This window comes from Poeciliopsis prolifica, unplaced genomic scaffold (genome assembly GCF_027474105.1).
Source record: "Poeciliopsis prolifica strain line A6 unplaced genomic scaffold, Auburn_PproV2 SCAFFOLD051, whole genome shotgun sequence".
Taxonomy (NCBI): domain Eukaryota; kingdom Metazoa; phylum Chordata; class Actinopteri; order Cyprinodontiformes; family Poeciliidae; genus Poeciliopsis; species Poeciliopsis prolifica.
Genome location: NW_026562426.1, coordinates 2,159,745 through 2,433,165, shown reverse-complemented (window position 1 = coordinate 2,433,165; position 273,421 = coordinate 2,159,745). Strand labels below are relative to the sequence as shown.

The 273,421-nt window shown below is 40.4% G+C and overlaps 15 protein-coding genes across 26 annotated transcripts; 7 read left to right on the top strand and 8 right to left on the bottom strand.

The window, feature by feature from the left end:
* Positions 1 to 1,616: 1,616 nt before the first annotated feature.
* LOC129378254 (glycogen phosphorylase, muscle form-like) lies at positions 1,617 to 20,372 on the bottom strand. Its single transcript, XM_055058568.1, has 20 exons — positions 20,020 to 20,372; positions 16,881 to 16,982; positions 13,496 to 13,574; positions 13,325 to 13,428; positions 12,617 to 12,748; positions 10,539 to 10,650; positions 10,311 to 10,393; positions 9,711 to 9,854; positions 9,319 to 9,411; positions 8,728 to 8,874; positions 7,996 to 8,159; positions 7,131 to 7,245; positions 6,486 to 6,587; positions 6,254 to 6,401; positions 6,119 to 6,177; positions 3,775 to 3,916; positions 3,420 to 3,627; positions 3,163 to 3,297; positions 2,939 to 3,005; positions 1,617 to 2,708 (listed from the first exon to the last, which is right to left on the bottom strand). Exons 1-20 carry the CDS (start codon positions 20,260 to 20,262, stop codon positions 2,559 to 2,561), a joined length of 2,529 nt encoding a protein of 842 aa, XP_054914543.1. The 5' UTR covers positions 20,263 to 20,372; the 3' UTR covers positions 1,617 to 2,558.
* A 1,793-nt stretch (positions 20,373 to 22,165) lies between these two features.
* On the bottom strand, positions 22,166 to 35,056 carry sf1 (splicing factor 1). Its single transcript, XM_055058631.1, has 12 exons — positions 34,653 to 35,056; positions 33,518 to 33,646; positions 31,726 to 31,801; positions 27,205 to 27,357; positions 26,516 to 26,605; positions 26,202 to 26,385; positions 25,998 to 26,113; positions 25,812 to 25,919; positions 25,540 to 25,735; positions 25,250 to 25,469; positions 24,564 to 24,728; positions 22,166 to 23,262 (listed from the first exon to the last, which is right to left on the bottom strand). Exons 1-12 carry the CDS (start codon positions 34,912 to 34,914, stop codon positions 22,931 to 22,933), a joined length of 2,031 nt encoding a protein of 676 aa, XP_054914606.1. The 5' UTR covers positions 34,915 to 35,056; the 3' UTR covers positions 22,166 to 22,930.
* A 797-nt stretch (positions 35,057 to 35,853) lies between these two features.
* On the bottom strand, positions 35,854 to 41,915 carry taf6l (TAF6-like RNA polymerase II, p300/CBP-associated factor (PCAF)-associated factor). Its single transcript, XM_055058736.1, has 11 exons — positions 41,708 to 41,915; positions 41,490 to 41,576; positions 41,266 to 41,416; positions 41,101 to 41,151; positions 40,769 to 40,863; positions 40,445 to 40,519; positions 40,139 to 40,359; positions 39,455 to 39,587; positions 38,947 to 39,075; positions 36,999 to 37,495; positions 35,854 to 36,906 (listed from the first exon to the last, which is right to left on the bottom strand). The coding sequence occupies exons 1-11, from the start codon at positions 41,852 to 41,854 to the stop codon at positions 36,573 to 36,575; spliced, it is 1,920 nt and encodes a 639-aa protein (XP_054914711.1). The 5' UTR covers positions 41,855 to 41,915; the 3' UTR covers positions 35,854 to 36,572.
* A 2,126-nt stretch (positions 41,916 to 44,041) lies between these two features.
* Positions 44,042 to 45,975, bottom strand: cth1 (cysteine three histidine 1). The gene is made up of 2 exons (XM_055058691.1): positions 45,894 to 45,975; positions 44,042 to 45,208 (listed from the first exon to the last, which is right to left on the bottom strand). Exons 1-2 carry the CDS (start codon positions 45,900 to 45,902, stop codon positions 44,273 to 44,275), a joined length of 945 nt encoding a protein of 314 aa, XP_054914666.1. The 5' UTR covers positions 45,903 to 45,975; the 3' UTR covers positions 44,042 to 44,272.
* Positions 45,976 to 47,099: 1,124 nt separating this feature from the next.
* mta2 (metastasis associated 1 family, member 2) lies at positions 47,100 to 74,449 on the bottom strand. Its single transcript, XM_055058752.1, has 18 exons — positions 73,994 to 74,449; positions 67,377 to 67,444; positions 64,971 to 65,064; positions 55,679 to 55,796; positions 55,401 to 55,464; positions 55,162 to 55,279; positions 54,626 to 54,728; positions 54,110 to 54,209; positions 52,846 to 53,034; positions 52,690 to 52,764; positions 52,530 to 52,588; positions 52,347 to 52,447; positions 50,231 to 50,370; positions 49,925 to 50,153; positions 49,759 to 49,848; positions 49,309 to 49,427; positions 49,086 to 49,228; positions 47,100 to 48,479 (listed from the first exon to the last, which is right to left on the bottom strand). The coding sequence occupies exons 1-18, from the start codon at positions 74,019 to 74,021 to the stop codon at positions 48,326 to 48,328; spliced, it is 1,992 nt and encodes a 663-aa protein (XP_054914727.1). The 5' UTR covers positions 74,022 to 74,449; the 3' UTR covers positions 47,100 to 48,325.
* Positions 74,450 to 75,432: 983 nt separating this feature from the next.
* eml3 (EMAP like 3) lies at positions 75,433 to 118,335 on the bottom strand. Of its 2 annotated transcripts, XM_055058747.1 has the most exons (24): positions 118,142 to 118,335; positions 100,351 to 100,527; positions 100,118 to 100,238; positions 98,859 to 99,323; positions 95,500 to 95,610; positions 95,295 to 95,323; positions 90,823 to 90,858; positions 89,970 to 90,090; positions 89,278 to 89,427; positions 87,606 to 87,675; positions 87,063 to 87,179; positions 86,050 to 86,145; positions 83,212 to 83,346; positions 82,142 to 82,280; positions 81,733 to 81,884; positions 81,501 to 81,626; positions 81,202 to 81,333; positions 80,388 to 80,455; positions 79,495 to 79,583; positions 78,999 to 79,096; positions 77,254 to 77,341; positions 76,961 to 77,059; positions 76,740 to 76,870; positions 75,433 to 76,238 (listed from the first exon to the last, which is right to left on the bottom strand). In XM_055058747.1, exons 1-24 carry the CDS (start codon positions 118,164 to 118,166, stop codon positions 76,032 to 76,034), a joined length of 2,982 nt encoding a protein of 993 aa, XP_054914722.1. In that variant the 5' UTR covers positions 118,167 to 118,335; the 3' UTR covers positions 75,433 to 76,031. The 2 variants fall into 2 exon arrangements, with proteins under 2 accessions (XP_054914722.1, XP_054914723.1); XM_055058748.1 differs by lacking the exon at positions 98,859 to 99,323 and having other exon boundaries at positions 118,142 to 118,333.
* Positions 118,336 to 119,016: 681 nt separating this feature from the next.
* ecsit (ECSIT signaling integrator) lies at positions 119,017 to 122,786 on the top strand. Of its 3 annotated transcripts, none has more exons than XM_055058757.1 (8): positions 119,017 to 119,061; positions 119,312 to 119,466; positions 119,773 to 120,178; positions 120,291 to 120,514; positions 121,152 to 121,209; positions 121,430 to 121,578; positions 121,876 to 121,981; positions 122,059 to 122,786. In XM_055058757.1, exons 2-8 carry the CDS (start codon positions 119,344 to 119,346, stop codon positions 122,349 to 122,351), a joined length of 1,359 nt encoding a protein of 452 aa, XP_054914732.1. In that variant the 5' UTR covers positions 119,017 to 119,061; positions 119,312 to 119,343; the 3' UTR covers positions 122,352 to 122,786. The 3 variants fall into 3 exon arrangements, with proteins under 3 accessions (XP_054914732.1, XP_054914731.1, XP_054914730.1); XM_055058756.1 differs by having other exon boundaries at positions 119,281 to 119,466; XM_055058755.1 differs by having other exon boundaries at positions 119,253 to 119,466.
* A 1,237-nt stretch (positions 122,787 to 124,023) lies between these two features.
* si:dkey-28a3.2 (uncharacterized) lies at positions 124,024 to 135,033 on the bottom strand. 2 transcript variants are annotated; one of them, XM_055058742.1, is made up of 8 exons: positions 134,919 to 135,033; positions 134,702 to 134,832; positions 129,325 to 132,624; positions 127,820 to 128,494; positions 126,913 to 126,962; positions 126,778 to 126,839; positions 126,361 to 126,690; positions 124,024 to 124,963 (listed from the first exon to the last, which is right to left on the bottom strand). In XM_055058742.1, exons 3-8 carry the CDS (start codon positions 132,466 to 132,468, stop codon positions 124,947 to 124,949), a joined length of 4,278 nt encoding a protein of 1,425 aa, XP_054914717.1. In that variant the 5' UTR covers positions 132,469 to 132,624; positions 134,702 to 134,832; positions 134,919 to 135,033; the 3' UTR covers positions 124,024 to 124,946. The 2 variants fall into 2 exon arrangements, with proteins under 2 accessions (XP_054914717.1, XP_054914716.1); XM_055058741.1 differs by lacking the exon at positions 134,702 to 134,832.
* A 2,906-nt stretch (positions 135,034 to 137,939) lies between these two features.
* zfta (zinc finger translocation associated) lies at positions 137,940 to 148,666 on the top strand. Its single transcript, XM_055058753.1, has 5 exons — positions 137,940 to 138,392; positions 140,270 to 140,770; positions 141,950 to 142,306; positions 142,706 to 143,164; positions 144,387 to 148,666. The coding sequence occupies exons 1-5, from the start codon at positions 138,269 to 138,271 to the stop codon at positions 144,875 to 144,877; spliced, it is 1,932 nt and encodes a 643-aa protein (XP_054914728.1). The 5' UTR covers positions 137,940 to 138,268; the 3' UTR covers positions 144,878 to 148,666.
* A 1,227-nt stretch (positions 148,667 to 149,893) lies between these two features.
* rtn3 (reticulon 3) lies at positions 149,894 to 175,811 on the bottom strand. Of its 3 annotated transcripts, XM_055058743.1 has the most exons (9): positions 175,511 to 175,811; positions 168,883 to 168,930; positions 162,008 to 164,704; positions 157,092 to 157,299; positions 156,709 to 156,847; positions 154,685 to 154,754; positions 154,407 to 154,453; positions 153,242 to 153,300; positions 149,894 to 152,810 (listed from the first exon to the last, which is right to left on the bottom strand). In XM_055058743.1, exons 1-9 carry the CDS (start codon positions 175,593 to 175,595, stop codon positions 152,762 to 152,764), a joined length of 3,402 nt encoding a protein of 1,133 aa, XP_054914718.1. In that variant the 5' UTR covers positions 175,596 to 175,811; the 3' UTR covers positions 149,894 to 152,761. The 3 variants fall into 3 exon arrangements, with proteins under 3 accessions (XP_054914718.1, XP_054914719.1, XP_054914720.1); XM_055058744.1 differs by lacking the exon at positions 162,008 to 164,704 and having other exon boundaries at positions 175,511 to 175,807; XM_055058745.1 differs by lacking the exons at positions 162,008 to 164,704; positions 168,883 to 168,930 and having other exon boundaries at positions 175,511 to 175,805.
* A 774-nt stretch (positions 175,812 to 176,585) lies between these two features.
* men1 (multiple endocrine neoplasia I) lies at positions 176,586 to 188,625 on the top strand. The gene is made up of 10 exons (XM_055058754.1): positions 176,586 to 176,686; positions 179,750 to 180,282; positions 182,172 to 182,380; positions 182,469 to 182,597; positions 183,330 to 183,370; positions 184,613 to 184,700; positions 185,349 to 185,485; positions 186,809 to 186,950; positions 187,086 to 187,259; positions 187,451 to 188,625. The coding sequence occupies exons 2-10, from the start codon at positions 179,847 to 179,849 to the stop codon at positions 187,979 to 187,981; spliced, it is 1,887 nt and encodes a 628-aa protein (XP_054914729.1). The 5' UTR covers positions 176,586 to 176,686; positions 179,750 to 179,846; the 3' UTR covers positions 187,982 to 188,625.
* A 1,211-nt stretch (positions 188,626 to 189,836) lies between these two features.
* map4k2 (mitogen-activated protein kinase kinase kinase kinase 2) lies at positions 189,837 to 218,846 on the top strand. 3 transcript variants are annotated; one of them, XM_055058749.1, is made up of 32 exons: positions 189,837 to 190,117; positions 196,299 to 196,356; positions 197,517 to 197,607; positions 198,621 to 198,685; positions 198,984 to 199,039; positions 199,496 to 199,543; positions 199,642 to 199,684; positions 200,438 to 200,510; positions 202,254 to 202,385; positions 202,482 to 202,544; positions 203,263 to 203,344; positions 203,660 to 203,776; positions 204,479 to 204,557; positions 206,554 to 206,612; positions 206,703 to 206,749; positions 208,924 to 208,962; positions 209,725 to 209,758; positions 210,463 to 210,616; positions 211,306 to 211,472; positions 211,668 to 211,709; positions 212,427 to 212,511; positions 213,255 to 213,334; positions 213,493 to 213,553; positions 213,630 to 213,753; positions 213,881 to 213,939; positions 214,260 to 214,363; positions 215,055 to 215,232; positions 215,316 to 215,384; positions 215,469 to 215,555; positions 215,633 to 215,703; positions 215,792 to 215,847; positions 216,659 to 218,846. In XM_055058749.1, the coding sequence occupies exons 1-32, from the start codon at positions 190,025 to 190,027 to the stop codon at positions 216,744 to 216,746; spliced, it is 2,604 nt and encodes an 867-aa protein (XP_054914724.1). In that variant the 5' UTR covers positions 189,837 to 190,024; the 3' UTR covers positions 216,747 to 218,846. The 3 variants fall into 3 exon arrangements, with proteins under 3 accessions (XP_054914724.1, XP_054914725.1, XP_054914726.1); XM_055058750.1 differs by lacking the exon at positions 208,924 to 208,962; XM_055058751.1 differs by lacking the exon at positions 211,668 to 211,709.
* Positions 218,847 to 220,247: 1,401 nt separating this feature from the next.
* On the top strand, positions 220,248 to 224,546 carry LOC129378398 (RNA-binding protein 4.1-like). Its single transcript, XM_055058760.1, has 4 exons — positions 220,248 to 220,403; positions 222,614 to 223,042; positions 223,348 to 224,090; positions 224,244 to 224,546. Exons 2-3 carry the CDS (start codon positions 222,631 to 222,633, stop codon positions 224,073 to 224,075), a joined length of 1,140 nt encoding a protein of 379 aa, XP_054914735.1. The 5' UTR covers positions 220,248 to 220,403; positions 222,614 to 222,630; the 3' UTR covers positions 224,076 to 224,090; positions 224,244 to 224,546.
* Positions 224,547 to 225,946: 1,400 nt separating this feature from the next.
* On the top strand, positions 225,947 to 231,124 carry LOC129378397 (RNA-binding protein 4.1-like). Its single transcript, XM_055058758.1, has 3 exons — positions 225,947 to 226,028; positions 228,100 to 228,523; positions 228,993 to 231,124. Exons 2-3 carry the CDS (start codon positions 228,118 to 228,120, stop codon positions 229,844 to 229,846), a joined length of 1,260 nt encoding a protein of 419 aa, XP_054914733.1. The 5' UTR covers positions 225,947 to 226,028; positions 228,100 to 228,117; the 3' UTR covers positions 229,847 to 231,124.
* Positions 231,125 to 237,254: 6,130 nt separating this feature from the next.
* Positions 237,255 to 273,155, top strand: ehbp1l1a (EH domain binding protein 1-like 1a). Of its 4 annotated transcripts, XM_055058737.1 has the most exons (30): positions 237,256 to 237,506; positions 239,625 to 239,682; positions 240,979 to 241,074; positions 241,185 to 241,238; positions 242,678 to 242,856; positions 243,056 to 243,201; positions 243,756 to 243,818; positions 244,035 to 244,262; positions 247,276 to 247,425; positions 252,567 to 252,692; positions 252,784 to 252,921; positions 254,100 to 254,327; positions 254,486 to 254,633; positions 255,793 to 255,843; positions 258,122 to 261,984; positions 262,078 to 262,126; positions 262,306 to 262,512; positions 262,760 to 263,302; positions 263,657 to 265,522; positions 265,702 to 265,855; positions 266,988 to 267,154; positions 267,235 to 267,283; positions 267,387 to 267,908; positions 268,000 to 268,036; positions 268,127 to 268,170; positions 268,299 to 268,410; positions 271,253 to 271,352; positions 271,439 to 271,512; positions 271,640 to 271,754; positions 272,059 to 273,155. In XM_055058737.1, exons 1-30 carry the CDS (start codon positions 237,403 to 237,405, stop codon positions 272,150 to 272,152), a joined length of 9,765 nt encoding a protein of 3,254 aa, XP_054914712.1. In that variant the 5' UTR covers positions 237,256 to 237,402; the 3' UTR covers positions 272,153 to 273,155. The 4 variants fall into 4 exon arrangements, with proteins under 4 accessions (XP_054914715.1, XP_054914712.1, XP_054914713.1 ...); XM_055058738.1 differs by lacking the exons at positions 262,306 to 262,512; positions 262,760 to 263,302; XM_055058740.1 differs by lacking the exons at positions 255,793 to 255,843; positions 258,122 to 261,984; positions 262,078 to 262,126; ... (1 more) ...; positions 262,760 to 263,302; positions 263,657 to 265,522 and having other exon boundaries at positions 237,255 to 237,506.
* The last annotated feature ends 266 nt before the right edge of the window (positions 273,156 to 273,421 follow it).

Genomic DNA, 273,421 nt, shown 5'->3' with positions numbered 1-273,421 from the left:
AGCAAATTCTAATTTAACATGAGTTACGTTCATTTCTTGATTTTGTTAAATCAAGAAATGGGCTGAAAGCAGAGTGACGCATGAAGCTTCTAAAGAAATGATTTTTATTCTCAGTGTGTTGAACAGACACACGCCTGGTCAACACTGCAAAACACTGCTGATGTTTTGATATTCATTATCATTTAATATTTGCAGACGAACATTCTTGCAATGCACTACCAAGTCAAACTGGAAACAATAACTCGGAAACTTGAAGTTAAATCCTGTGTTTATGATCTATAAGCAGTCTGTTGCTCAACATTTCGTAGACTATGAATAATGTGAGATTTATCTTAAATGCATTATCCTCTAGAAATGAAATGAAAGAGATAAATCTTACCATACGGATGGCAGTCCATCATCAAAGATAAAGTGGAGGGAAGTCAAAGATCCTGCCGGGCAGCTGAGCTTTTACCTGAGTGCAGGATCTGAAGGGGGTTTCATGCAAAGCAAAGTGAAGATCCTGGAAATCAAGGAGGGAATATGCTGTGATGTCATGATCTCATTAAGACCTTTTTCCACAGAATGATGGGAAAATATGTTTAAAAATCATTAATAATCTCTATTTTAATGTCCACATTGTAAAGAGTTTTAGGGGTCATTTTTAAGTTATTTTTGATATAATTATTACTTAGGAGATACATATATTGTAGGAGTCAAATTTGTTTTTGACCTGCAAAGTGTCTCCTGGTGATTTTTGTGTTATTGTCTTTACCAGTGTGTGTGTTGGTTTAGGTTTGCGCTGTCAAGAAACTGAATTGAGAAAAATTCAATTTAAAAATCAACAGTTATTTTTGTTGATTGATTTTGTCATTTTACAAAAGTTAATATTCTGATCAGTGAAAAAAAATGCATCTTAGCTGTTTTAATTAGCCCAAAATGCTGTATAATATAAATAAAGCAATGCAAAAATAAATAAACAAATATGTATGAATATATGTGGCTGGTGACCTGTCCTGTTTTATTAAAGGGAGATTAGGGAGACATGGTAAAGGATCAACAGTGTTTGTTGGAAGAATTTTATAGTTTATTATCATTTATTTGTTTTATCTTTATCTTATGTTATCATCCATTTATTTATCTTTGTATTTACATTTTATTGGCGTGCTTAAGTGTTTGCAGAGAAAAAGAGAAAACTGTGAGAAATAGCCTGTGGAGTTTAAAGGAGGTTAACCATGAATGGGAAGTTCCTGCATTCATTATCCAGAGGAACTGAACACTGATATCCTTGTCCTATGAAATATACTTTTGAAGGTTGCATACCAATTTCTGTGCATTTGAGTGTGGAGGTGTGCTCTGCTCACCCTCCCTTTAGAGCTAGTGTCTTCTTTGTGTCTCTGTTGAGAAATACAGATCTGACAGTGTCTAATTATGTCCTTTTACAAACAAATTAATTCCTGCTTGATATAAAATTCTGCAGATTTTTTTCCAAACAGCAGAATCAGTAAGATCCCATAGTGGAATCAAATCTCCACGCTCTCTAGAAGTCTGATCAGCATGACTGAGATCCTGAAACGTTTGCTTGAAATCTTTCATGTTTCAATTTCAGGAGTTTCACAAAAATCTGTAGCCTGGTGTTGAAATGCGAGTCCAGGTTTCATCATTTATTAAACCAAATAAAACAAATTTCTGATTGTTTAGCCATTTTGCTGCAGACGGGCAAGTAGAAGGGGCACAGGTACAACAGAATGAAGTTACAGTACAGTACAGTACAGTACAGTGTTCTCTTTCACACACATATCAACAGTAGATAATAGACACATCTGCCAAAGGAAAACTGTTAAACAAGGCAGTTTTATTTTACCAGATCACTTTTAGGAGACAACATGAATCAGACACAAAAACATGCTGATGTGATCACAACTAAATACAGTAAACTCTATACTTATATATTCATATTACAGACAAATGGTTACATTCAGCTAACACCAGAAAACATTGATCAGTCATTACTTCTTTAGTTTGAAGTCCTTACATAAACATGGACGTGCTGCAAATATGGAAAAATGGCTTCCTTTAAAACCATCCCATCACTGTAATGACATGTGGCTGGGATGCCCTTTGACCTTTCCCTACCCTCTGACCTTTCCCTACCCTCATTGGCCTACAACAAGACATAACATGTTTGGAAGGTTAATCTGCTGGCTTTCAGTGGAGGAATGTGGGAATCCAGGTCAAAAGGTCCCTGTCTTTAACCAAAAACAGCGAAAAGGGAAGAAAGTCTTTACTGTTCCTATTGTAATAATAATAACAATAACAGAGGACGTTTTCAACAACTCAAGTTAGCAAAGTTTCTATCATCTTACTGAAATCACTTCAAAGTTAAAAACTAAGTCTCTCCCTGCCTAGTAAGATGTTCTTCCAGTGAAGAGAGAAAACAGGAACCATTCAGGCTGGACAGACTCATCCTGTCAGGAAGTAACGCCACAGTGCAAAGTGAGGAGGCTACATGGTGGGGGGCTGAGCAGGGGCTAAGCACATGGCGAGCTACAGTGGAGGATAGAAGCAGCTGTCGTGCTTTAGCGAGGGTCATCTGGGGCACCAATCTTCTCCAAACTGGGCTCCATTCCCCAGATCTCTCTTGCGTACTGGGAGATGGTGCGGTCACTGGAGAATTTTCCACAGCCGGCGATGTTATGGATCACCTTCTTGGTCCACTCTTTAGGGTTCTGGTAAACAGAGGGGAGGGAGACATTGAAAACAACACTTATTCTGTGTGTGTTATCCTGGCACATTAGACAGAATATCTACAAATATCATTTTTTAAGTCCACAGATTCCCAATTGAATTTGGATCTAGACTTTGACTGGGCCATTTTAACGCAAGACTCTACTTTGATCTACAATTGTGGTCGGTGCAGCTCTAGTGAAGACATTTTTTGAAGTCTTGACCCACTGACCTTGTAGAGCGCGCTGACCTTCTCCTGACACTTGATGTAGTCTTCATAATCTGCAAACACTTTGAACCTGCAGCACAAGCAACCATGGACAGTCATGAAGTGGGCCAAATTATTCAAATCTTCATTGTGGTTTTAGATTATCATTTCAGGCAATTTCACATTGCTGATAACTGTCAACAAAGGAAGCTGTGTGACCAATAACTTCCACAGCTTTTCCACATTACCTGTCATGGTGCATCAGCATGTTGACCAGGTCTTTGAAAAGCTCAGGCTCTCCAGGGCTGAAGAAGCCTGCAGAAATCTGGTCCATGGCCTGCTTCAGCTCCGGGATACGGTTATAGTAACTGATGGCATCATAACTGAGGACAAGACATAGACAAAGCAAACCAAAAGGTTATTATTGTATTTCCAAAGACAGGGGAATAAAACTCCAAGTATAAATAAAAATGTAATCAGTGTAATGGACCCTGCTGAAACTCACCCCTTCTTGTCCATCGCCTCCACATCTTCCACCCTCATGCCAAAGATGAAGAGATTCTCCTCTCCAGCTTCCTCTGCCATTTCCACGTTGGCTCCATCCATGGTGCCGATGGTGAGAGCGCCGTTCAGCATAAACTTCATGTTCCCAGTTCCAGAGGCCTCAGTGCCGGCTGTGGAGATCTGCTCTGATAGGTCCGCAGCAGGAATGACTGAAATAGATCAAACACACTGTAGTTAACTCTGGCTTCCTTCCACAGGAGCCAGACAACACAGACAGGACCAGTCTGTGTACTGCAGCTGCCAACTAAATAGCAGATATGGATTTCTATATTTTTAAAGCACCGCTCATTAATTACCCTTTTCAGCCAGAGTGACTCTGTAGTTCTCCAGGAAGATGACCTTAAGGCGGTCGCCCACCACAGGGTCATTGTTGACGACGTCCCCGATGGCTGTGATCAGCCTGATGATCATTTTTGCAGTGTGGTAACCTGGAGCTGCCTGGAAACATACAGTTAGGGCCAGAAATATTTGGATAGTGACACAGGTTTTGTTATTTTAGCTGTTGACAAAAATATGTTCAGAAATACAATTTATATATAATATGGGCTGAAAGTGCACACTCCCAGCTGCAATATGAGAGTTTCCACATCCAAATCGGAGAAAGGGTTTAGGAATCATAGCTCTGTAATGCAGAGCCTCCTCTTTTTCAAGGGACCAAAAGTAATTGGACAATGGACTCCAAAGGCTGCAAGTAACTCAAAAGGCCTTTCCCTCGTTAACCTGTAATCAAGTAAGTAGTTAAAAGGTCTGGGGTTGTTTCCAGGTGTGTGGTTTTGCATTTGGAAGCTGTTGCTGTGACCAGACAACATGCGGTCAAAGGAGCTCTCAATTGAGGTGAAGCAGAACATCCTGAGGCTTAAAAAAAGGAAAAAATCCATCAGAGAGATAGCAGACATGCTTGGAGTAGCAAAATCAACAGTCTGGTACATTCTGAGGAAAAAGGAATTGACTGGTGAGCTTGGGAACTCAAAAAGGCCTGGGCGTCCACGGAAGACAACAGTGGTGGATGATCGCCGCATACTTCCTTTGGTGAAGAAGGACCCGTTCACAACATCAACTGAGGTCCAGAACACTCTCAGGGAAGTAGGTGTATCTGTCTCTAAGTCAACAGTAAAGAGAAGACTCCATGAAAGCAAATACAAAGGGTTCACATGTAGATGCAAACCATTCATCAATTCCAAAAATAGACAGGCCAGAGTTAAATTTGCCCAAAAACACCTCAAGAAGCCAGCACAGTTCTGGAAAAGTATTTTATGGAGAGATGAGACAAAGATCAACCTGTACCAGAATGATGGGAAGAAAAAAGTTTGGAGAAGAAAGGGAACGGCACATGATCCAAGGCACACCACATCCTCTGTAAAACATGGTGGAGGCAACGTGATGGCATGGGCATGCATGGCTTTCAATGGCACTGGGTCACTTGTGTTTATTGATGACGTAACAGCAGACAAGAGTAGCCGGATGAATTCTGAAGTGTACGGGATATACTGTCAGCCCAGATTCAGCCAAATGCTGCAAAGTTGATCGGACGGCGCTTCACAGTACAGATGGATAATGACCCCAAGCATACAGCCAAAGCTACCCAGGAGTTCATGAGAGCAAAAAGGTGGAATATTCTGCAATGGCCAAGTCAATCACCAGATCTTAACCCAATTGAGCATGCATTTCACTTGCTCAAATCCAGACTTCAGACGGAAAGACCCACTAACAAGCAAGACCTGAAGGCTGCGGCTGTAAAGGCCTGGCAAAGCATTAAGAAGGAGGAAACCCAGCGGTTGGTGATGTCTATGGGTTCCAGACTTAAGGCAGTGATTGCCTCCAAAGGATTTGCAACAAAATATTGAGAAAACACTTTTTTGTTTGGGTTATGTTTATATGTCCAATTACTTTTGAGCTCCTAAAATGTGGAGTGTTTGTAAACAAATGTGTACAATTCCTACATTTTCTATCAGATATTTTTGTTCAACCCTTTAAATTAAACGTTACAATCTGCACTTGAATTCTGTTGTAGAGGTTTCATTTCAAATCCAATGCGGTGGCATGCAGAGCCCAACTCACAAATATTGTGTTACTGTCCAAATATTTCTGCCCCTAACTGTAGCAACCAAAAATAACAGAAAACAATAAACACAAAGCATCACAGCAGGTCAATCAGATAAAACTGATCAACTATCCTGTGCTCAACTGTACAGTAATATGTTCATCAAGCCAGTAATACTGGATAGTTAAAAATGATCTACAGAGACATTTAGCTTAGCTTGGTGTACAGATTCTCAGCCTACATATAGAAAATGATCACATATTAAATAAGTATAGTAGAACAGAAAGCAGGAAGTTACTAGTATTGACTAAAAGATACACAACCATTGTATTCTCAATGTCTGACATTAAATTGGAATAAACTTTCTTTAAAATGTCGTGTGTCTTTCCATACAGCATTTGGTTTTAACGAGGTCAATTAGGGAGGCACCATCTGCTCAGATATGCAACGGAAAAATGCAGCAAACCAGTTCAGACCAAGTCTGAACTGTACAAATCTTATTTGTCCATGAAATTATGTTTCCATGGTGATGAGAAACCTGAGACATGTCAAAATCTATCATATGTGTATGTTTCAGAGAAAAGAACAGAGCTGCTCACCTTTCCTCCAATCATGACAGTCCTAGGGGTCCATGACTTATTGGGCTCATTTTTAATGCCTGATTGAAGAAAAAAAAAACATAAACATTTTTTTCTCCTCAAATTTCAGCCTACATTTATTTCTGCACAGCTTACGGTTGTAGAACGTGATGATGTGCAGGCAGTTGAGCAGCTGCCTTTTGTACTCATGGATCCTCTTCACCTGCACATCAAACATGGAGTTGGGATTGATCTTCACCTTGTAGTGCTCCTCCAGGTGGACAGCAAACTTCAGCTTGTTCTCCTTAAGGTTCAAGCAGACACACACAATGTAAAAAACAAAACAGGGCAAATTTAATAAACCCTGATTTAATTATTCAGCAATTACTTGTTTGATTTTTGCAACGTCTCTAATGAAGGCATCATCATTTACGAAGTCCAAAAGCTTCTTGAGCTGGTCCAGGTCGCGGATGTAATCCTCACCGATCCTCTGGAAGGTCAACAGGTCAGAGAGTGAGTCAAAATAAAATTTAAATAACACAGAAACCTGATACAATCTTAATTGTAATGCACTTTACACGTAAATCTCAAAGTGCTACAGAACCACAATAAAAACCTAAACTAAAGTAAAACCAATAAAAACTCATTCAAAATATTAATCATAAAACCAATACAGAGATATATTTTCTGAATACAGAACTGAGAAAGGTTCACACTAAAAGAAAATGATTCAAACTCAAGAACTGATACAGATCGTCATCATCTCATTGGCCTACAAAGATGGAACATCTTCCCAAGATAAAGCAACAGTAAGGGGCGACTCACACACAGTCAGTTCAACCTTTAGAAACGTTATGCTGTCACTATGTCAACTACTCATTTTTATTCATATTTCAATGTAATTTTTGTGGAAAAATAACCAATTGTTAGCCAAAAGGCTATAATTTAGAATTTGATCTTTTTTTAGGTAATTTACTCAAATATAAAACTAAGCTGACTTTCCATGTGATCCCGAGAGATCACGTGCACACACCTCAGCAATGACCCCGGCCAGGCCCGGGTTGCACATGACCAGCCATCGCCTGGGTGTGATCCCATTGGTCTTGTTCTGGAATTTCTGAGGATCCAAGTCGTAGAAGTCCTTGAACCTGGAGGAGAGGTCCGACCACACTCAGATGTGTTTCTTTGTAAATATGGTCAAAACATCAAGAAAAGAAAAGAAAAAAAAAAACAGAGCCATGACCAAAAGTCCAGCATCATCAGGCCAAGCCTATTCAGTCTAATTAGATTGGTTGCTACAGAAGATGTGCTTGAAATGAGTTTTCTTGTGTTAGCCATAGTTCTCTCCAATAAGATCATGCAGTCATTGTCACTTTGCTTCAACACTGAAGAACGTCTGATCAGTTGACAGTGAAGAAAAGTTCACAAATTCTGTGTCATACCAACACCAATTCAGACTGAATAACAAAGAGTTGCTTCTTATCTGAGGGAGTCGCCTGATTCAGAACTCCAATAATGTGATCCTCCGAGAACATTGTCTACAGGAACAAGCTGATGACCTGCATTTTTTCCAACCTGCTCTTAACATCATCGACAATCAGTGGCCAGTTCTCTAAAAGTAGGTGGAAGCTGAAATAAACTCAAACTATGACAGGAACACCAGTGATATGAATGGCAGAATATGAAAAATTATCAATATAATCCTTCTCTTTTCATTCATTTGATGTGTTTACAAGTAAAAGCCTTTGAAAAATTATAAAAAAGTTGTATTTTGAATACAACATTTGAAAAACATTCAACAAGAACTGTTGTGTTGTCTAAATTTTGGTCATGACTGTTCATCAAATTCAAAGACTTGGTAACTGCAGAGGAAGATGGACTGAGGTTTTATTACTCACACAGTGTTTTTGATGATTTCTGAATGGATGCGGGCCACTCCGTTGACGGCGTGAGATCCCACGATGCACAGGTGAGCCATGTTGATTTTCTTCACATTTCCCTCCTCGATCAGGGACATTCTGCGCAGACGATCATGATCTCCAGGGTAGATGTTAGAGATGCGCTAGAGGGGAAGAAGAATAGAGATTTTATCTCTCTGCATTGACCTCTGCCAAAAGTGATATCCAGATCCATTTTGTAAGATCCGAGTTCAGTTTATTTGAGCAATAAACTGAACTTGACTGCATTATTTGATGACTAGGATCAATTGGCATGGATGTAACAAACTTTCAATCTGTATGTCTGGATTGAATTTAAATTTTTTATGAAGTGCCTTGAGATTATATTTATTATGAAAATGACCTGTATAACTAAAAGGAAAATACTTTTTATTCTGAAGGTAGCTTAGTCTGGCTTTTGCTGTGATTTGATTAGCCTCAAATCGCAGCTAAATAAACTCTGGGCATTTCTTTTAGTAAAAGACTGGGGTCACAATTTTTTTTTTGGGGGGGGTTTAGTGACCTTTCAGAAGGGGGAAGACATGCGGCGAAGGTCACCCAGCCGGGATTCGAACCTGCGACAGCTGCGTCGAGGACTAAGGCCTCCATATATGGGTTGTGCTTCACCCTTCCGCCACCACAGCACCTTGGGATCACTAATTTTAAAATTGATCTCGTTTGACTCCCCTGTACCTCTAGATGTCTCCTGTTGATCTCATAGATGATCTCCAAGTGTCGAGGTAGCAGGTTCTGGAACAAGTCGACAGGCCAGCGCTCCAGTGCTTCAGGCAGGACGGTGTGGTTGGTGTAGGCACAAGTGCGAGTCACAATGTCCCAAGCCTGCAAACCATGAGAGTGTGACAGAGCAGTCAGGAAGGCTGAAATTGTCCTTCCCTTTCTACGCCACTGTAAATGTTTGACACGGTTCAGACATCTCAACATCAGCTGCTCAGAAAGACTACAGCTTTTAGTGGAGACTGAAGAAAACTGTCAGGTGCCTAAATGTTTGACCCATAATACAATCAATCAATCAAATTTTATCTTTAATGTATTGTGGTGATAAACCGGTCAGTGAGTTGTAAAATAACAGTATTATAAAGTATATTCTTTGTGCTACAGGGAGCCAGTGGAGGGACTTTAAAACTGGTGTTATGTTCTCTATCTTCCTGGTTTTAGTGAGAACGCGAGCAGCAGCGTTCTGGATCAGCTGTAGATCCAGAGGCTCTAATCTGAACCTTTCCAGTTTGAAATTTAGTGTCGTAACATCCCCTTAATGTCGTCTACCTTCTCCCAGTCAAGTTTCTCAAGATCCACAAGGATCCTCATCAGCTCAGGAATAGCAAGAGCAGGGTGGGTGTCGTTCAGCTGGATGGCCACCTACACACACAAACACATAACCAAACCACAGGGGGACAAATAATTATGGGCCAATTCAAATGTGAATGTCACATCTGACAGCATGTGGAAGCTAAATATGCTGCAAGATCTTCTTATTCACATGTAACCGACTTTGTGATGGTCCCAAATGAAGCATAGGGAATGGTTGAGATTTATCCATGTAGTTCACAGAAAAAAAGAAGCATTAGGACCAAGTACATTATAGTTATTGTAAGAGCAATATCTCACAGGGTAAAGGATAAACAAGAATGGTTGTGAGAATGTGATGAAGACGTCACCTTGTCTGGCATCTTAGACAGGTCTAATCGCACAAACTCTGTGGAGCCAAACTTGGAGGCCTTGAATCGCCGGATGATGTCTTGAAGAGTCGCTGCTACAACAAAGTACTCCTGCTTCAGACGCAGCTCCTTCCCCTCAAAAAACTGAACAACCAACACAGAGCTGTTATGAGCTGCATATATAAATAAGCATCCACATACTAAGCTAACAAACCTGCTTTGGATTTACAGTTATTGATTCTTTCTGAATCAGAAAGAAATAATCAGTCAATGTGTTGGAAATATGACTCGAATATTTAATGACATTAGGCCACTGGGGGCAGCAATGAGCCACAATCATATCAAATAGTAACTTTCCATTACCATTAAGGTAAACCTAAGAAAATTTAAAGCTGTCATGAGGACCCATTGGATAATATGTAAGTATTTTTAGGTTGACAGTTCAGTTTTATTTATCGAACCAATACAATATGCTAAAAATGAGTCATATCGGCCAACACCCATGTTAATGCCGATATATTGTGCGTCCCTGGCAGCAATGTTATGTTTTTAACAAAATGGGTAATTGGGTGGTGTCCGCAAAACAACAAAATGTCTCACATTGTCGTTGGGGTACAGAACCCTGGAGATGTTCTCAGCCAGGTTTCTATCCAGGACGGCTTGGATGTAGCCACCAACATTGACTGTGGGACAGCAGCAGAGCAGGTCAGTGTTTTCCTCTCAGTACCAGCCACATATCCTCAGATGTTTCACTGAGCAGGCTTTCAGCATGTCAAGTCGTGGAACCTCGGGATTAGTGCAAGTAAGTTGTAAGTTGTTCATGCTTACAGTCTTTGAGGTTAAATTCACAGGGAGCCTTGGCGGACCAGAGTCTCATGGTGTTAACGATGTTGTTCCTGTAGCCAGGAACCGGGGTGTCATAAGGCAGAGCCAGAACCACCTGTGAGGAAACAACAAAAACAGAAACCATTAATCGGGCTCTTCTGTTGCTCTCTGCAGCAAGATGATCTTTGTCAGTCATCTGGGTTCACAGTGAGAAAAGACATGACCTTTCTACAGTTACAACTGAATTACTGCTGAATTTGTATTTATACACCAATTCTAGGTAAAGGGACAATCCTCCCAATAACCCATGTGTCACATCTCCAAGATTCAAACAGTTCAGCTGAACTGTTGTGATGGTGCTTGGAAATGCAATTTCATATAATAATAATAATTCCCAAATAAAAACAGTAATATCAATAATTCGGGTGTTATTATTAATCCCCAATGAAATTCTTTCCAAAATTAGTTGTTCATTCCCTCCTATGGAGACTGTTCTTTAAGTCAAACCCAGTCATAAGCAAGAAAACCTATAAACGTAAGTGGTTTGAAGGAGTAAGTTTTAAATTTTCAAATATTGAAACAACTTTGTCTTTGTCTTGTAATTTACACTAGATATCTCACTAAAATGTAAAGCCAGGCAGCTGAATCAGAAAAATGTTCTAATGTAGCATTAGAACATTGCAAAATGTCACCTGACAACGCAGCTTTGATAAAGCATACGGTTGTAAGGTTGGGTGAGTAGGCCGATAAGATATTCTATGTCAGGCCCATTGTTATCAGAATTGTAATGATTAACAATACAATTGAGCCATCAAGATGTATGGAGAGTAAACTCTGTTATTCTGTGGGATTTCACAACTATCAGAGCCAGGAGGTTCCAGTCTCACCCTCAGAAATTTTACACAATATTCTTAAAAAATCGGTCTGAATAATAACATGGTCTAGTTGATCTAATGATTTTATATCGCAGACTGAAGAAAAATCTGTTGAACTGCTGATGCCGTTGTTTATGCTTTACTGTGTGGGATAGTTGTATGCTTATTCATAGATAGAAATCATAACTATGATCTGATTAATGAGAGGATTGAAACTACTGCAGCATCAAGACACTAATCTGCAAATATGTCAGTTAGAAAACATAGCCACTGTTTCACTTCCAGAGCTACTTCCTGTCTGGAAGAGTTTAAAAATGTTTCATCATCAACAAAACCAAACATGGATCCAGAAGTAAAAGCCACAGATATGGAGTCATAAAATGAATCTATAAAACAGAGATGTGAAGCTTGGATTTGTTTCAAGTACATTGGAACATCTAGTGAGAACTAGCACTTTCCTGTGAATTGTTGCTCCCATTGCTGTCTGACCTTTAACACATTTTGTCTTTCGTCCAGGTGTCTCTGTCAGGCAGATGCAGTGACCTGCATGTCCAATCAGTTTGGTACAACTTTGGCGTTTGTCTTTTTACAGTCCAGAGGTTTTTGTGTATGTTAGAAACATTTGTCTATCACTGCATGAGGGTGAAGGTGAGCAAGTCCAACATCTTAGCTGAGCTATTCCATGTCCTTCTGGCAGGAAAGTTAAAAGTCTAGCATTTATAAATGTCTGGATATAAAAAGCATGTTTTATTGTAGAGAATATTTCTTTTCTCTTCTTTTCTTGCAACGCTACCAGAGCCAAAGGGCTCTTTCTGATGACGTTTCTTTTTTGTGTGAGATGATGATGCTCCAGAAATATCAGCATCACATGATATAAACAAAAATATACTGAAATTCTTTGTTTGTAGAAGCAGAATCAGTGTACCAGGACTTGGTCTGGATCCCAGCAGAACACTGTCTTGGCGTATTTCCAGTTATTTCTGTCAAACCTCCAAGTCAATTCAGATGTTAGAAACATGATGCCCAAAATAAACTATCTGGTAATGGATACTGACTACGTAGTCCAGTACATAATCCTAAATTAGAAAGAACAGAATCAATTTTTTCTCTTTTTGTGGAGACAAGTGACTTTTAGCAGAGTAAAAAAAACAAATGGAACAATTTTTATCCAGAACTTGCGTGACTTTTGTGTCTGCACCAACCAACCTGTGTATCGACCCATTTCACTCCTTCACTTGTGTGTTCCACCCTGCCGTAGAAGTGGACCGGACGCATGTACTCGGGGCGAGCCTTCTCCCAGGGATTTCCGTAGCGCAGCCAGTCGTCCGCTTCCTCTACCTGTGGACAGGAGGTCAGGAAACACCACGAGCTGTTACTGCTGCCTTTCACGAGCGTCGCTGGTCCAGTGGACAGCTACAAAGTTTGCATCAGTGAGTGGAATATCAAACCCAGTCTAATATCCTGGGTCCCTCAATTTTCCGGTAATGTCCGGTAAGATGATGTCCAAACAATCTGGACTAAAAACTTTTTCCTCACAAAGGTTGAAAACCTCTTACATTCAGTGTGTCTGTGGAATCAGGTGTGACTATTTTTCGCCTGTCACAGTGTGAAGAGTGAACAGATGTGTGTTACAGTGAAAGGAAAACTATTACTCCTGAGAAACAGAACTATTCCTATATGACGGGACAAGCAAGCTAAACTGAGTTGTAAGAAACAGAAATCAGCTGTCATTACAGGAAATAACATGCACTTCCAAAAATATAGGAATTATGGAAACAACTAAGACATACTTAGTTTTTTTGTGTGAAATTAGTTATGTTACAAAGCTTAATATGAATTCTGACAAGTTGAGTGTGAAGCTTCTGCATCTGGTCCAGAAGAATGAGAAAAAGAGTCATTCATCACATCATTCACCTGCCAGCCGTTGATGATTTTCTGATTGAAAATACCGAACTCGTAACGAATTCCATATCCATAAGCCGCAAGCCCCAGGGAGGCCATGGAGTCCAGGAAACAAGCTGTGGAGGACACAAGCAGGAGTCTGTGAGCTGGAAGACCTCCGTCAGGATTCAACCCGACACTCACCAGCAAGACGGCCCAGGCCTCCGTTTCCTAAGCCGGCGTCTTCCTCGATGTCCTGCAGTTCCTCCATGTCCAGACCCAGCTGAGGAACAACACATTGTTACAGCAGAACCAGACAGCGTGTTGCCTTGACACCATTACAGAGCTCTGAGCATTGTTGGAGTCTACATGGTACACAAGAAGATACTTCAGGATCAGGATCTATTCAGCTATAGTGTTGCAGAGAAACAGCAGAGAAACATGCACAAAGATTATCAGAGTTTTCTCAGAGCTCCTGGTTCAGCCCAGCAGTGAGTTCCACTCACTGAGCAAGGAGATGACAACTTCCTCTTAGTGATGATGTGTGGTTGACCTGTTGCTAAGGGATATGCTGTCTTCTAGGGATTGTAATTGGTTTATAAACAAATATAGAAAAAATATGCCCTCATTATCATCACTTGACAGAAATGAACCAATCATTTCAATGGTTGAGTTGAATCTAGAATCTAGATTGAATTAAAAGAAGTGAGTCATGATGATTAATGTATGCAGAATTTGATTACTTGACTCTTTGTATCCACACATTTGCATCATCATTGGTGATATATCACAGCTTCTCTCCATGCTGGTCATTTCATCTATCTGACTTTATTTGGAGGCTCAGCTGTCAGTAGTTCACTGTGATTGGCTGCTTCCATAAGCTTGTTTTGATCTGGCAAAATGAACAATAGAAAATAGAGAAGTGTGAGAAAACTAAACGGGACAGAGGAGCAGAGCCTGCTGATGGCACACCTCTATCCAATTTACAGCTCTTTCCTTCTGGCAGACCTTACACTAAACTTTCTGTTTTAGACTCTCTTCGACTCTAAATAACACGTATCTTACCAAGGGAAAATTCTAAGATCTTAAAATAATGTCCTATTTCTTTAAAGTTTAGTGGTTTCTGAAGGCAAAATGGGAAGCAGAGCGCCTCATTTGTAGAATAGAGTTCTGCAAAAGCACAGGTGTAATCTAACTTCCTTTTTGATAAAGCTTGTCTTTGCTCAAGGCTCACAGCCATGTTGTTGGCGATCCACTTCACCTCAACTGCTGCGCGTTCCCTCTGTTTATTTCTCCTCATCTCTTCACATATTTGCATGCTGCTATGCCTCTTATCACACTAAGTTTGCATTGCTCTTCCTGGTTCAGATACAGAATCTTACTACTGTAATAGAAAACATTACAATAAGGTTACATCTGCTAGTCATGCCATATGAAATGTTTGTGAACTCTTACCAAAAGAGATTGAGAGTAACTATTTGGGTTACATGTATGAGGTTGGAAGTTTGTTTCCCACAGCTGCATGAGAACCAGACCGTCTTGCCAGGTGTTTTTCATTCCTTATCATAGTATAAAACTTACATGTTGTCTCTGCCTGGCAGAGCTTTGCAACCAGACTGGCTTGATTATTGATTATCTTATGAGCTCTCTGAGTTCTGCATAATTCATGAATAAACCTGATTGAGTGATTTTACCTGAACAGTGTTTGGAAATACTTCTTTGTTCCACAACTCTACTAACCTTTAAAAGAAAAAACACAATAAAATGACTCTTGTTCAGGGTTTCTGATGGTATTTATCATTCCTTTTCTTCCCGTTATCTCAATCAAAAGTCAAAGCAGGTAGCGGATATTCCTGAATTTGACTTAAAAAATGTCTGCTTTATTCCGACAGTTAACAATAACCTAAAGAATGAAACCATTTCTGTTTAAAGTGACTGTTTCTTGTAAAACGGAAAATTAAGAAGCTACAATGGAACTAGTGAACCGATTTCCACATTTGTATGGCTTTTAACAAACTGTCCCATCTCCATAAATGTCAGGGTCCATGTTCTCAAACATTCTCAGAGTTTGCTCAGAGAGCTCCTAACTAAGCCTACAAGTTCCTGACAAGGCGTTCTAGCTTAAGAGCGTTTCAGTTAACTGTCAGAGCGACTGAGCGAGGAGACGACTGAACTTCCTGTGGTTGACCCTGTTGCACAGCAAATTACATTCAGTTTAGAACGTATTACATTGAAGACTAGTGAAATTAAATCATTAGTTTCAAGAACTGTGGCATGTCTATAAACAGTTTTTTAGTCATAAACATTGATGGGCTGTGACGTGTGAATGTGTGTATGCACAATGTTAGTTTGTTATTGCTGCAAGTATGATGAGAAGTGGAATGATCATTGGTTATGATCCTTTTCTACGCCACTGTAAATGTTTGGCACGGTTCAGACATCTCAACATCAGCTGCTCAGAAAGACTACAGCTTTTAGTGGAGACTGAAGAAAACTGTCAGGTGCTTAAATGTTTGACCCATAATACAATCAAATTTTATCTTTAATGTATTGTGGTGCTAAACCAGTCAGTGATTTGTAAACTAACAACAGTATTTTAAAGTCTGTTCTTTGAGCTACAGGGAGTCAGTGAAGGGACTTTAAAACTGATGTTATGTCTCTATCTTCCTGGTTTTAGTGAGAACGCGAGCAGCAGCTTCTGGATCAGCTGCAGCTGTTTGATTGATTTGTTGGACAGGCCTGTGAAGACGCTGTTGCAATAATCAATGTGACTACAGATATCGCATGGATGAGTTTCACTAGATCTGGCTGAGACATTAGTCCTCTAATCCTGGAAATGTTTTTCAGGTGTGTTAGGTAAATCCCATTTGTTCTATTTGTTCTGTTTCATCTTATCATTAAGAATGTTTCTGTATTGTTGAATTACTCTGATTCCGTTCTCAGAAGGCCTCACTGAAGTAAAGCAGTGACAACAGCTTTCTGCAGGGTTATCTCTCAGCGGGAAGTAAGGCCTCTTTGACCGGCCAGATTGCTATAAAACCATCACCGTGAAGATGTACTTGTTTCGTTTAACCCTGTGTCTGGAACGAGATTAGCTAGTGCAAGATACCTTGTGTTTTAGTTAGTGATTGTCATTGGCGCTCTGGCTATGTGATGAATTGTTTTCCCCTCCCTTTAGAGTTATACCGTCCTTTGTGATTCGGGATCCTAAAAGCAATAAAAAGAGAGGAGCAGGCAAATGTTGTTTCAGAAAGGTAGGAGATTAACTGTCCGTTCTCCTCATGCGTGACAAAGAATCTAATTCTCTTGTCTTTCCTGTGTTTGTTTAAGAAGTGTTAAATCTGACAAGGTGATAGAAGGCCGACTTTGTAACTGTCTTTATGTGGCTCTGAAGGTGCAGGTCAGAGTCCATCACTACTCCCAAGTTTTTCTCATCTTTCTCAGATGCTTCTCACAGATGATAGTTTTAGTCAAAGCTGAAGTTCAGTTTTCCATCCATTGTATTGTTAATCATCCATGTCTGCCTGCGTTTTGACAAGCATGTTCAAAACGCAGGCAGACATGGATGGAAATCAGTGCTTTTCTTTACCTGGTACGTGGCCTCATCACACGCGTTCTCCAGGCCCAAGTTCACCATGGTGTTCTGCAGAGTCCGACCCATATAGAACTCGAGAGACAGGTAGTAGACACGCTAAAGAAAACCAGAGGACAACCAGTAGCTTTATTCCAATCCCATCTGTTATAACTCTAGTTTATAGAACAGTTTACCTAATAACAAATATCTACACTTTCATCCAATTACTATTATCACTATCATTACACAGAGTAAAAACTGGTCAGTATTTAAGTTTACTTAGTACAGTATCAGTTGCATCAAAGGAACGTCCTTCCGTTTCCTCGGAAAATTTTTAATATTTTTGTACTGGTAGAAGCAGCTCAGTGTGTTATTGTCATTTTATGCAGCACATACATTAAAACAAGAGGTGAAGATGAAACAAGAAACAAAAGTTAAAGAATAGCCATTTGCTGTTGATCAAACAGCAAAATAAGTAGCATACCAGCATGTGCAACATTTTGTGAAACAAATGCCTGGCTCATACAATAGGTGACTTTCTCTGGTTCAGGAACAAGAGCCACTGATAAATGAGTAGCAGGGCTGTCGAGAAGTCAAGGTCAAAACGCTATCTTCAGACAATGTTTTAACATGTGGTAAGTCCTTTACAACAGAGCCCCCAAGGGCTTTTGCGTTCCCTCTGCAATACTGTACTGATCAGTTATGCGGCATAATTGAATACTCTCAGCCTTTGTTCTGGTGGCCGCCGTATTTTTTATACTTTTAATATCAGCGCATGTGAGGTTTTTCCATGAATGTTGATATCTCTTTGTGAAGTATCTGAAAGTTTATATCTTTTTCTTTATTATAGAAAGGCACCACAAACCTGTGATATAAACAGAAACGTTCCGCAAATAGTAAATAGAAATACATCCTAATTTGGATTATTTCTGAGTTATTATCGTGGAGTAAACAGTCATCTGACAGTTTTGATTGTGTCTCTGTTGTGCTGGTTGTCTGGATGGTTTAAAGGGGCGTTTTCATGTTCAGCTCCATCTCAACCTTAACAGACATAAACATGCAGTGAATAAATCGACTTTCAATCAGTTTTTTGTAATGTAAAGTGTAATGTGAGAGCAATCCAAATTTGCTCTCACACTGCTCATTCAAAGGTGTTTCCATGGTGATATGACAGTTACAGCACCTGGCTGAAACTTAATATATTTTTCTAACTGCACTCAAAATGCAGAATTTGGTTCATTTCTACTCATTATGCCACTTTTCTTGATTCTTATTACTCCACTAAACACATGAATGATGCAAACTTCCACACAAAAACATAAAAAACAACAAATGCAACAAAAAACACTGCAAACGAAAAATGTTGCGATGAGACAAAATGTTGCAAAAGGGAAATTGCTGTAAATTGGAAAACACCAAGTTTCAAACTTCATAAACAAGCCCCATAAACCGGAAGTGCTCTAGACCACTAGGGGGAGTCAACCACAAAAACATATGGGACCAGAAGCTCAGTAAAGACGGGACGTCATAATTTAACTGGATGTCCAGAAGAAAGTTGGAGGAAGAAAGTATGTGTTATATACTTTGCTTCAAACATTGAGTCTTTTACAATATGACAGTATTCACTTGGGTAATGTTTTATCAGACTCCCCTAGAGGTATGGAGGACTTCCATTTTGTGGAGCCAGTTTGCAGCGTTTTATACTTGCTGCTGTTTTTGCAATTTGTTTCCATTTCTTGTGGTTGCAGAATTTTTTTTTACATTTAATTTGTTGGTTTTAAGTTTTTTCTTCTATTTTCTATTATTGTTATGTTTTACTGATGCACTGGCTTTTTGTGCTTGTGTGTACTTCAGTCTTTTGAAGGTGGTTGGGGAACTGTAAAATGAGCCCAAAAAGTTTGAGAATCACAGTTTTAAGTTGGAGTTCATTTTTGAAGTCGAAAGAAAAACAAGAATCAAGGAATACGATGACTTCTTTTTCCTTTATGTCTTAAAAGTCTGTAGAATAAAAAACAGACCTGCCGATATCAGAATCAGTAGGTCAGACTTAGAAAACTGGGCTTGATCATGCATAAACTCCAGCAGAGTTTACAGCACATTATAAATAGTTCATGATATTTTACATTAGATGTAAGGTGAAACCTCCTCTCACCCTCAAAGGCTTTGTCCTCCTTTTAAAGGACCCCTCCCCCACACTAAAAGCTGGGTCACACAAGCTGGCTGGTGAAAGACTGTCCTTGAATGTCCTACAGAGTTAAGTTTGGAGAAACAGAGGTAAATCGTGCACCACAATCCAAACTAAACAAGTTGGATGAACAGGAATCAATGAACAATAATGTTGAAATCCCATTTATGTGCGATCAACAATTAAACTGTGCATTAAAAAATATTATTACAGCATATTTCTGCACACAAATGACAAAACACTAAGATTCTTCTCTGAGATCTAAGTCTTGCACAGTAAATTATGCTTCACACGTGAGTGAGTTATTCTCTTCAATCAAGAGGAAACCAGCTGGATTCAACTGTCACCAACTACAGGAGGCGGCGGAGCGGAGAGCTCTATTGATGACAGCAGCTATTAATAGAAAAATACATTTGATCTCAAACGGTCCTTCAAACAGCATTGTGCCGAGGCCATTTTGTGATGCGGTCTCTCATGGAGGGGATGGATGAATGCTGTTACGCAATCCCGGTCGCACAACCAGTTGCGGAACTCGCCGCGGGTTTCTACTTGTACGCTCCTCAGCAGCAGTGCATGTGTGCGCGCGTGCACGGTGGGGAAGACGGTCTTTTAAAGGTCAGACAGGCCGAAGGGGGGGTAGAGAGAGAAAGAGAGAGAGAGAGAGAGAGAGAGAGAGAGAAGGCGTCTGCATGTACCTGAGCTGATTACACACACACACACACACACACACACACACACACACACACACACACACACACACACACACACCATGCGTCAACGGCAAGAGGTCCGCGCGTGACTATAAATGGATGCAAGGAGCAGAGCAGACACGCGCACGTACTCGTAAACACATAAAACATCTCACGCGCACAAGCAGAAGCAGCAGCGCGCGGCCCCGCTGCCCCTCCCACCGCTCGGCTCATCAGCTGTGTGTACGTGCCGGAGCAGACTGCGGCATTAGCTGCTTACTTTTGGGTCCTTCTCATAGTAATGCTGCTGCGTTCGGATCCAGCGGCCCACCAAGTGGTCTCGGACCGTGTTGGCCAGGGCGAAGTAATAGTCCCGTTTGGTCGCAACATTTCGGTCCTTCACCAGGGTGAAGTGGAGGTGCCTATTGAAATTAGTTTTCAGGTCCGCTACATTTTCCACCCCGGCCAGTCCCCGGACTGAAATCTGCTTCCTCCTTTCTTGGTCTGTCAGCGGCTTGGCCATGGCTGGAGGCTCGCTCGGTGCTCACTGCTCGAGACTGAATGTGAAGCTAACTGCCCTGACCTCCCTCACTCACTTCTGACAGCAACCGGCCAGTGGAGTCTGCTTCTTCTTCTTCTTGTTGTTGAGTTTACTGGCGGTTGGTAACAAACCTTTAGTAGCATTACCGCCACTTACTGGTATGGAGTGTAGTTCGTGATGGTACATCTATTTATATATCTATTTTCGACAAAACAATTATATATATATATATATATATATATATATATATATATATATATATATATATATATATATATATATATATATATATATATATATATATATATATATATATATATATATATATATATATATTAAATAATTGGCACTCTTCTGTGAAATACAATTTCTGACAGACCATGAACAAAAAATAGTTAAATTTTTTTTACCTTGAAGGTTATTACTTATGTGTCAATCTCAATGCCCGAGGGCCAAATCTGACCCTCTTTTTCATGTGGCCATCTCTTGATATCGTAATTTGTAGTACTGAATATCATAGAAGAGCACAGACTAACATTGTTATGAAGTAGAAAGATGGTACAGGAAACATGCTTGTTAAATATTTTCATAAATAAAAATGCCCTTAATTTGATACCTCTAAATGAAACCAAATGCAATCATTGTTTTCAGAAGTTACCTAATTAGTAAATGCAGCCCTCCTGTGTGTGATTAGATTTCGGTCAGAATTATGCAATGAAGGTTTGTTATGAAACATTAATAAACAGATGGAAGATGGTTTATTTAGAACCGAGGAGTAGTTCCCTAAGTGGGAGCTGGGAACTGAGCTGTGAGGTGTGCAAAATATATTTTGGGAAACTAATCACCAGAAATCACATTACATTTGCAGGAGGATCTGAGGGAGACTGCTGCTGAAAATATTCTGAACAAAGCATGTCCACAGCACCTGAGACCGAGAGAAATGATTGCTTCATGTCAGCATTTCTTAGTTTTTCTTCACTGCTGTTTACTTTGCTTCATTGTCCACAGCTGCGACCCCGACTGCGGCTGTGCAGATGGTCAACAGAGCACCACACGAAGGCAGCTGTGCATCCACATTCCCCATCTGCTTTCAGTTCATGAGCTGATTTCTAGGGTATCAGTTTTGCACCCCAGAGCTGAAACCAAACTTTCTGCTCCTCTTCAGATGGGATGGAATCTGAGCCTCTTCTGCTGTTGTTTCTTATAGTTCCTTATCAGAAGAAACTAGGCATTTCACCTGATAATTTAACAGCTGCAGTTATGTTAATAAATCAGAATATTCACCCCAATGAGGTTTGTCAGATTAAAGTACCTTTTGAAAATACTCTAACTACTGCTACTTTTCATCAAGCCCTTATTTTCTTGAAAGTATTTTTATCAGTCTGAAGTAATATTCTAATTGTAAATGTCATATTTTCATTAACTTTTAACAGAATATCATCAACAGAAATGTTAACAGACTGTGTTCTACTTGCTTCACTTGATCAAGTTATTGAAACAAATTATCTATTCGAAATGCTCTAATTTATGTATTTGTATGACTAAATCAACTAAGCCTGAAAACATTGGAAATATATCCAAAAATAGTCAGAAGAATCAAAACTTGTATTTGAGGTGATTGCAGCTCATTCACATTGTCAAAAACAAATAGCGTCAGTAATCATCCTTTATGTAGTTAAGATTGAGATGGATTGATGAAGAGGCAAGTGCTTGAAAAGGAAAATCCAAGCGCGCCGTCAAAAAGCAGCAGGAAAAGAGAAAACTGTGTTACATAACATTTGGAAAGGCAGCCAAGAGTTCCTTAAGAGGAAGGGGGAAAAAAATCCTTGGAAAGCAAACAAAGCACCTTACAAGGATGAAAAGAGAAACCAGGGGCACAAAAAGGTTACTTCGATAAGTTTATTACTAAACCAAGCAGGGTTTCAACAGCTTTTCATTCAGAACACAGTTATGCCAAAAACAAAAAATAAATTTCTCCATCAACCTGAGGGACAAAAACATTCAGGTCTTTGCACAAGTGACAGAAAGACAGTGAACATCGTTGTCAGAGCAGAACTGTTGAACCGAGAACGTTCTCAGACAGCTGGACGTTAGCAGGACGCCACATCACGCCACTGTGGAACCAAACACCAAAACACCGGACTCCTTCCTGTTCAGAACCACTCAGAACTACAAACAGTCTACACAAGTAGCATACGCTTCACTTATTACAAAAATATTCATCTTATTCAACTCAAAGCCAGGACAGAAATATAGACTTGTCACTTCAGAGTGTGAGGTGTCTCAGGTGAACCATGCAAGTTGAAACCAGAGGAAGTTGACTGCAGAACCCGGTCTGATGGATTCAGCAGAGAAAGATGACAGCTAACAGCAGCAATGTTGACATGTCTGCTTGGTGGAACCTGTGCTCACATCCACACAAAAACCTGTGTTCCAATTTTTAAAAACAGAGAATAAACTAAACTCCACAACTTTACAATCTGTATGAACAGAACTTCGTTGCTTCAGCAACAAAACAGGACCAATAAAATTAGAGCACTGCTTGTACATTTTTCGTTTTGAGTACTTGGACGTTCAGGATGAAGCATCAGTCAGTTGATAGCTGGTGCGTAATGTTCTGCAGGGGTGTGAAAACTTTTCTGTGGCAGGATTAGTTCTGTGGAGGGGGTGGAGGGGGGGCTGGAGGCATGCCGAAGGGAGGCATGCCAGGTACCCCCATGCCCATCATGGTGACAAAGTTAGAAGGGTCCATGGGTGGTGGTGGTGGTGGGGGGGCATACATCATGCCGGTTGAGCCTGGAGGTGGAGGAGGTGGCGGTGGGGGGGCTCCAGGGGGCAGCGGGGGCTGCACTCCAGGGGGAGGTGGTACCATGGATTGGGTTCCCATGGGTAGCGGCGGCTGGGCTGCAGAGACCGCAGGCTGCTGGGGCTGTTGCCATGGCGGCAGGCTGCCGGTGCCAGGGCTGGAGGTGGTGGTGGTATCTGTAAAAACATCGGAGATGTGAGCTGCAGGTTGGGCCTGAACACAGATGTTGATGATGATTTTTTCTGGCAATGATGTCCTGATTACTAAGATGGCTCTAAAGATTTTATTTTTTGACATTTTTCAGTGCTAATGGCCTTCATCTGCCAGTAATCAGACAGGAAGAGGGAAGAAAGGCGACGACCGACCAGAGTCTACATCTGGATAATCTTAAAAGATTTTCTTGCGGTGTGTGGCGAGCTGAGTGTGATTTGGTCTGCTTGGCAGGATCTTAACCTGCAGATAATGAACATGTTGGATGTCTTGGCCTGATGTCTGTGTGGGAATCCAACAAACAGACTAAATGTTGGCGATGTCTTTGTATTGGTTTTTTTAATGTTATAATCCACAAACTATTACCATTGCTTCTTCCCAGTCGGCCATGTTTATTTACTCTGAACTCTCGTTGAGTCTCAAGAGGTTTTGCCAGATTTCCTGTGTGACATCTGTATGTTGGTAAGTAAATCCGGTTGTATGTTGCTCCTGCTGTGTGGCTGAACACCATATGCTTTTCAACCGAACCTGTTATAGCTACAATGTTTAATTGCCATGTATGGTCTCATGTTCTGAAGCTGCTGCCATGTGAACCAGGCGTTAGCTGGCCATGGCAGGCAGGTCAATGACCACAAGTGATCTGATATTTACCATATTTTCCGGACTATAAGTCGCACCAGAGTATAAGTTGCATTTTTGAGGGAAATTTATTTGGTAAAATCCAACACCAAGAACAGACATGTCATCTTGAAAGGCAATTTAAAATACAAATACAAACAATGACCTGCATGTGCCTGGTATGTTAGCATAACATATTAAGAGTTATTCAGATAACTATAGCATAAATGACATGCTAACAAGTTTACCAAACCATCCATGCTCTCCAAATCACTAAACCGAATTAAATCTTCATCCTCTGTGTCGCTTGTAAACAACTACGCTAACTCCGAAAGTAGAAGAACAGGCCTAGAGCGCCCTCTTGCGGTTTAGTGTGAAAATAACATGTGATATGATATGTGTGGAAATTAACACATCATTATAAGTCGCTCTGAAGTAAAAGTACCACCAAACTATGAAAAAAACTGTGACTTATAGTCTGGAAAATACGGTACTAGTTTATTTCACAGACCACTGAGCAGCTCTGATCAGACATGAATTTGACATTAAGAACATTTGCTCCTCTATTTCCTAATGAAGTCTCAGAGTAACAGCAGCAAACAATTCTATACTCTCAACCTGATTTATGTATAAAGGTGTGAAAACTTACTCTGTTGCCAAGGTAGAGGTGTACTTGTTGCCATGCTGCTAGTAGGAGGTGGGGGTGGAGCCTGCTGCTGCCATGGTGGCAGGGGAGCAGAAGGAGGAGGAGGGGGCTGGTTGCCAGGAGGGGGCGGTGGGGGTGGCATTATACCCATGGGAGGTGGCAGCAGACCTGAACAGAGGAGAAAAAGTTACAATTATGTTCCTGAAACACACCAGATAGTTTCAGCTCCACAGCCTCTGCTCTGTGGCTGACCTCTGACACGTCAACATAAAACTAACAGTAATGTACCTGAGAGGCCCGCAGCTGCTTTAGGTCTAACAATGTCACTGTGGGATTATGGTGACGGATAAAACATTCCTCATTATGTCATCTACATAAGGACCAAACTAAGGAATGTTTGCAGTACGTTCACACTGCAAGCTTTAATACTCCCCATCGATTTTTTGGGAAATCCAAATTTTATTGGACGGTTGTTCACATTTCTACTTCAGGCTGCATGCAGCATGAATCTTGCCTGATTTAGAAGCAAAAAATGGTTTGAATTGAAAATGTTGCTCATTTTGTTGGTAGAGTTTTATTATTTATAGACCCTGCTATTAACTTTTTTTTTATTTTACTGGAGTCAACTAGTTTCTAAATACAAAAGTAATCAAAATAGAAACTAATGTAGCAGAGCATGAGAGTCTCACCCATTGGGTGTCCGTGAGGAGCCGGTCCCTGGCCCATTGGAGGTGGAGGGGGCTGCATCCAGGGTGGAGGCATGCCATTCGGGTTGGGAGGCATAGGTGGTCCTCCCATGTTGGGCATAGGGGGAGGGAAGCTCTGAGGACCTCCAGGCCCTGTGGGCCCTCCCATCCCAGGATAGTTCCTGTTCTCAGTGGGACCAGAGCTCATCCAGGGTGGCCGGTTCTGTGGAACACGAGTCAATGAACACACTCCTCTGAGCCAATCAGAGTAAGGACCTGGGACTCACACTAACCGGAGGAGGCTGGTTGCTGTTGGGTCCAGAGGCTCGGGGGCCTCCCGCTGGACTGTTGGAGTGTCCTCCTCCTGAAGATGGCACCGGGGCCTCCCCCAGCTCCGCCATGAGGGACAGATACTCCTTGTCCATACGGGCTTTGTCCTGGGCCGACTGGGGTGGCTCTCCACCTGATGCTCTCTGGCCAGCAAAGGAGCTGCACAAGCAAACAGGAAACACTGCTGAACTCTGCAGATGGAAGCAGCAGAATGCACAGCCTTCCCCACCATTACCTGGTGTACTTGCAGTCAGAAGAAATGTGACCAGCTCCTCCACATTTGGTACAGAGGGTGGTGTTGGTGATGCTGCGGGGCTCAGAGTTCTGCCAGGGACGGAGGATCCTACAAAGAAGCAGCTTCTCTTCAGAGATGCCAACTCAGACTGAACCATGAGACGCTAGGAACCAAAACAGCACCGACCTGTTATCATCCTCCCTCAGGGTGCCGTTGAGCCTAGCCAGCTCCCTCAGCTGCATCTTTCTCAGGTCGTTCTGATCCTCGGGCGTCTCGATGCCCTGCTTCAGGATGTTACGAATCTGAACGCAGATTAGAATATTAGTTGATACAAAGATGTTCAACTAAATGCAGGCTGATCTGCTGGCAGTGTGCCCCTCTAGAGCCAACCTGTTCCACAGCTTTCTTGACGTTCTCCATGGTGTTAGCAGTGACCAGGGCGTGCAGCGGCTCGTCTTCACCAGGCAGCATCTGGCCATCTTTACGGCCGACTTTCCCTTCCTTCACAGAACCTTTTCCTCTGATCATGATCTTAGCACAGCATTCTTTCTCAATGTTCTTCAGAGTGTTGCCACTAAAAACAGAAAAACATTAGATTCTGGAAATGTATTTTAACATAAAATATCTAACATAAACCAAGAGGGAGCATAAACAATAACATAGTTAACATATATGAGTTAGCAACACCAGCAAATTGAGCTTACCGGGGCCCAATGAGCAAACCCACAAAGTTGATTTCAGGGTATTCATCTTGGGGGATCATAACTTTGTCGCTTACTCTGGTGGCTGGAGGCCTGAAGGGAAAACATGGAAAACATTTACAGAGAGAAAGCGAAAAAGTTTACAACAGAAGTTTTTTTTCTCCTATGCAAACATTGATCACTAGGAGCAGTTAACAGAAAAATTGGGTATTAATGAATTCTATTTGGAACATGTCACCATGCTCCCTCTAGAGCCAACCTGATCAGGATCAGATTTGCTGCAAGAAGCTGCAGCAAATCTTCTGCTGCATCTCTATAATGACTTCTATCCAAATATATACATCTCATGTTAGATATGATTCTAAGGCTGGTCCTGTAAGGATGTCTTCAATGATAATAGTTGTTGCTAGGAGCTCCATAACATCAGGGAGTTATTAATCTGGTTTCTAAAATGTTGATATTCAAAACCTAAACGTGCATTGATCAATTGGAATACTGATAAAACAGCTGCAATTTCCTTAATTCTGTGAACTTTGCTAAAAAAAAGAAAAGAAAAAGAAACCACTTAAACTGCACCTGGTGTACTACTAAAAAAAGACTTAATGAAAGGGATGCAGTTTAAATCTGCATGTTCCAAGACTCCCTGTTCTACACATTAAAATCCTTGGCGGAGAGTGAGGTGGAGGACATACTTGTAGTCAGCCGGAGGCTTGAAGTCGGGGTTGAGAGCAATCATTTCTGTGATGAGGGAGTGGCGCTCCTCCTCAATCTTCTTCCTAGTGCGATACTCGCGGGTGTTCAGCCTTTTGCCCTCACTGTTGTAGATGGGCTCTGGAGAAGGAGACCTACAAGGACACAAAATACAAAAAACACAACAATGACACCTTTCTACAAGCAGAAGCTCTTCCATCTACAACCAAATAGGGTCCCTAAAGCTGACTATGACTTCAGAATGTTGGGACAATTTGCATCTTAAAGAGATTTAGTTGGACTCATGGTCAGTGCAAAAGCAAAACTAAGCGAAAGGAAGTATGCACCGACATGTAAAAGGTTAAGAGTCCATTCTGTCATACCAGTCATTGTTAGGCGGCGGCAACCAAAACGGTTTAGAGGTAATTAACCCGATAAAATGGAGGGGCATCAACAGAAAAAACATACAATAGAGAAAAGGAAAAAAAAAGCCCAAGCCAGTCTCCAGTCTGGACACAACCACTCAATAAAAAGCACCTGGGTGGGTTTGTCCAAACTTTTGAGTGGCACTGCATCTAAAAAAATGTATAAATAAAGTCAGAACTACACCTGCACACAGGATTTTTGGCCCACAATAAAGCACAGGTGAAGGTAAAAACCAAAGCAAAATTTAGAATGCTAAGCAGGGTCGCTGGCTTTGACGAGTGCTTGGTGCTGACGTGGTGGTGGAGGGCCGTACCTCTCCGTGGAAGCTGAAAACCTGTGTTGACGTGTTAAGAAGGCCCTGCACTTGAAAAAGAGTTAGATTGACGTGGGGTAATTTGGGTTAGAGGAAAGGAATTAGGATTAGATATCCACATGTTCCTACGCTCTCTTAACAGAGAGCAGCTTTTGTGTCCATGTGAAGAGTTGGGGGGAGGGGGAAGTTTTCCTTTCAACGGTGGCAACCTGTAACATCTCCCGAGCCGTTTCTCTTACGTTGGACAAGGGGATGGTTCACAGGACTGCTGCGGTTCTTCTTATGTTTTGGATGCTGTGGAAATGTCTGAGAAACTAACACAGTGTGTAAGTTCAAGTGGCTTTATCTAGCAGAGGTCAAGTGGACACACTGAGGGCAAGTCACTTCCTGTAAAAACAGATACTTTATAACCCTACGTTACAGACTGCCCACTTCTAAAACAAGCACAGCTCTGCCCAGTTTCTTCCAGATCACAAGAGTCCAAAGGGAAAAGGGGAATGCAACCCCCTTCACTGGAGGGAATTGTTTAAAGGCGTATGTTAGGAAAAACTCAGATGACCAGCAACCAATCTTCCTCACTGTCCTGTTATATCCTTTGTACTTGCTAGGAACTCAAAACACTGGCAAAAACTTAAAATAATCACCACAAAAAAAAAAAAAAAAAAAAAGTCAAAAGGTTAATGTTCCCAAAAAAATCCAAATTATCTGAGCTAATTTACCCCAAAGTATGTTCAAGTCAATATGCTTTCTGCCAAAATCCTGCTTCAACAGAAACCATTTAACACATGTAGCATACTGTCATTAGTTTACATGGTGCTATAAAGCAGACAGCACAGGAAGTGGGTCATACTGTGAATGTGGCCAAATCTGAAGCATAAGATTCCACCATTAAGTAAAATGAATGAGGTGGAAATATACCAAAGTATTCTATTTGCTCTGGTACCGACCCAACTACATTGTTAACACTAATTTTATTTTTTTTTAAACCAAGAATCAAACAGTTCACATGTTTTCTTTTACATGTCTAGTTCTTCAACTGAACCTTACTGTATTTATTTTGAGAATTTCTTCCCATTTCATTCAAAAACATAAACAGGTACTCAAGAGCCATAATTCCTGCAACAAAGAAGAACCTTCCATTTTCAAAGACGACAATTCAAATTTTGGGTTAAAAAAAGTTGGATTGCTAGAATGGTTTCTAATTATGTTGAAGTTTAATAAATGACTCAAATTATTGTGACTCGGAGCTCATTTCAAGCCTCTATAAAGAATGACATCCTGAGAATTGACATCCTGAATGTCCTCGTCTCCTCTTCTTTAGCCTCATTGTATTCAAACCAACAAGCATTATTCTAAATTCCTATGTACACTTCCTCAGAGACCTTTAGTCTTTAAAGATTCTTTTCTTTGTTCCTTTGAATTGTTCCTCTTTTTGTTTTCCTGTGATAAAACGATTTGGATATTAGGCTCCGGGTGTTACTCTAGCACACCCAACTGAGTGCCAGAATGTAATCAAGGCAGCAAAAAGGCAAACTAACTCCTCACATCAGACATGTGGCACAGAATCCTTAACATTAAAGTGTGTTTAGTGTTTTCTTTCTGGAACATTAACGAGGTTATGAACGGTAATGTTTTACCAGTGGTCGATCACTCTGGCATCTTCCAGAAAACTGACCAATCGGAGCAGAGCCACCACAAGCATAGATTTCCATTTCTCAAAATTATTCTTATCTCAAAAGATATCAAAGCAACTCATGCAAACAGCTACAGAACCTTTGCATTTTCTCTAAATGGTTATTGATAAATAAATCTGTAGTCATTTACACTGAGGACCATGGTGGGTAGCAGCTGATAAGAAACTACCTTGGCTTGTAAACTATGAACTGAAATGTGAAAGCGTGGCCCTGGTGTTTGGCAAGTCGCTAACAAAAAAACTAAATATTTGCAAATTAAAGTATTCATTTAAACTTTTCTAACCATGGAAAAGTTAAAGCAAAAAATAAAAAATAAATCAATGACAAATGTTGACCTGCTATTTAAATTTAGTAAACAATGTTTGCATAAACTGCAATAATATCCTTGAATGACTTGAAAGTTATAATACAACTTTAATAAATGGCCTAGTTGTTGGCATCCCTCTGACCAGCCTGATCTCTTTATCTAAGCAAATGATTTTTTTTAAAAAAGGAGGTTACTATCTGATTAAAGGTGAGATGCTAAATTGCTATAAACTCTAAAGAACTATTCTGCGTGGAAAAATTGACTAAATTCTGAGAACTTTTTACACATTTTCAAATCTTCAATTTAAGACTGCATATGCTAACTAATAACTTGGTCTATTCCATACAGATGTGATTATCTGATGCTGTTTAAGGTTCATCTTTTAAATGTAAAACTCAACTCATATATATTAAGCTCTATATTTGGTTAGGTCATTGATATTTACTGGTCGCAGCTTATTTTTACCTTCCTACATGTATAAATGTAAGAAGTTTATTCTCCCTTTTACAGCTTACTCCTCTGGGGGTGGGTGGTATGTTAGTATTTGTTTATGTTTTGCTGTTTTTGACATCTACAAATACAATACTTAAAATATTTGAGCAAAAACGAATCATTCAGAAGGTTCAAAATATGCATTTATATCCTATGTGGAAAAGCTCAATAAGCTGAAGTAGAACACCTAATAACATTACCATAATCAACTTCATGTCAGATGGGTGTCCCAACTGACTATAATTTCCTTTTTGTAATTTATTTTTGCATAAGGCAATACGTTTAGCAACATAACTAACAGCTTTCCTGCTTGAAAGGGCCTATTGGTTTGGAATCTATTATTTTAAATTCCATTATTTTTAGCCTGGAATAAAAATTCCATACAAAACAAAGAACATCAGAATGTATAAATTAGATTTACATTCAGAGCAGGGCTGGGCAATTTATTAAATTTGTTGCTTATAAAAATTAACAATTTTGGTAAATTGATATTTTATTTACAAGTTTACTCATTGGGCTTCTGCAGGTCTAAGTGATATCAGCTGGATGTCTTTTGTTTGTGTTTATTTTCACTTTGAATTATGATCATTTCAACCACAAATGATAATTGAAATAAAAGCAAGTTTTAAAAAAATATATATTTTATCATTTATTAGTTCCTTTTAAAGGAGAGGGGGAAAAAATAATACATCTTGTTAAATTTTGAAGCTACATTACCCAGCCCTAACTCAGAGGATCCACTGCACAGATTATTAAATGACAACATGCCCTCTCTGTCTATATCATATTGTCTGCTTTGTTTAACATAAGATGGAATTTTGCCCAGATGCTACAGCATGTTGTATGCCCCCCACATAAATCTGGAGCTGTTGAGGCAACACAGCATTTATACCTAAAGTTTACATTTAGTCTTTAATAAATAGAAACATGTTTGGTTTAAACTCACTCAAAACATTTTCACATCATGAGTTTTACAAATGTAATTCAGTGGCAATATTGAATAGTCAAGCCATTGATGAAACTAACTTTTTTAAAAAGCTAATAATTTTGATTACAATTACCAATTATATTCTTTAATACACCTTTTTGGACCTGAGCTCACAAATAAATCAATACCTCAATTTTTCTAAACAGTCACTTAGTGAGGAGGTAGATAAATAAACATTAGACCCTTTTAGCTAACACTAATATAAAATAAAACATACATTTATAGTGAAAAATCAACATTAGTCTTCCAAATAGGCAAAAGGTAGAGAAAGTGTTACTGTTTGAGGGTTTAATCTTTTCCAACCTGTCCTCAGGGTTAACAGGGATTCCCAGGTCTCCTGTACGCAGTTTACGAGTCAGGTCTTCAATCTGCAGTTGGACTGGAAGAATTCAGGTTAGGAAAGAAAACAAGGATGGAGAGAAATGTGGTTACCACAGCAACATCAGAGAGAGAGTGCTCTGCACTTCAGAGAGCAAAGTCTCAATCACTACTGCAGTAAAGACAATTGGTGAGTCTGTTAAAAAGGGAGATCAAATCAACATGGTAAGACTACAGCAGAAAGCTGGAGTCCTTTCTGGTGCTACGCACACATTGTAATCACAATGGATATGCCTGTGAGGTCATTTCAATTAGGGTTACAGACAACCAACATTTGTTCCACAATGATTAAGCATGAGAACATGTCAAATGATAAACCATGGTTCCTAAAAATGCCTGCCACCTCATCAATACTTCAAACAAGGCTGGAGTTGACTTCCATGAGCACAGCTGCACTCGGTTTAAAGGCTTCGGCATTTTAAGAACGAACTTGGCCAATTTGTTTTGTTGTTTGTTTGTTTTTTTTGCTTTTTTGTTGCAAGTTTCAGTAACAGAACAGGTGATTACAGTCACATTTGGCACTCCACAGATCTAACACTGAGGGGCTGCTGTGACACAAAGACAAGTCTCAAATTCAGGAGGCAATGAAGAAAGGAATAGATCAGACATTTCATGCACATTATGAGAAACGGAAAGGAGTATCCCCTTGAACACAGATTCATTAATCCTTTAGGTGATTATTCTGAGTTAAAGAGGTGGATACGCATCCTGTAACTCGATGTTCACAACAATTTCATTCTGAAACTCTTGTTTTAGGGGATCTACTTCATGAGCAAACTAAGTGTGACAAGGAGGGTGGATACAGATGAATGTTTACATACCAATGAAGAACAACCATTACCAATGAGGGGACAAAGTCAATACTGGTGTTAGTTACAGACAAATGGACTCATCTAAATTAAAAATAGTTCAACACTGTTCCTGTGAGAAATGTTTCCTCCTGGGAACAGCTTACAATCAAACTGGCTAAATTGAACATTTAGTGCAAGCAGACTGAGAAGTCAAGCAATGCAATTCAGTTATTCTTTTTTTTCATGACATTTCTCCTACTACAATTGGGTACATACATCTAAAAAGTAAAATGATTTGAATTCACTATTTTAGTCCAAATGAATTAAGCTATGCCGCTTCCAGATGTTAAACCAAATATTAAAACATAAATCATTTATGCATCCAGTTGTTCCTTCGTGCAGTTTCTATAACTGGATCAACACTGATGTGCTTCAGTTCTCATCTGGTTGCAGTAGAGGGGGGGTTTGAAGGGGACTACTCTGATCAGATAGTTTTTATTTATCCTGCCATCACTAGCTCTTGTTAATGGTGTCCAATGGTATGCAAACCAAAAGGCTACAGAACATAGAAAAACCACTTGCAGAGAAATAACCATCATAAAATCTTACATTAACATTTACAATAATTATTGCTCATCAGGACTTTTTTTTTTTTTTGCTTTGTTTCAGCAGCTGGAGCAAAATTTTACATGCAACACTTAAAATATAGAAATTATATATTACTGTGAAAATAAATTTGATTCAAGATGTTAGCTATGTATATTTCAAAAGATACTTTTGCACCATTCCAGCTACTGGGAACTCAGCAAACAATAAAACACAGTAACACTGATGACATCAGAAAACAAGAACTTTAAATGCAAATAATGAAGCATATCACAAATACCATTTACAGCCATATTTGAAAAAAGATAATTAGCATTTACCTATATAAGCTCTTTCCTGGTCTCGGGTCAGTCCAGGGGGAATGACAGTGGGCATTCCTGGGATGACCGTCTTCTGATCAGGGGTCTCACTGCTCCATCGGCTCTTTTTCCTTTTCTTTTGGCCAAAATCTAACAAAATAAAATTCCAATATGTCAAACTTTTCAGAGAAATATTGCAGGATCAACATCAGCCATAGATACTTTTATCAAGACAACTCCAAATGAACACAAAGGCATTTATACCAAAAGCCCAAGGAAACTTAGAAAAAGTTTGTTAATGTGTGTTTGTTTATTTTGTAACTTAACAAAAGGAGAATGTCATACTTGGTTGTGGACAAAGTTTGATGTCCAAAACAATGAAGTTAGTTTTTACTCTTCATTTCAAAGGGGAACCATAATGCTTACTTTGAACAGGGAGCCTTTCTGTGTCTGCCCACTGTTGTTTTTACAGGTAATAATATTCTCACTAAACAGTTGCAGCTTTTCCAATGGTGAAGCTGTTTACATTTCTAGCCAGAGACATATCATCTTGGTACAAATGCAACATTAATGTCATTTTAAATCAATGCATTTATTAAAACCATTTTGAGAAGTTCACTAACTTACTAAACCTTTCAAAATCCTCACTTTCCTAAAGCAGCACAAATCAGTTTTGCCAAAAGTGCTCTCCTCTCAAAACATTACCACCATTATTTAAGGAAAACGACTAAACAATATAGTGCATCTTGTTGCAGCCCAAAACTTTACTTCAGAAAACAAAAGAACTAATGGACATGAACCACAGGTTGAAAGAAAACAGTTTAGAAAACCAAACAAAAGCGGTCCAGAATCCTTAAAAAATACGGAATAGCCCTTTACTAACGTGCCATATAGGATGCTAACTTCAGGGTCATACAGTAGATCTATGAATACAAGCTATATTACGCAGCTAGAATTTATTTCACTTTCAGAGAGTCAAAACGTTTCCTTGGTGGACCCAGTTCTTTCGAAGAAAAGGTTCACTCAGTAACAACACGGCTGCAAATGCTCTGAACTCATGAACGTTAGCAGTCGACGCGGCCTCCATTTTATGAAGGCCGGGGCTGTTGCGCGGCCTAAGCGACGACATGAGGCTAACAAGGTTTCACTAACTTACCCGTTTTAGCCATTCCAGATATCACTCCTTGTTGTGGCGGAGCCTGGGTCGAAAAACCTGTTCCAGGACTAAACTGGTGCGCTGGAGAGAAAGCAGTGCTCGGCATAGTACCCGGGTAACTCTGGAGAGAAGGGAACGATCCGGGGGGTGCCGGAGTTGGCATCAACCCGTTGCCAGCACCAGGCCCTGCGTCAAACCCGCGTTTAGCACCGATACTGGGGTGCAACTTCCCGAGGGGAGTTGCATTCGCTCCAGTGGCCATTTTCACTCAGCTGTCCTTTAAAATGTCTCTGAATCGATATACTACAAATTCAGGCAAGAATAGTTCAATTTAAACAACGCAGATTTCTGATAGCGTTATCCGTGGGACTTGCGCCTAACGCTTTAATCAAAATGGCGCCTGACGGAATTTTACAAAGCGATCCCGGATAGCGTGTCTCAATAAAACGTTTTGCTATTGGCGAGTCAGACTTTTGTACTCGACGAAGTCATTGGTCAACGTACCTGTTTTTTTTTTTTTGTTTTGTTTTTATCATGATTATTTCTATGCGATAAAGTACCATATAGAATAGAATATAAAACATATCCACTTCACCGCTCTGGCACGATGATCAAAACACATTTCATTTCAGCTCACCGGAACAAAAACACTCGCGCTTTCAGCAACTGTTTATATGGAAATTAATTTCAATTTTGCTTCAAACATCTAAAAGATATACAATAAAATAATGTAAAATATTATGCTGATTAATGTAAAATAATGCTAAAAAACAAAATCAAGGCGTTAAATTATTCATCTTTCTGATTTCATAGTACATTACAGATCTTGATTTTTTTTTATAATAAAATGATTTAAGTTTAAAGACTTAACAATTGCTAAGCATTTTTTTTTACCAGATGTGGCACTGGTTTCAAGCAATTTCTTGAGAGCTTTTCTATTCTCAGGCTAATTTCTCATCTAAATAGTCCTTTTTTTCTAGTAAGAAAAAAACATTCCTCCTTTAAATGCTATTATTTTACATGTAATGGGTAGGAAAACTCTTCTTTTAAGCCTGGCATGTCCAAAGTGAGGTCTGGAAGCTGTTTGCACAAATCAAGAATGGAGCAAATCTTCCCCATTTTTCTTTATGAACTATGTTTATGTTTTCATTTTAATTTTGCTGGAAATGCAACACAAAACAACCCCTCCACACCTCATTAATGTCCCTTTCTTTTTTCTAAGCAGCTACAATTTTATTGCCCAAAATTTCACACTATTCACAGAAAAAAAAGTGGAACTACAAAGCACCAACTCCTTTGGTGCTTTGCATCAGCAATAATTTAACATTTCCTTTTCTACAGCAAAATTGTAAGAATTTAACGGTATTAAAATCTTACAATCTATGTAGTTAATATTAGCTAAACTGTAATGCCAAAAAAAGTTTGGAAACCACCTTATGAACCTTTTTCACATTCTATCAAATTACAGTCAGAAACTTAAATGATTTCAATGGAATCTTATGCAAGTAAAAAAAATTAAAAAAAATCATTAAAAATATTTTAAAAAGACCATCCAATTGTATTAGGCGTACCTTCATCCAACTAACTTTTACTCCAGCCCCATCTCCATTATATCTCCATCAGTTTTCACATGTAGAGGGTAAAATTTGTTTCATTGTTGCGAAATAGTTAAACCTCAGTTTTTTTTATTAAAACGCCCAACCAAGACTTTCAACTGACTTTTTAATGCTGCTGGGTCCCCAGACTCACCACACAAAGCCAGAGTCAGACCTGCTGCTGAGCAAAATACTGAATTTACTTTTTCATAAGAAACAAAAATAATTCTAGAAAAATGAATACAGACACCTGATAGTTTATGAAGTACAACAATAACATCAGTAGCAGTCCAGACCAACTGCATCCTACTGCAGCAGTTCTTCTCTACAGAGGCAGGTAAAGCGAGTAATGTGAACTCGTCCAGCGACGCACCGGCTTCCCCACCCGGCCAATTACTGGAAGCTTATGGGCGTAGGCGCGAGGCGGGTTGGCAGGCAGAGAGGAGGATGAGGAAAACGTGGTCTGAAAGGGCCGGCGACCCTGGCACCGTCGACCCATTTGCCGGCCACCAATGACAAAGGAGAACGCTGGAGGTCCTGACTGTGGCGAGATGAAGCGAGCCTTGGGGAAAACATCCCGAGAAACACCGGCGGAGCGCTGGCCCGAACGAGATGAGGATGACCTGGAGCGTTGCACGGAGGAGGAGCGAGCCAGAGACCTGAGGAGGAAAACAGTGGAAAAGTGGGTCCGCTGCATTCAGAACTAAAACAAATAATGACAACTCAAGACTTGTTATTCTGCTAGCTTTACCTTCCTGCTCCTGTGGCTGCGAGGCTCGGAGGGGGAGGGTCGGTGCGAGGGCTTCCATCTTGTCGTGGACTGATGTTGAGGTTGGCAGTCAGCTGCGGCATTTTACGGGCGGTGTCGGTGTTTGTGGCTGGGCCCAGCGGCTCCTTCCGGGCTTCCCTGAAACAGGCTGAAGCGCAGGGGGGATAGCTCCCAAACCCTGGTCCTGTGCTAAACCTGACGGCCAGACTGTCCCCAAAGAAAGAGTAAAGTTCACTGTACATTGCCGGAAGAGGGACTGGGGACCACTCCTCCCAGGGGCAGCCCGCGCCGCCTGCTTGGAGGTGGCTGGCAATCCCCAGAACGGCTTCTGACAAAGGCTCTGATGGAGGACTGAGGCCTGGGGAGCCCACCCTGTACCCCGCAGACCTGGCTCCAGAACCCGGCTGGCAGCTGGATCCGCCCTCTGCTGTCTGGGACAGAGACACAGCCTTCATCTTCAGCAGACGCTCCACTGCCACCTGCAGGACATAGAACCAAACTGCAATCCTGCTTGTTCTGGTTGACATGACATAATGAGACAAGAGAGTCTGGACTGTCAGAATGAGCTCAAAACAGCATTTTGTTGAAACACAAATGCATTTCTATTTGTAAACAGAACAAGGAATTAAGAGAAAATTAAACTTTCCACAGAAAACCACAGGCTGTGTAAGGTAGTCTAACAGAGAGGTCAGGTGTTTCTTCTGCTTGGACATAGAGCACAGTAACCAGAGAGATCAAGGGATAATTATCTGGTTAGAAAAGCAACAAAAACAGAGGAGCAACCGAAGGCAGCAAAATGTCAATTTGGTGTGAAAAACATCCTGTTCTTCCTGAGTTACATCCAATCTCAAATAAGCAACAGAGAAGATTTTACAATCAGCCATTCTGCTGAAAAAAATGGTAAAAGAGAGGTAACAATGACTGGTATTCAAACAAATAATGTATTCAAGCCCAAACCATCAGCTCTACAACACCATGCTTCACAGCTGGAATCAGGTGTTTGTGCTGATACTAAAGCCCAAATTCTCTTTCTGCTTTAAGAATCTAATTTCCTAAACCAGGCTGTGCCATCAGATCCCTTGTTGAGACAAGAGGCTTTCTGCTGCTCTTATTGTCTTCAAGTTGTCTGAGAACACAAAGTTGAACATTTATCACGGCAAACCTAATCCTCTGGAGTCTGATAAGAAGCTCTAGGGTTGTTTGAAGTCTCTATGGACATTAGATTGATTGGCATGAGCCAGGTCCTGGTAGCTGCATTTCCACTTACCATATAATTGCAGAAAATACCAAAATAAATTTGCTAAACAGAAACACACCCATTTTGGGAAAAAAACCCTCACATTTTTCAAGAAGAGATATTGCTGTTATTGGAACAATAGACAAAACAGGAAGTGGTAGGAGGATGATGGTGCAGCATGTTTTTGTAGAATCATGGATTACTAACAGTTTGGGAAAAGCCTTCCCGGATCGATCAGCAGCAACAAGAACTTCTACAGAGTCATTTCTAATGTCTTTCTGCTTTAGCCTTGGGTTACCCACTTCTATAGCGTTGCAGGAAGCAGTAGGAGGGACTTCAGATTTTCAGACTGCTCCTGCATTTTGTAGGGATGCACCAATAAATCTGCCCGATTTCTTTAGCTTTGAGAAATCAGTCGATCTTCCATGTCAAACCGATTTCATCTATGTCCACAAAGGTGTAAAAATCAACCACTGTCACTTCTGCTCTGCTCAGATAATAATCTGTTTTTTGTTCTTTTTATTCTGCATAATAAGCCAAGACAGTCTTTTTACAGTGTTTGCTGTGAATATGGGTTATGAAGCCTGGAAATTGCTGTGAATTTTTTTCTCTTGTGTTTCCTGAGACAAATGGATGTCGACTGGACTTTTATCATGTTGAAGTTGTGCAACCCGAGATGCTAGCAGTACGTACCAGGATGGCTCCGTAGACCTTGTGTCCATCTGCTTTGACCTGTGCGTTGGACACCGAGTAGTCGTCCAGCACAGCCTGCAGGTTGGCCCAGTAAGCAGGCAGGTGTGGGAAAAGAACTCTTTCCACAGCCTGAAACACACACAGGTTAACAGAGAGATTAGGAGTCTCCTTCAGGACAATATGGAGGACTACAATAGAAAATCAAAACAATTCCTATCAGACTATAAATACATTGACAGACCATCTGGATTTGACTTGAAATGGTTTTTAGCTTCTAGCTCTAGGAGTCCTTTACTTTAAAAGCTACTGATGTTGGAAACAGAATCCTTCCGGCTCCCGGAGGACTGATGCGCATTAGAAGGAAGCTAGAACTTCTATGTGAGGACCAAGCAACTTGAACCAAAATAACGACTAAAAAAAGATGCTGATGTACAGATTTAGGCTTGCACCACTGATGCCAAACACTTCTACTCCAAAAGCAAAAGATTTGGCAGATTTCCAAACCTACCTTCCAACCCAGAGCGTGAAGGCCCACGACCGCTCCGTAATGGGAGCAGAGCGGCCTGACTGGGTCAGAGAGAACCTTCTGGAGAGAGAGCAGGATCTGGTGATAGAGACCACTCACTAGATCACCGTGAGTCCTGGAGAGAAAACTCAAAGTTAGGAGGTTGCATGCAAGATGAGACGTAGTTCATTATCTGCTTCTAGGTTTTATTTCCTGTTTCTCCTTCTAAATTTCTTCTCCATGTTAATGTCCATTCATCCAGTTGCAGTGTTCTGACTCATTACCAGTCTTTAAAATGCATGATCTGTCTATTCCCATTTTGGTCGATGTCAATCTATTTTGGCAAAATAGTCAAATGCAAGTAAAAATCTAAAAGTCTTAATTAAATCAAAGATTGGCTCTAATTAGTGGTGAACTGATTGCAGGTTTATAACTGAATCCAATTTTGACTGATACTATTTTATTTTGTCTGAAATTGCTAAATATAGCAATTTTGTTGCTAAGGTAACATCCATCCATCTCTCCAGTGTCCACCAATCCATCATTCATCCATTATTTAACCAACTGTTACCCATCCATTACCTAGTGTCTGTTCTTTCATCTCTTCATCCCAGAGGTTCTAAATCTAAAGATTGACAACTGGAGATTTACCTGCCCACCACTAATAGTAACATTTTGGAAAAATACCAGAAGATGTGGCTGAGTAGCAGGGCTGCGTAGTCCCGGAGGGTCCAGTGGTCATTGAGTGGGTTGATGGAGGCGGCGAGTGGCTCCAGGATGCAGTACATGACGCTGGAGACCAGGCTGCGGACGTATGAGCCCAGGTACAGGTACGGGTTCTGGACCAGGCTCTTCACCATGTGCAGGAGCCTGTTGAGCTGCTCCAGGTCGTGGCTTACTGATTTGACCTGGAACGACGCACAGATACAAGGATCAGCAAGTACAGCGGCACTCGGCTCTAATCAAAGCAATGAGGTGAGAACGGTCACCTACTCCACTGATGACATAGACAAAGTATGGCAGCAGGGCAGCAATTTTTGAGTTGGACTGAAGGTCCAGCAGAGCCATCTGAAACACAGAGAGAAGCAATAAAGAAGCAGCACATGCTGGCAGGCAGTGATGTCAGTAACACATTACTATGTAATAACTCTATGTACCATGTAACGCGTCACTGATGTTGAACCACTTTTGTCAGTAACGAGTAATCTATTTCAAATCCAGTAGTACCGTAATCAGTAATCTGATTAAAGTTACTTTTTCAAAGTAACTATGCCATCACTGTTGGCCGGTCAGAAGCTGTGCTGAGCAGCAACTCACCTTCATAAGGTGGGGGTCATCTCCCAGGATGGCTCTGGTGATCTGCTGGTAGTACTTGAGCAAGTCATCTGACAGAGTCTGCACAGCGGTGGGAACTATGGGACCACAACCAAACAGGACGAGTTTCAATCAGGGTCAGAACTTCATAATCTTGGGTGATCAGCAATCGGCTGATTCTTAAATCTGAAACCAAATCTGATCTTCGTGAGAAAAGCTCTGAAAATCAGCCACCGTCTTCTTCTGCTCTGCAATGAGGTCTGAGAAGGCTGAATTTGTTTGCAGCCTTAAAGGAGTATTAACTTGATTCCTAACTCTGAATGGTTGAGCCTTACCTGTCCCCTGAGGCTCCACGTTGCCCTTGCCATCCAGATATGCCACATTAACTGGAAGGATACATCAGACATCATCAGTACATAATTTCCTTCTGCAGATTAGGAAAAGTAAGTTTCAGCAGCACCAAGGATGCAGCCGCCGTCCTAACAAGTCTGACAGCATACCTCGCACCATGGTCTCAGCACAACCTTTGGGAATGTTGGTGGCCAGCGCCAGCTCTATCAGGTTAATTTCACGGTCCTCAACAAAGAACAGCTCTCCCTCTTTGACGGATCGGAAAGGCAGAGCATCCTGTGCCCCATAACCACAGACGGCCTGATAAGGAAGCAGATATCAGGCCACCGGAGGGAGCAGCAGCAGAGACATGCTGACAGGCATTAGGTCTCACCTCCACTCGGCTCCATCGCAGGGCTCTGTTCAAGTCCTCCACAGTCAGCTTCCTCCTCTTGGCATGTCTCATGAACTGGGAACTTGTCTGTTTGGGTCACAAACACATAACCAGAGGTGTCCAAGGAACAGCAAATTTATTCTTTTCTTTTCATTATGAATACATATTTATAATGTGATAATAATAATAAAAAAAAAAAACAGCCAGGAAGCTCTGACCTGCGCTGCCTCCCTGAGGCGGTAACACACATCTTCAGCAAGAAGAGCCGCTACATCATCAGCAAGATCCACGCCGGTGCTCTCTGCCATGAGCTTGACGGAGTCCCGGGAAACCTCAGCAAAGCGCCGCTCCTCGCGGTCTGCCATGGCAACCGGGCTACGCAGAAACTGTCGCAGGTAAGGTGTTAGGATATCCCAGCTCTCTTCCGTCTCTCTCCCTATAGATAACAGCAGCAACAGAAGGTTATGTAAAATGAAGAAAAAGAACAAATTAGAGACGCAAGCGGCGTTGGAGGCCCTCGCAGCGAAGAGCGCCGCCGGTGTTATGTGGAGAAATGCGTGAGCGCGCATTGCTCTAAACTACCTTCTTCAAATCAGACAAAATTGGTGTCAAACATTTGTGCGGCAAAATTTTTTAGTTGTGCTCCTATCATTTTAGAGATATAAAGAAATGTTTCCAGAGGTCATTGAAGGTCAACCAGCCCCCCACCTTCTTCTAATCACACACAATAGGTGTCAATCAACTCAGCTATGTTAGTACTGGCACAAACGGAAACATAGCACAAACGTTTGACACCAATTTTGTTTGATTTGAAGAAGGTGGGGGGGGCAACTCACTCAGGTTTGTATATTGATGAGAAAACGGACTGAAAACCGACCGAAGAGGAAACTTTTAAAGATATTTGTAACATTATCACATTTCTTAACCATGTAAAAAACATGATGGTCAGAACTGATGATGCTCTGCTTTCAGGTCAACAGCTATTGTTATTGCCATTTCATTTTGTAAATAACTCAAAATGCCCAAGGACACCTCTTCAGTGCTTTGTTGTGGCCAGTCACGTTTAAGATGAACAGAGAAAAACACATGAGTCAAGAGACTAATCTTTTCATTTCAGTTTGCGTCATATATTAAGATGTTATTACAGGCGCAATTTCAAATGCAGTGGTCTTTAACAGCTTGCTAAATGGGTTAACTGGTCCTCACCCTGAAAAAGTTTGAGAAACACTGAATTTGAGACGTATACAAACTACAAGGCAATTCAAACAGCTCCCGCCAACAGCCGGTGTCGTCACAATCATACAGCAACAGTCTTCAGTCAGAGGCTTCTTCAGATTTGTTGCAAGACGAACTGTTACAGGAGATCCTTCCTGCCCACAGCGTCATTATCCACAACAACTCTTTGAAGATAACATTTTATTGCAAATGACCAGATTTTAAATGCCTTTTATCCCCACAGGAGTGTTATCCCCGGTAGGATAGGATAACACTCCTCAGGAACCTGATCAACACATTTCTGGTTCTGAACAGACTGTAAAGGAGCACTTTACCGAACAGCAACAGCCTCCAAGTTCATGTTCTAAGCTGAATATGTCAGTCGTGTGAACAACGATGTGACTAACACACGAAATGAAGTAGACTGAAAGTGGGCAGCGCTGCAGTGACGCTGTGATGAACAGAGTTAACCTGCAAACAGAGGGAGGAAAAACCTCCAGCGGACTTCAGCTGAAGCTTCCCGCCGCTGTCTCAACAAACAGCTACAAACAGGAAATGAAATGGAGCCAACGAAAATTGATTCAGTTCAATTAAATTTACCTTAATTCGACTGAAAACGGAGAATATTTTTTTCCTCCTCCTCCTCCTTCTTCCTTTTCTTTTTCTTGGCGCATCGCAAACAACTCCATGGTCCACACCGCCACCTACTGCACGGGAGTGTAACAACATGGACCAGCATCCATTCAATTCTGTTTCTTAAGTTTGGTGTAATATTTCTTCGTCGTCTGGATTTCTCTTGAAGGTTGGGCAACTTTGAGGTGCACAACTGAAACTTGTTGGTAAGGAGTTTAGATCAAAATGAAACACTTAGGTAGCAATTAACTAAAGTTGATCTAAAGTAATGAAATGAGATTGCTCAAAACAGAAAAACATGATCTTGGAAAAGGTGCATGTTTTTTTTTTTTTTTGGACGTGTAATCATTTATTGGGAAGGAAAAAGAACTGAGTTAATTAAAGACTATGTTTCCTTTGTTTTGGTTATGAGTAGGCTGGTGGATTAAGTGCTTCATCTGTTGTTCCATTTCCTTGTTCTTGCAACCCTGACTTTCAAGTAGACCTCTTCAGCGTCATTTTATGAAAACAGGTCTGCCAAGAGAAGTCCAAAGGAGCTCTACTGCAGCACAGACAAGCTCCTGCTTTGTAGACTCAAGTAAAAGGTGCCAATTTTTCCCCACACAGACTGGACTTGCAAACCATTACACAGCACAAGCCACAAAGCGCTGAAGTGATTGTTAAAATTTGTTTTTATTTACAGCACTTCATTTATGCAGCTCATGGTTAGAGTACCACAGTTAAAAAGTTAAATTACTGTCAAAGCTGGAGGACTTCCTGTTCAGAGACGCTGAACAGTTCCAGCTCTTTGACCTGCTGGTCAACAAGTCAAACAACTTGTGTTTAAAACAAAAAAGTACATGTACAGACAGCCTCCTTTAAAAGGGAATTAAAAACTAAAAAAAAATAAAACTGTTCCAAGTGCTCATGCAAATTCTAATTTGGACCACAGGAACTCAGACTGCCCTGCTGTCCCAAACCTCCTGGCCCTTGGTGCTCTCTAGCTGCTGCAGATGGATAGCCAGGGGCAGCAGGAGGTCATTCAGGTGCTGGCTGGAGAAAGTGAAGGCATTGTGGACCATGACCTCTGGGGATGGGGCAGGAAGAGGGGAGGTTGATGTGGAGGAAGAGGTTGACCCATTGGATGAGATTGAAGGTAAACCTGCAGTGCCTGGGGTTGTCTGGGGAGACGGGCACTGTCCTTTGCTGAGGTCAGCAGTCTTGATTTTGTTGGGGAGTCCATGCTGAAAGCAGCAGCTTGTACCATAGAGGCAGAAACCAAAAGAGCTGAAGGTGTGGCAAAGCGCACCACGAGGCCTCCATGCCTTGTGCTGGGGTTGAATCTGGTCTGTAGGGGCAGGTGAGTTGGGGTCCAAAGCAGCAGCTGGAGACCCACCCTCCAACACCTCATCCTGAACATGCAGGAAGTTACAGCGCTTGCCAAAGGGACAAACCCCATTGGCGAGGAACTTGCGACAGGGAATGTTCCTACGGTGGCGTTGGACCTGCCTCATCTCTGTGGGGCTGTGGACAAACAGGCAGCGACCTCCATAGAAGCAGTAGCCTGTGGTGTGGTAGTTGCGACAAAGCTCAGTCTTGTACTTGGGGTGGCGGAAAGGCACGTGGAGCTCACAGAGGCCGTGAGCAAACTGGCAGCGTTCAGCGTATTTACAGAAACCACTGGCTGCATAGGTGGTGCACAGTGCCGTCTTATAGCGGGTGGAGCAGACAGAGGGGACAAGAGGAGAAGAGGGGGGCTCCACCAGGGGCAGCAGGGCTTTGGTCAGGGAGGAGCCAGCGTCACAAGCAACCTCCGAGTCATCACTGCACAGCAGGTTGTCTACCAGGTCTTTATCTTGAGAAGATGGCAGGAACGGGTCACAGCTGCTATTCTAGGATAGATGGGAAACAGTAAAGCATTACAACACCCATCCACACACTTTGGAAGGTCTTAGACTTGAAAATGTTGCATGTCTGCTTGACAAACGTATTCAATGCTACAGGCCAAGAATAACCAGTCAAAAAGTCAAAGTGCAGACTTCCCAGAGACAACAGTCCTCTGTTAAGTCCTTGGTGTCCAGATTAAACCAGAGTCCTACTGGTTTAATCAAGTCTCTGCTCAAACCCAGCTGATTCAAATGAACTTTGACACCTCAACAAATCAAAGTTCTGCATGAGCCTGCCAACAGGCCATGCAGGATACTAGCTCCTCAGAACTGACTAACCATGCAGCATCACCTTGGTCATCACTTCCTGACCTCATGAAACATTCATGCAAATGCTTGGAAACAACCGACACTTGATTTGTACGATCAGGGAATGGCAACACAATTCCAGCAAGCAACTGAAGGGTAGGAAGAAACCCTTCATGTGCACTAAAGAAGTCACCCAGACAGCAGTGAAGTGATGACTTGTGCAAACATCTGATGTTACAGAGTTTAGGAATTACTAATCTGATCCAGCAGTATAGGGGAAGTTGTGGAAAATTCTTCTGTGTTTCAAAAACATTATGAAGATCAAGACTAAAGCTAAATCTCTAGTTTCCAACACCATCAGCCAAGCAAGGCCCAGTCTTACCTCAAACATGACTGCAAATGTTACTTGTGATTGGTGGCAGTGGTGCAGAATAACATCTGGGGGGGAAGAAAACCTGGACGACTTCAACTCCCAGCCTGAGTTTGTCTTTTAAACAAGTGCTCACCTCCTGCCTTCATGCTTAATGAACATCAGGTGTGCAGAAGTCCAGCAGCCAATCACAGCCCAGCAGCGTTATCACTGCGATCAGACAACCTTTGCATCAAGAACCTTCTGTAGTGGTGTTTCATCATCATCATCATCACCACCACCATCATCAGTTTTATTAAAGACACAAAGATGTCCTCATGAAAATAAGTCTATATTCTTATTCAGTATTTCTATTTCAGTTTAAGGAGTTCATGAATGTGAACTTGAAGACAAAGCACTCCATTTGATTTCCCTTATTTTTCAGACATATATTATTTTTATATTTATGTAATTATAGGCACACTTGTGTTTTTGGTTGTGATCTTGACTGGGCAGTTCATGAGAGCTGGAGTAGGTGGAGACAAGTGTGGGAGGAGATTAATCAGGGAGGAGCAGCTGTTGATTATCTATGGGAATATCATAATCAGCATCCTCCTATGCGTACAGAAGAGTAGTTTCTCTGTCTAAAGAGAATCCTTCATCAGAACTGGAGATCAGAACATGGCCGACATTCTACCTAGTGAAGTTTTTAGAGGGACTACTGGACTGGCGCACAGATTTATGGATAAACTGAAAGCAAGTCTGTATTGGATCAATAAGATCCAATACGATACATTTCAGATTCCCCCTTGAAATGTTTTGTATTGAATCTCAAAAAACGTTTTATTTTGATTTGCACTCACATCATAATTTCTTTCACTTTGTTTAGGACAAAAAGCACATTGATTTGTTTTTCTATTGCGTCTGTCGTTAATTTGTAGACACTTTGTCCAAACTTTGCTTCAGGTATCAACAAAATGAAAGGAAAAAAAAAACACACCAACACCTCCTGAGGTGAGAAGTTTGATATATCAAACTTTTATAATAAATCGTATCTGTGATTTCTAGGTACTGGGTCAATAATATAACATGCAGCATCACAAACCTCTGCGGGGGAAGTTTTTCAACGCTGCAGTAAAAAATTACAAAGCAACAGTTCAGCTCGACACAGTGCTAAAAAGATACAGCTACAAGATGAAGAGAAAACCAGCTGTGATTAAAGCAGGTCTGAACACAAAGAAAAAGAAAATCTTTATTTTTCTTAACAAGATACATTTAAGGATACAGACGGAATAAAAATAAAAAATAAAAACAATTGAGAAAACCTTTTATTGTGGCATGTTAGTCTCTCTCCTTTTACAAAAATCAGCCCCTGTCCCTTCTGAAAGTCACCCCTCCCCAACCTGTTGACTGGACATGTTAGAGTAATCTCCACCATTAAGGAGAAGCAGTTCCTTTTCACTTATTTCTTTTAAAAAAAGGAGCCAATCTTTTTTTAATTTACATGGCTTTGTACAAGCTACACTCTAGACTTTTTTTAGTTTTTGAAAAAGTTAGTCCACAATGGGACCAATGTGTAAAACTGGTGTAATACCCAGAAACTGTGGATATTTCAATAATTTTCAAACAGCAAATGAACAACTTCCTTTCAGCGTTCGCCCTAATAAGACAAACTGGGGAGATAAAAACACCAAAACACCCGAATCCCAATCAGAAACTTGGCTTCTGTTCAGAAGAGAGTTATAGCCACATGAAGAACTTCCTGATCAACACTCTAAAAAAAAAAAAATTATTATTATTTTTTAAATTTATTGCTGCTTAATCTTTTTAGAAGATGACAGGTTGCATAAGAAAAATCATCATTATTCAATCTGATGTTATGTGAGGGGTTAACGGTGATGCTCTTTTTGGATCTCTTGTCCACCTGCAGTTGACAACCTAAAAGCTAAACTAACAATGCGGCAGGTGACACGGTTACCAACGAGCCCAGCTCACACCGTTCCTTTGATGGGAAGCCAAACGTCGGATCAAACTGAAACGATGACGGATCGCTTGGACTGAGCAGCTGACCGCTGCGCTCAGCAGCAGGCTGACATGGAGAGAAATCTATTTACAAAAACATACCAGATGCAGAAGAAAATCAAAATGTGCTTCATCACTTTTTTGAGGTGAGAAATATCAGAATTTAAATTATACATTTGGAAAACGTAATAAGACGGGCTGTTTAATAATCCAGGATTTATGAGAGCATGGAAATGTGAAGCTGCTTTTTATTTTAAATAAGAAAAAATATTCTGTCATCTGTGTGTGCTGAACAAGACATGTTTAGGGAGAAAAACAAGGAAACAAAAACTAAAAACAGGAAAGATCAGAGTACTTTATGGCAATGTGTGCTGCCTGGGAGTCAAACCCTCAGCGGTTCCCTCCCCAGCCCCATGTCCCATTAAAACACCCCCCACCAGGCTTCAGTCTTCCAGGACGATGGGCTCGCTGGTGCTGGAGGGGAGCAGCGGCATGGCCAGGGAGCGGGGCGGAGGCGGCAGCTTGATCCGGACCAGCAGGTGAGGTTTTCTTGCTGCCCGGCGCATCTCTGACTGGGTCAGGTGTTTCCTCAGAGCCCTGGTGGAACCAGAGCAGCAGCAGGTTACCAACAGGAGCCCGATCTCTCACCAGGGCCACATTCACACAAAAAGCATTTTTGGTGGCACACTGATGAAACCTTCATTACCTCTATAATTAAAAGCTACCATGGTGACCAGATTAAGTCCAAACCTCCAGAAATGAGCAGAGGGCTCACTCAATTTGTTCTGAGTTAGCAACTTCTACTTCCTGTTTTTTACAGCCATGCGTAGGGTCAACGTCTGACGAAAGTAAGCTTTGATTCGTTCCAAATTAGATGGAAACATGCCTGATCAGCATTTCAAAGGTTTGTTCAAATTTCGCATGACAGTTGGATGGAAACATGAATTTAGAGATTTTAGAAATTTAAGGAAACTACTGGCTGCTAAGCTTAGTAGCCAGTTACTTACTATACTTACTTACTATAACTATCAGTGTTAAAAAAATTATGAGACACTGGAATCAAACATCAAACAGTCTTTTTTTTAACATGAAATTTTCATCCAGTGAATAAATTAACTCAAGTTAAATATCCCACTTGTCTTTATCAGGCGGTCAGTAAAAGGCTGACCTGTGGTTCTGACGCCAATCAGCTGTGACGTTTACCTGGTGTCCTTGGTGGCCACAAACACCACAGGATTGGGAGCTTCTCCCTGGCTGACCTTCTGCCGCTTGATGACCGACTGCGACGTGGTTCTCATGCCTGATGTGTACGGCCTCCCATTGGCTGGGTAGGGCACCCCTGTCGCCTGTCACAAGAAGAACGAGTTAAGCAGAGTAACACCGAGCATGCATCCGTCATGCTAACAGCCCCGTGAGAAACACTGACAGAGTCAAAGCCTCTCTTTCCCAGCAGGCTTTGGGCCACTCGAGGCTGGCTGGCCTGGTTCCTGTTGATGGGTGTTGGAGGACCTCTAGAGGCCTTCAGCTTCAGAGGAGCTGAGATGGCTGCAGAGACAACAAGAACAAGATCAGCTGCACACATCCCAGGAACAGCAGGGGTCAACACAGGCCAATCACACACTTTCCTGCTAGACCACAGAGATGCCAGAAAAATATTTATTAGAAGACATCAAATTAATAGTCCGTAAATGTATATAATTCTGATTCTGAGAAAAAACAGTCAGAATTCTGAGATTAAAGTTTCATCAACATTTGTTTTCCCCAGTGGCCTTGATCCTCTCCCATACAGATTATAACGTTAACCACTGGAACGATCACTGTGTTTTTAGCGAACAGAAAGGTGATCTAAAAAAAAAAATCAAACTCCATGTCTCACCTAAATCCTTCACTATAGTGGCCAGAGACTGTCGAGGTATCACCTTGCTCTTTGACGGAGACTTAGTGGCTTTAGGCAGCCTGATCATACCTGAGGAAACAAACATTCAGACCGATGTCAGAAGCACATTTGTCAGTGTGAACCTTGCTGAGGTGTGTATTCATACACTCAGCCTTGACGGCGTTGGCGTTGATGGAGGCGTAGGGTCTGCGTGCGGCGCGGCGGGGCTGCAGGATGTCCTCACACACCCGCCGTGCGATGCGGGTCAGCTTGGTGGTCTGCAGGATGAAGGTCTGCCGGTTCTTGGCCAGCAGCTTGGCTCGGCCCTCGTTGCGAGTGAACGGTGACAGACCCTGGACCTCCTGGCGGGTCATGTGACTGCGAGAGCCCGACTCCTGCACACAAAGTGCAAAGAAGATGAAGATGCGAAACACTTGCTGACGAGGTTTAACAAGCAATGTGGTTCCCTTACAGAGCCGGCTCTAGCTGCTCCTTCCAGCTGAGTGGGGGTCTTCAAACCGCCATACTTCTTCCAGTAGATCCAACAAGAAGAACATAGTCTGCACTGCATGTTTGGGGGGCCCCATGCATACCACTGAGGAGACTGGGCCGCTGGTGAGACAGGAGCTCCAGGTTAGAGGGAAATACTTCAGCCAGAATTTGATTAGAAAGCAGTAAAGCAGAAACTCTGCAGCAGCGTTTGCATCACACTGCTTAGGAAAAAAAAACAGGGATGACCTGACCAACTTTTTTCACCATTGATACCAACATCTGAGATTTAGTGTCAGCCCATTCAGGAAAAACAGCTGAACTGGCTTAAAATGTTTTTAAAACCACTAAAATCCAAACAAAACTGGGAGAGGGGGCAAAAAGGTTCCCGTCGCCAATCAAAGTAATAACTAACCGCTAATAAATAGCATCGGCTAACATTGGGAGAGGAGGCGAGAAGCTAAAGTCACCAATTAAAGCGAAACTTCAAACGTAGAAAGGCTAACGCCGTTAGCTCAGCTCCAACATGTGTACAAACACAGTGGTTATGAGTTGGAGGAGGAGGCGCTGTCATCCCCAACAAACAGTACCTGGAACGCAGATCCGTCGCAGGAGGGCGACACACCGCTACTGCGGCCAACAGGCAGCAGGGCGTCCAACGACGGTGAAAATGGCCAGAAACCCAAAAGGCCGATGCCATTCAACGCGAATCGCAGAAGAAAAGAGCCTCCGCTGACGTTATGCTATTTAGCTTCTGATTGATCCTCCGATATGTCACAGGTGTAACTTTGATATTGTTGCTCGAACAGCGCATGCGCGAAGGGAACATTCAGTGCGTTCAGCACCGCCCTCTGGCGGTCAGTAGAACTTTCACACTGCGCCGAGTCAAACCAACCAAATCCTTTGGACAACCTGTTCCCCTCCTTACCTGTGGTGGTGCAACACCAACAATCACTACAGAAAGCAACATGAAAACCTCTGAAGAAGACACAGAGCGCAACTTCCTTCTCCACCAAATGGAAACAAAAATGCTGTGGAGTCAGACTTTAGAGGTTCAGGGGTCTCAGGGTCTCAAACTCCAGTCCTCCTTGTGTAGATCAGTTCTCCAGAGCCTTGCTAATGACCTAATTATTCTATTCAGATGTGGTGCAGCAGAGGCACATCTAAAAGTTGCAGGACTGCAGCCCTCGAGGACTGGAGTTTGAGACCCCTGTTAGAATTTCTATTGTGTCTTTGGTTACACACAAGTGTACACACTTGTGTGTAACCAAAGACACAAAGACACAATAAGTTTCATAAGCATAAGTTTCTATTGTTTCTATTTCTATTGTGTCTTTGGTTACACACAAGTGTACACACTTGTGTGTAACCAAAGACACAATAAGTTTCATAAGCATAAGTTTCTATTGTTTCTATTTCTATTGTGTCTTTGGTTACACACAAGTGTACACACTTGTGTGTAACCAAAGACACAATAGAAATTCTAACAGGACAGCTCTACCAAAAACACTTACACATTTGTTTTGGCTGTATTTACCTAGAATGCAATGATCAATCGTCAGCTTCCTGCATTTGGAGCAGTCTCTAGTCTACATTCGAACTGCCCCAGAGTGCATCTCATCTGAACCTAGACAGGTTTGTAAAGTTTGTTTTTCTTTGGTTTGCATCAGAGTTTGATTACGTATTCACACCTCTGAAAACAAAGCGGATTTCAAGGCAGATGGACTGGAGTACCTTTAAATCAGGACTGAAGACATTCTTGTTTACAACAGCTTTTGATCAAACAATCAGACTAATGAATGTTTGAAACAGACAGTTGCTTTGTTTTTGTGATACATCTATATTTTGCCATTTTCTTTGTGGGTTTCCTTTGATGTCCTGTAAAGCCTGTTAGGTGACCCCATCTATGAATGGTGGTGTGTAAATAAACGTCCATTCAGCTCCACTTCAGTAATTCACTACTTTGAGCTGCTCTGCTTCAGAAAATCCAATGCAGTTTGTGGTTGTAGCGTGACTAAATGTGTTAGAGCGTCTTGCAGGATCAGGGTGGGAGGTGTGTGTGTGTGTGTGTGTGTGTGTGTGTGTGTGTCCCCTCTTACTGTGGCAGCTCTCGCAGCTCAGTCCCTTCTGGAAGCCTGTGGCTCCGTTCAGGCCGGGCTTGCTGCCTGGCATCATGATCTGATTGGGGTTGGGTTTGGTACTGGAGCACACAGAACAGCAGGGAGTTTTTGTGAGAAGGTTGGAGCTGGAAGCAGATACTGTGTGTAGCAGCTGATACTCACTAAGTGGGGATGTAGACCTGTTTGAGCTTGCTGTCTGCCTCTGCTGCCTTTAGTCGTTTCTGAGGAAAACATTCATGGTTGGTAAACATCAGGATGACCACATGAGGGATGAACTTGTGTTTCAGGTGTCTTTCTGTTGTGTGACTAGCTGAAGACTGACCTGCTGGATGTAGCGGTCGGTGGTCTTCCACATGTAGTAAAACTGGACTACGCTGGCCAGAGACTTCCAGGGCAGCTGGTGATCAGGAAACAATAAATCTTTAGTTGCCTCAGTAGATTACTGCAAATCACACCGCAATCAGACAGGAGAGCTCACAAAGTCCTGACGGATGTCGTTGAAGTCTTTGCCGTATTTCTCCAGTGCCTCCTCAAACAGCATGGCCTCCGAGGCGCTCCACTCCTCCATCTCGTCCCGGCAGAGCACTGGACCCCCCTGAGGGACCAGCGTGGACATGGCCCTGGCCAGGTCGTAGTTGTTCTTCTGCAATGTGTCCATGGCATGGAACTAATGCAACAAAGAACATTAGTACGTCATTACTACAGCTTTCTGTTGCACTAAGCTGTACATGCAGACGCACACACAGAGACATGAGTGGATTTTGCCATGGAGAAGTCCTTCAAGATGTAGAGATTTTAGGATTTTTGATTTTTAAAAAGTGAATGAAAATCAAAGAACTCGCACATTAAAAAGTATTCACAACCTTGTCCATGAAGCTCCAAGCTGAACTCAGGTGCCTCCCATTTCCTCTGATCATCCTTTACACGTTTCTGCAGCTTAACTGGATTAACCTGTGCTAGACTCTGGCAGTTGGACAGGAAAGGTACGCAGCTGTCTATATTGAAGTTTCACAGCTGAGTATGTGTTGGAGCATAAATCAAGAAGGAAATCAAAGCAGCTGCCTGTAGACCACAGAGACAGGATGGATGCTTCCTGTCTCTGAAGCATGGATGGATGCAGGACAAGCAGGACACCAACTGCAGCTGAGCCAGAGCCAGATCTGAATCTGACTGAGTGTCTCTGGAAGTTTCTGAAGATGGCTGAGTACTGACATTCTCACCAGCCTGATGGAGCTGGACAGGTTCTGCTGAGAGGAATGGGCCGAACTTCCAACAGACACAGCTGCCACAGGAGAGGTTGGACATCCTTCTGTACATGGGATCTTTTAAGTTTTTATTTGTAATAATAACTTACTTTGAATAACTTTTCCCATTGGCATTAAGGAGTTTTGTGTGTAACACTGTCAGCTTCCTAAAATAATGGCCCAAGTAATTTTTTGCTAAAAGCAATTTTGTCCCCCCTAAAACATCTTTGAGAAGAAAAGAGGTAATGATTTATTTATTTTTTTCACTTTGGCCTTTATTTTATGAAGGTGACAATATGAAAAAAGTGAAGTAGGCTGGAAATAAACTTTCTTTTACATACATCTTAACATAAGACTTAGTTCCAGTAAACTCTGTTGAAACCACATGTTCCAGTGGGAAACAGTCTATGTGCAGGTTGGACTGCAGGTTTTGCAAAGTGTGTGTGCGTGTGTGTGTGTGTGCGTGGAGATGTGTGTGTGCGCAAGTTTGGCTCTAACCAGTGTGATGTCTCTGGAAGCTGCAGCTGCACTCATGTGGAGGCTGGGCTGACGGATGGAGCTGCTGCAGTCCAAGGCCCGGGCAAACGTCCCCACAGCTCTGAAATGCACACACACACCCATCAGACCCTGACATCCTGCTCTACTGCTTCTGGTGTTCCTCTGTGTACACTTCATCAAACAGCCACTAGAGGGAGCATCTGGCTGATGTACCATAACTATAAGAGATTCCCCAGAATCAAACAGTTTCTGTAGATGTAAACAAACAAATTAGATAAGCATAGAGATGATAATTCAAGCAGCAGTGCCCTGTTTGCCCAGTAGTTAAATACATATTCTGATATGACAGAAGGCATTCTCTCTCCATGTTCATTGAGACATAGCAGTCTGATCTTCACTGCTTTACCCTGATGGCTAATGCTTCCATCAATTGTACCCAATTGATGGAAGTTTGCTTGGAAATTGCCATGGCAACAGGTTCTAACTGCAGGGTAGCAGATGGTGGGGAAGTGTCACCTTGCAACAACAAGGAACTGGTCGATCTGGGCGTCCTTCAGCTGGTTGCTGGGGTCCCAAACTTTTGTTTCCATCTTCTCCTGGACCCGGGTGTCAACTTCATCTGAGAGACAAATGGACAAAAAGTTCAATGCTAACTATGACACCAAATCAGCTACAAGTGGCTTAAGGACAGGGAAGTCAATGTTTGAGTGTCCATCACAGGACATCTGTCCCAGAGAACCTGAGTAGATCTGAAAGGTGTGTGAGTGATGAGGCCTACCAACCTGACCCAGTTCTACCACTTCTGTTAAGGAGAATGGGCCAGAACTCCAGTTAGCTACTGAAAGAAGCTTGAGGAATGCTACCAACTGCTAAAAAATGGATGGAAACTTCTGAATTTAAACCAAAGTATAAACATTCTTTCCGATTATTCTGGCATTTTGAAAACAGAACAAATTTTAATAATCCTAACAGATTTAGAACAAGGAAAGCTTTAATCTGGTGTCACAGGAAAATAAAAACATCTGTCTTTCACAGTGTTAAAGGAAACAAACCTTCAGCGAGTTTGTCAGGAATCTCTGCCTGGTATTTAGAGCCCACCCGGATCTCCCCCTGATCAGCCAGCAGCGTCTTCTGGACAGGGTCAAACACCAGCGAGTAGAAGAAACAGTCCTGGACAGGAGATGTTGAAGGGTTGAAGCTGCGCACCATTTGACCTTAATCTTAATTTTTTTCTCAAAAAATGAGCAGCAGGAACAAGGTGCCCCTGAGAAATCGCCAAGCTCAGCCTTACTTCCTTCTCCAGGTAACCAGCCAGAACGTCCGTTTCATTGAGGAGGGTGACGTTGCATTTTCCCCTGGGGACAGAGAGGAGCAGCAGTAAAACATCCACCATGGAAGAAACAGATCATTTGTGTGCCTGAATAAAAAATGGCAACCTAGCAAACTTTAACATTTAAAAGTTAACAGAAACAACGGCCTGCAGTGAGGCGTTGTATTGGATGTGTGTGTTTCTGGTGAGAATGTGTTTCCCCTCAGTGTTAAGACTGCTGACTCCACATGAACACGTACCGTATATGAGTGGCAGGTAGAGACTCAAACTGTCGAGACAAGAAAAGCTCCCTGTGTTTCAGCTGGTGCTTCTGCTGCTCAGACAGCGCCGGCTGCTTGGACTCCTCCTCAAACTCTCCTGAAAACAGACACAACAGAATCAGAATCAGACGATGGAGCAAAACACAGAACTGAAATACCTGCTGTGTTAAATAAAAACACTCATCTGCAGATTATACTGTGGGACATTAACAAGAAGTTTAACTCAAAAACTAATGGGGTAAAGGTGAACTGTTAAATAGTTTTATCTGACACAAGCAGGCAGTTTTATCAAAGGGAATCAAATTTGTATAGAAAAGTCTTTCAACAGAGACTGAAATAATTTTACAAAAAAAATAATAAAATCATGACTTGGCATTTTGCCACTGCCACCTGAGAGCCTCTAGTCCCAGTTAAAGTTAGAATAAAAACTACAGGAACATTTCTATCTCCCTTTGATCTGAAATTACTTAAAAAGAAAAGCACCAGACAGACGTATCAGATACTTTACCCACTCTAAACACACACAGAGAGCGAGCCCTCTTTGAAAAGCCTCACCTGCTGATTCTGATATTTTTGTCTGAAAAGTTGTTACATATAGCGACAAAACCTAAAGAAATTATCCGCTTTATTTTTTCACTCTCACTATGTGAGGAATCTATGCGTGTGTCATTTAAGAAAATGAATGATGTTTTTATTGAATTACTAAATGAAATGAACTTTTCAATATTACAGCTGTTGAAAATAAAAACTAGCAGTTCCAACATCCAATGTTTCATCCCCTGCCACTTCATGTCTGCTGAACATGGTGGGTTATAAGTCATGTCTACCTTCGTTATATTAATCATCAGTAGAATGTTTTGTAAAAGTTTACAGATTCAAGTGAAGAGGTAAGAGAACCAGAAGTACTTCAGATACTTCCTGGTTTGTTCCGAGTCCTCCTAGAAAGTGAAACAGGCATTCATCATCTCATGCATGTTCACGACTGTTAAAACTCACTGCAAGTATTTCATAAGAACAAATGCACAACTTATGTTTTTGTCAATAAAAAAACTCAACTACAGGCAGCTGTTTGTATCTTTAGGTGAACTTGGCCACTAGACTGCGCATTTCTAATTTCAGCAGCAGGGTGAGTAATTTGTGGCAAACTGGAGGGGAGGGCTGATTTTGCTCAATCTCTGTGGACTCCGCCCCTGCACTCGGCCAAAGGAAACCCTGTCAGTGAGGGCATGGGGGGAGAAAGACACAGTAAGACACAGTGAGAAGGACAGTAACTCAGGCCACACCCCTTTTCCTCTTAACCTCTCAACCCCCGCCCCTCCTTCTCCGTCCGACTGGTCCCTGCCAGATAAAGTGGGAGACCCTGTGCAGCAAACCTGAGGCGCCCATCCCCCCAAAAAACATGCATCCTCTCCACACACACACACACTCACACACACACACACACACACACACACACACACACACGCACGCACACACACACACACACCGCCAGAACCGAAGACATTAAGCGACAGCCACCTTAATCGGATATAATCTCAAAACACACAGAACACACACCTTCCATAACGAGAAAAAAAAGAATAAGGAGGAATTAACTCTTTCTGTAGGCCTCAGTAAGCAATCAGCGGCCTTCTGTTTTGCACAAAGAACTCGTTTGTGTGTGTGTGTGTGTGTGTGTGTGTGTGTGTGTGTGTGTGTGTGTGTGTGTGTGTGTGTGTACTGAAGGAGGAAGAGGAGGGAAGATGCGGTGAAAACAGCAATAAGCTCAAGCAATTAAGACAAATGAACAGTAGTAGAGAGACTGAAGGGCTGGAACCATAGCAGCCCATAGCTGACCTGTTCACACTGGGAGAGGTTCAACGGTTTATACATGTAATAAAACGTCAGCAGGCTGACAGCTTACACTACATTTAATATTTAACACTGCTTCATGCAGACACGCAGTGCCTATAAAAAGTATTCAACCCCTCGGGATGTTTTACATTTGGCTTTTTTGACAAAAAAAAATTTTGACAAAGAGAAACAAAAATCTTTCATGTCAAAGTGAAAACTGATTCCTATGAAATAATGAACATTAGAGAAAAATGTGAAAAAAATACAAGCAAATCAAAATAATTGCATAAATATTCACCCCCTTCAAAGTAACTAAAGTCAGTTGATGCTGGTAGTTTCACAATCAGTGGAGTAGAGGTCACCTGAAAGCGGTGACTTTGTCTTCAGTGATGTTAGTATACTGGACTCAGCAAGGTCTAACAGTGGACTGGTGGTCACATGGTTGTGGGACATTCGGTGAAGCTCCTCTGAAGCTCCTCCCACTGCACCTGCAGGAGGCTCCATCGTCCAATAAGAACTTTTGTTGGTCTGATGATAAGACCAAAATAGAGCTTTTTGGTCATCAGAGGAGACACTAAGTCAAACGCCAAACACTTCACATCACCACAAACACACTACAAGACTGTGAAGCATGGTGGGGGCAGCATCATGCTGTGGGGATGCTTCTCAGCAGAAGGCAGTGATTTCCCAGAGGACAATTTGTTTTGATCTGTAGGAGAACTTTGGCTTCAGATGACATTTATTATCCAGCAAGACAACGAGCCGAAGTGTCTAGCTAAAGCTACACAGACATGGTGTGAGGACAAGAAAGTGACCCAGTCAAAGCCCATGGCTCAGTCTAAGTGAGTGGCTGAACTAAGAAAGAGCTGTTCATAGCTGATCTCCTGAAGAGTGTATCATGAAAAATGGAGGAAATGTCGAGGGGCCTCATGTGTAAAAGAGTCTGTAGTTTTCACACTAAAACTTGGCATATGGACAAATTTTAAAAAGTGCGGCACACAAAAAATGTGCATGTATAAAGTCATACATACGTACATATCCGCACACCTTTCCTTTATAAATTCCAATTTGAAATGGAGCACAGCTGCTGGTCCTTCATTTTGCCATACGTCAATTAGTATAAATACCCAGAAGTCTCCCACCACTGAGGCAATAACCATGGCAATTCATCCTTGATTGTAGCAGTATAGGTATTTATAACAATTATTATGTATTTTATCTAAAAGACGCGTTGAGATGTCACCTCACAAAAATTAAAATACATTTTAAAGGTGAAAAAAATCCAAATTAAAAAAAAAAAAATAAAGAGATGATGCCAATGCCTGTTTGAACAGCAGAGTGTTGAGCTGGGATTTAGACAAAGTGTGTCAGAGTCCTTTGAGTGGGAATGTGGATGTTTATTCTAAATAGGGAGATCATGCATAAGTTGAATATTTGCAGAATAGAGCTGCTTTCTGTCCATAAAGGCGCATTCACAAAGCGGGTATGGCTCGACTGAAGGATGCAAGCTGTTGCACCGGTACCGGTGCTGCTCGGCCCCTTGTTTAGGTTCTGCTCTGAGCTCCAGGATGATAAGTCTGGATTAATCTAAACAACAATAAACCATCATCAACATTTACCAGCAGATCAATATGATCTCTGAACAAACGGTCCCTCTGAATCCCTCCATTGGTGATGTCCTCCATCAGAGCCAAACGCTCCATAATTACGCGGCTCATCTTTGCGCAGATACTTATATACGTGTGATTGTATACACACCTTGATCACCATCAAGCCGAACCTGTTTGGAGTTAATCTGCTAATTAAATCTTGTTTTCTTTTTTAAGTGAGAATGAAATTACCCCATTGCTGCATTTCATGCGCTTTGGCGCACAGAACAGTTATGCACATCTTTATGAGACAAAAACTGAGGAAATGTACTATTTAAATTTGAGTGAGCCCTTCACATCCTTTTACTTTTATTTTCTTTATTTTGTGTGAGTGTCATGTTATTGCTTGAAGATAAATGCAGTTCACTTTCACCGTTTACGTTTAAACAATAAAATATTAAAATAATGAAAAAAACAGTTGAGTTTTTTGCTTCTTGGGCTAAATAACTGAATGCAGTCAGATTTCGGTGTGTTTAGGCGAGTTTTGATGCTTTGTAGTTTCATATTGTCCACAGAAAAGTGGCTGCAGCACATTTTCATTGCTGCTCAAAAGTTTGCATATATTTAAACAAACTTTCACGCCACATTCATTTTTATACATGCAGGCATGTGTGTAAAATATGGCGTGTGCACGCTTTATACATGAGGCCCCAGATGAGCATCCTGACTGAGAGCCACACTGATTGACTGCAGCCAGGGGAGAAGCTACTGAATTCTGACTGAAGGGGGCAGTATTTATCAAATCACTCATCTTATGACACATATTTTTGTCTTTATTTTGTAGAAATCAAGTTTTCAGTTTAACATTAAGAGTTTCTTTGGAATTCTCAACATAATTTGTTTTGTCAAATTATGTTGATCATATTTGAACATGTCTATACTGGCTACGTATCTATAAGCCATGATTTGCTTTTGTGAAAATATGAAAGAAACGGAAAATAAAAAGAAGCTTAAACTCAGGAAGGGTTTGAATATTATCACTAAACTGGAGAGCACCACAAACTGATCAGACATTGTTCACTTTGTGAAGGAAGATATAACTGTAATCAGTTTACACACATCTGGTTTATTATTGTTATTCTACCAGGTGAACGTCAGCTGTGATTTCCACTGTTCCTGTCACGATTGTTACTGAAAACAAAACAAAAAACACATCCCAGTTCCAAACCAGTAGGGTTTCACCTTGCTGAGTGGTTTGGGTTTGTAACATTGCATCTCAGAAACCTGAACAAAGACATCTCAGTCAAGAGCTGGAGGCTGACTTATAGAGAAGAAGAGTCAATAAAATCACAGGGGTGCCATGTCTAAAACACTTGAGTTCGATTCATTCATAGATCTAACATAAGATAAAAAAAAAACAGTAAAAACACTGAAAGTCTACTGGAGTTAATCTGCTGATTAGCACTGGAATCCCATGGTCTCACTGCCTATTACTGATATTACCCATAAGGCATTGCACCTAAGTCTATGTGCTGATCCAAAAAACCCTTAATAAATGAAGCTGGCATCTGTTTGGAGGATAGCTGTAATATAGTAATTTGTGTAGAGTACTTAAAATTTCTCCCTTCACTTCTCTACAAAACACTAAAATACAACAATTTTAAGACAGGACTGTTGGATCAAATGGGTGATGTCAAAGGGAGTTCACTGATTGGAGTTTTCTGGCCAATCATGATCTTTAAAAACTCTGACCTGCTGATTCCATTCTCGGCTGACACCAATTCCTTTAGTCTGAAAAGTAGCTAAATATAGCAACAAAGTCACTAAGTTGGCAACAGTGGGGGACTGTTTTAGAGTAGTTGCCTTTCCGATGCCAGAGTAAAATACAGGAGTTACAGGAACTGCATCTCACTAAACACCATGCATACTTCACAATAACAATGGAAAACTGCTCTGACTGTAGCATCTTTAATTACCTTATAAAGAGAGCTGAGTGAAGGAAATAGTGGCAACATCTTTTGTTTCAGCCAATAATCTCAGTAAGTAACAGACTGCTGCATCCTAAATGCACAGAGGAGTGTTATCACAGCTCCTTCCTCCCAGCTGCTGTTACACTCCAGAACCATCACAGATCCAAACAAACTCAGGAAGTGACACATTTTCTACACTTTTAAACTAACTTACAGTCCAAAGGAGTTTCACATTCCTTTGGACTGGAGTTTGCTAAAGAGTATTTATGTTGAAATGTTGCCCTTACTAAACAATATTTTGCTCATTATTCTGTTTAATGTATTGCGTTTTCCTATTTCTGTGAATCTATTTTCTTTGACTGCCTGACACTTGTGCTGCAGCTGCACAGAAATTTCTGTTTTATTCTGTTCACCTAGAAAAGTAAAGAAAACGTTTGTTGGTTATTATTCTCCTGAAGAAGGTTCTCAATGAGAGGAATCTAAATATGCAGAAATAAGAAGCTCCACAAAAATTAAAAATCAAAATGAGTCAAGAAAAGTGAAACGGTTGCGTCATCACAAAGCATGGCAGGAATCAGTGTGAGCTTTATGCTGGAGCGGCTGTATTAATACTGGGTTCCTGCGGATCTACAGGAGGACGGCAGCATCCTGCATCAGTCCAGTCAGTTGGAGGCTGGCATCAGCTATGTCTTCGTTCAGCTGCTCTACAAGAACATGTCAAAGCAGCCAGCAGGCACAAGGAAGACACACAAAGGAATTAAGAGCCACTCTAATCAGTCACATTTCAGGCAACACCACACACACACACACACACGCACACACACGACTGTAGTGTCTCACTGTGGTGGTATCCTAGAGAAGCATGCCAACATCACTGCATCCATTTTGAGATGTGTTGATCTGTGTTTTAATGTCTTTGTTAAGAGCACTGTAGACCAGGAGGAGGAGGGGAGGGAGAGAAAGGTGGGCTATCGGGAGGGGCGTGGGAGGGGTGTTTAATGAACGGGATCCATTTTTACCAGACTGCATGTCATTAGCACCACCCACTCCCCCCTGTCTACTCTCTGATCAAACAAGGAGGAGATTGGACTGGATCAGGGTGGGGCAAACCAAGGAAGGAGCCTCAGCTGAGACAACAACAGTGGTTGCTACAAATGTGATTATTGATTATTGGTGCATTTATTTGAACAGGATCCTTTCTTCTTGATGTCACCTGGTGAGCTCCTTAATGTGGTTGATATATTCTATTAACCTAGAAGTAAAAAATCAGAAGCATGAATCTTATGAACTCCATTGTTATATTACTAATCATTATTCTAATAATAATGCTCCCACAGGATAATCATGCACCATGATGATATTGAAAACAGGGCCTGGTGAACATATTTCATCCCACAATTTCAAGATAAAACTCATGAGAGTTTTATAAGAACATTCAACTAATCACTTCTTTGTCCATCAGACTACACTGATTTGGGGATTATTTTCAGAGATGTTTCTATCTCTGGTGGAAGGAGGAGTAGTGACTTTACTCATGTCTGTGAATAACTAACTGTTTTGGTTTCAAACAGCTCCCAGCCTGTCAGCCTCCATGTGACTGAAGATGACTTCCAATGGGAAGCTATTTTTTAGTTACTTAGTGAAATGCAGGGAGCAGCCATTTTCAACAGGAAGTCAGGAAGTAGCAGGGAGAATCGCAAATCACCTGATAATATATCCAACAGTTTAGTTCAGGACTTGGACTTGAACAGGTCAGGGATCAGGAAAAAGGCAGCTAACACCTCTGCAGACCCCACACATCCTGAACACAAACAGTTTAGACTTTTAGTTTCGCCCCCCAGGCTCATCTGATGAACACAATGAGCATCTTACAGTCTGAGTCTTAAGCTACACTGTTCTTAAGCAATATAAGTATATTTGTACAACTTGCATTTCTTTTCTTTATATGTTTAAAATCTGCACAAACTGTTTCTTTTATCTTTCCTTTAATATTTATAAATCTACACTGGCATCTGTAACCTGTCAAACCTTGAAATGAAAGTCAAAATCCTTGTTTTGTGCTCACAATTGCCATTGTTCTTGATGCCGGAATGAAAACAGACACCTTAAAATCTAAACTGCCTGAAGAGTATTAAGCGTTGCTTTCATTCCCATATTTACCTAATTTTTTCATATACCAGTCATCGCAGTTGACCAATTCCCTTTTAAAATAAGTAATTTTCTTTTCTGATAAGTTTCATTCCAAAATTAGAAATTGTCAAAAATCATGAACTCAGAACAAACTATGGAGTAGGGTTGAAGAATAAAACAATAGCAATATATACTGTGAAAGACACGCGATTAATATTTATTGATTATGCATTTGATAGAATATTCACGATATGAACTTTTCACTGAACTCTAATCTAGAACTGCACAGCATTCTGGGTGATGTAGGCAGAAGAAAGACTTCAATTGCTCAACCTCCCAGAGCTAGCTAAGCCATGAGGGTGGCATCAACTAACTGACTAACTCTAGCAACAACCTATTGAGTAACTTGCACAGTGCAGACTGAGCCACTGTGCCTCATAACTGTTTAAAAATAAAAACAATGACATAGAATGAAAACTGGGTAAAACATGTCTGGAAGTTTTTTCAGTTACATAAAACAAACAAACAAACAAAACAAAAAACAACTGCTGTATTTTCCGGACTATAAGTCGCTCTGGAGTACAAGTCGCACCAGCCATAAAATGCATAATAAAGAACGAAAAGACATATATAAGTCACATTTTTGAGGAAAATTTATTTGGTAAAATCCAACACCAAGAACAGACATGTCACCTTGAAAGGCAATTTAAAATAAAAATAGAATAGAGTCAACAACAGGCTGAATAGTTGTATGGTATGCTAACGTTGCATGACAAACAATGACCTGCACGTGCCTGGTATGTTAGCATAACATATTAAGAGTTATTCAGATAACTATAGCATAAATGACATGCTAACAAATTTACCAAACTATCCATGCTCTCCAAATCACTAAATCGAATAAAATCTTCATCCTCGATGTCGCTTGTAAACAACTCCGCTAACTCCGAAAGTAGAAGAACAGGCCTAGAGCGCCCTCTTGCGGTTTAGTGTGAAAATGACATGTGATATGATGTAATGATGTGTACATAAGTAGCTCTGGAGTATAAGTAGCACCCCCGGCCAAACTAAGAAGAAAACTGTGACTTATAATCCGGAAATAATTACTGATATCGACTTGTAGGAAATGTGTTTTTCAGCCATACTGTCCAAGCTCTAGTATCCAGTATATTCTCCCAACATTATCTACCCCAATGAAGGATCCCAGACTTCCTCTGACTCCCACCAATCACTGCTGGTGTATTCTGGTCAGCAGCACCTGCAGGCAGTTCATCTTCAGAGCAGAAGAAATGGAACGCCCTGTCTGTTTATAGAACACTCATTCCTTGAGAAACTATATATTCTTTCAAATATAAAAAACACTGTGTTTGTTACATAAAACAAGCCAGATGCACCATTCTGTCCCAATACAGTAAGTTCGTGTGACTGTCTGTATTTCCCCTCTTTATTAAATGATAAGCAGTTGACACATGAATCAGATGAATCCCACGGGCCAGGTGATGGATCCAATGCAAAGAAAGGCGGCCATGTTGCGAGTGGAGGAACATTAGCTTGAGAATGACTGGGCTCCAGCTCGAGTTCTTAATTTAGCCCTGGAGCAGGCCTTGTTACAATTCACAACAGAAAAGCTGAAGAGGCGCTTTGAGGCTTTTGTGTGAAACACAAAGAGGAAGAGGCTCATTAAAGGCAGCCAGCCATATCATGCATACACTCCTGCTGTAGTGGATGAGGCAAGAGCTTGCTACTCACTTGCGTTGCTGTCTGCCAGAGTGTTGAGGTTGCCTGAGATGTCTCTCCTCCTGAACAGACACACCACCTTCGCCTCCACATTCCCATTGGCTGTCTGCAAACACAGAGCGAGTTGTTCAGGTCAGAACTATCAGGAAGAAAAGGTGCGAGTCTCCAAGCTTCTGTTCCCATCTTCAATCATTTTTACAATCCCCGGTTTCCCACCCAGAGAGGGACGCCTGAAATGTTTCCCTCCTGATTTGTGTTTTCCTTATTTTATATGGCAAAATAAATGAATAAGGCTGCCATTAAATACAGCTGTTGTTCATTTTGACCCATGCAGTTTTGGTTCTTATTACTTCCACTTTCTACTTGTAAATCAACCACTTTGTGCTAAAACCACTGCTGTACTTTGCAATTAAGTATTTTGCTGAATAAAATGCTTAAGAATTTTAGTGATGCACAATATATCGGCACTAACAGCAACATTTAGGTATTGTTCTGACAAGTAAAACTGGGCCGTTATCAACAACCAATATTGATTTCCATCTTTTTGTTAATACTGGCCCAAAGTTTCGATTGGTGCATGTCTAAATAATTTAAAACAAATGTACCGATTGGATTCATTTTTGCCGTTCACACTGCCATGAAACAGTCAGCTATGGGTTGCATTTGGACAAAACAAACAACAACAAAAAATCTATTTGGGTTTCCTTTACCTGCTGTGTGAGTGAATGTAGTCAGAGTTGTTTTACAGACCAGCCAGATTACTCATCCTCTGTCCACAGCATTAACAATGAAAAAGGTTTTCTGTTAATTGTTCTTTCTTGAACTGCTCCTGGTTCACCAGCTCAGCTGCTCTGTTTGGTGCCTCGATGTCTGAGACCATCAGCTGCTCTCCAGCAGCCAACAGTCTCCTGAGTTTTCCTCCTCTGAACGATTATCAAGCTGTTTCCACTAACCAAACCAAGCTTCTGTTCAAGAGCATTTGGGCAAACAAGGCTTTTATGCAAAAGACTGACTGATTTGGATGTTTTTTCTAGAAATTAAGTATATAGTAATTTCCCATTCCAGATATTTTGTAAATGTCTGCATTTACAAAACAGTCCTACTTTCATTCACAAGAATGAATTCAAATACAGGTGAGTAAGGCCTGATCTGACAGACAACGGGTTAAAAAGATCCACCCAAATCAACCCTGACATGTTAGCTGGAGCAGGATGAACTATGAAAAGTTAAAATGACTATGAAAAGATATAATATTTCAACTCAGGCCTCAGGATTTACAGCCCAGCAGAACTTACATGTCAGATTACTGAAGACTTCTAATTATTTCTGGTGAATTAGGAAATCTTTTGAAAATAAATGACAATTAAAGTGATAGAGCTGTGTGTCTGTGTGCGTGTGTTTGTAGTAGTGTGTGCAACAGAGAATTCTGAACTCACCACAAATGAGTGAGAACAAAGTCACATCGCTGATGTATGGTAAACCTCAATGATGACAATTTGTTTCATAGTTGTAGTGCACTGCCTGCACATTTCCAACCGATCACCAATATTTAAAAAGCCTGACCTGTTGATTCCAATTATGGCCGATGGCATTTCTTTTTAATCAGAAAAGTTGCTAAATATAGCAACAAAGTCACTAAGTCGGCCATGGTTAACAGTGACCTGGAGGCCGGTCTGTCTATCAGTCTCACTCAAAGCAGAGAAATAGAGGACAGTGGCTGATGTTCAGACTTTTGTGGAGGAAAATAAAATCAGCTTCTCGTGTATCGGTCAATTGTCTGTCACCCTAAATTAAGGAAATGGGGGTTGAATTATTGTTGCACCTTTATTTAACAGAATTCAGAGTTTAACTGAGGAGTTTTTCTTTTACCATGAATAGTTTTTTTACTCTAATATAAAAAAATAAATCTTTTCGCTGACAAGTATTTCAATACAATGACTATGATACAATGTTTTCACGTCACATTACATTCCAATAAACAAAAAATCTTGTACAAAAATCTAAATAACTAATATTATGTTAGTAAAGGTTTGGTGAAAAATGTCTTCAAATGCAAACAGCGCTTTATACGCAACAGCAGAATTCAGGTACACTAGTACAATTCATTCTGAAAAACTGATCTACAGCCTTTAACCCAGATCTCTGAATTCAGTAGCTTTTAGCTCTCATGGTGAAATCCACAAGTGCTTTAGAGCAAGTGGCTTACATAAATGAGCTTAATCCTGTGACAGGGAATCTGCCCTGTGTCATATGCTGCTGTTGTTATGGCAGTAGGATCTGAAGCAGTGTCCTGTCATTGGAGCAGCCATAATTTACCACCGTTTGCAAGGTTTCAACGGGCCGCTGCACAGAACAGGTTCAGGTTTAGCTGCTGGTGAGAGTTGAACACGTTAAAAAGCACAAACATCAACTACCAACCTTGTTGAGCTCTTCTATTCTCCGGATCAGGTATGGGTTGCTGGAGGAGTTCTCAAAGTAAACGTAGTCTGAAACAACAGAAAGAAGAAAAAAATAAATAAAAAAAATTAGCGCATGACCCCGCCTCAAATTTTTTCAAACAACACAGTCACTGCATAACCCGAGATGCTCATATGCGCAGATGACCAGGGGGAATTTGATGTCCAACTCTTCGAGGAGGTGGTGGCCTCCCTTGACCCCAGCTCAATGAGAAAATAGTGAGGCTCTTTTTTACTGATGACACCAGCAGGCATCAGACTGAGGCTACTTTTTCTGTAAAACCATATTGTTCATCGATAAAAGTATTCTTTTTATTTTCCAGTGACTGGACAGATGATTCATTGTGTGCGGATTATGTTTGCTATGAACCCAAAGAACAACAGCAGGAGAAGGAGTGACTGAGAGACTCAAAGTGATCTGCTGGGTTTGTTTAAATACCTCTGAATAATTAATTGAGCTTACTGTACTGTTTGATGACGTGTAAAAGAATAATCTTTATTGGATGTCACTATGGCAGTTTTCTGGCTGATCATCGATCTTTAATGTCTGACCTGCTGATTTTGGCCCATATCAATGTTTTGCCTGAGAGTTGCTAAGTCGGTAGCAGTAGGTGACTGCTGTTGACCCTGCTGGTGCAGATGTGCATCACAAAGAGAAAGGGGTTCTGTTCTGTTAACTTGAACCGTTCCAGACTTTGAGCCATAGAGGTCTGCTGTCTAGGTCACATCTGTTTTTCCATGCATAAAGATGAAGACGAAAACAATTCAGGATGGATTGATCTCAAAACGTGATCTATGGTGAACGCATAGGCACATGCACCAGGAGACACGCTGCATCAAGTCAAAGTTTATTTGTGCAGTACATTTCAGCAACGAGGCAGTTCAAAGTGTTTTACACTGGAAAAACATGATTCAGTAAAATTGAAATAAGCAGCAGACATTACATTTTGTTCATATGTGGACTATGTACATCTAAAATACATGAATATTCTGACAGATGACCAGGATTCAATTGAATTTTGCTTCAGATTGTAACTGAATATGTGTTCTTTAGAGCATAAGGTCATAATCCTTATATGAGATCCGGTTCATCTCCACTCTCCCATGAAAACTGACATATTCATATATGCATTTGGAATGAACATGCTGTCAAAGACTCATCAGTTCAATCAGAGCTATTTTTACTATGGCATCTGTTAACTAGCAGAAATGTTCGTTAACAGATGAGCAGGCTGTGCCTGTTGTGCACTCTTCATTTACTTGTTTCTGCTGCAGGAGAAGCACACATAGCTAACCTCGGTTGCTCAGCCACACTGCAGTCTTCTGTGTTTGATTCCTGAGATTTAGGAATGAACAGTTCCTGAAAACAGTTCACATCACAGGAACAATGCAAAAAAGTGATGCAGGGTAACTAGCAGTAACGATGAAGTCCTGAGTTTAAACATTGGGTGTTTAAACTCTACATGTGCTTATCAGCTGTCTGACGATGCCAGAGAAATGTCTGCTGAGCTTGCAGTGACGAATTAAAACACGGATGTGTTTTAATTAACGCCATCAAACACATCAGCGTTACACACACACAGAAAAGCTACCTGATAAAGGATAATCCTCAGAGTTATTTGTGTTGACATTAAGCAGCTGCTTCTTGTGACTTTTCCTTTAGGTATGATCTTGACATGAAGCCTTCAACATCCTGATGAATGAATTTTTGTCTTTGTGTGAAGTTACATGCTTCAGTTCAACCTGAATTCTCCCCACTCTGGGACAATAAAGCATATTTATATTCTAATATTTAACATCCACATCACAAATCTCTCTCTTCCTAATATGGTGACGTGCCAGCAGCAGTGGTTTGTGTCTAAACCTAAAGCCCAGCGCAGCTTATTGCACTTTGGGGACAGACACAAAATGAAGAACAAAATGCTGCGTGCAGGTGCATAAGTTGACAAAACAAGTACTGTTCTTTAAGAAAAAAAAATGGCTTGGGGAATAAAATAAATGCAGACAGGCTGAGATATTAGAGGATGCTTAGAGCAGCCGGAGGACGCCTGCAGCTCGGTTCCATTTGGTGAGCTCACAAGTAGGCAGAGAGCCTCAAGAGGATATGGCTGCTTTCTGATGCATCACCACAAGCAGAGGTGGAAAAGGAAGAACTCTGAAAGAGAGAGGATTTCTTGCTCTATTTAACAGCAATGTAAAGACTGAATAGGGAAGCATCACATTGCTGTACACAGTGAAAGAACATGGCATCCTCCTGTTACGTAACAGTGGGTAAGAGTGAACAGGAGGACGTGCACTTTCATGTGCCTAACATGACTAATTGTAGCTGTTCAGACAGTGATGCTGGATGTTTCTCCATGGTTTGTTTCCTCTGACAGAAGAACTGCGATCCAGGGAAAAACCACAGGTCTCAGTTTTCTGGATAGTTCTGGTCTACATGTATGCACATCTGAGAATCAGGCATTATTATTATTATTATTGAACACATAAAATGAACACATAAAAAAGAGAGGATGCCACTGAGTACTTGTATTTTTCTCTCCTTCCACAAACGTCTGAACATCAGCCACTGCCCCCTTCTGGTCTGATGTGAGACAGGTTTGACTGACAGACCCTTCTGCCCCGGGAGGTCATGTGTGTGCTTAACAACAGTCACCTCACTGTTGCCAACTTAGCAACTTTGTTGCTATGTTTAGCAACTTTTCTGACAAAAATAAAATTGGAATCGACCAAAATTGGAACAAAGCAAATTTATAATGAACTCCCTTCAATCCTGTCCAATATAGCATTTTAACACAATAAATCTAAATTCTTACAACGATAGAAAGAATTTTATGAACAGAGTTCTACTGCAACTGTCATGACGACACCAGTATCTGATTTTCAGTGAAGGCCTCAGAAGTTTGTTGGCGAGCATTACTTATCACCCTGAATCCACCATCTCCACAGAGAAACATGGTGGTGGCAGAGTTATGCTGTGGGAATGCGTTCAATCAGCGGAACAGAGGAGGTGTTAAAGAGTCGATGGGAAGATAAATGGAGCTACAGAAAGGGCAACTCCCGAGGAGGAATTGTTAGGCCCCTTCCAGCAGCCGTCCCTGCAGCTTCAGGCAGGATGGGAGAGCATTCGTGTTTTAGAATGTGACCCCATTCTAAAACAGTGAAGCATACTAAATTGCAGCACAATTGGAAAAAAATGCTGGTAAATGTTGCCATGACTTGCGTCTGCTGCTTTGGTAATGAGATGATTGTGCTGCAGTTTCTTAATGGCCTTAAAAACGACTCCAACGTGCTCCGAAAATATTTTTTGCTGCACTGAACAAGCTACCCCAGCTTTCTAACAGACATAGTTGGCCTGAACATACGGTACTTCTGTAATTAGAAAATATTTATTACAATCCGGTCCGAGCAGGTCTTTGCAGTAGTGCTAATGTGCTAAGGACAAATTAGCAATGCAATGTGAATGCCTACATTAACCTGATTAAGAGACTGAAAAAGATTTTTTACTGTTTCTCTTCATCCAGTCTGCTGGAGTTTTAGCTGCTTCACAATAAGAAATCAACAGAAATTTTAGACATGGTGTTGGCAGTCTACAGTTTAGACTCTAGACTGTCTATGCAGAGTCTACAGCTGCAACAGTTACAGTTGTGGTAACTGCTGCTTTTCTACAAAGTAATGAATCGGAGGGTTGTATGCTAATTTATGTCACGCTTTTACTCAGATTTATGTTTTCTGCAATGCCAAAGAGAAGACAGTAAGCAGCTTACAGTCAGACTTGCTGTTTTATCCCTTTTTTTAAAGGAGTAAGAATTTTTAATCTTATGTGACATGTTAGTCGTAAATTTCTGATGATTATCAGGAATTTAAAAATGTTGATTTAAAGGAGGCAAAGACACTCCTAGAAACACAGTTTGCACCTAAAGACTCGTGGAAAGAAAGAATTGCCTTGTATTATATGCAACAGCTACAGGAAGAGCAAATTTCCAAACCGCAAACTCTAAAGGGCAAAGCTGCATGTCACTACCTGTCCTAGGAAAACTGCTCTGCTGATACCAGAACATCCGAAGTTCTGGTATCAGCAGAACTTTGGCAGTTCAAGTTGAATTCGGGTCACAATGCGATCTGTTGGTCATTGGAGGAGAGACTGGTGTTTCTTCAAGTAAACTGAAACAGATTTAAACCCTTTCATATGAATTTTTTTTAACCTAAATGAATGTTAAGATTCACATCTTGTCAATGCTCTGAATTTCTACTAATTAATACTGAACAAGTATTTATACAGTCTCTATTTGTTTGAGAGTTATCACCTCGTTGTCATTGCATTTAACTTTTCTGAACAGCAACAACACCAAACGAAACAGAACCTGGAAACAGAATCTATTTTGTACTGTGAACACGACCTTTAATTCTTCTATCAACCTGGGTTTTGTACAATCATATATATACATGTATATATAAGTAATGAACAATCGATTGGAACGATCCCCGTCTATGCACCATATTGTGCAGACCAGTGTTTAATCAGCATGACCTAAATACCCTGCAGACCCTTGTGAGTGCTCACACACAGCTAAGCCTGCCACACTATCCATAAAACATGTCTGTCTCTGCGACAACACTCTCTTTCAAACGTCGTAACAAGATATTGCGAGAAATAAGCGCCAGCGACAAAGCAACTGCATGAGCAATAAAAAGTATGCTTCTCCAAACAGTACTGTTAAAAGCTAGGCGGATAAAAAAGGATGCTAGCCAAATGACAGCTGTAAGTTTGTGTCCCTTCTCAGTGCTCATATTTACTCCCCAGTACTGACGAGGAAGCCTTCAGAAGTACCAAACATGACTTGGTATGTACAGCATTTCTGCTCACATACGCCTTTCATTCAGTGGGATTTTACACACGCCATTATTCTAATGAGAAAGTTTCCCAACACGGAAATTGGGCCATGTATTCGCGTATTTTGCAAGTATATAATGTACACAATATAACATAACTCCGATGATTCAACTGACCAAATTCTATTATTAAAGTTATCTGAGTTTTAAACTATTCTGCTTCAAGCCATTTTTAAAAATATCGTTCAGTCTGTACCATCAGGTGGCTTTAAGCTAACTAATTTTAGCATTCACGGTTAACTTTGCTAGCGTAACAAATGAAGCGGTATGGCGAAGCCAAGCTAGCTGCTACAGACCCCGCGAGGTTCTGGCTTTTTAGCGGCTAATGCTAATAGCATGGAATTTCCATTTTCACTCTCCGACATTAGCGCCAATTTAAAAATTATTCCGCGAATGTCCACCTACATGAGCAATAAGCTTCCCGAGGTGTCATATCTGAGTCCGTAATTAGTTTTTTCCCCCCAAACTCTTCAGAGAACAGTTCACGGAACCCGACAACAATCCGCGGTGGGATATTTGTTGAGACAACTATATAGCCGAGATCTCGCATTAATGTTTGTAAAAGTTGCACGTTTCATCTATGGTGTGACATTAAGCAACAGTATTAGATGTATTGATTAAAAAGGTTAATATATTTATTTGCAAAATCCCATTACAATCGTATGTTTCAAACCAAACTTGAAGCACGCACGAAGGCTAAGTGGCATTGAAGTTGGCATCTGATCCGAGTTTCAGACCCAGGGCTGTTGCGCGGATTTTAGGGATTCTGGAATATTTCTAATGACAAATAATCAATTTAAGAGCTGTGCTGGATTACTCTAGTCTGCCTGCACATTATTTTACACACAGTATTTGATTAGAAAAAATTCCCTTGTTATTGTTTAAGGTGGAAAATACCAATTTTATAGCTATTTTGGGATAAATTCATAGTTGCATCCTGTATGCAATCAGTTCATTTTTAGTCAAGTCAAATCTGTAGTAAATTATTCTACGCTGTTTACAGACACTTTCATACAGTTTCTAAGAACCTCGTTCTCTTGATGACAACATATATTCAATGTTTTATTTTGCATTGGAAATTACATTTAATATTAAACCCATCTGAAAACTCTTAATGTTTCAGACTGGACAGAATTAATCTACTCTTTATTCTTTAAAACGTTCAAAACACAAAGATTTTAGGATTTAAAGTTTAAAGTACCTGATCTATTGCCAAAATACAATCAACACCATTAAGTCAATGAGTCGAAATATCATGTTATTTATTAAAGCAATCCATTCGACCTGCCCAAGAACTGTACCTTTCAAACTCAATTATTTATTTTCATGTATGTTTACGAAAAAATGTCTTTAAAGAACCTTTAGACAGTGCCAAATAAGACAGTTTACGTTGGGCCTGTCGGATTTAGAATTAGACCTGATCTAATTTAGTCCTGTTCTCTAAAAGAGCATAACAGATTTTTACTCAAGCGTCCAATCGGTGTATACGAATCTGAAGCTAACTTCAGCATCATCCAAAGCTAGGCTACGGCTAGCTTGATTTAGCAGCTAACCGAATAGACAGCTAGCGGCTAGCCGCCTGGGTGTCGAAAACGAACAATCACATCGTGTGCGTGCGTGTATGTGTGTGTGAGTGTGTGTGTGTGAGGCGAGAGGGGGGTCTCAAATATATAAACCATTCCTTACCTCCCACTCGGTACATATTGGCCGCCATCCTCTTGCAACCTGTATTAAAATCAATTCCAGGGTATTCCCCGCTTTGGTAAAAAATATCGACGGCTTCTCTTTTATTCCTTCATTTATCTTAGACACCCCCGCCGCGAAACAAAGCCGGCTCCGGGCTCAAGCCGAGCTGTGGCGGGTAAAAAAAAAAAGTTAAAAGTTTTCTTTAGTAAAGCTCCGGAGATAGACCCCAAAAAACAGAAGTATCCTCTTGTCTTCGGCCCCTCAGACGACCTTCTCCTCTTCTTCCCTCACTCATTCACACGCAGCTAGCCTGTCTCTTACTCCACTCTTCCTCCCATCCTCCGCTCCAAGCTTCATCCTCCTCTTCTTCACCTCCGCTCAGTTCAGCACACACACACACACGCACACACACTCGCACACGGAACACTCACTCACAGGTCCCCCTCCGACAGTGCGCGAATCGTCATCTTCGGCTATTGTCGACAATCTCCGGCAGAACCCACAACTTTTTTTTCACTGGGTCCTGGTTAGTTAAGAACCTGACTTTTGGCAGGAATGAGTAAGAAGCAGGGCATTTCGTGCAAAAATATTTGAAAAATATAATGCTTATTAAGACTTGATGAATTATTTTTGTAATGAGCCTTCTAAAAAAGTATAAGAGAAGAGTGTAGATAACAAAACCCAGTTCATGTAACATAATTTGTTGGACTGCAATTTATTTCCCACAGTGAACCTAAAAGATTTGTGAGTTGCATTGCTTTATCTTTAAACACAGGTACACTAAAAACTTCTGATAAATTTAGTGTTGTATTGCAATACAAAGCTTTAAACAAACGTAAAAGATATAGCAAAACCTTAAGCTGTATGTGTTTTCATTCTACATCCTAAAATAAATATTTCTGAGTCTTTAGGAATAGATAGCACAAAAATTCCTTCAATCAAGATGAACTTTCTATTAGTTTTGTTTAGACATCAACTCGAAATCCGCCATATAACATTTTAGCCAGAGCTGATGTCACATTTTAACATCTTTTATAACTTATACTTTGTGTTTTCAAGAAAAACTGCTAGTTGTAACACACCACTTTCAGTACGTATAGATACTCTTACACATTTCAATCAGAGATGGTGATGAACCCTTTTAACAAATGAAACATCTGTTTTACATCTGTTTGGCTGTTACAAAAAAATCTGCATGTCTACAATTACAAGTCAAAAAATTTCAGCCACATCAGAAGTTCAATATTAAAAATCAAACCCTGGTAGTAAATGTATTGTTTGTATTTCCCACTATGTCCATACAGAATAATATTAATACAAAAATTTTCTCAACCAACTTTCAGTTTTCACTGAGATTCTCTACAAAGCTCAGTTTCGTTTTAAAGGTACATCCCACATTAAGAAGGTCAACACTGCCCCCTAATGACAACTAAATAACACAACTTTCAGTTTTTATTGTTTGTATTAATAATCAATACAAAAAAGAGAAACATTTACCACAAATAATAATTTTCAAGTAAACTGATCTAAGGTCACAGAAATGAATGAATTAGTAAGATAAGCAGGGTTCGCGTTGACAGGAGTTGTTCTCCATCTTGTTTCGTAAATGCACAGAAACAGCCAACACTGGTCACTTCTGTTTAAAGTACAAAAATATAGAAGAGCATTTCTATAGGCACTGTGGCATACTGCATGTTATAATGCAACACAAAACTCAACACGACTTAAACAGGCATGTTCACAGAAACTATAAGGTAATAACAGTCACATTATGCACCACTCAACACACATGCTAACTTTCCTCACCACTTACACATCAGAATGCAAAAGATTCTGTCACATGTATCAGTTTCAGATGGATTTACAAAGTTATGGTGGGGGGTTAAAATGGACATTGTCCCCTGAAGAGAATCCCTCTGTGCTCATGAGACTGACGGCAGTGGTGCAGCAGAGGCTAAATGAAACTGATCACTGATTAGCCTCAGTGGCTGTGAGCAGACAGCTTCCCTCCCTTCACTGGCAGCACCAGCAGCTCCGTCTAGCTGGCTGGAGGCTCCGGAGAGCTGGTGGAGGTGGAGGAGGCAGAGGCCAGTGTCTCCCTGCTTTCTCCCACCCCACCTCCAGTCATCTTCCACTGCAGGATGCAGGTATCCTTCCCGCCAATGGAGAGAAGGTGGGAGTCATTGTGGGTGAAGCAGACGTTGGTTACGTGACTCCCGTGGCCCTCGTACTTGTGACTTGGTGCCTGGGGAGGGGATAGGACATTGAAGAGAGGTTGCAAAGGAAGCCCTAATTAATCCCTCGTTTTCCTCAATGGAGGATGCACTTTTTGAAATCCTGTCATCGCATGGTGACAATGCCGAATAAGATTATACTCATGTACTACTGATTGTTTCTAGTTTCAAGTTTATTTTTTTATGTACATTTCAGAATTTCTGCCAGAAACAACTATTAGTTCTTGAGGCCTGTTCTAAAACCTGTGAAGACCACCAATGGATGGTGGCAAATATTTTCAGTTTGTGTTCTTTTGATTATGGGTTTTATTTCATTTCACACTATTATTGCCTTGTTTGTATTTAATTGTACATCTGTGGGTTTTTTTTATTTGTGAAAGGTGGAAAAAATTAAAGTTTTCTTACTTAAACAGAATTACTAAATGTGACTGACTGATTAGACCTGCAGTCAAACTGAAAAGTCTTTCGATGTAGAGTAACTGTGAAATGAAGGATGACTGTGCCAGCAGTACCTTAGGCTTAGGGCAGGGGTACTGGAAGAGGTGGACCTTGCAGAAGTCATCGGCCACGGCCACCACCCTCTCATTGTGGGAGCGACACAGGGCGTTGATGTCTGTTCCGTCTGAGCCCTCCAACCACACACCTGCAAACCACAGAAACACTGGCATCAGCCTGGCTCCTCATCCCAACGCCACAACGTTTACTTGCAGAGTGTGCGTTTGATGCGTCTCACCTATGACATGGAAACCCAGCACACAAGTGAAAGAGGCCCATTCTCTGTCTTTGCTCTCAAAGCGGTTCCTCAACAGCTTGCATCCTCCTGCAATGTCCCCTATGAAAACATATTGAGAGAAGTTAAATAGGGTCCATAGAAAAGATGCACTCCAAGTGGTTCAAGCCTTTCCACCTTCTGGTCTACAGTTACTTTAGCTGATCACTTTTACACACTTTTTCCGGGTGTAACAATGGAAACATTTTTTTCAGTTTATAACATCAGTAGCTGCACAATTCTGGATGTGTACTTACAGTAGAGTATCTCATAGTCGCCTGAATTTGACACAATGTAACAGCCGTCTTTGGACCAGTCAAGGTGAGTTATGAAGCTGGAGTGTCCCTAGTAAAAAGACAGTTATGATTAGCGATAATTTTTTTCTTCAGTTTACCTTTTTTTTTAAAATAAAAAATGTCATTATAAACATTAATATAGGACTGTGGTATGGATTTATCTCAGTATATCTGTTCTGACATTTTGACTTAGTCCCTCCAAACTTCTGGTCTGGTGAAAAGAGCTCAGAAAATTCTGCAATTTTACGTCTGATGAGAGGAGCAAACCTCCTCCTTCCCATCCTCATCCCTTCCTACAGAGGGACAGTAGAGAGCAAACTGACCAGCAGCATCCCAGTCTGGTTTGAGGCATGCAACACCTCTGACTGGCAACGTATATAGAGAGTGGCGAGAACAGGAGAGAGAATCATCAGGACTGAGCTTCCTTCCATCCTTGAGACTGCTTCCAGTGGCTGCCTGACCAGGGCTCGGCCAGTTTTCAAAGATCTCTCCCATCCTTACCATAGTCTGTTCTCCCTGCTGCCCTCTGATCTAAGGATGTTGGCTGTTCAGTGTGCCGCATATTAATGGAAAGTAAAGTATAAGGAAAAGTGTCTCAGAAAAAGGTGAATAAATGCTCACTTGAAAAGATTGTACAGTTAATTCTATTCAAATGTTTGTGTGAGATGCCCAAAGCGTGGAGCACAGCTGCAATAAGAGCTGCAAAGGCACAGGAATCCAGGACATGGGCAGCAGCTGTCACATTCATTACGGTAGCCACTCCTAAAGCATCTTATCTGGGCTCAGGATCACAAGAACTGGGATATTGCTCAGGTGTCTAAAGTCTTCTCAGATGAAATTGAAAATTGCATTTCATTTGGAAATGCCGGTGTCTGGGGGAAGACTGGATAGGAACAGAATCCATGTTGCTTGAAATCCAGTGTGAAGTTTCTACAGTCAGTGAAGGTTTGGAACTTTATGTCATCTGCTGCTTTTGGTATGTTGGGTTTTATCAAGTCAAGAGTAAGTGCAGCCTTCCACCAGCAATCTATGCCACCCTCTGCTGACAAGGTTCACAGAGAAGTTTGTATTTTCCGGTAGAATTTGGCAACAGCCCAACCCTGCTAAAAGTACCGCTTTAATCACCATGGTACCACCAGTAAACTGGCCTGATCTAATATAGAACCTATGGGTTGTTGTCAAGAAGAAATGAGACACCAGAACCGACAGCAGGAGCAGCAGATTGGTGAAGGCTGCTTCTGAGGTCATCTGAGCTTGTTGCACACGTCAACAGAACCACAGGCTGATTAATGCAGTAATTCACCCAAAACAACCCGATTCCTGATAACCCTAACTCTATAAAATACCCCTACCACTAATATGCTGTACAACAGTCCCACATGTTTTTCAGCAGTCCCACATTTCAGTATTCGAAAATATTATTTTCAATGGTCTTTGTAAATATTACAGAGCAAATGTTCAAATTCTATACCAAATAATCTTTGGTTTTATTAGCTATAAGCCACATTCATCAAAATTAACAAATGATTAAAATGTATCACTTTGTCAGTAAGGAATCAACGCTATACATGTGTTTCACATACTAATCAAATTTAAGAAAGAACTTAAATGAAAACAATAGGCCTCGCAGCGCTTTGCTGCTCGGGTCTAATAAAAGTCTGACTTCTTCCTGCTTATTATGATACATATGCATGAATGTAACTCACATTACACCTTCCGAAGCGATTGTAGCGGCGGCCACTTTCTGTCACGCTGTAGATGTAGATAAAGTTGTCGTGAGAGCCGACAGCTAAAAAGCGTCCGTCTGAAGACACAAGAAGCCATTACTTCAGTTAACTGTTTTTCATCTTATTCCTTCTTCAATCATGTACAGAGAAGAAAATGAAAAAACAAAAAAAAACCCACAAACTTCACTAAATGTGCTTATATTCTACACTTTTTCCTTCCCAAATGCGATTTTTTTTTTTGGTTTTCTATTTTTTAAAAATAAATTTTCCAAAATCATACAGAAAATCATATAAATGTAATTTTGTGTAGAATTTTGAGGAAAGAGATTAATTTGGTACAATTTTTAATAAGACTGTGGAAAAAATAAAGAGCTGTGAATATTTTCCAGATACACAGAAAGTTCTGAAACATTGTGATATGTGTTCCATTCTTTAAAAAACAAAGCAAAACGTGCAAATTCTGCACATGGCATACCTGGTGAATATCTCATGACTGACAGCTGTTCATTCCCATCTATGGATTCAGAAATCACCTCCTTGGTCACCAAGTCGAGGACCACCCACCTGTCGGAGTTACAGGGAGGAGCAGACGGTCAGGGAGCTGACAGGTCAAATATGCATATGCTTTATGCTTACTAATCCAAGGTGAAGCTCTTTTTGTTACATTGTACTGCAACACACACCACATTTCTTGACAGCTTGAGAAAGATGTGTATCATTGTGGCATAATTATGTACATGTATTTGTGCCTTTAAGTAAAACTAAATGAATGATAAATATAGTTTATAATTCGTACATTCCTCCTGTAGACAAGTGCCTGAGGCTGCAGTCCTGCAGGGTGTCACTCTTTTGTTAAATAAATTACACTGCCTGGCCAAAAGAAAGTTGGCAAATGGATTTAACTAAGCAAATAGGTACAAGTCTCCCATAGGATAATTGCTGCATGTTTCATCTGGCAGCAAGTTATTTAACCCCAACTGGTGCAATGAGTCGCTTCTCATTTTTGGTCGTGGAAAAGATGTCTGTCTGTTTGAAAAGGGTCAAATCATTGGCATGCATCAAGCAGAGAAAATATCTAAGGAATTTTCAGAAAATACTACAATCGGGTTGAGAACTGCCCAATGCATTATTAAAAACTGGACCCATAATATTTGAGGAAGAGGAAAAAAATCCTTAATGATTGTGATCGTTCCCTCCGGGTCGGGAATCAAACCGCAGACAGCTGAGCTTAGGACTAATAGCCTCTGTAGAGCGGCTGCTCTACTACTAACTCTGCACTCTTGAAGCTATTTTAGATCATTTTAATGTGAGCAGCAGAGCTTCATATCATTGTGGCATAATTATTGACATGTATTTGTGTTGCATTACCTTCCTGTGCTGAGGCCAACAGACACAACCGATCCACTGGGGCAGAAATCAGCACACAACCCATACTCCTGTCAGAGACAAACACATCCATTTAATCTTTGTTGGATAAATGCGGTTTGACTGCAAAAGCAAAATTGGGACATTTTTCAGACTTCAGTAAAACCTTCAGTCTGTATATCTGAGCCTTATTTACACAAAGCTATATTTGATTATATTTCTGTAAGGATCTCATCTCAGGACGCTTTATTAGCTTTAAAAGAATAACTCACTAAGAAGAGTCCAATTTTCAATGTGTTTTTGCTCTGGCACAAACTGATCAGCTAACTTCCTTCCAATAGAGTCCTAATCTATAATCAGTAGAGGTGACAGTGTTGAAGAGTCCAGCTGAAATCCCTTCATCAATCCAGTCAGCACTTTGTTTGCTATAAAACAAACATATATGCTTCTAAAACTGTTTGAGCAACTTCTGCAACAAAGATTGTAACCAAATCAGCTTTTGTAGTGCCTCACATAGACCCTAGCATTCTATTAATTAATTGAGCTACTGATTATTTGTCCATACGGGGGCGCTCACAGACTGTGCATAGAGAATTGAATTGTGAGAAAAAGTGAACAAATTTAGCATAAAGTAAATAGCTCCAAATGAACTAATTCAATCTAAACATGCAGACCAATTTCAATTCAATTACATGCATTCCAGTTTAACCGATATTCCAGAAAATCTGCAGATTAATAAAATGCTATTAAAAAAATCCTTTGTTTTGCATGAGTTTAAAAAACAGAGCTAAAGTCTAGAAGAAGAAGTGATTCTTACCTCGAGGGTGATACACCAGTCCAGGTTGTGTTCCTCTGTGTTCCACAAACACACCTGCCTGTCATGGCTACAGGTGAGGAAAATGTTCTGAGAGGGATGAGTAGCGAGACCCCACATCTCATCTAAATGACCCTGAGAGAGAGAGAGACAGAGAGAGAGAGAGAGAGAGAGAGAGAGAAGAAAGGCTGAAAATCAAAAAGTCTTCCCTCCTGCTGCAGTAACAGCTGATCTGAACTGCTTGGTCCATTTACCTCAAGTATGCAAACAGAGCAAAAGAAAAAGTCATATCATGAACATACCTGAACTATGGCAACAAACCCATCAGAGAAAGATCCTCTGAGGATTGCATTTCGGGTTGTACCAACCAAAAGTCCCTCATCATCCACAACTGCAACGGTGCGGACAGCCCCAAATTTTTCTGGAATCTGGACATAACCTCCCAGTTAGTTCCAATATTCCAGGCATTTCCCTCCCATGAGGAGGAAGCTTCACACTCCAGATGCAACACAGACACACGCAGCTGCAGATCACCTCACACTCTCTCTCTGGAGCCAGGTCGGCGCTCCAGCGGATGATCTTGCGGTCCTTTCCCCCTCCACTGAGCAGAGCTCCACACTTCAGGGTGCACAGGGTAAACACACTGCCTTCGTGTGCTTTGATTGGTCGCACAATCTGATAGGTTTCTGTTTGGAAAGCAAAGTGAGACAGGAAAAGGTCGGGTCAAAGTTATATGGATTATTTTATACAGTTAATATTGTGCTATAACTTTATATTACATAATACATATAAAGAATAAAATTTGTAACGTAATGTCACCGTGACTTTAGGATTCTGATATCAAACAAAATTTGCTAAGGTTCTCTTGTATTTTTTATTTTTCAAGATAAGCAGACAGGGTTTTATAGCCAGAACCTTCCTGTTACCATGTTAACACACTGACCTTTGGCCCCTTTACCAAGTGTTTTGGTATCTGCAGCAGACTTCGCCCATGGCAGGATGTTGCCTTCAGAGTCTCCGGTCAGAACATCTCCAGTTAGGCTGAACACAAAGCAGTGGATGAACTTGGGCTTCTTGTATTTCTGTAAATAAGAAAAAGAAAACTTTTAAAAGCAACAATTTGACTGAGAGTTGATTTTATTTTAAATTATTTTAATTTGCCAAAGACAATGATAATGAGAGATTTTTGTTTTATTTCTCCACTCAAAGTCAGAAGTTTCCTATGCCTCATCTTCAGAAAGCCCAAAAGATGATGTCATGACTTTGCAGGCTTCTGATAGGTTACTGCATAGCATTTCAGCTAAATAAAGCTACACCTGTGGCCAGAGTTCAAACTAACTGTCTACTTGTGTGGCATTGTGACAAAATGAAACCAAATGGGCCAGTACTGTGGTCTTCCATGAGTCTGCTTCTCCCAGATGTCTGCATACTTTCATCTCTTGGAGATATGTCCTGTGGTGTGATGACACCAAAGGTCACGACCATATAGGTCCATCATTACGCTTGGAGAAACAGCAGGAAGCTCAGTTGTAAAGTTCTGCTGAAGGAAGGACTGGTGCACTTCGTAAAACAGATGGCTTTATGTGTAAATAGTATTGCTGTCAATCGATTGGAAGTTTTTTTTTAATAATAATTGATCACACGCTAGCTCTGTGATTAATCTCAATATCTAGCTCAAAATCTCAATATCTAGCTTATTACGTGCTAGTAGCAGTAACATATGCTACACGTGTATCATAATTTTCTATACAGGCCTGAGGTTTTGTATTATTGTCCTTGTTGATGAAATGAATCTGTTCAAAATGGTCCTGATGTGTCATACATCCTCTTTTAGACATGAATAATGTTTGCCTTTAATTTTCAGTTCTCTTTACAGGGGCTTCCTGCTTCCCCATTCATGCTCAAACTGAGAAAGCTGCAAACAAGATGGAGGCTCTCGCTCATCACCAACCACTAACACAGAAAACCCGTCAGGCCCACGTGACCGGAGACAAGTGGAAATCTGAGCCTTACTCCGAAGATGCCTTGTTTCTTGGTGAACTGCCCTGCACTGAGTGTCCAGAAGTAGACGTGGGATTTCCCACAGGTGATGATGACGTTACTGTCACTGGGGTTGAAGTCCACAGCAAACACAGCCTCATTGGTCGTCTGCACACAGGAGCACAGGCAGGTTCAGCTCAACTACAGTGCAGGAACACTGAGGGTCAATGAAGTCTTCACAGAGTGAAATGCAGCAAAAACAAACATCAAGCATACAGGTTTGGTAATGGGATCTGTACTAATGTAAATGTGGAGTTTCCTAAACTTTGGTCAGATCAAAGTAAAACTCTGCCACTGCTGAATGAAAGCCAAGACCCCCCCACACCCAAAAAAGCCCCCAAACATGTTTAGAGTTCACCACTGGTGAAAAAGTGAAGTTGGAAAAGTCTAAAACAGGCAGAAAAATTGGCCGTAATGACCACTGACGTCAAACACAGAATTAGTGTAGAGGGGGTTCTTGTCAGACGAGGTCAAATCAGAACGTTTTGACCAGTGGGGAAACCCCTACGAGTGATGGAAATCCAGTACATCATGTTGATAAGACTAACCCACTATGAAACATGGTGGTGGCAGTTTTCTACTCCCTTTTAATTTCCTATAAAAGGGAGTAGAAAATTGATCAGGTTTGCTTGTAACACAGCAAGAAGTACAGCAATGCCTTGCAGTATAGTATATTAATGTGTCAGAATGGCCTATTCAAAGCTCAAACTTCTATAATATTGAGAATTTGTAGTAGGATGTTCTCTATCTAGCCTGATGAAATTATTTTGCAGAACAGTGGGCAGTCTGGAGATATGCACAGCTGCTAGAGTCGGAACAGACCTGCAGATGTAACTAATTATATGTGACAATGTGAGCGACTTCAAGGGTCTGATTAATTTTGAGAAGAACAGTTAAGGATGTAATTTCTCCACTCCGTTTATAAAGAACAGAACAGTAAAGATTGCAGTAAAGTGCCTCACAAAAAGCCTCCTTCATGAATGTGGTGAAGAAATGAGAGCGGGCGGTCGGACGTTTGCTGTTTCTCTGTGCTGCGACTCAAACGACGGGTCCAGTGTTGGACTACAGTCACAGGCAGGGAGATCATGTACATTTTTCAACACCAAACTATAAACACACACATATTCACACAAAGAATTTGCTAAATATTTATAGAGTTGCCATGACAGCAATGCAGAAAAATGACTCCCAAGAACGTTGAGTAGTTTGGGGCAAAAAGCCCATTTAAACAGAGCAGAGCCCCCCTCTCCATCAGCAGGCTGCACACATGCCATCACCCTCATCTCTCCGGAGACAGAGGTGATTTATAAAACACCAACACATTCCAATCACTTTATTTTACACGGCTCTAAACTTTGTGACTCTTTCAGATTCTGTCCGAAGATGGATGGATGTCAGAGTTTAACATCCTGAAGTGATTCAAACATTTCCTGGGATGGTCGTCAACATGGGTGTGAATTTTATGTCATTGAAACCCATTGGACACATTTCAACTGATAGAACACTTGACATGGTCTTTGTCCTTGTTTGTTCTGCGTAAAAAGATCTCAAATTCCTCCATGCCAAACTGGATGAATGCCAAGAAATCACTAGACAGGCTGCAGAGAAAGAGCCTGCAAAGACGAAGACGTCGCCTACCTGAGTCACACCTTGATAAAGAAAACCGTTATAGACACCAAGATAATAGAAAAGAAGAACTTGATTAAGAGGTGATGTAATTCCCAGGAAATGGCTTATCTCCTTTCTGCATTGTGAGGACAAATTGAACTTCACAAAGTGTGCTACGTTTTGCATTTCTGCAAGTGTCTCTTAAATGTTTGGCTTTACAAGTGTGAGATGAGATTCTGCAACCTGAGACGACATAAAAAAGGATTTGGAGAAAAAAAAAGGAATGACTGAGCTAAACAAATACTTTGCAAGGATTCAGTTTGATCAGGTTAATGTTGCTTACTAGCAATGGAGGTTCTAGACCATTTGTACTTAGGGACCAGTTTTATTTTAATGTGGGCACAGAACAAAAGAACAAAAACAAAAAAACAAACAAAAACAGAGCAATATTTCATTGTTTGATAAATGAAGCCAAAGAGCCACTTGCGGCTCCAGAGTTTCTGACTTCCTGATCTGGCAGATGAAAACTGCGATCTTATCTTGGTACGACTCAAGCTAAAACTACAACACCTTAATGTTTAATTCATTATTAATACACAAATTATTGTAAAATATAAAGGATAAATTAGTTATGATTTCTGTACCAGTGCATTTCATCATAAGGGATGTGTTTGGTGTCATCTCTTCAGTCAGGGTAGTTGGCCCATGCTTACCACAGTTATCTTTGAGGATGATTATTATGCTGGATGCTGTTTGTCATCATTTAATTGTTTTATCTTTAATCAGATGATTGTTCTCTCTTGTAATTGTGATTCCCAGGTAAAGTGGAGGTCACAGAGGTCAAGTTCAACTGCTATTTTATCTTCAGCAAGTAAAAAAAAATATGTAATTTAGCACCTGAAATACAACCAAGCTTGGTAAGTAACAAGAAAAAAAAATATTGTAAGAAAATGTGAAAACTTAGAATAAAAAGTAACAACTAGACAGTTTGTTTAGCGTGCTCTTTCCAAATTCTCTGAATTAGAGTGATATTCTCAGGGTTAGAGCGAGATCTAAAAGTGGTTATCCCATTTTTGGCAGATCATTCTCTAACTTACTTGCCCCTAAGAAAGAGTGGACATGTTTGGATGAGTTGCTGCAGTGAGATATCAAAGCCTGGACTGGTGGAAAATGAAGCTTAACTTCACCGTGTTCCTTGCTTACCTTAATCTCTGCGTGCTTGGTCCCCTTGGTGCAATCCCACACAGACAGTATATGTTCATTAGAGTCATCAATCACAGAAAGGAAGGTTCCAGAGTCCTAAATTGTTGATTCAAAACAAGACAACACATCATAAATATGCAATGGTTTCTGATTGATCCCTAATTTAATGGGTGTATATGAATCTCCTTCTTAAGTGTGTGTGTGTGTGTGTGTGTGTGTGTGTGTGTGTGTGTGTGTGTGTGTGTGTGTGTGTGTGTGTGTGTGTGTGTGTGTGTGTGTGTGTGTGTGTGTGTGTCTCCACCTGTCAGATGAGACACTGGGGTTCAATCCCATCCTTTTAAATATTGTATAAATTTGACTTTTTGCACGGGAGTTGCAATAGAAATTTTGTTGAATCCTGTTCAATGACAATAAATGCTATTCTATTCTATTCTATTTTTGGTTGATCAAAGATGTTCTTTTTGTATTTTGTGCTGTAGGTATCATGCACACATTGCTTTATAATTTACACTTTATAATGGAGCTTTTTAGACACAAGCCTTCCCACTGTTGGAGTGGAGATCATTGTGACCTAAGAATCTCTGTCTGAAAAGCATGGGCAGACCTGCTGTACAGATTAGGTTCTCTACAGTCACAGACTCAAGACTTAGTCTCTGCCACGCTAACTCAAACTATTTTGCAGCAGTAATAGTGTTGTCGTTTGTTTTTCTCTGCATTTTTTGTTAAGGATGTTTTGACATTCATCTTATGCCATAATTCAAATTTCTAAATCCATTGGCAAGAAGTGCAAACTTTCAGGCTTCCAATTTTCGTCCCATTGCCATGGTGAATCATGGATCAATGAGGACTTCTACACGCTTGCTCGTGTTGAACTCAGAACATTTCACCAGTTAGATGACATTTCTTTTACTCATCATGCAATCCTGATTGACATGACAACATCAAGACATTAGTCTGAGGAAATTCAAAGTAAAGAGCAGTTTACAGTTACAATGAAAACTAAAACTACTTACAGCAATGGAGAATGCCAGTGATCCCATTCCCACTCCCCTCTGGAAGGTTCCAAGCCCTATTTGCTGCAGGGTGACCAGGGTAGTAGAGTCCCAAATATGAACACATGCCTGCATTGGCTAAAATAAAACATAAAAACATATCATCTACAGAGCAGAACAGATCAGATCAAACTTTATTGTCCCCGAAGGAGCAATTTGCTTTGCAGACAGCAAGGACAATCACAGATAAATACATAAGGAAAAAAAGCCAGGACAGGTTTGCTGTTGATCAGTGATGACCTCGGCAGACGTACAAAAACCTCATTTGCTGCCTTCAACAACACCTGCAGAAAGTATCTGATGTCCACTCCTGTACCTACAGAAACTGAGCCTTACGATATATTTCTGTCAGTATGTAATTCCAGGTACATTTTTTGGCGTGATTCTAAAGTCTGCACCTGCTGGATTTCATGATTTCGAAATGTACCAGTTAATTAAATGTATTGTTTTTATTCATGTGTTGTTTTCAGCGTCATCCAATTTTACTGCTACAGCAGTGATTACCTTTCCATCTTTATCCACGCCGGCTGTCTGTCCAGATGCCACTCGAACATTGTCAGGATGAACAGCAAGACTGCAGAAAAGAAATATTTTAATTTATTTCAAAACTGTTCGAAAAGAATCCAGAAGAGAGAACAAAAATAAAAGCACATGTAGTGACTCGTGTCTGAACTTGCATTCATTTTCACCAGAATGAAAACATGCTTTCAGTCAGATAATTGTATAGTTTGTGTCACGTATTTGAGAGTGTTCCTCGTAGAGCGGATCTCACACACTGTTGATAAATGGTGGCTCTGCTCTACGCGGCTCTGGATGGGACAAAGTACCTGTCACCGTCCATACGAATGGATTGGAAACTGTAGCATCAAGAATGCCATCAGTGAAAGTAATAATAGGATGTTGTATGCCATGTTATTGCACAGAAACACTTGATTCTGATGAAGTATTGGGCAGTGGATATTCTTAAATTAATTGCACTGCGAACGTGATGAGGACAATCATCATGATGAGGACAATCATCAGTCAGAAGCTCTGATATCCAACCAGATCACTGATGCGGTTGCTAGTCATAATCCACGTCACTTTTTAATCTCAGAATGAATTCTCAAGCTGTTCAGGCTGCAGAAAGTTTATGCCCTGCAGAAAAACCCCTTAACATTCAACATGCTGCTCTCCGCAGCGCATGTTTGGTGAGCAAATTTTTATTGAAAGACAATAAGAGACGCATCATCCAAGAGCTATTTTACAGCTGAGAGCAAAACACTCTCATAGATGAATTATTACATCACACAACCATAACACGCCAAGCCCAAACAGGCTTACAGGAAACCTCATCTAAATAAAGAAAGAGAAACCAGTTCATAAGCTGAAGGTCATATGAGTCAACATTCATTCTGCTGTTAGATTCTTCAAAAATGAGTCAACTAAGATTTTAATCAGAATATTTTCTTTCATCTCTCCATCTGATGGTTCAGCCTTTGAACTGGACTTTGAACTCCTCTGTAGTCGAAAGTATTCTAGAGTGAAATGTGAGGCTATCTGAAGATCACGAAGCCAATGATCTCAAAAACTCAAAATAACGTTAGAGCCTGAGAAGATCAGATTATCTCTATCATTTCCTGACATATGAAAAACTAGAACTGAAAGAGGGCAAACTTCCCTTTCTCATGCTGGCAGGAATGCTTGTCTGCACAGCCACTTATTATCATTATTATAGGGAGGTGATCTTAGACAAGTGATTTAACAGCTTGTTTAGATTTTTCTTTTGCCCTCCAACTTCACTAAAGCCAAATAATAATCTGCTGCTTGTTTGCATACAAATGGATTACATCACAAATCTGCACAAATAGATTTACATCTGGAAGAAACATTTTTTGCAGCCTATTTTCATGTCAAGGTCATCCACTTCTCTGCCTTTCTGTGACTCTGCCAGTCTCTCTGCATCTCTGCTGAAACTGAAACTCGAAACTCGGCAATCTGAGAATGTTCACCTGTAAAGGTGGGAGTACAATTTAGGTTCATCCTAAAACTTCACCTAAATCAAGCCAAGCATCCTTTGCTTTTTGCGAGAAATACGTACCACCAACATGGGAAAAAAATAGAACATCACTTCATATAAATCAAAGAGAACAAAGTTTTCTTGATCCTACGCAGAGGATCGTTTAGTTTTACTGACCATCGGACAGAGTCGGTGTGCTTGCGGTAGTGGCGCTGCGTGCGGTTCTTGATGTGATAGAGCACAATGACACAAGCAATGAAGTAAACCGCTTCACCCGATGGAAGGAAGAATAAGTTAGCACGGCAGTCCCGTCCCCGGTAACCATAGCTACAGACAGGGTTAAGGTGGCAACACTCACATTTTGCAATGAACCATTCACAAATTTATTGTAATATTTAAATTAGAAGCTGTAATTTAGATGAATAAAAACTACTCTAAGTCAATTAATGACACAGACTCTTATGCTTAATAAGAATCTAGAGTTTTTACACATCAACTATGGGAAGGCTGGCGTACCTAAAGTACGAACGTCTGCAGCAAACACTGAGGTCTGCTGCATCCTTAATATTTTGCAATAAGAAGCAAAATATTAATCGCTTTGATTCCTGATTGATTTGCTAGGTTTCTGTCAGAACTATACAGGACATGCGTTACATTAAAGGTGGAAAATCGTATAAAATTACATGATTTTTTTTTACCTCAGAAGAACCTGTATTTGCACTGTAGACTTTTTTACATCCTCTTTATGAGAGCAGTTCTTTCTACAGCATCAAATCTTTCATCCATCAACAGAGTGAAAGAAACCAGGTGTGAATGTAACACAAGCCCAATAACATGAACACACAGCTGAGCACCGTGTTGAAGGATACACCCAGTCCAGCTCCAGGCTCTCTGAAGGCAGCTCCATCTTCAGGTTGTCATAGTTCTGGATGTTGGATGGGACGTACATGGTGATGGGTCGGCCACGGATGAACATTTTAATTGACTGTTCTGGAAAAGATAATAGAGAACTAAGATGAACTTTATTGTACCGATGGAAATTTGTCTTGTGTATCCATTCTGGATGCTGCATAATCCAAATCCATGACCATCGTTGTACAGCCACAAATAAAACCCACTTTCATAATGAATCTATTTTAAGAGAAATAACTACATAAAAGAAGAACGACTTGAGAACGCAAGAAAAAAAAACCAAATCTCACTATAAAACCTTTTGTGGCTTTGCTCTTAACTGGATACTATTGTCTAATGACATTAATCAAAGAAAAACATTAATAGACCCCCAAGTCTATTAATGTTTTCTAACATTAACAGAATTAGGTATTGAAACTGTTTCTCAAATATTTCAATCCCCATGAAAAAGGATTTACATAAATTCAGCAACGTTATCTTCACAATTCAGATTCATTTCTCCTTCCAGGAAGCTCTTCTGTTTAGTTCAAATATCTCAAGGAAACTACAGTTGCAGAAACTACAGTTTGCATCACTGTGACTGCTGGAGCACAGTATGTACAAAGATGTTCCAGCCTCATCTATTATTCTATTTTTTGGAAATAATTAAGCTTTTCTAGCCAATGAACAGATGTGGGGTGTAGTTTAAAAAAATAGAGGCTAAAAAAGGGATCTGAACTCAATTAGGGTACCATAAAGTGGTGAATATATTAAAAGGCTTTGTTTGCTTCCCTCAGTGCATTGGCCTGTATTATGTCATTTCTGGTGTACCTTGGCTGTACGTTCCTCTTCTTGAGCCGGGTGAACCTGTGTGCACAAGAATGCAAAAATTTAGTATCAAAGAAATTTAGCTTACATAAATAAGCTTTAAATATCAGTTGATTGTAAATCTTAACTAGCCTAATATGGAAACATCTGTAACACACTCTCATGCATTAGCAGTAATTTGAGTCCTTTTTATATGGAAGAGCTAACCATCCACTTTTTAAATACGCTGAGTTCTTTAAAGCAGTTCTTTACTTCCACATTAATTAATGATAGCTGATGTAAGACAGCCCACTAGCACATCTACACAAAAACATTGATGTGCAAACAGACTGAGTAGTAATTTACTTTTGTAAAACAGTTTCTTAGGAAACAGACCAATACAAAGCGGTGCATGATTATGAAGTGGATGGAAAATGTACATTTTCAAACATGAGTAGAAAAACCTTCCACTCCGATACAGCGCAACGCGCTCCCTCCTGTGAACATAAAGTATCAATTCAGCCGTTCTGTTTCTGTGAAGGCCACAGAAGTTTGACAGAAAACATTAGAATGGTGAAATGTGTTTCAGACACACGAATGATGCAAACGCGAAAGCACACAAGCACGAAAGAACAAATGCAACAGAAAACACTGCAAACACAAAATGCTGCAATCAGACAAAACCCAACAATCAAAGAAAAATGCTCCAACTGCTGACAAATTTCTGCAACCACAGGAAGCAAAGGGGAAAATGCCCCAAATAGCAAAGCCATAAACTCGCTCCACAACACAAAAATGCTCCAGACTCGACCACCAAGTCATAGGGGACCAGACCTTCAAAGACAAGATGTCCAGAAGAAAGAAGGAGGAATATGTAGGAAATGACAGCGACTCCAGACTCCTGGGAGTGATTTGGAAGACTTCATTTTTGTGGAGCCAGTTTTCTATCATTAATGAAGAAAAGACATCACTAAAGCCAAAGAACACAACAGTAAGATAAGACTGCAAATGTTACAAGAAATGATCATCGGAGAAGCAGCAAAGAGACTGATGGTAACTGTGGAGGAGTTGGTTTAGATCAAAGCATATTCATCTGTTGGAACGTTTCAGTGAAAGTCTGGAGCTAAATTTAGGAGGTGAGAGTTTGTGGGAATTGCAAGTATAAGGGGAAACTTTCTGGATAAAGGACATACATCCCAAAAATAACTGGTGCCTGTTACTCAGGGAGGACACAGCGTTAGAACAGCTTCCTTCAAAACATCTGTTACTTTGTTGGTTCACTATGAATTATCCTTAGAACACTGAGAGCCTTGTTCAGATGAAGAATGAGTTACATTCCAGACGGAAAGTCAGAGGTTCAGTTTGACCTCCAATTCACGAAACTGATGATCCGCCTCACAGTGAGTACCTGAAACCTTCATTTCCCACAATGCACCCACTTTCTCTGGAAGAATAATAGGCCCTGCCAATGTCAACAGAAGAGATCTTCCTAAAAGAAATACTTTCTTTGCTCTATTGTGATCAAAACCAAAACTTGCTTCTCATACCCATCTTTCAGCAAAAAGATGGGTATGAGAAGCTCAAGTCGAGGTCATGGTGAGAACATAAAAACGCATGTTGGCAGCCTACACTGCAGAGCTAACCATCCATCAACCTGCAGTGTGAGTCGGAGCAGCAGTGGCTCTCGGCTAACCACAGCGGATATGACTCCACTGCTGCACCCACAGCATGTCTCTATTCCCAGCAACTTGTAAGGAGAGGGGCAAGTTAGCAAGTTGGGGCGGGTGAAATTCTCAGTAAGTGACATAACTGAGACAATTCCCTGGATTTGCAACAGATTAGAACTCTTCACTCGGTTATTTTTGGGACAGATGCCAACTTACTGGCTGCTGAATTAAGAAGATTACTTCACTCTCAAACTGCAATCACATCGAAGCAACAAAAGAAATTTTATTAATATCTTAATCGACATTAGCAAGATCCTTGAATTAGAAAATCTTTAAAAATATATGTGTATATACTGCATCAGCCTGTGAAGACATTTCCTCAATTTTGCAAAAAAAAAAAAAAAAAAAAAAAAAAAAAAAAAAAAAAAAAAAAAAAGGTTTTCATACTGGCTTGAGGTGGTTTTTGGCATTTTCATAAGATGGCATGACATTTGTATTCAAACCCAGCTGGCAAAACTAGTAACACTGTACAAAATGATTTGTGTAAACTTTGTATAAGTTCAACACTCTCTTTGGTAGAGAAGTAGTTTGAATAAAATAGAGATTGTCCCAATGTGCATCTAGAAGCATTTGTTCCTAATCTTCATCAATTTTTCTCTAGAAGCTGTTTGTTCATGTCTTCCTACACAGACAGAAGAGACTTCTTTTTCACAACCAATGATGCACAACCTTCACTTACTGAGGCGCTTTGGTGATGTTAATAACATCTACTTAAGGAATTGTATTTATTTATGAGGGACTAAATTAAAAAGAATATACGTATAATCTTTCAAACAACTTGATGCTTTGTAGATCCCACATTTGTAATATGAGTATTTTAGGCTTTTATTGTTGTTTTGTTTCTTAAGAGTCTGAAAGACTTTAACCATAGTCACAGAAACTGTGTCAACCACAAGTATGTTTGGGAGGGAAACTCCTTTTTTTTTTTTCTTAAACAAATGACTGTGTGCTTAGTTGAGTGACAAGCTACCTGACTGCAAGTTCAGAAGTATAGTTCAACTCCAGGCTCACTAATAGAGTACAATAATGAATAGATATGGTTCTGATCCACGAGAGTTCCAGTTAATGAAACGCATCATCAAAAAGTTGAGGAAATGAAATTAGGCCCAGGTCAACATACTATCCACACCACTTCAGCATTTTTACATTGTAAGTCACTGGGAAATTAACTAGTAGAGTAACAAACAAACAAGGAATAATAATAATAAAAACATTAAATCCTCAAGAAAAAGAAAAGGAACTATTTTTTCTTTAAAAAAATAATAATATAACTCTTTTGTGTATTTTAATAAAATCCCAATGAGTTAAATCTTTGTAAAAACAACTTTCACTCCACATCAATTCATCCAATTCAAAAATACTTGACTAATTACAGATGGATATTAAATCCAATCATCCTCACGGCTTTGAGTCTTTTGTCTCTATTCATTTTGCCCTCAAATTTCTCCCTTGCAAAACAGGACAGACAGGATGAAGCTTCCCTGTTTTTGCTACACAAACGCATCAACACAGCATGATGCTGCCACTGTCATATTTAACTATGGGCCTGGTGTTTTCAGGGCAAATCTCTGTGTTACTTTCAAAGGAGTTTTTGCTGTAAGTCTGCTTGACAAAGGCAACAAATTCTCTTTGAGCCGTCACCCAGAGATGGCTGACAGACAGACATACGAGGTGCAGCTCTGAGCTGTGATGCTGGAGGCTGTTCAGAGGGAGAAACTGGCTGATGTGGATTTTCTCATGGTTCTTCTGAGAGACAGCAGGATCTGGACCGAACTGTGGTGAGTCGTGACAGGATATGGCGGGCAGCGAGGTGGGCCCACCAATCAGAATGAGAGATGAACAGCTATTTATTTTACCTAAGAATTTTTTATTTGTGTTTTGGACTGTTCAATATATTTTGGTTTGAATTCAAATGAGAGCTAAAAAAAAAAAAAAAAGAATAGAAAGTCTGTCTCTGGTGTCTAAATTTGTTCATCAGAAAATATTCTTATTTCTAACTTTCCAGTCAAATATATAATCTCTGGGGATTATTTAGTTTTATTTTTCGTCCTATGTACATCCCACGAAATTTATACGTGAGATTTGATTTTGAAGTTTGTTAAATAAATACCTTAACTACAAAGTCTCATTATTAGTGAATTACGTTGAGATATAATATATAGGTATGTAAATATGTGAATAGATCAATATACAATGTAAATAATCTACAACTTTGTACAACTAAGTAGTAGAAAAACAAAAAACAAAAATACATTATGAAGGAAAATATTTCAGAGCAAAAATATAGAGCAACCCTGTCTCTAGAGGTTGTTTTCCAATCATTCAACAATCTGAACGTGGCTTGAATTTACTAACATAATAAATGTTTATCATTTTGTCAGTAATATTTCTCATTGTGGAATGATGGACTTTAAATGAGTGGATAGGAACTTTATGACCAATCACGGATTAATATGTAACAAAAGCTGCTTGTCGAAGGTCATTGCTGATGTCTTCCCTACTTGGCATTGTGACAAGGTCACCTGTATGACCACAGCTGCCAACTGCCAACCCTCCTGCTTTACTGGAGATGGTCCCACCCGCTGACGATCAATTCATTCACTAGCAGCGCCAGGTGGCCACCGAAGCAGCAAGGATGAACTTTGCATTTTCTTTTTCACACGAGGTTAGATTAGATTTAGGACATAATCATGTTTATGTCTTGGCATCTATAAATCAATGAACAGAAACAGGAAAGATACATGCAACAAAAACGTTTCACAGGCTTACCTGCACTGGCTATCAGCTCCTTCGCCCGGCTGTGGAGAGAAAACACACACAGATGACACACATGAGACCACTTTATGAAAACATGACGTGGATCTGTCAGTATCCTCTTATGTTAAATTGAGACAGTCAGCATCCCAACAAACTGCCTTTTGCAGAGGACATGTGAGTGATGACGTGGTGGCAGCTGTAAGGAATGGCGGCGTACCTCTCCAGGCTGGGAGAGCGGGTCAGCAGGTTGGCAGAAGACGCTGCCTTCTTGTCCAGACGCTTCCTTTGCCTCTCTGGGTTCGGCAGCTTCTCGCTGTTTCTACGAACCCTACGGCGGCACAATGCAAACAATGAGCCTTCAAATCAAACCGCTTACACCGCAATTCCACTAACAGGGTTAGAATTTTCCCCAATGCAGCCATGCAAGGGTTTATAAGCATGCTAAGACAGAAACATGAACAGCTGTTGTAATTTGATGTAAATTAATCCGGTTTGATAAGAGCTTGTTACAAAACGTCAGAGAGAAGACGTGTTGATCAGAGCTGATCAGCATCAGATCAAGGCAAGTTTATTAAAGCAAAACGGAAAAGAATTTTGCAGCTTTTAGTTTGACAAAAGTTAGCAGAAACTCTCCCGCCTCAATAGTCCAGGTCGTGTCCTTCCTCACTGAGTGAACCATGTGCTCTTCATTTTCAGATTTCAGGTGAGAATGAGGAATGATTTGGCCCTGGCAGAGGCCCGTTTGGACCGCGCATTAGCTGGAAGGCAGATTACCTCTCGCACACGAGACTAGAATATTTTGCTCTGCAGAATCCACAGTAGAGACGGCATAAAATTCACGTCACAATGTCTTTGGTTTTGTCTTTCAATTTGGATGCAAATACAAAAAAAGGCTACGTTCTTTACGTCTTTCAAACTACTCCTACGTGTTCAGTCCATTTTAACTTTACCGTCATGCATTTTATTTCCCATGCTGACCCGGGTCTGAAGGGTTAAAGATTTTCTAGTTTCTCTCATTATTTTATGCTCCAGCTTTGAGGTGAATGTGCTGAAACGTCCATCAGAGAGCAGATGGACGTCCCACTGAGCAGACTGCCAACTTCTATAAATGCTTTCTTAAGTGATTTGTTATTTCTCTCCACTATCGCCAAGTCTTTGCTCAGGATTGAGCAGCTGATTAAAAGTAATCAGCTCATGCAGGGTTTTCAAAAATATATATTATTGGTATTGTATGATCTGTATTGTATAGTTTGGTGGAACTGGATTGTATTAAATCTGAACCTCTGTGTTTTAGATTCAATATATTTTTGAATAGGATTGTTTAAAATTACAAATGTTTTAACTAGATCTATCTGTTGTGCCCTGAACATGTTTGCTACTAAGAAGTGAGTGCTTGTTCCACTAAACAGTGAAGTTGTTAAACTGATCAGTTAAACCAAAAGAAATGAAAGAAAAACATAACTGATATTTGCAGCTGCATTCTGTTTATAGTGGAAGGATGGCCAGTTCCTCTGCTTCCCAACAATGTCTCCCAAAATATGAACTCAACTACAAAAACAAACTGAAATAACCAACCATTTGGTCTTTAAGTCCATCATACATCCTTTAATACCAATAGTCCATCAAATAATGGGGCTCCTAGTCTCCATAACAAACATACTCATGTGAAAAGAGCAAAATCTATATTTACCACAGTTCACTTCCTGATGATCAGCTGATGTACCAAAAAAAAAAAAAAAAACACCATAAAGACTCATTCACTGCTTCATGGTAGCCTAGATAAAGGAAGTGAAACTCTCTTGACAATAAACCTTCTTCCTAAATACTTAAGGAAACCTTTGATCATCTCACAATAAACCATATGTTTAAAAAAACCTAAAATAACTATACAGGATTGTGACTCGGTCTTAACCTTAACCCAAGTTAGTCAGGAATCATGTAAACCATTCTATGCAAAATATCAGACACACGACACAAAACCTCTGTGCAATAAGTTCTGGTTTCCAAGAGGCATCGACTTAAGGACAGGGAAGAACATATTTTCATTACATGTACAATCGCTTTTTATATCCATATTTTATGCAATGTCAAGATTTTCTATTGGAGTGCAGAGAAATCTCAGAGTAAATAGCATGAAGTGTATCTGGGATTTGGGGAAACTTGGAGGCTCTGCACAGGCAGGTTTGAGATTATTACTCATGTTTCTTTGTCTCCCTTCCTAATAGTTTTGTATTCATTTCTGGAATTGTATTGTTTTGAAGTTTATATACAGGTATATTGATTGATTAAATGTTCCTAATGCTACTATCTGTAATTAAGTTCTAACAAAGTTATACAAAGCGTTTTTTAAAAAAAAGCATCTTATTTGTTCTGATTACACTTTTCAAAAAATGTGATTTTGATTTCAGAGTCCTCCTGTCTCATGTTGAAGTGTCCCTGAGCAAGGCACTTGACCCCAGATGGTCTATGGGTCTGCCTACCGGAGTATGACTGCTTGAATGTGACTGCTTGGTTGGTCGATATGATGAGGAAAGTGTGATATAAATTCAGACCATTGACCATTAACTGAAAGATTGTGTGACATTAATTCAAAAAGATGAAGCTTGAACAGATCTAGCTCAGCGTAGTTTTGTTGTGTCAGTGAAACTGTTGCATTGCAAATGTACATGGTGAACTTATTTTAGTGGGAAGATGAAAAGGCTGAGTTTAAGTTGGAAACCGCTCGGCATTCAAGGCATTGATCAGAGTTAGATCAAGGGCCACAAGAAAAATCCTGAATGTATGAAACCCATTACATAGGAAACCCTCTTCCAAGCCGCAAAAAGCATTGGAGACAAAAAGGAAAGTCGTGCATGCACTAGAACTGGTCCCAGTAAACAAAAGCAGCTGTGCTTCACCACTATGTTGTTTACAGGCCATTGGAAAGGCAGTTGTTCAAAAAAGTCGGAAAAAAAGAACCCAAGTATTCATTCCAGAATTTGCGGACAATGGTGAGTGATTCAGTGATTAGATTACTTCTGCAAAACCCAGTTGAATAGCAGCTCCTTGTTAATGTCTTTACCTAATCCTTTATATGGAGGTTTTTTTCTTGAACAGTTCCTTTGGTGCTACCTGTCTGGACAGATGCTCTTTGAAAAGTTACAGCTATTAAGGTTTTCACACAGCCACACCTGTTCAGTCTAAGCATTGTTAGTCTCATGAAACCACTTTTCTGTGGTTTCATGCTGACCTGAACTCGCATCACATCTTCCACTTGCTGCAGTGTAGATGAACAAATTATGGACATGTCACGCCGCTGGATCAAATGCTCCACTCCAGCTCCATGTTTTCCCAACAACCTAATCAAATACATGGGAAAAATCCCATCGGGATTATTTTAGAAAACAGACCCTCACACCCCCCAACCCCCCAGTCCCTCTGTGTTTCTGATTCTGATGGCTAAAGGTTTGACCTGTGGCAGCACAACTGGGGTTTGCAGAATCCCACTCAGACAATATTGAAGTTGATTGAGTCGTAAAAAGCCATGCAAGATTAACTTGGTTATGCATAAAGCAGCGGTGAAGCTGGCTCACGCACAGCGTCCTTTCTGCTTCTTGGATGGGAGACAGGGGTCCAGATCGCAGGTTTTGGTCTGAGCCGAGGGAGGCCGGGGCAGAACCCGGATCGTCCGGAGAGCAGCTTCGATCCAGGCATTCTTCCCTCTGAAGGGATCTCACTGTTGTTGGTTGAATAGGCTCCTCCACTGACGAAGACCAACTCGTTTCTTTTTCTTGGTCCCCGCCGACTTCTTCATCCACCTGGTCCTCCTCTTCCTCGTCCTCCATGCCAGGGACCCGGTGGAGTTTGCCTCGTGTCCCGTCGAGCTCCCTTGGAGGAAGGCCGTCTTCAAGATGGAGGCTCTGGTCACGTCTCGATAGAGTGGACATGGTGGGCTCAGTCTGAGTTGCCTTGTCCAGTGATGGCAGTCTGCCTTGCTGCTCTGCAGATACTCTGCTTCCTATGTGGCCGTTAGCATTGCTCACAATGCTCTCTGACTGTTGGCTGGAGAAGGTACAGAGGTTGGGAACCACACAGGCCAGTCATACAGCAAGACAAACATATCAACACAACCATCGTTTGACAGACAAGCATCACTTAGAACAAGCCTGTAACATGTTAGGAACAATACAACAACATTCCTGTCATGACCATTCATGTTAATGCCTCATGAAATCCTATCAACCTGGACTTGTACGTCACTTTTCTGTTGCAAACGTTAAAAACTTGCAAATGATGCCTATTGTCTCTGTATTAAAGTACTTTTCAAAAGAAGTTTCAGAATTTCATCTGTTTTAGTAGGAGTCCTTCAGCATGCAGAATCTAGACATGGCAAGTCGAGATCTCTTGTTCACAGCCTGTTAAGTGACCCCAGACCTTCTGCTGCATTGTGTTCAGGAATGCTGACTCAGCTATTCTTAACGCTCCCACATACTCAGGCGTACTGTTCGAATTCTGTGATCCATGCAGACTCTGAGGTCGGTACAACCGAATATGTGGAGATCCATAGGAGTGTGTGTATGTGTGTGTGTGTGTGTTTGCTCTTTAATACAGAGGCAAACTGTCCAAGGCGTCCCTGCAAGAAAAAGCTCGTAATGACAAAGCAAACATCAGTAATCCAACAAAACTGATCGACCAAAGCTTTGATTGAAGCAGATAAATAACAGGGAGGTTTTCTGAAATGTTATAAAACACCTGACCCGTCACTTTTTACCAACATCTAAAATTGCAGTTGGCAGAAATGAGAGGCGATCAGCGGCGTGGCAGTGAGCCGCAGCCCGGCTCTGAGTGGGAATCACCTGGCGGCCGTGGCAGCGTGGTAAATTCCATCGTTGGCTGAACTTGATGAGAGTTTTCTGCCGCTGGTGAAACCGTCTGAGTGACACACATGGTTCAGTACCCGGGCAGCACTGGGGTTCACTGGGGGGAATCAGAAGGAATGGTCCATATTTGTGAGGACATTCACTCTTTCTGCATGCACAATTACCAGAACATGAACAGTATGTTTGATCTGACCTGACCAAACACTGACCTGCTATCAGCTGCTGCTTCAGCAATGGCAGCAGCTGATCATGCATCCGGATTCTCCGCAGAGCATCAGCCAGCGACGACTTCAGCAGCGTGATCTCATCCTCCTGCGCCTGCAGACGCACCTCCACGGAGGAACTGCGGTCGGGGAAATCAGTGCTGCCGTCTGCTGACACATCATCTGCAAGTAGGCCGCAAAAAATTCTTCGTGAAAAGTGATGCCTCAACTGAGAAGATATCTGTTTGAAGACGCTCATTGCGGAAATACGAGCCTCAACTATTGTTCTAATTCTTTTTCAAGATACATAAAATCCTCTGCCACTGATTGATGTGGATAATATTGCTTACACTGAATGAAAGCACCTTTGTACATTTTAAATCAGGAACCAAGACGAGGCGTCTTTCACTGCAGGATGAATCTGAAACAACAAACTAATAAATGCTCATTTTCTCTTCAAAGCTTTTGACCACCATGATAAGGAGCATTTCAAATGCACACACGTTAAACCAAGACAAGTGCCAGAAATTTTCTTTTTTTTTAAATAGAATTATTCCATTGCTAGCACATGGAATAAAAGAATAGTAGCGGTCCAGCGATTGCAGTTTTCTGATAACAGATCTTTTAAAAAGCCTGATCTGCTGATTCAGAGTTTGGCCGATACCATTTTTTTTGTGTGAAATATTGCTAAATATAGCAAGAAAGCCACCGAGTTGGCATTAGCAGGCATGATGGGCGGGTCTATCAGTCAAAAGGGCAGAAGGGAAAATGGCTGATTTTTCGACCTCATCTGAGATCAATAGGATTGGGGAAAAAGATCAGCTTTACATGTAAATATCAAAATGAAGGAAATAGGTACCAATACATCGGCTGGCCGATAAATCGTGCACCCCTGGTTCCTAGACATATAGTCAATTAGAGAGAAAGTTTCGATAGCTTTTGAGATGTGGGAAGACTTTATAGACTTCTTTAATATACCCTGTTGCAAAGAATATCTGTTCTTCCTCACAAAGCTTTCTGTGGCTCTAGTGACATCAAATCAACAACAGTTGGTTAAGAAAAAAAGGCAGATATGCAGCAAATGGTTTGAGTCTTAACAGATTTTTCTATTTATGTACATCCAATAACCTATTTCTTTGTTTGTTAAATGTGGACCTTATTTATCAGTTATTTATCAGATGTTGGTGTCACAGCTGTTTGAGTTACATATGTTCTTCACTCTGTACTTATCGCTACGTTGGCTTTTCTCAGCTAAGAGGAATTCAAAATAGACGCAGAAGCTATATTCTTTTCACTTCCAAGAAAGAAGAGGCGTTTTGTAAGAGCTCTGATGATGAAATCACCTCCAGTAATTCAGTTGAACAGAAAACGTCCTCCTCGGTGAATCAGTTACGACATGTCCACACTTGCATGAGGCTCACTGCTCTTTTATGCTCAGTTGACAACACAATATGTGATGACGCTGGCAAACAGCCAGCAGCTGTCAGCAACAAGAAAACTATTGGCAACTATCAACCTGAGAATCTAACATTCCAGCAGTCTGTTTGCTTTCATGGAGATGAACCACAATCAGCAAATTCTGCACATCTTTCAGAAATTAAATAAAGAATAAGAGTTAAAGATACCCAAAGGAAGCTATGATAAATCTCTCACTCTGAGCCTAACTCTGCTAGAGGTTTCTTCCAGTTGGAAGGTAGTGGTTCCTCTCCACTGTCACCATATGCTTGTTCAGGATGAGGGATTGTTGCAGAGTCAATGACTGGCTGGGTTTCTAGATAGATACATTCTGCTCAGCTCTGCTATGATTGTGATGCAGTGAAATAGTCATGAACCTTTGGCTTCCTCCTGTCACACGTTGATGTGCCCTCGGGCAAGGCACTCAACTGCAAGTTATGAATCGGTGTATGAAGGTGTGCATGTTTGTGAGTGTGACTGGGTGAATGTGGAATTAGTGTAATCAGCTCTGAGCTGACAGTATGAACAGAAAAGGATTTTATCATTTCAGTCCATTTACCAACTGGCATATATCATTAAGTTTCATAACATTATAATTTGGATGGCATTGGAACATATAATTCAATTTGATTCCTTCATTTCTTGTCATTTTGATGATTTTGTGGCTTATAAATAATCAAAACCCAAAGTTCAGTGTTTCTGAAATTTGAACATGGTGTCAATACAATCTACACATCAGCAGAACTACAGGCTGGTCTCCTCTGTGCCATGATGCACCAATGCAAAAGGAAACCCAACCAAGTATTGAGAGCATAGAAATAAACAGAAACCTGAAATTTCTGTCTTTTATTCTTCTTTTTGTTTTGTAAGATACTAATTTTCTGAGACAGCAAGTTCTAGCTTTTCCTCATCTGAACGCTGTAATTATCAAAATGAATTTTTTTTGGGACGTACCAGGACATAAACTAAAGCTGACCAAACGGTTGTCATGTGAAACCAAAATAGTTCAGTTTTGAAAAAATCTGAGTGCATATTTTTGCTCCAACCTGGTCAACAATGAACTTTACTAATTTCAATAAAATGACTAAGGTAAAATGTTTGTAGGACGATCTCACAGGCCCACCTGGTAAATTGGTTTCAATTTCCTTGGAATAGGAAAAGTTGAATCTATTCTCGGATACAAGAACAGGAAATGGGGAACTTTCTTCGGGAGCGTTTGCTATATTTAGCCAGGTTTAGTGAATGGGTGTGTCCACGTCTGCTTTGGAGGAAAAAAAAAAAGTTCTACAGTTTTGGTTCAACTTGTACAGAAATTAAGCTGAAAGTGAAACATATACAACAACGTTTTGTATTAACATTTTTCATTTCAAAACTTATTTTCCCTAAATATTGTTAAAGGCTTCACACGTGAAAAACACTCAATCTAAAAATGTTCATAAAAATGTTCACCAACCAATCAGCCAAAGTTGGACTATTTCTAAAAACCAAGCTTATGACCTATAACCAATAATCAAAGTCTAACTACTTGTAGCGACTTGTACAAGTAGTTACAACTATGAAGCATATTTTCAGCCAACACTACTAAACAGTAGAGCCCTTAAAAAGGAAAAGTTAGTTTTGCTCAGTTGCATACACACGTGTGTGTTGAAAACCAGTAGTTCCTCTGCGCAGTCACCTCATGCACAGAAGCTACTGGCTGAGTTCACACACCACACCCTCTCCGTTCTTCTATCCATGGCCTTTATACAGTGTAACCAAAAGCCACAGGCGCTTACAAAGCCATAAAACAAAGAAAATCCTCAGCGGTGTAGACTTTGAACCTTATCATTGTACTAAAAAGAGTTTGGTGTTAAAAGCCAAAACTTCCTTAGAACCTGTGATTGTGGAGCAAAGAGGTGCAGAGGTACTATGTGGAAAGAGAAACTGCTTTAGAGAACCTAAATCAATGCAGAAATGAACCTGCAGACTGGAGTCATTGGCACTGTATAATTCCTGGTTGTGGCTCATGATTGTTAGTTTTTGCTAAAGTTAGGTTTTGCAATTCTGAAGAAATTGTAGAGAAGAAGAGAGTGGCTCTAGGTTTGAAGATTCAACAGCAACAACACATTTTTAGTGAAAGAAAAACATTCTGCCTTCTTTCCTTTAGTTTCTTTCATTGAGTCTCAAATATCTTTGTTTAGTTTACAGAAGACAGTAGATATATATTATTTCTTCCTTTCTGTTTATGTGAATTGGATCTATTTTGCTCTGATAGTAATTTACATTACTGGCAATATTCATGACCGGTTTTCATCTAAATACATTCAGATTACCTCATTTAAATGTGGGCAATTTGTCAGAAGTGGAAAATACAAAAACATGACAAAGCAACCTGAGGTAAAAGTCTTTATGTTCCAGGGCCTTGTGAGTTAAACAGAAGTGCTAAATCTACAATGTTTATGAATGCAAGTTTATTAATAGATTTTCACCCCTATATGACCTAATTCAACAGAGGTCCAGTCACTTGGTGCAGGTGGATTCACCATAAGTGGAATGGAGATCACCTTAAGTGTTGGCAGAATAAAGACACCTGTATGGAAGGTGCATCCACTGGTTCATCGGTATTCCTGACTACCATCACATCATGAAGACAATAGAATACTTTGTAAATATTATGTTTTTGCAGTGTAAATCAGTGAAATGCTGTGAATTGCTATGAAAGTGTATTTATGCCTGTTTGATTACATGAAAACCAATAAAATCAAATACTTTGCAAAAGTTTGTGGAATGAAAAACAAAATTCCATCCAAATAAAAATATTTCCATCTGCATTTTAAAAATCCAGTCAGATCTGAAGCAGTGTGTCGTAGATTTGAGGTCCGCTTATCTTCGTGCAGGTTTGGGCATGAAGATAACCCAACCTGCACGAACACAGGTGTTGAAAAGTATAAGTCAGGGGATGGATACAAAAAAAAATCCTTAAAGCCCTGAAGTTTTCCTGGAGTTCAGTTAGATCTATCATCAATAAATGGGAATCATCTGGTCCATCTGTAAATCTGCCCAGATCAGGCTTTCTTCACAGACGAGTGAGACAACGCTGAACCAACTACAAGCTTCAGCATTTGAAATGGAGAGACTGCAGACAGCAACTGTTGCCCAGTTTTTAACCAGTCAAAGCTTTTTGGGACAGAAGCCACCAGGACTGGACTGAAGTCCAGTTAGAGACTGACTAGTCCAAAATGAAGCTTTTTGTCCTTCAGGCAAGACGCCAAGTGAAGTGGACACCAAACACACCATTCCAACTGAGAACAATGGCGGTGGCAGCATCATGCAGTGGGGATGATTCTGCAGCAGACTCTGGAAGCACAGCAACGTCCAAATGTCAGCCTGAGTCAGAGATCCACACTGACTCTGTTGCTGGGACGGCAGCCAAAGAAGCAGCTACTAAATACTGACATGAAATGGGTGAATATTTATGCAATTACTGTTTTATGTAAAAAAAATAATAATAATAATAATAAATATGTGTCTGTATTTTGCAGAAATCACCTTTCAAAGTCAAACGTTCTTGATTATCTGTCCAAGCAATAAATCGGAGAAAACACCAAAGGAAGTGAATCTGTTTTATAGGCGAAACAGAAAATGTATCAGAGCTTTATTGGTGAGGCTGAAGCCTCCTCACAAAACTGTCTGGATGATAAACAAAACATTCCAGTCTCACTTTATGAGGCAGATGATGAAATGTGGATGGAAAAGTTTGAGAAAAGCAAAACCACATGAGACTCTGTGCCCCACTGTTTTCAGGGAAAATAGAACAACACACACATGTCAATGTGCAGCATTAATGATCCACTGCCATTTACAAATAAACGCGACGTCCTGACAAAACCTCGTCTCTGCTTTGACACTCAGACAGCAACGGATCGACGCGAACAAAAAGAGTTCATATGAACTAATCATCTTCAGCTGGTTACGTCTCCTAATCCTGCAGGAGCGGAAACTTGGCCTGAGCAGAGTAAAGTCATGGAAGTGTGTATCAGTGTGTGTGTGTGCATGTAATGTGATGCTGCGGAGCATCTGTCCAAACTGGGACAGTTTTATGAACAAAGTGCAGGCGAAGAATCATTTCTGTAACAAAGACTGGGATCTATTTCACTTTACGTCTTGGCTGCAACCAGTTTAGACTTTTTCTACTTCTGATGACCAGCCAGGGCCCCTTCATGCACACTGCAAGCTAACTCCATGCTGCAAAAATGTTTCTACACAGAATCCTTTGATTTATTTATATTACAATGAAATCAAATATATTGATTTAATAAGAGATTAGCTCTGAGTTTCAAATTGTGGATGAATTTTTTTTTTTTTTTCTGGAAGTATTTTGTAAGAGACGTGTCCTCTACAGGTGGCTGTTTTCACTTCGTGTTAAGTGTCATCTTTGAGAAGAAAACTGAAAAATTGAACAGAACCCTAGAAAGCATACAACATGTTTACAGCTGATTGGACACGGGCATAAATCCAGCAAAATAGCAAATTAAAAACAGGAAGATCAATCTTAAATAATCAGCGGTCTAGTGAAGAGTTGCCCACAAGCCCTAACAGAGCCTGAACATTAACCTTAAACTCAAGCAGATGATTTTCTGTCGTTACGCAGCAGTAATTGGAGAAATCTGGACAAATCTGGACAAGGTAGAACAATGAGAACTGGGCAACTCTCACCAGGAAGGAATGCCAAACAGGAAGTTGGGCTTTTCCTCCAAGAGGTTATCTACGTTACAAACAACCCCAGTCCCATCTTTACTGATACAAATGTAACTGACAATACAATTAATAATTGGTTCAGGAATTTTTGTGGAATCCAAAACCTCCGAGCACTGAAGAGAAATGAACCCTCAGAGACACCAAGGATTAACTGAGAAAAGGTTTTAAAACCACTCAGACAGTTTCTCCTTCCATTTCCTTTTTACTCACTGAATTATTTCATGTGAGTGGAAGTTTGGAGGACCACACCCACTGCTGCTGCAAAGAAACACTAGGTCTGCTTTTGGCAGAGGAGTCCTTTACTTAGTGGCCTGGATTTAATGGGCAAAATGAATGGCCCAGTCTGTTTCACTGGCCATTAAACTGGCAATGATGAAGTTTCACAATCAAAATTTGAAGGATAAATACAGTAAATTCTCAAGGTGTCTCCTGACTCGCCATTCTCTTAACTTTTTTTATTTTTGTTTGTGCTTTTTCAAACAGCAAAGTCATAATTATTATTTTTGTTTGAAAAACACTGGAAGATCAGCACTAAAAGAAACTAGTATGGCAGCGTAACAGCAGTTTTTCCCAAATGCATTATAATAATTATAGTTGCTTTCATATCCAAGATGGTTCTTAGAACAGGTGCCAAAAGTTTTGCATTTGGACATTTGATGACTTTATTTTCTACCTGGGACATAAAGCATGCAATTCATGAGACATTTCATTCTCACTCTGCGAAGTGCAGGAGGCGTTACAGTTTTTGGAAACAATCGCAGGTTTCTCTAGCCTCACAAAGTTGGATGTTCCTCAATAATAAGAATGGATTAGTCACCAGAACCCTCTGCAGCTGCCTGGCCGCAGCTGCAGCTGTGGATCCAAGTTTTTGCTGCTAATGTAGCTCACCACAAATAGAGATTTGACATATTTTCAAGGCCCCCAAAATAGTTGAACTTCAAAGCGAATTACAAAACGGTGAAATTAAAGACAAGCTAGACCGATATTTTATGTCCTATACCTCAAATTTCAAAGTGTTGATACACTTTCAAAACGCTGTTCCCTTTGCGTTTGGATGTTGTTTACATATGAGTCTATGCTTATTTGCATGGTAACAGTTTACTTCCCAAGTGCAACGCTGACGGCTTTCTTGAACCTGTAGCCCGGCCAAACTACACTCTTCCCCTTCGCCTGCAGCGAAGGAACAATCACTGCGTTACTTTTAACGATCGCCATGTGGAGTTCTGCAATTAAAGTTGGTGTTACCACAATTTATTCAGTGGCTGCCGGAGGTTGCTTACACTGGGTCTTTAGAAACTGAAGGAATGAACAACTAAATGAGGAGGAATGTGCACAAGAAAAATGGCTAATTTCCTTTGCAATCGTTCCGATATTTTCAGTGTACAAGCTAAAACGTTTGCAAACAGACTCAGAATTTCAGGTGTGTCAGGTTAGCCACGTCCCTTACGGATCAGTGTTTTTCCTGTGGCAACTCAAGCTGAAAGTCCTAATAGTAACTTGGCTCTCATTTGTTTTCATGCGTAAAAATAAATCATTAAGATGTTAAGCTCTCTATGTTATGGAGTACAAACTATATCCAGAAAAGTCGTAAAGCCCTGACCACAAAGTATTTAGACATTTTATCAGTTGGATATTTATGCCAAAGCACAGCTAGGTTCTCTCTCTTTCTCTATATCACTCACACACACACACACACACACACCACACACACACACACACACACACACACACACACACACACACACACACACACACACACACACACACACACACACACACACACACACACACACACACCAATTCAGTCACTTTTCCACTCTATGCTGACAGTCTGGTTTTCTTGTTTTCAGTTTTTAATCTCTGAGCCAAGACCATGGATGACTCATCGAAGTGTGGCAACAGCTACAGAGAAGCAGGAATCTGCTCCACATTTCAAATTTACAGCAACTGCACCACTGTTCCAGCTGACATTAAGGCTCAATAACGGCGCAGCAGAATGTTTGGAACATTTGGAGACTGAGTCACTATCTGTTGCTTGTCATTGCTGTGGATTTTTTGCTACACACCACCAGTCAGCAGAGGAATGGCGTGCCCCGCGTTTGGAGGCCTCAGTCCTCGACGCGGACGTTGCGGGTTCGACTCCCGCTCCCGGCGACCTTTGCCGTATGACTTCCCCCCTCTCCTCGCCCTCTTTCCTGTCTGTCTACTGTAAAAATATGAGCCACGAGCAAGAACAAAAATTCTTCAGAGAGAAAAAAAAAAAAAGTTCACAACCAAAACATTGAGAGCTGGAAAGGCTGAGAACTTGTTCATCTTGTTTACAGTACAGCAGAAAAAAAAACATGTTTAATTTAAATGTAAAATTCAATTATCCAATCCAAGAGTTTGCTTCGCTTACTAAATGGGACACATATCTTTAGACATAATTTAAAAATCATTTCTAAAGATAATTTTAGATCATTTTTATGAATAAAACTGCTCTTCATCTCCCTGGTAGAGAACCTATCAGTGCTGCATTTTCACAGATGGAGAGAGAGCGTTTTAGATCTGAATTACAGCTGAAAATGTTATTTCAGAAAGACGGACTTGTTTTCTCTGCCGATGTTGGGAATGTGTCTCACACTTCACAGACACATCCGATCAAAATGAGAGTCGTTCCATCACCACTGCAGTGCCAACACATGAACACGTCACATTTAAGCAAATAAGCAAACAATTGCTGTGATATCAGAACTGAAAAAGAAAAGCACAAATTGATTTCTACTGAATCACATGAAGCTCAAAGCTTTTTTTTTTTTCAGAAATACTTTATTTTTAATTAGATTTTTATGCATGATGAAACACAACACCAACAAGAAAAAGGAGAGCAAATAATAATAATACATAAAAAATAAGGAAGAAAACGCAACGCAGACAGACACTCAGAACAGAGGTCACCAAGGGAGGGGGACAGCAACACATCGCAAAACAAAAAAAACAAAAAAACGAAACAGCTTTTTGGTGAACAGGTTACAGTGTATGAAAAGTTCAATGAAGAGTCAATGAAGGCTTAGTGGGAGCTTCTGTCTCCCACTAAGCCATTTTCTTGTTATTGATTTCTTTCCGGCTATCAGTAATATTTTCAGACGGTACTAATACAGAATATATGAGTGTCCACATATATTCTGGACAGCCTCTTCTTATAAGATTTACCTTCATAAGCATCACTAAAGAGGCCCTGGTCATTTTTTTCCCCTATATTTTAATATTCTTATTAAAGTAGTGCCTGAGCTGCAAGTATCTGAAAAAAACTCGTTTGTCAAGGTCAGATATTTCCTGCAGTTGTAGGAAACTTTACAGATCAGTTCCAGAAGAAGTCATGCAGTATGACGTTGGGCCTTTTCTGGTTAGTTGACTGAATTTTGAGGCAAGTTGTGCTGGTTCAAAATCCCTCTTGTGCTCAATCCATCTTAATAACCTAGTTTTCCTCTCTAAAAGTGGGTTTCAAAACTCTCTAAACCAGATGTTGAGAGGGACTTTTGTGGAAACACACAATTCATCTGCATTTATAGTCTTGAGGTGTTTATCACCCAGCAGAGCTTGCAGGGGGATGTCAATTTGACTTAATTCTAGTTCTTTCCATTTTGCCTCATGTCCCTCTTAACATCAGTAAACCGCAAATTGCAGTTGTGCTGCTCTGTAATAAATTTTCCAAACATGGGAGTGACATTCCTCCTTTATCTCTTGGTAATTGTAATGTTTTATAACGTACCTTTGGTTTCTTGTTCTGCCATATAAACCTGGAGATGATCCGGTTCCACTCGTTAAACTTTTGGTCAGAATTTCTATTGATAAAGATTGAAAAAGGAACAACTGAGGTAAGACGATCATTTTTTATTATTTCTATTTGGTTGTGCAAATCGAGCATCAGGGAGCCCATTTGTCCACGTTATTTTTAACTTTATTAGTCATAGTACCATAATATGCTTTGTATATTTTGTGAAAATTTTTAGTAATGTTAACAGCTAAATATTTTATGGTTCTGGTTTTCCAATTAAATTTGAACGGATCAAGCTCAAAGATTGTACATAATTTACTGACAGTTTTTGTAAACCTTACTTGGTTTAATCATAAGTTGAAGAGATTTAGACCAGCTTAGTCAAGACGTTCTTGTTCCTCCATCCACTGAACTCAGGTTTCAAATCACATCTGTGGTCACAAAAAATTCAGCACTAAGGCATGCAGACCAGCATCATGAGTCTCACATCACCAGATGCAACGCAGCGTGTCACATGCATGTGTGGAAATCACCACTCCTCCCCTAGATAACGGGGCGATAGCTCCACTAGAGTGGAGATATGTTCGCTGGAGTGGACAGTTGTGCCTCCCTGACTGTGTTGTAATTGTTGAGTTTGTTTCAATGTAGATTACGGGGTTATTAGTTTTTCAGGAGCTGTGCTTGACTCCTTCATTCCAGTAAAGTAAAGCCGTAAAGCTGCAACAGTCCAAGACGTTTTAAGGTTCTGACTGAGTGGAAAGAGTCTGCAGTTCCAACAGGGCTGCGGACTTGACACAAAGCTAGGTCCATAAGGACAGGAATGAGTGAGTAGTTTGTGGATGAACCCTGACTTCAACCCGGTCGAGTGTTTCCACAAATTTTGTTGAAATGGATTTTAGCTCATGTAGCCTCAGAACTGAACTCAGATCAGTATCCCAGTGGGCCTGGTCGGTGCATGTCAAACTGCTGTTGAAAAGAACCAACATCCACATTTATGTCATCAAGAAGGTCAAAAAGGATTTATTTCATAGAAATGTCATTATTAGAAAAGCTTACATTTCCAACTCAGGACACAGCATTTTCTCTGGAACCCATTAAAACTCCTTTCACTAATTTACATGTTGCAGCGTTGCCAGGATGTTGTTACTCAAAATGTACAAGTTCCCTACATGCTCATAAACCAGAAGAAATTATTTATAAAACGTTCTGTTGCAACATTTTGAGGAATCAGTGGAAATTCCTCGCAACAAGAAAAAGGAGAAGCTCAAACAGCATCAGAGTCAACATGTAGGCCTGCTGGAACGCCTTCATTCATAAAGATGTAACGCATTGATCGGTGCGCCAAAGCACATGAAATGCAGCAATGGGGTCATTTCATTCTCACTGAAAGAAGAAAACAAGATTTAATCAGCAGATTAACTCCAAACAGGTTCGGCTTGATGGTGATCAAGGTGTGTATACAATCACACGTATATAAGTAGCTGCGCAAAGATGAGCCGCGTAATTATGGAGCGTTTGGCTCTGATGGAGAACATCACCAATGGAGGGATTCAGAGGGACCGTTTGTTCAGAGATCATATTGATCTGCTGGTAAATGTTGATGATGGTTTATTGTTGTTTAGATTAATCCAGACTTATCATCCTGGAGCTCAGCAGAACCTAAACAGGGCCGAGCAGCACCGGTACCAGTGTGACAGCTTGCATCCTTCAGTCGAACCATACCCGCTTTGTGAATGCGCCTTTATGGACAGAAAGCAGCTCTATTCTGCAAATATTCAACTTATGCATGATCTCTCTATTTAGAATAAACATCCACATTCCCACTCAAAGGACTTTCTGACATGCTGAATGCGTTCAAACAGGCATTTGTAGGATGTCTTTATTTTTTTAATTTGGATTTTGTTTTTTTCTTTAAAATGTATTTTTATTTTTGTGAGATGACATTATGTGTCCTCAATGCACCTTTTGAATAAAATATATAATAATAGTTATAAATACCTATTCTGCTTCGAACCAGGACGTTGTCATGGTTATTGCTTCCCGTATTTATACTAATTTACACGTATTTATGGATGACGACAGGGCGGGCCAGCAGCTGTGCTCTATTTCTCGCAAATTAGGATTTATAAAGGAAAGGTATGCGGTCACGGCTTACGCATCCGAGTTTTTGGTGTGCCACACTTTTCTACATTTTTTGTGTGAAAACTGCGCACTCTTTTATGCATGAGGCCCCTGAACTTTGAGTCTTAAAACAAGAGATTGTGCATTAGTTTTGTTTTTCTGAAAGCCTGAGTGTTACTCCATGCCTTGTGGGAGGCTGGCGCTCAGACAGCTGCTGCATTGCAACACTCGGCTAAACTGTTCAAAGCAGACTCTCTATGCTACGTCTTTCTGGTCCAACTGGCTGGTGCACCAGTTTCAAGAAGCGCGCTTCTATCCAAACATTTCATTTCCAGCAGTAAAGCTGAATCAGAAGACCAAAACTACCAGGCATCCTTCTGGATTTCAGCCTCGTTCTGTCAACACCCCACAAACAGAAAGCTGCTTTCTGGACTGGCAAACTTCAAACTTCACATCTAAATTATACTTCAAGTTCTATCAAAGCAGTGTTCAATTTTGTTCTTCCAACTCGTGTTTTTGTTACCACCCATGGATGCGGAATAATGACCTCAACCACCTAAAACACTGAGGCACTTTGTACTCTACTTTTAGGTCTCTGGTTTTGCAACTGCTTCACATCCTGTACGCCCCTGCACATGAGTGTGAGGCCCATCTGAGAAAAGAAACAGAGAGCAGAGGCATCTGTGAGAAACTTTCTCTTCCTCCTTCCTACACATGACTGAGTGCAGTCAGACATACACACTATTTTCTGATCGAAATAGAAATGAATTCCCACATTTACATTGATGAAGGCCCAAATATTTGCAATGCAATACATGCTGTACAAGACAGTTGATTCGCTAACTCAGTAACCAGCCATCAGATTTAACTCTTTGATTGCAGGGCTGTTTGCTGCAGTTCTGCACTACCAGTCCAGCTGTGCTTGAATGCCGTAGTACATCATAGGAATCCTTTTTGGTATATGAAGAAGCATTTCCATGTTTGAAATAGTTCAACTAAAGATTGAGCAAATGCTGAGCCTATTTTTTGACCAGTTTCCTATTCTTCCTTTGGGTGGCTGGATCCAACAAATGTTCACACAGAAAAAGCTAGTTCATAAAACCATTTCTGCTAAACATAAACTGTGTGCCATCTTCACAACGAACTCACAAGCATCTTAGTATTAGCACCTTTGCATTAGAACCTCAGTATTTATGTGTTTCTATTACGCCTGTCAATCTGACGCACAAGCGACGTCCATAAACATAAACGTGCTGGACGGCCGAGCTGCTTCTCTTGGCTTATTTTTTGCTTCAGTTTAAGGTTTTAAAAACAATTACAATTTGTCCAATAGCCACATTTTACTGAAAATATTCCTCAATTTTTCTGAGATAAGTGCTCCATGCTACTTAGCAGCTTCTGCTCTTTGTGTACTGCAGCCATGCGTAAAGTCAACAGCTGGCAAAATGATGCTTTGAGTTGCCTGGTTGATTTGCTCCAAACCAGAAGATGAAAACATGACGAATTCATAATAATAATTTCTATTTTGGGGTTTTGTCTTGTGTTTTTGTGACATTTTAAAACTTTTCTCAAGTTGTGCATGGAAATATGACTTGTGACAACATACCATCTGCTTGTACATTTTACTTTTCTAACAACAGACAATTGTACATTGACAATAAAGAAAGCTGGGTTATGGCATAAGATTCTACTGCTGCAGGAAAGTGAAGAGAAACACATAATTTAAAATTCTTTGAGGAAAGAAATAAAAATCTCCATTCTTCATAGCCGCCACCTGTTGAGAAATCCAATTTTATTGAGGTGGTCACGTTTTTTTTTTTTTCAACTGGTCAATTGCACCTCCAAGAGTTAAGAGCTCCTAACCTCCAGAACAATACCACCCAAACACACACACACGCACACACACACGCACACACACACACACACACACACACACACACACACACACACACACACACACACACACACCACCCCCACAGCTATTATTCCAAACCAGAGTTTTCAAACTAAACAAGGAGTTTCTTGACAAGAGTCTTAGAAACTTTATTACTGTGGTTTGTTTGTTTTTTGTTTGTTTTTTTGTGTGTGTTCTAATATTGAAAACGTAGGCGAGAACGTCACGTGGAGAACGTTCTAAAGTCACGTTCTCCATGTGACTTTAGAATGTGCCACATCAGTGAGAATGAGAACATGTTAGCGGTCTGGTGACTGTGAGTGGGAGATTGTGGAGCCAGACTGAGGATCTCAGCGTCTCAGAGTGAAACAGCTTGCAGCGTCCACTCAGAGACGGCCTATGAAGAACCCATTCTGCAAGAAAATGGTTACCACTCAGAGACAGAGACGTGTAGAATCTGTCTGGTCTGCTTTCCTCATACGAGTCGTTTAGACAAGGAATAACTGAAAGAGCTGCAGAAGGAGACTGAACCTGGTCAACACGTTCAAGAACATATTTGAAGTCCAACAACCGAACGGCTGTTGAAGTGTCACAAGACACAATATGTAATCTCATCCCAGCAGCTTCTCAATGGGAGACAATGATTTTATTTTTTCAATTCTTGTTTGATTCCCCTCCAAATCTAAAGAGCAACCACAAAACCATCCATCCATCCATTATATGTTCAACCTTGTCCCTAATGGGGTCGGGAGGTGCCGGTGCCTCTCCAGCTGCCCTGGACAGGTCGCCAGTCTGTCGCAGGGCAACACAGAAAACAGGACAAACAACCATGAACACACACACTCACACCTAGGGAGAATTTGATTTGAAAAGACCAATTAACCTAACAGTCATGTTTTTGGACTGTGGGAGGAAGCCGGAGTACCAGGAGAGAACCCACACATGCACAAGGAGAACATGCAAACTTTGTGCAGAAAGACCCCGGGCTGGGAATCAAACCCAGGACCTTCTTGCTGCAAGGCGACAGTGCTTAACTAGAAATTAACTGTGAAATTTGAGCAAAGCATTTATTTTTTGAATTTTTTTCTGGCTCTTGTAGCTTTTATTTGACAGTGGTCAGACAGGAAAGTGGGTTGTGAGAGAGGAGGTAGACATGCAGGCTGGGATTCGAACCTGTAACAGCCACGTTGAGGACCAAAGGCCTCTGCATATGGCTGCGTGCTTTATCCCTGTGCCACCACTGTGTCCTTGAGGAATTCAATCTTGCATGTTTTTGAAACTGGAATGTTAAAAAAAATGCATAGATTCAGGAGACTAAATGAAAAATTATGTATCAAAAAGGTTTGCAAAACCCATATCAAGTGAAATTATACTAAATACAATTCCACCACCTGAGAATACTTTAGTTTCAGCCGAAAAAAAACTGAGGCGTCTGTTAAATCCAAAGCTTAGTTCTGTAAAGCTTTTCACTCCATGCAGACATGATGCAGCCAGAGCAACAAAATGTTTGGAAATGTAAAACTCGCAGAGACAGACAGAGACTCTGTCCCAGCAGACTCCTGGAAAGCTGCACGCCTGCTCCTCTGAAAGGGACCATTACAACATTCTGGAGGAAGAGCGAAGCCCTCAAATAGCTGCAATTGGCTGATGCAACTTCCTGCTGACGTCTGCACAAATCACTGGAGATGATTTCTCGCAAACAAAAACAACAAAGTCGGATTCCAGATTACTTTGGTCTAAGCATTTATATTAAAATGCCTTCATAAGGGACGGAGTTGAATTTGTATTTGTAAAGTAAAAGGACAATAATTCAGTATGATGCATTTATCTAGCAGACGGACTTTGACTGAGCCTATATATGTTTTAGTGGATGAGATGCCGACGCATGTGAGATGGAAGCAGTCATGGTGACGATGGTAAAGAAAGAGGAGAGGTGGTTATTTTCTAAACATTAGAGATGCACTGACATGAAACATTTGGACAGATATGGATATCTGATTCTAATACTGGTATCAATAAACATATGTTTACCACTATCATATTTCCCTGCGCTTTCGGCACTGTGTAAAAGTGACCACCAACAAGGCTTCTCTGCTTCAGTTGAACACCCTGCATCACTGTCACATGACCAAACAAACATGGCTCCTCACTTCCTGTATGCTGAAACACAAACCAACGTTAATGCCAATATGTTGTGCATTCCTACTAAATATAATGTGAAAAATTTGTGCATCAATTTGGATAGGTGTATGTGTGTGTGTGGAATCTGTCTCTACACGTCTAGGCCTATCGCGATAATCAATAAATCAATTAACTGCATGATAAATTAAAACAAGTTCAGTAATTTCCATTTGTATGATTTATTGTTTTTTTACTTTTCTCTCTCTCTACTGAAAATCTGGACAATACAGTTCTGCTGTGTCTCCACTCGCCCTTCCAGAAATCATTTTATGTGTATTTTCTGTTGTTTTCTTCATTTATTTTGGACGTTTAAAAATGTTTTCCAGTCCCAGTGTTTAATATTCACTAGAATTCAAAGTTTATTTGTCTTTGAGAAGGTGTTTTTGTATTTTTATGCCATTACCATTAAATTACTTGAACATGGTCTCAAAGCAACAATATCATCATTTACAGCAATTACGTCTGCGACAATGAAAATGTTATCATGTCAGGCCTACAACACATCTTCTTACTCGTGATAATAAGAATTGTCTGACAGCAGGATGTGGACCGGGCTCAACACATCAGTAGGCACCATGACCTCCACCACGAACAAGGTGCTCTGCTGAGACAAGCATCAGTCTCTCCAGGTTTCCTCCCGCGCAGGGAAACCACAGACACACACGGATGCTGCATGGAAAGTAATCCCTGCTGATATTTACAGCTCCTCTGTAGCTTTCCACTCCATCTGTTTACAAGGCAGGTAAACATCAACATCAGCACATAAACTGGGCGAGCAGCAGCTACAGATGTGCAACAACAGCAGCATTGTGTAACAGTTTCTGACAAACAGTTAGTGGGCGGTGCAACACACGCGCGCGCGCACACACACACACACACATAGTTGTTGCTCGCAGAATGCCACTGACTTGCAATGCAAAGTTGTAGGATATGTAATTCTAATAGAAATCAAACATTTTCCATCCGTTTCTAAAGATTTCCTTCCAGTCATTTCATGGTTCTTCAATGGAATCAGATGAGCGCTGAGCACAGCCACAACGCTGCAGATGCAGCCCGTTCTGCTTCCATTTTCACCTCGAGTGGGAGAGTTCTTCCAGCCCAGGAAAGTCCAACTGAGCAGCTGCAAGTTTCCAGGCAGCAGATCTGACCTCGGACCCGCGCGCACTGAACGACAGCCTGGCCGATTCTGGCGCGTGCAGGAGCGCTGACTCCAAATCTGCAGCTTCTCCACGCACACACACGCACACACACACCCACGCACGAGGGCTGCGGTCATGCTTAGGTTCTCACACATGTTGTAGATGCGATAAAAAAGAAGAAAAAGAAAAGAGAGAGAGATGGAAGTGGTGCTTCAGCTTCCTCTCTGTGTGCAGTGACTTTGAGTCAGTCCTCACTATAATCTCCCATCAAAACAAGGTGAAGAATGCGGCAGCTCTGCGCCCAACAGCTGCACCGGGACGACAGAGCTGACAGTCTGCTCGGTTTTCAGAAATGTTCCTGGCCGCGCTGAGCGAAAGCAGAGGCAACATTTCGGTTTTCACAGCGAGGCGAACTGCTTCGCTGCACCGGAGTGAAGTTTTCACCCAGCGATCCGCACAAGCACAACTGATCCCAGCTGAAAGCAAAGGGCGACTTTGACTCTTTTTCCTTACCCAGACTGTTGGTGGAGGAATCCATAGCCCGACGCGCAGCTTCCAGCGTTAAACGTGCAGTTTGTCTGGATGTGGAGTCAACGCCAGGCTACGGTGAGTTTTCCATGCTGAGAGAGGAGCGTGATGCGTCCGCGCGCACTGCGTGTCAATCTCGGAATCTGCGCGGATGGCGACGCCGGAAGCGCGATTTCTCCTCTAAATAAAACGCCGCCGAGCTGCTGAAACGAAACAGAACCGAGTTCACCGAGAACTCTACAGCAGCTGGTTCTGAAGATGAAGTCAAACAAAACAAACAAACAAAAAACAAAAAAAAAAAAAAAAAAAAAAAAAAATCACGCCGTTTATTCTAATGGCATTTTGAAAAATAATGTCCAGTGCAAATAAATACCGAAATAAATACATAAACATAGAAACTGGAGCAATTCTAACATCAAGAAACTTAACAACAGAAAGAATAAATAAAATGTAACATAATTATATAATTTGTCATAGTAACTGGAGAGACTTTCAAATTGATGTGACGTTGCTCTTGCTCTCTGGTCTTCTTCAGCATTCTTCCATCTAGGTTGCAAATATTAATATTAATATCGCAATATTAATCAAGTTATGAAAAACATGAAAGTCTGCGCTGGAACGGGAAAGATGTGGTTGGATTCTGCCACGGTTCTCCAGATGATAACATGCATTTTCTGTGACATTTTCATATTTACTTTGAAATTTGAATTCACATATGACACCGAGCTTATATATGTATTTAAGCATATATCGAAAAAAAGAATAAATAAAGCGCAACAAAAAAAGGGCTAAGATGCTTCGGAACTACTCCGGTGCGCCAATGTTTCTGTTGTTTGAGGGGGAATAATAACTGTGCAGAACCCGGATGTTCCGCCGGATTCCCAACATGGACGCGTCCACATGAAGTAAGTTTTGAAGGAGACTTTGCTAATAGCATGTTTGTTTGCTCCGCTGGTTTAAGAATACCTTTATGTGTTAATCTAATGTGTACGTGAGGAATATTCAACTAAACGTGTGAACATAAATTGTAGTTTTCTGACATTTTCCGCTTTAATGTGTTTGTTTTATTGGTTTGTGTAAAAATGGAACCGTCAAGCTGCGCTACCCTAGTCGTTTCATCACAGCTCTGTTCGTGACTGAGTTCCGTCCTGCCAGGAGGAAATGTGTCGGATGGTCCCGCTGACAGGATGAAGTGTTCCCGGTGCCTCCTGCGGCTGGTTCGGTCCGGCCGGACTGTTGCACAGCGCGGCCCCCCTCTCCTGTCCCCGTCCTCCGGTCAGCTTATTGTGCAACACAACCAACAGCAGCAGGTGAGCTCCAGTCTGTCTACTACCAGCCCATTCCCCAACTGAATGGGCTGGTATAAGGGCCAAATGTTTGATCCATTTTACTGGTTCACACACTATAAATCTTTAACATACATAGTCAAAAGACATGATACAATGTTTACATCCCTGGTCTGCATGTGGACTGATTTCCATGCGAATCAGATCATTCTTTCTTGACTCGTTGCATTATTATTTTAATCACACTGTTCATTTTTCCATTAATGAAGTAATGCACAATCTGGTTTATGCTTAATATGACCATTTCTTCCATATGTATAACATTTGTAGGTGCTGAGGCAGTTTCGTTGCAGCCCAGCATCGGCAAAGAATCAACCGAAACTTGTACGGTTTGTTAATGACGACGACACAAAGAAGACCAAGTCCTTGGTCACCCAGGGGGATTTGTTTGAGGAGGTGGCCAAAGAGACCAAAACCAAGGCCACATTTAACCAAGTGATTGATGTCTTCACTAAGAGGGACATAAGACGGCGTGGCCATGTGGAGTTCATCTACGCTGCTTTGAAGAAAATGCCAGAATTTGGAGTAGAGAGAGACCTAACCGTATACAACAAACTGCTGGATGTTTTTCCCAAGGAGGTTTTTGTGCCCAGAAACTTTATTCAACGAATGTTCAACCACTATCCCAGACAGCAGGAGTGTGGGGTTCAGGTTCTGGAGCAGATGGAGAACTACGGTAGGTGTCTTCTCCATTTCGTGTAGAGAGCAGCGTTCCAAGTTTAGCTGGAACACTGAGCAATGAACGAATTCCACAGGTTCCAGTTCAACTGTTGCTGTCTTTGCTTCAGGTATAATGCCCAACATTGAGACCAAGGTCCTACTGGTCCAGATCTTTGGGGAGAAGAGTCACCCTATAAGAAAGTACCAACGCATCATGTACTGGTTCCCCAAGTTCAAGCACATAAATCCCTTCCCTATTCCTCAGCCTCTGCCTGAAGACCCGGTGGATCTGGCTGTCTTGAGCCTGACTCGCATTGCCAACGACTTGGATGCTAAAACCACAGTTTATCAGGTACAGAAAATTCAACTAGAAAATGTTGAATTTTCTAGTTCAACATCAAGAAGAACTAGAACATTTCTAAAGAAACTTAACGGGGCCTAACTGTGTGCTTATCAGTCAGACCCATTCAGGGGTTTTGATGCGACCCTCAGGTTTAACATCAAAGCCTAAACAGTTTCAAACGACATATAGTTTGTATCCGTTTAGTTGCATTTTATGGAAATGTCCAGAAATAGTTAAAAAGTGAATGATAGCTAAATACTCTACTTACTCTATTTACTATGCAAACTTGGGTTGATGAGAGGTCACCAACACGGTGCCCTTTGACACCATGTGAGTAACCTGCGAGCAATTTTTTCATTTGTATCTAAAACCTGCAGAACAGTAGATGTTGAGGACCAGGGTTGAAGACCCCTGCATCAGAATGTGGGCTATCGATCACATTGATCATACATCTTATAGCACTATCATAATGTCTGTTTGAGGGGTTTTTTGTTTTTTGGGGTTGAGGGTCAGAGAAAAACAGACTATTCTGTTGTATATTTACTGAAAGACAACTAAAGATGTCACTCCCATGTTTCAAATGAATTCATATTCAGCATCATTTCAATTTTCTCAATTGCATGTTATTGATTGTTCTTCCCGACAGCTGCCCTTCACTGACATTACTGAAAGTGGGGAAGAAATCAGCTTTCCACATATTGTAGGTATGGAGTTTCATGTCATCTTCCAAAACAAAAATAAAAGTTGTGATGTTAGAAATCAAGTAAAATGCCGTGTTTTGTTAGAGCTGAATAAATATCAGATACTTAGCTTCTGACTTCCTACTCATGTAAATATCAAATCATAAAGATGAGCATTTAAATTTTATTCCATCAGTTTCATAATGTATGTTACTGCATGTTGCTCACTGTGTTCTGATGCCAGGCATTCAGAGCCCCAGCCAGATGGAGCTGCTGGCCAAGCATAACCCAAACAGGCCCGTGTTTGTGGAGGGGCCCTTCCCCCTGTGGCTGAAGAAGACTTGTGTCCACTACTACATCCTCAGAGCTGACCCCACGCCTCCTGAAGAAAAGGTTTCTAAATCCTCTGTAATGTATTTCATATCAACATTATTGATGCAGAATTGGCTGTTAAGTGCTACCATTTGAGAAGTGAACAAATACGCAACACAGTTTATGCTGCTTCTATCTGAGGAGCACCTGTTTCTGTTTCCGCTGATTTTCCTAACCTTCTTATGGTTGTATACAGAATAGAGTACACAGATTTTCTGAAGTTAGATTTGATTACGTTTAGGTATTGCCAAGTAAAAGTATAACCCATGCAGTGAGCATGTTTCCCAGTTGTAACCCTGTGGGCATTCTCCCCCACAGGAAGAGGAAGTCTACGATCCAGAGCGCTGCTTCTACTACCCTCTGCAGCTGGATCTGGATTTGGACCGTGACCTGGGGGACGAGGAGAACTTTGATGTGGACAACTGTAAGATGGCTGCAACCTTCTATCAGCCTGGTTTAACTGGTCTGACAGTGTGTAACACGTGTGTATTTACCTTTCAGTGGATGAAGGTCCAGTCTTCGCCATGTGCATGAGCGGCCGGGGAGACCAGGCCACTCTGAACCAGTGGATCTCCGGCCTCCAGCAGAACAACCCCATCCTAGGAAGAATTCCCACTCTGTTCCGCCTGGATGCTGGAACTCGGGAACTGGAAGGAGCGGCGGACATAGAGGCGGATCATAGTCATCGACCTCATCCACAGAGCCAAAGGGAAGACGGGCCGCCTGCTGAAGATCCTGAGGATGCAGTGGAGGAGGAGGAGAAGCCCAGGAGAAGCCAGTTGATGAAACAATGAACTCTTCATCACAGAACTGGAAAACTAACTGCATTTCTGCTGTGACGTATTTGTTTCCCCATGGTGGAGTTAGACTTGTGTAAAGCTATTTGATTTAATGTACAAACACAACAAAGTTTAGTATATTATCTAAAACATATTTCTGTGTTGCCTCTTCCATCCCTAGAAAACAAGCTGTAGTTAATTTTTTTTGGTGTAATCATGACATTTACTTCAAATGCTTCCATCACTTTACAGCTAACATAAAACATGACAGACATGAAACAAACGCGCAGCATTTCAACAGCAGACCATACCAGGTCTGGATTAATCTACAAGATTATCTGCAATGTAAAAACTGTCTAATAATTACAAGATCAAATGAAAAGTTATGAGAGAAACACGAAAGGTTTTTATTGCTCAGATCAGAAAATTAAACAGAAATTTCAAAACAAATGTTGATGAAGCTTCTATTTTTGCATGTCTGTTTGTGAAAGGGGAGTGAGCGCTTCTGTCGGTTCATAGCTGTGGATGTTTTTAATATGCTGCAATATGTTTGGCTTTGTCCTGAGATCTCAGGTTTTAGATTTCTTTGAGGATATTTTGACTGATGCTCAGTAACCTACTGGCAGCAGTCACCATTTTTCTTTTATTTATGCCACCAAAATTAGCACATAATTAATGAAGGACCCATAAATGGTGAAACCGACGTTATACACCAACCTCATTTACAGCAAAGCTCTGAAAATTAGCCTCTGTCCCCTTTAGCTCTGCCGTGAGAGAGGCCTGGCTGACGGACCCGCCCATCAGGTCATGTCTGTACTGGAGCGGTTAAAAAAAAAAGTCGACCTGCTGTTGCCAACTTTGCCTCCTTTCAGGCACAGTGATCAGTGAGAAAGCCACAATCGGTGCATCCCTTTAACAATCTCTTATTATAAATTCAAAATGTGTTGGATATAATTTCAGACTAGGTTTGCTTTATAGTAGAGACCATGTCCTGAGTATGATTATCTTTCAGAAACACTATTCACTGTCAACAATATAATCGGGATATTAAAGAGTAAAGTCTGCAGCTTCATTGTTCTTTCTAATCAGTTCAGGCATTGAACAATAGTTGTCTCAAAAATGGTTCTTTAAACAGTACAGCATATTCTCTATTTGTAGAGTTCAGTTGGAGCAGAAAATAAAGATAGAAGATTGATTGGAAAGGCAGGGATTCCCAAGTGCAGTAGAAAAGAGCTACATTTCTAAAGACACCTGAATCAAATGAATGGAATGTATTTATGTATCACAGTAGCTATCAAATGGTGGCTAATATGTAAACACCATGATGCTAATTAGTTCATAAAAATGTTCCTGATTTTGTTTCAACCTGTAGAATTTCTAACACATAGTGACATTGGTTACAGCTGTAGCGAAAACGCGACACCGTCCTCAACAAATTCAGAGATGAAACACTTTGTTCTACCATAAAATATAGTTTTTAAGCTCAGTTGTTAAAACCAGAAAATAAACTACTGTTAATAAAGTGAGCAGGAATCTTTAATATTTCTTTTCCATCTGATCTATTTTAGCCGTTTCTAGACTCTCAGACTTGGATTATTTCTGGATTTTTATGAAGACAGTATTAAAAGATTTTATATTGAAGTCTAATCAGAACAATTATGGAATAAGATGTGCATAAAAAAATGCATTGAATAACCAAAATGTAGAAATGATTTATTACTGAAAAAGGCATTTAAAGATTCTTCTCAAACAGGTAAACATGTCATCAAGTTACATTCAAATGTGAACAAACAAGGTAAAGTCCAGCTCCTCACTCTGTTACAGCTGTCCTTCAGTTTTCTCAATTTGTGCTTAAACAGAACGTTCATTCAGGGCGTTAAGCTTCATACCAAAGAGGAGATAAAACCAAAAATCAGGAATGTGTTCTGATATTTAGCTGCAACGCTTCATTTACTACTCATGCAGAAAAGTCTTTAGTCAATACTTACAAATGAGAAACTGTCCTACTCTAACATGGAACTGTGTGTATGAATAATGCATCTTCAGCTAACAATGATGCTTAAGAAAGATCAACAAATAATAAATAATGTTTGAAAATAATATTAACAATAAACAGCATTATAAAATTTGGCCTTTCACAGCTACCTTTGTATTTATTTACATACAAGAAAGAAAACAAACAAACCCTGAAGGTACTGCAGAAAGATTTCCACACAGGTGATGAAGTCAGAAGAAAAAGCTGCCTCGAATGATAAAACAGAAGAATATACAGTAAAGGGCTTGAAAGAGCAGCATGGTACGGACACTTTTAAAAAACAGTTGCGCAGCTTGAGACAGCCACGAACTGAACCTGGATCCAGAGGAAAAAAAAAAAAGACAAAACACAAAGACTGGAATGTGTCCAGAACTGAGCCTGACCCAGTTGAAATCCAAAAAAACCTCTTTACCACGTTTCCAAAATCCACAACCTAACCTCGCCTTTTCTTTTAAAATGACTTTGTGGAAACAAATAAAAAGAAATGGAAAACAGAATTGAGAGAAGAAATAGAAAGATGATGTTCTCTTTTGGACTTGGTTTCCAGTCAGATCTGCAGCAATCTCCTTGACACATCAGTTCCTGTAGGTTTCTGTAAAAACAAGTTAGAAGGCATAAAAACAGTCAAAATATCATCAATAAGACTGTGATTAAACTGAAAAACACAAAACAAAGAAAAGCATAGAAGTTGAGTTATTTATAGATGGAGTAACATGTCAGTGAGCGGAAGCAGAATTTGATCCCCCAGAACCCCTTTATCTCACAGATGAATCATGTGGCCATGTTGCATACAAAATCAATATACCAGAAAGGATCTCAGGAAGGTCACACATCTCCAGAATCCTTTCATTACAATTTTTTGAAAAGGTTATTTTTGTATGTTGTTCAAATATAAACTGAGGGCAAAAAGCTTCAATAATAAAAGATAAATTCACATGCATACAGATGAATCGATCGATGAATGTATTTGAGCACATTCACTTTCTGTGATACACACTTCTACGATTTCAGTGTTATACGCTTTGCCTGTCAGTGGTTATAATGTTATGCTCTGAAGCTGTCTGTCTGTGTTGGTGTGAATCTGACTGATGTTTTTAATATAAACAGCTCTGGAAAAACATTAAGAAATTACTTAAAATGGTCAGTTTTTCTGATTTTAATGTTTGAGTAGAATGAACATTATTCTTTTATTCTATAAACTACTGACAGAGTAGTCAGTAGTTCATAAAAATACTACATTTTTGCTGGAATTCCAAGCAGAAATTTTGTCTTCATTTGCAGAATATGAGTAAGAGTCAAAATAACAAAAAAGATGCAGAGCTTTCAGACATTAAATAATACAAAGAAAACAAGTTCATAATCATTTAGAAACCACAATGCTGATGTTTTAACTCAGGAAAAGTTCAGAAATCAGTATTTGGTGGAATAACAGTGAAGGTTTAAATGGTCTGTTCATTTTTGGTTGTATATATTCCAACAGCCGGACCCGAGTTGGCCACACGGTCCTGTTGCAAACCGTTGCCTTATCGCTGAGCTGAATTTGTCCTAGAAACAGCTGTGTCTGTTTCTAGCTGTTTGACATGCTCACTGTGGGAAAGGATGAAGGCATTCAGGTAAACTAAAATACTCTTTGTGACTAGCAAAGATTAAATTATGAGCATCTCCTTTGAAAATAACGTTTAACTATTATGCATGAATATACTCTGACCTGAACAGGCAACAAAACCTGTTACCGGCACCAACAGCTGTCTTATGTCCAATCACTGCTTCTGTCCTTTCAAGATGTTTTGGTTCACACCTTTTTCAAAAGTACACATTTAACAACACATAAATATAAATAGGAATTTTATGGGACTTATTGGATCATTGGGATTGTCGCATTGTGTTCATCTCTGGCACAGAAAGACTGAATTGCTGATATCCAAGATTTTATGAAGTGTATAGTGTTTGATATTAGCTAGGAAGGACATGTTAGCAGGCTCAGGGTACCTTCTGCAGCACCGCAGTGCTGCTGCAGCTGGCTGCTGAAGAAGCGCTCCCGCTGCGACACCTGCTCGTCCCAGGCCTCCAGGATCCTCTGTTTCTCCCTGGGTTCCAGCCTCAGGGTGAGGGGGTGTACCTCGTCGATGTGGGCTTGCACCCCCTCCAGGCTGTGGGAATACTGCAGCTCGCCACAGACCATGCACACCAGCAGCTGGTTGAGTGGATCGTAGTCCATGAGGTAGCGGTTTCTCCATACCGCCTCTGACATCGAATCCTCCTCCTCATCATTATCATCATGATCATCAGCATGATCAGCAAACAAAATATCTGCCTCACCTGAAAAAAAAAACAACAAACAGTTCAAGACTGTTTGTTTTGTTGCTGAACAGATTAGTGAGCAAAGAGTGACAGATGATCATTTACCTTCTACCTGAGCTGGGCAGTTGGTGTACATAAAGGGTGGTGGGTCGGGATCCACTGGGATGCTGACGAAACAAGATTATATTAGGTAGAGCTGATGGAGGCGATGCTAAAAACAGAAGCTACATAAATTCCTACCTCATTAGGTTTTCAGGTGCATCAGAGGAGTTTACCCACTGACTGGACTCCTGCAGGAAGTGCATGGAAAAACAAAACAGGAACACACCAGGGCATAAGTCCCAATCGCTAGTTTCTTCTCATTTCATCTCAAAATGCTTTGTGAGAGTAACAATGCTAATTATGATTAGTTGATTGGAATCATAATACTGTGATACTGCCAAAATGTAATATTTTTGCCTGTCATAATTTCATTTCAGCCCAGGTCTATGCCACATAAAAACTTTCTGATTTCTGTAGGTCAAAAAGTTGTCGTTTTGATTATAGACCTTGTTTATGGTTGCAGTGGAGTTTATTTAGGGCTAGATTTCTATTTGTTAGAAATTTTAAACAATCAACTTCTCTTTTCTAACTAATATTTTCTTTCCACACTACTATTGTGTTCTACTTTATGTTTATCTATTATGGCTCATCCTTTATAGTTAGTTGCATTCTCCTTTACAGGAGAAATCAAATATTATGCATTCTCCTGTGATCTTGTAATTTTTCACTGACTGGAGATAATATTAGTATTTTATTGACCCGGCCTGAATCAGAAACATAATCTGTGGAGAGAGCTAAAGATTAGGGTGATGGCTACAAAAATTAAACAGGAGAGGAAAATCAGCAGCAATTCATAAGATCCTTCACAAGAACATGATTTGTTTTCATGTTTCATTTTACATAAATCTGTAAAAGATTTGACTACGTTTTATAGTAAAATTTCAGAGTAAAATTCCAGACTGCCTCTGACATAGAATCCTCCTCATCATCATAATCATAAAAACTGATTAATTGAATCAATAGCTAAAATATTTGGAAATGTGATCAGATCAGAAAATATTGAAAGGATCCATATACTATTTACACCGTTTAGTTTTGGTCTTACCTCCATAGCTGTCGTCAGCATCTGTAGGTCCTGACCAGGCAGATCAGAGCTGCTGCTGGCGCTGGAGGCTCTGGTTGAGGTCCGCCCCTTGTACTGAAATGCCTTCTTTGCTCTTTGCTCCTTCTTTTTTAACCTCCAGTACTCTCGCTTTCTCCTCAGAAAGTCCTCCTCAGACTCCCCAGGGATGGGCTTTGGAGGCATCATGATGCATGTTGGTGCTGCCTGGGCAGAAGATTCCACCTTATTTAAGGGACTTTGAAGTTGAGCACAAGAGATTTTTATAGGAGTAAGGATGGGATTTTGATGTCCATCAGGAAGTTCAATGGGCTGCAGCTGGATGCTTGTCAGAGGGTTGTCTGGGGGCTTCAGAGTCGGGAGAGAAGAGGCTGTCTCAGTTTCTGTGGCTCTGGGTGTCCACTTTTGGCAGTGAGCTGAAGAAACTTCAAGAAAGTCCGTCAGATGTGACGAAGGTTCATCTTTCATGTTTCCCTCTCTGCTGATGATGGGGGGTTTAACACAGAGTGTGTCCGATGACTGTTCAATTTTACACGATGAGCCAACCAGGATGTCAGGGGAGCTGCTCATGGCAGGTAGTGATGTGACAGACGAACAGGACTGGAAGGATGGCTTTGATGGGTTTACACATTCACTAATATTAAGATCAAGTCCTGCATTCTGAAAGGTAGAACATAACAGAAACAGAAGGGTATTAAGCAAGACAAACTTACAGTGCAGATTCAGTTTTCAGAGAGGCCAAGTAATGATTCAGGTTTCAGTGGGAGTCGATGCTCCTGCCTACAAGGCTGGAACTGAGCCAACCTCAGAAATCTACTGTTTTCATGTTCACATCCTAAGATACTTCTAGCCAGCTCAAATGCAAATGGAAAGATGGAAATCAAAATGTTTGTTCTTGGTAAAATTCTTTTGCTCTTTACATTTGCTGGAGAACCAGAATTGAAACCCTGTCTTTGATATAAAACACACTTTTATCTCTGGTTTTTATCTCTGAAAACCAGAGATAAAAGAAATCTGACAACATTTAAAAGTTGAAATGCTGTTAAATGACAATATAGCACTGTGTCATTCAGAAACAGAACAGGGGATATTTAGGGGTTGCAACACCAGAAGAGCAAACATTAGTTCAGGAAGTAAATAATTACACCAGTTAATCACTCTAATAAGTACTTGATTGGTGTTCTTGGTGGGACAAACATTTCTTTTTACAATATTTAACAATATAATAATATATATATTTTACATATACCTTACTCTTCATATCTGCATCATCATTTTTCCATCTACTTTACAGTTGCATACTACATTGTGTTAACCTGCCACATAACAAGTCAACAAAAAACATTGAGGTTCTGTCAGTAAATTTTAATTTTTTAACGCCTGGTAGGTCAGCTTGGTTAGTGGAAGTACCAGCCACAATCTATCACAGAATATGTTGCATTGTCACACTGTAATCAACATTCAGGTCAAGAGGTTGACTGTTGGCTCACCTGGGTATTCTTTGAAAGAATCTCCCTCTGCCTGGCCTTTAACCTCGCCCTCTGCTGCCTTTTCATCAGCTTCCAGTATTCCCTCTTCTTCTGAATGGTGTTTGAGCTGCTCTTCCTTGTCATACTGCTGCAGAACCTTTCTGCAGGTGGCACACAGCGGTTGTGACTCTGCTGATCATGCTGATCAAGGTGATGCTGCTGTGGTGGATCCAGGGATGTAGTTGTGATGTGATGGAGCTTCGGTAGCTCTTCAGACCAGCAGCTTTGATGGGCCCAATTGCTGCTGTAAGATCTCTGACTTCCCTGTGATGAGGCTGTGGTGATGAAAGGTGTGGAAGGCGTCTGGGATGACTGAGCGCAGGCGGAGTGCGCCACCTCACCTGAGGCCGGAAGAGATGGAACTGCGTCACTGAGCTGGGGATTTGGTAAGTCTTTTCCCTCCAGCACAACACCATCCGACAGCAAGCTTTTAATTTGGGATGTCAAGCAAGCAGGTAATAAATCCTTGTCATTCTTTTCACAATGAAGCTGTAATAAAACAGGCTTGATGTCCTGCTCTGAAGCATCTTTGGTTGTTTCTATTGCCACGGCAGCGTGCTCAATTTGATTCTCTGAAACGGAGCTGAGGGATTCCTCCAGCAGTTTCTTCATGGAGGCTACAGCCAGCAGAGTGGTGGCTTGGCTGTCTGAACTGAGAGATGTCTCAGGCTCCGGCTCTGGAGGTGCAGGTGGGGAGGTAGCGGGTTTGTCTGGACAGATGGCTCGATCCTGTAGAGAATTTAGGTCAGCTGCTGGCACAGACTCAACCTCCTGTTTTATTTCATTAGCATGTGGTACAGCACTCACAAAGTTGTTTGGAAAATGTGCTTTTTCCGCACTGATAGTAAGATTGGTGCTCGGCTGCACAGTGTTCAATTCTAGTGTGTGCACCCTCCTTCTCAGTAACCCTGCACTGGTCCTTGCTTGGAAAATACTGTGTTTCAGTCGAGAAGCACGAGCTGCTCGCTGTTCACGTTTCTTTGTTCTCCAGTATTCCCTCTTCTTGGCCATCCTCTCCTCTTCTGACAGCTTCGGACCCACGGATAGCAGCGGAAGTGATGGCGTACGGCTTGAGATGCTCATTTTCATGACACAGCCACCAAACTTTGACCCTGCGGCTGCGGCTGCATTATGAGGGGACTGGAGATGAGTTAGTCTGAGCTGATGAACACTTTTGCTTGGCTGTGAACTGGAACTAGTCGTTATGTCAAAGTGAGACTGTGGTTTGACAGCAATTAATTTAGAAGATTTGTTGACTGTCTGCACCAAAGAAAAAGCAGTTTTACCCTGAGATGAGCGAGTTAGAGGCGAACGCCGATTTACCCTACATGGGGAAACACTTCTCCAGTTCATATCAGTTTGTGACGTTGGCTGCATCTTCTTAGAAATGTCATGGAGCTTTTCTTCACTTTTGTCTCCAACTACACTTTGATATTTTGCACTCTGAGGTACGTTTATTGTCAGAGTCCCATCCTCTTTGATGAATCCCCCAATGGCCTCTGATGCGAGTATAGGGGTCTTTTCAGTTGAATGCGCCAAGGCTCTTGCCTTTCTCATTTCTTCAAGGATTTGTTGGTAGCGCTTTACTCGCCGTGTAAAAGAGTCCTTCTCCTTTAGTCGAATCTTCTTCTCCAGTGACAGCTTAGCTCGCTGTTCACGCTTCTTATTCCGCCAGTACTCTCTCCTCTTGGCTAGTATTTGCTCTGGTGTGTCTTTAGTGTCCATTGTGGGGATAGCTCTGGTACGAAACCCTGCAGCTGTCAAGAAAGGTTTATTTCTTAGATTTCTCTGATTCAGGAAATTCTTCTGCGTTTCAACGGGCCTTTGTCGAAGTGTTTTACATGATGAAGTCTCTTGGGTAATGTTAGAATGATGCATACATGTTCGTTTTCTCTGTGATTCTGCTGGCTTCCTTGCTGCGGTTGTATTAAACGTTCCGACTGTCTGTTCCATCTTATGCCCATGTGGATTCTGTCCTTTTATCTGCTCTGTGTGCAGGTCAGGGACAGCTAACTCACTTTGCAGATCGTCAGTCTCCAATCTAACTGTTGGATATGGCACTTTAACCCGAACTGGATTCCGCTTCTGGCTTGTGCCTCTCAGAAACGTCTGAGAGGTCAGAGTTGAGTTGGCCACAAGTATTGTTTTCTGTGCCGGCAGCCCATCTCTGTTTTGTGGCCTCTCTCTGACTTTATTGGTCTTAGCTGCCAGCTTTGCTCTCTGCTCTCGTTTCTTGATTCTCCAGTGCTCTCTTCGCTTGGCTGCTCTCTGCTCCTCCGACTCCATGGGAGCTGGTGTAATGCCAAAACATGTAGCCCTTTTTACAGTGACCAAGGCACTCTTTAATCCATTTTGAGGTGTTGTGTGTGTTCTTTGGCCTTCTGTTTTATTAAAAACAGGGCCACATAAAGCTGCATGCATTGTATCTGTTGTTTCACAAGGCAACACCTGGAGTCCATTCAATGCCACTTGTGCCTCTGATGTGTTTGGGACTGATGAGTCCTGCATAGAGCCACATGGCTTGGGTTCTGTTTTTGTGGAGCTGCTGCTGGTTAAGGGGGTTACTCTCACTGGAGGCACTGATGAACTGATGTTCAGTTCGGTTCCGCTGCTTTTGGATGAGGTAACCAGATTCCTAAGACTTTTGGTTGTTGGACGTTTCACTGCGACCGAGCCACCCTCAGCTGCTGTAGCCAAAATGGAGCATGATGTTGGCTGCAAGTTACGTAGGACCTTGCTAACTGTCATTGCTTGATGCCGCTCCTGTTTTTTAGGGGCCTTTGTTGAACTGTGTTCAATTATCCTTTCACCCTTTGATAAAGAACTATATGAGACATCATTACTTAGCAAAGGCAAAGGAGAGGACAAGGCAGCCAAGGAGTCTGACAAATTGGTATTGACCCCTGCAGAGACATACATGTATGAGCGCTTTTCCTCACTGCTGTCTTGTGTCGATTTCTTTCTCTGTTCAGACAGTCGGGCCCTCTGCTCCCTTTTCTTGTTTCTCCAATATTCTCTCTTTTGGGCGAGTGCAGCATCATCATATTCGGAGGCTGGCCGGTAGCGATGGGATGCTGGACAACCTTTACCTTTCTGAGATGGCATGCTATCGTTAGCTTGGATAGCCCATTAGTTCTCATCTAACGGTAAGATTTATCTTTGTCACAGTAAATCAGTTGAGTTCCTCAGTAGAGATTCAGGGTAGTTAACTCCCAAGAGATGCTGCTGTGCAGATGGCATTGCACTGGCATGCAGCAGTACCTAGGGGAAACAACACAACCTTTAGATGCATTTTTGCATTAAGCCTCGCAAATATTTGACATTTATTGAGCACAAACATGTACATCCTGTTGAATTGTATTTTCCTGGATGAGGATGATAACTTTGTCTAAACAAAAAGTGTGTGACAAATGTTTTTGTAAAGATATTACATACAGAAAATATTAGACAAGTCTGTAAAACCCAAAACAAACCAGCATTAAAATGATTCTACTCATCAATATCAGTAAGATCCATCGTAAAGCCGTTGCTCAGATAATCTGGGCTGCAGAGGAATTAATACCAACAGTGTTTTTGCCACATTAAATTTACAAACGAAGACTGCAGCTTCTGATTTAAAAAGTAGTGATGAGAGTTAAAGTTTGAACCTTTCGCAACAAGTTGACATACCTGCTCATCCCTTAAAAATTCTTAATACTGATATAAAACTAGCTACACAGGACAGAACAACACAGCAAATGTGTATGCAGGAGCTACATAAAGATAACCATAAATAAAACAAAGCTTATTCAGCAGTTTGTGTTATTAATTGTGGGGATATTTTGCAGCAAGGAGTTTCTTATGTAGAGAATTGATTACCTGATGTTCAGCAAATGTGAGCATTGCAAAAAAGCAACAAGTCTGGATTTTTGGTTGTGTGGAGGTTTTGGAACAAATGTTATTTAAAATGCAATAATGTTGCAAAAACAGTAGTTCCTTTAGCTCACCAAGCCATGAGAGGTTGTAAAAACCTTTAAAAATAATTAAGGTCCATCGGTATAGAATAAGAAGGATTACGCAGCAGAGGAAAACATTTTACACTACATTAATGTATCTGCAAAAAAAACAAAAAACAAAAAGAAAACTTGTTCCAATTGGCTTGCGTGGTGTTGCACTTGTGTAGTCATGGACCACTAATTTGTTCCATGATTGCAAATAGAACAATAAATCTGTAGTTACAGATCCAAAAACCACACACTGCTGCATTGAAACAAGTCAAGATCAACTTTGTTTGATGAAATAAAATTACACACATTTGAACAGACTTCAACAATCTCAACTAATGCATTAAGGGAGAGCAAGCCAACATTTTAACCATCAGAGTGTCAGAGGCCATAAAGGTCAACTAAAGACAAATAACTACCACTGACACTGGCTTTGACAACAAGTGAAGCATGGGGTGGAGATAAATCTTAAAAACATCAAAACAGGATGACACATTTGGTTCTTACGGGTTTCTAGCAAAGGAACAATGTTTAATGTAAGAATATGTTTCTTACATTAAACAGAAACACTGGTGTTTTTTTAATGTCACACATTTTTTGCTTTCAATAAAAGCAAAAAGTGATTTCTATTTGGTCTTTGCTTTCAATGATCACTTTACTGCTTCCTACCTTATAGACAAAAGTCTATAAAATGTTTACATGCATTTTTCATATTCTTTCTCGAAAGAACTGGTCCCTGTTCTTGGTCTTATGCGTTTTAGATGTTTTTGCTGCCTCAACACACCTGAACTTAATGGCATGCTAAAGAAGTTACAATTGTTTGAGACTGGTGTGTTAGAGCAGGGACAGATCTCAAACCTACAGAACAGTGGCCCCTGAGGGTTATGGTCAGGGATTACAGCTGTAATCTGTTTGGAACAGTCCAACATAAATAACATTCTGAGTTCACACAGGCACATTTTTATGATTATTATTATTTTATTCCTATAATATTATTAATTTATTTCAACCACATAAGAACGCTTTGTCCGAATAACGAGACAATGGAGATGACTAAAATGAGCCGTCTGTTCCAGAATCATTTGTGGATAACATTTGTTTTATGAAGTAAACATGACTCATTTTGATACTGTCTAACAGGAGCGTCTCGACGTCCTCTTCCGTCTAATGCCAAGCATTCGAGTGTGTGAAACGTGTAACCAGGAAGGAAACAGTCTCTGTCTCTTTGAACATGTCCCTTTCCAATCAGAAATCAGTCCCGTCCTACACCGTCTTTATCCTTTTACTTGTGATTGTTTGGCTTGAGGCGCGGCCACGTTGCTGAACATAACCTCAGTCAACGACAATATACCAACCCTGAGTGACAATACGCGGCTACATTTTTACGTAAAGCATGCCCGGGTCCCTGTCTCCCTCAGCGGCACAATGGACAACATCTTCCGCCTGTTGTCCTAACGGAGGGGGCGCCAGTCTGTGTGCGCTGCGTCTAAACATGGAGGGGGAAAAAAGCAGGCTAACAAGAAAAGCAGCGAGACTACAACAGGGAGGGACTGAAACATGCGTGTCTGTTACCTTCCAGCGACGCCAAAACTTTCCGGGACACTTTCTACGACCGCTGTTTGGACAGAACAGGGCCAGGCCGCCGCAGCTACTGTCCGCCAGCCGAGCTCAGCCCGCAGCAGCCTTGACAACGCTCAAAGTACCAGGATGTGGGACCTGGACGCTCCAAGGCGTTCTGTGTGCGCGTGCGGAGAGGAACCGCGAAAATTACTGCGTTTTAAATCAGTTTTTGTTTGTTTGTTGTTGTTGTTTTTAAATTAAAATAACCATATGTGAACAAACGGTCATAAATAGTAGGTTTTATCCGACTACTAAATATTGATCTTTTTAACAGTAACTGTACAGTAATCTTCTGGGGCCATTAAAAACACATATTGCCAAAAATCGGCTTGTTCTTGTTGAAAGGGATGACAAAGCTTAGTTTAAGCTTTTAATATTTTTAGTCTTAACTGAATCTCAGAAACTTGAATCTGAGAAAGACATCAGACCCCAGAACACCAGGGGTCTTGTTTACGTAGTTTTGTAGTTGAGAGGGTTTCCTTATTGCCTGTACAAAATTAATCTATGGAGAATTACACAGGGGACAAAATTAAATAAATGAATATATCGTTAGATCACTAATTAAAAGGACCATGAAATAAATAAATGTTTAATTAAATACTGAAATAATTTAATGAGGGCTGAACAGTGGCGCAGTTGGTACCACTGTTGCAAGAAAGTCCAGTGCTCGATTCCCAGCCTGGGTGTCTTTCTGAGTTTGTATGTTCTCCCTGTGCATGCGTGGGTTCTCTCCGGGTACTCCGGCTTCCTCCCAAAAACAGGTAAATTGGTCTCTCTAAATTCTTCCTAGGTTTGTGTGTGTGTTGCAAGGGGTCTGTATGTCTCTCTGTGTTGCCCTGTGACACGCTGGTGACCTGTCCAGGGTGACCCCGCCTCTTGCCCGGAACATTCATTGGAGACAGACACCAGCACCCCTCCTGACCCCACTAGGGTCAAGGGTGTTAGAAAATGGATGTATAATTTAATTAATTTATTAAATGCCATTAAATTACTAAAATATAAACATATAACAGCCAAAGCAGTTATATGTAATGAATGTGTCTTTCATGGTTCCTGTTCATAAAATAATTGTATCTGGGCTATGGCCACTCAAAGTAGAGAGGCAACTGTTGAACTCCTCTTAGCTCCAGCTGAGCTTGGTTCTAGAAAATCAAGGCGAAGTTTCATGAATTGAAATTCTTTGACTTTTATCTGGTAAGTAGTTTGAATAACAATCTCCTGCTTCCATGTCTGCGGACTGTAAAATCTCTCCCACTGGCTCACACAAAAGCTAATGAGAATGAATCCTGCAATTATGTCTGCCAACACAATTTTCAAAAAATGAGGTTAAACTAGTGGAGTTCAACAAGTCAGTATTAGCACCACCCCTCGATTAATTAATTATTATATCTAGTGTATTTTCTATCAAATAAATTAACCATTTAATTGAATACTTATGTTCAATGAAATGGTTAATTGAACATGTGGGACATAAATGTCAAATTATTATATGGGTTATGGAATTTGAGTAAAGAGATTAATTTATTATAGTTTGGAATAAGACAAAAATGTGAAAGAAGTGACGCCCTGAGTACTTTCCAGATGCCCGGTATGTTATTTCTGTTCCTTTTTTTCCTGTTTATTTTTCTGTCTTTATGTAAATTGTGCTACAAAAATAAACCTGCCTTGACATTCATACAAAATCTTTTGTTTTCATCTATGAAATGAAAGTATTCAGTAATAAAAAGGTAACACGTAGGTACAAAATAAAAACTTGTCACCAATTGTCAAAATAAGTGACAACATAGGATAACGCTCATCGTCAGTTATAAGAAGTGTATGAAGAAGGGTGTACATAATTTTTTGATACGGCATCTTAAAGTAAAATATAAATATTAATATATGTATTGTGATGTTTTGGAAAATGTCTGCCTCATTTCTCTTCTGAGACAAACCTCTGGTTTAAGTGAAAATACATTTAGCAAACCTGCCAGAGGCAGGAATCATTGTGGTACTGAATATCTTTACGCGAAATGTTTTGTGACCACACTGAGACAAAAAGTTTGTCTTAATAATTTTTACCAAACCAGTGCTTTTAAAAAGCATATGTAGGTGAAATGTGGAGGATTTAGCTTTTTAAATCCATCATCTGGACCCCTTGTGACAAAGAATTGTGGGATTTTCCTACCCTGCTAAAAAACAACAACTAAACATTCAGTTGAGAAAATGGTGAAACAACCATTGCTGAACTGGATGCCTGAAATGACTCATAGACCAATTCTCCTTTGAGTCTGCTTCCTGTTCTCAGGCCCCGTCTGTTGTTCCTGTGAGTAGTTCTTTTCCACTTTTACCACATCCTTTCTCCATTAGGAGACTCCTGCAAACTATACCTATCAAATGCAATTATCTGTCCTCGGTTGCCATGTTCTTGCAAGGGAAGAGAAACAAAGTCATTGATCTGCATTCTATTGACTGGGCTTCCTTACCAAGATAACTTTTACCAATGAATTGTACTGTATTATATTTACAATATAACTGGACTGTGGTTGAATGCAAATACCTATATGAAATGTACTGGCATCAATTGGGATGATTTTATTATAAATTTCTATATAGCTGAAAATAAAATTGATATGTTTGCACTTTGTAAATTAACTGAATTAAATCGAACTGGACTAGGAAAATAAGGCTATATATCACTGTCAAATTGCACAAGTCCCCATTTAAAACACTTTGTGGTCTGGGGCCCAGGGGTCCAGGTGACATGGAACCGCCTTGTGTTTGAGCATGAGCTAAAGCGTCTCTGCCATCGCGTGTTTATGATAGAACAACAGCAGTTGTATTAGCAGCTTATCAGCATTAGCGTCTGCTGCTCGCTCCGCCCCCCCTCCGGGGTGGGTGTGCGTCGTCGACGCTGTTACTGTCTCTTTAAATTTACCCAGGAGCCCCTTAAGGAGCCCCAGGGGCCCCTAGTCCGGCTCCCCACCCAGAAGACAAGCAAGAACCTTAAAATACATTACTGGAGGCCTAAGCTGAGACGAGTCTCGCTTGAGCACCGCAAAGTGTTTTCGCCGGCGGATTGAGTGAATCCATGAAAAGTTAACTTGGCTCCCGTGCCGGGCGCGTGGGAGAAACCCTGGAGAACACGGGCTCCAGAGCGATGAGCGCCAGCCAGATGCGTGTCGAACGGTGCCGCGCGGCGGAACATGTTCCTGCCGTGACATGCTGTTCATGTGAGAGTGACATGTCCCGCTCCGCCGCTCCGACCCGCTGAGGAGGGAGATAGTACACGAGCTACAACTACACCAACAGCCAGGCCAGTGATGGAAGAGAAAGAGGCAGGGGAGAGCGAGCCAGTGGACCTCCGCTCTTCCGAACAGTCTGAGTTGCTCTCATTAATAATAAGCGGAGAGGAGGAAACGACGCAGGAGGAGAGCGACTTGGGAGGTAAACGGAAAAAAAAATATATGTGCTTTTCTTTTTTTTTTCTTTTAGGGCCACAGCTGAGTGGGTGTGCGTGGTTGTCAGTGACACAGCCATTGTCAGTCAGACAGTTAATCCGTGTCAGGGACAAAGCCGTGGAGCGGCATGGCCCCTCTGTCTCTGTGGCTCCTATAAACAAAGGCTCAACAGCATACAAGCTGGGGAGACTCACTGCTGCCATCTAGAGGAGAGCGACTGCAAGGCAAGACAAGTTTATTGGTATAGCACAGGGGTGCTCAAGTCCAGTCCTCGAGAGCTGCCATCCTGCATCTCTCAGATGCATCCCTGCTTCAACACAGATGAATCAGATGAATGGCTCGTTACCAGGAGTGTTCAGAGCTCCTGTTGGAGTGAGGATGCTTCTAAAAGTTGCAGGACGGTAGCTCTCCAGGACTGGACTTGAGCACCCCTGGTATAGCACATTTCAGCAAGGCGAGCCAAAGTGATTTACACCATGAAGACATAAAACGAGCAGCAAACATTTGCACAATAAAGAGAAGCTATGAAAAGGTAAAATGCAGAGTGAAATTGATGATGCTCCCGCCTAACCTTTTCCTTTGCTTTCTTTTTTTTCAGCACCTCTTCATTAAAATTAACAAACGCACATATACATGAACACTCACATACATAAATGGAACCCTCCATGAACAAAATGCAAACATACACACAGAGGGGAGGGGCAAAACAAAAAGCAGACCCACCAGCAGACCAATCACCTTGCCGCATGACCTCATGACCAGTCCTCTTCCCACTTCCAGTTGGATATCATTTTGGCCCAGCCACGTGTAAAAAGACAGCGCAGATCCCCAAAAATCAAAAGTTCTTTATTAGTAAAATAGCTGATCTTCTTGAGGGCAATGTAAAGAGTAATTTATTTAATCCAGTGTAAAATTCTACATGAAATTCTTCCATGAAAATGCAATAGCTTAGCTTCCAAAAAACAATCACTAAGTAGGGATCCAGAATTGTTTGAGATAACAAAGTCTTCAAGATAGACATTTAAGATGCACATTTTATGTTTAAAGGAAACTCCTTACCAATCATCACAGCCAACACAGCCTTCCAGAAAACTAATATGTGAGGACATGCCCACTCTGTATGTGGTCATGTCCTTTCTGGGAAGTACATTCAATGCAAATGTCAGGAATATTAGTGTTTAAGTGAAGTAATAACTGGAGTGACATATTGCCCAGTTAGCCACTGTACTGTAATAACTTGGAATTTATGTTGGCAGATTGAGTATGAATAAAAGCTCAACCCTCTGACCACTTCTGGCTTTCAGCTTTCTCCCAGATCTGTTACCCACGCTTGCAGAATGCTGCTTGAAGATTCGTTAACGTTTATTGAAAAACATCGAGTAAAGAGTAGACGCACCTGTCCTCTATCATCTAAGAGGTTCATCATGATGTCTTCTAATGAAGACAAAGAAGGTAGATCAAGATCATTTTGCTCCTGGGACAAAACAAAACTCCGAAGTCTGAATCAGAAGATAGCTGTAAAAATGTTTTTTAGGAATACAAAACATATTTGAAACAAAACTTCAGCTTGTTTTGAAGTTTTTCTAATGATATAAATACCCTCCCCGAATAGCGATCGGACACCTTGGTATACCAGAACTCAAAACCTGTGTCTGCTCGACCTGGTTGAAAATCGCTGTGTTGATGAATTGGTGAGAACTGGGATAGTTGACAGTTTTCCCCCCAAATAATCAATAAGTATATGGCCAGGTCATTCAGAGCTGTAGATAAAAGACAAACACAAGGACTGTCTGTGTGTTCAACTTAGATCTAATTTACTATTTACCGGTGTGGCTGATCTGTGTATTGTCTTGCTCTCTGAAGAAGACAATCTTGCCAATGGCCATGGTGGGGAGGATTCTGAGACAGGTATGGTCACACCTGTGAGATCACCTGCCACCAGCTACTGGAGCATCACAGAGGGACCCGACCATCCACTCCTCTCCCCAGCGCCCGGGCCCTCGGTACGCAAACCCAGGGTCCAGAGAGCGTCACGTCCAGGCCTGAGCAGGATTCCTGGCCGCGATCACCGCCGCTATTACCACGAATACTGGCGCAGCGAGTATTTGATGGACTTTGACCCCCAAAGGCACGGAATGATCTGCATGGTGTGCGGCAGCACGCTCGCAACCCTGAAGCTCAGTACCATCAAGAGACACATCAGGCAGAAGCACCCGGACTCTCTCCTGTGGAGTGCTGCAGACAAGGAGGTGATTCGCTCTGGCTGGGAGAGCCATCTGAGCCTGGGGGCAGGTCAGAGGTCTGCTGCTGGTCCCTCACTGCACGGAGAAGAGGACTCTATGCACTTTGGTCAGCATATAGGTGGTGAGTAGAGCGAGTTTTTGAGATCTCATATTCAGTGGGAATGTGTACTTGTTCTTCTCTACGCTGATGCCTCAAAACAGAATTTAGTGCAACAAGTTGACTTCAGAAATTACAGATTAGGAAACAACGTGAAGAAGAAAGCCAGAGCTACAAGGAATGATTGAGATAAAGCACATCCATATGTTAGACTGGCCCAGTCAAAGACCATAAACAAGTCCACATAATAATCTGTGACAAGACTTAAAACCTGCTGTTTACAGATGCTCTCCATCCAGCTGGACTGAGTTCAAGCTGCTTTGTGAAAAAGAATGAGCAACAGTCTTCATCCTTTGGTGTCAGAGCCTTTGGAAATAGACTTGCAGCGGCAATTGAACTGGAGATAAATCTCCAAGTACTGACTCAGGTAGACTGAACATAAGCACCTCCCCCCACATACATTACATTTTTTTAAATAAAAACCCCCACAAACATTTAAATTAGCATTCGTTTCATTTCATTGATTTAAAACCACACGTCTTTTTTCTTCTTGTTCATAATTGTGCGATTACAGAAAAGTGTGATCCAATTCATCAAAGTTTCCGGATGAAACATGACACCTACGCTTTGACAGGCATGCTGTTTTTCTGTTCAACAATAGCTGGCAGCAAAGGACCAAGAAAATATATACGTGTGCTGATGAGACGTTATCACGCATGAATCAAAACAAACATGAAACATTTTCACTCTTTGAAGAGACCCAGTGCCAGAAAAGTTTTGTTGTGGTTCTGTTAGAGTTCTGCTCAAACTGAACCAGCAGCTCTGTGGGGAGACTCACACTAACATAAGACATGATCTTTACAGTCTGAGCCTTCGGCGGGCGACTGGGCTGTTTGTGATATATATATATATTTTTTTTTTACAAACTATTCTGTTAGGATCAGCAGAACCCAACAATCTGCTATCTGACTTACTGCTTGAGTTTAGTGTTGAAGAGCAAAGGTACCAGTTTAACATCCCAGAGCAGCACATGAGCTGCTTTACACTTCAGTATCTGAACTCATCAAGCCTAACAATGGACCGGACTGTGTAAGACACAATCCTCTGATAACCGCTTTCTGCTTCTTTTTCTCAGGTCGTGCTCTAAACAGATGTTTTTTTATGTTTGTTTTGTCTTGATGTTCCAAAATACAATATACCCAGAAACTCCAGATCCAGTTCCACTGCAGGAGCACCAACAGCAGCCCGCCGCTTTGACCCCACGGACCACAGAGGACGAGAGCCTCCAGCCCCAAGAGGAGGAGCACGAGCTCCCCGGACCGTCGGCCCGGACCTTGGAGCGCTACCTGAATGACTCTCTGCACGCTTGGTTCCGCCAGGAGTTCCTGATGGAGTATGAGGCTGAGGCCGGCCGCCTGCTCTGCATGGTGTGTGGAGCAGTACTTCCCTCGCTCCACTTGGATCACATAAAGAGCCACGTTCTGGAAACCCATCCCAACTCTCTGGTTTACAGCTCAGAGGAGAAGCACTGCATCCTACAGGCCTGGGCCCAGACCCATGGTGAGAACATCAGCCGCTGTCGAGTCAATTTTATTTGTATGGCACATTTCAGCAACGAGGCAGTTCAGAGTGTTTTACATCACAGAATCAAACATACGACATGAGAACATTTTATTCTATGTTAGATTCACGTTTGCAATACACAACTGCTAAGGTACGGACGATTAATCTTACGATTTGCTTTCTCATCACTCCCTAATCACTTCATATCCTGATCAACATCACCATGGTAACACCTAGCCTCTGCTGTGTCCGAGAAAATGTTGTAGGGACAATGATTCAAAGGTTTGTTGCGTTTATGTCGGTAAAAATGCTCAAACCTATGGAGAGTCCTTTAAGTAGTGCATCATTCTGGGCAGAACCTGAATGCTGTTTGTCTGTTTTTCTGCTCTCTGCCAGGTGAACCAGACTCACTCAAGTCTGAACCAACACCCAACACCAAAGCAAAGGGGGCGGACATTTTCACAGAAGACCTTAAGACGGTTCCAATCAACGCTGACATGTTCCCAGAGGGCGACAGCACTTTAACTCAGGACATTCGTCTGATCGGTGAGGACGGAGGGGTCGGGGCCCCACGCCTGCCATCCCAGCCTCTCCGGCAGTCCAGGAAGAGGCGGCTGAGAGGGGGTGACCCCTGGCGACTCCGCCTCGACTATCTGGTAGCCTATGGGCCCCAAGACCAGGGCACTTTTTGCATGGTGTGTTCTCAGGTCTTGCATGAAAGCAAGGTGAGCAGCTTCCGCCGCCACATTCAGGAATGCCACCCTGAGACCACAACGCTGAGCCAACAAGAAAGAGAAGCAATGGCTGCTGCCTGGACCAAAGTCTCGTCTGCTGATGGAATGCAAATATCAGATGGTGAGAAACGTTTCTACATTGTTGTGCTTTATTCAGCAGTTGCTAAATCCTGATTATTACCAATAATTAGTATCATCCTGCCCTGCAGCCTTCATTAACTCTCACCTTTCTGTCTTGTAAACGATGCTTTACAAGACAGATGCTTGTTAAATACTGTGAATAATTAGTTATATAAATAATGTTTGTTGTCTTATATGCCAATGAAATAAATGTTTAGACCTAAGAGCTCAATGTTTAAAATCCTTTTATGATTTTTTTCACTCAAGAGACTTGACTTGAGTGATAACTAGGAAAGCACCGATATGAACATTTGGACTGATCCAAATTTTGATATCAGTATTGCTGCTTTGGAAATATTAACAGACCGGGTTCATATTAAATACCAGAGGATCATCAGCAGAACAATAATAATCCACCCCACTAATTATCATACAATTCATCAAGCAGTTACATATAAAACAAAGATTTGATCAAAGCTCCGAGTTCTGTAGAACTTTCTAACCAGGAATGCATTGGCCTCCACTTTGGTATCAGTCGATGTTAGTCATTGTTTTACACATTGATATCGGTCCGATAAGAAAACTGGGCCAATGCGACGTTAACAATGGATATTTATTTACATTGCATTGCTGTAAATAAATGTGGTTGTGGCAGTGATGCAGAGCAGGATTGTGCGAGTTCTTAACTCAAGAAGGGAGGCAATGTAGGCAAGGTGTGCTCATTTTTCACAGTGTAGAAAGGTAGAGAAAATACATAATATATACAATATCGGTAAAAAAAAAAATATCGACAGCAATATTATGAGATATCAGTACTGATGCATCCCCATTTCTAACAGTTGCATAAGGAAGATTTATCATACTACATTCATTATAGAAGTTAACTGAATCAAAATTGTCCTACATAAAGAAAATATATGTCAAATTTCAAATTCAAAACTTTCCTAACATGTTTCCTTGAACAATGAAATTCTTAGTTTCCTGGTCACACTGGATGGTTAAATTATAAAATGTCTGTAAATAGTAACACAGGCAAAAATACAATAAAAAAAGGAAAATAAACTTTACAAAAATATAAACTATGCAGAATATAGACCATGTAGATATTTTATGCAGATTAGCTGGTATATGCTGCAATCAGTGAAACAGTGAGGAGCAGTGATAACCTGTTGGAGAAGTGGAATCAGCTGCTGGTCTTTGTCCCTCCCTCTCTGTGTCTGTAGAACTGAACCCCAGTGAAGCTGTTGCCTTCAGTCCTACCAAAGGCAGAAATGAGGATTCCACTTCTGATGTCTGCGCTCCCCTCAACGCCGTGAACAGCAACGACAGCGAGACCGGAGGGAGGAGCAGATCTCAGGACTGTGGCGTTGCAGCCCCGGTCCCTCGCCACGGCCATTACCCCGGGAAGGACCAGAGGAGGAACTACCAGGTGCGCTGGCGAATGGAATACCTGATGGATTATGACTGCAGGAGACATGGCCTGATATGCATGGTGTGTGGAGCCACTCTGGCGACGCTGAAGGTCAGTACCATCAAGCGGCACATCCAGCAGGTTCATCCTCACTCCCTGCTGTATGGTGCTGAGGAGAAGGAGCAAGCCCTGCTGAGCTACAGCCAGACTGCCCTGCATTTTGTCCACTCTGATGACTGCTTCTCCTCCCAGGACCACGGACTCACACAGGACGCTGCCTCTCCTGCGCAGCTTGGCACTTAGAAAGGCCAAGCTGTGCAGGAGTCTGTTTTCTCCCCTGGCTTCTGTTCAGAAGCAACCCTCACTCTTCTGTTCCTAAACCATAAAAGTGGATGACTCTTCAGCTCACCTCTAGTGTGAAATCATAGCACGATTGTGTTACAGCAAGAAAGAGTGTGAGAGTAAGATTCAAGTTTACAAAAGCAGGATAACCTCTTTCAAATCCCCTTCAATTTATTTCTTAGTTTCTACTAAAAGGCTGAAAATGAAGCGACGTCAAAATGTCAAAGCTTCACAAATATTTAAAAGTCCAGTGACTCATTAAGAAGGAACAATGACACTTTATTTAGATTTCCTTTTTGGAAGCTACTGATGTCTTTGCACAAAATGAACCAAATCCTGCCAACATAGTGGATTATGTGCTACAACAGCTAACACATGAAAGCTACTATTAAGCCATGTGAGTCTGCCTTTTCCATATGATGGAATCCATAAATCAGTGCTGAGAACAGCATAAGAATGCAAAGCCATATTTCATAAGGAGTGAGGCTGAATTGGACTGAAGCAGGGCCTCAGGCAGAGGCTTTATGACGACAGGTTGAGAGTTTCGAGCTGGATGATTTCACTCAGCAGGTTGGATCGCTGAGGGGCAAAAAGATTGTTGACAGGACTCAAACATCTTTACATTTAGTTGAGACCTGCAGTCAGGACCATGTTGAGCCTATTAGAGCTCAATAAACCCGTGTTTATTTTATATTTCGTAACCTGGACCCACAGGACTGGCAGCATCACGATTAACGTCCAACTGTTAGCAATGAACTGAATTGAGCTGATGCTTTAAGTTAGAGAAAAATCCCTCAGGTCCAATATTCCCCATCAGACACTTCTGCCTGTTAAACTACTTTGTTCCAACATTTCTCTTTAATTAGCTACAAAAAGAGCAAAATAGTGTTTTTGTTGTAGGTTTCCTGTAACAGAGGAGACATTTTCACACAGGTCCTTTGCCAAGTTGTTACATTTATGTGGCCACATCACTGGCTCATCTGCTGGGTGTATTATTGCTGTAATGAATTATACCGGAATTGGTGACACTGTGATGACAACAGAGGCTAAGCTAAGAAGCCTAAAGGTTCAGAAATTTTTTTTCATACTTGCATTTACCAAGAATAATGTCAAAGAGCAGAGAAGTCTGACCACCTGTCAATCAAAATGGAGCAGGAGCTTCATACAGGTGAGGAGTCTGCAGGAGCAGCTTCCCAATAGGTGATTCCATGACAACCCTCTTTGTCTGAACACGCATTTATTTTTAAAGCGAAAATGTGTCAATTGTTCCACGATCCTCAGATTCAGGCTTCGCTGAACTATCATTTCGAAACACTGACATTTAATAGAAAATCATTTATATGGAACTTATTCTGCTGCACAGCCTGCGTCATGACACAGAAATGTAATGCTGCTTGATCTGGCCCCTCTGGGCTTAGTCTGGTACATATTAGACAAAAAATAATAAATCTTCCGTTAACATAAAACTACATGTCTTTGAAATGGACGCTAAATATGTTTGAAAGTGTTCGCATTCACTTAGATTATAAAATAGCTGAAAAAGAAATATTGGAATTTTCTAGGATTAATATGTTTGGGTGATTTTTTTTTCTTTTTTTTGTCAGCGATAATTTTTCACTACAAAGTTAAAGAACATTTCAGTGAAATTAAAGCAAAGCTGAAGAGGTGTCTCTTCCTCCATCATGGCTTTTCTCTGTCACAGAACAACCGCTCCATCCGGTCACTTTTTTAGATTTTGCCGCATTTAATTCACATTTTACCAGACAAATATTTAGTATTCACTGCTGCATCAAGATTCATAGAAATCATTTTGGTTTCCAGCAAATGGAAAATAAGCTGAGGTGACTAGCTTCTGTCTCAGTGTCGGCTTTAAGGATTCTGGCAGCTGGAATTGAACTGTTGTTAATGAGACAAACTTACAAATGAGTCTCTGGGCTTTAAAGGTTTTAGGGACACCATTGAATATTTATTCGTTCATACTTGGGCTTGTTTCTGGTCAGGGCCCAAGTCTTTTCTCAGGAAGCTAGAAACCGAGTGACAGACGAACACAACGCAGCACTTTGTCCCATAAGATCTTCTCAACTCCACCCTTATCTGTGTGCAGCCAGTAAAATGTTTGACGTTTTTGCTGATGACAATGAATGGAGCAGATGGAGCTTAGTCCTTGTTTACAAGTGCAGGTGAAGGATGTCCTCCTCAGTCGTCCGTTTTAATCTCAGTCTAGGTAATACATCACCATGCATTCTTCCCATCAGCAAAATCATCTTCCCTTAACACTGCACAAAAATGTGTAAATATCTGAAAGTGAGTTGTGTTTTTCCTTTGTATGAGCACTTTTTTTGCATCCTGGTTTCGGCAAAACATGTTTGTAACTTAAGTCCAGTTTTTCTACTTTATTCAAAATTGAACGATGAAGGCATGTTTTAACGCTGGAGAAATGCTTGTTAAATCCATGAATTCACTTTTGCAGACTTTGTTCCAGCTTCACCGTGTTTTGTTCCCCATTCAGTGTACACAGTTTATGCAACACATAAACTAGTTCTGTCATAGAGTGTCACTTCTTCTTCGTCTTTTTCCTCCTCTTCTCTTGGAAAACATATCTCAGGGATTCTGTTTGCATCAACACTTTAATCAGTGATTGTTTTTTTGTTTAGTTTTTTCTTCTAGGCTGATTGCTGTTGGACACTTCTGGAGTTTATGTGTTGGCTTCAGTTGTGTCACCGTCAAACATAAATACCACAGTGAATTAAAAGCTGTGTTTTAAAAGAACTGCAGCCAAACATTCTGATTAAAAAAATACACATTTCTGGAGAATAAATTAAAACTTACGATGTTAAAAAACCCTAATTTGAAGAGTTCATTTTAGTGACGCGACGATGTCAAAATACATTTCCCAACAGATTCCAATATGTTGAAAACTGACTAACATTGGCTGATACTAATGCTGATGTCAATATCCCTACTTGCTTCCATTTCTCCGACATCAAACCATCCTACCTTATTGATGCACAATATCAGGGTCAAAACAATGCATAGCAACAAGCTAAACGGCACAATGCTTTAAATGTGACCCTATGTAGTCTGAACTGTATCTCAGCCTTTGCCGTGACGGTGGGCTCATGACTCTGTGGTATTTATGTGGGACTGACATTCAAAAACAGTTGAGATGTCTTTAATGAAGGATAAAATCTTTAATCCAAAGCTAACGTACAGTGACACGACAGAACAGGCTCCATCTTTATGGCTCCTCGTCTCTGACATAAGCACTTAATTCATGAGATGATGAAGTGAGACATGATGCGTTGCTTGTGTGTATGCGTGTGTGTGTGTGTGTGCGTGTGTGTGTGTGTATGTATGTGTGTGTGAAAAGTGATTGCTCTGCCCCTTTCCAACAGGCCAATGTGTGAAATGTGCATCCTGTCATCAGTGAATAAAAACTCATTGATCCTCTAATCCTTTCTGAAGTGAGATTCTGCTTCTGTTGTTGTATTTTCTCTTTATTGGTATTTGAAGGCCAGTCAAAATCAGACAGTTCACATACTGTAGATATGTAGACCTGATTCTGGTTAATATGCAGGTCATGTGGAGGTCATGTGATCTGACCTCCAGATTTACCTTCACAGTCAGTGAAGGCAAATTTATCTTTTGAGTTCTGGAACATTTTATTTGGGACGAAACGATTAATCATGATGAATCGATGATTTAAATAATCGCCAATTAATTTAGTGATCATTAGTAGATTAACTGATTTAAAAAAAAGGCCATCTGCTGAAAGAACAGAAACTATTCTGAAACTGTACAGCAAGTAAATACATTTTGCATTTGAGATAATAGCACCATTATCTGTAATTATGCTCTACCAGAAATTGTCAACTGGCAGTTTTAGTCTCTCCTGGGTTTAACTCAGTAAAAAGTCTCCTATGATGTACATTTAGCTAATTATTGATCAATTAATCCCCTAAAAAATATTCAACATGTCAGCCCTCCGCTACTGATGTTCAGATCAGCAAAATAAGAGTCTTTTTTTTCTAGATTTTTTTTAGCTTCCTTTGTGACAAATAAGAGTTCGCTAAAGGAATGCTGTCATTGTATTTTAGGCAATAAAATGTGTTTCTTATTTAAAAAGGGAATTCAATTGTTTGTGTTATTTTTCATGTATTTCCAAGTATTTTACAAAATAAGCTTAAGTGGTGAAATGACAACTGTCAAAATAAGTGATTACTAATATTATCATTAGATGCACACCATAGGACAAAACTGAAGTTACTTTACCTTCAAAATGACACGTAGAACCGAGAAACTGTTTTCATATGCTCACTAATAAATAACATTAACATTAAGCACCATGGTCTAATGCAGGCCGGCGGTTGCTACGGAAATATCTGGAAAACATCAGGAATGTTGCAGACGTCATGGCTTTAGTTACAGGCACGTTGTGCAGATGTGACACAAACATGCGACAAAAACTTTATCCCAAGAATCTAAATGTTGCTGTGGCTCTTATGCATGGATTTTCAAAGAGCTTTTGAAGATGATGATGCTGTGAGCAGGAAGGATCTCCAGTTTATATACGAACACAGCACAGGGTCCAGAACACATGAATGGGTCCGACAAGAGTGGCTATCTGAATAACAAGTAGCATAAAACTAACTTTTATGTTGCTTTGACAAATCCTTTTTTCATTTTTTTCCCCTGGATCTTTAGGTCTATTTCAGAAATCCAATCAAATGAAATATGTAAATAAAAACTCTGCAGCAAATGTTAGGCTGTTCAACTTTTTAAAGATGAAACACATGAATCCCCAGTCTGACAGGTGAACATTTCAGTTCTCAACTCATTTTAAGCAGCAGTATAAATGTGAATGTGGCTTTTTATAATTCCAGCTTCAGAAATAAAAATCTTAAGTCCTCTTTCCCACTGAACAGATTTCAGGAGGTAGAGAATCCAAAGAGGTGAACAGATCCACAAAGAGCCGCAGACCTTTGAGTTGATTTTATTAATTATTTCACTTTGACATCAGTACAGAGACCACAAACATTTTTGCAGTTTTTTTTTTATTCCTGCAACATCTGTCCAAAAGCTTCATAAACTGGAACCAAAGTCATAACTGCTACAAAACCGAGTCGTTAGATCACAAAGTCCAAATACCAATTAGAGCTCAAGCCAAACGAGTCAGGAAGCAGAGTTCAGATCATTCCTGCCACTCTCTCCCATCACATAAACACACAAACAGGAAAAGGAGGGAGAATAAAACATGCTATGAGAAACTAGATTGAATTTCCTCTGCATCATATCCTACACACTAAAGAACTACACTCACTCTGTGATGTTCACCCTGGCAGCACCCTGACACCACCTGGATCGCTAAGAGGCTCAAACTGTACGACATTCAAATGAGCCAAGTGAATATTAATGGCTCGGCTGACATGGCCTCTGATGTCATCAGGCATGCAGATTCAATTTTAAAAATAAGACTTCCTGTACGTTTCCTTCGCTCCAGCTTCAACTTGAAACTGCTGATGACTTCTAAGGTTTATTAGGAAATCAGTGATTGGATGTTTCCTGGAGGACCCAGCGTTAATATTCATAGGCACTAGCTATAGCAAGAAAGACTGAAAAGATCTCTATTTTTATTTCATATTTTTATTGGCCATAATATTCATTTTAATCCATTCACTAGAACTAAAGTAAAAAAAAAATCTGAACAGCCAGACGTGAGAATTATTTTGTTTGGTAGTCTTGATTTCTTAAATCCTAAGTCCATAAAAGAAACATATGGTAAATATGTCCTGGAAACTAAATAACTTTCTAAAAAAAAACCCAAAACAAACGTAGCTTTATCTCTGATGACATTCAGTGTGCCTCCTGTGGGACAGAAGCGGCAGACACGAAGCGGTCGGTCGGCGAACTCTGACCTGTGCGGGTGAATCACACCGAGGTCATGCATAGGAGGGAGAGAGTTCAGCAGCCGTGTTGGAGCAGTGTCCATTCAGTACGCAGGGGAGACATGCAGACAGGACAGGACAGGACAGGTACAGGTGTGGCGTCGACTCACTATTCACATTTCTGTCCCTTAAAGTAACAGGAAGGTTGGACTGCAGGGGCCAACACGTCACTAATGTTTTAAATCAGGTTCAAAAGAACACCACAGAAACGATCACAAGTAGTAACCTTATTAAACAAAAGTCAGGATCAACAATATATTACAGGCTATTTAAGGGAGGGATGAAAACCTGTTCCAGCTTACGCTATGACATGCACTGTGGCTGTCAAAAAAACCCCAAAACAGAAGAGTTCTACAACAACCATTTCAGAAAGTGTTTCTATCATCTCCAGCTACTTTACTTAAAATTACACCTTCTAAAATAACAACGCTGATCTCATCTTACTTCCTCCTAGGTCAGAGGAACATTGTATGGAGTGTAAAATGTGTCAACATTATAACCTCTGCTTTTGAAGAGTAGATTTTAAAAAAAAGGGGGAAAAAAGGAAAAAATTAGAGAAATGATCACAGCACAAACTTCATTTTCACTTTTACATTCAATTTTAATTTCAGCCATTATTTTCCAGATGACAGCCTCCTTTGGCCTGTTGTCTAAAATTAAACTGAACAGCTTTCAAATTATTCAGATATTCTTATTTTGGCGAGACAATTCAAAGCATTCACATTTTACACTCAACACAACAGCAATCTGAGAAACCATGTGGGGATTAAAAGTTGAACACATCAGTGTGCCGCTTAACCTATCAGCTTGATTCTATAGGGGAGGACTCAAAGAACTACTGGTTAAAAAGAAGAAGCTCAGTAACACCTAACCGAAGTCTCACTAAGCCGTTATCGAGCTGGAGGGGAGTTCAAGCAGCCATCCTAGAGTTTATACAGGTAGCACTTCTAAGTAGTCATAATTAGAATCAAAATATACAAGTGAAAACAAGAGCCGAACACTTAGAGGACCGAGCAGGTGCAAAAACAGTCAAGACTACTATGATTGTAGGGGTGTGGGAGGGGTGTGTGTCTTCCTTCAGTATAAAAGCTTGGCCGATGTGTTCCACGGAGCAGAGAGCCTGTTGTTTCTCAGGGTTATTTACAAGAGCAGACGTTTTCAGAAAAACGCTTCAGAACATGATGAACTAGACCAAATTATCACAGCTGGTTCCGGGGGCTGGGGGAGCTACCTCCACCTGCCCAGGCTTCAGGGGCAGAGAAAAAAATCAGTGCATTGCAGAAAGGTTCAAACACTGCCTGTGACTGAAAAACAAACGGAAGAGTCAATCAGGAGGAGCAGAGCCAATCCCAGCTCCTGAAATGAATCCGCACAGAATGTAACATTGAGTAAACGGTGAGTACGGTGAGCCTGGCCACAGCTCCACAGAGTCTGGCTGCGTGGCCAGCTGGACACTCCTCGGTCTACCTGCAGGGAAGTGTGTGACTCCTGGGCAGACGGGTGTTGCTCGGAGGCAGCGCCCCGTCCGCCCTGACGCTCTGAACATGCTGGAACCAGGTCATAGATTCAGTCTAGTTCACTCAGGCCGGCCTTCCCCCTGCAGCTGGGAATGCTGCAGTGTCACACGACCTGCTCATAAGCAGAGGCTCTGCAGGCACGCCTCTGATTTTATGTTTGCAAGTTAAGCTGCGCAGTAGTTTTACATTGAACATTGAGTAGCTCTGAGATTTTCTATCTAGCACGTGTCTGTGTGAGTGTGTGTGTGTGAGAGGGCGTGTGTGTGTGTGTGTGTTGGGGGGGGCGGAGGTGAACACATCTGGGTTACTGAGGAGGAGCTGGGTGAGATGAAGGGTTGGTTTTTCCAGAGCGATGCAGATGAGGATGGAGATGACGTGTGGGATCATTCGGTTTTGGTGCGTTTCATTGCTCCCGGAAGTTTCTCTTGCAGTCTGGCAAAGAAAAGCAGAACAAGAATTACTCCAGATCAGATAGCATTAATGCACTATACAGAAAATACATGCTAGGCTAGTTGAACCTAATGAGATAAGACCATAAGGTAGGGGTGCACTGATCTGCTAATTCCAATTATTTTTTTTAACCTAAAAGATACTAAATATAGTGACTGAGTTGGTGACAGAGGTGTGACTATTGTAAATTGCAAATGTTCAGTCATGACCTGTGGGCAGCTGGTCAGTTCAGTTTACCGTAAAAATCTTGACGACTAAATAAACAGGAAGCAAAGCTGGGCCTCCAGTGCTGTTCAGTTGGTTTTTCCTGAATGTGTCTTCATCTGATTCCTGATGCGAGTGACGCATCATTAACAAGGACAGAGAGTACATCAGTAGGCTCTAATACAGACAAATCGTTTCCTTTCACTTACTTTGCAATTGTGTTGTTGACTTGGGTACGCACAAGATCGATGTAATGATCAATCTGGGTCTGCAAGAAAAAACAACCATCACATTTTTTTATTTAGTTTCTTGAAAAACAAACAAACAGTATGAGATCCCTCCACATGTAACTATTAAGAGTTTGATTTTCTGAAGAGAGATTCTGTAAACTACAGCCCTATATCTAGTCTTCCTTAGTAGTTGCTAATCAAGTGTGAGCATCTATCCAGTAATAACCCGTTTGAAGAGTTTAGTCATGTTTCATAGCACTGAAACAGAACCTGTGATGGTTACAAATGATACTCTCTTAGCCTCACATAGTGGACTTCTCTCTGTTCTGGTTTTGCTAGATCTGAGTGTTGTGTTTGACACAGTTGATCACAATATTCTCCTGAACATGTTGGTATGAAGGGAAAAGCACCAGACTGGTTTAAATCCCATCTGTCCCACAGATTCCAGTTTGTTCATGTGAATGAGAAATCTTCACTCTTGGGTTACCGGTGCAGCACCACAGGGCTCTGTGCTTAGATCGATTCAGGTTCATTTTATAAATAAATGGCAACTGTCCTTGCTTTAAGTATGACATATAGCTCTATGTGTAGTACTAGGCACCCTGCAGCTTTTAGATGCGTCTCTCATCAAACACACCTGAACGGCTCATTACCAGGTCTCTGTGGAGCTGAGTTACTCTTGGTGAGGGAATTCAGCCTTCTGACTCAGGCGTTTCAGACCAGGAATGGATCTAAAAGTTGCCGGTTGGTAACGCTCCGGGATTGGACCTGAACGCTCCGGGACTGGACCTGAGCGCTTCGGGACTGGACCTGAGCGCTCCCGGCAAACCCAAACTCATCATAATCTGACTGTGGCTGATGTTTTCATCCCAAGCTGACCAATAAACAGCCAGCAGCAGCAACTACAAGCATGAGCTCATTTCCCGTGATGTATGCGGCATTTCTGTGCAGACGCTAATGCCTGTGCGTTCTGACTCGAGAATGACATCATGCTCTCAGCAGCTGGACTGGGTCCACAGCGAGAGGGACGCAGAAAGCCTTCAGTGTCTGATGGAGGCTGGGAGTCATCCCGTGAGGTCACTGCTACTGCGTCTATCTGCTCTCATCTGACATGACTATAGTACGGCTTCAGGGTGGGGCTGACCTTGTTCTTCTCGTAGACTGGAGGTACAGCAAAGAGCAGGATATCCGCTGGAGAACAGAGAGAGAGTTCAACACCAAGACATTGATAGAGTTAAACATTATTCACCTGACAATGATCTAAAACTGCATTATAATGGGAATACAGTTAACCTGGTGAAACACAAACAATGTGTATGCACATATGCAAGGCCTTAAAGAGAATCAACCAGACCAAGCTCTTCAATTAAACTAATTATTGGTCATTGATGAGAGAACAGGAAAGGTTTCCATAGTGCTTACCCAGGATGAGGATGGTGATTCCATTAAAAACTGCTCCAACATAGGTCAACATCCACATGACCACAGCCAGCTGTAAACAAACAAACAACAAATGAAACATTTAGGAATCACTTTCATGTCACCTGAAGTCAGACGCTCCTTTCCTCCCACAGTGGATTTCATTTCACAGATGTCGCCTGCCGTACTCATGCTGTTCCAGGCCTTTACAAAACCATCACACAGACACTTTTTACACGAGACTTAAGCTGAATGTAAGCCACTGGTTCCACACCTCAACACGCCCAGAATCGGCTGCCTCTGGACCCGCCTGGGAGGCACAGCTGGACTGATTCCATGACTTGCTTGGAGAAAGTCACTCACGGCCATGTCGTGTGAATCTAAAAGCCAAACGCGTCTCGCTGGCTTTAAATGAATTCTTGTCATACGCCTAAATTAATAAACATAATCTGAACGAGACGGACGTTTTACCACAGAAAACCTGTTTGGGTAATAATGTTTAATCTCCAATTACTTCCACTAACTCATCAGCAGGTATGACAAAGAACTTGAAACAGGATGTTATATAATGATGATGGAAAAATGTGTTTATTTCACATGAAAGAAAAGAAATTGCAAGCAAAGAGAGGCAAAGGCCAGCTTTCCTCTGCCAATCCCAGGCAGACCATGTTAGCTGGGAGGAGTGTGGGATGTGTCAGATACCTGAACTGAATCACCTGAAGGTGAGAGCGCCTCTCCCAACAGACGGCTTCTGGTTTACAAAGCCGATCTACTCATCAACTGAGGTGGAGCTGGGAATGTGGATGAACCAGTGATTCATCAGCAGTTTCACCCACCGAGTGTCTGTAAGACCCTGCTTGGCTTGAAGCGGAGTACGATTGATACAAATTCAGGCTCACTGCAGTAGATCTGCACAGTTCACGCAGAACGTCTTGTCTCAGAGGTTAAAGGTCACAGATAATGTTAGAAGCAGTAACACCATGATCCAGTTTCCTAATGTCATGCAGCCCTCCTTGAAAGTATGTAATTACTGGACTGCAGACAATGGCTGCTTTCAGGTGTTACAGTTTGAATTGACAAAACCTGACTAAAGTATACTGTAAAATACAAGAATGTAAAATTTTTTCTTATTTCCCCACATCTTTCCAAAAATGTAGTTAAGTTTCAATTTATTGAACCTGGTGTACTAAAATAATAAAATATACAAAGAAAAGATGTTATCACCATGTTCCAATTACAAATGTGCAGAATAGGACTCAATATTGTCAGAATGTTGGAAATATGATTTTGCAATTGTGGGGTGGGAATAGGACATGTTAAGCCAAGTTAATGTGTTAATGGTCATGATAAGTCATTCAAAATCCTGGTGGAGGCGAATGCAAACGCCTGATTGAGCCATGGAGCCGTCGCCCCTCATCCATCACCCAATCAGAGGAGACGTCAGAGTCTCATTGAGGAACACGCTGAAGAAGTGTGGCTACGCAGGCTGTATGTTGTGGAAATTGTAGACAGTGATTTCACAGCAGAGCAAAACTTTTTATGGAGAAGTGTCAGTTTCTTTTTGAAGTTAAGAAAATTTAGCTTTGCAAGTTACCAGACAAGATCTAGCAAAAAAAATAAATAAATAAAAATAATGTGGTGCTTATTAAATGAATTTCTAGATGAGTTTCATTCAGCTTTGGATCTGGACACCAACACTACTATATAGAATATAAAAGCGCTAAAGTGTGCATCTCCACATCACTGTAACACAAACAGTCATATTCACAATGACATGTAACATCAAGAACAGCTCAACTGAACCTGTTATCCACCATAACAGTCATCCTCGTCCTTGGAGATTTTGTTTTTGACGCAAAACCTATTCCAGTAAAATGAACTCTTGCTGAGTAACTATAAAAAGGCTGCCCCTGTGAGACTGGCCTTGATGAGACAGAAGGGAAATGGATGTCTAAAAAATGATAGGGAAACGGACAGAACCCAGGATGACAGTGGGCAGTAGAGCTGCTGCTGCTGCTGCTGTTCACCTTTAGAGAATCCACAAGGTCCTCAACCAAAAACAGGCGGCTCATCTGCTTCAGGGCTCGGTTGATGTGGGTCAGACTGGTGTCCACGTGCTTGCGGAACGTCTCGGGAGGAATGGTGACATCCTTCTCTATCAGCTCTCTGCGGAAAAATTGGGAGGAGGAAAGAAAATGAGACCACAAAATGAGGCTGAGTGTTCAAGCAGAAAAGCAACAGATATCCAGAAATAACCAGCCAGTGGTGGGAAGGGTTTACACATGATGGCACGTTTAGCCCAAAAGCCTTGAACACAACTACTAAAAAAGGCATGTTTTGATGAACATGTTAATAGAGGCAGCAAATATGAGAAAATAGAGAAAATCTCAACAGAAGTTTTTGGTCTTACCTGAATGGGTGTCCCTCAGTAGACTTCTGCACAGCCTGGACCACAGACTTGTAGATGCGAAAGGTGATGGTGACACAGAGCAGGGCGAGCAGCATGTAGGAAATCACGCTGATGACGCTGAAGGCTGCCAGCGAGAGCAGCAGAAGCAGGGACAGGCCGAACACCACACCCGACTTCTTGGGGTCCCGCCAGTGGATCAGGTCATTAACTGTAGGAAAGTAACAGGTGGGGAGGAGGGGAGGGGTGTTAAACACTTTATGGTGTGACCTACTGCCCTAAACCTAAATATTAAAGGAGAGCTGTCCTGATCTGCTCTAAAACATCACATGGGGATCTTGGTAAATACATTTTGACTAAAATCAATATCAAATGCCTGACCAGTTCACACCCGTTTATATACTGTGTTGATTATGTGAAAACCTTGTGAGAAATGCAGCCGACCAAGATTTGAAACTCAAAGTGTATGTAAAATTACCCTTCAGTTACCCTAAACAAAAGCGTTACGCTAACCTTAACATACCATTATATTATTCTAAGAAAACCTCTATAGTACTCTAAACATGCCACTATATTAACATAAAGATACCACTATATCACCCTAAACACACCGCTACATTACCCTAAACATACCATTATTTTGACCTTACCCATGTGGTAATGTTGATCTCATAAATCTGAATTTTCTCCAACAATCCAAGTGTTTTTCACCCCACACAATGTTCTGAGTGAAGAAGCTGTATTGGCTGCTGCTCCTCCAGTCTGTGTCACATGACCTGCCCTGGCCCCCCATGTAAACTCAGTAACAGCTACATTCCACTAATTCAATTCTTTAAATCGAGTATGTACAGAACTACCTAGATTCACATGGAGATGTTTCAAGCAGATGTAAGAGTCATATCAAAACAAAAAGCAGGGATGCTGGTGTTAGCGCAGCTTTTGTGTAAAAACATTGCCACCAGAAGCAATAAGTGAGTTTATTAAAAATTGTAGGTGTGTGTTTTAAGTCACATAAATCTTTAGGAAAAATAAATAATTGAGTTGTGAACGCTTCAGGCGATGTGGTGTCAGAGTTGGAGCAGTATACCGAAGCTGCCGAAACTCATGAATGTCTCTACTGAGTTAGGACGGACAGCCTCAGTACTAACATGTAACAATGATGATGAGGTGTAATGTGTTATTTCATTGGGGGTTGTTATAAGCAAATCTCTAATAGGTAGAAAAGAATGTCTGATTTTCACACCCTGAATATTTTGCCACTATTCAGTTCTAATTTGCAACAGCAGGAGGGATTGTGTTCATGTAAGACCAGTCAGAAAAAACAAACAAACTTGAACTGTCTTTTTGCTGCTTAAATCTGCCCATCCCCTGGTGAAATTCAGATAAAGGTTATCTGAATTTCTCTGTATTCTAGTCTAACAACTCTCCACCCATGAAAGGGGTGGTGGTGTTTGAACCAGAGGTAAGTACACTCTGTATGACAAATACTGGCATCATGACCATGTTCCAAAATTATCATCTGCAGCCCAGAAGAGCTAAGGAGAGGAACATTGCTATTGATGTCTGGCTTGTGTTTAGAATAGAATAGAATATACTTTATTGATCCCCAATGGGAAATTGTTTATTCCTCGACAAGCTACTCCATCTAAGGTGTTAAATATTAATACAAATATAATCATAAGAGATAAAGTTGATACATTATTAGGCATACATGCATGTATGCCTAATAATGTAAGTAATACATTTGTGTGTTTACACACTTGGTGAGCAGTCCTACATGTAAAGGCTTTCCCTTTCAGTCACTCCTTCCCTGAATGTGGGGGAAAATTGTTTTAGACAAGGTTCTGTGGATGGTAGTAGAGAAACCACAAGGCCCAATGTCACTGGGGCTCCATGCAGCGATCTAAATCCTCAATCCCCTCCACCAAACCCCCCCCACCCCGCCTTCTGTCAGCCATATTATTCAGAACATTTCAGGAGTTTAGGCAGATTGTTGCAGCTTGGTACTGTGTGCATCTGAATAGAATACAGAACTCTAAGCTCTTCAGGACAACCAGTGGGATTTCGACAACAAATTAGGACACCAACTTTAAAAACTAATAAAGCCCCGGCACACGAAGTCCAGGTTCCTTTTAGTGTAGGATCTATGATGAGACAGAAAACTGAATCTGTACTGACATGAATTCACCAGAATTAACTTCATCAGTCTCTGAAATGAGAGTGGATAAATCATAACAGTAGTTAATAGATGAGGTTTAGTTTTTTCTGCTCTTTTTTCAAGTGAACCAAGTAAAGAAGCCCCTTTATGAGATTTATGTGTTTTTAAGGTTTCTGAAAGGTCTAAATGCTAAAACCAGAGTGTGCAGCAGCAGCTCTTAACTTTAGCCTCAGAGGAGAGAAGCTGCTAATCATCACCGTATTAATGTGATTTTAAAACAGATGATTATCCTAAAATGTGACTGAAGAACTTCAGACTGAATTAACCTCTTGGAAAAAAAACTGCCTTCAAGAAAAATAAAATTTACTTAAAAAAAGAAAATAAAAGAAAAAAAAAAGAAGTCACATTTACATTTTGTCAGGGAACAACAATGAAAAGGTTTTCTTCAGCCGGTACTGTAGGGGTTACGGGTCTCCTCCCAGCATGCTCTGCTCTGTGTACCCACAGGGAAGCAGTCCAGGTTCTTTGATCCTTATTCTTCTTTCCCTCTCACCCTCACACTGCTGAGGCACAGCGGCCTACTTTCACAAGAGTTCTCTTAAATATAGAAACTCACATAAACATCGCTGCGGCCCTCTGTGTAATAAAAACGGAGTCAAAATCAACCACATACACAATGGGAAAAATGACCATCTCTCTGCCGCCTCCTGCCAGTACTGACTGCAGGTTTGCTTTTGCAGGATTTTTTGAGATTCACTCATTTCAAAGTAGCATTTCAAAGAATTTTTACTGATTCATTCGATTGTCTATTGGATGGAGATTAGATAACAGATGGTTCGCATTGACGTAACAATCAATCAGACTGCATTGTGGCTCTGGATCACTTCGCTTCTTCGCCATTTCACGTCGCTATTTCACAACAATCTTTTCACAATGTCACTGTTTCCATTATAAACCTATAGACAAACCATTTTCTGCCAAATAGAGTTGGGAGACCTGGCCCATAAAAATTTGTGCAATATGTACTTTTTTGTACTGATCGGTTTCAATTCTTCTTTCAGATCTTCAGCTTGCTCTGTTGTGTGATAATATTGACAGCAGTGAACTGAATGCAAACTGGACGGTTTTGGTCAATGCAGTTATCACCTGTAAAAATGGATATAATCAAATCCTTGAACTATAACAATGACAACATAAAACCCAGCACCAGCACCCAAAGCTGCTGTTCCTCTACAAAACTTGGAAAAAACAGAAGACCCAAAATCCTGAAGCTCGGCTACAGATGACATCTCCTTTATCTACTGCTCCCTGACTGCAGGCGGCCCCGCCCACAGATGCATGCTGGGTGAGCTCTTGGGTTGCACGTTTCGTCCCCTGAATGTCAGGATTACCGTCTGTATACCAGCTGGTGTGCGTGTGTGTCTGTAGGAAGAATGAATATAACATTTACTACCGTCAAATATTTTGTGTGAAAACTGGGCTGATCTGAGTAACCATGGAAACAAATGCATGTCAAACCGCTCTCACGCTGATGAAACAGACATGCAGCAAACAAGATCCAACTAAAGGAGTTGGCAGCGTCCATCACCTTAGATGGCATCTTGTTGAAACCCAAGTATAAAATGACGGCACCAAAATAACTTTGCACCAGGGCGGCTAGCTGGCAAGCTGCGCTCTTCACTTTGATTTTCTGCATCGTGTGTCCGCTCTAAGTGTGCTGTGGCCAGAAACCTGACCTGGGGATTGACTGTTCTGTGTGACGTTCAGGGTTCTGGACAAACACTGGGCCACCATATTTACGCCCTAACTCGCCGTCTGGTGGGGAACCACTGACTAGCTCAAAGGACAGAGGGCAGGGGAGGGTCACCGGCTCAACTTTCTGAGGATCATATGCAGCTTTGAACTACGGCTGCTTGCAAGTTAAGCCCGTCACATCAGCCTTTTTAATTTAAATATTTGTGTGGATACTGATTTAATAATGAATACAAAAGAAAATACACATGCTTTTCTACAGTCTAGGTGAGTAAGTGTAATACTGTGTACTACTCTAAATAACTTTAGTAGTAAGTTCAGTTTTTATACTTTTGATTGGTATCTTGTTATGTGGAAATAGCTTTTTGTATAGAACAACTACAGCTTACTAAATGCACTAAAATTGTCTAACAAATGCATTCCTGCACTGTGGTCTTTGGAGCTGCACAAGTACAGTCATGAAGGGTTGCTTAACAGTCTGGGCCCTGTTCATGCTAGCTTGTTAGCATGATGTTCATGGAATATGTTGTCAATTAAACAGCTTCAATAAAAAAAAAAAAAAAAAAAAGTGTTTTATCTCCAATAGGTTTTCATCAAAATGAATACTTATATTTACTGTGTAGTCAACCAGTGCAGTAAATGTTTATTGCATTTACACACAAAAACATTTTTTTAACCCAACTGCAAACGTTCAACATGAAACAGTGAGTATAACGTTTCACATCAAATCTTATGGAGGAATTTTTCTGCCACAACTCGGCGCACATTCAGTCTGAAAGCAGGATTTTATGTCTTGTCTTTCTTCTTTTACAAGAAAGACAAGGTCCTCTTTTGTTTCAATATGTTTTTTATAAAACATATTTAAAAAAATCGAATATTCAAATTCTATATGCGAGTGTGGGTCTGTCAAAGCACATGTTAAACTAAGCAGAGAATTCCTGTTTGAGCGTCCCACTGTGGGAAGTGCATGGGGTTAGCAGGCCTACTGCCCAGAGGGAAGGAATGTTACCTGATAAGTGGGTTAGTATTGCTGTCAAGACATGCTCTGCAAGATGGTAGGCTTCAGCTACCCATTCGTCAATAGCTTCCACATCACTGGAATACATGCCGTCAGACGCACGGTTGGTTTGGGAACAAGGAGGTTTGGAGTCTGATGGTTGTGTGAGGCTAAAATCTGACTTTGGCTGATTCGTCTCAGAGACTTTATGCTGAGGATTCACAGTCTCCTCCTTTTCCTCTTGGCTGTTGCCCAGATCTTTGAGAGCACTGATTGTAAGGTGTTCTTGTTCAAAATCCATAACCAAGCTTGGAGAAGTCTTGGGGAGAGGAGAAGTCTTGAGAGGCTCAAGCTCCTGGTGGACACTGTCAGCTTCCTCATCCTGCTTTGATTTCAGACACTCTCTCATGAACTCCACAAAACTATCCATAGGCTCAGAAGGTGGGCAGCCACCGTCAGTTCTGTTTTTCATCTCATTTATGTTGTGACCAGTTTCAGGGTTATGCTGAATGTGTGAAGCTGATTTCTGAGATGGGAGCATGTTGTCATTTTCCACATTTTCTGAATTAGTGGTCTTCTTATTGACCGCCTGTTCAGCAGTGCTGCTCACGGTCTTGCTCTGGAAACAGGAATATGGGTTTTCAGGATAATCTTCTAAAGATGGCTGACTATCCGATTTGGGGATGTCATCACCATTCAGTGAAATGGCGCTGTCTAGATCCTGTTTGTCTTCAGCATCATCAGTGTGAGCTGGATCAGACAGAAAACGTTCCTTTGCATTGTTGAACTTCTTAACATCAGTGCGATCCAGGGAAGAGCTGATATCAAAGTCATAATCAAACGACTGTCTATCATAGATGTCATCCTGCATGAAACTGGACATAGGAGGAGGAGTGGGTTTTATGTACGCCTCTTCTGCTGTTGAACTGCGATTTTCATTGACTGCAGGTTCATTGGAAGGAGCTGATTCTTTTGACGATGGATCAGTCATTGGGGGTTTGAACAGAATTTCCTGGGTTTCATCTGACCAATCATCATCATTGTCTGGAAAATCCACTTCTTCATTTTCAACAACAAATGGGGACTTTTCATTGACAATTTCATTTGACATGGTGTGGGACTGGTCAGGTTGCAGGTCCGCTGAGTCCGCTGGATTGGGACAGACCTCTGATTTTAAGGTAGATGCTTTATTGTCTTTTTCAGAGCTAGAGTTGAGGATCTTGTGTTTTGGGGAGTATTCAGACTCAGAGTCCACAGGTGAAGAAGGAGGCGAGTAGCCTTCCATGAACTCTGTTTCTAACGGCCGTGCCCTGGGGCCTGTGTTTTCAGCACTCTGTGGGTCTGGTTCAGAGGGGTTTGGGGGTCCTGTGTCTGGGCTTTTTACTACCTCATAGTCATCATCTTCCTCTGCCTCAAGTTCCATCTCCTCTTCACTATAATTGGGCTCATCAGTCTCAATCACATTTATGGTTGGAACCTGCATTAGCTTTCTCTCAAGCCTTGGTGGAGGAGTCTCTTTCTCTTCAGTGGAAAGATCAGCAGTGTTGCAGGGAGGGGTTGTGGTGTCATCATTAGAACTTTGAGCCAAAGACTGAGATGGAGCAGACTCACATTCAGCTATATGATCTTCAATTACCGTATCATCGGACTCTCCTGAACTGTCACCTTCATTTGCTTCTGGCTGTTCCAATTCGCCAGCCCAAATTGCTTTTTTCTCATCAGAAACATTCTGATGAACATCAGGTAAAACTGTGGGGGATGATGAAGGAGATGTGGGACCAAACTCTGCAGGAGGTGCAGGTGAAGCTGTAATCACCAAATCTAGATTAGATGGATCCTCCACACTTGATTTTTCTTGATGATCCCACATGTAAGCTGTTGGCAAAAAGTTAACGTCAAACTCTTCAACCTCTGTTTTTTTGGGTTCCCCTTCAAGCTGATCGTTTTGTTTTGGAACTTCAACAGGATGATCCATGAAAGCATCAGGAACAACAGCAAAAGCAGCAGGCATATCCCCGTCGATCCCCTTCACTGAGACTGTGTTAGTGCTTTTAATTAAACCAACAGTATCAAAATCTGGTACTGGAGGTAAGTGTGTCTTCATCCATTGCTCTGTCTCTTCAAAGTCAACAACTTGCTTTAGGTCTCCCAGGATTTCAAATGGTGACTCTGGTGATTCCTGATCAACAGAATGTTCTGCTTTCTGAGGTGTCTGTATAATCTTTTCAGGAGGAAGTTTGGGAACTTCAGCTGGAGATTTGGGACCCACAACTGCAGATTTGAGGGACTCTGCTGTAGATTTAGAGCCTTCAGTGGGAGATATGGACCCCTCGGGTGTAAATTTTGACCGTTTGGTGGGCGATTGGGGCCCCTCGGTTACAGACTTGGGTCCATCAGGTACAGCTTTGGAACCTTCAGTGGAAAATTTGAGCACTTCAGGTGCAGATTTCTCCTGATGTCGGTCCCTGAAATGAGTGAACGTTCCATTGCCTCTAAAATCAGGTTCTTTCTTTTTGGCTGCAAGAGCTTCTAGTGCCTTAATGCGTTCTGAAACAGGAGACACCTTTATTGGAGAATCCTGTTGTCCATCTGTTGGAGATGTGTCACTACTGTAACTACTGGGTGAGAAGGAGCCTGGTTGGGAAGAAAAGCGTAGCGATGTAGCTACACCTTCAGTGGACTTGTCAGAACTCTGGACCCCTCTCTTGTCTGCATTGTTATGAAGAGGTGGTAGTGAAAAGGACAAAAGTGGGGAGATTGAGTCACTACCACTAAGTTTCCATGCACTTCTATTACTATTAGGCTATGCCTTAAGGTAGCAGCCCAAGCATTCATGCATTGCATCATGAAAATGTGAGAAAAAAATGTCATAGTGATGGTTCTTTCAATCTTGCATGCTTCTCTTAATTACTTAGGATCTAAACTAAGCATCATGAAGCAGTCAATCTGGAAACTTATCAGATCTGTCCAGAGCAAAAGAAGGCAAAGGAAATAAATCTCACTAATGAACAGTGTAGCTATGCAATTATTTGCAGCAAATGTATGTAGCTGGATACAGTATATAGTTGCAGGCTGGAACAGTTTCTTTTTGACTGTGTTTTGACTTTTCTTTAGCTTTGCTATGTAGTTAAAACAGAATGTAAAAACCAAAGTTATACTCAGGCATCCTCTGCCATACAGGGACTCAAAACATTAACAATGGCATGTTTAACCTTTTAATCCATTTGCAAATATTAAATCTATTTACATTCATAAATAAAGTGTCATCCTGTCTAGAATAATGTGTAGATTTTATTTATGACGGCTCTGGCGCAAAATGTTTCATTTCTGCTGAATATACACAATGCAAATCATTTAGCAGCATAACACAATATAACTAGGTTCTAAAAGACGATCACTGAAATCTATCCAGTCAGCCATTCCAAAGAAATCCCTGTAAGCATGTTTGTCTTTATGAGTTGATTTGTGACACCATATCACAACTTTCAACCAGTCCAATTTTTAAATGACTTCATCCTCAGGTTAAAGATAGTGGGAGTGACAAATGTGAGTGTGAGGTCCGATTTATATCCTAAGCCTTAATCCAATTAAATATCAAATACTGATAATCCAGCAAATGTATTTTAATACAGATCAAATACAATCAAACTTATATTACTGTTGAGTTTTATGCAATTGTAATAGAATACAGCCATGTTCAGTCCATTTACATTGTGCCAAACAGTAAAAAAGGAAACTTCATACCAACATCAACCCAAGTCAGATGGGATAAACAGAAAGTCAGTGACTGATTTGCTAAGCTGGCAACTCTTTAGCTGTCAGACATACGTCATCTTTAGTTTCCTATTTACTTTCCTGAGGAAACTATGATATAGGGGCGGTGCATTAGTTATATACAAAAGGGCTGACGGTATTTTATTTGATTATGTTTGGGACCGGATTAGCAGATAGAAATAAACCAGGTCAAAGAGCAACTGTTTTGTAAAAATAAAGTATGTAGCACAATTAGCAATGCTGAGGAGATTTGGGGTCCTTGGTTTGTAACATTTAAATGTGGCTTTAAATGTTGACCAATTGCACAGCACAAACATTAACTACCCGTGTATGGTCAGACATGGAGCACAACTGACTGCTTCACTTTGTCTTGAATTGGACCACCACCTCCTCTGCCTCACAATACAATGCCTTGTTCAAACTAGGCCACAAGCACAGACTTTCCATCTGACCGACAGTGTTGTGGTCTTTGGCTCTGTACTTGTAAACACATTCCCAAACAGTTAGTCCTGTGACAATACATTCATAGCACTAGAGCTATTCAACCAATGATAGTAATGATGATGTTAATAATGGCAAGTCAGGATTTTCTTCAGAAATAAGGTTGAGCAGAATCACTGAGTAATTGGGCACATTAACAAGGTGACTAGTTCATCAACTGTAAGTATATTTAAGAGTAAAGAAAGCCTTTATCTACCTCCAGATTAACACAGACAAAAATATTTTCATCTCCATTGGTGGAAGATTAAAATCAGCCAATACTGATATGCTTATAGCCAGAGAAAACTCTGGTTACTTCAGCTTATCCTATGTTCAAAATGAACTTTAAACTGTTGGAACTGTAATGAATTATTTTAGCTGTTTGGTTTTTTGAACTGAGGTTCTGTGACTTTATTGTCAGTAACCGTCCCTTACCTGTATATACATAATATAATATTCAGCTTTTAGGGGGTGACATAAATGTTGAGATCTGGGAGCTAACAAGCCAGTTAGACATATTCAGTCAGTTTTAGCCGAATTTAGTTTAAAAAAAATTTTTTAAAGCTCAAAAAGAAAGTTTTCACATTAACAGGAGCAGAAACAATTTCACTGCTAGATCAACCAGTGATCAGTTTGTTCAGGTTCTGCCAAGAACAACATAAACTTTTGAACTTTCCATCAGCTGTGCTGCAGCACTGAAGATGGTGTCAAGTCAGCAGTGCGTCTCCTGAGCTTCTTAACTTCAACCACTCTGAAGTTCGTGCAAATTTTCTAAGATAGTTAAGGGAACCATTACCGATTTCTTCAGAAGACAGAAAAGAAAAGAAAAAAAATAGAATCAGGACCAACCCTTTAAAACCATGACATGCATTAATACTACGCCTGTATGCCAAAAGATGTGTGTAAAGAAAATGTTGCAAACTAGACTAACACTTTCTGTTATGCAGCGTTACTTTTTGGGCAGGACACAAACTCAGATCCCATGATGCATAATGCTGAAGCATTTAACTAGCTACTCAAAAATCTAAAAGTTTTAGTTATTCCAATTTTTCTCAAAGAATTCCATCTTTTCTAAATGGAAGAATTTACACTCCCTGATTAAATGATTAGACTAATTAAACAATATAGATTTCTCCTGGTGATTGTGACCAAACGGTCTTTACAAAAGCTATAATGTGTTGAAACACTGCAGCTACATCCCTGAAAGGACCTGGTGAAGTTGACCGACTGCAAGTTGTCCCATCTACTTGTTTTGATGTTGCTTTACCCATACATGATAGGAAAATATCAAAATAGGTTGTTTGATATTCAAACTGGCCCATTTACATTTGGCCATATGACTGGTTCACATTGCTGTTCCCAAGCCACATAATCATGTCAAAACTTTATTTCTGAAATACTTCTTGGTTTTTAAAATCAATAAAATTCAACAAGATGGTGCCTTTCTGGAGTGCTTTCCACAGCTTTACTATGGCTTAAAAAACATGGCAGCTCTAGAATGACGACAATCCACAGGTCAAAAAGAGGCTGTAAAACAAAATAAAGCAGAACTATACAAAGAAAACCTGCTTTGAATGTTTTATGGTTTAAGACATGCACAAACCCTACTGAGCCATAAGCAACTACGAGGATGCAACATGAGTGAGGAGCAACAGGCAATGGAAGGCCCGGACCACTAGGTGGTGGATGATATCTCCAGTGCCACTCGTCCTCTGGAGACACAGCTGATGCTGGGGGAGGGGGATTCAGATACTAGGGCAGCTGGCAGGTAGAACCAACCTCCCGGGACACAAACCTGATCTACTTTTAGGTTTCTGCACACAATGTGAACTTGAACTTCTATGCTTTCTTAAAATAAGGTAGCAATCTTGGGATTATCCTGAACTTGCAGTCAGTGATGCTGACCTAAATAATGCCTGCTAGCAGCTGGTAAACTGTAATGGATTAGGATCCTGGCATCACAAGAAGCCAAGTTTTCCAGGTGTAATGCTCAGGGTCTAAAGACTGGAGTTAGGTGAGCTAAAGTAAATGGTGAGCCATCAGTTGGACAGAGAAGGTAATGCTGCTGGTTTGAAAAAAAAATTGTTTAAAGACATGTTATAAAGATAAAGTTATTTAAAAGACATAAATGTCTTTAAAGGCTTTTTGGTAGAGCTACTGCAGCTCAGGACACAGCCATGCATAGATGCACATCTTGCAAGCCCAAAAATAAACAGCCAATGAAACCTGTCAAAGGTCGAGCTGGCTGTTTTGGGCACTAGCCGGGAAGGTTACATATCTAGTTGCAACAGAGGAGAGACGCTGCAAAAATGACCAGAGCTGCAAGTCCCAGAAAAGTTGGAGAAACATCGTTATCTGGTCAACTAGAGTTAAGCGTCAGCAGTGCTGGAAACATAGGTGAAAAACCAGAAAGAGGGGCTGGTAAGGACTAGTTGAGGTAAGGAAGCAGCTGTGGCCAGGGTGGAAGCCGCTATTTTTAACCAACTGTTTTGGGGCATTTTTACACACAGCCTTGCGAGCAGGAGAGGGGCACTAGATAGAAGGATGGAGAGCAGTAAAGCAACAGGCCAGCAAAAGAAAACAATATCGAGGAATAGAGCAGGTGAGCAGCATTAAAGAATCCATACACTTGCCTTGAGGAGACTGAATGAGAGATACAGGCGAAGAGGAAAGAAAGGAATCTGAAAAGATGGGGAAAAAAGGACAGAAGAATGATCATAATAGAAGAAAAGAATTTGTTGCTGCTGAAACCCACCCAAATAAAGACATTCAAATCAAGAGGGAGAAGTTAACTTATTCAAAGTTAACTAAATGCTCTAGAACTTAAATCTAAGAGTGAAAAAGAGTAATGTTAAACAAAAACCATCCATGCATTTGTTTCTTATCTAGAGCTGTAAATGCAAAAACCAACCCTGTACATAAAAGATAAGAACAAAACCAACTGCTCTTCTTTTACAGTTTGCATCACTACTGCAAAACGCAAGACAACGTTCCTGGTGAATGTTGTCAGAATGTTGGTGGAATTCTGAGGATTCTGCATGACTTCTGAGGTGAACAGAAATTAAAATGAAAGGAAATAAGAATATTGCCATTTTTTTCCTTCAGACAAACAAGGAAAAAGTTTACAAAGCATTAGACCCAAAGCTGCAAAAACAGGAGATGCATAATGACAGATGGAAAAGCTGGAATTATGTTGAGGAGGAAAGGGAAGACAATCTTCAATAAACCTGACAATATCTAATGGATAAAAACTATAGTTTTTAATTCTGGTAAATATTGTCAGAGATCATGAAAACTACCAGCTGATGGATACTGTTATTCAACCATACAAGACATTATCCAGACTAACTATTACTGAGGCAGCCACTAATTCAGCACTTTAACACTATGCTTCCTTGCATAAAACAGTTCAATAAAGAAACCATGTGGACCATCCTGAGGAAGAAGTCCAACACCACACCTCCTGTCAATATAAAAGGAAGCCATTAGGTTTGTAGAACTTTCCTCTGTCTGAAGATTGGCAACTGTGGGAATTTTTCTCCTAAAGAGAGGGTGTGGTGTTACCCATCGTGTTGCTCAGCTCAAGTGGGAGTTGGCTGAGACCAGGCAGGTTAGGCCTGGAGCAACAACATTCCTTCAATCAAATTCAGCAAACCACTCCTTCACTTTCTACTCACAATGCAATGTCTCAACCTTACATATATGGAAAAGCAAAGACAAGCACAACTCCATTCATTATGTTTGAACCACGTCTTGCTCGTGGTGTGTCCATATACAAATGTTGTCAAGACTGACTTTTAAATTCTGATGGTCAGAAAACACATGAGACAGTGACAGGCGTCCCGTTGCTGGCTGTGAACTGCAGCATCGTGTTCTCTGACATTTCCCTGACGCCCTGCAGAGTCCAGCTGTGGATTGTCTGACAGGTTCCATCAGTTCTTGGTCGACAGTGGCTGTCATCATGGACTACTTCACTCCAATTACTAAAAGAAACCTTTTCCATACATTCTGAATAATTGTCAGACCATATGTTTGTATAATTCCCAGTGTCACAACTCTTCTAACAAGCACTTGATTTCATCTGGAGTCAACAAAAATACATCTTGCAGTTTTCACTTTGACTAGTGAGAAAAAGAAAGGAGTTTTGAATTTCTGAACAGTCAGGAAAAGCACCATCACTAAGTGGCTGGGACACTCAAGTAACACTCTTCAGAGTGAACGTTGTTGTTGAGGGGAAAATGGGTGTAAGAAGCTAAAGGAAGGAAACTTCTCTCTCACACCACATAATGTTGCCATTTAAATGATGAGCCTTCAGCACAGGAAACCTTCAGTAAAGATACAGACAATATTTTAAAACATTGAAATTTAAGCATTAGCTTTTTCTTTTTAAATTTCAAGTTGGATGATGTTGATTGGATCCTGTAAGGAAAAAAAGCGGCTTTGTTACCTCACGGTGATTTGAAAAATACATCACTTTATTTTAAATACTGGTAAATTTTTAATTCATCTTAGAAGTAGAAAGATAATTCAGAATAATCTGACATTTGTACTGCTAGATAAAAACTGAGTGTTCCTCTAATACAGTTCATGCTTTTCCCAAGTGAATGAAAAACACATTGACATAAATTTACTATGCAAAGTAATAAAACTCTTGCTGAAACTAGATTTTAGCACACCTGAGGTTTCTCTTTAAAAACCCACCATATGTATGTTTTCAAGCTAAAACTTAAACAATGACCTAGAAAGACTGGCGTTTTAGAAATGAGTGATTCACAGAATAAGGAAATATTGATTTATTATATTACAGAAGTCTAGTTTGAGGAAAGAGATGAGCAAGAACTGGGTGAAACGGACCAGATTTCTATTTCCTGCTGAGATCTGCTGGTTTACTAAACAGCACTGTTGTGTGGCAAGTCAGTTATGGAAAATTCATTTGTCACTGGGGCCTTACAGTAGGCATCCACAGCATACTGTAGAAACAAAGGGGAGAGTGAATGCAGGGTCCATCCCCTGTCGTTGCTGTAGATCCTCCATTCGGCTTTATGACCTCAGTGACATGATGCGCTCCAGCATGGACTGCAGAGAGGAGGGTCAGCTTGGCAACACATGAAGAGATGGAGGAGCTGGTTCATTAACTAGAGTAATGACCAACCAAAAAGGAAAGTAATGAGCAAGTGTGGATGGGAAGCTTTGGGAGAGATGATCAAACTGAAAGACGTAGCTCAAAAACTGAAATTGTGAACTATTATTGAAACGTTTTTTTCCACATGAACAAAGGAGAGGAGTAATTCAAGCAGGAACCGGCAATATCTAAAACATCTCAAAGTTTTACTGATACAATTTTCTTAGACGACTTATAAGATAAGGAGATTTACTAAATCTGATAAAACACAGTAATGCACTAACAGCCTATCTGATGTAATGTAGTTTGAGAAATGAGGGCCTGATTAGGAAGTGTGCCACTTCCTTGGTGGCTGCCCTCGTTGGCTCATACAGAGACTGCTGGAAATGTGAGGGCCAAGCCATCTGGTAGTTGGACTAAAACTAAACCTAGTAAAGATCACCATGAGGAACCCGTCACCGGTTGGTCAGAGTCGTACACAACACCACAGCAAGGTCTCTGGCAAAAAGAAGAGCTCTGCTATGAGCCGATACGACGTATGAGCAATGCAGAGGAGCTGATGGTGGAATTCACATCCGTTGAAGCAGATCAATAATCACTGCTGAATAAGCAGGAGGAAGCACGTGTCAAAAATTTGAAAATTGTCAAATTCACTTCTATCATTGACTTGCAGCACTGACTTGCTACGTTCTCACACTGTCACTTGTGTTGAGTCGCTGAATTAGCAGCAATCCCTCATACCGAGAATGAACATGGCGAAAAACCGTTTGCCGGCCAATTCAGCACAGGAACACTATGGTCACCAGTTGTTTTGGTTTTTTGGATGTAGCTACCAGCCCAGTCATACAGATGGCTTTTACAAACATCTGAGAGAATGGCTCGCTATCAGGAGTTCAGTGGACTCTGTTGTGCCAAGTCATAACATTTCCTCACTAACAAATATTTTACAGCCAACCTTTTGAGGTATTATAACAAAAGTGTGAACAACAGCAACTCAGCCAAGGGAGACATGTGTCAGGTCTGTTATAAAACAGGACAGTTATTCAAATAGCATGAGTGATCATGGTTGCAAAGCTCAGGCCTTCCCTTACATTAACACAAACCATCCCCTGTACAGGGCCATTTTACATGAAAATATAATGCAATAACAGAGGGGGCGGTTTTAAGAAGAAAGGGAAAAAAAAGAAAACAGGCCTGCAGGTATAGACATTCACATTCAGAGTGCAGAGCGGTAAGAGCACAGGAGGGAAAAAAACAAAGCAGCACCTTTGAACCTAATAAAAATAGCATAAGTAGAAATACTAAATGTATAGAAGGCAAAAATATATTGTGTAGCAAATTATACAACTTGAAGTTGAAGGGGTATGCATTAAAACAACAACAAAGTGATAGTTTGTCTCTCATTACAAACTGCAGAGCCCAACTACGATAATAAATAAAGAAAACTGGAACCATGGACAGAAATCTGCAGTCTGTTCTGATTATTTTGAAATCTAGAGAAAGCAGTTCATTCTTTACATGAACTGCAGACGACACTGACAGTTGTTACATATTTGTGTAACAACAATTCATACTAATCAGTAATAGAACATCCTGTTACTAAACATAAATATTAATAGCAGCAATAAGGTCCTGGCTTTGAATTCCAACCAGACTTCATGTTCTCCCAGTGTATGTATGGGTTCTCTCTGGGTACTCTGGCTTCATCACACAACCCAAAAATATGCATGCTGAGTCAGTTCATCTTAAGTTTGAGATGTCTGTCTATGTGGCTATACTGTGGACTGGTTTTCTGTGCAGGGTGTCCCCCACCCTTTGTCCAATGACAGATGAAGACAGAACAACTGAGGATCATTGTGAATTAGAATAAAATATACATTCACAAATGTCAGCACAAAACTGACTGCATGACTGTTTAGAACCAGAAAGTCTTTATTCAGTCTGTGCTGAATAAAAAATTAAATAAAAACGATTTTTTTTTTTTGTTCAACTACATAAGCTTCACCACAAGCTGATTATCTTTTCTTACTGCTTGTAGAATACTGTTTAGTCTGGTCCATTATAAAAAATAAAAAAAAAAACCTCAAAAGTCTGATTTTCTTTTCTGGTCACAATACACACACACATATATATAGTTTGGATAATTTTATTGTTTAAATCTAACATGAGAAGCATGGGGAGCAGGTGTGGATGTGCTATTAGCCTTCTGGAAGTCCATGAGGGAACGATCTTTATTTTCTGGGGAATACACAACAGACATGTCTGCTTCACTCAAGAAAAGTGAAAATGTCAGCTCTGAATATACTTTGTTTTAAATGAAGAGAAAATGGCTGTTTACATGTGCTTCTACAAGGCATGATGTCACATCTGTTCCTAATCTAAATAATGACTGAGCGGTCAGAACATATATTTTTAACACAAATTCTACTGACACTGAACACAGAGAATGAAGTAGATGAATTCTCCAAGTCACACGAATCAGTTTTAGGACCTAATCTATTGTTTTCTTACTACATCCTGACCCATTGTACCCAAATACAGACTTGTTGAAGCTAGGTTATTAGCTGCCTGTTTTCTTAAATATTTACGCTTTTTGTTGCATGTCACTTGTACTGAACCCAAATCAACGCGCTTGAGAATGAGTGTGCATACATTTTCATCGAGTTCGTGTCAAGCAGTTTTCTTTCCAATGGTTCGACGACCCTTAAAACCAAAGAAGCAAGTCATCATCATGCCACACCCTGCTGCACTGCTCTGCCATCCAAACACCGTTGAGATGAGATTCTTTCTAATGTTGAGTCCCTCTTGATCTCAGCCTCGGGGTGTGCAGTTTAAATCAGAGATCTTAGCAAATGCAAGCACAGTGATGGAGAAGCAGCCACTCCCACGGACACAATGAGCTGTCAGTCAGTGCCAGAGAAAAATACGCATCCCTTGCTTTTGGGCTCCTCTGGACGGAGTGACGTGAACCGAACTCATGTCTTATACATGGAAAACAAGATGGTAAAACATTTACTTCTTTGGGTGTCAGAACACAAATAGAAGAACCATCGATGCGCCTTTAAGAGGGCGCTCCCTTCACAGGCAGTTACTCAGTAACAATACATCTGCAGTGCAGAGCAGCGCCACAAACCTTATTCTAGAAATTGTCAAGTTATATATTAGTTAACCCACCCACCCACCAACAACTTGCATAGAGAAATATGACGCAAACGTGGAATGCCACGTGTTGGGATTCATATTCCAATTCGGCTGGCGTCGTAGAAACCAAGCGTCGAGCATTTTTTCCTCACATCTCTCCTTTTGTGTTTGATGCCAGCCTCCTTTGGAGCTGGGACCAGCAGGCTCTGCCAGCCCGCAGGTCTGGCTGTCGTAATGCAGGTCTCCATTAGCGAGAGGTAGAACGTAGTCTCCCATTAAATGGTTCACCTCGTTTTCCGCCGTAAAAGTGTTTCAAAGTGTGACATAAAAGTAACAGGACTGTGCGAGGGGTTTCCCTGTAAAAACGACTCCGGGGCGTCAAGTCCGGAGGCCGTAGCTACAGCCTGCACTGAAGATGGCGTCCGATTCAGAGCTGCGAGTAAAAGGCTATTTCGGTGCTTTAAAAAATAATCTGGAATACATGCGAGCATGTAAGATTATTTAATAGCACGCTCTGTAAAATGCACAAGGTCTTTTATTTATTGTTTTAAATGTTCCTGATTTAATTCGGACAACTTAGGCAAGTGAAGGGCACCGCATTAGCCAGTGTCTTGAAGAGAAAAACTGGAAGTTATATAGAGAAAAATCGGCTAAATCAGTGTGGGTTGATCAATCGCTAAACTAAAAACTATGTCACCGTGCCGAATATGGAACTACGAATCGGATGCTGACTTCAGCACATTAATCATATGGCGAGCACGCGTCGCGGCAGGTATGTTAACAATCACAGGTGTTCCTCACAGCACACAACCCAGCTAAAATAGACACACAGACGGATATAAGCGCTTAATGTGCTGAAGGGTCAATATTGATTTAGTGATATGCAGTTAAGTCAAAACATATGCCAGTAGACAGCTTAGCTGAATTCAAATAGCACACCTTACATTTTCAATAAGTTAAAATGCAGGAATCTAACGTATGTGTTAGTTAAGTCTTACCGGACAGTTTTGATTCTTTGGCCGCAGAATTCTGTCCATCCGTTAAACCTTGCGACGATGATATCTGGGAGGACTGAGTATCCATTTTAATGAAGCTCAACACACAAGCAGAACCGTGGCAGTGAAATGTCTGTTGTCTAAGGTGAAAAGAGAAGCTTCCTGTCCTTTTTTTAATTTTTTTTAATGTATATGTATTGTGAGCCCTGTCCCCAAGAGCGGGTCTCTGCTCCGCACCTCACCACTACGTCTGAGCTCTGAGGAAAGAGCGCAGAGTAAGAAGGAAACAAGGCAGATGAAAATTATGGAGGAGGGGTAAAAAAAAAAAAGAAGAAGAAGAAAAACATGTCGGCCGAGATGCATTCAATGTCTCCCATCAAGCTCCACTTGTCTCATGTGTTATCTTGAATATTGCGGTTTTGATGTTGTAGAGCAGAACATCGTGTGATGTTAATAATTACTGTGACTGAAAACTTGTGTATTCTTATTTGACATGCATTCTAAAACTTCTTCAGATTAACCAATGTTTTATGGAGCTCAAATTTTCGACACCAAGGAAACGCAACATAGAGAATATTCTTGAACAAGATTGTCAGCTGTAGAAGATATCCATAATAACGGGTTTTAAAATGGACAGCCTGGTCCGAATAAAATCTGTTTTGTATTTTAGACGTCAGACAGACGACAGGATACATTTTAACCTAATATCAAAGTGTACCATATGAACATAATTTATAATAAGCTTTACTGATACATTTTATTAGCATGAAAAAAAGAATTTTCAGTCATGGGGCTGTGAATCATATGTAAAAGTGCATACATTTTCATGTAAGTCTGTTACCCATTATGTAATGTTTACCTTTATTCTATTTTGAAGCTATTTATGTCATAATAGCCCCATGCTGCCCCCTACTGTGTGTTACCTCTACCCACTCAGAAAAACTACATTTCCCGAGACAAGCATGGGGGACCAGAGCTAAGATTTACAAACATAGGGATAGGCCCCGTCGCAGTTCATTTACGTGACATGGAGCGCGCGCCGTATTGTATAGAGATCTTCTAAGATTCGCTGACGTGATGAGTCGTAAGCACTCTGAGTAATTTTCGGGCAGACTAAAGTGCGCGGTAAAAGAAGAGGGACACAAACAAAAACATGTGGCTTCCTCTATGAGAACACGGGTGAGTAAGGTCTTAAAACAGAGCTAATACCGACACTTGATAATAGCTCTCTAAGTTACTCTAGCGGCCCAGTGTGATAATGTATTTCACTAAATGATGAGGAGGATGCAAGTGATCCCAAAGATTAGTTTAGCTAACTAGCAGCCTGGTAGCTTGTTAGCTGGTTTCGAGCTGTGTAGCTACTGTTTGTCCAGCAGCTGTTATTCCTTTTTTACTTGTATAGTGCGCGTCCTGCTTTGGACTGCTTGTATGGGTTGCCTCCTGACTGGAAGAAAAAAGTTTTAATAAAAAAGAAGCAGTAAGCTTAAAGTGATCAATGACTCAAGCGAGTAAAGTTAGCTAGTTAGCCGACGTCAGTCGGCTAGTCTGGTAAACACACTTATCTAACGGGTTACGTCGGTTTGTAATGAACGTCCCCGTGTGCGTCGTTAATAATCCGAAAATGCTGTGGTAAAGCAATCTGTCTTCGGAGTCTAAATAGGTTATGATTGTCGGCTCGGCGCTGAGTGGTTGAGTGTAGCGGTGGGGGTGCCCCGCCCACCACTGCACTGTTACATCTCCAGCCAGCTGCGCTCGTAGAAGCTGGGTTATACAACGAGCAGAGCAGCCTGGGCTAGGACCAGTTTAGTTCATTTTATTATGTAGAGGTGGAAGCTTTGTTTACCACTGCTGGCTTATTTAAAAAGAAGCCAGTATAGTTTTCAACAATATGTTTTCATTGTGGCTCGGTAATAATGGGTAAATGAGGCGTCATGAAGCCTATCTGCCCATAGCTAAACTGGATTGATACTGTGTCGATACTGTGACACTGAATACTGACACCTGCTGGACATTAAAAACCCCTGCAGGTCACTGATTTGATGACTAGTCTATACAATAAAATTGAAGTCATTGTATTTTGTTGTATATTATCTGTTGTATTATGTCGTATCTTCAGTTCAATTCAAAATATACTTGATATTCTTAGATATAGTCAATAAATAATGTACCATAAAGTAAAAATTCAAGCGAATGTGTTTGGAATGAGGATGTTTGTGGACTTTTTTTTTTTCAAAATAAGTTTTTCCAACATTTTGAGTTACGCTTTTTTGACACAACTACTCCTGCTGTAAAAAAAAATGAAGTAAACAATACATTTATATGAAATAATTTATACAAAGCAACTGAGTAATTTGTAGAATGGCATGTATACCTGAGTTTATCCTCGGTGTATCTGGGATTCATTCTGATGCCTGGCCCCTTTAATGCCTCAGCACTGAGGGGGTGGATTTATATAAATAAGACAGTTCTGTCAAACATATGCAACACTTAACCTGCAGAACATAATATGAATGTGAACTAAGAGTCAATTTCAGCTGAAGTTGGTTTCAGACAGATCAAGTAGAAACCGGAAAGAACCGGATGAAACAACAACAAAGTGATAAGACCTTATTTTCTGATGTAATATTAAAATGGTCCCAAACTACGAAACCTTTCATTTGCTGTGCATGTTTCACCATTCAGCTTGCGCTCCTAATTTTTATAATATTCAGCTTTTTATTAATTTTTTACCCCACGGGGGAAACCGCTCCATCCTGTGGCAGAATTGAGAATTACAATATAAAATGTCAGTTGTGTTTCACAGTGGATGTTTTATTTCCTGCCTATTAATGGCAATCAATCATCCAGTTTCAGGGCTGATGGAGGACACAAGGCAGAGGCCATTTTGAAGTTGGGCAGTTTAACAACTTTTATTTTTAGTTTAACACCTGGGAATAATTTGAGCTTTTGACATTGGCTTTTTTGCGCTCCATGTAGGATGATTTTTGTAGTCACCGTGCTAAACAACGCCTCCAAACAAGTGTTGATATCTCAGAAACCATAAAAGGTTTGGATTTCATTCACCCACCGTTTTTATCAGAAGGAGTAGGGGAACGTTTCTGTCTTTTTCAAATTTTAGGTTTTACATGAGCTTTTTACATTGCATAGAATACATTACTGTAACTCTACATGCAAGTGGAAGCCTAGATGCAAACAACCAATAGTATTTTAGTTACTCTTAGCCTTTTATATAATTTTACCTTATAAACTGCGGTGACCCTACAGTTTAGGTTTGGAACCACTGTTCTCCAGCAATTTCTAATACTGTTTAGGTGGAACTTTTCCATTATTCAAAAGCTTTTACTCCGGATGCAGTTTTTCTATTATAATAATTCCATTTCGGCACTTTGCAGGATTATAATTTATTCTGGTGCGTCTGCTTATTTTTTGCATTCCTGCAAGTCTTCAGCAGTTGATTTCAAGTGTTTTGGCATCTTTGACAAAAGCATTCAGAATTCAGACTTGCATTTTTGCAGGAAATTAACACTTTCTAGTTATTTATTGTGGTTTCTTCTATTTGCAGCTTACAGTAGCTGAAGCATTCTTTGCCCCTGTAATTCTTCACATTCCCGTGTTTGGGATTGTTATGGTGATTTTAAATTCATGCATGTTTTATGTTCAGGTTGGTTTGGAGAATGTCCCGGTACATTTCTCCATCCGTCCTCCCGGCAGGTATATGAACTCTCCTCACCCTGATGCTCCTTTCACTTCTAGCATAGTGCGTTTTGGATGATGTGCAGAAACATTCATCCTTGGAGCAGTTTGTGCATTAATACCAAGAGTTCAGTTTTTGGCCTCATCTGATCCAACTCTGTTCTCCCAGTGTTTCACTGGTGGTCAACGCGTATCTATCATCAACCTGCTTTTTTCTTTAACAGTGGAGTTTTGAGCAGTGAGTACAGAAGCCATTGTTTTCAAGGGAAATACTGTGGCTTGCAATTTCTTTGTAAGCGTTTTGGCAAATAACAGAAAGATATTTACTGAGAAAAATGTTAAATTTTTGATTGGTTGCTTCAAGGCCCCAGGTGGAATATGAGATGAAAGGGGTTTTAGAATACCCAGATTTATATTCACAAACAGATAATATTTTTTATGATAGTTGCTATTTAAAACTATGAACAAATGTCTTTTGTAAATAAGACAGTGAGCTCGGTTTAATTCTGTTTTCTGTGTAAAAATGTTGTGCGTGTTTTCCCTCTGCAGGGTCACTGTGAGCTGAGGATGTGGATTGACTTGACTTCTTGCTAATATTCCCACTGTAAGACGCTGATCTAAGTTCAGACCGGAAGCCAGGATCATCATGGGTTTGCACTCATCACAGAAGAAGTTCTTCCCCCTCAGGGGGATCGATGGCGTGGTCCAGCTGTTTGATTCAGAGCTCCGCAAGTCAGAACCAGACCTGGCTCTGCTCTCACTGGTCCTGGGTTTTGTTGAGCACTTTCTGGCTGTGAACAGGGTCGTCCCCATAAACGTTCCAGGGGTCCGCTTCGAGCCGCTAGAGCCGGACTGCCCCACGTCCTGCTTCCCCACGGTGGAGCTGGGAATGATTTCTGCACTGTACGAACGTTTCACAGCTCAGATCCGCGGCGCCGTGGACCTGTCCCAGTACCGCAGAACTGCATCCGGGTCCAGCAGAGAGCTGGTGAAGAAAGTGTCAGACGTCATCTGGAACAGTCTCAGTCGGTCGTATTTTAAGGACCGGGCTCACATCCAGTCCCTGTTCAGCCTCATCACAGGTACAGCCTTCAAAGGTCAATCTAAAGAGGAAGCTCTTCTGGGATGTACTCTGGTGGGGAATGGAGGAAAGGAAAAACCTGTGGTTTGATTTATTTCTATTATTATTTGAAAAAATCCCTTGTACTAGTGCATCTTAGGTCAATATCAGTCATGTCTTTCACTAATTTAGTTCACCCATTGTTCAATAAATCAAATCTTACTTACAGAGTACTTTTCGTACAGTCTGGTGTAACACTCAGCTTTAGAGGTTCATTCCACACTATGTTGTATTTATTTCACTGAATTTCGATGATAACAACCCAAAGTTCAGTTTCTAATAAGTTAGAATATTGCATCTGATCCAATAAGGGATGTTCTGTTATAGAACTGCGGGCCCATTGTTAACCAACAGAACATCAGGACAGTACGTTCTGATGTTCTGGGAAAGTTAAGCACTTTGTGGGAAAGTGCTTTAATTTCCCACAAAGCACCCTATCATGGATTCAATGAGCTTGAGAATCTAGCAAATTAATTCAAAGTAGTATTGCAAAAAAAAAAAACCCTTCACTGTTTTTGCTTAATGTTTTGTTGAAGCAGCTTTCTCTGTAGGTCTTTCGTAATGTCAGCACTAGCTGGTTTTGGATATTCTTCTTCTCTTCTAATCCTCACAAGCTTTCTTTATTTTTCTTTCACTTCGGGATGAGGCGGGTGCTTTTATGCGTGAGCGTAGCTTAAATTACCCTAAAAGTTCCGTTTTGTTTTCCAGATTTATGCTTTGACCCGGTCCAGTCTCTGCCAGCAGATTGATCCCCCTTCATTGCTTGCTCTCTGTTCTGATATGAGACAAGTTCCATTCCCCATCTTCTTCAGCCAGCTAGATTTTCCACAGGTGGACTCTCAGAAAGAACAGGATGCACCTGAGTACAATTTGAAGTATCTTAGCAATGGCCTGTAAAAACGCAGGTTGTTTTGCTAGCAGCCTTCGGGTCACCAGCTGTGACGGGCCTGCTGTCTGTCATCTTCCTCTGGACAACACTCCATAGATTCTCTGTTGAGTTTAGGTCAGGCGGGTTTCTGGTGTACCATGGCGATAGAAGCTGGCATTGGTGCCTCTGACAGTGTTACGGTCAGCCCCTACACATGCAACCTTTTATGCCATACTTCTCCTTCCACTGAACCTCCCAATAATATTCTTGGGTACAGCACCTACCCACCACTACTGTGGAGGAGGAATGTTTAAAAACATGAATTGAAAGACATGAATAGCATTTCATATCACTAATCTTTTATTATTTTTCTACTTCTCAACTTTTCTAAACAACTGAATTCTTTTAGTGTCAGTAGTTGGCCCTCAAAACCAGTGGAAAGAAATGCTTCAGATATCATATTTTGAATTGAATTAGTGAATTATATTAGATTTTAGATCATATTTTTCATTGATACTGATGGATGCTGGCAGAAATAGATTGGCTGTGAAAATGAAGTGAAAGTTGAACTCTAACATTTGTCCGTATTCTTCATTGACTTTCAGTTAAGTTCTATTTGTCTTAATATAAGCAGTTCACATTGCATGTAATGTGATGTCAGAGGTTCTGCTCTGCATCCCCAGAGCCAGAACCAAACATTCGGCTTCTATGCACCACAAACAGCTGAAACACAGAGTTCCTATAAATCTACACTAATAACTCACCTGGTTAAAGTTGCTTTTGAAACATTGACCAACATATTTGGTGATGGGACTTGACAACATGTAAAATGTTCACTGGATTTCTCAACTGTTCAATGTATGGCGCCTTTTAGGACTTTGTGTTTTTGTATTTCTATGATGTGAAGCACTTTGAATTGCCTTGTTGCTGAAATGTGCCACACAAATAATCCTGATTGATTAATTATTATTTCTGTGAACCAGGCACCAAGCTGGACAGCTCAGGAGTGGCCTTCGCTGTGGTGGCGGCCTGTCAGGTGCTGGGCCTGAAGGACGTCCACCTGGCGCTGTCCGAGGACCACGCCTGGGTCATATTTGGGAAAAATGGTGAGGAGACAGCGGAGGTCACCTGGCATGGGAAGGGCAACGAAGACCGCAGAGGGCAGACGGTCACGGCGGGAGTCAGTGAGAAGGTTAGTCCAGACTGAGTCGGTGGAGTTCTGCAGGGAAACGGAGACATGAGCTGAGCTCACATCGTTGTTCTGTCCCTGTCTCTGTCAGAGCTGGCTGTACCTGAAGGGGTCCTACATGAAGTGTGACAGGAACATGGAGGTTGCCTTCATGGTGTGTGCCATCAACCCTTCTCTGGATTTGCACACGGACAGCTCAGAACTCCTGCAGCTGCAGCAGGTTGGCACCAACACTTTGGATCTGTTATTGACTAAATGTTATCTTTTTTAATGGAACTTCCTCAAGGCTTTCAGAACTATAGATATTTGCATATAGTGGATACTTAAAGGAATTACTCAGGTCCTGATCAGCTCAAATTAGGAGTGCACTCACTGAAGTATTTTGGCCGATGATTGATCTTTAAAAAGCCCAATCTGGCAATTTCTTTTTTTTTTTTTTTTCTGATACCAATTTTTTTGTCTACAAAGTCGCTAAATGTAACAGGGGTGACTACTGTTAACAGCATACATTGAGGCGTGACCTGCTGGGCGTGTCTGTCAGTCAGATTTACTGATCTTGATGGAGGAAGAAAACATCAATGGACAGGATTAGTTTCTCATATGAGATTGCATTAGACACCCTCACGCATATACCCTTTTCTGCCATATTTTTTCCTTCCACTTAACCTTCCGCAAATTAACATTATACTTAAAGAATTAAGGAAATCTGGGTAGATTCATCAATACCCCTAGTTCTCTAATAGAGTTGTCCTCAGACAGTAGTGCTGCAATAACCCAGACCATTAGCCCAAATCACCTTACTTACTGCTGCAGCAACAAAACCAAAGTTGGCTTCTAATTCCAGAATGCCTAAGGAGTAGAGTTTAGATCAGACATCCCAAAGAAGCCATTCTGTGATAAGAAATGATGTTGGTCTTTACTTATAACTGTGTATTTTAATTTTTTGGCACAGAAACTTCTTTGGTTGCTGTATGATCGAGGGGACCTGGACAGGTGAGCCTGAAGTAACAAATGAAAACCAGTTTAGTTCTCTGTCAACCCCTGCTTCTCTGCTTCACTGTCTCTGCTTCACTGTCTCTGCTTCACTGTCTCTGCTTCACTGTCTCTGCTTCACTGTCTCTGCTTCACTGTCTCTGCTTCACTGTCTCTGCTTCACTGTCTCTACTTCACTGTTTCTGCTTCACTGTCTCTGCTTCACTGTCTCTACTTCACTGTCTCTGCTTCACTGTCTCTGCTTCACTGTCTCTGCTTCACTGTCTCTGCTTCACTGTCTCTGCTTCACTGTCTCTGCTTCACTGTCTTTGCTTCACTGTCTCTGCTTCACTGTCTCTACTTCACTGTCTCTGCTTCACTGTCTCTGCTTCACTGTCTCTACTTCACTGTCTCTGCTTCACTGTCTCTGCTTCACTGTCTCTACTTCACTGTCTCTGCTTCACTGTCTCTACTTCACTGTTTCTGCTTCACTGTCTCTACTTCACTGTCTCTGCTTCACTGTCTCTGCTTCACTGTCTCTACTTCACTGTCTCTGCTTCACTGTCTCTGCTTCACTGTCTCTACTTCACTGTCTCTGCTTCACTGTCTCTGCTTCACTGTCTCTACTTCACTGTCTCTGCTTCACTGTCTCTGCTTCACTGTCTCTACTTCACTGTCTCTGCTTCACTGTCTCTGCTTCACTGTCTCTGCTTCACTGTCTCTGCTTCACTGTCTCTACTTCACTGTCTCTGCTTCACTGTCTCTGCTTCACTGTCTCTGCTTCACTGTCTCTGCTTCACTGTCTCTACTTCACTGTCTCTGCTTCACTGTCTCTACTTCACTGTCTCTACTTCACTGTCTCTGCTTCACTGTCTCTGCTTCACTGTCTCTGCTTCACTGTCTCTGCTTCACTGTCTCTACTTCACTGTCTCTGCCTCACTGTCTCTGCTTCACTGTCTCTGCTTCACTGTTTCTGCTTCACTGTCTCTACTTCACTGTCTCTACTTCACTGTCTCTACTTCACTGTCTCTACTTCACTGTCTCTGCTTCACTGTCTCTGCTTCACTGTCTCTGCTTCACTGTCTCTGCTTCACTGTCTCTGCTTCACTGTCTCTGCTTCACTGTCTCTGCTTCACTGTTTCTGCTTCACTGTCTCTACTTCACTGTCTCTACTTCACTGTCTCTACTTCACTGTCTCTGCTTCACTGTCTCTGCTTCACTGTCTCTACTTCACTGTTTCTGCTTCACTGTCTCTGCCTCCAGGTATCCCATGGCAATGGGAACTCTAGCGGATCTTGAGGATCAAGAACCGATACCAGGAAAGGAGAACCCTCTGCAAATTCATCTGAAGGTTCGTCCCTTTACTCTGAAGGGTTCCTGCTGGCCACAAATCAGCAAGTAGAGACAGGAATAGAGTTTTTTTCCAGCAGAAACAGTAAAAACAATGAGTTGTGCTGAACTAAACATTCAGCTTTCAAGCAGCAGCAGACTTCCCTCCTGCCTTGTTTCTTTTCAATTCAGTTTATTTGTGTTGAGCTAATTAAAAAAAAGACATCTGTTGGCACTTCACAATAAAACTAAAATAAGTTTCCCACACTGAGGCCAAATTAATAAAAAAGTGGCCTATAAAACTCACACACTTTGTTGCCTTCAGTTAAAATACAGTAGATTTTGTTTTGATGTCATTTGATAGAACAGCATCAGTTCCTCAGACTTAATCGTCGTGAAATGGAATGAAAAGTTCAACATGACTATGAAGCATTTTATAAGTGAAGGCTGTGTGCAGTCAGTCGTTTGTTGAACAGCGTTTTGCAGCATATCCAGCTGCTGTCATCTGGGGTCTCCTGCAGCTTTGTACATTGACAGCTGCAGCTTTTTGTTCTGTTCTTTGCAAAAAAAAGCTGGAGTTTGTTCAGCCGGATGGAGAAGAATCCTGCTCTTGCTACATAGAAAGTTGGGTTTGCCTTGTGATTGATGTTGCATGTTTGTGCTCTTTCAGGCTGTAGGTTCTGCTCAGAAGTTCTACAACAATGAGCACATCTACCCCTACATGTACCTGGCTGGGTTCCACTACAGACACAGGAATGTGCAGGAGGCGCTGAAGGCCTGGGCTGAGGCAGCGCAGGTCATGCAGGAGTGAGTTTACACTACAAGGGATGGGAGGTGGGAGAAGTTTAGGACAATAGAAGCATGTCAGCGTAGCTCACTGTAGACTGAAACACAAGCTGATGAACAGTAAGTTCTGTAAGTCACATATGTTTCTACTGCTTATGTTCCTCAGTACACTGCTGCTGTTCATGAATCCTCATACTTTATCATGACTTTACTTGATTTATGAGACATGGATGATAACACTGAGTTACAAAAAGCCTTTTTGGAAGTTATCTATGTTTTTTCAACTGAATTGGGTTATTCCCGAGGGGTGTAGTGTGTTTGGAATAGACTTAGAGTTACATTGTTGGGTGTGTTCTGTAATTCTCATGAATGTTTGTATAAACCTTGTGGGGAGTATTTCCTTCTCTAGAGGATCTGTAGACATGTTGGTGGCATCGTGTCGGTACAGTTCTGAGATCTGATTATTTACACCATGTTTGTTAAATTCCTCTAGCTGCTTCGTCGTTTCTGCTTTTAAGGCCTTCCTGAGGCCTGGACTACATTTTTAGCTGTCTGCGTATGAATAACGTAAATGGGCAAGAAAATTGTGACTCCTCCACATTTACAACAGAACATGTCCTAAAATGAGCTCAAGCAGTGCATTCACAAAGCAGGTTCAAAGTTCCACCAGCAGGTGGTGTAGTTCTGCATACATAAATAAGACTGCATGAAAAGCTTTGGACTTGTTGCCAGTTTGTCGCTGTTTCAGTCAGATTGTTGCGGAGCATTTCCTCTCACTGAACACAGGGTGGCAGTAGACGCACACCTTGTTGGTCCTTCAGATTCCTAGAGTTTTACCCAAACTATTCAGTCTGTTTACCTGCTGCCTTACCAGGCTCAAAGTGGAAAGCGCAGGCCTGTAGCCTGTAAGGTGGTAAAGCAGCTCTCTGTGGGGATTTTCTGTTATCACACTGCTACTAACAAAGCCCAGACTGTTGCGACTCCTGGTGACGCTCGGCCTGAAAGGACGTTGTGTGATCCAGGAAGCGTTCAGCTTGGCATCCCCACATACCCGTTCATGAGCTGTGGCTATTAATACCAGCACGCACACACACCCACACGCACACCCACACCCACACCCAGTCCATCAGCTTCCTTTTCCTGCTTTCCCATTGTTCTCTGCTGCAGCGCACCCTCACTGCACAATCACAGGGAAGTGTGTGCATGTGTTTCAAACATGATGATGGTGGAGCTCAGATCTTATCGAACTGATCCAGAAGTGAACGTCTGATGGGAAGATGGGGGGGGGTAAATCGGTTCTTTCATTTCCTCAGATGTATTAAAGCACTTGTGTTGCTGCTGCAGCTATAACTATTTCCGTGAGGATGAGGAGATCTACAAGGAGTTCTTCGACATCGCAAATGACGTTATCCCCACTCTGCTGAAGGAGACGGCTACAGCTGACAGTCCTGGGGAGGATGGAGACGGGGCAGAAGGGCCCGACAAGGTGAGCGCTCACTGCATGTAAGGGTTAAAGGTCAAATTTAACAGAGAGTTGAAACTTGCATGAGATCCATCAAAGTCTGAACTGGAGAACCAGCAGCTGTTAGTGGGATTTCTTTGACCCGGTCTGTTCCTTCAGGAGAACGCCAAGCAGATGACGGCTGTCTCAGCACTCCAGGACCCAGAATGCTTTGCTCACCTGCTTCGTTTTTATGACGGCATCTGCAAGTGGGAGGAGGGAAGTCCCACCCCGGTTCTTCATGTGGGCTGGGCCACATACCTGGTCCAGTCTCTGAGCCGCTTTGACTCTCAGGTCAGGAACCGCTGCTTCTGAGCTACAATTAATGTTTCTTTACTTTTTACATTTTTCATTTAATATTTTATATTTTTAAAATGTATTTTATCTTTTTTATCATTGACTGTTGCTCTTTCTGTGCTGTTCATTGCTGTGTGGAAATATCCAAAGTACGTCATAAAAAACCCCAGCTTGTTTTAAACTGCCAGGTACGTCAGAAAGTGTCCATCATCACCAAAGAACCCGAGTGCCAGGATGATGATGACCAGTCGAGTGAGGACCCCCGGGAAGGCCGGCGGCGGGGCCCCAGGAGGGAGTCCAAGCTGGAGGATCAGAGCTCTTCTCCGCCCACTGCCCCCACCTCTCCACTTAGCCAGCAACCCGCAGCAGCAGCAGCACCTCAGCCCAAGAAGGTGGGGGACGGAGCTGTTCGCCGTCGCTCCTCTCAGGGTCTGCGGGCCGGAGAGACAGACGGGACTCCCAAATCCCCCAGCTCAGAGTCCGTCTCCTCCCCGTTGTCCCAGCAGCTGGCCTCGCCCTGCCCCGCTGGCCCTGTGGTCGTCTTCCAGAGTGAGAAGATGAAGGGCATGAAGGAGCTGCTGTGTGCAGCCAAGGTCAACTCCAGCGCCATCAAACTGCAGCTCACTGCCCAGTCCCAGGTCCAGATGAAGAGACAGAAGAGCACCCCGGCAGGGGACTACTCCATGTCCTTCATGAAGCGCCAGCGCAAGTCACTGTAGACATGCTGATTGTTGAGGAGAGCGGAGGGAGACAATACTGTGAAAACCCTGAGAGACACTAGTGGTCTTCATGTAGGTAACCATCTCAGTTTACATGCGTCATTCTGAGCAATAGATTTGACTTGCACAGATGATGAACATCACATATCGGAGGAACTGAACATTTCATCTAGTTTTAATTTAAGAAATGAAGTTAGGAGAAGAGGCTGGCTGATAGTTTGGAAGCAGCCTCTCATTAGTTTGTGTTTGAACTGACAACTTGTGGAACTTGTCATTTACTTTTGTGAAGAAGCCAAAGTGATGGAGAACATCGATGTAAAAATAAACCTACCCACCCAATAAGAAGAACCTGTTGATGACTGAAACCTTGGAAAGGATTAATTTAGGATAGTTACTGTGTAACATTGTCCACTCTGCTCTACTGACAGCTTCTTTCTTGCTAGCTCTATGTTGCCTTATTTGGTTTTTGTTGTTTCTGAAGTAGGTGGCCTTTAGTTTGAAGAATGCCTGAGCTCAGCCTGATTCTGTTCATTGGAGAGACCATGCACTGTTTCGATGGAGCCCCACTGGGTCACTCTGCTACGTCGTTTTGCTTGATACCTTGTGGTTCTTTTTCTGGTATCTACAAGTAATAAAGACCTAAAAAAACAAGAATCTGTCATGATTTTCATAAAGTCATAGTGCTTGAATTGTTTTGACTCACCGATGAAACACATTCAACCCCTTTAACTACGTAGGCTAACTAGGAAAATGTACAATCAACTGAACAGAAAACATGAACAACACAAGTAGCTCAACGCATCACTATCTGAGCATCAGTCAGTGCTACAAATAAGAATTTTGCCATTGGCCTAAATTTGCAACAAGTTATACAACAAATGAATCTACCAGTTGGAGGCCTTCAGTAAACTACTCAAAGACTAGCACTATTAGTTAATAGATTAGGCGGCCGGCATATTGAAAGGAAAACTGCAGTGCTGCGGTGACTCCATCAGCAGGAAAATAACAGCCACATTGACACACAGGTTAGTCTGGTTCCCTGTCAGCATCGAGAGTCAGCAGCACATTCTGCAAACAAACCAGAAACCAGGGCAGTGGATGACCTGTGATGCACTGAAACACCTCTGGACTGCGTTCACCAAGACTGGACAGCTTTCCCAGAGATCTGCCCCGCAATGACAAACCATCAGAAACACAAACACTTGAGATAACATCATCATCTGTCTGGCTCCGTCTTGAGGGTTTTAATATTGTGGTGCTGTCAGCTTTATGGTAACAGTTTAAACTGTTCCAGAGTGACATGTTCATCACTTGCTCCATCCACTTCCATCCTGCAGGAGCATCTTAGCTGAAATCAGTTCAAACATTGTCATGAATATTAATGTTCATGTCTCTTAACAGGGTCTAAATAATCTGCTAATTGTTGCTTCAATCAGTTGATTAGTTCACCGATTAATTACATCCTGACATTCTGACGTCATCTATTTTACACACTGCGTGAAATGTTCACACGAATGGGCCGAGAGCTTTTTCATACATCTCTCTCTGTGTGTGTGTGTGTGTGTGTGTGTGTGTGTGTGTGTGTGTGTGTGTGTGTGTGTGTGTTGTTTGTTTCTGGGCTAAAAATAAATACCACAATAAATGTCATGATGTCATGTTTTACGCGATAAATTTAGTAAAAACGATGTTCCATTTCAGAACGTTCTGATGAAATGATCCGATATTTGCTCGTGAAAGTGAATATTTGTTGATTTCAACAGTCGTCTGAACTGTCCGCGCAGTCAGTGGGAAATGTCTTCCAGCGCCGCTTCTGCTCATGCGTGCTGCGCTTCCTGCGCCTCAGGATGGGCTGAACTTTCACACTCAGTCACAAATCAGCGCCTGGACGGATCCAGCAGCAGCAGCACCCAGCCTGCAGTCAGCCTGCAGTCAGACCCGATCGCCCCGCCAGGCTCCGATAGGACCGGGATCTGTCTTCTCCATCGATCCGACTGAGGATGTGGAAATAGAGACTGAGTCTGAGCCCCACAGGTGCCTCCCAGCATGGACAGGATAGGGGTCTCCTTCCTGGACCCCCTGGAGGACTACGAGCTCATCCACCGGATTGGTTGCGGAACCTACGGAGATGTGTTCAAGGTAAAAGCGTGAAAGGCATGTTTTCACCGAGGCGGAGGGGCGACGACATGCCGGTGTGTTCGTTAACCTGAGCAGCTGAGGACCTGCGCAGGAAGCGCACAGGAAGTTTGGCTTCTTGACATGAGAGTGAACCTGTTTGTTTGGGGAGAAGCAGACAGATTTGAGCTCCACCATGGAGTCCAAACTCCCTCCACCCGCCAGACCCAGACCCAGACCGATCCGACCCAATCCACTCAGGACGTGGCTGTGGGTATTTTACCTGTCAGAACCTTCCTGCTGAGCCTCTCTGTTAAACTCTCTAAGCTCCTCGTCTCAGCTGGAAATCCCTATTTTTTTTTCTGTATGGAGGCAGATATCATCTGTTTCTGCTGAGATGTAGCAACTTATTACATATTACATAAATGTCCAATGTTTCCGCCTGCTTTAGAAAATGTCCAGCCTGTCATTGTGTCTTTTTCCTCTGATCTGAGTGTCAGGATGCAAACATCCTGCTCTGTTCACGCAGCCCGGTGCCTCCTGCATCCTGCAGAAACTGGGCCAGAATTTGCATTGTTTCTTCTTCTTTTTTTAAAACGTATCACAGATTCCATATCTGTGACGTGAGGAGCTTAGGTGTAAACAGGAAAAAAAAAAAAATAAAATAAAAAATGATCACCACCTGGTTGTTGCAATTTAGTTAGGATTTCACATTTAATATGAGCCATCAGGACATAATCAGAGTTGCAGAGTTGATGGTCGGTCCAATGGTTGTAAAGAAACCTGAGCAGAATTTGGTGTCAAACTTCTTAAATTAAGTCCACCACACTCCGAACACCAAAAGGAGCATTTCAACAATGTTTTGGGACGTGGATAGATTACGTTGTCGGTCTTACAGTTAAAATCAGCAGTTAATTGTGGGATGTTTTTGCCAACAAGCACAACACAAAAGACTGAAGTTTGAAACCTGGTGAATCACAGTGAATAGTGAACAGCTACAATCCACAAATATTTGGGATTCCTTCTCAAGACGCTTAGAACTGTCTATTTAAACGGCTCACACATCAAATATACCTTAAATATTTATTAATATGTAAAGACAATAAATTGCGCTTCTGGATCGGCTGCTTTGCAAACGCAGGTTGTGTTTAACTCAATAATCCATTTTGTTTCTATTTCTAAGCTCAAGCTTAACCCTCTCAGGCTCAAATTACTTGAAAAGACTGTTTAAGTTGTTGCAAATCTGCAACCCCTGCCTGGAGAGAGTTAAAGCTAAATTAAAGAGGGCTAAATCAGGATGAAACATGAAGCAGAGCCGTCCTGCTCCAGATTCACTCATGTCTTCTGAAACACCAGAATTTCTTCCCGGCTGGCCCACAGAATATTTCTGGTTTGACAACACGATCTGTTGGGGTTAAAATCAGGCGACGTCCTTCAACCCAACCCAGTTTTAGATTGATTGGAATGTTGCACTGTTTTCACAAACAGTCGTGCTATGAAGTGTTTCTCAGCCAGGAGGTAGTTTCAGTTTGGTTGAAACGTTCTCGGCCTGCTCTGGCAGCCGTCGTCCCCACGAGACTCTCAGAGTGGTAAAGGAAGTGATGCGTTTTCAGTTAGCAGCCGGTGGTTTGTTCAGTGCCCAGGCTGGCAGGTGTAGAAAATGCTGAAAGAGTTCTTGTTTACAGATTTTTCCTGTCTCTTTTCAGTTGCTCTTTCTTATCTTGTTGAAGCAGTTGTGTGCCGAGACCAGCTGCATTTAGCTTGACTGCAGTTTGAAAGAGGAGGTTTTTACAGTCGAAAACATGAAGTGTACTGATTTAACTGCCCGTTGGGGTTTTGCAGGGTTCAATATAAAAGTATGTGCAAAAAGCATTTGGGTGGCAGGTCTCAGCGTGCCTTTTGGCTCTAAACTTTTATCTGCTTGTGTTCTTTAGCATTAGAAATATCTGGCCTGCAGCTGTAGAGACACTGAACACACTGTCACATCATCCCCGGTTTGACTTCATGCGTTGTGCTCACATGTTACAAATTAGAAGTACGACCCAAACGCAGCGGCACGGACCCGACAGAACTGCACCAAGTGACCGCTGGGTCCCGCTCTCTGACGGGGCCACAGACCTTCAGCCTCTGATCAGCTGACTGACAGTCTGCAGCACCTTTGTGTTACTCTGACAGCTGAACATACAGTGGCCTGTGTCTCAGCTGGGAATGGGAGCAGCGCCACATACAGTCACAGACAATAGCACATTATGACTGCCCACTTCTGTTGGCGGATTTGGTGGAGCTGCATCGTCTGGCGTGGAGGGAGAAACCTCTGGACATGTGACTGTGTGGGCTGTCAATGGATCCTGGTGTTACTCAGCTCTAGTGTGTGGCTCTCAGAAACCACAAAGCCCTCTCTGACGCTGTCATATTATTATAAATATATAGATACTGAATTTAGCTCAAATACAGATAATGACCTTGAGATGGTTTCAGGATGACCGACTAGATTTTTTTCTTTTCATCCTTATTGTTAAAACATTGATAATAATCCCCCCCGCTCCCTTCTTTTCTCCTTTTTTGTGGAGAAAAAAAAGGGATTTTGTGTCAAAACATCCTGCACATCTAGTCCACATATGTGGGGGTGGGCACATTGTACATCCTAAAACTAAACGTGTCGTGAACTTTGGTTGTTTAGTTTTAGTTTTGTTCATTTCTGTTCCTTAGTTCCTTTGGTTTGATCAGGTCAGCCGTGTTTCTGTTCTTCTTTGGTTCAGTCCTTTCATAGTGAGTCTTGTTTATCATGTTTATTTCTTGTCCAATTATTCTCTTACTCTAGTTGCATTACTTTAATTATTTATTGGGTGTAGTTATTCTTTAGGGTTAAAATGATTTCCTTCTCTCCTGAACCTCTCCTAGGCAGTGTACAAGGGGAACCTCTGGGACACGAAGCTGTGGTGTTTAAACAATAAAACTTTACTCAACTGGTAACAGCAGTACAAGAGTGAGAAAACTTAAAAATCTTCCACACCATCTCCCTCACTCGGTTCCTTCAGACTAGCCAGCAGCAATTAGCATTATAGGAGCTGCTTCTCCAGGTAACGCTGGTAAAAATGTTGTGAAACGGTTAATAGAATAATAATCCATTTTAATTGTTTGCACTTTTCAAGGACACTAAATAAGAAAAGAAAATACAAGAATACACCAAAAATAAAAACTTAGGTAGAGGAAAAAAGTTAGTTGACTTCATGCAAATCACATGTGAATCAGTGAGCAGAAACAGTGAATACGCAACTCAATATTAGTTCAATGATTAACAGGAACTTTATATCTTAAAGCATTTCTTGGTTTATACTATATAAACAATATACCATATAAATAATTTCATTTGGATTTGTAAAGGAAAATGCAGACAGTGCTGTCTGGGGAGCCTTTTCAATTTCTGCAGAGCGAGAACAAATGTGATTGTGCTGATGCACATTTGACATGCAGTGTGTTCAGATTCCACATCTAGGATTCAAACCCCACATATACTTGCATTGGACCAACACTTTCATTTTAAGTGAAGAATATCGTTCTCTGAAGTCACATTATGCTAATGGATACAAATCTAAACAGCAAAAGATTACTGGTTTATTTTTTTTTAACTTTTTTTTGCCTGTTAAGCATTTAGAAAAGCTTGGGCATAATTATAGTTTTAATAATCGTTGTATGTATCTCTGGTTATGACGTAGTTTTGGTGTCTGCTGCAGTGCAGTGTCCTCTCCCTCCTGCTGTATGTGTGCAAGCCTCATTTAGCATTAGTTTGAAAAACCACTTTGTGACATCATCTTTAATGTAGGTACAGGAAGCTCTAAAGTGGAACAGGAAAGAAAACAGGAAGTAGAAATAAGACTGGCTACAGGTTTTGTTGAGGGAAACTGTTGGTTCTTACCTCATTTGTTATGGAGGCCCTGAGCGGAAACCAGTCATTCTGTTCGTGAATGGGAATGACTAAAGTTTTCAGGAAGAACTGATGATGGTTCAATGAATGTACTTAAAAATAACGTTCAGCATTTATTCACGACTTATGCAAAAAAAATACCTAAACATTTACTGGTTCCTTGTAGACGAACAATATTTTTTTCCACTTTCCAAGACTGCGACTTTGTGATGTCAAGTTTTTCGAATGCATGGGATGCCATGTGGTGCACTGCAAAAGGCTATCCAGATTGTGCCACAGATTAACTTTGTCAAGAAAGTGGTACATCCCATAAAATGTTGTGGTCCTAATGCTTAGCCTTGGAGGACTCCATGGAGAAACCCAGAGAAAGCTCTCCATCATCCCACATGCTGCTATCAGTCAGAATGCAAGAAATCTTTATGGTTGCCTGCAAAAATTGTCAAGCACTTTGTTCCATTATATGTAGTATATTCATAAGTAATATAGACTCCTGTGGCAGTCTGTATTATTATTTATACATGTGCTAATAAATAAATATACAAGTAATTACATCACTGACATAGTGAATGACACAATTCACGACGTCAACGATGTAGTTTTTTCTTTTTTATGTGATATTATTTAAAGCCTTTTTTTGTTTTTACATATTCCTCAACATGGCTGCCATGATAAACCCATTTTAGCCGACGTGAGACTTTCGTAAGTCAACCACTTGAGCTGTTTTTGACATGCGGCACTGTACGATGATTACATAAATAGTGGCAGTGCTGTTGGTTGCACTGCTGCTCACTCGCCTCTCCTCCCCCACTTCCGACCAACGCAACATGTTGTCTCTGTGAGAACGTCTCTTTCCTCTGCAGGTTAACGTCAGGCCTCCTCTGTCCCGGTAACAGCTCACAAAGCAACCAGAAGTTTCAGACAAGATTCCAATTTGTCTTGACTTGTGACTGTTGCTCTCTGTGTTGGAAAGTTTATGCTCTGGTTTGATCAAATCTGGATTTTAATTTAATAACTCTTTATCCCAAAGGGAAATTAGGTCACGATGATTTCACATGAGATGACTTCGTGCAATATGTAACTTGTCAAAATTCTCAGTGATGTGAATTAAAGGTGGTGATTTTGTTGCGATTTAAGCGGCGCCTCAGAAAAAGCACCCACCATCTCAGATTTCTTCTGTGTCTGCATTTTGTCACAAATTATGATTTCAATTTATGCCAACCCTCTTGCTTCTCAGAAAAAAATAAGCAAAAAAATAATAATTTTGATCTAATCTTGAAACCCGAGACTTTTGGGAAATCATTATGGACACTAACAAGAAAAACGTGAAACTTTTGTCTCTGTTGTTTAGTTCTAACTACCAGCTGCTAACATAGCAGAACAGAAACTGCAGCATGGCTTCATTCAGAGTCCTGGAATGAGTCTTTCTTACATCTGGACCTGATCGACCTGCTCTAACTGAGCCATGAATCCTGCTTCATCAGACGCGTCCAGCCAGCAGTTTGTTTCTTCAAAGAGTTGTTGTAGAGCCTGTGGGCAGAAGGGATCTCCTGTAACAGTCTGCGTCACAGTGAATTTGAAGAAGCCTCTGACTGAAGACACTTGTATGTTTCGTGAAGGAGATGCTCAGCGTTGTCCATCATTTCCTTGATTTTCTTGATTTCCTCTTCAACTGCCTGCCGTTTAAAAAAAGTTAATTTAAGCACACTAACCTGGTTGAACAAACACGCACGCACGCATGCACACACACACACACACACACACACACACAAGAAGAACTGTTCTTGAAGTCTTGATCTAGTCCTTCTTCCTCAGGCATTCCTTCTGCTTTTGCATTTTTTTCTCGTGGGTAAATTTTTCCAATCAACCTAATTTTTGTATCAAAGATGCAAAGGCTGATTGGTTTTATGAGAGGAAAGAACTCGACTCATTTATTTAGACCCTTAAGTGTGACAGAAAAGTAAGAATCAGAAGAACTATGAAAGGAGGAAATACGTTCTATATGAACTGTGTTTGGCCCAGATGGTGGGAGGACCAAACTTAAACCTCGAGTTCCTTTTTGTTGATTACTCTGGTTAAAAGTGTGTGTAAAACAACCTGCTGTAGAGTTCTTGATCAAACTGAGAGTAAAGGAGGAGGTTAAAGGTAGAAGTGAAGTTAAACAGCCAATCACTGTGCAGGTTTTCCCCAGACATTCATCTACAGTCTGTATGAAGCTGTTAAAGTATAGATATTGATTCCTTTAATAGCTTTTTGACATCATTTATTTTTATTCTCTTCCAGGCCCGCAGCATCAGGACATCTGAACTGGCAGCGATTAAAATCGTCAAACTGGATCCTGGTAGGTTTAAGAGTTAAAACACAAATTTCACACCTGTCCGTTTTACTCTGAGTCACTGACTGAAATGATGTTGTTTAGGAATCCTTGAGATTGACTATCAAATGATTTTACATTTTATCTTCCATCCATCCATTTTCTTTACATCCTTATCCCTAGTGGGGTCAGGAGGGGTACTGGTGCCTCTCCAGAGAAGGTTTCAGGCGAGAGGTGGGGTACACCTTGGACATGTCGCAGGGCAACAGAGACAGACAGGACAAACAGCCATGCACACACACACACTCACACCTAGGGAAAATTTAGAGAGACCAATGAACCTGATAGTCATGCTTTAGGATTGTGGGGGGGAAACTTTTAGTGCTTATGAGAAGGTGTTCTAATCGGCGGTTGGTCAGATTTTCTTTGTGATCAAACGAGGCCAGCTCTCAACACGGCTTGATCTAAACAAGCAATGTTTTCCTCAAAGGCTTTTTATGCAATGGTCTGATAAAAGAGGGGGGTCACCTTGCACAGTTCATCACAGGGCAAAAGATCCATACCACTTTTCATAAGCCCAATGCATTCTGGGAGTCAGAGATGCAACGATTGTAGATTGATGTTGCATAGAAAAGGAGTCAGCTGGTTGTTCGGTGTGCTGTCGCTGCAGGAAGACTCCATCATAAACCAAACAGTTGATGTTTTCTGTCCCGACAGATGAAACCGGGACGAGGCTCAGGATTTATTTTGGCTCGTGTTTTCTACTTGGCTGGAAGTGAATTGTTTTCAATTAGGTGAACTTTCTGAATGAATTGAATTACAGTACATTCAGAATAAAGACGTATTAGAATAAATCGGAGCCAACCTATCAACTAACATGTAGGTTAAATACAGACCCCTAGAGCCACTGCAATTTACTCTGCGTCTATATTTCTAACCTTCAGAATACGCAGCATCATATAAACCCTGTTGCAATATTGTTCTGTAACGTCTGAGTAGGTGAAATTGCAGGCTGTCTTGCTGAACACCACAGTAAACAGGTGGCCCAACCTCTGCTGACCATAAATACATCCTACCCTATCGCTGTTAGTGCGGGTCTGTGATTTCCAGCTCTGTAATTTTCTCTCCTTGTGTTTGTGACATGAGAGTTGAGAGGAAAACATTCACTCAGACGTCTGTCTGGACAGGTGATGACATCACATCCATCCAGCAGGAGATCACTATGATGAAGGAATGCAAGCACAAAAACATAGTGGCCTACTTCGGCAGCTATCACAGGTGATGAATGTTTTTAACACGGGGGAAGCTACTGGGATTGTACACTGGTGGAAATGTTTGGGAGTTTAATGTTTATTTTACCCACAATGCAGCTGGATTCCTCTGCCTGGTTTTAGTCTGCGCAGCAGCATGTCTTACTATCTATCAATCTATCAACTTCCTTAAACGAAAGAGTAAATATGTAATACATTAAAAGCTGGCGCTTTTACAGTAGTGAGTTCACTGTAAATCCTCTGCACTCCCATGTTAAAATGTCATGTTTTCCAAGAGAAGATTTTGTTTTGAATCATTTGATTCAAAATCTGAACAACAGATTTATTGGGGGGAACAAAAAAACAAATAAAATCCTAAACACATATAAAGATGTTTATACATGCTGTGTTAGTGTATTGTTAGACCCTCATGCTCTGTGCTGAACCACTTTTTAATTCAGTTTTAGTCCTCTTAGGTACACACCTTTCAACACTTAAACTGACATAAGGTTCACCTCATCTGGCTGGATTTTATCTTTCAGCTAAAATAGAATTTGCAGAAAAGTGGCAAAGAACCTCAAATATATCATGGCTCAAATCCACCTCATTTTCCAACCCGTCAAGTCCTTCTGTAAAGGCTCCAGTGAGCACTGTTCATTATTCAACCTTAAACTGGGCTCGTCCAGCTGCTCACTGCAAAAATTTCACACAGCGGAGCAAAAATAATTATCAGTGTTTAAGAACCACAGACCACTAGGGGAGAGCTTTAGAAGGACCTGTAATAAGCAGGCACAGTTGTTAAAACAAACAAACAAAAGAAAACAGTTTGCAGTGCATTCAACCACTATGGCCTGTATGCATTTTCATCACGTAAGACTCCACTGCTGAAGAAAAAGCGTGTTTAAAAAGACAAGCTGGAAGCTTGTCAGCGAGGCTACCAGGAGTCTGACACTGATTGAGTGATTGATTCATGTTGGCCTTATTTACTTCTTCACACTAAGCTGCCATTTCAGCAGCAGTGAAAGGTTTGTGTCTCCACAGGAACACCAAGCTGTGGATCTGTATGGAGTACTGTGGGGGCGGGTCGCTCCAGGACATGTACCAAGGTACTAACACACTTAGATCCTTTTTAGTGCTTTCTGTGTCTAACTTTGAAGTTGTCCAGTTTAACCGACATTCATTTTGTTCTGATATGTTTTTCATTCTGTGGATTATTTTATTTTTTTGGACTTTGGCACTTATCTTATAAAATTAGACCAAACTGTATGACTTAAACTTACAAAAAACCTTATACTTAGCAAATTCCCCTCTCTTACTATTGTGAAAGAAAGGCCAACTTTAGAAGAAAAAAAAAACATCAGTGTTTGTTTGTCTCTAAGCTGTTAATCAAACTGTTGCTTGCAGTGACGGGTCCACTGAAAGAGAAACAGATAGCGTTCGTCTGCAGGGAAACCCTTCAGGTAAGGCTTTTTGGCTCAAACCAAAAATAGAAATACTGCTGCAGCCTCCCAGCTAAGCCTTACTGATAGACTCTGTGGTCTTTATTGGGTAATCAGTCTTGGTTCATCTTCTTGTGGAATCATGAATGAGGCATAATGGCCTTCCCTCTATATGTAGGACCAGTTCTAATGTTTACAAGACAAATAGGCCCAATTTACAGTCTAACTTGACAACACAATGTCAGTGGTTCTTGTCATGTAATTGGTGGGATGCCAGGTGTGTTGACAACATGGCCGTTTCTTCTGGGTTCTAGATTTCTCTCTTTTAGATGGTGAGTCGGATGCCATGTAGATCTGGATCTCCCTGACAGTTGAATCTTCCTTCGTCTTTAACATACTTGAATGAAGATCATTCAAAATAAAAACTACATTTGTATGGAGTTTATCTAACTTGCTTTCTGCCTTTTTTTTCTTCAGGGTTTGTATCACTTGCATGAAACAGGCAAAATGCACAGAGACATAAAGGTATGGTATCTCCGAGTCTGACTGGTGTAGTGATAACATCTGGTAAACTGTGGGATTTGCTGTGCATGCAAACTTAGATGTGGGTCTGCACCTTCTAGGGAGCCAACATCCTTTTGACTGAACGAGGTGACGTCAAGCTGGGCAAGTAGAGATCTGCACTTAAACACCTTCACAGACACCTACACTGCATGAAAAAGATTGTTTCACCGGCTCATTGTTTCACTTCTAAAAGCAAAGTTTTCTCATGAAATAAATGAAATAATCTGCCAAAGGAGCTAGAACTTTTTCATCAATATGAAGAAATTATTGACTTAAAACATGCAAGAACAAGATCATTTTGTTCTGCATTAATTCTAGTTTACAAAGATATTTAGGAAGCGCTTTATTTGACAGGGTGTGCATAAGACTGACATGACAGTGTCATAAAGGTGACATAAGACCTGTCATGAAGATGAAGGGAGTCTTCATATCTATTTACAAGTGTTATTATAACGTTAATAACACTTTTAATGCAAAATTCCATTAAAATTCCATTAAAATTCCATTAAAATGATTAACTTTGCATTACAACAGTGATGAAGACTCCTTCATGTTCACAACATGAAGATGTTTTTGGTTATGTCACGTTTATGACAGTGTCTTATGCATCAAATAAAGTGTTATCTAAATGTCTTCGTAAACTTGCAATAATACAGAACATAGTGATCTTACAAGTAACCTTACAGCAAGAAATAAGAACATGTTTTAACTAGACCAAAATTACTTGGCAAGAAGTTATGTTTTTGCAGCGTGCACATCCACGGCGTCGACTCCATGGCATGTCTGAAGTGATCTGTGCTGGATTTCAGCCTCCAACATGACTGTGTGTTTGTTTCTCATTCCTGCTGTGTGTAGCTGACTTTGGAGTGGCAGCAGAAATCAGCGCTTCAGTGGCCAAAAGAAAGTCTTTTATTGGAACTCCTTACTGGTGAGTTGACCCAAACTTCCCTCTCTGCCTTCTAACTGTTTATGTGTTGGAAGTGTTCAGGCTCCAAATAATCAATGTGATGTTTCATACTCAGTCTGACAGCAGGAGTGAGATGTGGGTTTGGCCGAACAAGCAGCTTGGACTCCATGTCTTTAGAGTTTCTAAATCATTTATTTAACACACCATGCTTGAATAGTGAACCTCTGTTTACTTCAGACAACTAATGTCAGTTTGTCAAGGCATATTCTTTCAAGGTCATTTACTTAACCTTTGAGTCTTTTGATTTTTTTTCTTTAATTAATTTATGCCCTTCCTGTAAGAAAAAAAATACTTGATCTGTAATTTCTCATTTATTCCATTTGAATGTTTTGCTTTTATTTGTTTCCTAAAGTTAAGGTAAAGTTATTCAAGAAGGGAATATTCTCTACTGCTCTTAATCCAGGCCTTGACTCTTTGTCTTTTCCAGCTAAAGAGACATTTTTGAATATTGTTTTCCAGGCTTTTTAAACATATTTTAGAGTTGTTGTTTTTTTTTGACATTGGTTGTTTATTCTTGACTTAAGTTTGCCAAGCTAAAAACAGCAGCATTACATGGAGACAACGATTTCCCAAGATCATAAATAAAGCAGCTTCATCAAGGATGTGACTGGATTGTGTTAAACAGTCAGGTTAGCATTCCTGTTAGTTTTCAGACCACTTTTTCATATTTTCTTCTCCTTGTGTATGAAAGAAATTACTGCTCTCACTGTAAAGAATTCTCCTTGAACCGAAATGAAAATCTGCAAATTATCCTCAGAAACCCTCTGAGACTTGCAGGAAGCCTTATGCACCATGGAGCTGTTCATGTTATTGTTCTGTGCAATGGTGGAAGAATCAGTTTTAAATTAAAACCCTCAACTGAGCTTTACTTCATCACAATTACAAGGTACATTAATATTATGCAGAGATGCATGTTAGATGGCAGTATTATGCCGATTTTATTTGTTCTCTTTTTACACAGAACTGTTCTTCCAGTTCTGTGTAAACTTTCGCATTTTATTATGAGTGCCTGGTGAGACTGTTCAACTGGCTTAATGTTATGTTAGCATGTGAATTGTAAGTTCATAATACTTGAAATATATTACTATTCTTATTCCACTCTTTTTATATAGCAAAGGACTACAGCAAATGGTTTGTTGCTATATGAATATCGCACACACCCGGGTTTCTAATCAAACGACTAGACACAGATCTGGTCTGCATTTCAAGGATATTGAGCTGTTAGCATGTCATCAGAGTCACATAATTGTCACACAGCAACAATCTTCAGTCAGAAGCCTCTTCAAATGTGTTGCAAGACTGACTGCTACTGGGGGTCCTTCCTGACAACAACGTGAGAGCATTCTCTCTCTCTCTCTCTCTCTCTCTCTCTCTCTCTCTCTCTCTCTCTCTTTCTTTCTCTCTGTTGGTGCTGAAGTTTGCACTAATTTTGGAACCTTGAACAGAAACGGCAGGAGCACAAACACAAAAGACGCACTCTCACACACGCACACGCACGCACACACGCACGCACACACTCAGGACTAAACTCGCAGAGGACACAGAACGTTTCCTCTTTTTATTAGAACCGGCTCCAGTGGATCCAAACAACCAGCATGCACCATAAACATATGGGGGTCATAGAGTGTGTAAAATCTGTTTTGAAATATGTTGTTTGTTACGTTGCTGGTTTGACCAGCAGTCGCCTCCCCGTTCCCTGTTCAGGATGGCTCCAGAGGTGGCTGCAGTGGAGAAGAAGGGCGGCTACAACCACTTGTGTGATATCTGGGCTGTCGGCATCACTGCCATCGAGTTGGCCGAGCTCCAGCCGCCCATGTTTGACCTCCACCCAATGAGGTGAGTCAGCACAGACAGCTGGCAGAGTGACTCAGACAGGGGACAACCAGATTGCAATAGAGGTCAACTTATTCTGTGCAATGAAATGTGTTTCAGAGCACTGATGCTGATGTCCAAGAGCAGTTTCCAGCCTCCAAAACTGAAGGATAAAACCAAGTGGTGAGTTTTACTGAGCTGCTTAAAAATGATGTAGAATAGCAGGTGAAATGATCCAAAGACGAAGATGAACCAGGAAACTATCCTTTGTGTAGTTTGTCAGACAAACTGACTTTTCTTAGATTGTAATTTGTTCTGAAGGGAATCTCACGCACTGTGCGTGAACTTTCACCTTTCACCCACTTCTTTTTCCCTGGCTATTTGTGGACAGCTCCCCTTACATTACATAGCTTATGTTCTCTTCAAAATCAATGTAAAAAATGACTTCTCATTTCACTGAAACTATTTTCATTCAATATGGAATAACGAACATTATTACGCATTAATAATAATAGTAAAGCTGAGGAATTTCTTACAACTAAGTAATTCCTTAGTTGTATGATTTAACAACTAAGGAATTACTGCAGTTATGATCAAACAAGTGTGCTTCTGTAAAAGAAAATAAGAATAATCTATGACCTGTGATGGACTGGTGACCTGTCCATGGTGACCCCGGCTGTCACCTGGTAGCCGCTAGAGGTAGACACCAACACCCCTCATGTGTTATGATGTGGTCTGTAATTTTAACTTTTTAATCAAAATCATAGTTGCTCACTTCTGTAAGAGAGAACTGACAATGTCAATTCGTCTTTTGTCTTTGGCCCAACACTATAAAACGTGGAAATACTGATTGGTCTCACTTGCTGTTTCTATTCCTCCTGTCCCTCTCGTCCCTTTGCAGGTCTGCAGGTTTCCACAGCTTTGTGAAGATGGCGCTCAATAAAAACCCCCGTAAAAGACCCTCAGCGGAGACACTGCTGCAGGTTGGATGGCCAATCCTACTTTATAATTAAAGTTTGGGTTCACAAAAAGATGTGTTCAATATTCATGTGCTCAATTCTAGCTTCAGCTATACAGACAGAAAAAAAGTCTGGCAGAGGTTCTGTGACTGCAGAAAGAATGAAGTGAAGATGCAATTTATGTTGCAAGGATTAAAATGGTGTAATGAAGACTGTAAGAAGAATGTAGTCCTAAATTTGGTTGAAGAACTAAACAAAAACTAAGCAGTTTTTGTCTAGTTGGGTTGTGTCTCTGAACCATTAGTGGAGAAAGCTCAGCATACCTGGTTGTGTTTTCAGCATCCATTTGTGACCCAGCTGCTGACCCGGAACCTGATCATTGAGCTGCTGGACATGGCCAACAACCCAGAGCTCCACAGCGCTCTGACTCACAGCATCGATGACGGCGAGCTGGAGGTCAGTGACTGAGACTCATCAGGGCTCAGCAACATTTAAATTGTTCTTTAAAGCTGCATCATGAAACTTTTACAAAGAATATGTTTTCATGCATATTTTCTAAAACTTTCACCATGTTGTGAGAGTATGTTATGAGACAGATAATCTGTGATAAGATTGATCTGCTCCTCCTCCATCCAATAAGAGCCAGGAGAAAGGTCTTAGCGCTGTCAATCAAGCTCATGTACTCACCATTAAATGTGCTAATGACAAAGAAGCCAATGTTTTCCCAGAAGTCTTGGGGATCATCAAGATGAATATAGGTTCTTTTTGACCAGCAATGGTTTTCATTTTTGAACATGCAGGCTGTTTTTGCCCAATCCTTTTCCTATGGTGTAAAAAGGTATGACCTCTGACCTTAAATGAGGCAGATGCATGTTGGGGGTCATTTATAATCTCTTGGATGAGTCATCACATGATTATTCCAAGAGAAACAAACTCTTGGAATAATCATGGTTGGCTGGGCTCTACTGGGGAGGGTCACCACTGTTCCATGTTTTCACCATTTGGGAATAATAAGCGTGACAAACATGCAAAAAAAGAAAAGGAAATCAGGAAGAAGATGAACATGTTTTCACAGCACTGTAGTTAAATTTCGTTTCATTTCTGGGTTATTCCTGCCATCCCTGAGTAAAACACTGATGACTCTTGTACTGTTGACAGATCGGGGAAATGTCTCCAGACAAGATTCAGTCTGCAGGAAAACATCTGTCTGTAGAGAGGACCCTGTCTGAAGAACAATGTGAGTTCAACACACACACACACACACACACACACACACACACACACACACACACACACACACACCCACACACACACCCCCCCACCACACACACACACACACACACACGCACACGCACACATGCGCATACACACAGAAATGACATGAGTCACAGTCCAAACAGAGCCCAACCTGATGGAAGCAGGTTTTTCCTGTCCCAGTCCTCTCTTTAGGTGATGGTCTCTTGGTTTCTGCTTCCAGTTGTTTCTGACCTTGAAGCAGGACGGTGTCACATCGCTCTAGTCGTATCTGTCTGACAGAGAATCTGTGGGGGCAGCTATACGGGTTGTGAGTCGTTTATGATCCAAAGATCAATAGATCATGAACCAGTGGAAACACACAAAATACTGCTGGGCAATCATAACCAGGAATTGCCTGTTTCCAATAAAGATTGCATTGCGATGTTTTGTCTCATTTACTGTCAGAAACAAACTCTTTGGTTGAATAAAATACAATTTAAAACTAAATATTTTTGGGGTATGAATAAATTTGGGCTTAACAGTAGATGTCAGAAAGGAAAATGGCATCAATGTTTCCCAACAGGTTTAACTTTCAGTCATTTTGGTTATTTTACATGTTGGTATATTTTCTGTAAGAAAATCCAGTTTGTTCTTCATCTCCGTTGTATGTGAACGAACACTTGATGGTGGTGCTTGTAAAGCAGCATGCATGGAGAAATTCCTGTGCTGCTGCTTGTGCTTTGCTGAAAAGTGGCTTCATTGTCCTCCATGACCCTCCGTGTCCAGAGCTGCATGAGCCATATTTGGGAGGAGCACAACCAGCTCTCAGTCAGGCTGCTGCTGTCCTGTAGCTGCTCTGAACATGTGGGATGAAGGCAGAGGATGGCACTAAGAACATGCCTGCTGTGTGACAGACACAAGTGCTTCTATGCACTCACCCAGTGACTTCACTCTGCCGGCCTGCACAGTGTGTCTGATGTAACAGACTAGCCTGACACTCAGACCACCACCTTGTTATGCACCAGTCTGGTGTTCACACATTAGCCACAAACACCTTGAACCTCAGATTTATCATTCAGAGCTCAGGCGACTCAGACGGCTGCCGCTGCAAGGCTTGGCTCCGGGTCTGAAGTGTCAGAGTCGAACTGGGCTGGGTAGGAATGTGGTGAGTTGGTGGACTGCAGGCCTGTGCATGCTGACAAAATGTTTGGCTCAGAACTTTATAAATATTCCTTCAAAAATGAAGAATGCATCCTTTATCGATAACACAAGCTGCAAATAAAATTTGATTGATTGATTGATTGATATTGAATCATTACAGTCAGAGGAAACCTGAAGTTAATGTGCTACAGTCTGGATTTGTATTGTTGTGTTGGCTCTGTCTCTCTGCTGAGTACTTTAGTGATATGGTTGTTGGAGTGGAGAATCAACTTTTTCAAACTATAGAGCTCTGATCTTTAGTTCAAAACTAATATGTCTGAAAGGAACATAATATTCCCTGTTAGTGTAGCAGAGTGTTTGAACTCTCGGTTGATCTTCACGTCACAGAGAGTAAAATATCCCAAGCATGTGCTTTCATTTCTTAAAGGAGCATGATGAGCCAAATCTTGACATTTCCTTGTTTTATTTAGAGTTCCCACATACTGTCAAGTTTAAGAAAACTACTGCAGAGGATTTGGTGCTAATGCTTCCTCCTGACATGAAGCAGATAATCAGAGACATTATGAGAGTTAACTGGGATGTTTAAGACAGCAGCTTCTGCTTTTTTGGTTTAACGGTTTCCTCATTTGCTGCTTCAAAGGCTCTGTGAAGTCAGCTCAGGCTCGCTGTGGTTAGACGACAAACACAATTTTCACACTTTGCATCTCAGTCAAGTCAGAGCAGAAAAAAAAACAAACAAGTAATACATTCACTGATCCACTGAGTTGCTGCGTAAAATCTGTGTGCAAACATGTTCATTGATAGAAGTCGTATCAACTCTGACGTTCTCTTTGCAGTTGACCAAATAAAGTTTGGACGTCCACTGAGAAAAGTCACAGAGCCTTATCCTGACTTGGTAATGCATTCTGACTGCTCTGCTGCTGATGTCGTATGTGGCACTTTGTTAGCATGACTGATGGCTGTGTTTTTGCTCTGCTTTCTGCAGGGCTCCTATGATGATTGGAGCATGTCTGGAGATGAAGATAACTCACCGTAAGATGTTTTGTTCCTTTTAGTCCTTATTTGGTGTTAAAACATATGGGGGACAGTCATTATTTTTATTCAACATGTCTTTTAACTGACAGTGATTTTCTCTGAATGAAACTAGCAAGAAAAACATGGTGGAAGACAAATATTTCTTATCCACGTTCAGACTACAGTTTTATTGTTTAATGTGTTTTAAGAGATGATGGTTTGCTTATTTCCAGAAGACAGTCAAATACCTTTATTATCTCTATTTTTAATCACGAAAAATGTTGTTTAAGTCTTGGGAATCATCGGTTTAAAGAGGTTACTATTTAAGTTGACCGTACTGTTTCAGAAGCAGTTACAGTTTCAGAGTCTGTTCTGAAAACAAGCTGAGTCAGCGTCTCAGTGGCTGCAGGAATGACCAACCCTGTCCTGCATCACGCCTGGGAATGTTTCTTTACTTCAGACAATTCTTGTTCCAGTCGTTAGTCATGCACTTTGTCAGCAATGAAACAGTTCCCTATGAATGCACACGCGACCAGGCGGAATGTAAATAAACTGACAGTTGATCCAGTTTTAGTGACCAAAGCTGCAGTTTCTAAAAACAGGGAAAGGAAAAAATAAAAAATAAATAATCACTACAGCAACAAGAGTGTCAAATTTTTTTATGGCATAAAGAAATAATTATGCCATAAGAAATAATGGTATAAACATTATAATAATATACAGAAATTATAATAATTCAAATTATATTAATAATATTTATATTTCTAATAAGATAAATACTTTATTGGATCCATTTTTATAATAATGATAATAATTAGTCATCACCAGATTTTTGGATAGAGAAATAAATGTTAAAATATGGAGAAAAAAAAAACCCATTACAAATACATATAGAAAATTTATTGATAATTATCAAACATTTATTTAATGATCTGAAGACAAACAGCAAACGTTTGGACTCAGAACCTGCAGCAGTGCAGAGTTAGAGGTGACCTTGATGTCATGAATGTGATGATAAACTGTTTAATTTTAGTTGAAACTTGACTTGAACTTGTCCCTCAAAGACCTGACCTCGCTTTGGAAAAAACAACTTGCCAGCAGGACAGCGACTCTAAGTATGCAGCCAGAAGTGCAATGGGATGGCTTAGAGGTGTTCTGAATATAAATACATGCCACATTCTCCTGTTAAGCATTTTAAATTCCCTTAATGTATCATTTTCTTTGTGCTTTATTATTTTACATACATTGAAATGTGTTGTAAGACAGAAGGAGAATGAGTATTTTGCAGGGCCCTGATTTCGATCGTTAAAGTCCAGTATACAATATCTTTCTCATGTATTTATTGTATGTGAGCATTACAGTTTACAGCACATCTTTATCAACACAACTATGGATGTTAAATTAAAAATATAAGAAAATGAATTCTGTTTTAAATGATCCATGATGTCAAGCTGTTTCCTTTGTGAGAAAAATATTTAAAATGAAAACATAAAGACAACTTAAGTGATTGGGTGACATTTCCAGAACAAAGTGATTGTGGATTGTTAAAGTTTCTCTTGTCTTACTGTGAGCATGCTGCTTCCACAGCAAGTGAAAGTCGTCTCCACTTCACCGACATGTTCCCTCGATTTCACGCCTCCTGAGCAGTGAGGATCCCACACCATACTGCCAGTCCCAGTCTGATTCTGGTTTCCAGCACAGCTGTGCAAAATATCCACGAAACATTAGAACCTTTCCCAAAATCATTAGGTCAGTGCAAGACGGGGCAGCCGCTGAGCCAACTCAGTCGGTCAGCAAGAACTCTGCATTTCTACCTCCAGTCCAGCCGTCTGCACTCATAGTTAGACATATTCAGGTACAGTAATGATTGGGCCATTGCATCTTTTCAGGCCAGTTGTCATGTTTTGTTTTTGCTCAGATAAAAATGGTACACCGCGTATACAAATCTTAAAAATCCCTTTTTAAATTGCAAAAACTGAAACATCTGATATTAAAGGACAGGACTTCCTGCTGACCCAAAGTTAAGGTATTTTCAGAGGTGTATTACAAAAACACTGAAAATGTAAAGAGTCCAGGCGTCAGTCGAGGAAATCAGTGCTTGTTAAAAGAGGACCTTTGGTTTTACTCCCTCCTATTGTTCTGGCCGATTGAGGCCTGTGGTCAGATAAACACCGGGGGTCTTCCTGTTGCAGGAGCCTGTTGGAATGTGTGGAACAAGCCCTGCAGATGAGGTAGGCCACGCCCGCCTGCTCCAGCCTCTCCTAACAGCTCTGTTTTTCCAACCCACCTGAAATAAACCACTCCAGTTGGTATTATTACGATGCATTCGTCAGCTAATGTCAGTGTGTTTGCCATAATCTTCAGGTTTGTGTTCATGTGCTCTTAATATCGCCCGCAAACTACGTGAACTGGCGCAGATTCCAACAGGACAGGCCCAGTGGTTCTCAGCTCCTTTGTCTGCTTCATTGTTGCGTTTCCGTCAGTTTGGTCCATGTGCTGCTATCGTCCTACCTTCAAGCTCCCCAGCGTCTGCCCGAGCTTGGTGTCGTGTTGCTTGTCCTGGATCTAATTGAATGATTTGACTAGGCATGGTATTGGTATGAGGTTATATCGAGGATTTAAAACATTGATTTTACAAAACCACTGAAATCTATACGCTTTTGCTTTGGTTTAAAGCCCTTGTCATGAGATGCTTGCATAGATGTCAGAATGCCTGCAGTTTTCTCTGGGTTTATGGGCCGTGGTGCAGCTCTCTCCCTCCAGCGCAAAGCACTGCCTGCCAGGTGGCTTAAAGCAGCCTTCTCCATCTTCCCTCTGCTTACAAGGCAGACAGATTCAGCTGTTCAGAAATGTTTCAGACAGCCGTGGTGTGGAGACTGATACCATGATATGTTTTCCTCATTGTAGTCAGAGCTAAACTCTCATACCAGCCCATGCCTAGATTCAGCCATCAGATTTTGCGGTGATATGGTTGTTGCTCGTTTGTCTTTCAGGAGTTTAACGATTGCAAGAGCGCCATCTGCTGATGTGAGTATGACTTATTACCATGAAGTTTGTGTTTGTTTCTGTTGCCTGATGTGTTTACTAGACACAAACTTCCACAGTTTTAACTATGCTATAATTATACTTTACCCTAAGAGTCCTTCAGAGCCACAAGCTGCTGACAAATAAAATTTGATCACAACTTTATAGTTTGATTCTGAGGACAGCTGTGGTTTTAGTTGCCTTCTGACTTGTTTTATTTGATTGATTTATTGAATGACAGTCAGTCAAATGATTGATGAATTATTAATGATCAATTAGGGACGCACCATATATTGGCGCTAACATTGATATTGGCTGACATAGTTTTTTTTTAACAGTTTTATGATAGCCAATAAATGAAACTGGGCCGGGATCAATGATATTTATTTGTATATTTTGTTTGTAAAGGGAGGGTGGAGGAGGTTGACAGGGATAGTGATGCAGCACAGGATAGCGGTGTGACTGTTTTTGTCAAGGTGTCGAAAGGGTAAGAAATTTATGAAATGTTGGTAAATATCAGAGGGCCATGACGGTAACATTAATATAGGATATCAATATCGGCACAAATCCTGAGTCAAAATGCTACTTTCCTATTGTAGAATAGGAAGGGATATTTTCTATTCTGTTTTCATGTGTGACTCTCACATTAGCGGTGTTGGAGATGGTGGGATCAGTCCGGTGATGACACACATCCTGGTGTTTTACAGGGAGGTAGGAAGAGCGGTTTGTTCAGTCCGACGGCCTCACTGCCGGCCTTCAGCTCTTTAACTTCCAACACAGAAGACAGAGACCTGACCCTGAGACCGACCTGCACGCTCGGCCCTGACGCCGCCATCACAGCCGACTCAGGCTCTGCAGCAGGTGCACCTCATTCAGCCACACACAGCTTGTTTTATATGTATCAGCAGAGATGTCCTGGTTCTGGTATTGTCACTTATCATAAGTCGTCTGTTGTTGTTTTTTTTAATGCACACACAGTTTTTCCTAAGTGTCAGTTGTCCATTCCATTGGAGCAGAAGGAGCTATTTTCAATTAAGCAGCACAGACTTCACCAGCAGCAGCTTTATTAAAGACACAAAAAGGTCCACATGAGAAAAGAAATAGTAATAATTACAAAAAATAATTGAAATCACATAATAAATAATAATCTCAAATACAATACAAATCACTGATTTGTATTGACTTAACTGCCACTGGTTCCACATTCTGGACTTAAACCTGACTAAGCTTTGTGCAACATCAGTTAGCATCAGGACGATGTTATTTGCAGAAACATGTAATCTATGCATAAATCTTTACACAAGGTTTTGTAATACAGCATGAAATATGGAGACAAATAAATAACTGACTCGCAAATTATGCATGATGCAATTTTACCCTTACTGTTCAGTATATATGTCTTTAAATATTTTGTATTCCTACCTTTGTGTGTGTCTACATGCTTTGATTGTCTGTCACTGGAATTTAAAATGGTAAATGGTATTTCTATTCTATTTTATTCTATTCTGTTCTGTTCTGCTCTATTCTATTCTATTGTGTTTTCTTCAAAGTCTTGTCCAGGTGTTCTGCCACACAGGACATCAGTCAGCGCTGCAGTGACCCATGTTTGCCATCCCAACACTCTGCGGTAGCAGAGAAAATGATGGTTTCCTCCCCCAAAAGAGAGACGCCGCTGTCCCCAGAGTGGAGCACGCTGCGGAAAAAGCCAGAGGACTCAGTGAGTTTTGAATGAGTTTACGTCTCTTTAAATGAGAAGCAAACGTCAGAGTGCTGGAGTGATTTGCTAACCTAATAACTTCCTAATGATTCTGTTTGAACCCTTTAAAGGTTGATAGATTCAGTGAAAGTTGTTGATTTGGTACAGTCTTTATCACTCCCTCTGTGTTGTTGTGTGTAACCTTTGTAATTCTAGAGAGCTGGTTGTCATGGGCTTCCTCCCACCCCTCAAGTCCATGTAAGTGTGAATTCTAACACCAACCAGCAATAAAACGCCAACACCTTCATGACTAATTAGAGACACTTCCTCTCCTAACACATACTAATGCATTGCATGGTATTACATATAGACAGTCTTGGTAAGTTTTATTTTATTCTTTAGATATTATGTAAAGCACCATCCTGATTAATGTGTGAGGGCCAACGGATCTCATCAAGTCATCAGGAAAATTCAAAAGCCTGAAAGTTTCAGTAAAAGTTGCTTGGCAGATCCAATCAAAAATAACATAATACATAATAAAATAATACAAAACTACCGCCTTCATGTGATCCTCTCGAGATGAATGCAGACAGGAAATAGAGAAATTTAGACTGAAAAGATTTTTGTGAAATGACACAATACGTCACGTCAAATGCTATGAACTAAGAGAACAACTGAAATTGAAATCTGGAAAAGTCTCATGGTTGAGAAGAATCACCAGCTCTGAGGAATCTAAATCCTCATTACGTACTGCAACACGATGTGGTCCGATGACCCTCTAACATGATCCGTCTCTGCTGTAGATACTTTGTTTGCCTGTTACAGAGCTTGTTGCTTGAAAGCTGCACCGATGGTCATTTTGTAGCTTTGCTGTGCAACAGCAGCATGATTTTGATGACTGCTTTTTATCACACCACTCCACAACTGAAGGGCCATCGTAATCCTGTCACACTCAAAGTCATCTGCTTCCTCTAGATGGGAGCCTGCTTTACGAAAGTCTTCAACGGCTGTCCTCTAAAGATCCACTGTGCTGCTACCTGGATCTTACCCAAAACAAAAGGTGAGGACTCTGGCTTCTTAAAGCCCTGAACCCCAGAAAGTTCAGTTTAGTTCCATTTATTTATACTTTGCCAATTTTCGTACATATGAACAATCTCAAGGCACCTTATGAGGCAAAAAGCTCCAATTCATATCCAGGTGTGGAGATATATTTGTAAACAAATTCAAATGTAGTTTTCAGTTTGATCCTCGCTGTAAATGAGTTCATGATGCCAGTTGGTAAAATGTTCTGTAGTCCAGCAGTGGCATCCGTTCTCCTGAGCAAGCGTGTCGTCTTTACTTCAAAGCAAAAGTGGTCTTTGCTAAAAAAGCCTTTACATTTAAAGGTTATTTACATTCAGAACACCTATAAACATTTCTGTGGCTGATTACTGAGTGATGAAGAAAACGAAGTGCAGACCACCATCCTACGGCCTTTAGAGCCATGGAGCATGTCAATGGGTTAGGGTTAGCTGTCTCATGCTTATCTCACTGGGATTCGCTTATTGTTATAACACTGTAACAACACAAGCTAACAACAAAGTATTTCTTTCCATTTCATGTGTTCAAATACAAAAGAATGTTCTGAATGCATGAACTCTGCTGTCAGAGACGGGCCAACACATTGGCTTCATCTGGAAGCAGAAAGGGTGTACTTAGAGTTTCTCATGCCTGTGCAGTCACTCATGGACATTTCTTCTCCCCCCATGACTGCATTCAGCTGGAAGTAATTCTCTCACTTCAACTCATTCTTCTCCTCCTTAGACCAATACCTGATTCTTGGAGCAGAGGAAGGAATTTACACATTGAACCTCAATGAGCTTCACGAGGACACACTAGAAAAGGTGAGAGAAGACCTAATGAACTCAGACACCCAGTTTCTTGTCATGTTACACTGCTCCCCATCCTGTCCTGAAAGAGATCGGGACATGTTTATTCCTTACATTTCTTTGGCAGGCGTCTGAAAGCTGTTCAGTAAAGCTAACCTCGTTTCTGTCCACAGCTGCTCCCTCAGCGATGTACGTGGCTCTATGTCATGAATAATGTGCTGATGTCTGTGTCAGGTAGAGTCTCCTCAGAACGCTGCTTCTGTCAGAGCTTTCTAGTCTCTGCCTCTCTAAGACTGTGTCCTTTGTGCAGGAAAGTCGTCGCAGCTTTATTCCCACAGCCTAACGGCTCTGTTTGAACAGAAAGGACATCTACAAAAAAAACACGGCAGCTTGTCTCTCAGCACCAATCGCTTCACTGAGAGGATCATTCCCAGGTCGGTACAGGCCAGAGTTTGGTACAGGCCTGAATACAACATTTAGAAACTTTCAAATACTCTTTGTTTAACGTTTTACTGAAGTTTCTTTATTCCTACACTAAGCTTTGTTTCCTCCCGTTTCCAGAAAGTTTGCCATATCTGTGAAAATTCCAGACACTAAAGGCTGTCGGAGATGTAGTGTGGGTAAGTGATTCAGACCGGCTCCAAAGTAGTTCTCATACATCTTCCAGAGATAATCACGAGGAACGCAGTGTGAGAACCCAAATGTCCACAGCACTTGGTCCAAAACTCTTTTGGGCTATTTTTTTCCCCCCCCGTTTGCAAAAAATGTGGAAAATCTGCAGCTGAGTGTTCGCATTGGCAAGTGTCAACAGCCTGAAGCAAATTCTCCACACATTCTCCCTAATATCTCTGCTGCTTATCTGAATAAACAGCCCAAGTGCTTCTTTTCCATGTACTGATACCAGCGAAGTCTTCAGTGTGGTTGTTTTTCCTTGCTGCAGCGAGAAACCCCTACACAGAGAGTACCTTCCTGTGTGGGGCGGTTCCCTCCGGCCTGGTGCTGCTGCTGTGGTATGAGCCTCTCCAGAAGTTTATGCATCTAAAGGTTGGTGCAGACATGTCGTCCCACAAGCATTTACTACTCAAAGTACAAACAAGATGCGTTTTCTTAGTTTCTGTAACTGACACCAGGACATTGATGTCATGTATGAACAGAATCATGAACTCTTATTCAGCCCTCAAGTTCAACAGTCAACTCATATGTTGACAGCTGTGGTAAAAAGAGATGCAAGCAGGAAATGTGCAACTGGAGTTAATGTCTGTTTGAATGTTTGAAAATTGCTCATCTTACATTTTTTTAGTTCAAGTCAATAAAAAATACTTGGAACAAATCGATGTCAGAATTCCACTTGGAAAAGTTGGAGACTCCTCACTGGCACACCGTGTTGGACTTTATGTTACATTATAACATTATGTAAAACTTAGAATGAACACTTTATTTTCACATCTGACAGGTTGTAACTCATTAAAGGGGCAGTGCTATATGTTTTCCAGGAACATAGAAACCTATTTAATTGGCAGCGTTATTTCAGCCGAGGTTTTCTTGGAAGGAAGCACAGCTCGATAGAACATCAGACCAGATGGAGTTTCTATGGAGAGAAAAAACGTTGAGAGAAAACATAAAGCTCTCAACTTTATGTTGAGAGCTTTACTTTACTCTCCCACCGGCATCCTAGGTTTTAACCATGCATCCTCACTGTTCCTATTTCTGCTGATTCGTTCTTCGTCTCTCGCAGCACATACCAGTGCGACTACCAGAGTCTCTGCCAATATTTGAGCTTCTGGTTCTGGTAACAGATGAGTTTCCCCAGCTGTGTGTGGGGGTGAGAGACTGTAAAAATGAGGAGAGTCCAACCAGCCAGCAGCTCAAGTTTGATATAATCGAGCTGAATGCTCCTCCTGCTTCAGTGCCAGGTAGGATAAACCACCAAGCTTCCCGACCCTTCAGACCGTGAGCCTCTCAGATCAAAGCCCGCAGTGATGTTGTCTTTCTGCAGATGGTGGCGCCCTCAGAGCTGTACAAGTAACCCAGCTGGACAGAGACACAGTTCTGATCACGACTGAAAGTGAGTTGCTCTAGTGTCATCAATAAAACACATTTCATGATGATTTGTAATGAACTCTGATCTGTCCTGGTGCTGACTGTGCAGAAGCAGTACAGATAGTGGACCTGAAAGGGCTTCCATCCAAAGAGCTAGCAGCTGAGATCATGTTTGACTTTCCAATTGAAACACTAGGTAACAGCAGCATTCAGTCCCGCTCTAAGCTCGGCTTGTCTGTGCTGACAGCTGAGTAATGCTCCGTATCCTGGCAGTCTGTTTACAGGACAGTGTGCTGGCTTTCTGGAAGCATGGCCTTAAAGGAAGGAGTTTCCATTCGGATGAGGTGAATATAGACACATCTGTCACGCTGAGTCCTTTGTCTGTTGTGTGGCAGAACTCACAGACCTGAGTCATGTCATTTTGAACGGCAGGTAACACAAGAAATCACAGATGAGAGCCGAGTTTTCCGAGTTTTGGGAACAAACAGGTGAGATAACGAAAGAAAACAAACATTCCGTGTTCTGAGTATTCATACCTGAAACAATTGATCAGATTAATTGTGATGAATCAGTTATTAAAATAATTGTCAACTAATTATGAATTGATCAATTGTTAGTTGGAGTATACAGACTTTAAAAAAATACCATTTGCTGAAAGAACAATAACATTAAACCAAAAACTGTACAAAAAATACATATATTTTGCATTTAATTTATAAAAATTTGTAATTATTTATTCGTATTTTTCATATTTCCAATATTATATAAAATATGCTTAGGTGGTTAATTGAAAAATCTGCAGAATGTTCCAATCCTTTGTCCGATTAATTGATTATTCATCAAAATAGTCAATAGAATAATTGAGTTCTAAATTGATAGTTAGTTGCAGACCTAGTTATAGGAATGGTGCTGAGTGATTTGTAAAGTTTAAACTTCTGGAAAACATTTTTTTCCACGAAGCAGGTCAGTGTTTAATTTCTTCCAGTGTGTCTTCCTGGAATATTTTTTTTTTGATTTTCATCCATCCAGATGGTCAAAGATATTAGAAATATTCAGAGCATCCAGACATGATTTTAAGGAAATGATCGTGATGCGATATGTTGCTCAACTCTAATATTAACAAATAAGATAAAAATGATTCCAGGAAATATTTTAGAAATATACTTTTATCAGTGAAAGTGTGACTTTTATTCCAGTTTTGCGTAGCAGTTGTTTTGCAGAAATAAGGAGCAGTACTATCAAACTGACCTTGTTTTGTGTACTTTGTGACCTTTTTCCTTTTGCTCCTGCACTAAACAGAGACATCATCCTTCAGAGTACGCCCACAGACGACCCCTCAGCGCTGAGCAACTTGTACATCTTGACTGGTCATGAAAGCAGCTACTGAGCTGGAAAACAGGTTGATTTCTTAAAGAACCAGGATGTTCTACCTGCTCAAGTTTAAGAAGCGATTCCCTTTGCACTGAAGGCGGAGAAGACCTTAGCACCATCGGCCCACAGCAGACTCCTACTGGCAGTTTCTGCAGGGACACAGCTCCCATCCCACATCAAGAGGCATGTTGCCAAGAAACGGTTGTACAACTCGTCAGTTTGTTTAAGGAATGGCGCATTTAAAGCGGCATCAGCAAAGACTGTGATCTATCTTGCCAACTGTAGTCATAACCCAACAGGGGGAAATGGAACCTTACACCAGAAACCTGGGTTGGATATTTTCAGTCCCCCCTTTAGACACTGTGACCTACAATCTCCTGTTATTTGTAACAAGAGAGTTTAGTTGTATGATGAATTGGCACTTTATCCAGAGAGTGAAGAAAACATTTGCGCCTTTATCAGAGAAATGCTAAACAAATGGTGCAGTCTATGGTTCTGCTTCCTATGTAAAACTGAAATGGACCTCAGTGTCTCCATGTCAGACCAAAAATAACTGCAATGATTCAGTATTTCTCAGTTTTAATGTGTTCCTTCTATATGCTGACATTTTTATTGAAGGGCTTAATTGAATCAGCGTTTGTCCACAATCCTAACAACCTAATGTGTAACATCAAAATGTTCACTAAAACTAGCCAGTTTCTCAAAGTAACATTGGTTCAGTTGAGATATAATTTGGTCCACATGGAAACTAGTGACTGGTATGCAGATTATTTCATTTATAAAGAGCTGGGATAACTAGAGAAGAACCAGAGGGTGTTGACGCTGTCAGCAGGGATGGAGTGATGAGGCTACAAACTGTTTCACTCTCTCTCTCAAGTTCTCTCTTTTCTTTCACAAGTGGAGTGTTGCGGATTTTTGCTTTAACGCTCCATTAGATATATATCAAAGTTTATTAGAAAATGCTTTGAGTTTATTTCAATTCGAACATGGAGATAGAAAAGAATGGAAGAAAGGTAGCAGAAAAGGAAGAGTAGAGGAGAGGAGAGAAAGAAGCTTGGAAAGAATACAAAACAAAACCCTAGAAGTCTGTTTCTATAACTGAGTCCATGTTTCCTGACCTGTTATGTCCAGATTAGAAAAGAGGTCCTAACTTGGTGCGTAACAGATTCTGGCCATGCCCATCATGTTATCAAAATGAAAACCTGCTGTTGACTCATTGGCAGACTTTAACACCTTTAAAGTTGCCATCAACAGTGCCCTGTTAACTTTAAGACAACAAATAAAGAAAAGTGCCAAAGTACTACGCCATATCCTGCTGCACAAGCATTTCGTATAATTTTATCAGATTGAAGTCTTTCGTGGATATAAACGCCTGCAGTGGAGTTCTTTGTCGCATGGTCAGAGTCAGCTTGAGAGGCAGAGCTCCATCAGGTCAGAGGTCAACTGCTGCTGCCTTTCGTTGAAAGAGGTTAGTCCAGGTGGTTTGGACATCTGAGCCTCTTGGCGCCTTTCTCTGAATGAACCTCTTTAGTATCATAAACTTCATGCTCCATCTTTTCTGAATAATTATGCAAAGACCAAACATACTTTTATCCAGATTGATGAGCAGCAGTAGTTACTTATTTGTATTTTCATACTTTGATGTTTTAGAGCAGCAAACTGATAAAATATCAGTTTTTTATCTGATATAAAACTGATATATATCAGTTATATATAAAACTGATATATATATATATGTTTTATCTATATTATATATTTAAAACGATTTGCAAGGGACCAGATGAGCAGAAATGAAGGGAACCGACTTCTTAATACAGATGTGCATTTATTTTGATTAAAGTACTGTTGATAGAAAGAACAATTCAGGTGTACTAAAAGTCTCAATTCCACTACATTGCAGTTGTCTGTGATTGTGTATAATGATATTTATGTTATTTATACTGTAAGCTGTATTAATAACTCCCCCTTTTTTCTGAGACACATTGGGAGACAGTATGCATTCCAGTTTGAATTTTTTTTATGTTTTGCTCTATATATGTATATAACAACTGAGAATGCATTTCTAATTTTAAATAATTTTTAATATGAAAAAAATTAAAGATTTTAATGTCCTCTATTACTTATTTTTTTATAAATAAATTACATAATATATAAAAAAATATATAAAAGGATATTCAACAACACACATTTTATTAAATATGAAATCAGTAGGTTCAGCTGGTTTGTCACAACTGCCAACACTGCAGCTCATGTCCCATCATGTCCCAACCTGTGGGACATGATGGGACAGGCAAGACTGGAACCAACTAAAGAGAGTTGGGAAGTTTTCAACTTTATTGTGCAAAAGTCATGGAGAGTAACAGCATCTGTCTTCTGTCACCAAGGTTTAAATCTTGCTGCATCAATCAGATTCCAATGTAATGCTTAAAGAAGACAGATGGCAGCTGTAAATGAACAGGATCCATCAACTGTGCTGTGTGACAAGTTCTCTCTCAAATATGCATTATAAGAGGTGGACAATGCGAAATGAAAAAATCCAGAGTCAAAGCGAAAACAAGAAAAGAGCAGCAATGTATTAACCACCAGCCAGTTTAGTTTAGTAATATTACCTTCATTTGAATTACAGTATCTTTCTTTTTTTTTCTGGAGTGCTTTGCAAATCTACAGCAAATAGATCAAACAGGACCGAACTCTGGAGAACACAGGAGAATGGTTGTGAAAATCACTTACAGGACTTGTTTTTTATCCATGTCCTCTTATTGATTTAAATATTCTTAATGATTATCAAAAAAAAAACAACCAAATAATTATATAGGTGTGCAGATATGAACATAGAAGATTATGCATACTCTAAACCCCATACATGAGAACAACAGTGGTGCTTTATGTACGTACTTGTACAAGGGATGAGAGAGAGAGAAAAAATAAACTTTTTAGAGAACTAAAATCAACTGCTGATTCCATTTTAAATTTGGAGTTTTTGACTACGTGCGTAGAGCTTAGCTTACAACAAGATTGACTTAATGATGGCTGTAGAGCAGGTGTGTCAAACTCATTTTCATTTTGGGCCAAATCAAGATCACGAAGGCTCTTAAAGGGCCGGTTGTGCTAGAATGTGTTGATAAAACCTGTTCACAAATTGTTAATATGTCAATGAATTCTTAAAATTACATAATATTATTGAATATCTTTTCAGTCCCTTCAGGAACTAATAATAAATGAGACTGTTTATTTACTCGCTGTGTAAATCATGGACTATAATCATACATCAACTAAATTCTCAAGAAACTGGAGGGATTGATTGATATAAATTGGCAGTAAACAGATAAAAACTGCATTGATATGATTGATAATATAATATTTAATCACGCTTAGTGTTTAGTCTACACTGTGGAGGGCCACATAAAAAGCTACGGCGGGCCAGATTTGGCCCCCGGGCCTTGAGTTTGACACATGTGCTGTAGAGTGTAGACTGCCCAACAGGAAGGGGACGCGGGGGCTCGGGATGATGACACTCCATGCTGCGTTCTCCCTCTGAACAGTGGATGGCGATGATGGCGCTCACAGCTTGATGGCAGCCATGGTTTTAAACTGAAGAAGAAGTCTGGACGAGCGCAGGAGCGCCATTTCGCTGTCCATTCATTAGTAAGAAGGCCTTCATCGCAATATATTGGTGAGTAAGACGTTTATAGCTTATAACGTGAGGTAAACATGTTCGGGTGGAGAGTGGAGATGCGCTGCTGTTATTGTGGCGCTGACACAGATGGTTGAGGGGGAATGAGCTGAAATACAACACACCAACCAGTAAGTTAGCTAGCCATTAGCTCACTGAAGTCACGCTTTCCTGGTGACATAACTCATTAAATTATACTTAAATGAAATATTTGTTGTGCTCTAACTACTTGTACATTATTTGTAATTATTTGAGGACTGGTATTGTTGCATTCGAGTTGGTATTACTTTAGTAGTAATTGTAGAAACGTTTAAGAAATGGTGTTGCACATTGGCGTTAGCAATTAGCTCCGTGACGTGAGGTTGAGCTCATGTTTACATTTTCACATTGTTAAATATATTCGGTGTATTTTGTCTTAATGCATTACAAAACGAATTTATTTTGACGTGTGCTAGATCTGGGAGAGAGGTAGTGGGTTTTCAGTTTTACAGTAATGTAATCGGGGGAATCCTTCGTAAAATATTTCCATTTTAAGGACAAGGTCGGGAGCTCTAAAGTTATGGCAGCTCTTATGAAATCAGTTTCAATATTTTCATCTTTGAAGTTGAGACCCAATTGTAACATCTGAAAGTAGATCAGGATCAGCATCTTGTCATTTAGATTTTCTTTCACCAAATTTCTTGCCACTTCTAGTACTGCCTTCAGGTTCAGGGAAAAAAGACATCTGGCATATTTCTTTATTGAATTTGGAGCTGAATGCTTCATAAATTAGCAAATCTGCTTGTCTGCCCACCCAGTGGAACAGATATTATTTTTTTAATCCAATAACAGTAACAGAGCTTCTGTGATTGTAATTAAGATATATGAACCCTTAACCAAGCATTAAGCAGAGATTTAACCTTCTTTGATACTTTCTCTGGTTTTGAGATCTTTGGAAATAATCACCCCTAAATACTTGAGGCTTTACAGGAATAGCAAACACACCAATTTAAGGGTGGTCATGTAAGTACTTTACAGTTTGGTGAAAATGGTGGGGCCTCTGGCCTTCTGTTGGAGTTCTTTAATCTTCGTCTCTGTGCACCACCATCCAGGTTTGTTTACCAGTTTCAGGACCCTTCAGTGTAAATGACCTTGTAGTAATGAGAGGTGGTTATACATGAAAACAGGCTTTTAAAGCCAAAAAATGACCAAATGTTACTAGGCAGGCATGTCATACAAATAGAACATACATTCACTGTCCAGCGCTGGGCCACACTTAGCTCACCTTAGGGATGTGACCAAGTGAGGCAAAGACGGAAGCAAGAGTTTAATTTTTTATTCTTCTGTACCTTCCTTAAAGGTACAGATTGCAGTTTCAGTCAACTAATCAGTTTCAGTCTGATTATGTATGACTGGCTGCAGTCACACATACCTATGGTTATGTAAACTGCAGTGCGTGCATGTAAACAGATAAAATTGATGGAGGAAAACGGACTCCTTACCACTTCAGAGTTTCTACTTTCACCTGACAGACATTTAGTTCAGCAGCATTTAACTTTAGAGCCAGAGCAAGGCTGTCGATCATTGAGCTGTTTTCCTTAATCTAATAGTTAATGTCCTCCAACTTTTTTCTCTTGTATGTCAAATCTGGAACCTAGAAAATGTATTGTCGCCAATATTAACTTGAGAGATCACTTGGTATACTCCATTTCTTCTGTGGGAGCCCTTATCTGGTCGGTTCCTGAGTATAGCTTCTTTTCCACGGACAAAAGTCATCTTGTAGCAGATTCAAACATTCAAACATTTGCACTCCTTTTCTTTATCATTTTTGTAATTGATTGAAATATCAGAGTATAACCCTGAATATTAGTGTGAGAAGTAAAAGCTTCACTTTTTCAAAGACGGTAAGAATGTCTGCTCGGTCCACCATCTTGTCAAACCTCTGTCAGAAAGTTTGTTTCTCAATATGCACATAATGCAATTTACTTCTAAAGCTGGAACTAAGCAGAGAGACTGACTTGTGATCCATAATTAGGTACATTTGTTAATTATTCTGTCCATATTCATATTGTAATTTGTTGCAATGTGAAATATGACTGGATGATATCTGATGTCCAGTGATTTCCACCTTCTTTTGGAACTTGAGTGAATAACAAATATTGGCTTTTAGGTATGCTTAATGTTGGGATCTTTGTTCAGCAGGAGATAACATATTTTTATTACTCTTCTAGGAAATTCACACGTCATCATGGTGAAAATCTTCATTGGCAACCTTGCATCGGAAACAACTGCCAAGGAGCTGCGAGAACTCTTTGAAAAGTATGGCAAAGTCTCGGAATGTGATATTGTGAAAAACTTTGGCTTTGTTCACATGGACAACCTGTCAGAGGCAGAGGAGGCCATCAAAAACCTCCATCAGACTGACCTGAACGGCTGGCGCATGAATGTGGAGATGAGCAAAGGCAGATCCAAATCCAGCACCAAACTTCATGTTGGCAACCTCAGTGAAGATGTCACAAGTGAAATTCTTCGGGCCAAGTTTGAGGAGTTTGGTCCGGTGGTCGAGTGTGACATTGTCAGAAATTATGCCTTTGTTCACATGGAGAAACTGGCGGATGCCATGGAGGCCATCAATAAGATGGATAACACAGCCTTCAAAGGTGAACTATTTGGCAGGGAAAAGCTCCTTGTCTTTTGTGTCAGTTGATACCAATGTTGGATCCTTTTTGTTGCATTACCTCATGGACTACAGCTATTCACCAATGGGTTTTGCAGAATTTTCTGCAAGACCTGTTGGGAGTGTTATAGGGACAGCTCGCTGACAAAATATCACCATAAGCTGGCTCTACAAATGATTCTCCTTCGCATTCATTATCGGTCACATTCCTTCACCATGTTCTAGTCGGTAAGACCCTATTCGTGTCGATCCTCTCGGTCTCATGCGTTTGTTCTCTCTCCTTACAAGGCAAGCTGATCAACGTCCGACTGTCCACCAGTCGGCTTCGCCCGGCCCCGGGAATGGGAGATCATACCGGCTGCTTTGTCTGCGGGAAACACGGTCATTGGTCGAAAGACTGTCAAGTCGGTCGGGACGATAGCTACGGTGATGGCACAAGATTTCGCAGCGTCCGGGAGCCCTCATATGGCATGGCCGCACCTCCACCAGCTGATTACTCTATGTATAATCGAGCTAGTTATGCTGGCGGGTTGCCGCCGCCGCCTCCTCCTCCCCCGCCACCTCCTCCGCCTAATCGTGGCTACGCCGCTCAGCTGGGGGATTGGTATGCGAGCCGAGCTGCAGGCGCATATGCAGACAGGTCATATGTCTACGATCGTAGCCGTGTCTACAGCAGTGCTGATTACTATGAAAAGTATAGAGCTCGGCCTTATGGCTCAAGCTATTTCGAAGAGCGTCGTTTGCCCTATCTCCCACCTCCGCCCCCTCCACCTCCCCCTTCCTCTCTTCCCAAGGTCTCACCCAGTGTGGATCCATATGACCACCGACCGGTGCCTCCAGCTTCATCAGTCGCTGCATACTACACACCAGAACACAACCCAATCAGACGAGTACCGGGTGTCTCAGCGGCCTACAACTACGAACGAAAGCAGCTGTCTCCAGTACCTACTACCACAAGCTCCTACTCTGTTTCACAGCCCAAAGAACATTATGCACAGCGATACGCGCCTTACTAAAGCAGTGGTACCAAGGTATTGGCTTAAATAAGCTCCTAATTTTCTTGTAACATAACTTTTTATTAAGCACTTGAATCTTAGAATTAATGTTTGTTCATTATCCAGCCTTTTTTCAAAGAGTACTTGACAAGATTTGTTTGTAAAAGGAAATGCTTTACTCTCTTCCAGGTCGAATCTTCAGGATTTCTTTTCACTCTTTCCTCAACCTCTACAGTCCCATCACTGTATGTAGTGTCCAGATATGAACATAGAAGATATCTGGTTTAGAAGTGGGATGCCAGCTACCTGCAGAAGAGTCCATTGTTCACATTCACAAAAGGATGACTGACAAAATGCAGTTTGACAAGTTTTCAGCTATTTTTTTTTTAGTTATAATCTTTTTTTTTTCTTGTTCCATACATACAGCAAATTGTTAAAATCAGAAAAAAAAATTTTGCTTGGAAGTTGTCATATAAAAATGTGCTGAATCAATGTTTACTGTTTTTGTTTTTTGTCATGAAAATTTACAATATTTCACTGGTTGCCAGTAATGCAAGCCATATTTTTTCTGTTGTTTGCTTGTTCTTAATTGATGACTTAAGTTTTTTTTTTTTTCTTTTTCTTTTTTTTTATGTAAAGTTTAATATTCATTGACTTGCGATCAGTTTGGCTTACTTGCATCCATAAGAAGAAATTACTTTCTCTGCACAAATTGGAGAACCGCTTAGGAGAAATGAAAAAGACAACAAAAAATATCAATGACTTGATTATGAAGTCAAATTATAATAACCTTTTCACATTTGAAGTGTTTTTAATTTGGACTCAGTTTAGATAAAGGTGGTGGTAACAAAAGAACAAATGGCAGCAGCCATCATTTCATCACCCACATGTGTAATGAAATGGCTTTCCTCCCCTCTGAACCGTTTGCTTGGAAGAGGAAATCTGTCATGTGCTAATTTATAGCTTATGAACACTTTTTTTTTCAAGGTGTGTGTTGCAAGACTAAGATTGCTTTCCTTTGGGTGCCTTTGTTTTCTTTAGTTAGGTGTGCAGTATTCCATATTAGCCAAAAAGGTAACAACATACACATTTAATTATTATTTTTTAACTAAATAAAGTCAGTTATTTGGGTGTTTTGGCTCTGCTCTCCGATAGAAAGACTGAGATCCCAGTTTGACGACATGACTCTCATAATGACGTTATGGAAGGATTTAACTACTATGGGCACTTCTGTATATTTTTAAGTTTGTGATGAGATGGATTAGAAGTTATTGGCATTCACAAACTTCGAGCCTTTAGCAAAGTTTTGAAAATCAAATCTAACATTTACTGCTTACTGCATTTTGCACGTTGGAACGTTGGCTGGAGAAAGCACCTTTCGACCCCACTGGAGACAAGGGTGTTAGAAAATGGATGGATGCATGGATGGATGATTTTGCACCATCTAAACAGCAAGATGATTAAATCAAGCATGAAAATATTTTCTACTTTTTATCTAAAATAGCTGTAGATTTGGTCAAATCTACAAACAACCCCATTGTTTTTAAGAACTTTTAACTAAACAGGCCTTTAGTTTGTCACAAAACGAAAACAGCCAATAAGCGAGGCGGGGCTTTCATGGTGATTAATCTTGGCTCGGTCAAACTTTTGATGTGCAAACGCTTGTATTTCCTGTCCCAACACCGTAAAGCTATGCATTCTGTAATGTCAGACGTTTATTTGGAAGAAAAGGTGTGATGATGCAAAGAGGATATCAATAAAAAATATTGATATATATATATCATAAAAAAATTTATATATATATATTTTTTCCACAATGGTTTTCGGAGGACACTAAAGCCAAGTACAGAACAAGGAACAACTCTACTTCCCCGGAAGCATACGTCTTTCCGGTTCCGTGTGACGTCAGGCGGTCAATGCTGCAGTCGCCATTTCGTTTCTGAAAACGTCCAACACAGAGGCCGTAGTTTACAGGTATGAATCCGTTTGAAACTTAAAGAGCTCTATCTTCAACTTATTCTGTAAACCAACCAACTGCATTGCGTGTGTTAAAACTATTTTGAACGCACTATTCCTTTCAGAAGTAGATGGACCGCCGACGTTAGCTTTTATGCTAACGTCTCACAATAGGCCAGCTGCAAAGCTTCAGCATGACTTCGAAATGTACACGCTGAAAAACATACATGGTTCATTTGTCCCACTGTCTGCCTCTGCTTAACATGGAGTTGCGTTTATCGTTCTGTGTTGCTATTCCGATAAGCTAATCGTGAGGCCGACGTTGTTTTGGTCAGTTCTGTTAGCCAATTATTAGCTGCAAATCCGCACTGTCCTGCGTGTCCACTGATGGAAGGAAGGCAGGACAGGGATTACTTTGCGTGTGTTTTACATGAATGGTTTATTCCGCTCAACAAAATATTAGTAGGCAGCATTTCTAACCGTTTGCGTAGGCATCATGTGGTGATTTATTTTAAAATAAATCATTTTGTTTGAGGAAAAAAAAAAGCCCTAGATCAGGGGTCCCCAAAGTGGGTCCTGGAGGGCCGACATCCTGCATCTTTTAGTTCTGATTTAATGCACCTGGATCCAATGATGGCTCGTTAGAGGCCTAAGAAGAACATTGACATGCTGGAAGGATTGTTGGTACTATCAGGGAGAGAACTAAAATATGCATGATGGCGGCCCTCCAGGACCCACTTTGGGGACCCCTGCCTAAGATGATACGAGAATGAAAATTAAGGCTCATGTGTTGGAGGGGGTACAGACTTTTCAAGCAGGTTGATGTGGTTAGATTAGCACAACATTTTACTCCAATACCAGTATAAAGTTCTAAAGCAACCGCCCCAGATTATTCTTAGAAAAGTTAAATGTATTTAATTAATACTACTTGTGCAAAGAGTAACTTTTAAGATCATGTCATATTGAACCGATTTATTGAGACAAAATATAAAGTTGTGGGCAAATTCTGGTGTCTTACAAACTACAATAAAAGTTGATACAGCAAATAAGACAAATGCAAATGGAATTTGGTCAGAGTAAAGTTTCCCAAAGTTTTTATATAAAACGAATACAGTAGAATTTCTCCCCCTCTACACAAAATGTAGTGTTTACTTTATCTTTGTGGGTCAAAATGGTACAAAAGGCTCAGTTCACAAAATAGAAAACTCAAATAAAGCCGTTAAGAAACAATACATACATATTATGTACGTTTCAAAAACAAGATTATTTTATATAGTCAAGTCCCTTGATCAAAGCACACTGTAATATTGGCACAGTATTTTGTAACCTTGTGCAGTATTTTTTTTCTTAATCTTGTGTTTTATATACATGTATATATGTTTCAGCACTTTGATTTTTGTGGGTACCTACATACCTTGGTGCTGCCGTTACAGCTGGATTTCCCCACTGTAAAACAATGAAGGACATTTTATTCTATTTCCATTCTAAAAGTAAAACATACAGTGCATAAAACAACTAAAAGTACTTGTCTTTTCTCTCCGAAAAGCTACTTAACTGAGTAAAGTAGTTATTACCCACCTCTGCTGGCATATAGCCACTTGAAAACATGACCTAATGAACTAGTAATTAGCACAGTTGTTTATTCACCCTTTATTTTAGGAGGCATTTTCTAACATTTTGTTTACTTTTTGTTTCTCAGCATTCTAATTATAAAGCAATATAATAACCTAGTAACAGAAAACAGTTTCAATGGCAGTTTGGTGTTCCTTCTTTTTATGCCTGGATGGATGTCAGAAATTTTAACCCGACTACAGATGTGGTAGTCCTGTACAACACCTGTTACCTGAGATGTTGTAGTGTTATCTAACTTGTAACATTTATGTGAACTAATTTGAATTTGTAACCAGAAATGTGGCTTTTTGTGTTCCAAGTTGAATTTATATGTATTGAACCTTCATTATGGTTTTTGGTTGAGATAATTTTGTGAAACCTTTAGAGCTCTTGGGAATGCCACTTATGTTCTCTCCGAATAAGAAAACGTCGATTATGGATTAATGTTTTTTTTTTCTTTTTTCTATCTGTTTCCTAGTGACAGAGAGCATCCAAGATGGTGAAAATATTCATCGGCAACTTGTCGTCTGACACTACATCAGATGAACTCCGCTCTCTGTTCTCCCAGTATGGCAAGATTTCAGAATGTTCGATTGTGAAAAATTTCGGCTTTGTGCACATGGATGACAAATCGGAAGCAGAAGAAGCCATACGCAATCTGCACCAGTACGAGCTTAATGGCCAACCATTAAATGTAGAAATGAGCCGAGGGAAGGCAAGAGGATCCACCAAGCTCCATGTCGGCAACATCGCTTGTACCAATCAAGAGTTAAGAGCCAAGTTTGAAGAGTTTGGTTCTGTGGTGGAGTGCGACATTGTTAAAAATTATGCTTTTGTTCACATGGAGCGAGTGGAGGATGCCATGGAGGCTATTAATAAGTTGGACAACACAGCTTTTAAAGGTGAACCTTTGGGCTGGGGTTGATGGGGATTTTACATTAATTATCTAACATCAAAAATGTTATGTTGTTAGTTTTCAGGTAAGTTCCAGATGCAGCTCAGGTGAGTATGAAGAGGAAAGGAAGCATTATTTTAAAGCTGTTATCCGTAATGTCACTGGTAGTTTGTTGGAGGGTTTTCTGCAATGCTGGCTTTAAGATTTGACTTAATATCCAATTTGTCTCCCTGGCCAAAAGTAGCCACTTTTGGCAAAATTGTCAAAATGAAATTTAAATTTTTTCCTTGTTTACTAGCCAGGCAGATTAAAAATAAAGTGTTCAAATTTACGGATTACAGCTTTAACGATGGTGTGTTTTAAAACCACTTTTTGAGGTGTGCTTGCATTTTATTGTACATGTGAAGCAGGAAATGTCTTGTATTTAAATCTATCGTTTGCAGCAACAAGTCCTTATTGAGTGTTCTCTTTTTAAGGAAAACTGATGAGCGTGAAGCTATCAACTAGCCGCCTGCGTACTGCGCCGGGAATGGGAGAACGATCGGGTTGTTATCGTTGCGGGCAGGAAGGCCACTGGTCCAAAGAATGCCCTCTAGACCAAAATGGCTACCAGAGAAATGGCTCAGAGCCAAACTCTGAGGGATTTGATTCCTCGAGATTCGGCGGGCGTGGTCGCAGCAGGGCTTTTCCAGACTTCAGTGCAGCTCCGGATTATGATGGCAGCTATGGTCCTGCTTTTTCCCGGGTTTCCGCTCAAACCAACAGCATGGCGGGTTACAGAGGAGGTACGGGCTATGAGAACGCAGTGCGGTATGGGCCACCGCAAGCTTACGGCATAAGCGCTGTCGCTGATAATACCGTGGCTCGGATGTACGGCAGCGAGTCGGCATACAGGAGCAACGCCTCGGTCTATGGCGCGGTACCTGCCTATTCGGTGCGACGGTCGCCCTACGACGAAAGGGATCCGTACGGGGTCGTGGACTACTACGAGAAGTACAGGGCCAATACTTACGGAGGCACTTATTATGACGACCGGCGTGTTGTCCCCGTGCCTGGTCCAACAACGCCAGCCTCCACAGCAGTGAGGGAACGGGTTCCCCCCACTAGCATTGATCCATACGTGTGTCCTCCCCTCCCTCCTCCTCCTCCAGCAGCCCCGGTGTCTACATACTACGCACGTGACCGGAGTCCGATACGAAGAGTCGCCGGCGACGCGGCTGGATACGCATTTGAGCGATCGCGGCTTTCCCCGGTGCCCGTGACTCCCAGAAGTGGTACCTATGAGCATTTGCGGGATCCTGTTGCTGAACGGGCACGATATACTTACTAAGCTTTGTGTGGTTTAGCTGAGTGGGAGCAGAAAAACGATCAAGCAAGCAGAATAGCCCAAGTGCCACTGGAATCACTGAGAGTTTCAATTGATGGTTTGAGTCAGGATAAATTGTGTTGTGTATGACGTGTGGGTGGGCAGCCTAGACAGTGGGCACAGAGATTTAGCCAGTCAATAGATCTCTGTTCAGTGGAGTATATGGAATATTCTGCTATGTTCCCCTTCCAGGTTATGTTGCAGTGCAGTAAAATAACTTCCTTTCAGTTTTGTACTGATCTGTTGTATTTGTACAGTTCTACAATGACTAAGCCAGTGTATAAAAGCAGGTTTTTAGTTCCATTCATGTTACTTGTCCTTGTACAAGTTTAGCATATATTATCATACACCTTAAATAAAATAGTGCATGGTGAATATGTAAAGGTCAAATATTTTTACGTTTCCATTCTGTTTTGTCCATGCTAGTATATTGTGATAGTCAAGTTCGCATATTTTTAACAACTGCGGATGTAGTTTAAGTACTGAGTGCAACCAAAATTGTTGTGCAAAATCAGACGAGTGCAGAGATTAAATTCGTTTTTTGTTGAGGGTTGGGTTTTAGTTTGGAAAAAAAAAATCTTGTATTTGATTAGGGGGCTCTTTGATATGAAGTTATTTTTTAAATACCGATTTCATTGACCGTGATGAAGCTTTAGGTCTTCATGTTGTAATGCAACCTAGTCTCAAAGCAAAATCATGTTTGCAAGCACAAAATTACTGGGTAATTTTCACAGCTGGGACTTTTTGTTTGTTTTTATCAGTTTTTAAGGAGTTCAGTGCTGCAACCAGACTGCCAAAAGGCAGTCTGGTCAAGCAGAGAACCTCAGTTAGTCTCCTCTCAAACTAACCATACTCAGCATCTTATTTTGGGCTTTGCTATTTTCTTGTTTTCTATGTAGTTGTACCTTATTTCAGAAAATGCATTAGAGTCCAGCGCCAATGTTAATACTGCCAGTAGGAAGTTAGGATTTCTGAAACCACTTAGCTAGACTGAAAAACACACCTGTAGTGAAATAGCTTTGTCTGTGGGTTTCTGGGTCACTGATCTCGGCCATTCCAACACGTTATTTTCAAAGCTGTAATGTGTTGCACTAAAAAGTAACATCTCGAATCATTGTGCATGAACAAGAAGGTCCATGTTTGTTTTTGTGTGATTCCAGGCTGTGTTCTAATGACGTGACTTTAGTTATTCTCCCCTGTTTCCTTTTGATTTAAATAAACTCTTTATAGTGTAAAAGTTAAGTGTGTTGAGTTTTACTTTTACATTAAATGCACTTTCAAAAAAGTTATCAATAACATATTAAGTTGAATTCAAATAAAATTCAGCAACTCAATGAAGAGATAATTTTGTCTAGAGAAATGTGAGACTTATATAAACATGACAAAGAGTTGAATAATTTAGTTGATTTTTTGCAACTTCTGACTGAATGATAGAAGACTACCAACTCTAAAACAGATTATTGCAAAACAAGTTTAGTCAGCCGTCCAAAACCTAGAGCAGGTACGAACAAGAAGATTTTGAAAAGATGTCAAAGTGGGAGGAGAAAAACTGGGTTGGCTAAAAAGGAAATCTACAAGCAACGATAGGGGAAAAGTAATGGGAGCAAACATGACTCAGAAGATGAAGTGCGATGAAATCAGCTGATGAAAATGAAAGTTCCTTTAAGAAAAGACAAATGTAAGCCATTACTACCAGTTAAAGGGAGAAAATGACTATAGATGAAGTCTATGACCACAAGATGTCAGTCAGGCTATGGATGTGTTGTCAGGTCTAAGTGTGGGTGGAGTATTGCGTTTAATACTCTCCAAAAAGCTAATCTTGGTTTGGGGGAAGAGAGGACATTTGTGCAACTGTGAGGTTGTGCTGCAGTAGATTCTCCTTTTCTCCAATTCTGCCTTTCAATCCTCCACTCCATGGTTGGTTTCCTTCAGATAGGTCTACAGTAAGTTTTTAGCGCCAACCTTTTATTTTTACATCATTTGGTAGAAGCTGGATGGAGCAAAAACAATAATGGTTCCAGTTTGCAGTTACTGCAAGGTCATGTGACAAAAGGCAGGCAAGGAGTTTATAGAGTGAAAAATGATGGCTTTAAATAGGAAAAATTAAATCTGTTACTGCATATAGATTTTACATTTCACTTAGTTGTGAAATATAAGAATCAATTTTTCATCTAACAGCTATTTTCTCATAAATAGAAATGTAAACTCTTTGTCCTGTGTTTCTGTTAGCATTTTAAATATACCACAAATTATGTCTTGTCCACAAGTAGCCAGATATCTGGGGAAATGTATATCTATATGTTTTGGCCTTTCATCCACATGATGAAAACTATAATTACACTGAAAATTCTGCATTTGTGCTTGCATCAGAAAATAGATTTGGGGTTGTGCAACAAATATTGTGCCAACATATCTACTTGATTTGAGTTGATTCCCAATGGACATTGTTCTATTTTAATAACGTATTCCAATACGATGTTCGAAACTAATTCAATCTTTATGTCTTCCACAAATAAACCTTCTAGTGCCACGTTAAGAGGAAGTCGTGTGCTTGTTTTGAAACGACCTGAATGCGAAGCTCTTGACAGTGTCCCTGTTGTTTATATACCAATTCAATTAATAGAATATTAATAGAATATTAGTGAAAAGTTATTTCACTATCACTAAGTAAAACAATATACGGGTTAGGTGCACACAGATGAACAATTATTTATTTCTGTTAATTATGATGATTTTCTGCTTACAGGTGATGAAAACATGACATCTAAAATTTTCATATTACATCAAATATATATATATATCTATATAGATATATATATATATCTATATCTATATATATATATCTATATATATATATATATATATATATATCTAGATATATATCTATATCTATATAGATATATATATATATCTATATCTATATAGATATATAGATATCTGTGCCCACTCTATAGATCTATATATATATATATATATATATATATATCAATCTTTATGATTGATATATATATATATATATATATATATATATATATATATATATATATATATATATATATATATATATATATATATATATATATATATATATATATATATATATCAATCTTTATGATTGATATATATATATATATATATATATATATATATATATATATATATATATATATATATATGTATGTATATATGTATATGTATATATATGTATATGTATATATATATGTATGTATATATATGTATATATATATATATATATATATATATATATATATATATATATATATATATATATATATATATATATATATATATATATATATATATATATAAAACCCAGATTCCTCAGCTGAGCTTAATGAAATATGAGCTTAATGAAACATTAATTACCCATTTAAGGGCTATTTTCAAAATGTTCTTTCAATCCTCTAACTTATTGAATATGATTGTATATACATATTTTTCTGATACCCCTAAATAAAACCCAGTATAACCAACTGCCTTCAGAAGTCAGTTGGAACCACTGCCTTCTGAATTTAGTCTCAATACAAATCTGATCTGTCCAGAGGATCAGAGCTCTGGGAGGATGGAGCTCCTGACCTACCAGGACATGGTGACCCTCACCCTTGAACTGAAATCTATATACAACTTAATGGTAAATCAGAAGCCATTTATACTGAACAGAATCTTAATCAGCAAATATGTCTAGTCATGAGCCAATTTTAGACATCCGGAATGTAAGTGTGGTGAAGCTGCATTTATATTTGGTATAGGATTTTTTTTCAATGCAGTAACAGCATGGCTTCCACCGACAGATTGTCTCTTCATGAGGCTCGAGTCCTTCCATTTCATGAAGCCGGTGGACACATCACTGGAGCGGTGTTGTCCAGATGTCGGGTCCGAGAAAGAAAATGACATCATCGTAGCTGTAAAGTTAGATTAAGAGAAGAAGACAGTGACTGGAGGGAGCCAAACGACCAGTTAAGAGGCTTGATCCTCGGCAGTCCAACCACCTCAGGATCCCCAGCTGAACCCTTAGAACCCTACCTGAATCCAAGAAGAAATATTATGATCGGTTTGCACAGAAACTGGAATCTGGGTTTTATTATTTTCTAACTTTACTCATGTATTAATGTTGTCTTGTCCTTTCTGTCCCCCGCATGGTGCCTCTGACAGACAGCTCACAGGTGTCCAGATAAGCCAAGCTATTTTTACAAAGGTTATAGATGGAAATGTGAAACGTGATACCACTGGGATCTTATTACTCTAGTCTCAACTGCATGTTTCTCTGTAGTTTACTCTCCAAAGAGGTCCTGTAATTTGTTGTTAGATTCCTCCAAAGACAGATCAAAAAGATAATCAGTCCTTGGGCCAGTTTCCACAGATCATTTACTTCTGAGGAAACTTAATAGTAGATTTGTTTGTTGCTCCATCGATTCTTATTATTGCTGCAATCCAAGTTGGTGATTAATTGTCCATGTTTTACCTGCCATCACACAGTAACAAAAGCAGTAAACAGCTGATGAACCACACCTTCAGAGAGCCATCATAAAATACTAGTATAGTAGCAAATAGCTTAACATTTATCAGAAAAAGAGCAACACTGACATATATGTAGACTGAACTTTGTGTACATTTAAAAATACAACTTCTAAAACTGTTTTTATTTTTATTTTTGCTTTTTTCAAATGATCCATAAACGACCCATTCCTATTGGTGCAGTTGTTGTGACTTTTAAAACCAAATTTCTTGATTTTTTTAATTCCAAAATAATACATAAAAATGTTTGATGATGTTTTGTGAATAAGCATTTTACATTATTTCTGCATTTAATTCCTTGTTAACATTAGCTCAAGGGATAAAATGCCTTTCTAACAATACATTTAAAACTGACTGTATAATTTCTATTTGCAGTGCTTCTTTTTTGGTTTCTTCCCTTCCCCCCCCCAGATCTAATGGCTTTTATTTGATAGTGGTCAGACAGGGAAGCAGGTTGTGGAACATATCTACATAGAAATACTATGTTGATACATTCCAAGTGAAGTGAAGGGCAGTATAATCCTCTGGTAATCAGTTTGTATGCATAATAGTAGTTATAATTCTGGAACACTCACAAAACTATAATTACAGTTGATGTTAAGTCACACTGTCTGGTCCTAGTGCACATTTTCCCAGTAAACAGCCTTTTCCCTTTGCTCTGAGGTTGTTAGTGAGGGACATTCGTCCCTCCTTCTCCTCTTCTCCACACACATTTTCATGCTTCCCCTCTCAGAAGCAGCTGCAACTGGGCTGCAGAAAATTCTGCAAACAAGAAACAAAGAAGACCGGAGAAGGAGGAGTGTTCCAGCTCAGTCTTTACAAGATTATGCTTTTCCGGCCAGCTTATAATATTGGTCAGTTTATTTCCCAGTCGTTCTTTCTGCAATTCTAACGGTGTTGAGTGTTACTAGACTGCAGTTATACTTATTTTATAATGGTTATTGTGAGTGTTTACTATCAAAATTATTCCCAAGTGTATTCCTAATATTTCCTCTGATGTGAAATTTGCAACAGTTATTGGTAGCTACCCAAGTAAAACACATATCAAAAAACAAATCTGAATATATTTCTCCACAAATTATTTTATGAAGCAATGAACACACAATGAAAAAGATGGTCAAAAGTCAAGAAGCCAAATGTAGTCTGCCCGTCTTTAGAAATCATGACATCTGCAACGTGCAAATGAATATTAGCTAAAAAATTCTTGTTAAAGTATTACTCACACTGGTCAAATGAAAGAGGCAGACGCAAAAAGGTTTTACTGTTGTAAAGTATCCCAAAGCTTATATGTAAATTTCTAAATGTCATAATGAGGACTGCAGCCAAAATCCAGTGAAATTCTGCTAAGAACAGAATTTCATCATAAACTGGCCACAGCCTGGTCCACTTACTAAGATTACTGACAGAGGAGTTTGAAGCATCATCAACTTACGAAGCCAAAGAGCTTCATAAGCAACGAGCTCAACCTCTTCTGCATTCTCACTGCACAAGACTCCACTGCTGGAAAACAAACCTCAAACGTTGAGGTTTGTTTGTTTGCTGTGGATTTGGAGAAAGCAGTGAAACACTATTCGAACAGGAATCTGTCCTCTGACTGACATGTTGATGTGGGAGCTCAGCCATTTTGTTGCGATTTGATGAGGAGGGATGAACTCGTCTGTCCTTCCCACAGAGGTGTCCAATATACTCTTTCGTTTTTCCAACTGTATCCCATCAGAGCCTGAAAAGAGCCTCACTGATAGAGAATGAAGGAGCAGCAATCGACATTTTGACAATCACTGATAAAAAAAATGCATCAAAAAGGTTTAAAAGTTAGTATAGAACTTTTAAATGGCATGACCTTTACAAAGATAGCCAGTATTTTTTGATTTCTCTCAGGAGACTTTGCTTTGTAAACCTACAGATAGATGTGCGATTCTGATTTAAGAGATATTATAAGTTCATGTTCATTGTTTATCGCTTGTATACTCAGAAGCAGCAATATGTTCCCAGCTGCTCAGGATAATGTGGAGAGATAAAAATAAACTCAGTGTTGACCTGAAAAAGTCCCTGAAGCTGACACTGGACTCATGACAGGGGAAATGCTCTCAGAATGGCTCAGAGATAATTTCTGTTTTTGTATTCGCTGCTTTATAATAACCCTCAGCAGAGCATCATGGAGACTCACTAACCTCTGTGTGGCTCCTCTAAGCACTATTTATGTGAGGCCCTGTTATTTGTTCTGGTTTAGGTCCAATTGTCTTTAGCAAGACACTTTATGAATGAAACAGCCATAAACGTTTCTAGTTACTTACTAATTTAACCTGTGTACACAAACACTGACCCTTCAAAGAGAAGCCAAACCAGAAAGTATTACTTTAAACACTGTTCAACAAATAACCTCATGTGCAGTCTGTCATGAAGATTCGTTATCATTGTCTCTTTCTTTTTCTTTGCTTTATGGAACTAATTTAGAATTTCACATAACGCCCCAGTTTCACTATTACATTCTCCTGCACAACGGGAAGTTACAATATGTGTGACTTTGTAAAGCTCGCGATAGAAAGGTCAAGTTACACAAGCTACATGGGAGGACAGGAAGTGCGGTTATTCAGTATGACAACAACAACAACAACAACAATAATAATAATAATTTAAAAAAAATAATAATAAAGGGTTAATATAATAACTCTCAAAGCTTACAGAACAACATATTGGTGTTCTTGCCGGGCTCCTGACCATGACTGCGTGCCGCTGTGTGACGCCTGACGTTCGGACAAACGCTCCTACCGGAGCTTTATTTTGAAAGTCGTCGACGCGCGTGCTCCCGTTATTCCGCGCTAGCTTGATGCGAACCCAGACTTGCCTCAGGCGCGTGTGTGTTTGGACACCGGTGAGTCTCTGTCCGTCCCTCGTCCCCGCGGTGAAGCAGCCGGGGGGTCTGCGCCCTCTGCGCTGTGATGCCGCTCTGAATCGCCTCTGTGCGGGAACTATCGACTCAGACAATGACTTCAGTCTGGAAAAGACTCCAGCGAGTCGGGAAGAGGGCGTCAAAGTTCCAGTTTGTTGCCTCCTTTCAAGAACTCGTAATAGAATGCACAGAAAAATGGTAAGTGTATTAACGTTGGTATTTGTTCAACAGAGGACATATCCAGTCCTCTCAGTGTGCATGGTTCTATTCCACACACATATTAAAGGGACTGACTGACAGACGTAACCAGAAGGGATGCGGGGACTCCACCCGAAGCTCCCCGTACTCCCCGGAGCAGCCAGGCTGTAAGGATCCACTAACCGCTTCATCCGAAAGTCCGAAGTGAATACATGGATCTGCTCTCTGTACAGTCCCACACTTCAACAAGCGAGGCGGAAGTTGGAGCTTTAAAATGATAATGCATCAGATGACCGCAAAATGTTTGCGGGGTTAAACGCACTTCTTGATTCCAAACTCAGTCTGGATCATTTCGTTTCCCTCAGTGACAGAATAGAAACTAGTTCTCAGTAGAATGAAAGAATGTATTGTTGGATCTGCGGATTTTCCTCAGAGTTCTGCTCAGATGATGTCAACATGTTGACAAATGGGTGCTTTTCTCCTGCGTGGCCATTACTTCCGCGTTTGTTTTTGGAATATAAACATCAGCTGTTGTTTCCATGGGGTGTGGGAACTCTTTCCCAGGGAACCGAGACATACTTCCAAAAGTTCACAGTGGGAGCTTTACATGTCAGCCTCTGCTGTTTCTCTGGGGTTACTTTTGATTTATTATGTATGCACTGCTCCTTCCATCCATCCATCCATCCATCCACCCACCCACCCAGGATGAGTTGGTGCTAGGGTCCATCAACAGGTTGTAGGTAGTGCAACACATTGCTCACTTCTTTCTGTTGTATCTACACTCTGAGTTGTTATGTGTGTTATTAGTACTTCTTTGTTTATTATTATCTTATTAACATTCATACATCATCTTTGATTTTCAAAAAGATTTACCACAAGGTAAAACGGATTTACGGGCAGCACAGATGAACAGAACGCCTGTTTACTAGCATATTTAATATTTTCTTGTAAATGCCCAGTATTAATTCAAAGTTAATTTAAAAAATTAATTTAAATTAAGACTTCAGAAAATGATTTAAGAACAGCAATTACATTCTTCAGTTAAACTGTTCTAAATTCACCCCTGGGAATGATGGTACCAACCACCATGTTTCATAGTGTTGTATTTTTCCATCGTAGACACACACACAGGTTGTTTGGCTTGTTTGGTCCCAGAAGAATATATTGCATTCTTCCACGATTATCTTCCCTACATGGCCTGTGTCAAACTTTACACAGGACGTCTTCTGTTCTCACTGTCGTGGAACAACAACACATTAATTAATGTGAAATATCAATTAAGTGACCTAAATGTTGCTGCCAAGTTCCATGTAGCAATAAAATAGTCCACATTTTGTGTAAATACTTTTATAATATGTTACAAACACAGGCAAATCTGTTAATTCCCATTCTTTTAGTGCAGTTAATGTTTTTTTTTTTTTTTTTTCAAACAGTTAACTCCCTGGCTTCTGTACTTTTCGGAAGTGATATGAAGTTTTAGCATTATTTCCTTCTCTGTTTCAGCTGTTTCCCTATGAGACTCCTGTTTCTTACAAAAGTCATCTCTGAAAGCAGCTCCTCTCTCTGTCTCCTCTCCTGTCCTGCTCTGTGCGCTGAGGGCATAGGAAGAATACCGAAATGATTTTGACTATTTCCAACAAAACATTGTAGCACAGCATTTTTAACATTCAACTATTCACAACTGAAGCAACACTACTCTGCCATGAACAATTAAAAACATGAACAGTGGTAAACACAAAAGCATCAAAGACATGAGAAAAGAGTCCATGTTCTTCCTGTCACATCCTGTTTTAATCAATTGACAATCCCAGTAAAGACATTTAGAACTCATTAACTCAGTTTATTTTTTTAAATACGTAATGAATTAATCACGATTAATTCACAGAAACCCTATGATTTGTCAGATTACAGTTGTAATTGTTTGACAGCCCGAGTTACAAACTCATAACAATGCAGAATTAGCTTAATGGTAGGTTGGTGTAAGGTACAAATTAATGCATTAATTAATGTGTAATTGCAATAACTAATGTAAAAATTAATGCCTGTTGTAATGTCAATGTATTTTATCTCTAAAATACATTTGCACTTTGTGTTTTTGTTTGTTTGTTTGTCACTTAGGCAACCAGACAAACTGAGGGTGATGTGGATCAGAAGAAACAGACGTCACAGCACCAAGGTTAGTGTCACCATTACCACTGCTGCCTGCTATGGTATTGAAACTCCTCTACAATTCCCCAGCCTGACCAGTAGCTTGAGCTTCACCAGCTGGATAACACGCCATTTTTTATTGTTGGAGCCACTTGTACCAGACGTGTTGGAAGTCAGAGAATTTTTATTGGAATGATGTCACTCCTCATGTGTTTGAGTTACATAAAGGAAAACTAGTAGGATTTCATTGCTATGCAACAACAATAGTAGTAGAACTGTCTGTAATAATAGGCTTCCATGCATTTTGTAGATTTAGACACTATCTCCCTTTCCATTTCCACAAATCTGTGCAAAGCTTTTTAATATTCCAGTAATGTCAAATAACACATTTTTTAAAATTGCAGCACATCCATTAAATGAGAAATGCAATTAAAATCACATGAATAAGTTTATATAAAAATCACAGTGGTGAATGTAATAGCTTTGTTCATCTACATTAGTATTGGCCACTATTCATTTTTTAACATGCCGGTATCTGTTTGATGTTTAAAACTGATATTTATTTGTTTCTGGAGGGGCAATGGAAGAGGTTGGTGGTCATGTGATAGTCATACTGCTGCAGTCAGCAGTGTGATCATTTTTTTAAGGTGTCAAATGGGTAGTCAACTCTATTTTATATATATAATATTGGTAAACATAATATCATATAAATGAAAAATTTTGTTAGCGTCTATAACAGCAACATTAACATCGCCTATTAAAATCTGCACAAATTTTAATTTTGGTCCACCTCTAATTTCAATCAACTTTTCCAAATTGGAACTTTGGAATTCCTGCTTCGGAGTATAATGTAACACAATATTGTTTTAAATTGAGTTAAATTGTACAACTTCTGGGATGGCCTGGCGACCTGTCCAGGGCTTGGCCGCCTATCACACGATGACCCCTGGATGATCCTGCAAGGATTAGTGTGTTAAAACATGGATGGATAGCATCCCTATTCACAAATAAATAAATATGTTATTCATTGAACCTTTGGGGCTTGTACTTACAAATTGGTAACAATATGGATAGTAATATTGGATTAACTATGACATTATAACAAAAGGTTAGGGTTAGGGTTCAGTTCAATTGTTTAAAGGTAGTAGTGTAATTTAAATTCATTTTCAAAAAATAGTGTCCTCCATTGGGCAATGTCAAATCTGAATTCTGTATTTCCTTTCTCTTTTATATCACGTGTTTCCTTGTAAACGGAATATATGAAGTTGTTCATATTATATTCATCTTATGTGACATTTGAGCTCTCTGTTGCTTTTTCTGTTAGCTCCACACCTGGCAGCCTGGTATAAAGAACCCATACAGAGGTCTTGTCATTTGGCAGGTTCCAGAGAGTCTAAACATCACTGTGACTCTCTTCAAGGTATGAATTTATTTTCTTCTGAGAAAGTATTTAACTTACATAATGACAATTTTGTTGCATTTATGAGTAATTTACCTAACACACATTTACCGTGCTTTGTTGACCAACAGGAACCTACTGCTGAAGAGTTTGAAGACAAAGATTGGACTTTTGTCATTGAAAATGTAAGTTCATTAATTTATTACATTGTTAAACATGCTCACACCCTTCCACTTGCTCTCTGCTACGCTCCAGGAGAGCGTAACGTTGCAGAGACAGGGAAGCCTGCTGTGAATGTGCAGGCTCGTACGCACTGCGGCAGTCTGGCTGTAAAGTCCAGTTTGTTTCCCCACCATTAGCACAGCTGCAGCACACCAGCGATCTTGAGCTTGAACATGCTGAACGGGGGACAGTGTGAGCACCACGTACACGCATTTGATTGATGATTGGTAGCTCAAACACATTCCCCTTGGCTCAGATTTGTTGTTTCCGACCGGGAGTGGTGTGTTTCTGCAGATAATTCCTGAACAAATCAAACTCTTTTGTCTCCTACCTGTAGGGCTGTATTTAGTAGGACAGCTGGGAGGAGACAGAGGAATTTGATTTGTTCAGGAATTATCTGTCTCTTATTATATTATTAAGACATATCGACAGCTGTATGTAAAAAAAGCAAACATATTTTTATTAAAGATACCAATTGCTCCTTTAAAAGAAAAGTACTGAAGATCAGAATTGAAAACTGTGAGTTGTTTCTTGGTCAGTGAGTAGAACACCAGTTCAGCTTTTAAAGCCTTTTGCTATGAGGACATCTTCAAAAGAAAGTGAAACATAGTGTACATTTTGTGTCTCTTAGCTAGTGAGAAAATTCAAAACTTATGTTTCTATGGACAAATTAAATGAGGCAACTGTGCTTTCAGTATTTGACAATGGAAACATTTAGAAAAGTCAAATTTAAAGTAAACAATGAGGTAATTTGTATTTGGTAGATTATTTCTTTGTTATCACAATTCTTGGCAATAAATCTCACGCCTCTGGAAAGCCGGTTTACTTCCCCATCTAGTGGTGCCTCATTTGTAAGGAAAATGCATAGCAGGTAGAGTTACTAAGTCCAGCATATTATGGGTTATGTCCATGAAAGATTTTCCATATCCTCTTCACCTTTGCTAGACAGCTTCTTCTGCTGTTGTCTTGTACGTTTGAAACTTTAGGATAACCTTCGACTCAGATCATGTCAAGTCTGGCCTATTTCTGTTTCTACCTGCAAAATAAACATAACCCTATTGCCTCTCATCCTGAAAAGAAAATCTTAATTCGAGCTTTTGCTTCGTCTCATTCTGATTATTGCAAGCTTCCCCATCAGCCTGGCAGAATCTTCAAAATGTTGTCATGTAACTCCACTTCTAATGTAACTTCTTTGGCTCCAGATTCATTAGTGAGTTGATTTCAAGATATTGGAATTATCTTGAGAGGGGTTAAATAAATAAAAAATTTTACTTGAAATAATCCTTTCTGTTTGGGTATGTGTCAGGGGTTGTCTTGTCAGGGGTTGTCTTGTTTTGACCCAGTTTATCTCAAGAAAGAAGGAATTTGTTTGCAAACTATGTATCTTTGTGTATTCTTTCAGGAGACAAAAGGCCGTAGGAAAGTTTTAGCATCAGCTGATGTTAATATGAAGACGTACGCCAGTGCCGCCTCAGCTCAATACAACATAACACTGAAGCTCAAGCCGCTGTCTGTGAAAGTGGTGGAAGCCACGCTCATACTCAACCTGTCATGCATCTTTCTCAAGGAGGGAAAAGCTACGTAAGTTTGAGAAAATGTTAAACTTACGTTGTACTTCAGAGGCACATTTTGTAAAATCCTAGGAAACTGAACATCACCTACCTGACCTGGTAGAAACTCTGCATGTCCAATGGACAGTTCCTTTACACAGCTGGTGGTGTGTTTGTCCATGTCTGATGTGAGTAGTGATTCCTGTGGATTCTCTCTCTTCTTTCTCCAGGGATGAGGACATGCAAAGTTTGGCCAGCTTAATGAGCATGAAACAGAGCGACATAGGCAACCTGGATGACTTTAATGACAGCGATGATGAGGCAGGCGAAGAGAGACGAGTCATCTTTGGAACTGGACAGAGCATCCATGTTGCTGGTAATACTGCACATTTTTGAGTTGGTGCTATTTTATGATGCTAATCATTTTCCCATTTGGTTTCTTATATTAAAAGAAAAGAAATTTGAATTACTCTGTAGTAAAAGCCATAGATATCCACTCCTGTTTAATGTTATGAACATTATTAGCAAGCACAGAGTACAGCTGTTCTCAGGGTTTATCAAACTTCCTGGTTTGCTCGCTGTAGCGAAATGTTTCATTGTGTGTTTGTTTGATTTTTGATGCAGGCAAGGCTCCAAAGTGTGTTATCTTACCTTTTATTTCTGTCTAAATTACAACTTATGAATTAAGTTTAAAGTGAAAAGAAAGGAGTGTTTACAGTCTGGGTTTACAGCCAGGTTAGGCTCTACGGTATGGAAGCTGTAAGGTCAGAAGTTAGGATTCTCCTGATCTTTCTGCTTCTTTTGAGCTTTGCTTCCCCTCGTATGCCTTTTTTTCTGCTTTTATTGATTCTGGTGAAACTACCACTCCTTTCTTTTATTCCTTCCCTCTGCTGTTCCGTATCTTCGTCTTATGCTACCTCCCTCCCCCAGCTTCCTGCAGTGTGAGTGCACAAGATCTGACTGGGAGGCCTGAAAGTCAATCGGGCCCCACAGGTAATGTTCTGTTCACTCTGCAGTTTCCTTCTTTACCCCTTTGTCATATAAAATGTGCTTTCTTTTTCATTTTCATTTTCATATGTGTCTCTTCATTTTGTGAAATGTCTCTGTTTTGTTTTCTGCCTCATTCCAATCTCTCACTTTTCTCCATTAAACCTCCTACTTCCCTTTCACCTTGTCCCTTCTGCATCTCATCTTTTATGTTTCACTCAGTAACCGTCGGGACGGACAGGATAAATTCCTCTGGCATTTCCTCCATACATGCTCCCTTATTTGAACCTGAAGGCTCTTCAAATCCGCCCTTCTTCCTGAAAACCCACATGCAACCACCAAGTCCCACCCAAACGGGTCGGCCTTCACCTCATGCCAGTTCAGGGCTGACTTTTACACAAGCTCTTCCTCCAGTACTTCCAAAAATCTTTCAGTCAACTTCCAGAACAGGTATCTGCCCAGAAACTCCTAGTCCTTTGTTCGTGCTTCTATCTTTACAGACAGAGAATTTTAAGTAGGGCTGCCCAAAGTGAAAAAAAAAAAAAATCACTATTCTAGCAATTTTTTTTTAATATTAATTATAAGCCCTCATTTTCTGACTCTTTTCTCTGTGACCCATTACAAAATGTTCCACTAAAATCTGTCACTAAACCATAAAACTGATGTGGAATTTGAGGACAGCTAAAGTTCATCCAACTGACCAGTTTTAGTCATATCAAAAAGTAAGACACACCATTATGTATTACCTCATTCCATTTACCACCAGAAAATATATCAAATTCTTGGTAAAAAGCAATAATTATTTTTTTCTGTTTTCTCATATGTTTTGATGAATGCCATAAAACCTACCCTAGACAGCAATTTAAAGTTGCCCCACAGCATCTTAATAAGATCAAGATCTGGGCTTTGTCTAGGCCAAGGACTTACCATCTCCACATTCTCAGCCTGAGAATTGGTGGCTCTGCTGGATTGTTTTGGGTTTTTGACAAGTTGAGTTCTGCTTCAGGTTTAATTATTTTTCAGGTGGTTGCACATTTTCTCAAAGACCCTCTAATGGTGGCCAGGTCCTTCTGCAACAAAGCATCCTCAAAGCATGACACTTCCACTTCTATGCATCAAAGTATGTCTGCAGTTTTGTTCATGGAATCTGAGAGTCCTGTGTTTGAGTCAGGCTAAATGACTTCTTTTCCAATGTCCACATTGTTCAGTTTTTGTCCAAAAATGCTTATTCCAGAAGTCCTGGTGCAATGGATAGTGAGCTATTTAAATAAATTGTCTAAATTATTTAAATTTGTAGTCTATTTAAAGTAAATTATTAAAGGTGAATTTTCTAAATTAAGAATGTCGCAGATTGTTTATGGATGTTTGTCTGTTTTTATTAGCATTGTTGGTGTTTATATTTTGTTTTGTTTAATGGTATTTGCACTTTGTAATGTTTTGGAGTTTATTTGAAGGTACCTTATACTGCTGTAGCTAATGAGTGCAGGCCTTATAAAAGCAGGTAGAATCATTGTGCCAATGAATGACTTGAACTATCAAGATGTGTTTGGCACAAAGAAATCAACACTTAGTGTTCCCCAGTGAAAGCAGCGAGGTACGTTTTTGTATTGTTTGTATTCTAAGTTTATGTTTTGTATTCTAATATTTGTATGTTTTAGTTTTCATGGTGATTGAGGTAATTGTGGTGATTGTGATGATCATGGCTAAAACGCTAAATTCACCTGTTGAGACTGACTGAGTAATTCAAGTACTGGGAATCTGCTTCACCTGATCTTTGTTTTAGTTTACATTCTACCATTTCCTGGCCAAAATGTATTTCTTTGAGAGCAAAAGTTTTCTTCGCATAAGAAAAATCTCAAACGCCTTCTGTAAGTCCTGTCATGACATCAGATGTTTTATTATTGTCTTGTGATGAGTCTTCTGGGTGAACTTGCTAGGACAGGCAGACTTTGGCATGTTGGCAGTTGTCTTGATGTTTTCTGTACTATTGGAAAGAGTGATTTCAGGTAGTTTTAAGAGCTCTCTAAACCAGACTGATAAACTGCTATTCTTCTTTCTGGTGTCCTCAGTCATATACTCTACTGTTATAGTAAAGCTGGAGAAATGTCTCAGCAGTAAAGCTAGCCTTGAGATGACAATCATTGTGAACTGGACTGATGCAGCTCTTCAGAGATGATCTCCTGCCCTGTAATCCTCTGCTCCCTTGGCTGCACTGACACTGTCTTTATACCGTCATCTCTGACTGTGTTCTTTCTTCTGATTAGCTTTAATATTGACTGCATTGTTATATCCTTAGTGGTAAGTTGCTTTGGATAAAAGCATCTGTCACATGCATACATACCCATGAGTGTAAATATTAATATCAACACTCAAATTACTTCAAGACTCAAACAACTTTGGCACACACTTTTAAAGAGAAAACAAGCAAAAGTCATGCTAAGTGACTTTTGTGAACTTCAGAGATTTGCTCCACTAGACCTCAGACGGTCTGGTGTGGTAGCCAGTTCAAAACTGTTATTAACACAACCTTTGTGTCATGAAACTTGGAAGGTCAGATTAGTAGAAAGCCGAGGCTGTGCCTGCGGGTCACATGACACCTGGTTTATTTGGGTGATGGGATATTGTTGCCAAGACGTGCACTGACAGCTGCAGCCGTCCTGTGGCCATGCTGAGCTGTTTCTGGGTCACACACACAGAAATCACACACAATCACCCAATCATCCCTTATCATTAGGGACATAATATCCTTTATGACATTAAGTACATTAAGGATAATGTCCTTAATAATACGGACATTATCCTTATTAGGCAGAAGAATAATGTTGCAGATTGATGAATTATTAGGTACTATGCTTGAAAAAGATTTTCAAGAGCAGCCAGAGAAAATATAACATGTTAAACAGACAGAAACATAGGAAGGTTTTGGGTTGTTGTATTGGATTTAATGAAATAACAACATTAGTGTCTCCTCCTTTCATTAAAATAGATTAACATTCTTCAGTCCACCCTAAATGTGTAAAACGTTTTTTTCCATCAGTGCTACCAATTGTCTGGGGTAACCATCGTAATATGAAAGATCTATCCTCACCACACAACAGTTGTAGTAATCAGTAGCTTGTCAAGATACATTTCTAAAGCTGACAATTCACAATTTGCACTGAGTCAATCTTAAGATAAAGGCAGGAGGAAGAAAACAGACAAGACCTGAAGGTTCTAGAATTTTTTGAAATGATCTGGATGCCATTGTAAAGTAAAAGTTGTTTAATGTCACTTAGGCACTGGAAAGGTGCTTGTATTTATTTTTCTGGTTTTGTGGAATTATAAGTTTCCCACTGAAAAACATAACAGGCAGGTTTAGTTTGCCCTAACACTAACAAATAAGTGCTTTATATTCACTTAATTTTTTTTTGTTATTTTCTACAATACCTTCTGGAAAATACTCATCATTTTCCATTAATTTTAGCCCTGCGAAGGCCCCATAGCTTCCACAGTGGTGCCTGCTCCTCTGATGGTGTGGTGGCCCAGTATTTCTCTAAAGCTCGCTCTACCTCTTCTCTGTCTTCATCTGATCCATCTCCCCACCTCCCTGCTTTCTCTGACAGATCACAAACAGGTTTGTTCAGCGCCGTCATTTGGAACCTAAATACAAGCAGCAGAGAATTTGCTTATATTTAAGCTAAGACTAGACCTACTTTTAGTTAATCTTACCCCTTACTGTAACCTTTTGTCTCAAATGTATTTCTTGTGCAATGTTCCATTTAAAAAGGAATTTTTGCATGTTTTACATTCTGTGGCCAATTTTAGATTTTAAGACTTCTACAAACATTTAGTAAAGACTGGCTTGTGTTCAGGAGCTCAGTTCCACTCAATTGTTGTAATAACAATGTCCAGTCACAAAACCTCTTACTTGAATAGGTCATCTGTGTTCCTGAGGAACCGTGTCCAGGTAGACTGTCTGGAGTTGACTGGAGCAGGACATTCTGCGGTCTACACTTCCGGGGCAGCTTGATTCCCAGGCAGCATTAGTTTCTCCAATTGCTGTACCTTTTGAAAGACTTGTTAGGCTTTACCTAAGAATTTCACTTTTTTTTACTGCACAATAATATGTCTGTCATTGCTTGGGTGCATCACCAAGCAGGGTTGCTCTTAGTTTTTTGACATACTTAAAAGTCAATTAATATTCAGGTTTAAAGTCACTGGCATGCCCAAACATTATTCAAATGCCCTCGTAACCATAATGTAAGTGTTCCATGTAAACATGGGCTTTTTGAGCGGTTTCTCTTACTGCACACACTGTAAAAAAGGAACCTCGGGGGTTATCACATTAACAAAAGAATATCATGTACTGTTAACTAAATAATTCCATGTTTGAGCCATAAACATGATACAATCATGTTGCATAAACAAGATATTCCACAACTTCAACGTTTATAAAATTGAATCATGTTGAGAGAACATAATTCATTATAGTCAGACCGATCCTATGCTGAAGACCACGAGTGAGATCACGGGATATCACGTAAGTGATTACGGGATATCACGCGAGAATACGCGAGAAAATCGGTTTTCTCTCGCAAATGGAATAAAATGTATTTAAGGTGAGATAACGTGATTCAATTACGTCAGCTAGATCTTCCGCCAAAAAAAAAAGAACGTCGGGCGTATTACATTAACAAAAGAATATTATGTACCTTTCACACAATAATGTTGGGTTTGAAGCGAAAACGTGATAAAATCATGTTGGATTAACAAGATATTCCACGACTTCACATTTATAAAATTGAATCATGTTGAGCTAACATGATTCATTATATTTAGACTGATATTGTGCTGACGACAACGAGTGAGATCACGGGATATCACGCGAGAACACGCGAGACAATCGGTTTTTTTCTCTCAACTGGACTAACGTGATTGAATGACGTTATCTCAACTTGAATACATCTAATTAACATATATATACCCACCGCGGGTGGTTCTTATCCTCTGAGCTCGGGTCCTTTACCAGAGGCCTGGGAGCTTGAGGGTCCTGCGCAGTATATATATATTGGATTATCCATTATTACAGACTTGAGCTTTCTATTTTTTTTCTTTAAATTGTAGCTCATACATATATATATATATATATATATATATATATATATATATATATATATATATATATATATATATATATATATATATATATATATATGGTTTTTTTTTTATTCAATATCAATATTTGTCAAAGTTAATCTAATAAAAAAAAACACAGTGACGTCAGTTCCAAAGCGCTATTGTGTCAGACTCATCTCCCGCTGAAGAGGATCCAGGTCAAGAGATTACGGAAAATCACGCGAGATAACTGGCTTGCACCTTGTTGGGTTTTTTCAAGGGCAGAGGGGAGATTCCTGGCGTGCATCCACTTAATTTGAAGAAGGTAAGAGTCAAACTATTTTCATCTAAATCCATATAAAAATATGTAACTTAAAATTTCTCTAACATTTGCACCATTTTCTACTTGTTCCATACTTGTGTCACATTATTTCATGTTCTGTAGATTAAGTCGGTTAGGTTAAGGCAGATAGCTATGTGATATCATTGGTAAGTTTACATTTATCGCCGCACCATGTTAGGTACATTCTGTGCGAAAAAAGTCTGCAGAGCCATATGTAGTGTACAAAGCTGCTGCCAGAGACACAAATGGACCCCAGAAATGTCACAGTTTTGCTCCTCCTGAGCTCCCTGGAGGTTTAGTGGATTTTTAACACACGGATCTAACATCAGTCTATTTCTAACTATTTTAATTCTATTTCAGTAATGTTACTATGGAGGTAAATGTAGATACACACACTTTGGTACCTTTCTATCATCATCGAGATTCTTAATTAATTATGGTAATAAAAAGTCCTACATTTCAGTCGGTGAAACCTGCAGAAAGCATTGCTTTCTGAGCTTTGTTAAATGTTCCTTAAATACCTGTTAGTTATGGATTTCTAGTATATTTTGTCAGGCTAAAACTCTCAATGGATTATCCATTATTACAGACTTGAGCTTTCTATTTTTTTCTTTAAAATACATATTCCTCTGCTGTAAAGATGTTGGGGTTTTTTGGACTCTTCTTTGTTGTCCCCAAATAATTGTAGCTCAGAAACAATATTGAAGTTCATTGGTTTAATTTTGAAATGTTGATGTTTTTTGTGTTGATTGTTTGTGCTCATTTTGACCTATGTTACTATTGCTTTCTACCATGTTCAATTCACCATTGTTCTGCACATATGTGCTTGCATACAAGTGTCCTGTGGTTTTATTCATGAGGCATTCAAGGGACTTGTACTAAAAGATACAACTCAGTTCAGTATGAATTGCATATTTTAATGGCTGAAAATATGTCTGATCTCTTTCAGAACATCACCTGTCTGTAATCCACCTGCTTAAGTTCTGGTCAAGGGGCTCATCGGCTATCAAGTTATAGATTTCAGTGGCTAATAGTAAGTTTTGCCAGATCTAAAGTGACTGAATGTAGTGTTAGAGAGCTTATAAAGCTAGGGTTCAGCTAAACTTTTATTTGGCCAGTCTGTTTTATTTGTCTTTATTTGCGTGGGGATGTGGAAATGTAAGGAGTGTAGTCTCTCTCTGTCTCGTAGATATGACCTGTTAAAACATTTTACACTTAAACACCGGCATTTGTGACGTTATCCATGCCCACACATAGACTGTCCATGTACTTGTAAGACATGGAATGCTTTGCATATTCATTTAAGTAGAAGGATATAGACTGTGTTGACCATTCTATACTTTTCACATATTTCTTTGGTGATATATTCATGTCTTTATTTAAACATCTAACAGCTTCAGTTAGATGTTTAAATAAAATGTTAAACTCCATTTTAGTCATGGCACAATGAAGGGATACTAACAATTTTAAATATCTTTCAAACAGACTGCAAGTCACTGATCACTTTTGTTGTCACTTCCTTTGAATGTAGCTATGTTTTCAAGTGTGTGAACCTATACTGCTGGAGTTTTGAGATTGTTCTCATTGTTTTTTGATCTGCATATTTAGGAAGACACTGCTGAGGTCAGACGAGCGTGCATCCTCAAAGGTCTGTGTGTACCTAAATGAAGATCCAGAGAAGCTGGTGAGGGAGTACATGGTATGTTAAATTCTCTTTGTGTTTACAATAGAACTCCTAAGAGTTGTTAAAATACTTTCACCAACTAAGGTCCATGAGTGATTCAATCAATGTCAGTCTAATTTATTTATTTAATTACATGTGAATTGTCTCCCCCCCAATACCCTTCCCTAACTCCCTTAGGACGTTGATGAATGTGCAGAAATGGCCAAAGCCGAGACTGTCCTCGGAATCGTCATTTGAGCAGAGGCTGCCGATGCACATCTGGATGTTGGGATTGTCCTGGAGGAGGTGGAAGTTATGAACAGCTTGGGCAGTGTATCTTCTGCAATAGTGATGCTGCTGGGACTAATCTACGCACTAAACTTGAGCTACCCTCAAGTTTAGTGCGTTCAGCACTCAACTTGCTCAGTAACTCAAGCATACCTTTGAAGTAATACAGGAAATAATAATGAAATTGGATGGAAAGAACTTATCAAAGAAAGCACAAGTTCTCAATATGAAACTCGCCGCTAAGTTGAGTAAAGTTTCATATGGAAAATGAGTGTTTAAAGTCTGCAGTAGAAAAGATTTATATTGTTACAGTTCTCTAAGTTGAGCAACTATACTGACATGTTTTATGTTGTAAAGAATTGGCTGGGAAATGAAACTGTAACCTTTTTGTAGTTGTTTTTTTATTTCAATGTCCAACTCAGCTGTGTTTTGTGCTGTGTAAAAAAAACGATGTATAACAATTCTGAAAATACAATTGTGTTGTACCTTTTCTAATTGTTGAGTGTTCTTCCTACACTTTCACCTAGTGCTATCTTAAAATGCTTCATTAACGCTTGAAAAAATGTCTTTGAATTAACGTCATGAAATAATGGAAAGGATTTCCACACGATTAACTAGCTGTCTTTTAGCATGAAGCATATTTGTTGAGCTAACTTACTTTTAGTGAGTTGTACCTACTGAATCAGGTAGTGTGAAGGTACCACTGTAAAATAAGGTGGTTTCAACTAGATTTACATTCATCTTAATGAAGTCACATCAATGATTTGGTCCTAAACATTGCAGATTAGTTGGGCGGGCTGTATTGCATTACACTGGGTCACGCTATAGTAACTGAGTTAAAGGAACCATTAAAACATACGTTGAGCCAACACATTTCATTTGAATTTGAATAACCTTAATGAATGGAGTTGAGCCAACTCATTTGATTTACAATCATCCATTGCATTACCATAATTCTGGTTAAGCCAACATATTTGGTTTAAATTAGAACAACCTTAATGAATTATGTTTTGCCAACTCATTTTATTTATATAAGAATAACCACAATATATTATGTTGAGCCAACATGTTTGATCTAGAATCACCCATTGAATCACCATAGTAACAAGTTGAGCCAACACATTTGCTTTACATTGGAATAATCTTAATAAATTAGGTTGACCTAACACATTTGCTTTAAATAGGAGTAACACAAGTACATGGTGCTGAAATAAAGCAAAGTAATCAGGTGGAAATCCTTTCCATAATTTTTTTATGTTCATCCAATGACTTATTTTTTTCAGTGCACTTTTTTATGGATAAGCCTGTTATGTTTTCTGGAATCCACAGAGATTTCTCTTTCCCTCTTTCTGCTCCTCATCCTTAGTTCCTATAAGAACCTCCGTTCGTATGCCTCCCACTTCCAGGCAGCCCAAAGATCGACCCACCTCAATGGTGGAGTTGGGCTGTACCCTCATTAAGCCCACAAGTCTTCCGTCTGCTGGTGAGAGAGGTAAAAGGATGAAGACACATTAGAGAATTGGATGTTGTCACCTTATGCTATTTAAGTGTCCTCCCACCATTTCCCTGCTCTTCTTTTCCAGCTTCCTGGCAGACCGAATGGAAGCCTCCTAAATTTCAGGCCCCTCTAGCACAGCCAGCCCTCTCCCCTAAGTTTTTGCGTCTTTCTGCAAGTCATCCAGAAGTTCTGGTGGTGCACAAAGAGCAGGGAATAGACATATGTAATGCTGTAACCTAAGTCTCCAGGCTATCAGTGTTTGTTGTTAGTGGGATGCGTAGTAGATTCAATATTTTTTGTTTTAATTAATTTTGCCTAAACTTGCCTGCATTTGAATCACTAATTTATTTGTGATTATCCCTGCCTGATGTAGCCTGTTTAGTAGTCTAGAAGAAATTCAATACTTAGGAAAACTAAAACATTCTGTTAATCTCCTAATATTTACAAAGTGGCATAATGCACACTGGGACCTGAGTGACTGCTGACTAATTGCTGATCTTTCCCACCGTCATTGATATTTAGGGTTGGGAGGTTATGAGATAAAAATGTTGTCTTTCTAAACAGAAAGACAAACAGAATGAAGCTGTTCTGTTCTCTGAACAGAACAGCTTCATTGTTTTGCCTGTGAATTCAGAAATAATAAACAAGGCTGTTTTCATGCTGCCATGGAGCTGCCAATAACAGGAATATGCAGTGAAATTCAGTATCTATTGAATGTTAATTTTAGATTACACAACCTATTTACTGCTTTGTGAAAAACGGGTTCAGTGTTAACTGATTGTAACAAAGACTAGACCTACTTTATAAAAACAGGATTGGCTGCATATATCTTCTAACAAAGCACAACTAGCTTAATGTATCATTCCTTTTAAGATTTAACCATTAAGCATACAGTCAGTCTAGTTACAACAGAAAACTGGATATTTACTTGTAATTTCCGTCGTAAAGATGTGCATGTAGTAGTTACTGCCCATCGCTGTTGTGTTTAGCTGCTCATGAGGTCGGCTGCAGATCTTTATCCATTTTTTAAATTTTTTCAGACTTTCTTTGAGTTTTGGAAGTAGAATTAAATTGTATCCTGCCTTCTAAACACTCTGTGTAATTGTTTCCCACAATTTGCCATATTTTCAAATTATTTTTCGGCAAATCTCTACGATCACAAACTTGTCGAAGGAGTTCAGTTCCTCCTAGTGAGGGGCATTAAACTTTGGGACAAATTGCTTGTCAGTTGCTGACAAACCCACTGGATTAATTAACAGGTCGTTCCACGTCAACCAATCTCTTCTGCTCTACACACCTCGCTGCATGCTATTAGTATTGCTTTAGACTTTGATACTTTTTTCCCTTCTTTTCTTCCCATCTTCTCACCCTTCTATCCATGCTTTTTTTCCTCCCCACCAGCTTCATCCTGTTTGTCTGCAGTTCAGTCTGTGGCTCAGAAACAGCAGGGAGAGGCAGGATATGTTTCCTCTGGGAGACCTCAGGGCAGTATCACTGTACAGAACCGCTCACCTACTTGTCATAGTTCTTCATCTGCCTCTCTGCTCTCTGGGGATCCTCATCCTCCCCATCCTCTCCAGCCACACATATTTGAAACAGTCATAGTCTCCCCAAGTAGACAGGAAGCAGGTAAAAAAAACAACAAGTCATGTTGTTGGAAGCATATTTAGTCTCTATGCTTTCACATAGAGACTAAATAGAGTAAACAAAGACTGGACACTAGTGATGGTTATCATCAGCATTAAACAAAGTAGTAAAATCTCATCTGTTGCTCTCTTTGTGTTTAGAGTTTAAGAGACAGCTGAGCACCCTGAGTGAGGAGGAGAGCCAGAGTTCAGGCCCTGCAGCAGCCAGCCTGAGGACAGACACATCCACAGCACCGGGGCAGAAAAACAATGCACCATCAGCAGTGGAGTTCATCAAAGCTTCAGCAGGGTGCGTACTAAACCATGGTTGATTAATAAGTAGCTCCAGCATTTCTAAATATTCCGAATGTTTTGCTTGCCAAACGTATTGCAGCGCTTTGTGCATCCTGCACTGTGGTGACTTGAAAACTAGGGTTTAATCTTGTCTCACGGTTTGAAGGTAACAGTTGGTTGAGTTGTCTGAACTGACTCAGATCTGATGAATGCAACAAAATATTTCACCAACTTCAAATGTTATGCTTGTTTGAAACAAGAAGCCTCCACTGGGGAAAACATTTAGCTTTTCTATTTTAACATTTAAAAATGTGTTGCAAAATCAACCAAAATGTATGAATCAAGTCCTTGAGCATTTAAAATGAAATTAACTGAAAAAGTTATTTTCATTATTCAAGAAGAATAATAAAGCAAGACTAAGTCTATTTGAAGTTAGATATTATAAATGTATTTTTGGCACTTCCCTTTTTTCTATTAGATTTTGGTAAACGGTTTTAAGTGGTTGAGGATAAAACAAATCCTCAACCACAAATCCTCAATAAAATGTTATTAAAAAATAAAAAATTTTATTAGTGTTCTGTCCCAATCAACTGTCTGAAAATCGGTGCTTCACTGTGACTGCAGATGAACTTCCACTCACCTTCTGTCTTTGTTGAGCTTGCTCTACCCTAGTGGCAGCACTGGTCTTTCCTGGATGCTGTGAAGCCTCCTTCTCTGCACCTGCATCTCTGACTTTTATGTTTTCAATAACCCAGAAAACTGTTTTATCTGCTGCAATACTCTGAGATGGAGCTCCCTGTATGGGAGGCTGTCTTGATACAAAGTGATTATGGTTTCACCCATCTGTTTGGAGGAGGTAGATATTGTTAAGGCCGAATACAACTTCCAAAGGACCAACATTTATGCTCTGAACATTTCTCTCCGTGAGATAATATTTTATTCAAATAGGAACCAATCGGCCTACAGTATTTTTACTATGCTATTTTTACATCTCAAATAAAGATTTCTCGAAGTCTATTGTTGCAACCTTGTAATAACGTGGCACCAAGAAACAAGGACTAGCAAATTCACTTCAGGACAAAAGGTTAGGAGAAGGCAGTGTGATTTGGAGTTCTTTGTTATTCCACCAGGTTTGTCTTTGAAATATTTGCTTTTGGACTTTGTTTTCATTTCAGAATGTGGCACTCAAGTCCTGATGTGCCATTGTTGTTGACTGTTATTGACAGGTGGGTTAACTGGATTGGCTTGTGATGCAATTAGTGTGATGCATTTTGCAATGAAGAATTTCATCCTCAGCTGGCTGGCTCATTATTAGCATTCTTTTAGATATCCATAATATTTGATCATATCCAAAATGTCCCCTTTATTCTCTTATTGTTCAAGCCCCAGTATACTGAAATAGAACAAACTGTTGTAAAAGATACAGACACTAGTGAAGTCACTGTGGAAAGACCTGTACATTTGCCCTCAGGGGAACTAAGAGATTTCCTTCCTTTAGAGTCATTGTGTTGTGATTCTGTTGAACAAACATGTACCAGACATAGTGAGCGTGGGTAAGTCTAGATTGACAGAATTGCCCAAATGAAGCATTAGATGCTGCATGGCTATAGTGATTTGCATTCAGTAGAAGTTACATGACTGATGCATGATGTTGTAGCAGAACTGTTTTATGGGTCCATCAGCTGCATAACACAATACTACTCAGCAAAGAACATCTTCAAAAGGTAGCAAGAATATTGGTTTATGAGTTAGATAGTAAAACATGCATACATCCATTCATCAAACATATAAATAACTAAGACAACTTCCACTCTTTTTCTGGACTTTAGCTAGAATTAGTCACCACTTTACCAGAGGTCGCTATCTCAGATCCACACACTCGCCTTCATGTAGTAACCTCAACAGATGCATTAACCTAAAGAGAAGTAAATAATCCTAACAGATTTTGCAGTAGTGTGCCAAAGCTTGTTGTAAATTTTGGAGTAAACAACAGCTAAATTTATAAGCATGCACTATGAAATGCTGTTTTAGAGAAACAAATTATAATGCTTTATATTTAGTTTTTCTTAACTGCACAATCTTGAAAAAGTATGAAACCAACTTGATGCTTGCCATATTTAGTTACAATAAAACTGCAAATACCATGGGACATGACTAAATTTGTGATCTTGAATTAAATGAAGAAGAGACTCATCTAATGCCAGGTATTTACTTTAAATGTCTAGGTAAATATGTGCCACTATCTTGTCTGTTTCATAAATTCAGTTTATCAGATTTACCTAGTAGATCAATTGCAGAACAGGTGAGATTGTGTTTTATAGTGTTGTGTATATTTAAATCTGGGTACACAAAGGCTACATATTATAGGGAGACATTTTATAATTTATTGAATATGATGTATTGTGGACTTCATTTGTTTAAAACTCTATAGCACAAGACGGTGCTAATGCATCACTAGTAATTATAAAAAACTGACAGTAATTAAAAGAGGAAAAAAAATAAATGGGTGGATTAAAAGTAGATAGATAATTATATCTGACTATTTATTGCTATGTTACAGTGACATGCCTTAATTTAGTGTGTCACTTAACATAGGAAGGAGGAAGAAAAAGCAAAGTTGCAGAGTTTGCAAAACTACAAGGGAAGCAGCACAAAAACCTCTGTAGATCGCGGACAAAGGTCTGCAGACACACACATAGAAGCACATGGGCTGATCATAAAACGATACTGAAGATGTTTAAATTCTCTTCCTTTGTAGAAAGTAGTTTCCTCACTAGAAGTTTTTGCTGATTCCTTTGTTTTAATTACTTCTCTGATAGTGAAAGTGGCTGAGAGTTTTTATTTTTATTTTGAAAATGTCAAACATCTTAAGGTTTTGCAATTTTATTTTTATTTTCCATGCAGTACAATTCTTGCCTCTGGAGTTGATGATAGGAGTGTTATTTGTTTTTTTCATGACAAGATAAAATGTAGAAATAAAGATCATTAACTGTTTTGTTCAATCTTGTAACACCGAGGTACTGCTTTGCAGCAACACAGTATTTTTATCTGCAAAGAGCTAGGACAGCTTCGCTTTGACAACCATGTGCCAAAACTACAATAACACAATGATGATGAGTCTATGATTCTTTTGGTTGCATATTCTAATAAATTAGGCTCTCACAACATATTTTCATCAGAGGTTTTAAGGCTGTTGGAAAATTCATTTTAAACAGGTTGTTTTGGTCAGTTTACACAATCAACCCATTAAAGAAACTTTAGTGTTCAAGTTGAGGAGGAATGCATACTTTTTCAAGAGGTTATTGGAAAATAGTTTGAAATTAATGGAATTTTTGCTGTGAAGCATAAAATACACTATGTAGTTGGTGGATACATTGTGATGCATATTTGTAGAACAATTGTGTTTATTTTGTGAATACATTTATTGATATTTACATGATTTATTAATTTGGTATTGTCCAAAATAAATATTGACTGAATTTTTATATTCTACTCTCTTTTTAGAGATGAGAACATGGTTTCACAACAACCTCCATGCCCATTTTTTACTGAATCCAGAAAACTCCTTTCTCAAACTCAAACAGCTATTTCAGCACATCAGTCACAAAAGGCTCCTGCTTTGGGAACCATGAAGTGGGAGGAGCCTAAAGTGAGAACATGGAATTGTCCCTCAAACAGGGAGAAGCTTCCGTGTGTAACTACACAGAAACCTCTAGAAACAAAACTGACAAGAGAATCGGCTGATCTAGCCCCGTCACCTAGTTCTTCCATGGTGGTACACGCTGATGACAATGAAAAAGAAACTGTGATGGAAAACCAGTTACCTGTCTGCCAAACTGTTGAAAATGAACTACAAATTCTTGAAATGCCAAGCAATGAGTATGATCTTCAGTCACAAAGTCATTTGAAACACATGGAGGATGAAAGCTCCTTGTGCCCTAGTGCAGGTTATTTGCCACATTATCTCATGCCGGAATCTTACAGTAAACAATTCACTTGTCGCAGAATGATAAACATACCTGGGATGCCAGGCATGTCACTAATTAGTGATGAAAAACACTGGCCACTCGATCAAATGACAATCTGGAACAAAGGGCACATGAAAGAAAAGGGACTACAACTCACATCAGAAGAGAATAAAAATTATGAAAAAGAAAGGGTCTCACTGAAACCATGTTCTCCAAGGCAGGCTAGAATTTCAGGTTTCCCATCAGTGTCCCAAAAGACTGGCAACAGTTATTGTTGTACAAAACCAACAAAGGAAACTTTTTTAAAAGATGATAAGCAGTCAGAATCTCAACAGGAAGTGTTTAGAAACAAGAAAATGCAAACTAAAGCTTTTACAAGTATGGTGTCACCAAAAGAGGACTGTGAAACTGAAGGAAAGATGGCTCCAGAGGTCTTAAAGCATTCTTATACACCAGATAGAGACTCAGCTGTACAGACTACTGTCACATCCTGTCAATCAGACATAACCCTTTTAGGTTCTTGTCCAATGAGTTCACCAATTGCAGGAATTCCATCATTAGTTAATCATAATTTCAGTGAAAGATGGATTACAGAGTTCAAACTCTTCACAGTCACACATCTTAAAGTTCAAACGGTCACAATTAATGACATACCCCAAAATATAAATAATGCAGAGTTCATAAAGGGAATGACAGCATTAGCCCCAACCTGTCCAAAACAAGCTTGTGCATTTGGACTTCCATCTGCATTTGAACTTACTGGCATTCTTAATGGATCTAGTGCTGTTAACCTTGTTTCATCCTGTCCTTTTGTCTCCAGAATGGTTGGCATTCCATCTGTCCAAATGCCTGACAGCAAACACTGGGAAATCAGTGATAAACCATTGTGGAAGAAAATGTTAAATATTAGGACTCTAATACTGCGACAAAGCAATAAGGCAAAGAAAAAATGGAAAAGAAGTGTTTCTCTTTCACAAAGCTGCCCATGTGAGTCAAAGATCCCTGGATTTCCTTCTAGAGCAAAACCTAGAGTGAGTGAAATTGAGACAGGAAGTATGGTGAATCTTTCAAGTTCTTGTTCAAAAATCTCCCAGATTGCAGGATTTCCATCATTTTATAGTCCAATATTGTGGACAGTAAGCAGAGAGACACTATTTGAACCAAAGGTGAAAAAAGAATGCTTGTTCCTGATTGATCACCTTGACAGAGACAAGAGACAAGCAAAAGAAATGGTTTCTCTCTTGCCATCTTGTCCCAGGGCTTCAAGAGTTACAGGTTTTCCTTCGGTTCCCAATCCTAAAATGGTTCATCATAGACCAAATATAGTCAGTCTCATTCCCTTGTGTCCTGTAATTTCTGGTATACAAGGATTCCCGTCACTGGAACCACATAATGAGGAAGGTTGGTCTGCTCACATAGGTTCATTGATGTACAGGACACAAAGGACTGTTCAGTTTTGTTATGATTTATTACCAAATGTTGCAGACAATGCAAAGGAAATGTGGCATTTTGCTTCATCCTGCCCAAGAGAATCACTCATTCCTGGTTTTGCATCAAAACCACAACCCAGTGTGAGTGATATTGAGGCAATAAGTATGGTGGCTATTTCGCATTCATGTCCAAAGATCTCTCAGATCGCAGGATGTCCATCATTTCATTGTCCAAAATTGTGGACAGTAAGCAGAGAGACACTATTTGAACCAAAGATGAAAAAAGAATGCTTGTTCCTGATTGATCACCTTGACAGAGACAAGAGACAAGGAAAAGAAATGGTTTCTTTCTTGCCATCTTGTCCCAGGGCTTCAAAAGTTACAGGTTTTCCTTCAGTTCCCAATCCCAAAATGGAGTATTATAGACCAAATATAGTCAGTCTCATTCCCTTGTGTCCTGTAATTTCTGGTATACAAGGATTCCCATCACTGGAACCACATAATGAGGAAGGTTGGTCTACTCACATAGGTTCATTGATGTACAGGACACAAAGGACTGTTCAGTTTTGTTACGATTTATTACCAAATGTTGCAGACAATGCAAAGGAAATGTGGCATTTTGCTTCATCCTGCCCAAGAGAATCACTCATTCCTGGTTTTGCATCAAAACCACAACCCAGTGTGAGTGATATTGAGACAATAAGTATGGTGGCTATTTCGCATTCATGTCCAAAGATCTCCCAGATTGCAGGATGTCCATCATTTCATTGTCCAAAATTGTGGACAGTACACAAAGAGATACTGTTTGAACCAAGAGTCAAAGATAAACACTTGTTGAGCATTGAGGCCCATGAAAGAGAGAAGAGACAAGTAAGAGGAATGGTTTCTCTCTTGCCATCTTGTCCCAGGGTGTCCAGAATTAAAGGTTTTCCATCTATTCCTTATCCTAAAGTTGAATATTATAAACCAAATATAGTCAGTCTCTTTCCCTTGTGTCCTGTCACTTCTTATATACCAGGATTCCCATCACTGGAACAGCAGAATGAAGAATGTTGGATACGTGACTTAGGTTCATTGATGTACAGGTCGCAAAGGACTGTTCAATTTACTTTTGACTTCTCGCCAAGTAACACAAACAAAATGAAGATGTTTTGTTTGGTCCCATCTTGCCCAAAAGATTCCCTCATCCCGGGTTTTCCGTCTGTCACCCAGTGCAGTGTGTCAAGTCTTAAACCCAGGGAACCCTCCAAACTCAAACTCAAATCCAGCATGGAACATAATATAATTAATTTTGTACCATGTTGCCCTATTACCTCATGTATCAGAGGATTTTCATCCTTGATTCCAGGCCCCAATACAGAATGGCTAAGTGAAGCAAAAGTGATACTGATGAAACCTCAGGTCAAACATAAAAGTATCTTGATTCCAGAACAGGAGCAGCTAGATTTATACAACAGGAAAGGTATGCTATCTTTAGTAACATCCTGCCCAAAAAAGACCAGAATTTATGGCTTTTCTTCTGCCCAAAAGGAAAATCGGCCACCAGATATGGTCAGCTTATACTCATCTTCTCCATGTGTTTCATGTGTTCCTGGTTTTCCATCTGCAAGAAGGCTTAGTTCTGAATTTACAGAAACACACACCTGGATCCCACAGAATATTGTCCTGTTCGAGAAGAAGCAAAAAGAGAAGGCTTGTCCTGTAACTTTGCCAGCGAAATTGCTTCATACACCAGAAATTAAGTCTATGGTCGCACTGGCTTCATCATGCCCACATGTAGCTCAGATTCCTGGATTTCCCAGCTATTTTCCAGTGAACACAGCTGATTTGAAAGCAAAGGATATTCAACGTCTTTCTGCTTCTGAAGCATATGCTGCAAATGTGTCCCAACATGCGCAGTCAAATCTCAATGAGAAAAGTGGCATTCCTCTATCATTTGTTAGCAGTCGAAGCTCTGAACTTTCTTATGGTGAGACATCAATGGCATTCAACATTCATATATCACATATGTGTGTTTGGCTTGCTAAATTTCAAATCTTTAAACTGGTTACTGTTTTAACAGAAGAAAAGAGGGGTGCAAAGGAAAGTGTAGATTGTTATCTATATTTTGGGTAAGTGGAGGAGCCCAGTGCTCCCGTGTGTTTTGCTGTGAAAGTGACTTAGTGCTTGCCTAATCTAGATTGCGTGGGATAAGTCTTCTTTCTGCACAGTGTGTGGTGAAGTTGCGCAAATGGAGCATGATAGTTCAGACTGAATCACAGTTTTAAAACGTTTGTATTTGGGTCCTCAGCCAATCGCATGTAGAGAATAAAACAGCAGAAGAAACACAGACAGGAAATAAATCCTGGGATACATCAGAGACAACAGGACTTTTTGGATGGGAGGTTTTGGAGGCAGATGGATCAATGTCTGAAAAAAAGAAAGAACTCTCCTTATCAGCAAATTCAGAAGAAACTTCTGGATTAGTAAAGGCCCTTGTTGGTGTTTTCCACAAAGGGTAAGTTTAAGATTAGTCTAAAACCATAATTAATAGCATGTATTTTAGAATTTTTGATTGTTGTTATTCCAGAATTAAAAAATGTGGTTTCACCAGTTTTCAATTTTTTTCTGCCTTTTCTTGTAGTTTATTAACGGTTAAAAACTGGATCCAATTTAGGATAAAATGTAAATTTATATTTAACTTTTTTCTGAACATGTACGATGACTTACATGTTTAGTACTCAGTGCCCATTCATCCTTTACAGTTATGAAACAGTAGCATCCATCCTGGGCCCATCCAGCTCTGCCGTAGCAGACGTTGACCCCCCGCTCGCTGTTCCTTCTGTGTGCCTAAAGGAAAAGATGTTAACTCCTTCTGCTTCTTCTGCTGAGTTTTGCCCACATTTCGCTGACACCAGGACTCATTCACAAAAGACAGATGACAATTCTGTGGACGTTCACATGAAACAAGAATATCCAATAAGTGTGGAACCATACATGTGGGACTTGATGGATGATCAGTCAGTCTCTTCGCTACTAACTACTGGCAGTGAGGACACCCTTTATGATTCAAGTATGAATCGATTTCCACTGGCAGAGGAGGACAACAGGGGTGTAAGAGAAAGTAGTGAAGGAACAGATGAACATGAGTTACCTCTGAATCAGGAACATTCAAAGGAAACATTTCTGACTGAGCAGGACTCTGTTCAGACAACAAAGTACATGGAAAGTTTGCTAGCAAGAGATCAGGCTTGTGTAGAAGAGGATGGATTAAAAATTATGTTGTTCTCTCCTCATTCAGAGAAAGGGTGAGTGATAGTCGATTGTTTTTTAATTGCATGGTGTGTGACTTAAGCTTAGTGATACATTTTATATTGTGACGTGAATAACCATATACCAATCAGAAATTAGTGAGGATCAAAGATTGTAAAGGTCATTGCTGCCTTTGTGTCTTGAGTAATACTGTATTCTTTGTACTATTTTTTCATCTCTGAAACTAAATCAAATCATAAAAATAATCAATTAATTGTTTAAGAATCTTTTAAGAATACAACTAAAGTCTGGTCTCTTTTAACCAAGACATTTACTACAGAAAGGATGCTTGCAACCAGTGCATGACACAGCAGCTGATTCTGAAGATTCTGTCTTCTCTTTTCTCTAAGCCCGACACAAAAGAGCTCAAAAGAACTGTCTGCAACTTCTCTTCAGCCTACAGACAGTGATGAAAAAAGACATTCAGAATTTAATTTACCCTTGGACCGATCAGCATGTGATCAAGATAACAATCCACTGGTATTACAGCCTGACATTGCTGGTCCTCAACAAGACATAAAGCCAGTGATTCCATCTGAACTGAAAGAAAGTGATCAAGACATATGCATAGCTCCAAGAAGGCCAAACAGAAGGAGGGATCATTTGTTTGATAAGCCTGTTCCAGGAGTTATTCTCTCTGCCTGCGAGAATTCTCTACAGCCAGACACTGTCCAGTCCAACTGCACAAAACCTCACATTATTTCTGCTGTGGACAATAAAGCACAATGCAACACAGTTTTTTCCCAAAACACACAGAAGAAAGAAACAGTAACAGAACCTTCTCTAATGACTGATTTGTGTCAGAGTCCACCTCTACAGACAGAAACAGTGCTAGTTTCCTCAAAGGACACTGAACATCCCTCTAGTGCTCCGGACTGGCCTAGCGAACACAGCACAGCCGAAGTTCAGGCCTCTTCTAACACAACGCTTTCTTTGGAAGCAGAAGAAGTGAAAACCCTCCCCCCCGTTCCAGAGCCAGCCGTATTGCATGATGAGCACGCTGCCCCTCTTTCAATCATCAAGAAGATTCATCTTCCAAAGCGACTTAGGAAAGCTGGCAGATTCAATACTTGCAAAGACATCACTGCAGGAGTTGAGTCACATCATGTTTACCAGCTGCCATTAGCTGGTAGCACATTTGTTGATAAATCCAACACTATAAACCAAAAGGCAGAAGATTCTTTTTCTAAAAATCCTGTTCCAAAACCTCGTGGAAGAAAACATGCCAGTGGCTCCAGCTCACTGACATGTTTTCACAGATGTACTGCTGGAGCACATGCATCTCAGGAAGCCCATGGCAGAGTAGCACTGACAGCAGGGAGAAGCAGCCTGTTGAATATTCCTTCCAGACCTGAAGAGTTAACACAAGCTGAAGATTATTCTGTTCCTGTAGCTGAATCTTCTTCACCCTCAGATGAAACTAATCCTGCATTTAGAAGAAATAGAATTACATTTGAGCAAAGCATTCATGCAGTGTATGGTGATACTTCAGAAAAATCACCAGGACCCTCATGTCGACCAGTACCCAAAGAAAGAAGGAAACACTCCAGTGATGCACTCCGACAGGACTCAAAAACTGCTTCTCATTCAGACAATGTTGCAGATGCTAAAGCAGCCCCAGAAAATAAGAAATTAACATCGCCTGTTCCATTCTGTCATGTCCAGAACGACCTTAGAAACACAGATTTACCACCTGCAAACAATTCCTCTTCCATAGAAATGGAATTATCTCAGACAAACTCGGATGAAACATATGGCCTGAAAACAGAGGGAGGTTCAACATCTCTCAACTTGAAATCTGATGGAGGTTCAGATACAGTCCAGGGCGAAGAAGCAGTTCTGTTGCAGTTGGAAAGGGATGTGCTAGAAGCAATGGAAGAAGTGTTTACTCAGACACAGTCCACAGAGGACACTGGAGAGGTTCAGGATGAAATCTTGCAAGATTGGACCTTCACAGATGAACCACTTGTTACAAAAACCTCACAGAATGATGAGAAAGTAGATTCAGAGAAGAAGGAGAACATCACAAAGATCCTGGAGCGAGAAGTCAATAGGTCTGGGACTGTCACTATTTCTTCCTCTCAGGATGACTGGCTGCATGTAGAGCATAAAAAAGAAAGCAAGGTGACGGAAATAAACACGAGAAGGGAAATGAGAGGTGAAGAGCTGGACTCTGTGTCTGTAGATGTAGCTGCTGGTTGTACAAAGAATCCAAGGTTAGTCAATAAGCTTTAAATTATTGCAGGATGCACTCAGCTAATATTTGTTTTAAGTTTTCAGTGTGTATAAATTATTTTTGAAAGGTTCTGAGTCCCCTTTTAAATGTATGTTTGATTTTTTTTGCGGCATTATAGGTAATAACAGTTGCATATGTGTTCTGTTGTGGTTTTGACAGGTCATCAGGGAAGCCTGTACCGGTTCCTCGTGGCAAGAAGCGCTTGAGTGGTTCCTCTCTAAATGGCACCAAGTCACAAGCTGAAGCCCTTCAACATGCCCGTGAGCCGACAACGCCTCAGAAAGGACCTGCAGAGGGCACTCCTTCTGTAGAGGTTAGGAAGATGAATGCTTCTTCTTCATGTTTGGTTCTGGTTCTGGATTACAGAGCAGAACCAGAACCAGGAGAGCTGGTTCTGTCATGTCCAGGAAGGTTGATACAATAACAGGAGATCTTTATTGTATCGTGGTGCTAAGCCCTTCAGGGATTTATCAACTAACAGTATTTTAAAGTCTCTTCTCTCAGTGGAAGGACTATAGAAGTGGATGATTTCTCCATTTTTCTGGTTTTAGTCAGAACACCAGCAGTAGCGTTCTGGATCAGCTGTAGCTGGAGGATTGATTACTACTGTTGCAGTAATCAATGCGACTAAAGATAAACTGATGGATGAGTTTCTCTTAATCTTGCTGAGACATTAGGGCCTTAATCCTGGAAATGTTCTTCAGATTATAGAAGGCCGACTTTGGATCTGTCTTTATGTGATACTGAAAGTTCAGGCCTAATCACTGTTTCTAGATGTTTCTATCCGTAATCACTGAAGCTTTGTGTTGACTCTAGATTGTTCCTCTTTAGGTCCAAAAATAATTACTTTGGTTTGGTTTCTGATCGGCTGTACAAGTTATGGCACTTCTCCTCATTCAGGGAACTGAATTTTGGAAAATCAGTGTGGATTTTAATTTTTATTAACAAAATAGTCAGAAAATAATGGAGAGACTGATATTTAACAATAATTAAAAAAATTATTTCTTAGAAAGATTCAATTATCTGTTAACCAAAAAGTACAAACCTACTTTATGAATGTTTTATGCATATTGTAAGATCATGGAAACAGCTAATCAAATTATTCAGACAGCAGTAAAAAATGGTAAATTGGCTGAATTTACATCATACTTTTCTAGTGATACTGACCGGTCAAAACCTTACAATACAGCCACATTCAGCCAGTTGCATCACACATTCATGCTCTATTATTTCCTGGTTATTGTTTATGATATTAAAGTACTTAGAGATGATAAAGGTATTTAGAAAACAAACTGTAATATTTGAGGATCAGAAGTTCCCTGGCAGCAACAGGCCTCTTTCTGCTGCCCTGAGCATACATCCCAAATCAAAAACCACCATTGATTATACTTGATAATTTCAGTTCTGTGCCAAGTTGAATCTCTGTATTGATTTGTGTGTTGCAGAAAACCCTCGGTAGTCCCAGCTTAGTGACCTCCAGTCGGTCTCTGCTGGAGTGGTGTCAGGATGTAACTCAGAGTCACAAGGGAGTGAAGATCACCAACTTCAGCACCTCGTGGAGGAATGGCCTGGCCTTCTGTGCTATCCTGCATCACTTCCACCCTGGAAAGATGTAAGAAACACCTGCCATACAAAACGCTCCTTACTGCAAACTGCTAGTCAACATTTCTCTGTTCGTTTGTCTTTTTCTAGAAATTTTGAAATGCTGAACCCGTATGACATCAAGACCAACAACAAACAGGTTCAAGACATTTTATTCATTTCCAAACTGGTCTGACTGGTATTTGGTCAATTATAATAAAAGTTATTATAATAATCCAACCATCTTCTGTCACACATTTCAGGCTTTTGATGGTTTTGCTGAACTTGGGATTTCCAGACTGATCGAGCCTTCAGATATGGTCATGCTTGCGGTTCCTGACCGTCTTATTGTCATGACCTACCTCAACCAAATACGAACCCACTTCACCGGCCAGGAGCTCAGTGTGCTTCACATAGATAAAAACAGCAGTGAGTCCAGTTATGCAGTATCAGGGAAGCAGGAGGCCCAGGAGGACCCAGAGGCAACTGTTCGCTACTGCGCCCAGAAACTCCAGGAGAAAGGTCTAAGTCTTGAGCTTATTGGGAGTGGAAGCCCTGCAGAAGATGAAACCAAAAGCAGTGATGAGATGGCTGCACCTCCTCGGTCCAAACGGTCACAGAACGCTGCAGCAGGAGGAGCAGCCAGTTCTCAGTCTCCTGTGGCACCACCAAGATCTCATAATCTATCCAAGTCAGGTTTCTCCCGAGTGAAAGATGCTGATCTGCTCAAGAAGCGCAGATCACAGAAGAAGAGTGGCTCAATTGATGATGGCGACATATCAGTGGTACAATGCTTTTTTTTTGTGGTATTTTTGTTCATGTTTAACCTTATTTTCTCATGACTAAAATACAAGGAACTTGTTTCTCTTTCTCTAGGCTGCAACAGAGCAAGACAAAAAGAATTCAGAGACTGGTAGATGTTTTTTAGGTCTTTTCTCCTTTTTGTGGTCATCATGTGCATTTTAAATAATTGTATTTATTTATATGTATTTACTTTCTGCAGAAAGAACAGAGTTTCTAGTTGAAGAAGAGAGACCAGAAGGTCAGGTGAGTTGGTTTTATGGAACTGATAAATGTCTTTACTCGTGATTACTCCTAAAGGAGACGTTTCTCTCTCTGTTTCTCAATTGTGCATATTTAGAATTATATTAATATATTTTTGTTGCTATATCTAGGACACAAGCCAGTATGTGTTGCATCAAATGGAAGCGCTAGAAGCCGAACAAAACCACATTGACAACAGAGCAGGTGTGGTGGAGTGGAAACTCAGGCAGTTAATGGAAACAGGTAAAGTACGCTATGATGGTCAAGGCACAAAGAACCAAATAAATTCTGCTTTGGATTGAACATTTAAAATTAAATGTTAAATTTAACATTTAGATTTTATGGAACTGACATAAAATCTAAATGATTGGACAGAAAGTCCAAACTGATTGGACTGGAGTCCAATGAGTGTGTAGTTTTGTTAATATCAAGTACAATTGAAATGGTTTTAGAACCTGCTTATTGGGGCCTGCCCATAGCAATGCATAGGGAGAGCAGGGACTGACTTGCTTCACAAGAAAACATTCTCCACTGACTTAATGTTGTCAGTTGACACTATAAATAAGGATGGAAGGATTATCTGACTTTATGCTCTGATGCATCATTATTACAGACCATGAAACTAATTAACTATTAAACGTAAAAATCATACCTAATCTGTTCTCAACATGACTATTGACCTTTACAGAGGCCAACGGTTGGAGCTCAAAGATGAGTTTCAGTTTATAAATGTTCAATAAGACATAAAGCCTTCTCTTTGTCACTTTGAATCTAGATTCTTCTGCCACTTTATTGGTCCCTAAACTGTTGGTGACAAATGAAAATGAGCTAACCTGCTAACAAATGACTTCAGGACTATCGCTCACTACTTACCAAGACAAGCCGCTTTGTTGCTGCTCCTGCTGGGAAAAAATGGCCTCCATGTGAGAGCTCCACTCACCAGAAACATCTTGATGAACTCCAGGACTTTTGGGAAAACATCATTCTGTGGTCAGATGAGATAAAACTGGGATTTTCTGAGACGTGTCTGAACTGTTACATCTGATATAAAAATAAACAGCATTTAAATAATAGTCTGGAAATAAAAGTGAATAATAAGTTGCTGACTAATCCAAAAGAAATAGCAACTGAATTCAATAAATTTTTAATTAACTCTGTTAATGAAATAACACAGATGTTTAGTCAGTCAGATATACCTTGTCAGTCTACTGATCCTGGACAACCTCGGTTCAATTTAGACCAAATCACAGATTCTGAAGTTGCTAGCATAATTCAATCAATGAGGGCCTCGAAAGAGAAAGTTGCACAATGACACACAATTCCTAAAAACACACATAGACACACTAGTGTGCCCAATAACACATCTGATAAATGCATCCATCAGAATGGCAACAGTTCCATTCTGATGGATGGAACTGTTGCCATTCAGGTTGGAAGGTGGCTACAGTCTCACCAATTTTTAAATCAGGAGACAAAACAAATATTAGCATCCTTCCTGTTGTCTCCAAGGTTGCAGAAAAATGGATTTCCAAGCTGCTGAACAAACATCTCAGCTACTCTCTCTTCTGCACCCCATGCAGTTTGGATTCTGCCAGCACCATCCCACTGAGACGGCAAACTGTGTCTTCATAGAAACAGTGAAATCCCTGCTCGATAAAACCACCTGTGTTGGTGCAGTCTTCTTGGATTTAAAGAAAGCGTTCAATACAGTTAACCATCAGGCCCTTCTCTCTAAATAAACTCACTTTAATTTTGCTGAAGATGCACTAGTCTGGTTTCAGTCTTATTTGTCCAACAGGAGACAATCTGTGAGTGTAGGGGGCACAATCCCATCACATCTTCAATATCCAGCAGGGGTCCCCCAAGGCTCTATTTTAGGACCAATATTGTTTTCCATGTATATAAATGACTTGCCAAATGTGTGTCAATGTGTCCATTTCCAAATGTATGCTGATAATGCTGTTATTTTTACACCTGCTAAAAGCACACAGGAAGCTTCATCTACCTTGACATCAGCTTTGGAGAATATACAGCATTGGCTCTTTCAGTCATCTTTATTACTGAACAAAAAGAAAACTGTTTCAATGATGTTCACAAAAAAAAACAAAACATAAAACTGGAGCGGTCCAGTGTGTTCCTGGGGGGAACAGAGCTTGACCTTGTGCTGGAGTTCAAGTACCTTGGGGTCACACTGGATCCAACATTGTCCTTTAAAAAACACATTACACTCACAGCAAGCAAAATTAAATTTAATCTAAATAACTAAACAAATCAGACCGTCAATGACAATTCAACTAAAATGTTTCTACACTCAATGGTATTTTCACACATAGATTACTGCATCACAACTTGGTCACTCACTGGAGATACATTATTAAAACCAATAGAAATGTTATTCAAAAAGTCAATAAAAGTTCTTGATCTAAAGCCTCTGTCATACCATCAGTGTCATATTTTGGAAAAATATAATATGCTTAATTTTGAAAACTTTATTAATTTCAAAAACAGTTGCCTTATCTACAAAGTTCTTCATGGACTCGCTCCACCTCCATTTACTATCTAAACAAAGAGCCGAGCGAGGTCTGAGCACCAGGGCGTCTTCCCGAGGAGACCTGGCGATCCCTGATCTTTTTGTTGTTTGGGTCTTCCTGTCTTGGGACTACAGATGGAAATTAGCAACTATGCTATATTCTGGCTCATTTACAGTCTCTACAGATGTATTGATTGTTCATTAATGTGCACTGACCCTAATAAATTTAAATTAAATTAAATTAAAAAGGAAAAACAAAAGGCCATCATACTGACAATGAACCATAGCGGTGGGAGTGTGTTGGTCTGGGGCATTGCTGCTTCAGGAACTGGACATCTTCAGGGAATTGATGGGATCCTAAAGGAATGTCTACTGGGTTATTGGGTATGAAAACGAACACAAGCTGATTACCTTCAGTCTGACTTACAGGTACATTGTGATGGACAGTCCGGGATTTACTGTCTTTCCTATGTATGGCACATTGAGAGGCAGGTCATCATAATACTTACAAAGTGTATTATGACAGCAGCTGCTGGTATTTCTTTGTTTGTGCAGGCAGTGACAAGGTGGAGGAGGAGAGGCTGATCCAGGAGTGGTTCACTCTGGTTAACAAGAAGAACGCTTTAATCCGAAGGCAGGACCATGTGCAGCTGCTGTGAGTCCGGCGCCATGATGCTGCATTCTCCTGTCAAAGCAACATGGCCGAGTTCTGTCATGTAAAACATGTTTCATTATCAACAGGCTGGAGGAACAAGACCTGGAAAGGAGGTTTGAGCTGTTAACCAAAGAGCTGAGAGACATGATGGCAATTGAAGGTACATCGTTTTATCTAGCGCAGAATTTATCACAACCTCATGTCTGTAGGGCCTCATGTCTGTAGGGCTGGGGGTCTTCTGCTCGATGTTCTTTACCAACTACCTGCTTTCATTTTTAAAATAACAGAGTGCCAGAAGACCCAGGCCCACAAACACAGAGAGCAGCTCCTCCTGCAGGAGCTGGTGTCTCTGGTCAACCAGAGAGACCAGCTGGTTCACAATATTGATGCTAAAGAAAGAGGGTAAGACAAATCCACCGCGCTGTTCTACCTCGGCCTGTTACTCTACAGCTGTGACCAAACACCTGGGAGCTTTTCTCAGGAAGTGATTGTGACAACGTAATTCATTCTAGACAAAGTGTACACCTTCTCAAAAATATACTGAAAACAAACTTATCCCAGCTGCCAGCTCAGTCCTGTTAACAACATATGGATTAAGCTTCAAAGCCAGTTTTTTGTCAAAACAAAACAAACAAAAAAAACAGTTAAACAAACCAGAAAGAGGTGTTTAGGCCAACATGTGATTCCTCCCTGTTCTTGTTTTCAGAGCTGAGGAAGAGGATGAGCGTCTGAACCGTGGCCTTGAGCAGAGAAGACGGAAGTACGCCAATGAGCAGAAAGAAAAGTGTGTCATTCAGTGAGGAAAGCAAAAGAGGAAAGTTCAGGATAAAGTCAAGAATGAGGAAGTTAAGTTATTCAGATTACTATTTTAGGTCAGAAAACTGATCCAGTCTTGTTGTTAATGCAAAAAAGCACTGAAACTGTGTACTGACTGTGAAGGTTCTGCTGACACTAAGAAAGTCCAGAACAGCTGTTTCATTCTGAGGCAAAAACGAGCAACAATATCTTGGATCTCTGGATAAACTTAGTTTTAAAAGACACAGGTGATCTGGAACAACTAACGCTCAATTTCCCAAAGTCATTTCATCTGCAGGGAATTGTGCTATTTTAGATAGAATTCAGTTGGAATAGCAGGAATGTAAGGCTTTAACCAGATCAGCTCATGGACATCAGGAACAGCTGCAGCATCACAGATGTTTAGGTAACACTGCTCACTTATATTTTAAAGCCATTTCTTTTCATTTTTTCTCTGCCAAAGTTACTGAAGTGAAACGTAGCACCAAGGTTGGATTTTCTACTATATAGAAATTTAAAAGCCATAAAAATGTCCCCAAAGTCTTGAGCACATTATTTACTTAGGCAGATACAGAATTGCCACTTGTATTGTTTTAAAGTGTGGAAAGCAGCTGATTGTCTTTGCTCTGAAAAATGTTACTCTGTTTGTATTGTAGGTTAAGGAAAGGATGAACCATTTCTGAAACCAGATGCTTTTAATAATTTTAGTATTTGCAGTTTTTATGACCTGTGACTAGCTCCTGCTTGTTTAAAGGATTGCTTCTGCAGGTTTGTTTTTAAGACTTTAATGTGAAATTTGCACTGTTGGAAATACAAAAGATCTGAACGTTCGTGTGTGTGTGCGTTCGTGTGTGTGTGTGGGTGTGTGCGTTCTTGTGTGTGTGTGTGTGTCCTCTGGTCTCTACATAATATTCACAGAAACTATAAACGTGGCTCTGCACAGATGTTCATGCTGTGGTTTTCTGGTGGTTTATTTCAAAATAAAAGGCCAAACTGCACTAAAAAACAGATTTTGGTTGAACTTTGTTTCCAAAACTCATTCTGTGATGCCTGAACAGACCATTTCAATATATTTTTTCTAATTAATTATCCATATTGTTATAATTGTCTTTGTGGCATCTAGAAATGGACCAAACTGTTGGGTAGACCTGTTGCGATAAACAATAAATCAATTAATCGCACGATAAATTAAAACTATCGACCTCATTTCAATTATCGGCTTTAATGTTTCTTCCTGCCTTTTTTTCTTATCAAAATGTTGATAAAATCAGAAA

Coding starts and splice junctions, on each gene's coding strand:
- LOC129378254 (XM_055058568.1), bottom strand. CDS start 20,262: ATGGCCAAGCCGCTGACAGACCAAGAAAGGAGGAAGCAGATTTCAGTC. Junction 10,394..10,538: donor TGAATTTAACCTCAAAGACT/GTAAGCATGAAC, acceptor GCTGTCCCACAG/TCAATGTTGGTGGCTACATC. Junction 8,875..9,318: donor AGAAACTTGACTGGGAGAAG/GTAGACGACATT, acceptor CATGGTTTGCAG/GCTTGGGACATTGTGACTCG.
- sf1 (XM_055058631.1), bottom strand. CDS start 34,914: ATGGCCACTGGAGCGAATGCAACTCCCCTCGGGAAGTTGCACCCCAGT. Junction 26,606..27,204: donor AAGCCTCCGGCTGACTACAA/GTATGTCCTCCA, acceptor TTTTCCCTTCAG/GCCTCCAGCCACCAGAGTAA. Junction 26,114..26,201: donor TCAAGAAAGCTGTGGAACAG/GTTGGCTCTAGA, acceptor ATCTGCGTTCAG/ATTCGTAACATCCTGAAGCA.
- taf6l (XM_055058736.1), bottom strand. CDS start 41,854: ATGGCAGACCGCGAGGAGCGGCGCTTTGCTGAGGTTTCCCGGGACTCC. Junction 40,520..40,768: donor ATGACCCCCACCTTATGAAG/GTGAGTTGCTGC, acceptor TCTGTGTTTCAG/ATGGCTCTGCTGGACCTTCA. Junction 39,588..40,138: donor CTACTCAGCCACATCTTCTG/GTATTTTTCCAA, acceptor TTTTCTCTCCAG/GACTCACGGTGATCTAGTGA.
- mta2 (XM_055058752.1), bottom strand. CDS start 74,021: ATGGCGGCCAATATGTACCGAGTGGGAG. Junction 55,797..64,970: donor TCTGGCAGACAGCAACGCAA/GTGAGTAGCAAG, acceptor GTCTGTTTTCAG/GAGAGTTTGAGGAGGAGTCC. Junction 49,428..49,758: donor CACTATAGTGAAGGATTTAG/GTGAGACATGGA, acceptor TTGTCTCTGCAG/CCATCTCAGCTCCTCTGAAG.
- eml3 (XM_055058747.1), bottom strand. CDS start 118,166: ATGGATTCCTCCACCAACAGTCTGG. Junction 100,239..100,350: donor GAAGCAGCAGCTGATAGCAG/GTCAGTGTTTGG, acceptor GATTCCCCCCAG/TGAACCCCAGTGCTGCCCGG. Junction 82,281..83,211: donor AGAAACAAGGCATCTTCGGA/GTAAGGCTCAGA, acceptor TCTTATTTACAG/AAATACAAGAAGCCCAAGTT.
- ecsit (XM_055058757.1), top strand. CDS start 119,344: ATGAAGTGTTCCCGGTGCCTCCTGCGGCTGGTTCGGTCCGGCCGGACT. Junction 119,467..119,772: donor AACACAACCAACAGCAGCAG/GTGAGCTCCAGT, acceptor TAACATTTGTAG/GTGCTGAGGCAGTTTCGTTG. Junction 121,982..122,058: donor GAACTTTGATGTGGACAACT/GTAAGATGGCTG, acceptor TTTACCTTTCAG/TGGATGAAGGTCCAGTCTTC.
- si:dkey-28a3.2 (XM_055058742.1), bottom strand. CDS start 132,468: ATGCCATCTCAGAAAGGTAAAGGTTGTCCAGCATCCCATCGCTACCGG. Junction 126,963..127,819: donor TGCTGACGACAGCTATGGAG/GTAAGACCAAAA, acceptor CACTTCCTGCAG/GAGTCCAGTCAGTGGGTAAA. Junction 126,691..126,777: donor CTGCCCAGCTCAGGTAGAAG/GTAAATGATCAT, acceptor TTTTTTTTTCAG/GTGAGGCAGATATTTTGTTT.
- zfta (XM_055058753.1), top strand. CDS start 138,269: ATGGAAGAGAAAGAGGCAGGGGAGAGCGAGCCAGTGGACCTCCGCTCT. Junction 138,393..140,269: donor GGAGGAGAGCGACTTGGGAG/GTAAACGGAAAA, acceptor TGCTCTCTGAAG/AAGACAATCTTGCCAATGGC. Junction 140,771..141,949: donor CTTTGGTCAGCATATAGGTG/GTGAGTAGAGCG, acceptor CAATATACCCAG/AAACTCCAGATCCAGTTCCA.
- rtn3 (XM_055058743.1), bottom strand. CDS start 175,595: ATGGATACTCAGTCCTCCCAGATATCATCGTCGCAAGGTTTAACGGAT. Junction 168,931..175,510: donor CAAAGAATCAAAACTGTCCG/GTAAGACTTAAC, acceptor CCATCTTTTCAG/ATTCCTTTCTTTCCTCTTCG. Junction 154,755..156,708: donor ACCTTGTGGATTCTCTAAAG/GTGAACAGCAGC, acceptor GTTTGTTTACAG/CTGGCTGTGGTCATGTGGAT.
- men1 (XM_055058754.1), top strand. CDS start 179,847: ATGGGTTTGCACTCATCACAGAAGAAGTTCTTCCCCCTCAGGGGGATC. Junction 183,371..184,612: donor GATCGAGGGGACCTGGACAG/GTGAGCCTGAAG, acceptor CTCTGCCTCCAG/GTATCCCATGGCAATGGGAA. Junction 185,486..186,808: donor GCAGCGCAGGTCATGCAGGA/GTGAGTTTACAC, acceptor TTGCTGCTGCAG/CTATAACTATTTCCGTGAGG.
- map4k2 (XM_055058749.1), top strand. CDS start 190,025: ATGGACAGGATAGGGGTCTCCTTCCTGGACCCCCTGGAGGACTACGAG. Junction 203,777..204,478: donor TCGATGACGGCGAGCTGGAG/GTCAGTGACTGA, acceptor TACTGTTGACAG/ATCGGGGAAATGTCTCCAGA. Junction 210,617..211,305: donor CGACTCAGGCTCTGCAGCAG/GTGCACCTCATT, acceptor TTTTCTTCAAAG/TCTTGTCCAGGTGTTCTGCC.
- LOC129378398 (XM_055058760.1), top strand. CDS start 222,631: ATGGTGAAAATCTTCATTGGCAACCTTGCATCGGAAACAACTGCCAAG. Junction 223,043..223,347: donor GGATAACACAGCCTTCAAAG/GTGAACTATTTG, acceptor TCTCCTTACAAG/GCAAGCTGATCAACGTCCGA.
- LOC129378397 (XM_055058758.1), top strand. CDS start 228,118: ATGGTGAAAATATTCATCGGCAACTTGTCGTCTGACACTACATCAGAT. Junction 228,524..228,992: donor GGACAACACAGCTTTTAAAG/GTGAACCTTTGG, acceptor TCTCTTTTTAAG/GAAAACTGATGAGCGTGAAG.
- ehbp1l1a (XM_055058737.1), top strand. CDS start 237,403: ATGACTTCAGTCTGGAAAAGACTCCAGCGAGTCGGGAAGAGGGCGTCA. Junction 254,634..255,792: donor TTCATCAAAGCTTCAGCAGG/GTGCGTACTAAA, acceptor TTTTCATTTCAG/AATGTGGCACTCAAGTCCTG. Junction 271,755..272,058: donor ATTGATGCTAAAGAAAGAGG/GTAAGACAAATC, acceptor TCTTGTTTTCAG/AGCTGAGGAAGAGGATGAGC.